The sequence below is a fragment of the Hoplias malabaricus genome, chromosome X2 (genome assembly GCF_029633855.1).
Source record: "Hoplias malabaricus isolate fHopMal1 chromosome X2, fHopMal1.hap1, whole genome shotgun sequence".
In the NCBI taxonomy this organism is placed as follows: Eukaryota; Metazoa; Chordata; class Actinopteri; order Characiformes; family Erythrinidae; genus Hoplias; species Hoplias malabaricus.
Window position 1 is genome coordinate 11,532,054 of NC_089819.1, and position 288,358 is coordinate 11,820,411.

Sequence of the window (288,358 nt, forward strand, 5' to 3'; positions counted from 1 at the left end):
TTGGCGGTGGTTTAGAGCGAGTAGGCCGAGTTTGGGAGCCTGTCCAGAGGAGTTGTCTCAGTAATTGGGTGACGGATTAGTGCGGGGCTTATTCAGAGCGTCTTGGCTCACACACAATCCTATTGCCATGACGATGGTGGGAAAGCAGTGGAGGACAGTCTTCTTCCTCTGCTTAACTGACCCATTCTCCCACTGCACGTTCCCTTGCCAGCTTAATCAAAGCTCATCCTGGCACTCTGCTCTGATCAATTGGTTTGGGACTAGGCCTACACGGCCTGGGGTTCCTTAGGATGTGAAACAGGGCCAGAGTCAGAATATGTATTTAGAGATAGCATGTTGCACAGTGGCCTATAGACTAATAAAACAATAGCCAGAAAGCTATGACAACATGGTCACAAGGACAACACCAGTATATCAAGTGAAAGCTTAATGAATTCAGGATTCTGGACTTCAGAATTTTGGGCAATAAGGTGTGGATTTTATCAAGTAAACCAATAAAAATGTTTTCTCTACATAACATGCAGACAAGCTTTTAATGATTGACGTTAACCTACACACCATCAATGCTTTTTTTTAACCAGCACCATTTGGATAAATACTAGAATCTGAATATTATGATAACTCCCTCTAGAATCTGAATATTATGACACTTGTTGGAATTGGCCTCTCTATATATACGTATGTCCATTTTGATGAAACAGGCTTTTAACACCATTTCAATTTGAAAACCTCAAAAAAAAAATAATAATAATAATAAAAATAATAATAAATAAATAAATAAATAAATAAATAAAAAGGAGGTGGGGGGGGGGGTTCTGAACATTGTTGTTGTTGTCTTGTAAGACAGCTTAAAAATGACAGCATATCCATTACAAACTTTCTAGAGAATGCAATTTCTGAATGTAAATAAATATAAATAAGTGCCCAAAGTGCACAAAACACTTACAAATAGTCTGTCATAATTTTTTTTCTGTGAAAAAACAACTGAAATTTTATTCTAAATTGTATTGGGCCGGATGGCGTTTAGCACTGCGTTTTTTGCTCTGCAGCGCCTGAAGAGCATCTCTTCTTTTCCCAAGAGCTCCCTCTCCTACCCAAGTCCGCCCGGTTTGTAGTCCCTGCTATGGATTTGCAGAGGTGTCACTAAGAGCGGTGAGCGAATCCTTTTTGGATTGCCCTAAGAGTTGAATTCACGAAGGCTTTACGTATAAACTTTTCTTTTACGCAGGAAATAAAGGAACATTTTCTGTGGTGTGGTGAGTGAATAATTCCCATTATTTTTCCCATGTTTTAGGAAGTTTCTCGACTATTCCTGTAAGTAACTGGTTAAGACAGAGTCTAAAGTGATCATACATGATTAATTTAGTTTAAAGGCTGGGTTTTTAAAGGTCAGTGTGCTCCAGGTGTAAACTGTTTACTTTTTACCACAGTTTTTGTAAACCCCTGAGCCATGGACCACAAGTCCAACAGGATAAAGCAAACAATCAACATATGTTAGCCTAATGTGCTGATAGTTCACGTTCAGTGATGCATGCTATATTGTGGGAATATACACTAACATTTGCTGTGTTGAAAGCTCTGTCTAAACTTGTTTTCCTTTTGAGGGATACATATGCAGATAGCAGGCCTTGAGATGAATAATGTTAAGATGCACTGCTCTACCAGTACCTGTTTTAGCTGTATGAAAGACTTGTAAGAGTTGACATGGATTTTTTTTATAGCAGGAAAAAATATTAATGGGTTTTGTAAGCACAGGGAACCAACTTTTGCTCAAAGGAGTAAAGGAGGCATCACAGTTTGATGTGCTTCAGCTTTATTAGTGCTTCAAGGTTACAGCAGTTTCTTAGACCACACTCACTCTCAATTAAATGATGATTGAATGAATTGAAACTAAGATGAGCAGGGGGTCAATTCTCATTTTACTGGGCTTACATCTTGGTTTGGATCTTTTCCTCCAGAATGACCTGTGCTTGGATATCCAGCTGAGATGGGATTTCCTCTTGAGTTTGCACCATGTTGGGTTGCTCAGGTTCACCTTCAGCGAGCTGCCCCTCCCCTTCTGCCACCTGTTCTTGGGCATCTCCATCTGGCACTGTTTCAGCCTGCTCCTCCACCTGAGTCATCACAGTATCTGGGGTCTCAGCGCCTTGCCCTGTGGACTCTTGCCCTTCCTCTTGGGCCTCCTCTGCTTTCTCTATCTTTTCTTCAGAGATATCTTCTTTTTTCACCTCTTCAACCTCCTGCATCATTTCCGTCTGCTGATCACTTGTCTCCTCTTGCTGGCCCTCAGCAGCATCACCCTGGACCTCGCCTCCCCCCAGGGTCGGAGCTACAGGATAAAATGTGAGAAAACATGTTCAGACTAATTAAAGTGAAATGTCTGCACGATTAATTATTTAAGATGAAAGCAAAGTCACTTTGTAGTTTGATCAAAATACTCAATTTTACAGAAAGTGTCTAATGGTGAGTATGTTACCTCACTGAATGCTATATTTCTCTATAACTCCTATTATGCTGAATTATTCCTGCGATATAATTTTATGATACTTTTGGGTTAAACTCGTTTTAAAAAATACATTAATAGCTTAAAGGTACATGCAGGGCATTCTAAAGCAAAATACAGTTAATGGCCAAAGATTAAGTGCACTGGTATAACACACTCTAATATTTTGAAAAGTAAAAGCCTCTACTCTTATGGGAAGTCTTTACAATTGGTGCTGGAATGTTTCTGTGAGAAATGGATAGCACTGAGCCATGAGAACATTAGTGAGGTCAGGCAATTATGGATTTATACCTGTCTAGCCCAGCTTTGTTATATAAAATTAGTCCAACGGTTTCTCTATCGTGAATTATTTTACATTACATCACTCCACTTTTTATGTGCCTCTATTGAATTGAGTCTGTAACATAATTGGTTTATAGGCACAGTAAACTGTTAGATGACCAATGCAAAATGAGCAATACTTTAGTGCCTCTTGTTTGGAAATAGTTTTGTTTATACTAAGCAACAGGGTGAAATAGGTTCACTATTATAGATCAGCAGGTTGGTCACCTGTGGGATGAAGCCTATCATCGGAGTCAGTCTGCTGGGCTACAGATTCCTCTTCAGGCTTTTCTTCAGGGCCTCCTGGAGACACAAGGGAATGAGAAGCATCTGTCTCGCTCAGCGGAATCCCCTCACCTTCGGTGGTCTCCTCTTGCTGGAGGCCATCTTCTTGTTTGTCTTCGAGAGTCGGTGCATCCACCTGTTGCATAAATGGTGAAGTGAGGAGATGAGGAGCTTAAAATGGCACTTGGAGACCTGCTAAATGCCAGAGGCTCTGCACAGCAAAATGATTAATTTTCCAGGGTTGTGGGAAAAGGCCAGCAGTCCCTCCAAGGGTGCAACACACTTCCATTTAATCACTTTGGTTGGTTATTAGAACAATTATGAGACTGGTAATTGGAAAAAGGAGGGTGATTAATTTATAAACTGCCATACAGATTTAGACATCTTACTTTTACAGCAGTAGGACTGCATACCCCTAATTATTTCTGAAATCCCTTTGGCTCTGGTAGAAAAGCATATTTTGACTTTGAAGCCAATTAACTGGCATGGAGCTTTGGTGCTGCAAAATTGACTCAAGGAAAGTACGACGTCTTGTATTGGGTAAATAATTGCAACACTTGCATCCTCAGAGCACGGTGAAATGCCTTCTGTCTGGGCGAATGTTATTTTTCCAAACACCTGGACTCTCTCTGGAGTTTCTCTCTCTCACACATTCCAAAAAACCCGTAATTGGACTCTTTCTCCTAAGGCAAAAAAATATGAATAATTGCTGTCGGCTTACAATACATAGCAGGTTAATAAAAAAATAAAAAACTTGTCAAAATAATATACTGTGTCCTTTTAATGTGTGAATATGGAAACTGACACAACACAATAACAAATTGTAAAAGGTTCACTCTGGGCTTTACCTGTACTGGAATAGAGATATCAGCTGGCAGGGGAATGCTGGTAAATTTGGCTTCAACTGTGAGAATTCCATCTCCACTCACGCAAGAGTATATAGTTTCTGCAGCTACTGCCAGAGGAAGCCTGGTGCAATGACAAATTAAAATCCTCATTAATATTATATTCTGGTCAAATGTATGAATCTAATGGGATTTATTAGCCAACACCTCAAATTACATATAGACTCACTTATATTTCCTTACGAAATGTCTAGAAATGTAGCCATGTTCGTCTTGCCTTTCCTCATGTTTTCCTGTGGGTTAAATGCAGGTTAGGTTTGGATGGATAGAAATTGGATTAAATGAAAAACTAAAAATATGGGATAATGCTGGACTTGTTGTTTATGTGGCTTTCATGAATTTAGAAATGTCAGACTCTAGCTGCGCCCCTTCTTCTGCTACATGCTCCCATCTCCAATTAACCTGAAATTTCATAAGGTTGTTCTTAGACATTTTCATTATAAGATCATGTCTGGACCCATGAGACTTTACCCATTTAGCTGCTAAAGAACAAGTGGAAAAACTCCTTATTCGGAGTGAGGCCCATTAGGTTGGAAAATGAGTAAAGGTAGAAAGGTTAGAAGGTACTTTATGCAAATTTGCCATTATTTTGAATAACTATGACTATTTAAGGTTATTTTGGATACATTTAAAGTTGTAGTGTATACTGTATGTGTATAACACCTTTATGGATATGATATATCATAGCATGTATAGCCAGTTGAATGCTTATTCATAGTGACTGAGTAAATGTTGTGTATGGTATTTTGAATAATTTATACTACCAGAAAAGGTTCATTTTTGGCTTTAACTATATTATAAAGGACTCACTTTTGTAACAGTGAATATTTAGAAAAGAAAAACATTATTGCACTTTTTTCCTTTTGATTGATTTTGTTTTTGTTATTGTTTTTGTTTTTAATATTGTTTCTTACCCCCTCCTTTGCTTTTGACATACTGTTTTTAGGCTCTGGTGTTTTATAAGGCTTTTGCAACAAAGCAGTAAAAAAACTAAAACATGTTTATTATCATGGCTTACCTTCAACAACCAGGAAGCCGCTCTGCGTCCTGAGCATTAGCTCTGATGGGGCAAAATGGTTGACGTCCAGACTGACCTTCCACTTGCACTCGTCTGAGAAAACCTCAGACACTCCTTCGCTGAGTTCCCTGTGGACCTTCAGGCTCACAGACCTGGAACCTCTTGAGTAGCCTGACCAGGAGGAACTGCCAAGCTTTCTAAAGAGGTTCTCCATCCAGCTGAAGTCTCTGGAGTCCAGCAATGGAGGAAGACCAAAATGTTGGTTGAAGAGCAAGCTGGGCTGCCATCCATAGCTTGAGGGCAAGCAGGTGGCCTCCCAGCAGAACTGTGGCTTGGTACTTATGGGTTGGGAATCCTCTGCCATGCTGAAGGGAAGAAAAGACCAGAAATTGAACAATATTGGATGGAATCAGGCTCTTCCTAAAGCCTCAGAATATCTGACGAATCTGTGGTGCTGGGGAAAGTCTTCCCAAGCCTTTAAATACCCAGTCTTGGCCTTTTAGCACTTACTAAGCAGTCCTGCTGATGCCAGACAAGGAGAATGTAGGGAGCAGGTGACGGAGAGTTAGCAGGCACTCTTGCTTCGTTCTTGCTTAGGCCCCACTTTGTTGGATGCTAATTAGAGATATTTATAGATGTGAAGATAAAATGGCAAATAGTTGGTAGATGAGGCAGGGTGAACTCCTGCCTAAGAAGTCAGCAGCCAAGATAAGCTTTGTCACTTATCAGTGATCATTATCGTGCAATAGAGACTAGATCCCTACTGTAGTGTTTTTTGGTATGAAGAAGCAAAATATGAAAAAATAAGTACAGTTTGTTTACACCACATTTGATTTTAAGCTGCACTTGTAATATTCATTTGTGAATATAGTCATTTCAATTTCCATAAAAAGTCAATTTATTCTTTAATGAGTATGTGTGTGTGTGTGGACTAAGATACATATTAATCATTGTGAAATTCTAAATATGTGCAGTGGTCTTGTTGGTGATTTTTGGCCCACAATATGTTCACATATCACTTAGGTGTAAGTGTGATTTGTTTATTGACATGACCTGTTGAGTAGAATCTGAGAAGAGACTGAAGATTAGAGCTAGAGCCTGTTCCAGAGCAACTGCACATGAGCCTTAGGTCATCACATGCAGTGCCAAAAGTTGACTACAGGGCTATAAAGTTATAGGCTGGGCAGCTTTGGAACTATTCTCTGGAGCAGTGGAGCTCTTTTAGTATACTCTGAGCCTTTAGGATGAGCTGAAATTAGTTTGTTGACCCGTAACTAATCATTCAACATCAGTACCAGAATGCTCAAATGCCCTCAAGTTTGCAAAGTTTGCATTCAAATCAGACATCCCACCCTGTGAAAACTCATTTCAGGAAAACTCATTTCCCTCCCTCTCTCTCATATATATATATATATACATATATATATATATATCTTCAACTCTTTTGGGAGTGCTTTCCACAAGGTTTAGGAGTGTGCTTATAGGAATTTTTCTTTGAGAAGTGAATTTGTGATGTCAGACACTGATGGCTTGCAGTCTCTGCTCTAATTTATCTTAAATGTGTCTGCTTGAGGTCAGGACTCTGTGAAGGCCAATTAAGATTTTCCACACCATATTCACTCATCCATGTCTTTTATGGACCTTGCTTTGTGCACTGGTGTGCAGTCATATTGGAACAGGAAGTGGCCATCTACAAACTGATCTCACAATACTGAGAGCATGAAATTGTCCAAAATCTCTTCTTCTGAAGCATTAGGAGTTCTATTCACTGGATCTAAGGGGCCCAGCTTCTGAAAAACAGTCCCACAGCATAATAACCTCCACCAAAGTTTACACTTGTACTCCTGGCAACCGTCAAACCCAGACTCGTCCATTGGATTGCCTGATGGTGAAGAATGACACGCTAGTCCAGAGAACAAGTCTCCACTGCTTTAGAGTCCAGTGGCAGTGTGCTTTAGGCCACGGTGTCCAACGCATCGCGTTGCGCTTAGTGATGTAAGGCTTGGATGCAGTTGCTTGGCCATAGAAACCGATTCCTTGAAGCTCTCTATGCACTGTTCTTGAAGGCCACATGAAGTTTGGATGTCTGTAGCAATTGACTGCAATAAGTTGGCAGCTTCTGCACACTATGCGCCTCAGCATCTGCTGAATACGCTCTGTCATTTTTAAGGCTTACATAGTCTGTTTCAATAGACTTGTTGATTCTGATTAAATTTAATAATTTTGTTTAATGTAATATTTTATTTGCATTGTCATTTTGTCTAATGTATGAACAAACTCAGTGCCAATATGCAGAAAATGACAATATATGTACTTTATATGTAATATAATTTAAATAAATTAATCAGAACAGAGTAGCTGCTTTACACCTAGCCAATATCAATACATTTGTGAATTAAAAATGTATGTTTGTGGCACCCTTGTTGAAGAAAATAAACTATTGGGACACCCTAAAGCCATGCACACTTAGACGGGCATGAGCAAATGAGGGACACAAGGGTGCAAGTGCAAATATTCAGTCAGGGGGATTGTGTTTGTAATTTGCTGGCACCAGGGATCCTCAAATTACAAAAGACTCCCGGAACTTCCCAGATAGGTGGAATGTCTAAATCAAATCCTCATCAATATTTTTTCAGTTTCTAGTCCTATATAGCATTAAAGTAGAACAAAATACCTGTTTACACAACTCATTTTAGAAGAACCACAAGACAGCAGTTGTCTACAACTGTATGTACATTTGATTTTATTCATTTTACTTTTTAATCTTTTTTATTTATGTATATTTCAGCAAGGAAATAAAGAAATGTGCAGGACTAGGAACAAAAGCAGAACTGGCAATTGCAGTCTTAATGCAGCTGGACAACTTGAAGCACTTTGACCTCAGACAGGTTAAACAGTTTCTTCTTGTTTGGCAAGTTTTCAGTGGCCTTGTTGCTATTGGAGACCAGTAACAGGACATAGGACTGTTTTAGTGCAGTGGCTCAGGCCATAGCATTACAGCCTTTAGCGTCTCATTTTACATATACACTTCCAGTACAGTCTCTAGATAATGTGTACTCTTCTACAACCAAAGGACTTTCCTGTCTTTTATTAGACAAATATGTCATCAGTTGTAGTATGGCAATAACTCCAACAGCTACAAGACGCTACACTGGATCCGCCAGAGTTCGAGAACATGTAATTCAGAACAAAGAAAGCTGGGAAAGGGTCTACTGGGAGACTCTGGGTCAAAGTCACAGAGAGAAGAGCCAGCTGGGCTACAGGGTTGAAAAGGTAGGATCCTCTGTAACAAACACAATTCCTTAAAACCAGGAGCCGTAAAGTTAAATGCTAGTAAATACAGAACAGTTATTGGTAAAGTCAAATCAAATAATATTTATTTGTATAGCACTTTTTACAACTGATGTTGTCACAAAGCAGCATCACAGAATTTTGGTAAGACAAAGTTTTGACATGAAATGTAAAATATGTAAAGAATGTAAAAATACCCCAGGAGACAGTGGCAAGGAAAAATTCCCTCAGAGCTGAGAAAGAAACCTAGGGAGGAACCAAGGCTCACAAGTGGGGACCTATCTTCTTCTGGTCAATCTACTAGTGATAACCAGAGTTAGGAGTCCATGAAAACTTCAATGTATGGTGTGCAGTTCCAAGGCAAATGGTCCATCAGATAAGAAAAATCATGAACACTGAACCAACCAAAAAAAACATATTTTTTCCTTTGCTTATTTCTGATTGGCTCTTTGTGTCATATAAAACTGACAGACTGTCTCGTGAAGCTCAGCAGAGCAGACAGGTCCTAACACTGTAAATAGTATGGTCATCAGACTTTTGCTCATTTAAACAAAAAATAATATAATATTAATAAATTAGTGACAGTTAGTTTGTTCTGTAATTCACATTCACATTTTTTACTTGCATATACTTTTTACATTTAATAAACTTATGACGATAAGAAAACTCATCGCACATAACTCCTGATCAACTCAGCACCCTGTTCATGAGTCCGTCACATTACTGTAACATTAAACTCCTCTTCCTCTCACTGTGTGCCGTCTCAGAACCTCGTGTTGAGTTTCTGCTTTTATTAGGATCCTTTCTGTTTAGAAAGCTGTTAACTGTTCAGTCTAATAACAGTATTATATTTCCCTATTTTATTTGCATCTCATTTAAAAAATTTTCAATCAAAACCTCTTTCACAAATCTTAAGCTGCACCTATTTTAATATAAAATAGAATTTTGTCTTTGGTTTGTGGTTGGTTTCCCTATTAAAGACTAAACAGATTTATTCACAGTATATTTACTACTTTCAACAGGCAAACCTTAGAGGTTAGATGATAGTCAAGTAACCTATGCAACACAAACTTGATCTGTTGTGATGCAGTTTATTTTTTTATTTATTTAGTCTCGATCCTTTTTGTTTCTTCATGTAGTGTGTGTTCATTTCTTTCTCTCTCTGTGTGAACTGTCTCTGTCATGGCAATTTATCCGTACTTTCCCCACCTACTGCCTCTGCATAGGCCAAACAGATCTGTCTCCATTACTGACCTAATGCTGTGGCTGAGCTAAATGGAGGCTGATCTTTGATACAGAACAGATTAACAGCAGAGAAAGCATTCTCTCTCTCTCTCTCTCTCTCTCTCTCTCTCTCTCTCTCTCTCTCTCTCTCTCTCTCTCTCTAAGTCACACACACACACACACACACACACACACACACACACACACACACACACACACATATATATATATCATGCACACTGAGCTGCCCAAGGACACAATGTTTGATAAAACCCTTCCCCCGTCCCTTGTTTTCCTCTCTGTCTCTCCAGTGACTCTGTTGCGTTAAGGTCTTGCCGTGAATGATACCCCCCATCACACCAGATAATTCAGAGCCTCCAACAAATGCTGGCAGAATAAGACACAGCGACTTCCATTTGTAATGCTATTTACTACCTCATTGAGGGCCTCACAGCATCACACGCCATGCAACGAGATCTAGAGTACCCAATGCATTTTGGGATGGGAAATGTCAAGTGGGAGGTGTAGTCTTCGGGACTTTGCATTCATCATTGTTATTGCCTGGTGTTAGGCTGCTGATCTCGGCAGATTCTCGTCTATATAGCAGCTGCGTGTGCATTATTGAAAGCGACTTGGTGAAGTGGAGGACTCTCACGTTGGTAAATGTTTAGGAGAGGCGGCTTTAATGGCCTTTTTTTCTCTCAACAGCCTGATGTTCAGGCCTGAGTTTCTGAATTTTAAACAGCATGCAGTATAACAAACATGCCAACAGTTTCTAGGAATGTAGCCAGAGAAACACACGGCTTCATAAGTACTGGTCTTGTGGCCCCTTATAAATCACTACTGAACGTCTAAGCAAATGCCATTAGACACCGTCATGTCCTGTAAACATACAGAGTCTAGTCATTCATTCTGTTTCATAGCTTAGTAGCAGCTCTATTCCCCATCAGAGAGAAGTTATATACAATCACTCTCAGGAAAAAAAACAACTGTAAACTGGGAAACTCTGAAGAGAAGAAACTTTTTTAATTTTCAGTAGAATTGAATAATGTATGTTTTTATTCCAAGTTCACTATATGGATTTCTTCTGAAGTCATGGGTATGAATAAGTTTTCTGTCTTTTGTCTGCAGTAGCAACTTTTTCTATTTTCTATGAAGGCTTAGATGCTGAAAAATTCAGCGAATATTTGCTTGCTTTCAGGTAGGGTATTATTGCAAGTTGGAAAAACTCCAGAAAAGATGGGCATAACTCCAAAAGCAAAGGCAGAACTCAAGTGCCCCAGAAGTAAAAATCTAATTTCTCCTTAGACATTTTGAAAAAAGTTCTTATATAAGAATTACCAATAACTTCAACCCCATTGCCACAAACAGTTTTCAGACATCTCTTTCAATCAGCTAACGGAAATGACTTAGTGTTTTTTTGCACAAGACCACGCAGTTAAATCTCCATAGTAACACTGCCATCTCTTATTGGTGGAACTCGGTTTAGGTACTATTTGTTATGTATTTATTTATGAAAATTGTTTCAAAAATAAAGTTAAAATCTGACTGATTGTGGATTTTAATAGACAATATACCATCACCTCACCTCTTCTAGCTAATTTCAATTCATAGATTGTGCTGTCCATTTGATTTATTAAATAATCTAAAATGCATCTATTGGGCTAAATCCAAGTTTGATCCACATCATTATAAGTAACTTAATTCCTTCCTCTTTGTAAGGTTTCATGTTAACTGTCTACATTTGTATTTGACCAGAAAAAATACATTTAATTGAGGACAAACCCTCTTGGATTTAAGGCCGTCCTGTTTGGAGTTTAGTCCCTCCTATTTGTAGTTAGTCCAACTTGCAGGAATACATACTTGTGCACAAGAGGGGTACTGAGATTGGGTACTGATGTTGAATATTGGTATAGTTCAGTGTCACAGCCTGATGCTGGGGGCTTTATACTTGCCTGACTCACTAACTTGATATTCCACATGACGGACATACAAGTGGTGTGTGGCCAGCTGATCATCTCGGTCCACAATGGGTGCTTAAAGTAATTGAATTCACTAATTATAAAAGGTGTCTACAAATTTCTGAAAAAATAATGTAGCATAAATGTTTTACATGCTAAGATGAACTTTTATGTCAATGCCAGAGACACATTTCATTGCAGTGGTGATGTTATTGAATTGCTGTGTTATTGAGCTGTATCTGAAATGAAGATTCAAAATCCAGTTGTGTTTGCAATAACAGTAACGTTGAATAAATAAGGAGAGAAATGAAATGCGTCTACATTTGAACAGGGCTGTTATTTTAAGGAGCTGTTTGTGGTCAGTAAAAAGAAAATCGAGCAGCACGTGTTTGAAGCTGGAAAAGCTCTCAGTGGTGTGTCCGTCTCCTACATGAGCAGATTTACTGCAAATGAGATCATCTATCAGCGGGGGAGTGAGGGATGAAAGTGAGGAGTGAGAGGGCGGCCTGGAGGAGACACCGCCGTCTCAGAGGATCCACATTTATCAGCCACAAGCCCTTGGCACATGAAGTGATGTTATTCTACAAAACACAAGACTTCTGATGATGGCAGCTAGTACATTGTCCTGGGGAGAAAATAAATAAATAAATATATAAGAAGAGTTGTGGGAAACCCACTCTTTGGTTTACTGAAATGACAAAAAATGACACTAGAAGACATACAGTACATTACAGTGAGTCCAACAAACACCAACATACCCAAACTGTGGGTTGATATGCTGTACACAGCTATTGATTCTCTTCATTTTGTCAAATTCTATGTTAATTTTCTGAGAAAGTATTCGGGGGGTGTTCCACAAGGATGAAATACATAGGAATTCTTAGCAGGATAAGCCCAAAATGAACCCTGTCCATTAGGAACAAATCTGAGTGAGATTCCTATTGGAAAGTCCTCAAATTTAGGCTAATGTTAGCTGGCTAACTGAGAAATCCTGCATTGTGGAATACTCCCTTAGTTGGGGAATTTGGCTTTTATATAAATAACAGTCTTTTAGATTGAGATAAAGATAAAAGTTTGAATTTCATTTGTAGTCAAAGTATACAATAACACACTTGGCTTGTAGATATTTGTAAGAAAAATGTATAAGCTGTTCCTCAAAATCAAGAACAGCTGCTTATCCTGTAGTATGTGGAATTTTTATATGTTTTTTATAAACAATTTATAAAATGTTTAATTAAAGCATGCAATTAAGTCAACTGGAAATCTTGGTGGAATATTTATAGGCTTCAATCAATCAGTTTTTCATAGCTTTTCTAATTAATTTTTTCCACAGTGAAACATCCACAGTGAAAGAAACTATCTAAAACAGATTGATTATTTCATCTACTTTTCCTGTAAGTTCAACTCACACAAGATGAAGAATCAATCTGCTTCCCAGCCCCTGAATTAATCCAGTAAAAAAAAAAAATACATAAAAAATTAAAAATGAAATCCTGCCTGTAGCAGGTAATGTAAACCTTCATTATAAATGACACAGAAACTGGGTTTAATATAAAGCACAGATGCAGCTTCTAATGACACAGAATGCAATTCTTTGGTGCAGAATACAGATGTTAGTTGGAAAATTGTTGTATATGATAAGGGAATGAATGTGTTATGGTGAAAATATAGTGGATTTTTTAGCATGTTGATTTTGGGGGAGAGTGTTTGGTTTGAAATTAAGACATTTTTGGTATGTGAATTATTGTTCAGTATAGAATAAAGATATTTTTGGTTGAATGTTTGTGTTTAGTGGGGAATGATGTATTTAAAGGAGGATCATTTATTTATTAAGTTATATTTGAAATGTGTGGTTTGGTTTAAAATTCCAGTTTCATATTTTGGTAAAGAAAGATGTGGACAATGGTGTGACCTAAATGGTCCAGACAATGGGTTTGAGACCAAAGTTTGATCCCTACATGATCAGGAAAAATGGTGATGGGGAGTTTAACATAAATTATCTGACTCTGAACCACTTTTTAAAAAGCCTGAATGTAGCTGAATTTTTACATTGCCCTCAGTACAGTACAGATTGTGCTCTATTTGAGAAGGAGAATTCAAGTGTGTTTACTAAGCAGACTAAGCAGAACAGGATTTTAGTGAGGCAGGCTCTGAACTACTTGTGGTGTTTTGCTTTTTTTTTTATTTTTTATTTTTTATTGCAGGCTCCCAAGGCAGGGATCAGTGAGAGTGAAGATGTTGATGGTGGCCTGTGTCATGCGAGCCCTGTGGACATTTCACGAGGAAATAAGGTATTATTCATTGGGGTTCTTATGAGAGCACAGAGATGTGTGAGGAGGAGAGATGGAAGGATGTGAAAGTTTTTTAATTAAACCCAGACACTTCTTTGACTGATGAAATAACTCCAGGAATGTCACACTGTGGTTGGCATTGTACCAGTTACTTTACCACTGCTTCATGGTCATTATCCTAGGCCTTCCCCAATTACATAGTGGTACCAATCTGGAATAATGAATAGCTAGTACATGCTTCCCCTGAGATATGTTAAGCCAGACCCTACATTTTTTTTTTTTTTTTTTGCAAACTACTGCTAACCTCTTAGAAGCCTAACATGCTTGCAGATCACTTACGTCTGTTCTGTTATGTTGGATAAAATAACATCCTCGCAGGTTAGCAGCATATTAGTGTATTTGTGTAGAAGTACAATTGAAAAAGTTTTTAAGTTACGTTTGATTTCTTAAAATTGTATAATAATCACATCAATATAAGGTTCCCAAATGCTGTAGTTTTCTAGGTGCATGTTTTACTTGTGGCAATATCTCAGCCATTCAAGGTCAGGAGTCCAAGAGAGTGCATTTTGCCTGACTTTCTCTGGGTTGGTAGGATGGCTACTTATCTCCCCACCACTCAGCACAATGCTAACTATTGCAGATGCTAATACAGCAGAAGTTTGCATTTAATATTCTCATTCCAGTGTGTCAAATTGTACAGGGTCATTGTTCAAAAAGAAGTGGTTACCAGATAAAAGGCAGGGAAGAACCTGATTGGTTAGCATACATTTGGAGGAAATATGTATTCTTTTTTTGTTACTGTAGACTTATAATGCTCTGCTGCCTCTAAGAGGCATATTCTGGAGAAGTATGTTCCTGCTTTAAGAAGGCTGCCTCTGATAAAGCTGCAGAATGGCTCAGCTTCCTCATAGGCAGCAATCATGTGCTATTCAACATTGTCTTAGTACCTTCTTCAGGGGAAGCAGAGCATTAGTGTATAACATTCTGTAGCGCCTTTAGAAGAATTATTTTTTTTTTGAGTGGTGATTTTGCACACAAGCCCCTGGAAGTGACTTAATTGTAGGGAAAATTCTTGTTACATTATGGACGAAAAATCTTGTTACAGTTGTTACAGTAAATCACATTAAAAAGTTAAAAATACTCTTATCACGTCCTGTCAACTTTGGATACATTTTTGCATGCACTTGTTTCTGCTAGTGAAAGTATTAAAACAATTGAAAATGTACCCTAAAGCATATAGATTTCCAGTATGTATTGTGTATATTTTTGTCCTCTCAGGTTTTGCTTGTGAAGAATCTTACGACTGGGAGAAGGGTGGACACAGACAGTCTGTGGAAGTATTTGTGGAAATCAAGGTTAGTTTTCACATCATATGATTACACTCCATGGCTTAGTCAGTATGTTACTGTAATTCATTCAAAATTACAGCCCATCAGAGAGAAGTAGACCATCAGAGGATTAGCCAATCAAGGCTTTGTTCATCACACAGATTTCTGCTGGAGGTTTATTGTTGTTTGTTTGTCAAACATGTGCTGTAGTGATTTGTCTTATTTTCTGCATTTAGCACTGAATAGGCTTAGACCCTCTTTCCTCTGTGTTTGGAGCCTCTTTGCATGAATAAAACTAAATAAAATATTAACTGGGATAGACTGAGATAGAAAAATAGAGGCTTAGTTTTAGTTTTAAAAGTAATATATTATGAAATATTGTTGTTAACTTTGCTGTGTTGTGGAGACAGGTGATGGAAAATAGTCTAGGCAGACACGGTTAAAGGTGTAAATACATCTTTATTTACAGAAACAGTGTCTTACGGGTTCTTAAGGATCCTGTGAGAGGAGTGTTCAATTCAGCGCTCAAATTCTCTCTCTCCCATGTCTATTTTCTCTCTCCCACTCTTGGCTAGGACCCTGATCTATATGGTTCTTTCTCCTTTTCAAATATGGTGAACGTAAATGTTGGTCTACATTTGCATGTTTAAGGGACTAAGGGAGGGGTAAAATTTATAGTCTCCTACCCTCACTGACAGCTTATCCTAAACATTTCTGTCTTTGGAGCACAGACACAGAGCATGCGTCTAAACCTATAGAACAGTGAACTTTTCTTAATACTGCGCTTAAGGCCTTATGTTTAAACATACCTCAATATCTATATCACATTTTCAGTGCAAGCCAGTAAACTAAGAATGGATTGTTATTTGCTGCATCTTTAGTATTTAGTTTAGAATTGTTCTGCCTCCTCGCCTAAATCCCCCCATCACAGTGCTGGTTAAACAGAGTAAAACACAGCAAGCGTGGAGAAATATAGTGAAATGCTGAAGTAAGAGAACCAAGTGAGCTTCTGCTCCCTGCTCGTTACTCCTGGGCTCTCATGCTAAAGAGAGCTGTGGCTCATTCTCTTTTACAAGAACAGACATCAAAACTGGTAGATCTGAGCAGGGCTGTTTAGCACAGGGTGACACTGGTGCTGTGATGTTTCATCCTTGGGTTATTTTGACCAAAGCCTATTACAGACGCATCACTAAGACCACATGGGACTGTGGGGAAAAGGGGTATAATATGTCCCTTTAATTAACAAAATGGTGTTAAAAAGAGAGCACTAGGTGTGATGTACACTAGAATTTAGGATAATCATTCAACATCAGTAGATGACCTCACTAATATTCTCATTGCTAAATGCAGTCTGCAGGGCAATGTTACAAGGTCACGCTGAACTGTAAAAAAACTAGATGAAGGAAATAGGAATTATATGTAGAAAAATAAAACCAGGAGTAAAACCAGGTTACAGTGGGTGAAAACATTCACAGAGTGTAGGTGATTGAATAAAAAGTTATATTCAGGGATGAAATACAAATCTGCAATTATCAAAGCAATGATGCTGCAAGTTTTTTTCTTATGTCATTTTAATAGAACATATGAATGTAGAAGCTGCGAAGAAAACAATTAAATTTCTTCATTTATCTATGTCAGTCAAAGGACCAGGGAATATGGTAGTCATTATTCCAAAAGTCAGGGCATAGGTGGTCTCAGCAACAGGCGCTCTGCCTACAAGTTGACACATTCTAATATTTTGAGTGTGTTAATTTGGCCTCACTGTTAGGATTCTGTCAGTTGCGTTCAGACTGGCTCTCTGCCTCCTCCTACATGTCATGCCAAAATAGCAGCCTTGTGATCGGTCCTTTTGCATGTCAGTCACATTTCCTTTCCTGCAATTGTAGGTGGTTCTTGACCATGTTGTATGGTGAAAGGTACCAGGCTAGTGCATAAGAGAATAATACTTTTCTGATTCCACCAACAGAACATACAAACACCATTTCCAATAGAGTTGAGACACTGTGGTAAATGCTAACAAACACAGAATACACTGAAATGTAATTGTTTAATGAAAAAAACTGGCCATTTTAAATTTGATGCAGCAATATTTTTCAAAAACATTGGGATGAGGCATCACAAGATTGGTAAAGATGTGCAAAGCTACAAAAACTTTGTTTCTCAACGTAGCAAAGAACCTGGGAATTTCTTCATTTACTGTACAAAATGTCACTAAACGATTGAAAGAAACCAGAAAATTCTCTACCCGCTTGAACTACAGCAATGCTTTTCTCTTTGGCATTACCTCTTCTGTCCACAGACTTCAGATGGTTCAGAACCCACCTTGTTGCCCACCTTCTCACTTGCACTCACTCTCACCAACACATTATGCCTGTTCTCCAACATCTTCACAGGCCTCACATAAAATACCGGGATCAATTCAAAATACTCCTTCTCACTTACAAAGCTCTAAATAACCTTGCTCTTTTATACCTGTCTGATCTCCATCCTTACAAACCCACTCACACTCCTCAGCCGGGTTACTTACTGTCCCTCCCTCCAGCCTCCAGCCTCCACAGCTATGTGGATTGTGCTTTTTCTATATCTGCTCCTTGACTATAGAACTTTCTCCAACTCTCTATATTCAAATCTAACCTCAAAAAACTTTTTTTTCTCCTTTGCTTATAATATTCATCAAACTTAAACTATTCATACTTGTTCTGAAGTGTTTGATAGTGTTCTGTATACTGTATTTGCTGTTTTTTATTTCTAGCAATGTTTTCTGTGTGTGAATTTTGTAAGCATCTTCTTGAAAAGCACTATTTACAGATAATATATGATAATTATTATTATAAAATAGAAATGTGTCCTGTTTTTCATTCATTCATTATCTGTAACCACTTATCCAGTTTAGGGTCACGGTGGGTCCAGAGCCTACCTGGAATCATTGGGCACAAGGCGGGAGTACACCCTGGAGGGGGCGCCAGTCCTTCACAGGGCAACACAGACACACACACACATTCACACCTACGGACACTTTCGAGTCGCCAATCCACCTGCAACGTGTGTTTTTAGACTGTGGGAGGAAACCGGAGCACCCGGAGGAAACCCATGCAGACACAGGGAGAACACACCAACTCCTCACAGACAGTCACCTGGTGCGGGAATCGAACCCACAACCTCCAGGCCCCTGGAGCTGTGTGACTGTGATACTACCTGCTGCGCCACCATGCCATGCTCCTGTTTTTCATTAATTCAAATTTTGATATTATTTTTGAAAATCTTTTTGGAAATCACGTCCTCCAGGATAAATGGTATAAATGGCAGTTGGGGGCATTAGGGCACATGACATGGGTATTTTGCACATTGTGAAGGCACTGTTAATGCTGAATGATGTATGCAGGTTTTGGGCCAAAATGCTTCCTCCGAGAACTTTTTATTTTTAGAAGGCCTTGCTTATTTTGGTACGACAATGCCAAACATTCTACATGGATTACAATATTGTCTTGTAGTAAAAGAAAGGTTCTAAATTCAGACCCATTGTTCACCTCAATTATTAAAAGAAGAGGTGATGCATCACAGTGGTAAACATGCCTCTGTCTGAGCAGTTTAAAAAAAAAATACATTTCTGATTTCAGCATTTGAAATACTTGGTATACTTGAAGTCTTGGTAGATTATTACCAACAGTTTTTAAATAGGGTTTGTAGATTAGGTAACGGTTATTTAACTGGATGATGAAGATGTATCTCACCACAGAGTATGTTGTGTTTAGGCTTTTCATCAGGAAAGGGACATCCTTTTATGGTGGATATTAAACAAATTTGTTTGTGATGATGCTCCATCCTGGAAAGCTGTTTATTAGCATAAAAACTATACACATATTGAACGCTGAACATTTGAATGATAATTCCAGAGTGTTGAACAATAGCCCCTAGGGTCAGGCTCTAGCACTTAATGGGGAATGAAAAGATAGCTGATGTACCACATTTCTGGAAGCTTTATTCCAATGACAATACAGCTGTTGAATGGCTGTGCTGGCTGTCATCCATATGTGGAATACAACACCAAGGGAAATGAAGCCTCCCTCTGGTCTCTTTTGAAGCGTACTTGTTTGGATATTGTGCGTGAACTCAGAAACTAATCCATCAGCACGGGGGCTGCTGTAAAACCTGTTCCTCTGACTCTGCAGGAGAGCAGTGTTCCACTGTTGGGTCAGAAAGGTGTAGACATACTCCAACTTGAAAATATAATGACAGTAAATAAAGTCTTTATGAGAATAATTAAAGGACATCATTGGTTCTAAACTGTTTAAATGTCCAAATTTGTGTGTGTAATAGTGACACATATTGGTTTTCCTTATTGCAAGTGTACTATGGACTGCCAGCTTATACTAATGTCAAATGGCACTGCTCTCACTTTCCTGGTCTTCCTGCCCCTCTTGCTGTTGCTTAGAGGGTGAAGGACAGTCAAACAAAAAGCACAAGGTTTAGTTTGAATACTGATCAGTCATTTTGCTCATAAAATGATCCATATCAGAATGCATAAGCAACATATGTAAAGGTCAAGTGTAACATCACTGTGTCTTGACTGGATGATGATCCAGTCCCAGTGATTGGATGTAAATGCCAATTTTAAATATGGCCAAAGGCATTCAGTTACTGAAACTCTTTCAGCATCCTTTGTTTTTTATGAACTGTGACTGTTTAATAGTTTGGCTTTCTAAGCAAAAGTTTGCCCCAAAGAGTATTTGGCCCTAGGTCAAATTATCAGATAATCTTTTTGACTCAATCGACCTGACTCTGACTCTCTCTCTCTCTCTCTCTCTCTCTCTCTCTCTCTCTCTCTCTCTCTCTCTCTCACACACACACACACACACACACACACACATATTTTTCTCCTGATTCTGCTTGATGGCTGGAGAACAGTGAGCTGGCAGGCATCTCCGGTGGCATTTGGTGTTTGAAGAGGGAATATAACACATTGTTTCTCCACAGGCCTCTCTCGCAGGGCATGGCAAAATGGTTGACATTTATGACAGACGCTGATAGGGCCCTGTGAATTATTTATGCCAAAGCTGGGCCAGTCTGGAATTTTTGAGAAGTAAAATACAATTACAATAGGCTGCTTGTCTCAGACAGAAGTTTCTGTTTTTGCTTTCATGGTTTGAAATATTTGTGCACATCCTCAAATAAGTTACCATTTTAAAAATGATATACCACAGTTTAGCATGACTGGATAAACTCTGACAACATAGACTTCTGGTATTTTGTAGATAATCTTGGTTGTTTTGTTGGTTATTGGGTAATTACTGTGCTTGACGAAGATTTTTGAAGTTTATAGAATATGATTTGTTTGTGAATTTTGACATTAGGTGCTCACTGTTATTTTTTTTGTTCTTGTTGTATGTGCTGATGGGGAAAATATGGTATTTGAGGGTATTAAATGTTTTTGTTGGAGTACCTTGTGAGTATCTGGATGTCTGGTGGTCAGTGTTAGTGTTTGGTGAACAATGATGGCACTTGTTAGAGATACTCTCACTTGGTAGAGTGTTAAGGGGTGAATATTTTTGTTTGGTAATTATATTTACCAAATATATATATGAATATATATTTTAATTGATTGTTTGATACAGAGAATGTTCTAGATTTTTTTTATTAAACTGCACATCCTCTAGTTTTGCAGTGTGAAAAATCTAAATGAACAGTGTGCTTATTTATAATTATCACACTAGGAACCTGGTGCTGGCAGTGAAGCAGGGCTGCAGCTACTTTCACCTCCTCCAAGGACTGGAGGAACAGGAGAAGCAGCAAAGAGAAAAGATGATGAGAGAGGAGAGGAAAAAAAGAGCAATTCGACCTCCCTCCAATTCTTCTGACTCAGACACAGACAGAGAGACAGAGAGGTAGGTCTGCACACAGTGTGCCCTTTCACAGTGATTCATTATGTTATTTGTGGATTTGTATGTAACTCATTGAAGATGAGCTCAGTTTCAGCGCTGCTATACTGAAGGTTGAGATTATTGTTCAGAAGTTTGGAATCAGTGTTTTCAATAAAATAATTGACTCTAAATATGCTAATATTTTCAATTTCGCAGGTATAAATTATTAGTAGGAAGCTGTAATACAAAACAGAAAAACAAAGTTAAAAATCAGTGAATTGTAAATTCTGTTTGACATCTATATAAACAAACAGTACACAATATACTAAATGTTTAAACTTAACAACTTATTTGCTAGTGACATGTTAAAAAAATTGTTGGAACAGGAACAATCAAGGACTAGGAATGTTGAAAGATTTTGTAAATATTGTTTAAAAAAAAGCAGATGATGCCAACTTGTTTGAACTTGGAGAAGCATCAGAGAAAAGGCAATTTTTTATGGGTATGAGTTAACATTGACAAACTTGATCAAATACATCAGCAAACAATCCAGCAGCTTAAAAGCAATATGATTACAAGACTTCAGGCATTTCACCTGTACATACTAACACATAAACATTTATGGAATCCAGATAAATCTCTGTTTGAAAGGGCAAGGCCGAAAAAAACGAAAAAGCTTAAACGAATGCCTGTGACCTTTGGTCCCTCAGACACCACTGCATTAAAAAGCATACCTCTTTAATTAATCACCACACTGGCTTGGGGATATTTTGGCAAATTCTTTATCAATACACAGTTTTTCACTACATCCACAAATTCCTTATGGAAGCTATGTGTCAAAAATATCCAAAGATACCAGTTTCTAGACTCTGGAGAGACCTGATTCAAAGAAGAAAAATTTGCTTATTTCAGATTATTCAGATTAATTATAGAAATGTGTTTTAGAAGATGTGTCAAAACCAAAGAAAAAAGCATTGACATTCATAAATAGTATATCTGTTAAGGCTCCATTAACACCTGAAAAATATATTCACATTCAGAACATATGTCAAGTCCTCTTTCATTGATGTTGATGCATCATGACAGAACCATGCCACAGGTGTGCAGCTGTGACAGAATGGCAAACAAACAGGAGTCTGAACAAGAAAAATTAATTTGCCAAACAAAAGGAGCTGTGTAATATTTGGATGGCTGATAAATCTGGCAAGCTTTCGATTAGATGAAGCATTTCTTGTTAGTGTGAATGTGAGTGTTAAGTTGCCAGTTAAGGATGCAATGCACTAGTGGTAAAAGAATTTTTTAAAGAGGTGTGAATTCTTTATCTGTTTATTTTTAGAATTATTAGAAATCATGACTCATCACTGTTTAAGCACGTTCACCCACACTTTTTTTAAATTCAGGATGTCTCTTAATGCTGGAATGCCATCATGTTGGAAGCAAAGCAGGAAGAGACGGGTTCAGTCTGCTCGACCTTTCACTCCTATTCACCAATCACTGACCTCACACCAACCACAACAACTAGCATCGTAAGATTTTTTTTCTACTCCCTCTCTCTTTCTCCCTTTTTATCTCTAGATAAATGCTTAGATACATTAATAAGCTAGAGAGAAATGCAGAATAAAGTTATTGGAGAGAATAGAATATAATTTTTTCACAGCGTAAATAATGAGCTCAAGAACTGATGTTATATGCTTAGTACTGGGTCACAAATGTCACTCCAGAATTGCTTCATCCAGATAATGCTGTTCTAATCTCCAAAGGCCAATCCTGAAAAATTTTATACCCATGTAGCTCAAATTTGTCTTTGGACTCATATGTCCACATCTGAGGCATCGAAAAAATCTTTTAATTAGGCTGCAATTAATATATTTTCTTGTAACATAGTTATTATATAATTATAGTTATATTTCAATCAGTGAGTATATATATATATATATATTAGCACCACTCCAGGAATTTCATCCTACTTTATACCTAACAAGGCCTTAATGGCTTGATTTTGTAGTGCTTAAAAAGAGAGAGTGTTATTGTACTTCCTGGTAAGGTATTGAGGGCATAGTGGCTCTCTGTGCCCTGTATCTCTGAGAATACACACTGAGAAGGTCAGGTTAGTGATGTCTGAGTGTAGGTGGCTAGTTTTGACGTCCATTCTGAATCACATTCCAGATCTGACCTTGAAGACTGTGCTTTTAATTGAAGAAAAGCTAAACCATAATTGTTCTCTGACTGAATAGAAAGTGAGACACATTCTCTGACTCTGAATGTGACTTATTTAAGCACATTCAGCCTTGGTGCTCACCCTCCCTCTTTTTCTTTTTCTCATCTTCCTTTCCTACTCTTCTTTCTATAAATCTCTCTTTCTCTTTCTCTCTCTCTCTCTCTCTCTCTCTCTCTCTCTCTCTCTCTCTCTCACACTTGTATCTTAGTATATAACAGTGGAATCAATACAAAATTCGCAAAATTCACATGTAGCATTTTATATTCTTCTATAATATATTAACATTTTGTTTAGAAGTACATGTTTAGCCTTGATGAAATTTGGTGGCACATTCTGTTTAGTTTACATAGGCTATACCATGTTTGGCTTGGTGATTTCAATGTCTGTATGAATTCACTGGATGTTGGAAAATTACGTTTTTTAATTCTCATGCATGCTGATGTAAATAGTGAATGAAAAGGGGATTATATAAATCCCATTCTCATGACCAAACAATGATCCTAAACACACAGCAAAAACTATTTTAATAGAAAAGGCCATAATCTGAATCTTATACAACATATTTGGGGAACACAAAGTCTTCATGATAGAAGGGCAGCAAAGAATCATCTATGAGGAATGGCAGTATGTCCCTACAGGTTTGTGCCTCACTGATATTATCCATGCCAAGAAGGATTGCAGCCATTATTAACAACAAAGGATTACAAACAATATATTAATAAGTGCCAATGACATCTCACTAGTAAAGGATGTACTGACGTCTGTTGCAACTCTTTTTTAATGTTTGAAATCATATTAATAGTTTAACCAGTCAAGTAGTACTGTTATTTATATTACATATATTGAATTATTATAGAAATGTATGTCACAGTTAATATGTTTTGATCATTAAATACAAAGGTTGCTTTCAAATGAGATTATTGTATTCACGTGTACAGAGGTGTTTCGTTTTTGTATACTGTATGTGACTCTATCACTTGGCCAGTAAAGTAGAAACACTCTCAAAGTGTACCCTTCTGCCAATATTTCGAATAATTTGTCTCAGATAATGTGCTTTTCACAAAAGACATCTATGAAAACACTATCAGGGAAATTGTCAGATATGTTATGTGACCCCACTCCATGCAGAGAACTCTATTGATATTTTTTTTTTAATGGAGGAAATTGCTCTGTGAACAATGTGGTTTACAAGTGAAGCGATCAAAGCTGTGCCTTTTCTACTATTTTGTTGCTAGTAACACAAAGCTTTTTAAAATACATAAACATTACACCTTTACAGTTTAAATTGTTTATGAACCAAATATCATTTGTACACATCCTTTAACATTTGAGTTTTTACACTTGCACTAAAATCATAATTTAAACCATTAATATTGTTCCATGTCAACTAATGATTAGATGATTGTATTCAATCTTATAACTAATGTAAGGAACACATGCATGAATATGCTGATTTTCAAACCTTCCCTTAATCCAAGATGGTCAAAGTGTCTGTTTTTCTTCAGTAAATTTGCCCTTTCAAATTTATAAGCATTGATACTGTGTATTGATTTTGACTGTGAAATAATTAAGTTTTCTCGCCTCACAGAGAACATGTATATCGTCAGCTGTGCTGTTTGTGTTGGCTGCTGGAGACACTTACTCTGGAAAATTCTGAAAGAGTCGGATCTGTGATTTCTTGTTGGGACGTCAAGTGAGTAGAAGTGCAAAACCTAGGTTAGGGCTGAAAGATTCAGGGGTAGTATTAAAAATATTTTTGACCAGTATTACAACAGTGATTTCCATCCATCCATTATCTGTAACCGCTTATCCAATTTAGGGTCACGGGGGGTCCAGAGCCTACCTGGAATCATCGGGCGCAAGGCGGGAATACACCCTGGAGGGGACGCCAGTCCTTCACAGGGCAACACAGACACACACATATTCATTCACACACACGGACACTTTCGAGTTGCCAATCCACCTGCATGTGTTTTTGGACTGTGGGAGGAAACCGGAGCACCCGGAGGAAACCCACGCGGACACCACACCAACTCCTCACAGACAGTCACCCGGAGCGGGAATCGAACCCACAACCTCCAGGTTCCTGGAGCTGTGTGACTGCGACACTACCTGCTGCACCACCGTGCCGCCCCAAATGTTATTTTATAATTTGATTTCATTATCTTATCTTAAAAATGCATGCGTACATTTATTTAGGGATCTGTCCACAAACAAAACTAATCAAAGCCACAGTTTGTGACCTGCCTAAATCAGAAAATATAGGATAAAATGTACACTTTTGATTTTTATCAATTTAAAGTGCTGAGACTTTAGAATTATACCACCCCCTGGTCTGAGTATATACAGTTACAGCGATGGACCTGCATTTAAGTGAGAGCATAATGGCAAGGTAAAAAAAAAAACATGAGCACAGAGAAATAAAATTTCTGAGTTTAAAAAATATATATATATATATATATATATATATATATATATATATATATATATATATACATACAGGTGCTGGTCATAATATTTAGAATATCATGAAAAAGTTGATTTATTTCAGTAATTCCATTATTGTAAATCCATTGCAGGTGTTTTGATTAGTGTGTGGCTTCAACATTGAACCTTTTCACAATGTTCTAATTTTCTGAGATACTGAATTTGAGGTTTTCATTAGTTGTCAGTTATAATCATCAAATTAAAAGAAATAAACACTTGAAATATATAATAAAAAAGTTGGAATAAACAAAACAACATGTACAGACGTTTTAGGCACCTGAGAAATTGAGATTTTAAAAGCTATTTATTTCCTTTAAAAAAGAAGAAATCCCTAAAATTAGAATAAAAACAAGTAACATTGAGAAACGATATATTGTTGGTCAGTGTGTTGGTTTAGCCCTTTCCAAATCTTTTTGGACATTTTTTTTTGCTTTATTTATGTTTTTGTGTTTATTGTAATTATGTATTACTTTATACAACCACATTTTTTGATATGACGATTTGTTTTAAATAATCATAGTCTTACAGTAGACTATAATAAGATCCGTACCTTTTGTGATCTGAAAATTGCACTCTTGCAAATTTTGGGTGAGATATAAAAGTTTGTAATATTTTATCCCTATTTAAAATAAGCCTATAATTCTGAAGTGCAGTCTGTTAATCCTACTCATGACTCAGGACACTGCAGAGTTTCCAGTTTTCCTTCATTCTACAAGGCTGATCCAGGTGATTATGCAGTTCTTTATATGGTGTATGTGGGCAGAGAATACTTACACCCTGCCCCAGAGTCCATGCTTTTCCACAGTTTGTGATTTTGTTAAGCACTCATTTACATATTTCCAAATTTATCAAATCTCAGAGATGGCAAATTTAGGCCCATAAAGTAAAAAAATTCAGAATGCTGTTTAGGGATAATTAGAGAAGCCAGGCATTTGGGATGTAATCCAAATAAAATGAAAGTCAAATAAATAAATTGCAGCAAGATTTGTCGAAAACATTACTTCTACAATATAAACGTGTCCCTATGTATTTAGGAGTATGCTGCAAATTCAGAGATTCTGATACATTATATGCCTAAATGTTTACACACAAAGTGTACACCAAGTCCTTGAAGAATTCTTCTCAAATTAGAAGGATTAAAAGTATTTTTCACCCTTTTGATACTGTTCTTCAGTATGCAGGACAAAAGGCAGACTTTTAGTCTTTAGAGAGCTATCACTGTGCTGTGGCTGGTGTGTTAGAACGCAGTGTTTGGGTCAGACTCAGACTATACCAGGCTTCCTCCCTTAGGTCCAACAGTGACCTTAATAGCACTCAGAATGTTTGACCTTGTGTGAAATAAAAGTTGATATAATGAGGACAGGAGCTGCATTTTATTGTATGTAGAAGGGTGGGTTTGGAAGCGGGTAGCATGTATAAACCTCATGGTTGCAATTAGAGGTGTGTGTTTGTGTGCAGTTTGCAGTGATTTGCTCAAATTAAAAAACAGCTTATTACATGAAAAGAAATGCACTTTTAATAATAAAAAAGAAAACAATAAAATTATTGATATATATAAAACAACATATAGTGAGGAAGTTCTCCATACTTACTATAGGTTCCCAAAATTCTGAATTATGTTCATGTATACCAGTCTCATCAGTTAATTATAATCTGTATTTAGTTGTTAGAGAAGGTAATTTATCAGACTGTGCTTGAATAATACCTTTATTCCCCCACCTTTGGCCTAATCACTTGATCCTACAAGGTCCAAGATTCCATGATTACATTCCCATTATGGAACTGAATAGTGGATGGTCACTACTTCTGAATAAATCTTTTATCATTATCAAAGTACTGAAAAGAAAATCCAATATGCATGGAAGAATTTTCATTCATTAGGCTTCAAATGTCCACTAGAGGCTCCTAGTGGTCAAAAGGTAAATAAACATAAATTAAAGGCTCTTTAAAGCCTGTGTATTACTTTTTTTTACTAGACACTTTAAATACTGTATATTGTGGTTCAAACCTTAATATGTGCAAAAATTCTAACTACGATACAGTGCTATTAAATTATTTGGAAAGATGACCCCAGATGGAGGTGATTAATGTTTACATTCATGATCCCACATGACTCCATGTTCGGGAAATACAGTGATGAGACCAATTGCTTTTAATTGGAGCATCGGTTGCCCTGCTTTTTGCGCATTTAAATAATCATGTCCGTAAATTTAAAAATGGAGAAGGATAATGTGCTTCAGTGGGGTCTTTTTGATTGGTCGATATCTCATATAGACATTTTGATGTGGAATCTACTACCATAAAACATACTGATATTTATAGCAGCTTCAAGATGGCTGCTGGTGTTCTAAGCGATGTGCTGATTTACTCTTGCAATTTGGTACAGTCGTAATAGGTGTGGTATAAGCTTCATCGACTTGATAGCTACATTAGCCTCATAGCTCCAGTGCAAAGCTAAAGAAGCAAATATCAGACATTAAATATGCCTTGGTTGATAAACTACATTTTGTTGAAGTGGAAATATTTTCTGTCTATAACTTTAAAAGCTTTAGAGAGCAGTGAGAGATGTAGTCATGTTGGTCATAATGAATAGTAATGTAGGCTACTAGGAGCAAGTCATCTGCCAGGGAGGAGAGAAAGAGCAGTGTTATAAATATTAGACTGACAACAGTGGATTGGCCCATATATTGGAGAGAAGAATAAAGGGAGAGAAGAAAGCTCGAAAGGAAAATGGAGAGAAAGAAAAGATTATAACTTATCTCCTTGAGCTACAGGCTAGAATTAGTGATAAACTAGAGAGAGAGAAAGAGAGAAATTGTGAAAGAGGTGCAACTGACAGAGAGAAGGGTGGAACGTAACTTCCATTCAAGCCTGCAGGGCTTCAGCCTTCCACAATCCAATTTCCAATAAAGTTAAGCTTTATGGAGAAGTGCTACAGCACTGCACATAGCAGATATTACACACAGTGATGAAACTGTAACAGCCAGTGTCACAGTATAGACGGAGGAAAGGGTCGGGGTGAAAGAGAGAGAAATGAGTTTTCATTTACTTGAAGGGGGTGGGGGTGAGATTGCATTTTCTTGATTTATAATGTTAAACATAGGTCTCATGGAATGTAGGTATGCTAATTTTTTTAGCCATGCTACATATTTTGTCCATTTTGGTCTAGCTAGTGATTTTTTTTAAATCTGTAAAATGAAGAAATAAAACATGGACCAGTTCGCACAGGTTAGCTTTCCAATGTATTTATGTGACACTGGTTGTTATTGTCTCTTTACTATCTATAATATCTTCTATGTGCAGTGATGACATTGTAAAAGCCAGTGTCACATGCCACTGTATAAATGGAAAGAGAACAGATTCATCTTTCATTTTAACACATTTCTTAAGCTGTTAGCTAAGCCACAATTAACAATTGTTAGCATGGCTAAAACTGTCTATGTTCTAATATTCCTATGTTAAACCTTTGGAATCAAGATAATGAAATATCATAAAAGTCTATTTATATTATAATTTGATCCTTGACTGTTTCACATTTGGGGTAAAGAATTAGATTTAATGTCAGGTATATTGAAAACAATTTTCCAAATATTTTGGTTTTCTGCATTAATTTTTAATAAATTTTTATACTGGGTGGCACAACTGGTATTGTAATTGTCACACAGCTGCAGGCTCCTGGACTTGCTGCTGTGTCTGCATGGGTTTCCTCTGCGTGCTCAGGTTTTCTCCCAGAGTCCAAAAATATAAGTTGTTAAGTGGATTGGCTATGCAAAAGTGTCCATAAGTGTGAGTGAATGTGTGAGTGTGTGTGATGCCCTGTGATGGTCTGGTGTCCTGTCCAAAATGTGTTCTTGCCTAAACCACAATTATTCCGGTTAGGCTCTGTACCTACCACAAGGTTGAACAGGATAGATGGGTTGCAAAAGATGAATGAATGAATGAATGAATATTAATACTGTGATGGAATGGCACTGGGAACTCACCCATGGGAAAAGGCAGGGGCAAGTTGATGAGTGCATATAAAGAAACAACACATCATTTTGTGAAGTGAATAAATTCTATATTTAACGGCACAACTAAGCATTGCATTACCACAGAGAGATCTGCGTTTCAATCTCCGGTGATTCCTTGGACCTCTAAGGTTGGAGATCTTGGGAAAGATATTTCTATTCACTCAAGTAAACTCAAATTTATTAGTTGAGGAAGCAGATATAGATTGTGGGTTTTTTTTCCTCGTGTTGATGAGACTTGACTGTGGAAACATAGGGCTGAAACATGGGGCCATTTAAATGTATGCTGTGAGGAAATTTAAATATATAATCATACCAAGCCTATACAGACAGATGTAATGTTCAGCACCTGTCAGTTGAGCTGAAGCTCTGTTGTATTCATATGTAAATAAAGAAGATAAAAGAAAGATAAGACAGATTTTACCAGGGCTCTGTAAGTAGCAAGAAGTTTGTAATATTTCAAGTCTTAATGAGAACAGATAAGAATAACTGGCTTCAACTTCTGCATTATCATTCTCTCTCTCTCTCTCTCTCTCTCTCTCTCTCTCTCTCTCTCTCTCTCTCTCTCTCTCTTTCTCTCTCTCTCTCTCAGGGACCCTGGTAGTAGCAGAAACACTCTGAAGACTCTGAATAAAGAGAAGGCGATAGAGGCCAAGTGGGAGCAGTTTATATCTCCACCAAAGGTTTTCTGTCTCTCCCAGAGTGGCTCTTTAAACAGCAGTGTTTGTGTGGTTATAGCCTGTTGTTTCCCCATAAAGCCTTACAATCCCCAATGCTTCACAGTAATGGAGATACAATACGTAGAGTTTACTGATGTGGATGACTTCTAGTTTATCAAGGTGTCTACTTGCTGCAACAAAAGGTGTCAGAACCAATAATTGTATCTCCATTTTTTTTTTTTTTTTTTTTGGCGGGTGGTGGGGTGAATTTTAATTCATGTTGTCACACAGTTTGAACATTTTAAGAGAAATGGACCGATACAATTGGACAATATTATTGGAAGGTTGATGGATGTTTAATGTTCTCCCCATGTCCACATGTGTTCCCCCCAGAGTGCTCCGCCTTCCTCCCAAGGTTCAAAAACACATGTTGGTAGGTGGATTGCCACTCAAAATTGACTGGCGCCCCCTACAGGGTGTGTTCCTGCTTTGTGCCCAGTGCTTCTGGGTAGGCTCTGGACACACCATGACCCTGAACTGGATAAGCAGTTACAGACGATGAATAAACGAATGAATGGTGGATGTTTATTCTTTATAAACTTCTTTGTAAAGTTTATTTTTGAAGAAGTAACTTTTCTCTATTTCTCTCTCCCTCGCTCTTAGTCAATGCATCCTGTCCTCAAAGTTTCTCGTGTGTGTCTGTCCCGGAAGGCTCCTTCTTTAAGTGTGCCATCCTCAGTTGCAGTGACCTCATCACTAAGCAGTGGCCTGTCTTCCTTAGTGCAGGATGCCAAAGACCCAGGTGATGTCAACATGTCCAGTGAGGATGGAGAATGTTCAAGTGAGACAGATCCACCGGTTTCTGAATGTAAGTTAAAAAATGTAGTATTTTAAACACCCAGTAAGAAGTGTCCTATGTCACTGATTGTCTGTGGAGTGCCATTAATATCTGTTTATGTTTATGCTCTGAACATTGACTGTGTGATAGAACAATGGCAGTGAGTTTAATTTGACAGGATTTTTTGGAAACCCTTTAAATGAGTGAATTCAGCCAGTTTAATGTAAACGACTGTGGTCACAAACATTAACTTACACACATATAGCGCATGTATAATATTTATAGCAAAGAATAGGCCAGTAGAATAGGATGCTCTGGAGCAGCTGCATATGAGCCTAAGGTTAAGGTCATAGGGGGTCATTGTAACATGGAGCAGTGGAACATTTCTGTTACCTGTTGATACATCCAATTCAGTTTGAAATGTTAGACAAGCTGATGGCAACAAATATTTGGCTAAGTTTTGTTTATTTTGTAACCCATATAAGAATCTCCACACATGCTTTATACTGTTCTCTGGTTAATTAAACAGGCTGTTTTTTTGTTACTGTGTTTTTAAGGCTTGTGCATATTAATTTGGCAGTAGACACATCACCTGAACAACAGAACATGCAAATCCACAGAAGCTAAGCTGGTTTGGGCCTGAGCAGTACATGAATGTAACATCACCAAGGAAACCCTCTGTCTGCTGGAAGTGGTGTTGGTAGAGCCAGCAGGGGCCCAAGTGCAGTAATGAGGACACTGTACTGAGCAAATGTATTATCTTTCAGATGAGACATAAAAGTGAGATCCTCTTTTCTCTCTCATCTTCTTGCTACAGAAAAACTGATGTACAGATGGTGAGCATTCTATGAATATTGGCTGCCATCACGTTGTCCAGCTGGATGCTGTACATTTGTGGTTGTTGAGGTGACTCTGAAATGCTCCTAAGAATATAGAGAATTTTGAATATCTAGAAAAGCACCAAAAACAGTCATCATTATTGCTTCATCATTTGAGCTGAAACACTCTGTATAATGTCAGTGTAAATGTGTGACACTAGACTGCTTATATGTAAATAAGATATGAATTCAAAAGATGCTAGTTTTGTAGCTGGTTTTGTTACTATAGTATGTAGTGTGCATTTTGAATTCAGTGCAAAAAACCTATAAGAAAATTCTATACAATAGTTTCTGTATTGGAGTGGCACAGTGGTGCAGCAGGTAGTGTCGCAGTCACACAGCTCCAGGGACCTGGAGGTTGTGGGTTCAAGTCCCACTCCAGGTGTCTGTCTGTGAGGAGTTTGGTGTGTTCTCCCAGTGTCTCATTTTCTGCCACGGTCCCAAAATTCACGTTGGTAGCTGGATTAGCGGCTCAAAACTGTCCATGGGTGTGAGTGTGTGCCGCCCTGCAAGGGATTGGCACCCCCTCCAGGGTATGTTCCTGCCTTGTGCCCAGTGATTCCGGGTAGGCACCAGACCCACCGCAACCCTAATCTAGATAAGTGGTTACAGATAATGAATGAATGAATGAGTTTCTGTATTGTGTGGTTTCATGTGGGTGGAACTTGCAGTTAGGCAGTGAAACACAAGGGAAGACTATCTGAGCTGTCACTGTTTATTATTTTCTGCACTGCACAATGCAGTGATCATTTTCCTTGTTGACATGGTAATAATGAATGGAAAGTGCATTAGAGTTTGAATTATGAAGTCGCCTCTATTACCACCATGGTTCAATATCCACTGAACATTGTCCTTGCTCAGGCATTGGTTTCCACACAGTTTACAGGGACTGATCCCTTTCTTTGGCCCCACCAACACCACTTCCAGTTGCCACCCTAGGACGTCTTTAACTACTGGCCAACCCCAAACCTATTTAGCTTCAGGGGATTTTGTGAAATATAAGTGCTGTGGCTGCAAGTTTTCTTGGCTAAATAATGATCCATGAAATGACGTGGTACCAAAATTTGACATTCATTAAAGGAGGGTTGAAAACCAGAATGATCAATACTAATGTCTTTAACCTTTTAAGTGGTTGAATGTAAACAGATTTCACAGAGCTTGAGACCTGCTTGCAGATGAATTGGGCCAGTCAGAATCAGCTAAACATCTGTGTGCTGTGACATTAGAACCACTTTTCACTGACAGTTCGACAGCATGTTCAGACCTCAACACGTTCAAACCTCCAGCTAGAAAATGCAGGTTATTTATATGTAACATAATGCATATGTAAATAATCACAATTATTTAAATGCAGTCATTTTATTGGGCATAAAAATTGCATTAAAATATTTAGTCAAGATGTTTAGCTGCTCAGCCAGCAAATATTAAACCTTAAAAGAGGCATCCAGCCCTTCTCTATATAAATAAACATCAGCATTCTCTAGCGCCGCCTACAGAGCAGGGTGGGAAATTGCGTTGGTGTTGGATCAAAACTGCCTTCGCTTGGAGATTTGCTTTGTGTTTATTTCTTTATTTATTTATTTTTTAATGCAAAGCCTTTGCCAGTTATTTAATACCCAAAGAAAGACGCCTGTAATCAAAAGACCTGTTAAAGCTTCTTTTGGTTTAGCCAGTTAATTGAGGAAGCTACTAATCCTTCAAATTTAAGCGTGAAATCCGAGAGCTGGCCTATAAAGATATCTCTCTCTATTTAACTTTTATTGTTGCTGTTTAAATAGGCTGAGGCTAAAACTTTTATTTTTTTATTAGAAGAAAATCTTTGACGAGGACCAAATCAACAAAGCTATCTCTTTTTTGTATAGAGCTTAATGTATAATAATTAAGTCCCAATCCAAAAATATTGTCCTTGTTTTTAAAAGATATTATATCCACAGTGTTTAAAATGAGATCATTGGAGAGTTTTATGAAGCCTAATGTCTGCCAATTCATCTCTTCTTTATTGCGCTTTTAATTTGTGTCCCCGTATCGACCCATTTTTAATTTGACAAGCACTTCCCATTTCTCCTGAAGATTCATGAATTTTCTTCTGGTTAATTAAGTGTCATGATGGAGAAAGGGGAGGGTCTTTGTAACTATAAATGTTTGGGATTTAAATTGATTTGAATATGGAGACTGTGAATATGCACACTGCTGTCTAAACTGGTCTAAATTATTTAATCTGAATAAGATCTGTCCAGAAAATAGACCATCACTTAAATTGTGTTAAAGGATTTTACCAGCAGAGGGCAATATAAGTTCATTTTGTGTGGCCCATGCACCGCTTTCATCTTCATATGTTCTGAGGTTTATATGTTCTGGGTTTTTTTCCTGATTTTTTCTAAGTAGATATATACCATCTATTTGGGCCAATAAAGGATAGAAGTCTTAGTGCTGAAAAAAATACAACCTGAACAAATAGGATGTATGGTGGTACACAACTGGCCTTCATTCATTTTCATTGTTGGTAGTTCTATGTTTAACATCTAAATCCAAAGAGTTATTTACGGTGTCTGCTTATAACTTAAAGGGTCTACATCATTTATTGTACATTGTCGTGATATACGCTGTTAAAGTATTTATTCTGAGTTCTGTTCAGTACATATGGAAACTTAGCTGCCATATAAACTTAAGCCACTTTGAATTCAATGTATTTGTGATGTCACAAATTCTCATCGGTCTGCATATATCCACCTCTGGACAGTTTAGTTCTGACACATTTAAGTTACAAGAAATTAGGCAGAGTACATGGCAGCCAAAAGGAACCGAGCTCAGATGTTGTCACTGAGCATAACACAGGCAAATGAGCCTAACATCTTCATGCCCAATGCTAGGTGTAGACTAGATGTACCCAAAGCCCCTCCAGCATAAAGGCTGTGGAGCAATACAATTGCTTTATTTGTAGAAATGGAGATCTATCCAAAATGTGTAGGACAAGATGGATTGGTGTTCGTGATCCAGAACTAATCATCCACCATAATCGCCTGAGTTCACAAATGTTTTTGTTGCTGAATGCTGTCAAATCCTCAACATCTATTGTATAACCTTTCTAGAAAAGACTAATTATTGAGTTTGTCCTCGTTATTTTAGAAGAAGAGACATTGGGGTAGTGGGGGTCCACAAAACAAGTGGACATATCTGTTTCAAAGGCACAGTACAAAACCACCTTCTGGAGGCTAAAAAATGATCACCTTAAAAGAATGTATGGCTTTATATGGTAGAACCACATGTCTCTTTCATGCATGAACTCCACAGAATTTCTAGAGAAATTCTGGAATATTGGGTCTGGAGATATCTCGGAGTGGTCTTTCACACACCCAGCTCATAGCAGGAGATCATCTGTGTCAGGTGCACTCTTGCAGTGGGAAATGAAACATGTGCTTTAGATGTGCAGCAGCTGTGCAGCACATGCAGGAGAAATTCTGGAACATTCCCTGCGTCGTTCTCACATGCGCTGACTCTAACTTTACCCCAGAGTCTTTGCTAGGGCGCTACTAGGATAAAGTCCAGGACAGATGTTGTGTGGGGCACATTCACACATATAGCTCATCCGGGTAAACTCCGGAACATTTCAGGATTACTGTATGAAAGGGGCAATAGAAACATGAAGTGGAAAATTAATACCTGCAGGAAAGATATAGGATATAGGCTCTTTAATGATGTCCAACTTGTAAACTGCTTTCTTTGGTGTGCCATAATTTTCTCATTTCCTTTTTAAAAACAGATCTCATGTTGTACATTGCTGGATAACAAACTACCATTAAAGGGCCTGTTTTATTTCTTATTTTGTCTGAAATGTGTTGCATTTTGTTTGTATTTATTTGCCAAATGCAATCACAGACATATTGAAAGACTCTGTATAATTTCATTGGTCCTTGGAGTGGATGAGTATAAATTATTGTAGCCCCATTCTTATTGTACTATTTATTTGGTGTCATATAGATTTCTGTTTGCCTATATGTTGTTTTTTATGCCATTCAGCCATTAAAACATTAGTAAGCTCAGGTACTATGTATAATGACTAATTCTGGATTACAAACTCCACTACAGTCAAACTCCACTCATATCAGTGACTGAATGTAGCTGAATTTGTGTTTTTCAGACTTGCAGAAGCTACTTGAGGAGGTACACAAGAGTGTTGCTAAAGAACTATATGGCACATCCGAGATGGGGGGCAACATTAAACCTGATCGGTATACTTTCATGGGCTACAGTTTTAACTGCATACAGTTATTCAACTATGTCCTCCTTCCTAATGTATCCTACAGTGTGTTGTGCAACTTATATGTCCCAGTTATAGTTTTCCTGTATCGTGTTGCATTGTGGGTGTAACAAGTTACTTCGTGTACTGCCCTGTACTGTAGTTTTTGTTATAGAGCAATCCTATACTGTCAGCATTGAAGTTAAAACAGGCCACACACTGTTATACTGAAAGTAGATGACTGCTTAATTAATGTATTCTGAACCTGAATTTTAATGCATGACCTTTTGGACTTCAGTTGGTTTGTGTGTTTTCCTCCAGTGATGAGTCTCTCAGATGTGACCCCTCGGGACTGGACAGTGCTGTCACTGGAAAAGTGGACATGCAGAGACCAAAGAGGTTGGTCTGGCTTGTCCCTTAGCACAAGAAATCATGCTGGATCTGGATAGAGCCTTTTGCAGGCTGTCTGCAAATCTGAACATAGTCTTCAATCTCTTTGTATGCTGTATCATTCAAATTACTGGTGCAGCAATCCCTATGAAAACAGCTCCATCCCTTTATCCCTACTCCACAATATTTTAATATTAGCACTAATCATTGCAGTAGGTAGTGCCATGCTTAATGCCACATTAGTAACTCAGATCTGTGTACATGCCTGGTTGCTATTAAAAACAACCAAAATTAAGTTCTATCTTAAATGTCCTATGGAGGAATGGACAATACTAGACCAATAGTATGATTTGTTATTAATGATAAAAGTAATGATATACATTTCTGAATACGTTATTTCTGTTATTTTTGAAGTGTTCTTCATGCTGTGACATGAGTGTTGCTCAATTAAAAAAAAAAACTTATTTATCAGCTTCCTCTTTTTCTGACCAGTTCCCCGACCAGACGGCTTGCCACCACCACATTTAGTCACAGGAAAGCAGCCATGTTGGGTGAAATAAGGCAGGCATTTGAAGACAGGGCAGAGGAGTTGGCACTTAGTTTAACTGATACTCTGGAGCGCAATGCCAAGTGAGTTTCTTAAAATGAGTCAGTTTACAGCATGGTTTTAAAACTATAATCAGATTAGACCCATATATATATATATATATGTATATGAGACAGTGATTTGTGTTTTGTATTTTGTTATTTGTTTATTTTTAAGTTTTTAGTTAACTTTTTGTTAACTTTTTGATCGTTGGTTTACACACAAGGAGTTACAATGCTGTACTATGATCAATACCACTTTATTAGGGAAGTCAAGTATGTGTTTCTAATTCTCTCTCAAAATTCTCGACAAACGCATGGATGTTAATCCACAAATTAAACACAAATCACAAATACATTTCATTCATTCATTATCTTTAACCGCTTAACCAGTTCAGGGTCACGGTAGGTCCAGAGCCTACCTGGAATTATTGGGCACAAGGCGGGTATACACCCTGGAGGGGGCGCCAGTCCTTCACAGGGCAACACAGACACACATTCACTCACACCTACGGACACTTTGGAGTCGCCAATCCACCTACCAACGTGTGTTTTTGGACTGTGGGAGGAAACCGGAGCAGCCGGACACAGGGAGAACACACCAACTCCTCACAGACAGTCACCCGGAGCCAGGTCCCTGGAGCTTCACTGTTTACAAATTGTTATTTCTCAATCTGTCTCATGGTCTGCAATTTGTACAAATATTGTTTCATAAAATGCACAAATACATGTGTTTGGTTTTGATAGATATATCATCATTTTATGTGAAAATAAATACGTTTGTTAAAATGTACACTGTATATATTTGTAAAGTCACGGTCTCTAAAATGTATATATATAAAGTTGAATCTGGATTTGTGGATCAAGTCACTCGTCTGCTTTCCCTGACGTATATTTGTTCATTTCCTCTCACGGGTTTATGGATTTTGAGACTTTCCTTTCGCATTTGACTCGATCCGTACACAAATGTGGCCAGCTGGGGAACTGCTGTTTTAGCGGGGGGTGGAGCCACTTTAAGTAATTGCGCAACATTTAATATGGACGTTTTGAACTCCATGTCAGACAGTTAGGGGATCACCGTGGGACGCTTTTAAAGGTGTCCTAAATTTAACGACGGACTGCAGACTAGGGTTGTCAAATAAAATACTTCAAAATCATCCCGTATTTGGAAACTAAATGCCATGTTGTGTATATGACTGATACGGGATGGATTGTGTTTCGTATTTTTGAGGTTGAACTGTTAATTTGGTGATTTGATTCCGACAGATGCTGCTCTCCCTCAACCAGAGGGAGGGGCAGGATACCCCAAGGGCCCTAAACAGAAAATGCGCTTCTTATTGGTCATCACTTTTATTTAGCCAATCAGGAGCCAGAGTTTGCCGTATATCATTTACTGCGGCAGCCAATGGAGTCACAGTCCCGGCTACAGGGGGTTGGTTTGCAGCGGCCATGAAAACAACAGGTCAGTCCTGAAACCCTGGGGAAAACAACAGTCCCACCTAGCGGTGGCTTGTTCGCCTGCTGGCTACGTTTGTGTGTGGATCGTGTGAAATGCGAAAGGAAAGTTTCAAAATCCAAAACTCCCCGAGAGGAAATACACAAATATACATCACGGGAATCAGGCGAGTGACTTGATTCACAAATGCAGATTCAAAACTTTATATATACATTTTAAATTTGAGACTTTGACATTACAAATCTATATAATGAGGCACGGTGGTGCAGTAGGTAGTGTCGCAGTCACACAGGGACCTGGAGGTTGTGGGTTCGAGTCCCACTCCGAGTGACTGATTGTGAGGAGTTTGGTGTGTTCTCCCCGTGTCCGTGTGGAATTTCACCCACAGTCCAAAAACACACGTTTATAGGTGGATTAACGACTCAAAAGTGTGTGTTGCTGTGAAGGACTTTTGTAAGCTGTATTACCACCTTGCTCCCAATGATTCCAGGTAGGCTCTTGACCCACCGTGACCCGGAACTGGATAACCGTTTACAGATAACGAATGTAATGTAAAAAAGTGTATTTATTTTCACATTAAATTATGATATATCTAAGAAAAGCATAGAAATGTATATATGAATTTAACTATATTTGTACAAATTGCATACTGTGAGACACAAATTGGAATGTATTGATTTGTGAATATTGAAACATATTTGTGACTAGTGTTTAGAGTTTAATTTGTGGATTGACATTCACACATTTTTAAAGTATTTTGAGACTAACCTCTCCATACTCTAATGTCTGTCTGTCTCTAGGAGAAGATGGAGAAGTGGAGTTCAGAGATACCAGTTCCTGTCAAAAATGTCTCCTCATAGATCCCTCTCTTCACCTGTTTGTTCTGTAACACAAAGTGAACTACAGTCCGAGAACTCTGACACACCAGAGAGACCCTACAGCACCCAGTGGTGTGTATCTGTCTTTTTTTTAAATACCATAATAACATAAATATAAATGGTTACAATTTAAAAAATGAATATAGGTTGAGCATTTAGGATTAACACATTTCTAGGTGTTTGAAGGATGTCACAGGTCTGAAAATACAATTATTATGTTAATTATTCTCCAGAATCTGCTCAAGAATTTCTGCTGTAGGGGTTTAAGTTGATGCTCCTACACAGTTTGATGGTGTGTTTAATCTTAAGGGCATCACTTTAGAACTCAGTAATCCTTGAATCTGTGTGTCCCTCTCATTATCCACACTTGCGGTTTTGCTTAAGCAGACACTGGTATGACGTATTTCTGAAATCTTAAGTGCATAAGTGTTCAGGTTTCTACATGACAAGCAGTAGCTCCAATTATTGGTCAATGCCTTTTATATTTCTGAAACAGTGTAAAAGGGTGTTGGTACTGCTTCAGTGTGCTCTTTGAGGAATGTGCCCTTGAGCTGTGGGCTTTTGTATATTTGCGAAACAAAACACATTGGATGCTTATCGGAAAGCAGATAATAGAGCACACAGCACACAAAACCTGATGCCTAACTCAACATTAACACCATCATTAAGAAATTCTAGCAGAGAAAGTACGTCCTCCACCAGCTGAAGAAATTCTATCTGCCTCAGCAGCTGCTGGTCCAATTCTACCCAGTGGTTATAGAGTCCATCATCACCACCTCTGTCACAATGACAAACTTCAGCATATCATCAGGATTGCACAAGACCGGTGTCAACCTGCTTGATCCGCACATCTCCAGATCCAGGAAGCATGCCGTAAAAACACAGCTAAGGTTCCACACCCTGGCCATCACCTGTTTCAGCTATTCCCCTAAGGCAGGCACTTTGGCCAAATGAGGGTTAAAACAACAAGAAAAGCCGAAAAGCTTTATTCTTCAAACCATCACACTCATGAGCAATTACGGTTATAACAATTATAGCACATTCTCCTCTTGTTCTGAAGAGGTCATGAGTGTGCTTGTTCTTGTTCCAGGCTCTCAGTGTTGCTCAGAAGCCTTCCATCTCACGTAATCTTGGACAGGAAGATGATGAGTGTGCTGGAAAAGCTGAAGCGTTTCACGGCAGAGCGCACACTGCGGGTCCGACCACACGTTTTTCTCCAGGTCCTAGGCTCCCTCCAACCGTGGGAGCTATGCTGGCCTGACCTATGTGTAGCTATAGAGGTAATACACTCAGATATACAGTGGCACAAACATCAGATAAAAGCATTTAGGGGCTACATTTACAGGACCAATAGAATAAGACACTCTGGAGAAAATGCACATGATCCTAAGTACACAATGTCCTCTTTCTAATGTCAGTTAGATGTGTATAAATCTTCCCAAACATCATGCTGTGGGAGTAATCTCGCTATGCATTTAACATCAGTATCTGACCTTAGTGAGTCTTTTTTTTTCTTCTAAGTGTGATCTTTAAATTCAAAAGAATGGCCAGATCAGCAGATGGCTCACATGTTGTTTTGCGCACTGATCATCAAAATATTATGAACATCTCCTTGTTTCTGCACTTGCTGTGCATTGTCTCAGCTCCACTTACCATACAGGAGCACTTTGTAGTTCTACAATTAGAGACTAGTCCATCTGTGGCACTGCATTCTTGCTAGCCCCTTTTCACCCTGGTTTTGTGTCATACAGAGCCCAGAAGAGTTTGTGAGTGAGAAAGTGTTGTCATGGTTCCACCACTAGTCTGAGAATAGTCCACCAACCAAAAATATCCAGTCAACAACATCTAGTGGGTCACATCTAGTGCTAGAGGAACACTGTACAGCAACAGATGAGCTACTGACTCTGTCTTTGCATCTCCCTATGAAGTACAAGTGTCTAACTGAGTGGACAGTGAGTGAACCAAGCTACACTGCTGTGTCTGATCCACATGTACTCCACAGACTAACACACTACTACCACATCAGAGTGTTTTCTCTGTGGTTGCCCTGTGGAGGGTACTGACCACTGAAGTACAGAGTGAAATGGGGCAAACAAAGTATGAAGAGCAACAGATGGATTACAGTCTGTAATTGTAGAACTACAAAGTGCCTCTGTATGGTCAGTGGAGTTGGGCGTATGAACAGTGAGTGTAGGAACAAGGATGTAATCATAATTTTCTCATACGAATGTTTGTATTACCTGTGTTTATTGTTGCAGCTACCATGGTGATATAAATGTGCTTGCAATTTCTCAGCCTACCACTAGGTGGTAGGTATCCTTTTTTATTGGACAGAACTATTTAGTTGTTCATCCTGTATATAACAGTCAAACACATACAATGTTAAAAAACACATTCTAACAAGTATGTGATGAATTAAGAAGTTAGTGAGAAAAGAATAAGTGGTTTCAATTGCTTCAATTCAAGCTTCAGTTGCATGGTAACAATATTAGCGTCTTCAATGCCCGTGTAAAATTTCAGACTCCAAACACATCTTGTCTGATTGAATAAATTCTGGGCTAAAGGAATAAATAAAGGGGTGTATTATGACATTTTCACTAAACTATTCCTCTAAATATACCATGCACATGGTTTTAACTTGCGCTTATCTTTCAATTGCTGGTCACTTCTTTAGATCTCACATAAAATATCCACTTATTGCTTTGACATTTAACAAAGTAATCACAATAAAATTAGATATATCTAATTTTAGATATATAATAATATAATAGTTTCATATATCTGTGTCATCTGAGAGAGTGAGGGATTGCCAGTTAAAACTGGTCTTCAGTGTGTGACTTTCTGAGACAAGTCCTGTGAATGCTTGCAAATGAGAGTGAAATATAAATAAGGGCCCTTTGTAAAGAAAAGTTTATTTGTCATTCTCTCTCTCTCTCTCTCTCTCTCTCTCTCTCTCTCTCTCTCTCTCCCCATCCCCTCTCTGCAGATAGTGAGGCAGTATGCTGTAAGGATATCTACAGAGGAGTATGATTTCTGGCTGCGTACCAGAGTTAATCTTCCTCAGACAAAACACAGCATAAAAACCAGAAAATAAAATAAAAATAACTTTCTTTATTACTTGATTGTTTTTAGGATAAATAAATAAATACACAGTAGTTGTGTTTAAAGATATTACTCCAGCAAATAGTACTGTACAATCTAGTATTCAGCATCAGTTGTTGTCTATATTAGGCTCATGACTCTGGCAGGAAGAAAGTACACCCACTATCAAAATTAATTCATTTAGATGGAAGCCTGAATTTTTATTTTTTTGTACTGTTTCTATGTTTTCATTATTACATGTATTTCTCTCTCCAGAAACTATTCATTCTACGGTTTGGTGTAAAAAGGATAAACTGTAAATTCATTTCTTTGCCCAACTATACTCTCTTCACTGTTCTACCTGACCCCGCCTCTTTTGGTCTGTGATGAGACACATTGAGATGGGCCACTCTTTTCCAGCACTGAATTTCCAGGCAAGCATCTGTTCTCTACATCAGCCAAAACATGCTTACTTTGTTTATGCACTGCTAGAAAAATAAATGGGATTCTTGAAATACACTGCTGTTTTTCCCTATAAGCAAAAAGTGTCAAATCCAGATACATTTTACTTTCCCTACTGGATGTCACTGGATATTCTATTACAAGGTTATTTAGCAGTCAACATATAAATAATGTTACATTCTGGTTAAGGAGTTTGGTGTGTTCATCCTTTGTCTTTGTGTGTTTCCTCTGGGGACTCTGGTTTCCTCCCACAGTCCAAAAGCACATGTTGGTAGGTGGATTGGCTATTGAAAAGTGTGTGATGCTCTGTTTTGGACTGGTGCACCATCTGGGGTTCATTCCTTGCACTCAATGACCCATTGTGACCTTGAACAGTTACTGAATATGAATGAACAAATAAATTAATGAATGAAAGTTAAATAAAATGTATAGATTTAATTACATTATTTGTTTCCTGACCTATGCAATACACCACATATTGACAGTGAAGTAATTTAAGATACAGTCTCTGGGCTCAGGGGCTTGTAGCAGTTATGGTAATGTGAACAATAAATGGTGCTAAACCACATAACTAAAATCAGAATTAATTAATTTGCATGTGCAAAAATATTTGCACAAAAACATAGCAACTTTGTGACATTATTGAGATCTGTGTGTATTGCTGATTTATTATTATTTTGGTCTTACTAAGCATTTCAGTTTTCAACATCCAAAGCATGCCTCTCTGTTCTTAAGCGTTTTCACGGTCAGTCTTAAAGAACATGTGAATGAAACCATCAGTGCCTATTTGTGAGATAAAGAGTGTTTCCAGGTAGTTAATGCAGATGTTTGTGTGTCCACTCTAATAGACTATAGCCTGGAATTCTCAGCATCAGCAAAACTGTTTTGATGTAAAGCAGCTTTTCTTATCCAGAATGATAAGATGTGTTGCCTTTAGCCCCAGAATAGTGTTACCAAACACTCCAGTGAGAGTGTGTATGTGTGTGCGTATAGTGTGAGTAGTGTGTGTGTGGGTTGGGGTGGGGAAGGGGGGGGGGATCAAAGATCTCAGACAAACATACCCACAGGCCTGTTATGGGTAAAAGTGGAGGGGGAGGGGCTGTGACTGGAAATGTCTGGAATGTCTATCTGTTTCTGGGTCCTAACATGCCTTAGCCTTTCATTTAGGCCTAGTTCAGAGATTACAGTCCAGCTGGATACTTTGCCAGTAGCCATAACTCTCTCTCACATTAACTACACTAAGCTAACTAAAGTTAACTCCCATGTCGCATCAGTCAAAAAGTTGTAGGGGTATATTTAAGGGTCAGTGTTTCTCTTGATTTGACTCATGACAGGAAAACAGTAATATCATAGACTGGGTATTAATGTACATGTATGAAATTATTAAGACAGTCTTAAAATGGAATGGAATGAAAATGATTAGTGTAATAAAATGGAATATATAAACAAATATTAATGTTGTAAGTAAGCTTAAGCTAAATAAAACAAAGTATAAGCTGTTTAAATGGCTGTAATAAAAATGTTAGTATTTTTTTTTTAATTAACTTACTATAGTTAATATATCTGTGTTTCAATAATTAAAAAAAAAGGAATTGGCTCAGAGGGGGTGTTTGTGCATGTGCCTGTGGATGTTACATTTAAGGTCAGGAAAGAGTGACCAATGAATGGCTAATGAATAATTGAATATCCATTTTAGTTCAACATTGATATGTACACTTAATGAGTGTATGTGTGTGTTTGGGCGCGTGGGTGTGTAGGTTTGAATAAGTGTAAAAGAGAGAGTGTGTGTGTGTGTTCTAGAACGTTCAATGTGTCCTTGTTCCTTGGCCCACTGGTCGCCTCCTGTGGAAAATTAAATATTTACTCTGCATTTACTGGCAGCCTGGCAAGGAAAAAATGAGCCTGCTTCAATGACCTGGGTTTGTATGTATGAGTAAAAGGAGTTTAATGTGAAAATCATAATGACCCTGTCTCTAGAAACTTCTTACTGGCCACTCTTTTGTTGTTGATTTGGTTTAAGTAATGAGCTTTACTGTTTGCTGGTAGTAGTAGTAGTAGTGGAAGCATTAGTTTTCCTGGTAGTAGTAGTAGTAGTAGTAGTAGTAGTAGTAGAAGTAGTGTTGGTAGAAGGAGAGGAAGCAGTAGTTTTCCTGATAGTAGTAGTAGTAGTAGTAGTGGAAGCAGTGGTTTTTCTGGTAGTAGTAGTAGTAGTAGTAGTAGAAGTAGTGTTGGTAGAAGGAGAGGAAGCAATAGTAATCATAGCACTAGTAGGGTTAGAAGAAGTATTAGTTGTAGTAGGGGAAGTAGCAGTAGAAGTTGTCATAGAGGAAGTAGTAGGAGTAGCAGTGGTAATGGCAGTTATATTCATATTAGCAGGCGTAATAGTAGTAGTGTAGTATGTTCTCATCTGAAAATACCAATAACATTTCACGTCATTCTATATTACATTATGTTAAATTCCATACACTTTGCCTCATTATATATCATTCCATTGTGTGTTTTTTTTTTTTTTTTTTATCTACTGACAAGCACATTGAATGTGTTGTTTAGGGTTAACGCAAGCAAATCTAATAATCTCTTAATGTGACAGTTTAAGTATCACCACTACCCTGTTTTAACCTGTTCCCTCTAGTACGCTTCTTAGTAGTTATGGCCGTTGATGATTAATTATGCCAGGTACTAAAGAAGAAACCCAATAAAAATATTGGGAAATAGTTCATTTACAGAACACTGTGTTCCTGTACATGCTGACATTTATCTTGTATTCTACCAATCCATGTCAAAAAGTGAGGTGACCTCGGTTTTGACCCTGTGTTTATCACCAACTTGTGCTGGAATATTACACTTGTGTAAATATTGGCATCATTGAATTAGATCAGGGAACACTGGAATACTAAGGAATTGACTAAACAAAGTATAACAGTAACCAAAATGTTTCAGATTATAACGTGCATTAAGATTCCTATCAGCATTTTTTGTTAAACTTGTACAACTTTGATGGTTGAAAACAAAAGGGCAACCATTTTTTGGCCAAGGAGTATATAAGGTTTTTTGAATTATCTACAGTATATGTTTCACCTAACAGTTCAGTAATGTCAGCCAAAGTTAATGTTGTCCTCTTTAAACTTGAAAATCTGAACTGTTTAAGAACTATCTTAAGAATGTCCCATTTAAGCTGGTTTGGTTTGTACTTCCAGACAAGGCCTGAATTTAAGACTAAACTGTTTCCTTCTTCCTTGTACAGTTCAACAGAAAGCACTTTCCTGTATGAAGTCTGCTTAACTATCAGTTCAGTTATTTTAAGTTCATCACAGGGCAGAGATTCCCAAACTTTTTCACTTAAAGGAAATGTTCTGAATGTTCTGTGAACCTGATACGTTTACATTTTTACACCTGCATTTATGGCATTTGGCAGAGGCTCTTATACAAACTGTCTCACAATTGTAACTTCCCTACAGACATGTAGCATAAAAGACATGAGTGTGGAATCAATCTCCAGTCTTCTGCACAGAGAGAAATGATCTAACCCACTAGATCTCTCTGGTTATTTTAATTGTTTTAATGCCATTTCTATGTCATCTTATACAAATTGTTATTTTGTTTTTTCTGTTTATTTATTTTTGTAGTTTCATTGTGCTGTTTCTGTACAGCCCTATAGCACTTTGAATTGTCGCTGTACCATGAGTGGACCCAGGACACTGTTGACTGGACATTTTTGGTTGGTTGGGTATTCTCAGTCCTGAGGGTTTTATAATCAGTTTATAAGCTGATAAGCAGTTATAGAACGTGAATAATTTAACAGAGATAATCAGTTTCCTCTTTGACTCAGTTTGTAAATTAAGAGAGCCAATGTATTTAAGAGCTGCTTATGAAGCATATTTGTTGCTTTGAATGTAAATATTTAGTCAGTGATGTACTTGTGTGTGTATTTTAAACTTAAGAAAGATACTATGTGTCTAAAAATTCATTCATTTCCTGCTAGATGGGTTCATATGATTCATAGGATGTATAAGCACTCTATGTTAAAATCATATCACATACATGTCACATACACATTGTTATATACCTTTGCATATTGTTGCTCTTAGATCAAAACGTATAACTTTCATTCTGAAATTTAAAAACACCAGCTGGTCTGTTCATTCTGTTTAAAGTTCATTCTGAATCTTTCCTGAATAAAGTTACCATTTTGGAGACACAATAGTTTATGTAATAAATAGTAATATGTCAAATATGTATCTTGGCATATATCTTGAAAATGTCAGACCAAACTCTTTTATTTTTATTGTCCTATTCATTTTATTGTCCATTTTATTAGCTCCCTTTTACCCTGTTCTACAATGGTCAGGAACATCACGGAATGGGTGTTATTTGGCTTATGGACCGTTCTCATCACTGCAGTGACACATGGTAGGGATTTGTTTTTAAACTCCTCAGTGTTACTGCTGGACTAAGAATGGTGGTCCTGTGATAGTCCTGGTCAGCGAAGGACAGGGTAAAACAGGGTTAACAAATTATATACAGCAACAAATTCACTACTGACTGCAATTGTAGAATTACAGTGTGCCCCCATATGGAAAGTAAAGCTGATAAAATGGACATTAAGTTTAGAAACAGGAAAGTAACCTTAATGGCTAATTGATATTTACACACATACTGAAAAGGAAAAAAAACAACAACAACAACACTGTACTACAAGAAAAAATGGCCCTTGATTCAAAAGTACAAACAGTGATTAAGGTTTAGTAACAGACAGGTTAGATCCTGCTGCTTACAGTTCAGTTTTAACTGTATATACGTGTTTTTAAATAAGATTTGATTGTATGTAGTGAGTGTTCCAGTAAAGTAACATGACCTCAGTCTTTCTTTCACTGTAATCTCTCTCAACCTCCCGCTCCCCTTTTCTCTTTTCTTCATTCCTCTCTCCTTCTCTCTCTCTCTCTGTTTTTCCACATTTCAGGGTGTGTGGGAGACTTGCCACATAGACAGGAAGTGAAACCATGGCAATCACTGAGTGTGTCACTGGTGACGTCTTTCTCTCTCTCTCTCTCTCTCTCTCTCTCTTTCTCTCTCTCAAATAGACTGCTTCAGGCTTCATCTGTGGCTTTGGTTCAAATTACTCTCTCAATTTCTCTTTAATACACAATGCCTTTTGAAGTGTTAAAGTGGAGTTTACACAGACACATCACATTAACTTTCTACAATATGCACTTTACATGTCACAGTAATATGAGTAAATTATCAGAAAAACCTGGTCAAGTTTTACTTTCCAATTGAATATTATGCCATGGCTATATATATTTCCATTCCCTATAATGTACAGCTTTCTCAGTCATTATTTGAAAACATGTATTTTTTTCATAGCTATATATGAAATGTAGTAGTATCTCTCAGCATGTGTAACTATTATTTGTAGAGTGTAAAGAATTGGTGGCTGGCTTCATAAGCCTTGTAAACATCAAGTGCTAACTTTCATGCTCCTACCTTGGTTGCATTATTTGATTGGGTGTGTCCTAGCTAATGAAAAAAATATAATAAAATTCTAAAGTTGTGAAGGAATAATCATTTGACAAGCTACCACAATTTGTGTTGTTGTTCTCCAATCCTGGTTTTTAAACTGGTGTGTTTTTATTGTTTCTGCTGATACACAGGCCTTATAAACGCTGTAAATTCAGATGCATTTTATTCTCCTCTCTTTCAGCTATTCACCTAGTATGTGTAGGGGGTTCAGCTATTGATACTCTATGCTCATGGTGAATAACATGTGATAGGATGAAACATGTCAGAAATAAGGGCCCTGTCATTTTGGGAAATATAGTAAGCTAACTGTAGGCGTAAATTAAGTAGTTTGAACATTAAATGCATATATATATATATATATATATATATATATATATATATATTGAACATTTAAATTGATGAAAGTGTCAGGATAAAGCCATTATAGAGGCTGAATGAATGAATGAACAAATCTAAATTTTTATTTAATTTTGGTTAGTTCTTAAATTGCATGAAATCTGTATGCACCCATGTTCTCTAGAGTCTAAAACCATCCTAATCTTGTGGGGTTAGTCCATCTCTCTCTGCTTATATAGTCTCTTTCTCACAATTTCTCCTCTGACTGTGTACGAAACCTCACCCGCCGAAACTTCCAACAGACTTGAAACTTCTGTCATTTCATGCAGGTGTTGCATACAAACTGAAATAACTACATTTGTTTTGTATCTTAAAAACATTAGTTACCTTATGCAGCATTAGAAGAGTAGAGTATCCTAATAAAAGTAACTATACAATTCAAAACTATGCAGGCAATAGCTACATTTTTCTTTTCTTTATACAATAGATCATTTTTCTTTTTCATTTTCTTACAGTAAACAACCAACAAAAACATCAATTTATTAAATGCATTGTTATAGAACTGGTGTTCTTGACCTTTTTTTCACAGTGTGATGCCACATCTGCAACAGCATGCAGAATAAAGCTGAGGAAGAGGTGAATGAAAACCATCATTAACCTTAAAACTGCATAATTTAGTAAAAATTACAACACCCATTTGCAGAAATGTTGAGGAGCTAAGCGAAATGTAAATAAAAACATAATTCAGTGATGTGTGAATACTTTAAACCCTACATTTATGTGAAAATAATACAAATACAATATTTCAAATGTTACAAAGAAATATTATTGCTTAAATATGCCATGATACCAGCAACATGTTCCAAAAAAGTTGGGCTGGGGCCACAAAAGCCTGGTAAAATTGTGGAATAATATTAATTGTAGTGCTGTACATTTTATTGCAGTGTATTCTACAGTGAAATCACATTGATAATAACATAATAACTGTTCCTTAATTGTACAATTTTGCTGCGCACTAGTCAAACCCTATACTACTACTACTCATTATCTATTCAAATAAATAACAAAAAATGTCATTGATACTTCCAGACTTTCAGTATTATCTGTTTTTTCTGTGCACTTTATAATACCTTCCTGATCAAATCCTGTCCCCGAACTGACCCTTAATTTGTGCCTTAAAACATTCCTGCACAGTTCCTGCACACACTTTCTGCAGCAAGAACACATGATAACCAATATTTCTTGATAACAGGAAATATTGGTTTAGTTCCTTGCTGACTCTCCTAAAATCAATATTACAATCTGATATGTCACTTTGATAACTTTAAGTTTTGTGCTTCTTAAACTGAAAGCTTGGCCAAAATAAACCTTAGTGAGTTCAACTACTTTACAGTGCATACATTACATACACAGATCCTATGGTGCACACACATCTAAAACAATCTTCATAGAAAAGTTTAAAGTCAACACACTTAATGCCAGTCGTTCACCAGAGGAATATAAAAGCCCTTAGCACTGGACTGTGGAGCACCAGCTTTCTCTGTCGTGATACTTTTGAGATGATTTAGAATGGGGTTTATGATCCAGAACTCATAGTCCAAAATAAATACCTAATATTACTAATGTTCTTGTGGTTGAATGTCACCAAATCTTCACCGAAATCTAGCATAGCATATTTTGAAGAAATGTTAGACAAACAGGTGTCTGCAAACCTATTTGTGGCCTGTGTTTGAAATTGAAAGTGTAAATGAGGATTAGAGGGTTATTTCCCCTGGTCTTTCAGCTGCTGGGACTTCTAGTTCAGCCGACAGCAGAAACCTGATGCTTACTGTAGGCTTAGTATAGCTATAGAGAGAGGCCTTTACTGTAGAATTTACACCACTTAGAGTGGCAGTAGGGACATGTCCATTTTAACAGATTGGATCATGTTCTCATTTAAGCTTGAACTTCACCCCCTGGGAAAGTCCAGTATCAGAGGAGCATTTTAGTTTTAAAAGAAGAAGTGCCCCAGTTAAATGTTTGGTTGGAATTTCAATGAAATGTATGCTTCATGGTGTAGTTTTATTTCCTATCATGAAAACAGGAAGTCTCACATATCATGTGTGTACACTACATGGCCAAACATTTGACACCTACTTATCCAACATTTTGTATTGTAGCATAGGCATTAATAGGATGTTTGTCCCACTTTTGTGCAGGAACAGGATCTGTTTTTCTGGAAGGGCTTTACATTATATTGAAACATTGCTGTAAGGTTTTGATAGCATTCAGTCAAAAGAGTGTTAGCGAAGACCAGTAATGATAATCGATGATTAGTTTTGGAATGCCCCAAATGTTTTTCCTGTCATCTCAATGGTATTGGGTGGAGCTCCATCACCCACAAAAACAGTTCCTCTGATACACAGCTCAAGGTTGGGGTGCTGTATATATGCTTGCTGACATTTGAAAATTAGTGTGGTGTCCTTAGGCTCATGTGCAGCTGTTCTAGTGCATCCCATTTTGTTTTATGTATTTCTATGGAGATTATACAAGCTGTGTGTGCATGATTGTAGCCCAGTTCACTAAACAAATGGCATATCATGTATGTCTCAATATTTGATGATGAAAGGAAGCACAAAGTTTTTTTTTTCTCCTATCACAGGAAGTTTGCAACATGACTCAGTGTCACAGACACTAAATATACCGCAGTATGTATTATAGAGAAACAGAGGGGGAAAATTAGGTTATATCAGCTTCTACATGTTTTAAAACAAAGCTTGCAATTTATGTTTCATGGGAAACATATAACTTTCATTGAACAATTGCATCACATTGAGGTGACCATAAACACATTTAAAACATTTACAGAGAGGTTTTTCCAGAGACCAAAATAGACTTGTGTGACAGGGATAGGGGATTGAGAACTGGAGCCTTGCAAATAATGCTAACTATGGCCAAAAGTGTGTGGACATGTGCTTTTCATATAAACACTAAACATTTCTTTGAGATATTTGACATGACATATCATCTCCGTCCAATCAAAACATGTATCTCCCACAACAGTAACTTCCAATTGGTCCATTCATCCTGAAATTGCTGTGTTCAAACAAAAAATACCACAAAAAATGGAGATGATTATTTTTAATTAGACAGAAACAATGTTCAAGTTTTGTGAATAATTGCTTCTGGATTTAAACTTTGGTTTATAACCCATTTGAATTTACTTTTATTTTGTTAATTTTGCTGTAACGTTGTAACATTTGGCTTGCTAACTTGCATCATTAAATTATCATTATCATTGCATCATGTAAGTTGCATCAGTCATGTAGAATATATGGAGTGGTTTAATACAGTTTTATACATAGTAAATTTAATGCTTTTGCAAATATATAGGTATTTTTAAGTACTTTGTTGCTCTCACTTCAGTTTTGTCTGCCATTTTGCTCAGGTAATTGCTCAGATTTCAATTATTTCTGTGATTAAAGTTTAGACAGTTAACACGGTTCCCTGGGGTGTTATTTATATGTCTTTTACCTGCTTTGGCAAAAATATCACAAGGATCAAACAACACATTGTTCACAATGACCGGTGTGAGCACATTTTACTTTAAATGACAGTGAGCCTCTGCACACCCCATGCCTAACACGAGGCAAAAAAAATGCAAGGTGCAGAAGCTCTCTTTTTCAGTGTTTTTGCTCTTCCTTTTCCAATTTTATATTTGTCGGTTAATTTTGTCAATTTATATTGTGCTTAACCTTCAACCATCATTTTGCACTCTCACATAAACATAGGTCCAATGCTATGATTGGAAATACTCAGATAAGCAGGTGGTACAAGGGGAAGAAAATCAAACACATCACATTTTATCTCATATTTTCAGACTTTTTCCCAAAATGTTTAGTTTAGTTTTGTAACACTTTTGGTCTGTATATCATTTCAACTGTCTAAAAAGAGTTTTTGATTAATATGGTGAACACCTTTTAAGTCTCAAAGGCACACGAAGACAAGAAACTTATTCAGTCTGGAATTGAACTTTTCTGGCATCTTTCTATATTTGCGTGGCTTAGGAAATAAGCTATATTTAGCAAATTTCTATATTTGCTAAATACTTTCTCCACATGCTTGGTCCTAAATTATTCTGATGTAAGATGATTGTATGTTTGTGTACTTTAAGTACAATCATCTTTAATACATATTGTGAGTGATCTACTTGTCTATGGTTGTGGAACAACCTATAAAATGGTGTCTCTGGAGGGCTAATGGTGAGGCCAAGTGAATAAGGGCATGTTAAAACCACCTACTAAAGCAGACGGCTGGTGAATACTGATAATTACTGGGTTGAATCAGGTGTGTTTGTGTGTAATTACCACCAAACTCTTCAGGAATCTGTCCCTTAAAGAGTCATCACCAGTGCTCTATGGTAGGTCCTAAGGCTGATAAAGTTACTTTTGTCACTCATATGAAATGATGTAGAGGTTTACTCTTATATGGTACATTATAAAAGGAATGTTGTTGAAAAGATACAAAGTAGCTTTGTAGCACAACAGGTAGTGTTGCAGTTAGACAGCTCTCTAATCATGGGTTTGTGGCTTCATACCCTTCCTTGGGTTTCTGTCTATGAAGAGCGTGTGTGTTCTCCAAAACAGCTTCAACATTGTTGTCTGCCATTTTAAGTCTTTTAAACAGAATTGATCAAATAGAATGATGTGTTGTTCAGATGAAATCAACACATATTCAGTGTCCTGATTAGGAACAGGTTTGTATTAATATATAAATGGAAAAATAAAAGAATAAAGTTGCTTTGCTGTACATAGATAGTAAGGTTGAAGAGGAAATGATAGGACCTGAAAGAATCCATTTTTGTCTCCTCAGCCTATTTAAATGTTACCAGTGATTTTAATAGAAATGCTAGCTCATTTGACCACATACATTCAAAAATGTTTTATTCAACTTTAGTGCTTTCTAAGTACATTATCCTAATCAGAAAACTTACTTAATGTGAACTTTTGTTTGATGTGTTTGTTTACTCTATTCAGTACTTTCTGATCAGAGCTTCTCCACCCTTAAGTCCAACAGAGGCTGATTAAATCACCAGGTTTAATCATCAGGTTAAATGGGTGTAACGCCTCATTATCTGCCCTAATCCTAAATGAAAATACTCTGGTTGGCCTACTTCAGATTAGAACAGAATCCCACTGTTCACTCAAACCTCAATGTTTCAGAGCTATTGCACAACATCTCAACGACTATACCTCAGTACAACTGTGTGTTACAACATGGAAGGACGTCTTGGCTGGATAGGTTAGTTGTGCTGTCAAAGGGTGTGCGCTTTTATCTTATTGTCTCCTATTTTAGTCCTAAAGGCTTCTGGCAAAACCCCAAGGCTTTGTCTTGCTCTGCTTTTTTGGCAGATTTCTCATTAACTGATGTTTAAGTGGAGTATTTAATATAATTGAGGTGAAACCTTGAAAGATTATGTGGTATGCAACTCAAAAAAGCAAAAAACCCTTTGTGTTATTAGGTTGGCCAAACAGTCACTACAGTGAAAGTTTTTACTGTTTTGGCATTTGACCAAAGAGTAAAGTTTTTCGATGATTGACTGAATTGAAATCCATGAGAAAACTTTACTGCTGCCCCACACTTCCTCTATGAGTACATTGTCATATTTTGTGGACTGCCTTTCTAAAACAGCAGGATGCTATATATATATATATATGCAAATTTGCATTTAAACTGTTAAACTTCATGTGCTCCTGAGCAGCTCATTTCATTTCACAATTTCTCTTTGGGGGAAATCAAACAACCTTTGCAACATTTGAACATGTCCCCAAAATACTTTAGGAGATGACCTAAAACTTCTGAAAGAATACTGTACTTTTCTCAGTTACATTCTGCAACTTCCTTTCAGAACACCATCACATTTCACCCAGTATTGACCACTTGTGGCCAGTGTACTATAAGAATCATTCTCAACGTGCCATTCAGACCCGTTATAGAATTTTAATCATGTGATGAGTGTCATCTGAAATTCTGGTAAGCATGTGGTAAAATGTTAAAGAGCTAAATAGATTACCATTGAAAAGTAGCTCAGGACTTCATTAGCCCCAAGTGTTGATTTTACACCCTGGAGGTTCATTCCAAGAGTATCAAAATGAAATACAATTTTACATAGGATTTTTAAAATATATACAAAGAGGTGAACTGATGTGACTACACGGTTTAAAACACCTTTGTAGTAACTGTCCTATAGCTTTCAATCACAAAAGAGCCAAAACACAAATGTTATGCAATGCAAAATTTTGTTTAATGCAATAAATGATTCTACAAGGAGAGCTCTAATAAAATTAGACATAATTGGCATTATTTAAGCAGACAGATTACAATACAGAAGACTCTGGACTCCAAAAAAGGTACACAAATAAATAATTCTCTTTAAAACAATTCTCCCCAGTTCCCTCCCCTTCCAAACAATACTGAATGCGAATCGGGAAGATTCAAAATTCGATCACTTTCAATGTTCATTTCCCAAGTCCTTTGCTGGATAAACCATTATGGGCCTGCCACATTCCCAGTATAGCAGTTACTTTGGTCAGAAAGATAGTGTGGCACAATGCTATTTGTACACCAGTATATGAAGCATAAGGTAGTCACTTAATATACTACAATGAAAGTTGTAGATGTTGCTCAATTCTGATCTAAATAGTTTTAGACACTAATAAGTTGTGGAAAGAGTTCATTAGCAAACATGTCATCCCAGGTATCTGAACAGAGAGGGGATGACATGTCGCTGAAAGGGGAGGGGGACCTTTCATATCCAGAGTCACTGTATGCGTCAGCCGTCAAATATGCTGCTTTTTCATAGCCATCAAAGGAAGGAGATGAAGACAAGAAGTTGTCAACCTCGACTGTATTGTGATTGGTCACAGGGATGACAAGATCCTCTGGTTCATCCTTGACAGACACAGTCTCCACTTCCACCTCTATCTCCTCTTCGTTGGATGTTGAAAAAGCCATGCCTTCTTCCTGGTTCTCTTCCATCCTGGTTTCCTCAACGCTCTCCTCGTGCACCACTTCAACTTGCTTGGTGTAGATGTGGTCAAACTGTATCAGTTCATTAAGGGCTTCCAGCTTAACTGGTGTGGTCCCCAGAGATCCAGGTGTGGAGGCAGGTAACGGCTCTCCGGCTGCCCCCACCAGGAGAAGCTGCTGCTCTGGCTCTGATACTTCTGCGAGACTACCCTTGAGGAAAAGCTCTGGGTCAAGAATGTCCAGAATGCCAAGCAAGAGATCAGACTGTGGGATAAATAAAAATCATCCAAGGTAAGAAAATGGTTGTTTTTCTATATAATTTCAATGAAATTCTTAAATCAACTTTAAAATATTTTTCAAAATACTGACACAAACCACATACTTTGCTTAAACTACAGCACTGCATTAGTTAGCAGACAAGTTAAACAAGAAACCTGTATACGAAAGCCTGTTGCAAGGAATGTTTGCAGAACTCCTCAGACAGGTATTCCATGTATAATCTTGGAACACTTGAAAATGACTACGTTAAATTCCAGCTACACCCATATTACTAATCATTATCCTGCGAGTTCAGCCGTGACCAAGCTCAACTGTATAGTGGTTGACCTCAGCACTGAACAATGTTTTTAGCCTGTTTTAAGTACCATTTTGTCCAATAATCCTCAATTAGACTGAAGTGTGTAAATACCCTCAATTTCCATGGAGGAACTGTAGGACCTGCAAATCTGGTCTAGCCCAAAATTAGTTAATCTGCTACAGCTTTATAAGGTTGCAACCCAAATATGAAATTTTCAAAAGAACAATTTTTGAAAATAAGTTTGTGAACCCTTATTAGTAACATCCCTTGTAAATATTTTATACCAATAAAACATTTTACAAACAATGTATCCGAAGAGTGCCATTACCTCAGTGTCTGCATGGCCAGGAGTGTCAGGATCAAGGGTGAATTCTTCTGATTTGATGACTGCTGGGCCTGCACCTGCTGCAGAGGCACACATAGCCTGAGTTCTGCGGACTCAGAAGACCCGGCCACCAAAACCAAATCACTCAAACCAGACTCGACAACCTGGACCTGTAGATGAAAGAAAAAGGTAATAAATATACACAATACATTTACACTACAATACAGTAATTTATACACAAAGCAAAAGCAGGTTTGGTGCATGCTGCATAATTTTCAGACATGTGAATGATTTGACCCTGATTTTTCATCATTTAAATGGGCTTCATTTGTTGTGGTCTATTGTTACTTGGAAAACATCCTTCTGTTGAAATTAATCTTTACCCTAAGCAAAGGATGCGCCTATATGCAGTATTAGGCTTTACAGTAATTATTTTAGTGCCTTGAAATATTCACTGGCTGAAACAGTCCTGATGGCTAATATGTTAAAACCTGTCCCACAGCTCTTTATGAATAAACAGAACTTGCTTACATAGATGTAACAGCCAGATTAAACAGCTTCACTTAATCCACCCACCCAAACCCCCAACACAACTTTACTCCATTTGTAAATCCTCTTTACCTTCTCTTTCGTTTCAAGGGTGTCCAATCCCAGTCTCTGTCTCAGCTCTTCATTCTCATTCAACAAATTGCTTGTCCTGTCCCTCAGCATTTTGTTCTCCATGTAAAGTTTCTGATTCTGTTAAAAAAAAAAAACTTCAAGTCAGTCATGCACAAACAAAGACACTAAAAAATGCCTGTGATCCATTTTCAATTTACCTCCTGCTCCAGCTCCAGGACTTGTTGCTCCAACTCTCCCATTTTGGCCTTTTTTCTGTCTCTTGCTGTTTGTGCAGCAACCCTGTTCTTTAGTTTCCTATATTAAGAAATAGAGAAACCCAGATTAACTATCGTGTATTTAATACTTAATCCAATATAAAAGATCACCAGCCACCAAGTGCTTTCAGAACCCAAAAGAGAAAAAACACCCTGCTTATTCACTGTGCTGTTGAGTTGCTTGTGGTTTGCCAGCACAGCATGTCTCATTACAAGCACATGTAACTGTTTTGGGGCAGTATGAAATATACGTGTCTTTGTTTCTATGGCTATAGAATGCATTTTTAATGTGTGACACCACTTAGTGCATTAAAGTATGATGTGCATTATGAAAAAGTATTGTGAAACTTTCTGCCATATGACACCCCGTTGGTTACTAGATGTACCACTCCAATGTATGCAAATTTGATCAAGTAAGTCTACAGCTGTTTGCATATCCCCACAGCAGTCTGTAGGTCTGATCAATGGTAGTTGCACAACCCCGTTGAAGACATGTTGGTGCCACGCAGGCAGAACTTGACCGGAATGAAGAGGTGGAGCTCTGGCTAAAGTTCAAAATAAGCAATTACACCAACAGAAGATTAAATTTCACAGTCTAGTCCTCAGCATGTCATTTCTACCATTTAAATTAATGAAAAAATATGATCAATCACATTAACTTTAAAGAAGGGTCCTATCTAATAATGAATTGAAGCTTAATAACTGACATTTTACAATGTGTACGTTTAAAACGATACTGCCCCAGTTTGTTAACTTAATTTTAATACCAGCAGCTCAGATTATTTCCCTTAGTGCCCACCTCTGTTCTACATCTACATTAAAAGGACATCTCGCACTGATTTGGTAATGAATTAGTCACTGCTGAATTCCCCGTTTATTTTAGTCTTAAAGCGGATCCTGGGGTCAACTAGTTTCACTTGTTTTATCCCTGTCCCCAAATATGTCTCAAAAAAAGATTGACCAAGCTTGACTATGGGGTGTCGAAACCCTCCCCGGACTGTTGTGTTTCATAATCCAGCCGAGGGTCTTTAGGGACTCCACCCTTAGAGCCTTTCTATTCGCAGCCAAATATCCATCGAAATCGTCGGTAAACAGGCAAAAGAGAAGCCAAAATAGTTCCTAAATAGATAACATTTGAGTTTTAAACGCTTACCTTCGAAGTGCTTTTTCCTCGGGGCTCAGATGCGTGAGCCTTTGTCTTTTTCGGAGAGGTGGCGCGGTGGCGCTGGAGTCTGAGTCCGAGCTGTGGTGAGCAGAGGACGGCAGGACAACAGAGACGGAGCCGTTGAGAGTGCCGGAGCTCTGCTTTCCGGAGATGAGAAGGACTTTATGGGCGCCTCCGGCCCCTGCTGTTACTACAACCATACTGTATTCACTTCAGGGGTTTCGTGAAGATCCTATGAATCTTCACAAAATAGAAAAAATATGAAAATATTGCCTGTTATTTTCTCACTTTGCTCACTCTTCTCCGTTCTCTAAAAATCCTACCGGGGCGGAAGCGCTGCTTGTCTATTTCTACTGTCGTGGTGCATTCTGATTGGCTGTAATAGTTATTGCGTCTTTTGTGATCCGTGGCTGATTGGTTCAGAGACTAAAGAAATTTACATGCCTCCATTTGCTTTCCCTTTAATTCTACAACATCTAGCTACGTATACAGTATTAGAAATTAAAAGTGTCACATTAGTTTTATAAATAAGAGGTAAAGTGATGCCATAATGGAGTTATTTTGGGAGCAGCTGCACTGTTGAAAATCATGCAGCCTTTTGTTGTTAATGTGTTCAATTAGATGGTGCTCAACCATTTCAGTGAATTGCATCAGACCAGAGTTAAAAGTGGATCACAATTGAACTGCATTAGTCAAACTATGTCTTCATGACAAACAAACCCCTTTAGCATTGGAAAGAGGAACTGAAAGTCCCCCACCAGTGATGAAACATCTCAAAACTAGAAATTGTGTCCAGTAAATAAATCCACAACATATTAAAAGGAGCTTAAATGTATTACTTCTTAAACATATGAGTTGATGTTGAGGGCTGTATGATAAAATCATTTGATGCTACAAACTAATAAATTATGATTAACAAAACGGGCATGCTAGAGGGCATTTATGCACAAAGGGGTTACGCATTATGTTAGATTCCACTACCAAACATTCAGGACAACATCCCAATGCACATGTTCATCCACTGAGCAAAAACAAGAGCAAAGAGAAACTGGGCAAGCCTAGTTTTGCCGGACCGCCATTAGCCATATAGCCATTGTCACAGAGGTGTTTCTGGCACTTCAAAAACAGCAAAGCCCAAAATACATACCCTTGTCATTGGAAGGTCTGGAAAAGCTTTGGTGCTTCATATTAATGCCTTGTTTACAATAATAACTAATAATAACAAACTATAAAAAATTATTTATCTTGTCAGTTGCTGACAGTGTATGATCATGGAAAGTCTGTTATTTTGTCTTCGTACCACACTACAATACTGGAACACTCCTGAGATGACATTAAAGCAACTCATTTACCAGAAAACAAGATTACATTTTGTTTTTGAACATTTCTAAAACCAAGCACCTTAACATTTTAACAACCATATTATAATCTATACTTGATAAAGGAACAGGGCATCACTGGGAACTAGATATTTATGTACTGACATATATTTCTATAAGGGTCCGAATGATTAAACGGTGCTGTAACAAATTCACGTTCCCATTTATTTTGAGCAACACCTCTTGTGTTCTGGCTTTGATAATCCAGAGGTTTTGCCTATTATTTGTGTAAAGTTGAACAAAAAGCTGTGCAGATGTAATTTACTTGTCAGAAAGTCAGTAACAGTGAGATATGTATTTGTGTCACTGAGAAAAGTGTATCTTATTAGATTAGAATTTGGGCCAGTCTGCATCCTTCTCCCATTGTGGGTGATGCTGAGATTACCTAAAGTTTCAGTTTGGGTGAGCCTTCTGACTGCATGCCTTAAGTTCTGGTGGGATACCCACTGCTGGGTAGGCTAGCTGTCTCTGTCTCTGCTCCCTCTGGGCCAGAGTGCATTTCTGGTTCTGTGTGGACCGGAAGATGTCTCAAGGCTGAACATGAATGAGTTGGTCCTCCTGTTTCCCAAATGGAGAACACCAATGCTTTTGGAAGATAGAGGCAGTTTAGATACAAGAAGAACTTGAAGATGAGTTGACTAATTTTCTCCTCAACAGGTAAGCACTGAGCTTCAGCTAAGGTATGCTAAGCTTCGCTAGATAATCTGTCACAGCCACTGGTAGGGATGGCATTTTAAATAATTTCATTTTAAATAAGTTTTAGTACCTGCACTGATACTCTGTGGTCCGTGTGCACTTAAATTATCAAGGCAATAAGTTTTAAGACATAAACTTATTTCGCAGAGAGCTGGCTAAGGCCATCATTCTAAACGACATTAATGTGAATTGCTATCAGTTACAACATTGTAGGAGACCGGCCATGGCTTGGCAGCAACCAGCGTGACTGAAATATCCGACAGAAACAGCTAGTTTCACTCTATATTGTCTCATTTTATGAATCATTTTACCCTATACATTGAATGACTTAAGATGTCTATATAGAGTAACATACACATGCCCATTCCTAATAACAGAAACAATATACCCACCTTAGCAGTTTTATTGAATCAATGTATATGCTCACAATAATTTGTTCAGTGTCTGACAGACTCCTAGATCATTGTACTATACATGTATGAGTAAACAAGAGTGTGTTTGTATTAGCAGAAATTACATTACACATCACACATTATTTCTTTGTCTTTTGTCCTTAATTACATATTTGTCATTGCACTGTTATTTTGTTGTCACATCCATAGTGTACATATTTTTATTTACATGTCAAAAATCTATATATAATAATGTATATATAATCATTTATAATTATATATAAATATATATATATATATATATATATATATATATATATATATATTATTATTTATTTATTTTTTTTTTTTTTTCAGTATATTCTCTGTACAAGAACACCAGACAATACATTCTCTACAGTAATTTGGTTGAATAAAATACACACTTGAAGCTTGAGCATATGTTTGACATCAGTTGATGCCAATATATGTTATAATTTCTTTTTTGCCATGTTTGCTAACGAACTAGTCCAAAATACAGTAACTACATTTTTGTCTAAAAACTGCTGATATTCTCCATGCTGTGCCAGAAAGAATAATGAGCAAGGATTCCTGCTGGAGTAAGAGCTGCAAATCCATCATCATACTGTTGAAATGTAAACCGTTTTCATTTTGGAGAAGCCGCATTCTCTCCTCCTCTGCATCTCTGGTACTTCTACCCTGCCTCTGTCTCCTCTAACTTCTTTGGTTCACCTGCCAACACCTCTCTCACCAGGCCCTCCACTGCACTAATTTCTCCCTTCTCCATGCCTCCTCTAGTGTGTTATCTCTGTTCTCTGCCTCTCCTATTACCCGCACCTGAACAGCCCTGACTAGCTTTGCTTGACACCAGTCACGGCACTTAATAGCTCAGACCTATTTAAACATACATGCAAATGTTCACAGTTGTTTGTTTTGGGACTTATCAAAATCAAAAATATGGTTACAATGGAGACCTTGTCAGAAAAGAAAAGCTAATCTGTACACACAGATAAATGAGAGAATGGTTAGAACTGTTAGCAAAATCTATTAACAGTAAATATTCCAATTTATTAACTAGGAATTACACAAACTGGTGGCATAATGTAAACTGTAGCCTGCGTTAATCTGTAATGTTACTCACTGTGTAGTATTTCATCTTAACTTCTTTTCAGGGGAATGCTATTTGATTTTAGGTAGCCTGAAAAAAGCAGGTTTAAACCTGAAATCATGATTTTCAGCTAGACCAATATAAAAATACACTTTAAATAAATGATATGGTTCACTTTTTTAAGTGTAGCCTACAGAGCTTAAAATCGTCTGCCGAGAGGTGGTCAGCTTGAACAAACTGATGAAACTTTTTAAATAAACTGAAACTAAGCTAAAATAATAAAATAATAAACCCACCACAACACTTCAATGAGTGCTATTGAGTGCAGGATATACACATTGTGCAGCAGTACAGAACTCAAATTCCTCATTTGGAAAGGCAAGAAAAAGTATATATATATATATATATATATATATATATATATATATATATATATATATATATATATTCTACAATTATGTTTGCTCAAATGGGAACCATAAGTACCAGTACTGAGAACTTTGGTTATATGCTATATATGGTATTGTGATTCCTCCAAAGTTTGAACTTTTCTTCATAGTTAAACAGTAGTTTAGACATAAACAGTGGAGTGGTCATAGAGTGATCTAACTTGAAATACTATGTGAAAGAGAAACTCCTCAGCTGTATTATGGAAGAAACATTGTCTTTCTAAATTTGCCCAGATTTTTACACTGTAGCTTTAAAGTGAATACAATTTAACCAGGTTAAAAAAAACTCTTAAAAATGTAAACAATTTGGAGCAGTGTAAATGGTTTCATACCAGACATTTACATTGAGTTGCACTGCACATTTAATTGTCTGAGTGTTTGGGTAACATAAAATCTTCATTTAAATACCAGGGAATGGTCTGTGTCATTGTATTAAATGGTATCAAGGTGATCTGTTCTGGAGAACATCCTGCAAATAACAAAGAGCATGCATTTTTTCTCTCTGAGGCAAAAACCAGTACAAGCAGTAGTTTTTAATCTCCTCAAACAGATTTTAAAATCACACGCTTTTATTCTGGAAAATAAACTAATACTAATATTACAAACAACCGAGAAATAAAATAATGAGTCTGATATAAACGTGATTAGACAGAAAATGTTGACATTGTGCTGGATAAAAAAATATTTACTAATGTAATTTACTAAGAAAAATAAGAAAGAAAAATAAACTATCTGTAAATTGGACTGTGGATAGAAGTGTGCTGAAACGTGGCATTTTGTCAAAAATATTCTGTTGGTGGTCTGCCCAGAAAATGCTGAGCAAACCGCCAGTGGAACGCCAACTTTGCCCTCATTGGACCACCTACTGTCTTCTTGCAATCTGGGATGTTAAAAACACAAAATATTAAAAAAAAAAAAAAAAAAACAATAGCTGCTTCTTTTGTGAACATGAATTCCTTGTCCTTTATCAGTGCCTAGCTGCAAATGTTGTTGATTGCTGTAGGTTCCTGATGAGTGCCTAATATAGTGTGTGATGCATGGTTGCTATTGTAGTGAGAAAAAACTGAAAATTTAAGAAATTTGGCAAATCATTAAAGCTGTTAAAAATGTTGCACTTAAATACTATATGGCATAATAAATAACATTAAACAATATATTTAGGTTGGAATTCCCCCTTTTTATGGTAGTTTTAAAGTGGGTGTTGTGGTCAGACATTTCACTGAATTGCATCAGCTGAACATTTTCAGTGCCCCTGTGTTGGGAACGAAGTAGATCAGAGGGATGGCAACATGTTTAAACGAGAACTGGAGTAAAATGTTCTCTTTTACGTTGTTCTTCTGTGTTAAAACATGACCATCTGTTCTGAAAGTCTCCATTAAGCCATTTTTTAATTAAGATTTATTAGCAACTGCAAGAAAATAGGACTTATGTTTTGAAAATCTTTGAAATTATTTAAACTATCTTTAGTTATTTCCTGCATATCTATATATAGCAGTGCTGTGATACTTAATCATTACAGATGTAGTCATTCATAACCAACATTTGCTGGACACTCATAATAATCCAACAACAGTTACTTAACTTCATTATATTCTGTATGTCTAGGTAAAATTATGAATGGTAATGCATTGTTTTTATATTTCTGTTTGTGTGTTTGTGTTTGACTCAGTTATGGACAGGTTTAATACAACTGTATGTATTTCCTGGTCATTAAATGATATGATATGAATTTTATTTGTAATTGATGAATGACTAAAAAGGGTTTCTTTACTAAGTACCTAATGTTTTATAAGACATTATATAAAAACAAATCTGATCATACATGTATGCAGATCACACATTTAGTTTTTAGGTTTGTAAAACGATATAATAAGTTTGTCAAAAACAATATAAACAGCCCTAGAGGGGTGTTGTTTGTAATGGCAGTTGTTTTCTGGTAGTGTGTAATTAGCATGTGAAAGGAGGTGAAGGTTTTTTAAGGTCCATGTTGATGAGTCGTCTGCCACCTGGACGGAGGCAGCCCAAGACAAACAGAAGCCTGTTTACCTCAGCAATACACATTGTAAAATGTAAAAGAACATTTCTGAGAAAGGACACCTCTGTTTTGTGTGGATACACAGGAAGGTCAAGTGATGGTTTTTGTTTTGTCCATGTTGCTATATATACAAAAAGAGCTTTGTGTTATGCCACAGAAGAACCACTTTGGAACACCTTAAGGAACATTTCAGTGGTTCTATAACCATTTTTAGATTACCATAATACAACTTATTTGTCATTTTTACTGATAACTTTATTATATTCTTGATAGCATGAAAGTTACACTTAATAAACACTTAAATGCTTGTTATTATTTTGTTCCTGGGAGGCAAGGCGGGACAACAGGGAGTGCCACTGCCCCACATGGTCCTGGGTTCTTGTTTTCAAATATTACCTTGGGTAATTGTGAGAAATCTTGTGTGTTCACACCATGTCTATGGGTTTCCTCCAGTGACTCCAGTTTCTTCTCATAGTCCAAAAGCACAAGTTGGTAGATGGATTGGCTGGGTGAAATTACCCACTTGAATGTGTGGATGAGTGTGAGATGCCCTGTGACAGACTAACGCCTTGATCACGTTGTGATCCTGTCTTGCACCCAGTCATTTCGGATATATGACAGTGATCAGGATGAAGCTGGTACAGATGAAGAAGGAATGAATGAATAAATGAATAAATGTTCTATTACTGGGATCTCTTTTTTTGGCCCTTTAACTATTTTAATGATTATTTTATTAACAAAATACAAATCCTTCAATGTAAGATGAGTATATTAAATGGCAAGCAATCCTGTACAAATATAATTAAGATATATTTTAAGATATCTTTTATATTTTATTATATTATATTATAAGATATTTTTATATATTAAGATATAGTTAATTAAGAAAAAGAGAAACTGTCCATATTAAAATGGACATGTAATTGAGGAAGAGGTTGAAAAGCCTCTAAGTAAGATACAAAATGAAAGAACATTTGGAATTGATAATTTAGATGGGAAAATTTAAAAAATGCTGTAAAACACATAATTAAACTAGTTTGCTATATTTTTAGTATAAGTATAGAGAAGGGTATTTACCCAAAGTTGTGGTACGAAGCAAAATTGATCCCACTATCTAAAGACAGCAAATGTTCCTTAAATGGATCCAGTAGTCGACCTATAAGCTTACTACCAATCTTGAGTAAATTATTAGAGAAAGTAATTACATCTAGAATGCAAAGCTACTTATCTGAGAACAATCTATTGACTAACTCTCAGCATGCGTATAGGAGAGGACATTCAACATGCACTGCATTAATTCAGATGATTGATGATTGGTTAAAAGAAATGAATGAATGACAGAATTAATTAATTAATCACAAACTCTCAAATATTCAGATAAAACCAAGTAACCCAGGGTATTTCTTAACTATTTGTCATCACATTAGTAGCCATTTAGGATGTGTTCAGACTTGTCAGTTTTAGTTAGATTAAGATTAATCCTGGTGCAATTGCTCTGTGAGAGAAGCTCTTTAAAGTAAATGTGAACGCTAACTTTTGAACTCTGGTGCATACTAAACAAGCCTAAGCAGGTGGGTCTTCATCCATTTCTGAAAAAATTCTGGTGAAGGTCATCTCACATACGAATGCAATATGAACCAAATGAATCTAAACAGACCAAACACAGGTCATTGTTTCCCAAGATGTAAGACATGAAAGTGGTCATCAAAGACAATGAGCTGTGGACTACAAGTCTAAACACACCCAGGGTTTAGATATATAACTTTAGACCCAGTCCTGTCAAAGAGAAATCATGAAAAGTACAATAAAACAGTTGTTTCAATCAGCTACCAGAGAATTCATAAAGCTTAGTACTGGACTTCTCTACAGGGGTGAGTAGTAACCTGCACTGTAAAAATAGTCTGGTCTGGATATTTAGCTTATTTTAACTAGATGGGAAGCTGATATTTCAAGTAGACTAGACTATGGTTACGTTTACTGGTCTTCCATAAAAGTCAGCTGAGGCACTACAGTTAAATTCACTACTTAATACAAGTTTATAACTTGGATTGTATTGGGTTTTATTACTTGTTATTTTATCTGTTCTTTTAAATACCATTTTTTAATGATTCTTCATAATTATTTATTAATTAATTCATTGTCTGTAAACACTTATCCAGTTTGGGGTCTCTATGTGTCCAGAGCCTACCCAGAATCACCATTGTAAGGTGGGAACACACACTGGTCCTTCAGCACCAGTCCTTCAGAGGGTGACACACACTCACACATTCTTTCACACTCTCACACCTATTGACAATTTTGAGCCGCCGATCCACCTACCAATGTGTTTTTGGACTGTGGGAGGAAACCAGAGCACCCCGAAGAATACCCCCGCGTAGACAGGGAGAACACATCATGCTCCTCACTGATCGAGGGGGGCTCGAACCCACATCCCCTAAACCCTGGAGCTGTGTGAGCTGTGCCTGTTGCACTGAAGTGCCACCACTCTTTTTGATTATCATTTTATATATGTATGTATATGTGTATAAAATAGTACAAGAATGTGACTTTGTTTTTTTTTTAATATATGCTTTTTGAACTTGATGCCAGCATTTGACTTTGATTACATCAACTGAATTATGCAGAAATAAGTAACTGCACAAAGTAACTGTTAAATCATTGTTCTCCATATTGAAAGAATGACTTAAATCTTTTTGAGCCATGTAGCCATTTATTTTATATTTGTCCTAAATTATTATGTGTAATGCTCTATAAGACCATTAAATTTATTATGTGTCTGTTTCGGTATGCACTATTGTTGAGCATGTTAAAAAAATAAAGGTATTGATTCAGCGTCCTTTTCAACCCTCCCCAACAACCTCATGCTCTAGCAGAGTGGTTACCATGTGATACCAGTGTGACTTCTGCTGGAAAAGTGTAAAACAGATTAAACATTGTTCAAAGGTCTATAAAACCTACCCATTATCACAAATTGACTTATACCAAGACTCTTGCAACATTACATATGTTATTCACTCAAGAGCAATTAACTGAATTCTGCCAAATTATAATAAAAATGTAGCTAGCCAGGTATATATTTTATGCTCTTCTATATTAAATTTATTTTCATAATTCTAATGATGTGTATGAATAGGTTGTGTACTCCTCATTTTCTGCAATAACAAGCTATAATCTTCCAGAAAGGCTTTACACTACATTATATTCACCCAACATGTAAGGTAAAGTCAAGTAAGGTACTGATATTGGTTGATTAATTCTGCATTAAAAATGCCACTCTAGCTCATCCCAAATGCATTGGTAGAGCTCTTTTACTCCAGAGAATATTGGTCCTCTCTGTTACTGATTAACACTTTGTTATGGAGATAATAGAAGCTGTTTTCTTATTGAACAATTAGTACACACACTCAGTGAACTAGAAGTCAGAATTATTATAATGAGCTAAAAAATCTGTCTCTCTGTCATGGAATATATTGACCACAAATTAACTTGTAATAATAGTTACAGTCATTTCTTTCGCAGAATACAATTCTGAGCTGAAAGCCACTTTTCAGTAAGGTCACGTTAGCTGACTGTTGGTGTAGGGTGTGTGTTGATTATAAAAATAAAAGGCAGCTAGCAAACTGTACCACATTCATGTGTGATTAACAGTTAGCTGGCCAATGCAACAGTCAATATTGGCATCCTGTGTGTGTGTCTGTGTGTGTGTTTGACCAAGCAGCCGGGTGGGAACAACAGTGGCATTTTATCCACTATGGAGTCAACAGTGTCTTCATGGGGTGTTGAAGGGTTACACCCATGCACACACACGGAGAGAGAGAGAGAGAGAGAGAGAGAGAGAGAGAGAGAGAGAGAGAGAGAGAGAGAGAGAGAGAGAGAGAGAAGAGAGTGTGTGTGTGTCAGGCGAGGAGTCCAGCTGGGGGGAGTCTCAACCCTGAGGCAATATTTACCCAAACCCTCATTACACTCCACCCACTCTGTCTGTGTGTGTGTGTGTGTGTGTGTGTGTGTTTGAAGTAGTTGTATTATTCTCACCCATTCCTAGTTTGAGGCAAAAGTGAAATATACATGTTTGTGCATGTGTTAGTGTGTGTGTGTGCACATGTTTGAGATTGCACTAGTTGTTCCATTTCCATTTTGATGCAAAACTGAGTGTCTGTCTGTGTGTGTGTGTGTGTGTGTGTGTGTGTGTCTGTGTGTGTGTGTTTGCACTAGCTGTTCTATTCCCACCTATACTCAGTTTAATGCAAATGTAGAATCTATGTGTCTCTCTGTGTGTCTGAGTAGCTTTCACTTTTTCTCTGAGAAAGAGCTGGAATATACTGATGGGAAGTTTCACTTGGATTCTTTGAAATCAAGATTTAAACTGAAATATTAACTTTAGGCTGTGAAAACTATTTTGTTACACTGTAATTTACACTAAAAGTAGCTTATTATACTAAAACCATGAATCTTTCAGGCCTACACATATCCCAAAACTAAGCTAATGCCCTAAGCTAATGCAACAGTTACATAACACATGGACAAACTGCATACTAAGCATACTGGAAGTTTAGCAACTGAAAATGATTTCCCTAAAAGAGTGATAACCCTAGCTACACATGGCTTCCTTTAGATATGCTTGCTGTTGAATATCAGAGAGTTAAAGAGATCTATGAACCTAGCTTAAATCATAACCTTTAAATATAGTGTGAATTATATGTTGGAATAGGTCATAGTAATGTTGCATATTGTACTGTATGCTGACACATATCCAGATCTTATGCAGGAATAGTGTTATGCAATGTGGAATTAGCCATGTGAAAAATTCCAGATGTTCCTGCAAAAACTTCCTGGCTCTCTTACAGTAGTGTAATAAGAATGACAGCAGAATTGTGTATGTTTCTATTTTTTTTTACTTTGCAAGTCACAACACAAGGCTGCTGAGGCAATAATTGTGCAAGAACATATTTGAGGTGAGGCTAACAGTATTCTTATGCTATCTTTGTTTTAATATGGAGTATATCTTATTCTTTCTTATCAGGCTGAATATTTACATGTGATTTAAATAAAGACAACAGTGCATATTTGAGTGTTGGTCTGGTTGGAACAGGCTTAGAAGTTAGCTTAATTCACACTCAGAACAATACCTCATTATCAAATATTCCATTCATGTATTCATTTTGGTTAATACAGTGACAAGTTTAATGTTGAAGGCAGCACAGTGGCACAATAGGTAGCGCCACTGTCACATAGCTTTATGTCTGTGAGGTTCAAACCAGACTTTGGTTCACTGTTTGAGCTTAATGTGTTCTCTTCATGGGTTTCCCCATGGTGCAATTTCCTCCCCCAGTACAAAAAACACGTTGAAAGCTGGATTAGCTATTCAAAAGTGTCCATAAGTGTGAGCGTGTGAAAGAGTGTGTGAATACACGTGTGATGCCCTGGATGGACTGCCACCCTGTCCAAGCTGTGTGCCTGCTTTTCACCCAGTGATTCCAGGTGGGCCCCAGAGTCACTGAGACCCTGAATGTAATGAATTAGACACAGTAAATTAATGAATACATTTAAAATTCATCATAATGAAACTGCTCCATTCTTGTATGAAACAGGGATGAAATATAAAAAGGTGAAAATGTAAATGATGGGTTTTTATGTGCTTCTTTAGTTGAGTAGAGGCAAACTCCACTAACAAGTGTAAATGGAAAAGTAGCATATTTCACTTCAGGTGTCTGTTTATTCTTAAGTAAAAGTCTTGAAATAAAATTACACCTTATTTTATGCAAAGTTTTATACAATATTATGAGCAAACTCTATATGTCTACATAGAATTTTATAATTGAATAACCCATAGTAGGTATTCAAATGTAATGAATTGTTTAAAATTGCATATATTCCTATATTTAGGTGCATTAATGATGACTTGAAAGTTTAACTTTAATATTGTTCAGGTTGTTTTGGCAATAAAGTACCATTTATGCAATATTCCTATTTTAAAACAAGACATATGTCTAGTGTTACCACATGTCCTGGTTTTCTAGAATTGTTCTCTTTTTTTACTGTCTGTCCTGGAAAATTAATCATCCTTCTGGGGACGCCTATTGTCCCAGTTTTCCGTGAAAATGCACCCACATTCAAATATTCATTCACATTTAAATAAACATATATTCTGCTGTTGCATCAGTGTTCTCTTCCCTGCACCTACACAGGCGTGGTGTGCTGGTCTCTGCTGCTGTAGCGGACAAATGCTTTTATTTGGTTGGTTGTTATGTAGGCTGTGTTCGAAAACGTACTGAAAACTCTCTCCCTAGACAGCTAGGGTCAGTTTCCAACCTCTACCCCTCTATCTAGATCTGTTTTCCACTACTCAGATGTGGCAACACTACATGTGTCAAAAAACAGAATAAAAAAGGACCAAAGTACAAACATGCTCCAAGCTTTAAACTAAATGCTATGAGATTCATGGCATTGTTCACATTTTCATAGAAAACTCAGCTGAGAATGTGATATGACGTGAGGTTATGAAGTTTGCACAGGGCTACAATCATCCATTACTTGGGAGCTACATGAGGCTCACAGATCAAATGCAAAATTAAAAAAGAAAATATTTTTAAAATCATTGTTGATGCCGATATTCAGTTGGACACACATGGCTTGTAAAATCACGGCACTCTGGAGCAGTTACAATTGAGTGTAAGGTCACACAGCTCAATACCAAGCATAGTATAGAGGAGTAAAATGCTACCCAGCACTGGGCTTTGGAGAAGTGGAACTGCATTCTGTGGACTGATGGAGCTCCATTAAAATCCTCGCTTGCACTCTTGTGGCTGAACACCATCAGATTCTCACATGTTCCAGCATTTAGTGTTAAGACTTTCTAGAAACGTAGCAGCTGTTACTGCAACAAAGTGGGGCAAAAATGTTGGTTGAGTTCTGAATTATTTAATGATGTTCCTGTAAATTTCAAAATACATCATTATCATCATCATAATGTGTGTTGTCCTGAGTGTATTATAATCATCATATTCATAGTCATCATCAACATATATCTAAGTATAAATAAAAGACTAAGATTTGAAACTAATCAAGGAATCACTGTCTGTGTGGGTTTTCTCTGGGTGCTCATGTTTCCTCCAATAATCCACACACATGCTACTAGGATTGGCTGCATGAAATTCTCCACAGTCGTGTGTGAGTGACTTTGCGAGGGTGTGAGCGTGGTATTTTCGACACAGGGATGAGTGTGTAAATGAGCGGGTGAGTGTGTGATGCCTTGCAATGGACTGGTGCCCTGTACAGACTGTGCACCCAAATATTTTGAGTAGGATACCCAACATGAATCCTGATCATGGTGTGTTGAATATGATGTGATGTGTTGATCACGAATATGTTGGTTGAGCTCTGAATTAATTAATGATGTTTCTGTAAATGATTGCACAAATTAATGCAGGAAAGATTTGTGAAAACTAAATCACAGGCATAATGTTTGATGACACAGAAGCACAAATGGAATCATTCATTGATGTAAGAGAGAAAAGCACAAATATTCCACTAATTGTCAAAACATACGACTTAATTTAATGTTATGCAAGTTTCTAGCAGGTTATAGGATGGACTCTGTGTGGAGGATCCAATGCAGTTTGCTGAAAAAGTGACCTAAATTGCACTGGTGGACTATTGCTCATTGTAAGGTAATGGCTATGGGAGGGATAAGTTGAGCTTTGTTTGTAAAGAGCTGATATTGCAGTCTTTTTGTCAGACATCAGTCACACACAGACACAAACAGCCTCCTTTCCCCCAATCAGTCAGACTCCAAATTCATAAACAACCACACTGACCATATAAACAGTAGCGGTATGTGTGTTTGAATGTGTATGTACCCCTTGTTTCTACACTCATTGACCATATCAATAAAGGTGTACTTTGAATTTCGGAAATTACAGACTGGCTGTCTATTTTCACCTGGTGGTCTATTCTCAGTCCAGCAGTGACACTGAGGTGTTATAAAACACCAGCGGCACTGCAGCGTCTGATCCACTGACACCAGCTTAACACATGTTACCACACCATCACCATGACAGTATAACTGCAGTATAACTGCAGAACTGAGTTGCACATATTCAGGTTGGCTTGTGTTTAATATGAAATCATTATAAAATAGAATAATTATTTTGATGCCTAGCTAGAAGTGCTGGTCTCGAGGCAGGAACACACCCTGGACAGGGCTTCAATATACGACAGGACATCAAACAGTCACACACCCTCTCACTCCTGTGGACAATTTTACACAGTCAAGCCATCTACCAACATGTGTTTTTTTGATTATGGGAGGAAACTGGAGGGGTGAAGACTTGTACAAAATTCCTCTGTGACATATGTGGTCAGCCACTGCTTCTTTTCAAACTGCCACTAGTATAAAATCATTTAACAGCTAAACATTATTAGAGAAGAATATTTTGCTGACAAATCCAGTTATTTACCTCAAGGTATCCACTGTAGAATTCGAACTTGTGATAATTGAACCAGTGCTTACACAACTGGAAATGAATTAATTAATTCATTATAACCACTTATCCAGTTCAGGGATACTTAATTGATACACTCTTAATTGATACACAGCTGTTACAGGACAGAATTATTACACGTGGATTTGTACAACGATAAATATATATAGTCTGAGATCTAAAGAGCAAGATCCCATCCCCACACCTTAATTACATAAACTCAGAAAGTAGAGTTGCTCTGGGTACCACAGTCTCTCATGCAAAAGAAGAAAAAGAGCCAGAATGGGGGGAACTACTGGTCATCTTAGAGCAGTGGATAAAAATTGCCCACATAATTTCCTTATAACTACCTTGGCCCAGTGTTTGTGTATATGAGCTGAAGTATAGTAATGTTCAAAGTCCATTAAGTCTGCACTTGCACTATTGCTCTGAGCCTGGTGCATAAATGCTGCAAAAGAGCTCACGAAACATTAATTTGCAAATCATTATTCTTGCGTAAAAGTGTGGAGATAACCACATACTAACCTCCTTCACTGTGGCAACATATAATTGCACCATCACTCTCAGTGACAGTTGGTAAGGTGGTTGCTGCAGTATGAGATAGGGTTATATCATCTATGTAAATTTCTGTTTGAACTATCCAACGTTGCTGGACATTCAGTAGCTCTCAAAAGGTGTATCTTTGTCTTACCGCCATCTTAAAAACTATCATGGCATAATGCTGGGAGATCCCAAATTAGATATTACCCTCTAGCACAGAATTAATCACAGAGACCTGAACTATTGTCGTCGGTGCTGTAGTTCTTACAAGGTCATTACATTTATCGCACGCTGCCCCCTTGTGGTGTCTTAGATATACTAGTGTTTCAGTGTTTTTCAAGCATAATCTTTTTTTTTTTTTTTTTTTTTTTTGTAGTGAAATGAATATAATGTTATACACCCTTCATTGTATATATTGCTTAGTTATAAATACTGCTCTTGTAATATTGTTATTTACTGAATTATGGGACAATTGGCTTCTAAAAATCTTTCTCTTATTACCAGTATACATCCATCCATCCATTATCTGTAACCGCTTATCCAACTTAGGGTCGCGGGGGGTCCAGAGCCTACCTGGAATCATCGGGCGCAAGGCGGGAATACACCCTGGAGGGAACGCCAGTCCTTCACAGGGCAACACAGACACACACACATTCACTCACACACTCACACCTACGGACACTTTCGAGTCGCCAATCCACCTGCAACGTGTGTTTTTGGACTGTGGGAGGAAACCGGAGCACCCGGAGGAAACCCAGGCGGACACGGGGAGAACACACCAACTCCTCACAGACAGTCACCCGGAGCGGGAATCGAACCCACAACCTCCAGGTTCCTGGAGCTGTGTGACTGCGACACTACCTGCTGCGCCACCGTGCCGCCCACCAGTATTCATATTATATACATTTAATACACATTTTAATAATAATTATATGCAAATATTTGTCATTTTACAACGAAATGTGTCTTCGACATTTAACCCATCTATGGCAGTGAACATACACACACACACTAATGACCTAGGGGCTGTGAACACACACCCAGAGCGGTGGGCAGCCATCCCCGATGCCTGGGGTGCATTTGGGGGTTCAGTGCCTTGCTCAAGGGTACTTCAGCCATGGATGTTCCTGCGGATCAAACCAGCGACCTTCCAGTACCAAGCCTGGTCCTCTAATCATAAGGCCAAGGCTGTTCCCTTTTAGTATGGCACTATACATTTCTTGTATTTATTGAGTGTATAATTTAGTATGTAATGCAATTTAAAAACAACTGTCAATTAAAAGCTAACACATTCCAACTGGTCAGCTGTTTTATCTTTAATGTATGTTTTCCTGAGCCCATCATCTTCCTCATTCTGCTCATCATATTTTTGTCCTGAGGTCATTACTAGGAATCCATTTGTTCTCATAATCATCATCTTGTGTGTTGTTCTAAATCTATTTTTGTCAACATCATCCTCAGATATACCATTATCATGTTTTTGTCCTGAGTCTATTCCCATTATATGATGAGTTTATCAATATCAGTATAAGTGTCATCATGTTTCTGATCCCATTATTATGTGTAATGAGCTCATTTTTATAATAATGTGTGCTGTCTTGAATACATCATTATCATCATCATCATAATGTGCGTTGTCCTATAATAAAGTGTATTATAATCATCATCATCTTCATAGTCATCATCAATATTTTTGCATTGTTTTGTTTACAACATTTTCTTGCAAATTAGCATTTATTTTGCCAGCAGAACTATACATGTAATAGTTAACAGTACACGAGCAACTCAATCATATAACTAGTATCTAAATATAAATAAAAAACTAAGATTTGAAACTAATCAAAGGATCACTGTGTCTGTGTGGGCTTTCTCTGGGTGCTCAAGTTTCCTCCAATAATCCACACACATGCTACTAGGATTGGCTGCATGAAATTCTCCACAGTCGTGTGTGAGTGACTTTGCGAGGGTGTGAGTGAATCGGTGAGTGTGGTAGTTTCAACACAGGTATGACTGTGTAAATGAGTGGGTGAGTGTGTGATGCTTTGCAATGGACTGGTGCCCTGTCCAGTCTGTGCACCCACATATTTTGGGTAGGATACTCTGATCATGATGAACTAATTACAGCAGATGAATAAAGGTCCTCAGGGAAGTACAAATCTATAATATTGTACTTCAATCTATTTCAGTGTTATTTTAATGATTAAACTGACACCTACAGGCAAAATATTGCCTCTGCATCAGTATTTAAAGACGATGTCTTCTATCAAGTTTACAGCTGTGGTATCTATGTGTTCATTATGACACACAAACTGACCTGATGATGTTTAGTTCCTCACTCACCTCCACATGAATTTCTACAGGACAATAAGTACAACAGACAGCACACTCTTACACAATTTACACATAGTAATTTTTATGGGTTCAATGTAACTTATTGTGGACAATGATGAATATAAAATGTGGACTGTGTGAAAATTGTTTTATACTCCAAATTGGATATTTCCAAGGCCTGCCTCCAAGGTCTAGGATTGCCGGACTGCTTATAGGGGAGAGCATGTTGGGCATGGCCAATAGTTCCCTAGTCCCTCTAATGTGCAATGTATACATAATGATTCTAGCTGCAGCTTAAGTCTGAAATCATGACATACCCAATGCACCAAGGCTAAGATTATATATAACCATATAAAGTTAAGAATAATATATATGGAAGCAGCCAAAATTGTCTCACATTTAGTGAATTATATGGGCGTAGAAGTTTCATGACCTACGTGCCATTTGAGATCGCGCCTCTCTCTCTCCAACTCCCTTTCTTAGTGGCTGAACCAACCATGCAGTGGCGGACATCTTTTGGGATACACTATGAAGGTCATGAAATAACAATATCAACACTCAAATACTACCTCAGGGAAAATGATGGAATCACAACCCCTCAAAGATATTCAATCTGCATCTATATTTACTGTCAATTAAACACAGACAGATGACATAAAACTAAAATTCTGTTTGATAGCTGAACTCAACTCAAACCAGTTTAATTAGATTGTTTTTTCCAGATCAAGTTGAGGACAAATTATGAAATAATTCAGTGTTAATGGAAAACAAAATCTTCAAATATGAACTTTTACAACAAATACTTGTATGAATGAATATTACTCTGCAGTTATAATTACAGAGCTTAACAAACCATTGGAATTTGCTCACTGAAAAAAAAACATGATCCTTATCAGAGACTTGGCAAAACTACTATAAAAAAGAAATTCAAACACAGAGAGAGTGGCAAAAACGTTTGTTCCCAAATCAGCTGCACAATAAAGTGGGAATAATAAAGGGAAAATATGCAGGTAGACTGAGGAAGGTGTACCAGTGTCAGAATGAAAAACTCAAAGCAAAATGCCTTAAAAAAAAATGTTGAATGCAACATTTAAAAACAATGGCATGGACAGATATGTAAGAGATTGGCTGAATAAAATGTCATTTAAAACAGAAAAGCCAAATCAATACCAGAACCACTTACCTAGGGTGACCAGACGTCCTCTTTGACCCGGACATGTCCTCTTTTTTAGACTTAAAAAATGTCCGAGCGGAATTTCACAAACGTCCGGGATTTTGTTTTTCTAGAGCTTACATAGAACTTCGAGAAGCGTTTCGTTCACAAACTAGTCCCGCTCTCCCCTACTCCGATTGGTTCGCTTGAGTGAGAAGGGGGCGTGGTGAAGTAGCCTTAAATCTTCGTATTGGACGGTCTGACTGTAGAGCTACCGTTATTGGTCGATAACCTTCTCTGGCATATGATGTTCAACACAAATGACATCCAAAATCCACGAAACTTTGTCTGATCAAGCAGTGCTCGATTTGTGAAAACTTGGAAAGCGACGTAATGAAAATTCACAAATCAGGAACAGCAAAATGCACCATGTTTGTGAATGTACGTGACTGCATTAAGGAGCTACAGACGATAGAAGTTTGAGTCGCTGCCCGCAAACCAACTTTACTGCGGTCGTAGACGATTGGACGAGTGATATTTAGAAATGAATCACGAACCTGCATGAACGTGTGAGGATTTATGACTGAGCACAAGCACGAGGTTCCTCAGACTCGAAGAGAGGGTGAAGCCATGTCACATTTGTTTTAAGTCAAGAGCCATTACTAGGAGTTTTACGTCTCAAAAAATTTGTAATTGGTTGCTGTTAAAATTATTGTCATTGATGGGGGATGAAACCCCTTTAAGATTTTCAAGATTTTAAAGAAATATTAAAGTAAACTTTGTGATATACTTATCACTACAATAAAAATCTAACGTAAAAATCACGGGGCATGTATTACCTCAATTTTTAATGCTATGACGCTCAAAAAAGAATGTAAATACGCTTGGTTTTATTTCTATTTCGTTTCATTTATGTCCGAACGCACACTGAACTTTTGGGTTTACCAATCTACTTTTGTTGCCTATACATCTAATAAAATCTCTCTGTCTCAATCACCCCCACCTCTCACTCAAATGGTTCCCTATTCACTAACCTGACCTACACAGTGCACTACACAGGGAGTGTGTGGAGATTTGAAACCGAGCCCCTCGCTGTCAGACACTCCTCTTTCTGCCGGGTTAGTCTATCAGTGGGTCTGCATCAGTGTATTGAGGTGTATGGACGGTGTGGGGACAGCGGTCGCTCCCTACACTCTGTCCCGTTTTCCCAGCCGCTAAAACGGTTTCTAAACTGAGGGAGAGGACGGCGGGCCGCAGGGAGAGAAGGAGAAGGATGAGCGATCCGGGCAAGAGCTCGGCTTCGGCTCCGTCCGCCTCTAACCCGCCGGCCCCGGGCTCGGACACTTACAAAGGCTGGCTCTTCAAATGGACCAACTATCTGAAGGGTTACCAGCGCCGATGGTTCGTTCTTAGTAACGGGCTGTTGTCCTATTACAGGTAAAACGACAACAAAAATAACGACAATCACTTTCCCATTCTAGTGCTGAACTCAATACCCAGCGTTTGCAGTGTCATTCGTGTTTCAGTTGAAGTGACAGTGTTGTCATCGGCGGTGTTGTTGCTGGTCTGGTAAACATGGGCTAACTGTTGCTTTGTCATGTACGGAAAAGGACGTGACTGACCTGTGCACAGGTTCCAGTGACAGCACATCAGTACTGTTCTTGCCCAAACAAAACAGTTAAGGAAAGTGATCCACAGTAATTGTGTTCACGTATTTCTTTTTCACGTGGAGCTGCACATATGAGTCAAGTACATTCAAGGGAAAGCAACATATTTTATAGCGTATATTTGTGCAACCAGCAACAACACAAGAAAAATAAATAGTCACAGTGTAACACCTTCGTTTACTGGAACTGTCACTTAACATTATGGCAATGCCATAGGAGCTGCATTTCAGTGCTGAATGGAGAGCACCCTCATTAGTTCCTCTTGTCCAGCTGGGTTTAAGGTGTTAACACTGCAAGCTTTTACTATCAGACGTGCGAGTTTAAACCTGAAAACCATACTCTAGATATGTATTTACAACAGCAGTGATGTTCTTGCTGTGTATCTTTGAGAAAATGTGAGCGGTATCAGACACTCTCCAATGTATTGCCTTAGATACAAGTGCTCGGGAGAGCGACAGTACCATTTTATGAAAATTACTGTAGAAAAAGAGCACAATGTCATACATACTTATAACAAAACGATTTGTATTGTTTTAACCCCTTCTGTGCTAGGTGCGTTGCTGGGTTTACATTTGAGGCATGACAACAACGTTGTTAACGCTGGTCCAAAACAAACATGTCACTCTTGCGACATCTCGAAATCTCCGAGAAAAGATACGGCGAAGCTCCCCGTCTGTCTGTTGGCGTTTTGTTGCAATGTTCGCAGTTAGCAGCTTGTGTCAGCTTAGCTTGGACAGCTAACGTTCTAACCGTCATTCTGCAGCCTCCACATCAGTCTAGGACCGTTCTTTTACATTTCCTCAGGCGGGACATCATTGTAATAGCCACATTTATTCATATTCTATTCTTTTTAAAAGCTGTTGTTGTCCAGCTAAAGCTGACACAGGCAGCATGGGGTTTTGCTAGCCAACATTTACAGATGTGCTAGCTAGCTGGCTAACCTCATCCAAAACCAGACAGTGTAAACAACTCCAGGGGCAAGTAAACTGAAGTGTGACATCAACGTGACCAACAGTTTTATAACACTCTTTCTCTGTCCATAATTCAGGAAACAACTTGTCAAACTTTCAGTGTTGTTTGTTTAGGTTTTTCTTTTTGTTATTTTATTTAATTTAAATAATTTATTATTATTTTTAGTTTTAGTTTAGAAAGCAAATAAGTTTAATAAGGATTTGTCCTCTATCTGCTGCTTCTACTCTTTTGGGATGGCTTTATCAGATTAAGGGACATTGTTGTGATGATTTGACTGCATAATAGAGCATTAGAGAAGTCAAGTACTGTCACTGAATTAATATTTCTGCCACTTCAACAAATCCCAAATGTATGAAAGCATCTAAAGATCCATCAATTCAGAGAACACCATCCCCTTGTTCCACAAACATCCCTAGTCCATGGTCTGTCTTAGACCTGGCATGCTTGAGATCATCCCATTGGCAACACTAAATAGATTTGCAAGTACAAGAATTCACTAATTAAAAGGTGTGTCTGGCTGCATTCTGACATAAAGTGTATCAGTATCCCTGACCTTTGGATCCTGCCTTAGGTCAAAAGGGAGCCAAGGTATCTGATTATGTGGAAGGATCTGCAAGAAGGATTATGTGCCTGTTTAAATTTGCAAGGGTGATCTACAGGTATCACCTGTGGGCTGGGCCAGCAGCTGCACCTGTTGTTGGGGATGGGCATGAAGCGGATGCGGTAATCATATTTCGCCTTGCTCTGTGTGGGAAGGCTACTGGGTCACATATGGTGGCTGTCACCAAACCCAATTACAGTGTACTCTTGTAATTGGATCATTACTCTATGTAGGTCGGTCCCTTTGAGATTCCTCCGATTTTCCAGATGTGGTGTAGTGTAAATTTCGCACACAAAAACTAAGGGAAGTTTAAAGCTGAATTTGTTAGCAGGTTGTGCATAAGTTTATTTCAATTTATTCAGTTTAGTCAATGTATTTTCACTGTTGGAAAAAAACTTAAACATTTGTTTATGAGGTTTTTCATTTAGCATTTTTCATAGTTGCAAATACCAGATGTCCTTTGTACAAAAATGTCATGATAAACAGACCAATAGAAATTGCACAGTATGTTTATACATTGACATCCATTGCAAGTTCCAAATGATTTTCCTTCTCCTTTACACTTATTTCACTCAGAATTTCAATGTTGTCATTTCAAGTGTTTTCATAATTTACATCTTACATATTATATAACTCTTTCAGGGTCAAGTCTTCAGTACTTGTTCACGTAACTGACACATAAACCTTGGGCAATAGCTAGCCTGAGTCAAAAGCATCACAGCATTATAACATATGACATAATGTTCCTTTCATCAGTCTTCAAGGTCATGGGTGTAAATGAGCTGTAAATAGACTCTTAACCTTTCTTAATATGATCTGGTCAAATGCATATGTTGAGAGCAAGAGTGAGTACAGTAAATATGTTTTATTCCAAAAGCCATCATTACATCCATTACTGCACAAAATGAACCATTCTTCAACAGTTGCCTAGATTCCTGCTGCACTTAAATACATTTGTTATTGGTGGTGAATTCAGTATCAGATTATAATTCAGTAATTCAGATGTATTCTTCACCTCCTGGGTTATTCAAGGTCAGATTTTGCATTTATTATCATAGATCCATCCTGTAGCGTAAACGATATGTGTTAGTAAATTTGAGCACCAGTTATAAAATGTTTACAATTGTTGTAAATGATTGGAGAAATAATAAAAAAAAAAAACAATGGTGGAACTGCTCTACAACACGTCTAACTAATGATTCCTTTAGTGGTATACAACATGGTGAAATGTTTAAGGACATAAGCTCAACTATATCTCTTATGTAATAAAGGATATTATTTGGTAGTTTGTTGCACTTTGCTACAGTAACATCTTATAGTTTTCTGGAAAAAGGTTGAGACTAGATCAAGGAATATTTTTGTGAGGATTTATTGGAAGTCAGCCATAAAAGGTCAGGTGCCAATTTTTTTTTCTGAATCATAAAAACCACTCCAGCTCCTCTCACAAATGATGGATGGAGCTCCATCACTTATTAGAGCACAATTCCACTGCTCTTTAGTCCAGTTCTTGGGTTTTTAGCTAGCACTTGAGATGGAGCATGGTGATTTTAGGCTCTTGTGCAACTGCTCCAGAGCATTTAATTTCATTTTATGCATTTCAGTGGAGGTTGTACAACCATTTCATGCCTAAATGAATATCTGTGTCAGCAAGATGGTCCATATAGCAGCTGAAGTCACTAGTTGTAAAGGGTGTCTACAAACTGGGCATACGTTTCTTATCTGTACCTTTACTCTTATCATGGTGCCCCGTGTTTCAATTTTTTTCAGACAACAGTGACCAGGTCTAGTTCAGAAGCCCTACTTCCAGACACAGCCTTTCTTATCAGATGGTCATCGGGTTCATCTTGATAGTGCCACTTAGGACACAATTCATGATCAAGGGGCAATGAAATAAGAGCAAGTGCTTAAACATGAATATTGGAGAGCTACCAACCACTTAGTCTCATTCTGTTACAAACACATCCAAAATTCTTATATCTTCTCACACATTAGATTAGTCCATCTTAGTCCTAGTCCTGAACTCTGTGCTATTTAATATTGAACAGAAACATGGCCATTCACAGAGCTGTCTGAATGCTTAAATGATTCTTTTTAATGTGTTCCATTTTAATATGATACAATTCATGATATTATGAAGGTCAGCTAATATATTTTCTTTTGCATTTAGTGCATGTTGTTGTAACCCTGTATAATCATCAGAATGAAGGAACTATTCTATGTGGTTCCTTTGAAAATTGTACTATATTTGTCTGAAATGGTATAGCATTATACTGTAAACATGAATATAGATAGATTTATATGCAGAAGTTTGTATTCTCCTCATACCATTTTCGAATACAACTGGTAGAAAAAAGTCATAATTACATGTTAAAATATTATTAGTTATGAAATAATACAGTGAAAGCTGGATAGTTAAATTAATTGGGTGTGTTAGAGCAGGGAAAATATTATATCTCCAAGTGTGTGGTGTGAATGGTGGGGGTCTCTGGATATGGAGTAACGTGCTCTGTTAGAGCTATGTGCCCTGAGCAGTGATGATGTTCTGGTCCATTGGCCAGGGTAAATGAATACTTTCTGAGCTGGAGTAATTGGATACTGCAGCAAGAATGTTAAGAGCAAATGAGGTAAAGTCATCTAGAGCTTATAGTAAACTGCACATAACATATTGAAGGTATTGTACCTGAACTGTATGGAGTCATCGTAGTTCAGTTCTGTGAATCAGAAACAAACGTAAACAGCAGAACGATTTTTACAATATATAGGGCCATTTTAAATGTTCTCTATTATTTACACAATAAAATATATGCTAATAATATTACATTGTTATTAATATTATAACAATATTATATCTGAACATTATTAATTTTGAAGGCGGCTGTAGCAGAATGAACAGAATTGTCTTTCTATTATATCCATCCATCTCTCTCTCTCTCTTTGCACACATATATATATATATATATATATATATAAAACAAATGGTGTGGACTATTCTAATTTTTACATGATTTCAGTGAGAGACTAATGAGGAATAATTTATAGGAAATTACATCATGGTTTTATTATTACCAGTGATTTACTGAGACTTGGAAAGATTTGAACAGTTTGTAGAGTTGGCTAATGGATGTTTTTGGCCCCAGGGTTGTGCTGGACTACCTAATACTTCTCTCTCTCTCTCTCTCTCTCTCTCTCTCTCTCTCTCTGATTCTCAGCAGTGTGCTTCACTAAACACACAAGTCTTCTGTCCTGTCAGCACATTCTACTCTCTGCTTTATTTCGGTCTCTTCCTCTAATGTCACTGCTTTCTGGTCTGTGCTATAAATAATATTCAGCATAGCTGTCTTTTCAACGAATGACATTTAACAACATGATATTATATTTTTTATGTAAAGAAATGTAAGTTGTTTGGATGTGGTTCCATTTTAATATGACCAAATTGGATATTCACACCCTAACTACTGTGGGGGCAGAAAGTTATAGATTGTAAAGGCAAAGCCTTTGAATAGATTCTGTAGGAAAAATGGGACGTCTCTCAAAATTGATGAAAAATGGAAAACCTTTATTAAAGCAAGCAGTAGAAAGATACAATAATGTACCATGGATTCAGCGGAGCTGGACTGAACATTGAGTAGTAGAAAAACACAGCTTATATAGTTTGACAGTACCACCTTCCCCTAAGCTCCTCCTGAAGGATGTGATGTCAGTTGTGTCTGAATACAGTCTATGTGTAAATACCACTCAAGTTCTAACTCAGTGGAAATTGAGTTCTGTCACTTTCATGTTTAGACTAGTTCCCTTTGTCTGTGGTGGTTGTTGATGACTCAGTAATAAACTTCCTTTGATATTGATTAGGCCTTCTAATCCCATAGTGAGCTGTTGTGGCGCTTCCTGCTTTGCCTGTTCATATGCTAAATATGTCAAATGGTCAACCTATCTCTAGGAAGACACACTGGTTTGGAACATTTATTATGATATTAATATTGTTGAATACAGCAAGGTAAGCCAGTCACATTTGGGTCCATGCTGTAATTTCTTACAATTTTTAAATAGATGGCAAATTTGATTTTATAGGTGACATATTCTGCCCCTTTCCCAGTTCCCCGTAGTCTTCATGAAACGCCAGTGTCAGGCTTTGATGAAAGTACTGGAAGGATCAAACAAAACAGCACTATTCTCCCCCTGTCTAAACAGCCTTGTTCAGAAGGGCCTGTTCCTTTAAATAACAATGACCCACACACAGCTCATGCCAAGCAAGCAGCAGTGTCACATGACGCACACAGAAGCTCTATTTTACCAGGCTTAGATTGTTTCGCTTTCTTCTCTGCTCTCGAATTTGCCACTTTTGCTTGATTCTAGCATTTCTCTGCTTTCAATTTTAGTCAATTCTCTCATTTTTCTGGTGATTTAACCCTACCTCTCAGGGGCCGACACCATGACTGAAGCTGAATCTTGGAGATGAAATGGTGGTACTATTCTAAAGACTCCACAATCGATATCAGAAATGCAAATAACATCAGGACAGCTTAATTTATCCCATGTTTTCTGATATAGGCAGACCATAAATCACGGACTAGGTAGTCTTACAGTTTGTGGGCTGGAAGGGTCTTGTGCACATGCACTAAAAAGTATTTTTTTAAGTGCCTGGGCAATATGGACAATAACTTTCTATATTTTTAAACAGTTGTCAAAGAAAACTTGCTCAGTTCTCAGCTTTGCCAGTTACAAACACTTTAATGACATCATTTAGCATGTAGCACTGTATGATGCATGATATCAGGGGAGATTTTATTCATTTATTTTTTAAACCGCTAAATTAGCTCATAAGCTAAACCTCCAGACAGTTCACTCCATTGCTGACAAAATCAGTTATCCACTCTTTATTCACCATGAATCAGTGTGCAGCATTATACTCCCTCTCTTGGCTAGGACAGTTCACTTTCTGATAAAAACTGCCCAACTGGCGAGTTGACCAGCGCCTTTTATTCACAGTTCCCTCACTCGCTGCACTTTGTCTGACTCAAGAAGCTACAGAACACTATAGGGGAAATGCTGTTGGCTTATCACTCATAGAATAGTGCATTATGAAGGGATCTGATTGGCTGTTTTAGAGCCAGTGTAGGAAAACAATTGGTGTGTGTTATCTTTGATATAATTTTAATCATAAAGCCAAAATCTGTGTATTCATTATAAGCCTTCCTGGTAGTTCATATTTTATGTCATTGATATTGATGATGTGTTTATCACAATACATACTGATATCGTTTTATCGACCAGGCTTATATGTCCCCTTCAAATTAAAATTTAGTCTCTGTCTTTCTCTTCTTGCTCTCACTCGTTTTTGCTGATTATTCATTGATGTGTCATCTCTGAGCATCTGTTTGGATCAGTATAATATACTACAGGCCAAAATCCTGGAAGCAGCATTAGACTATCTATGTAAAAAATAAACGCACTGAATAAAATGCATTTGGCAAAAAATTGCAGTAACAGTGTAAAAATAACTGTTTTCCATGGGCCCAGATTCATGAGTCATCAAATATATATATAAAAAAAAATTCTTTGCCTTTGTCATTTCTGACCCATGTCAGTGCTGTCAGCCTCTCATTGTTGTTCTGTGTATCTGTCTGTTTGTCTATAAATTCATGAACAGCTTTCTTCCATGATTTTAGCTCTTTGTTTTCAACAGTCCCTGACTCTCGATTTTGCTTATGCAGTGCACTCCACTACTGACCTCTGTTCATTTTTCATTTCCTGATTTTTTTTTTTGTGATTATTCATAGTCAGGGATCTGGGAACTGTTCTGCACTTCTAGGCAAACACTAACCCCAGTGCCTTGTTGTTGAGAGATATTTTTGAACATCTGATTAGCTTAACGTATATATGCAGCACTGAATATTCAGAATAGACGACTGTTATGGAAAGGCTGCATGTCTGTGTTTGATTGTCTGTGAATGTGTGTTGGTGTATATGTTTTTGTCTGTGTGTGTGTGTGTGTGTGTGTGTGGGAGATGTGCATCTATATCATGTTGTGGGGACAACTCTGTTTACACACTCACATTTTGGGGACATTAGGGTAAGTCTCCATAAAAATAATGTAATCAAATGTCCCCTGAAACTATTGGAACAAGACTGTGTGAGAGAAAGAGAGAGAGAGAGAGAGAGAGAGAGAGAGAGAGAGCTCATGCAAATGCTTTGCTTACACTTGTTCTTTTAAGACACTGAGTCTGCCCATTCTTTCTGACTCACATTTGACTACTGCTTTATAATCTTTCTTTCTTTCTTTCTTTCTTTCTTTCTTTCTTTCTTTCTCTCTCTCTTTAAATGTCTTCAGTTTCCTAATTGACTTTTGCTCCTTGTTTTAAATGGCTGTGCTCTGCTGGCAGACTTTCTCTGTGCTGATCCTCCTTATCTGTCTGATACAGATTAGAGGGCATTAGGACAGGAAGTGGACAGAAAGTAGTCAGAAAATTGACAGGAAGTGGTCACAAAGCTTCAATCTGAGCACCACTGATCCGAAGGGGACATTTGAGCTGGTGGTGTGAAGTGCGTTTGGGTGGAAGAGCTTAAAGAGCTTATATTGTGGTTTTTGGGCCTTAGATTACCTTCACTTATATTTTACTCTGTCACTTTAACCTTAGATATCTGTTACTCTTTGTGTGTGTGTGTGTGTTTGTATGTGTGTGTCTGCTTGTTTGTTTGAGTGTGTAAAATGAGTAACTCAAGTTAATGTCTCAAAATTCATCAGTATTATATGTGTTAAAGTATAAGTTTAAATGTGTGTCCTGTCAGGTATATAGGGTATACAAGGTCATAAAACATGGCTAATTACTATAATCTCACACTGAAGATAGAATAAAAATCTAACCTTTCTTTGAAATACATTTAGTAATGCTGGTGTCATAATCTTTTTTTCTACATTTCAGCCTGTACCCAGTTTTCAGTTGGGTTGTGGTCACTGAATTGGCCAATCTGTCTCAGTCTTTAGTTATTTAACCTACTCAACATAAATATGGCTCCTCTCTGTTACTCTCTGCATAACCATCCCTCTTTTGTTTAATCTAAACATAGACCTTTCACTCAAGTTAACGATTCGATAGGTTCTAGATATCTTCATGGGCTTTTTTTGGGGGGGTAGATGCTAGGTACCCAAATAACGTGATGGTAAGGAGACAAATCTCAGTATCTCACTTTGGACAAGTCTGTGCTCCCCTAAACATTGTAGTCACTGTGCTAGGTAAATTTAACAAATTGCTTCCTCTAGGCAGGTCCCCAGATGTAGCTGTTTAAAAATCTTTCATTATTACACAGATAACGGATACAGAGCTGTAGCTACTTTGTTATATACTCATTGTCTTGGTTATGACAGTAAAAATCCTTTATTTGTGAATTTTAATATTTCATTTAGTATTCTTAGATTTCATCTTATGTTTAAAAGTGAGATAGAGCTCTTTAACCATAAATATATTTTCATCATTGAGGTATATTTCTGTCCAAATAAAAGAGCACTGTTGACCCTACTCTCTTAATTTTACAAACCTCTTCCAGACCTTCTGTGTGTGTATGATGTTACAGTGAGATAGAAATGTGTGATCAAGGTTACACTTTCATTATTTATTGTTGTCTTATATAATTTACTCTTTTTTCAAACCTTGTTCATTACTGTGTTTGTGTCCATGTGTTTGCATGCCAACATTCATTCTTGTGTGTTAAACTCATCCTCGGTGTGTGTTGCTGTGTTTTGTTTTGTCTTTTGCATGCCTCAGATCGGTGGATGTGTGTTTTGTGCGGATGTGTTCTCAGGGAAACGACAGGTAAAGCTCATCCCTCCATCTTTTACACAAACCACTGCTCTTCTATCCTCTCTCTCTCTTCCTCGCTCCCTCTCTCTCTCACTCCCTTCTTGTCCTTAATGTTCACAGTTTTGACCCACTTATGGAACAGCTTACTGTGTGTGTGTGTGTGTGTGTGTGTGTGTGCACGCGCGTGTGCAGGCATGTGTGTTCTACAGGATGGATGTGGCTTCTCTCCTTATTTTTCCTGGCATATACCCTCCTTTGTTTGTTTGTTTCTTTCAGTGATTTTTACTGACTTTATTAAAGCAGGGCAATGCTCTCTACACTATTCTGTACTAATGCTGTTCACTGTATAACGCGGTTTCTAGTGGATTCTCAAATACACATTAGGCCAGGCTTTAAAAGGGACAATATTGTAATCAAATATAAGTACATTACTGTGGAATAGTTGCCAACCACCAAATATTTCAGTTGAAATTTTGATGAAGTACCTGTCATTCATTTAAACCGTGACAAATATAGAGAAAATGGGACTCCTAATAACCACATGAAACCTCTTTAAAACTGTAATCATCAGATGAACAGTTTAATTTTAGATTAATACAATACTTTGATATGTATAAAGTTTAAGATTAAACAAATAAGCTGCTGGTGTTCTTTTAACTGTGGACTCAGGCTAAACTTTGGAGCTGTAAAGAAATCTGTACATAGATGATATTTGTTTAGAAATGTAGTCTAAGAAGCTGCATTTTTTTGCTTCCCACGACACATATAGGGAAGCTGAGGCCCAAGAAGCTGTCTGCAGTTGATCCCCACAGTGTGAATAATAGCATTTTAGGGTGAAGACATATTGTAATGTTGGGTTAAGGTTATTGTCAGGGATTGGGTTAAAGTTAAAGTTAAGTCTCGACAAAATAAATAGAAGCCCACACCATTCATAGATCAAATATTGTGTGTGTGTGTGTGTTAGTGGGTGAGAGTGAGAGAGTGACAGGGGCGTCAGTTCTCAGGCTGTGTCCTTTAGAACAAACTGGACCCTTTTTTTCCCTTTTATTCTTTGTATGTTGTCGTCACTGCCTCATCCACTTACTTGGCAGCCACTGGAAACCTGAATGTGAAACTGACCAATCAGACAGATCTAAATATCACGCTATTGCCCCCAGTACCCCCACCCTCTGTCTCTCCCACATTTCCTCTGTCTGTCTTTCTGCCTAATCACCTTTTCTCACTCTTGGTCTTGTTCATTCATTCTCTCTCTCTCTCTCTCTCTCTCTCTCTCTCTCTCTAGCTCTCTAGCTCTCAGTTACACACACACACACACACACACACACACACACACACACTTTCTCTCACAATCTCTCTGTATCCTCCTGAGAGAGAGAGAGAGAGAGAGAGAGAGAGAGAGAGAGAGAGAGAGTGAGAGTGAGTATATGTGTAAACATCTAAATGTGTCCCATTCATGACAGCTGTCTGGCACTAATATTTTGTCAACAGCACCAGCAATACCTACACACACACACACACACACACACACACACACACTTGATTCTACACACTATAAATAATGCAAAACTTGTGTGTGTGTGTGCGTGTGTGACTGTGTGTGTGTGTGAGAGAGAGAGGGATCAGAAGAGTTTTATGTTCCATTTGAGAGCTGCTACTCAGAAGCACCTCAGTGTTTAGCAGCAGGACCAGTTAGAACACTCACACATGCGCGCACACACACACACATCACTTCCAGAAGGCGTGGACAGTGTGAAATAGATATATGAGAACACACTCAGTTCTTGGCTAGGTTAAGTTTATGGATGTCATGCAGGCTTAATACTGTGGAGTCAAAGTAAGGCCAAAGGTTTCGTGAATCAAAAAGCAGAATCCATGACAGAGAAAATAAATTTTGTAAAAAGGACTGTTACAAATATTGAGAGTTTCAAAATCAGGTTTATACAGAGAATATTTCTGTATTTACTTGTTTATTTTCTATTAGCGCATCTTCTCAGTTACGCTTCTCTCAGTCTTGCTTTCACTTCTTTCTTCTGAGCTCTGGGTTTTTAGACAGGAGGGTGGGATATAGTCAGCCATTGGTTGCTGGAGTTAAGCCCCGCCCACAGAGTACATCCTACACGTGTTGGGTTATATATGTAAGTGCTGTTACATTGACTTGCTGGAAATGTTGTTGTTTTGATGTGTTGGTGACTCCAACTACAAAACACATGAGCAGTTTTAATGGGTTTATCATCATTTACAGTGCAGACATTACATTTAACAAGACAGGTGTTGTAAGGATGGTAAGACTTCAGTTCAATATAGCCTGTGCCGTACAAGGTTTCTTTTACACTCACACACATATTTGATGTTCCCTGAAATATGGCTGAATGGAATGCGTCTCTGAAATATATTTTAATTGAAACTAAATTAATGTTGGCCAGTTTAGATGCAAAACACCACATGGAACTGGCCACTTACTCACTCATACTCTTACCCATTCACACACTCTTTCATGTTTAACAAATACTCCACAAAAGGAACTATTTACTTATTTTGCTTTACTGAACTCTCAGTCCTTGCATTTCCCTGCTGCATAATCACCACCAATCTGTAGTTTTAAGATTTAATGAATGTCCTTTCACATTCTGGACATGAATAACATAAATCACAGTTGATCAATTCATGTCCAGTTACTAAATTTAGTTTGAGGAAATGTCCCCAGCTGGGAGATAAGAGTTGTTACTGCAGGTCAGCAGGGTTCACCCTCTGCCTGTTTGGTTTTGTTTTGTGCTCCAGGCCTGCTGCCTCACAATAGTCTCTTTATCCTCCATGCTCTACCCACTGAACTCACAACTGTGTGAAGTGATGCAAAGAATGCTCACATTCGTACAGTATCACACACATACACTCACTCACATTCTGAAACAAAGACATACAGGCTACAGACTTGACTCTGTGACTTACTTTTTAATAATGTGTACCCCTACACAAACACATACAAACATGTGTAATACATCCAAAAGACACTGTGTGTGCAGCCATGGCATCATCCAAAAGGTTGTCATTCCGCAGCATCTTGCCTACTGTGTGTGTGTTTACATGTCTTTACTAGATGCACTCCGGTGTGTAGAAAGTGGTTTGAGATTCATGTCATTACCCTGCTACAGTACTGTTATGGAGTCTTCTCTGAAATGAGGGTATATTAAAAATAATAAAATGTAGCCAATCAGATATTTAAAGTTTGCATGTTTTTTTACAGTGGAACTAAGTTGCTAGAGTAGCTAATTATAAAAAATGCACTGAATATATTTGTGAAGACTAGCTTAAAAAAAAGCTACTGCTGTGTTTGGCTATGCAAATTATTTTTGTGACAAGTACTTTGGTGCTAGGCTTTTATTTCTAACTAGTAATTTGGTGGGCAAACACTTCCATTATGTGTCAGCTACATTAGCCTCACTGTCCCCAAACTGTTCATTAAGCATTTATAGTCTTTAACAGCCGCTTTCTTCCCTTGCAAAACTTGTTCGATTCCCTCATGTGTTTCACATTTCCATGCATTTATCTGACCATTTCTGTCCACATTCTGTCTCTTTATTCCCTCCTGCAGGACTCAGGCAGAAATGGCCCACACATGTCGCGGCACCATTAACCTAGCTACAGCGCACATCGACACAGAGGACGCCTGCAATATTGTCCTGAGCAGCGGGGGTCGCACCTACCACCTCAAAGCCAGCACAGAGGTGGAGAGGCAGAAATGGGTGACCGCTCTTGAACTGGCCAAGGCCAAGGCCATCCGCATGATGAATGACCAGTCCGGTAAGATCAGAAGAGTTGTTATTTCTGATTGGATTGATACACTGGTCGTGTGTATGCTGAATCAGTATCCACCCTGATATTAAACTTATAAACTCTGTTAAAGCTAATGAATATTTGGCAGTGCTTCAGTTAATTTAACTTTGCCTCCTTTACCTTTAAAATCTGGGATCAATTTGGATGGTCCACATTTTAGCTTTGGGTTGTAATTCAGATACTGAAATCAGTCCCAGAAGACCTGCGTCTCCCTAACCTGTGTCTGCTTTTGTGCTTTGAAAATTGGGGTACTGTATCCCGGTATCCTTGCTGTTGTCTGTGCAAATACAGAATATATGGCTGTTTGGAAACTGATACAACAGATCATGTGCTAACTGATCTAACAGATGATGTTAGAGCTCTAACACTCTAATCTCTTGGGGTGCTGGAGTGCTTTGTGGTCGATACAGCAGATATAGTTTATGAAATTTTCTGAATGTGTTTATGCTTGAGGGAAGTGAAAGAATAATTGCATGATTCAGTGCTAATAATAAAAGGGAGACTTTTGTGCATGTAAAAATAGATTGCTCAGTGTAGCTTTTGGAAATTGCTGTTCCAGTATTTGACATTGTAATTGTTATTGTAATATTGGCTGCAAACAACTCTCCAACCAACGAGCAGTTGGATAATGCAAACATTTTGGGTCCCCTGATGATTTACATTAGCGATATTTGCTTTCAAAAAAGCTTTTTTTTTTTAATAATTTCCATTATTTTCCATAATTATAATATGATGAATTTTGTATGGCTGTGGGATGTATGTGTACCCAAATGTGCATAAAGCCTCAAGAAAACTAATGTGTGCCAAAATGCCTTCATACATGAGCAGGAATATCAACATATTTTTATACATTTTAATTTTGACTTATTCTAGACCTAATTCAGATATTTTTGCTAATAATAAGAAGAAGGAGAATACTTTGTCTACTTTGATAGCAGCTCCACAGAGTCCAAGACAAAAGTGTCCTAGACCTTTCATAAAGGAATTAAAGAATGTTTATTTCCATTCAAGAAGTGGACTGACCACTAAAGGGCTTGCACAATGAGGCTATAAAAATATTTGTAGGAAACATAATGCATTTAAAAACCAGGGAATTTGGTTTGTTCTCTCTGCATCTGCATATCTTTCCTCAGGGTGGTCCGGTTTCCTCCAACAATCTAAAAACAAAGGTTGGTAGGTGGATTGGTTATTCAGAGATGTCCATAGGTGTGAACGTGTATCTGCCCAGTGATTCCAGGAAGGCTCCTGACCCACCGTGACCTTGAAAACGATGAAGCGATACAGAAAATGAATGAATAACATTATTATAAATATTTCAGAGCCAAGAACCATTCAAGAACACTTTTAGGGTCAGAAGAACCTTTACATAACTGTGAATTCTTTGTTTGAATCATACTACCATCTACTATCATGCTAACTTCTTTGGGTAATGGAAAGGTTCTGTTCCAAATAAATGTGCATTCAAGAGAAGAACATTTTAAGAACTTTATCTTTTTAAGAGTGTATGCTGCAGTGATTCAGCAATGGGCTATGAAGCAGAACCCCAAAGACTGTGTATGAGCTGGAAGGATATCAGTGTGTGTGTGTATGTGTGTGTGTGCACGCACACAGTGTTAATTGCTTCAGTAATATTACAGGCATGCTGACTGCTAGATGACCTGAATGCTCCTCCAGTCTGTGGAAGTAAAAATATCTTGTGTTCGTAGGCAGTGTCCAGTCTCTTCCCTCAACTCCAAACATTCTCTCTGGTAAGCACTGCACGGAGCATGTGTGCTGCACAAACCGTTTAAAGGTTTGACATAAAGTGACCGATACACACTGACACGTTTCTCTGCCTTTAGGCCGTAGAGAGCCACTCCCGGTTCCAGTGAACAATCACTCGGGTAAGACAGAAGGACAGATTTAGTAACTGTTTTATCTCTCTTAAAGGGCCCATATCATGGGAAAAGGATGTTCTATCACTATTCAAAAATAACAGTGTTTTAGGTATTATTCATGTTTTAAATATTACCATTTACTCTCCAAACCAGACAGTTCATATATGAAATATAAGATGAAAATACAGGCTGCTCTGTGTTTCTTACTCTAATAATGTCACAAGGCATTTGCATAGACCCTGTGTGGCTGAAAGTATGACAAGTATGATTGCATTCAGCCATAAGAACACTAGTGAGGTCAGGTACTAATATTGAATGCATAATTCTGGATGACAAAAGCCACTCCAGCTCACCTCAGTGGTACTGAATGGAGCACCATTACTGAAGAGCTCCACTGCTCCACACTTCAATGCTGATAGGCTTTATACCTCTCTAGCTTGGCACTGTGTGTCTCATTTAATTTAATGCTGTTTTATACAGGTATATATACTTTCTACCTTAAAGTAGTAAATGTATATTTGCAAACGTTCAGCTGTACAGTGAATATCTACCTATTCAGCCTACACCCCTTCATCCTACTCATTCATGTTGAAGTTATAAGGATTGTTTCATGCTGAACAAATACTGTCTCTTTTAAATGAGGCTGATTTTAGGGCAGGTATTTATTACATGTATTTACCAGATTAAAAAATAAACAAAACAGCTTGTTTAGGCCATTAAGAAACACAGGAAATGGTCAGTCGGAATAAATGAATTGTGACTGTTGATGAACTCCTCATAAATCTCATAAGCACAACTTAGGGAATAAAAATAGAAAACAAGATGTTGTTAGGAGGTAGGATATGGGCCCTTTTAAAGCTTTTAGTATTTGCAGAGCTTAAAATGGTCTGGACAATTACAGCCAGTGATCTCATGCTTTTACTGTAGCGAATGGATTACCAATGTCATTTCCGATGAACAGTCACTCTGGTAAGATAAAAGTACCACTGAATTTGTGGTTGGATGGTGTGTGGCTGCCTTGCAAATTGCGCAGTCTGGATAGCTGTGTGTGCTTATGAGTGTTTGTGCTTGTAGGCAGTGAAAGCACTTATGGTAAATTGTGCTTGACTAATAGGTCATGTGTGCACAAACTGGAGGTGGGTTTTGTTTACCCTATTAGAGACATTGTAGGTTTGTGCTGAACTCTACAGTAACTGTACATTAACTACCTTTAACATTAACATTAAATGAGTTCCACCTACATTACAAGTCCACTATCGGCTGCTGTGCAATTACCCCCTCCCTCTGATCTATTAATCACTGATCAGATATCAAAGAAGCTCTTCAAATGTCATTATGAAATACTGATATGCAGTTATAACAGCAGCAGTCACTGCATGCCTAATTAACTTTGTATTGTGTGTTGTGTTGCAGAATGGGCCTAGTTTAGTTCAGTTATGGCAGTGTTTCTAACCACTCTTGGTACCTCAGTTCTTGAATGACCATGTTTTTGTTTGGTTGCTTCTGTATATGTCCATTGCTTAGGTTAAGAACACTAATTGGAGATATGCGTAAGTTTGAGTGTGTATTTATTTTTGATAGTATGTCAAAAACCCATATATGAGATTTACTGAACAGAACTCAGCACTGTCAGAGAAAACTGGGCTGCAGTCTCTTGTTTTATGTTCAAATGGACAGCAGATTCTTTTGACCAAGTAAGGATAATTTTATTAACAAAGTGTATTATAAGATGGCTCAAAATGAGGAATGTGTGTGTGTGTGTGTGTGTGTGTGTGTGTGTGTGTGTGTGTGTGTGTGTGAGAGAGACTTAAGGGGTCTAACGTCTGGATTCTTCAGTCATTTGCAGCAGCAACACTTTTGCTCTTCTCTTTTACATTCCACACTAAATTTAGGAGCTTGAGAGAGAGAGAGAGAGAGAGAGAGAGAGAGAGAGAGAGTGTGTGTGTACGTGTCTACAGCAGTGTAGGGTGTCTGTCTCTGTTCGGGCCTGTTCCAATGTGCTAGTGTAAAGTGGGGTAAATGGGGCAGATCTTTCTGGATCAGTCCCAGTGCATGTCTCTCACATACTGGTCTATTTTTACACTGCCTATCCTTCTACCTTTTTCTTTCTCTCTCTCATCCAGCATTGCTTTTAAGTCCCTTTTATCTTTTTACTCAGTCTTCAGCATGCTTTATTAGTGTTAGGATTCACAGTGTGTGTCAACATTGAGTTGCATTTTTACTATGTCCACTTTACTTATATCTTCACTGATTGGACATTTTAAACAGACACTAACTACACAGGTGCAAAAATGCATACTTTCTTATCCCCATTTCACCCTGCTCTTCAGCAGTCAGGACCTCCACAGGACACTGACGTGGTGGTGGTGTATCAGTGTGTGTTGTTCTGGTGCAAGTGGATCAAACACAACAGTGCTGCTGGAGTTTTTAATCAGTGTCCCCACACTGTACACTCTGTTAGACAAACCTACCTTGTCGGTACTCCTTGTAGATGTAAAGTCAGAGAGTGTAGCTCAGCTGGTGTTGGTCGACCTCTAGTCCTCCATCAGTGGACAAAGGTTGCCACCCGCAGGACACTGTAGGCTGGATGTTTTTGGTTGGTGGATTGTTCTCAATCCAGCAGTGACACAGAGCTTAAAAAATTCTCACAGCCCTGCTTTGTCTGATCCACTTGTACCAGCACAGCACACACCAGCACATCACCACAACCTTAGTTGTGATCTACCACCCAAATCATATCTGCTCTGTGTTGGTCCTCTCTGGGTCCTGATCATTGAAGAGCAGAGTGTGTTCCTAATCCAGTGACCGTTCAGTGTAGATCTATATGTTTGCAGAAACCTATCGTAATCAGTAAGATGCATTCATTGTGTGCAGGTCGTATACTCTTCACAGAAAATCATGAAATGACGTTAACGTACCATGCTAAATGTGAGCCAGAGGATTAAAACCTCCCAACATTGGACCGGGGAGTAGTGGATCTGTTTTTTTCTGGAGTGAGGAACCGCCTTCAACTATCTTTGTGATTATATAAGGACACAGAGGAGCTGATGAAGGGTTGATGGGGTTGGTAACTTTGAATATTTAAAGAGCACCTACATGGAAAATGTTTCTGATTAAAAAGGCCAAGTTCAACACATGTGTCTAATAAACTGATGGATGGTGGTAAAATGGTTTCCTTTAAATGTGTTTGCTCGCATTCTCACTTCCTTTTCAGATCGCACCTTAAACTATCACTGCTTGCTGTAAGAACAGCTTATTACCAGTAGGTGGCGCACTGGTTCTATTTCTACGTCAGAAGTTTGTTCTTCAGCCAGTTTAACTCTAAAATAACAACGCTGCTGGAACTCTTTGTGTGAAAATGATTAAGTTGCTGTGAATGTGTGAATTTCATTTCAGTTTATTTGTCAAAGTTTACCCAACAATCTTGTTTTCAAAAGTCAAATAGTTTCTTACTTTTATTCAACAGCATCATGTCTTCTCTTATATTTTCTGTCATTTTGTATTCTCACTGTGTGTTGGTGTCATTTTTTGTTTGATTTATTTTCTCTTTTTTCCTCCTTTCCCAGTATCATTCTCTCTCTCTCTCTCTCTCTCTCTCTCTCTCACTCTCTCTCTCTCTTTCTTTCTTTCTTTCTTCCTGTTTCTATTTCACTCTTCTCGTGCTTATTTTGTATTTTGGTGTATCTATATATAATATTTTCTCCCTCTCTCTCTCTCTCTCTCTCTCTCTCTCTCTCTCTCTCTCTCTCACCCTCTCCCTGCTCTGTCCATGGTGCTGAAAGAGTGCTTATTCCAGTGGGTTCTATACCATGGTACACCTTTCTCTGGATAATTCCTGTGCCCCTCCCTCAGTCTGTTACTCTTCCTCATTTCCTCCCTCCCTCTGCTCTTTTGTACCCTTCCCATCTTTCTGTCCCCACCTCTCTTTTGTGCTTGCTCTCTCTCTCTCTCTCTCTCTCTCTCTCTCTCTCTCTCTCTCTCTCTCTCTCTTTCTTTCTCTGTGTGTGTGTTCTCGTGTCTGTCCTTCTTTCTCTCTGAGAGCTCATCATTTAGGGTAAGTGCAAGATGCTTTGACCTCTCTCTCTCTCTCTCTCTCTCTCTCTCTCTCTCTCTCTCTCTCTCTCTCTCTCTCTCTCTTTCTCTCTTACTCTCTCTGTGCCTCAGCAGCAGTTGTACACAGTTGTACATAGTACAGTTCTTACGTACGTGCTCACTGTCTTAGTGACTACCCCACTTTCAGTACCTTCTTAAAAATGTGTATGTGTGTGTTTGTGCGTGTGTGTATCAATATAGTATTGAGAGTTTGGTCTTGCTTCTCTGTGGCTGTGATGATTAATATCTGAAAACACAGCCTTGTACCAACTTGTGTGTAGAATTTATACACAGTAAATCTATTGTTTAAAATTAGCCCTTATCCTGCTCTGTTGGCTTTTTAAATGTATTTGCCTGAATGAATATGTGTTTTTGTTTTGAGAGATAGAGATAGATAGATAGATAGATAGATAGATAGAGAGAGAGAGAGAGAGAGAGAGAGAGAGAGAGAGAGAGAGAGAGGTGGGTATTGATGGAGGTATTACAAGAGAACAGCAGGATAAGGAGCAAAAAATATCTCAGCTTTCAGTAGAACATTCTTTATCAAAATCTTAAAGGAATATTGTATTCTCTTACTGTTTCTGTATCTTTCTCTTTCTTCCTCTCTCTCTCTCTCTCTCTCTCTCTCTCTCTCTCTCTCTCTCTGTGTGTTTGTTGTTTCTCAGTGAGTGTGTTTTTCCTGAGCATGTTTGTTGACATGTTGAGGTGTTGTTGTTGCTATAAAAGCATGCATATGTGTGAGATTTTTTTTCTTCATTCTCACACAACCTCGACCCAACGTGCTCTGACCTGGATTTGTCCTCCGTGACAGATGGAGCTCATCTCTCCTCTATATCCCACTCACTCTCTCTCTCTTTCTGTCTCTGGAACTGACTTAATAGGACAACACTGGTAATTGCACATATGTAATCAACCTGCTATTACATAAAATTCACGGAAGTAAGTATTTTTCATTAACTTGATTGTGACCTTGATTGGCGCAACCATTTAAGCGTTGGCTTATACTGTCAAAAACAAAACAAAAGACATTTTACAGGTTGATTTGTGTGTACTAAATATACAAACAGTGTATTATCCAAGGTACAGCCAAAATCTTAAGGTAATTGTATGTCTTAAAGATTACTTTACATTCTTTTAGGTTCATATATATTTTCAGCCATGTTTCCAGAAATACCCTAGCCATCAGTGGCTTGGAATCAAAGAGATCTCTCTCTGTCAGCCTTTCTCTCCTTGGGTAAGATGGCCCTCCATCTAACACAATCACTCAGCAGGGTGCTAGACGGTGAAGGTGTCTGTTATCTTACACAACAGGTGTGACAGTTAGTGCTGAGCTGTATTAATATTCTATTAGCAGGAGTTTGGTTTCCAGCATGGTAGCATTATGAGATAGGAGGAAACAGAGCTAGGGGTTAGAATAGGACAAACTAAAAAACAATTGGAGATCAAATTGGAGGAAAATCTGAAATGAAGTGTGTGTACATCAGTGCATTTCCACATCTCTAATTTATATTTGCTGATGCACTTGCTTTAAGCTCTGTCTAGTGTTATGTGTTCTGTGTTGCTTCATTTGTGCCTTACTCTCTCTCTTTCTCCCTTTTTCCCTTTCTCCTTTATCTGTCTCTCTCTCTCTCTCTCTCTCTCTCTCTCTCTCTCTCTCTCTCTCTCTCTCTCTCTCTGTGTGTGTGTGTGAGAGAGAGAGAGTCTGCTCACTGTACATGCTTGGTCAAATACAAACAGATCCCAGTGAGATCCCGTTTTTAATTTATTTTTAAGCCCAACTTCACCCAGAAGAGCAGAAAAAAAACAAAGATATAGAGGAACAGATGAAGGGTAGGGGGAATAGGGCATGGATGGAGGGATTAATGTATGCAAGAACAACAGCATAAAGAGAAAAAAATTGCTTTCAGCAGAACATTCTGGAACAGATGCAACAATATTATGAGTCCAGCCAGAACGTTATTCAGACCACAAATAAATCACAAACAGGATTACAGCTATTTCTCTCTCTCTCTCTCTCTCTCTCTCTCTCTCTCTCTCTCTCTCTCTCTCTCTGTTCAGTACTAATTGAAATATGTTTTTCTTAGAGCACAAAAACAGTATTAAATATAACAAAATCAATAACTCACATTGTTACTATTGTTATGATTACATATATATAAATAACATAAAATGGCAGTTATTTTATAAAAAACAGCTAATTATTTTTACTAAAGCTGATATTTCTACATATTTAAGTTGTGTTTATATCTTCTACTAGCATATTATAGCAATTTATGGACTCTGGACAGGGCTGCGATGCTCATGGAGGAGCTCCCAGAGTGCTTAGCAGCTCACCCTCTTCTGTGTTTCAGGAGTCCTTTTTGTCATTTAGGAGTCCTTTTCAAGTACCCTTTGTCATTGTAAGATAGCAGCAACATGGTCTAGCACTGAATAAGTAAACTCTGCAACAATCTACAACAAGCAGTTACATGCTAAGCTAATAAACCAGCGATCAGTAGATAATCCAGCCCTGACTACCTTATGTAAAAACCTAGCTTGCTTATTTAATAGCTTAGTATTGAACCCAGCCCTGACTAGCTAATCTAATAAATTACAACTGATTAGATAAGACCCAACCTTGACTAGCTAATGTAAAAACATTGTACTAGCCATTAGCCTAACATGGACTAAATTAATATGTTGGTTTCAAATAGCTAAGCTAATAAGACAGTAGCATTTTGGCACTGACTAGATAGCTTAGCTAGTTAAACTGACAACACCACCCTTACTAGCTAATTTCATGACCTAGTACTGATTAGCTAGTTTTAGGGTTAGGATATGGAACATTTATAACCGAGGTGGTTTGTGTTGGGAGCATACATCTGATGATTTTTCTCTTTCTATCACTCAAAAATTATTTGCCCTGAAGATAATTTAAAGAGCAAGTTAACCCTAAACTGTATTATTTAATTTAAGGGCATGTTCAGACAAAGGCTTGATAATGATTTCTATTGATACTGCTGTTTTTCCCCCGAACAGTTGTACCACATTAATAAACTGATTTTATCAATCAGAATAAGGTTTCCTCTTTGAGAATGAATCCCTGGCCACGCCTACATTCACAGTGACATAACAAGGTTTTTACCTACTATTACATCAGAATTGGCCCCCCTTCAAGGGACTTTTATTTCCAGTGTAGGATAACTCTGAACATTTGGGGATGTGGTGATGACAGTTACGCAGGGAGATGGAGGCAGGGCTGTCAATATTAGCCATCATGCTTATTAGCCTCCAGGTGCAAAGAGCAAGGAGAAGCAGAGAGCGAGGTTAGCCCGGCAGCCGCAAAATAACCCTGGCAGCTCACAGCTCTCTCTGCCCACTCTACTTCACTCTACATTCTGTGCTATTTTGCTGATTTCTTCTCTGCTGTTTTCATGTCTACTCTAATAAGTGAAGTGCAGATGCCCTTGATGCTCTCTGAACTTTACGCTTTTAGTTTGTGCTCCTTGAAATCACATAAGCAACACACCTCCTCTCATTTCGCATCATACAACTATGTCTTGGACAAATTTTATTTGGGAAAATTTTCTCATTGCCTCTCTCTCTCTCTCTCTCTCTCTCTGTCTGTCTCTCTTTTGCTCTCTCTCTCTCCCTTGTATATACATATACATACACACATGCACACACACACACACACACCTGACCCAGACGCTAAATATATTTAAACATAAGGCATTTAAATTCAGTTCCTGTCAAAAGAGCTCTCTACTGTGAAAGAGAGAGAGAGAGAGAGAGAGAGAGAGAGAGAGAGAGAGAGAGAGCGAGCTGTGGCTGGCACAGCCAGCTACAGACGGCTTCTGCAGAAATGTAAATAAGTAGCAGATTTGTTGTATATGACCGTAAGAACAGAATTTTGTACAGCTCTGTTTATCTGTTTTTGGATTCTTTTGTTTCAAAGTAAAATACTGTCTTACTGTCTATATATTTATTAATATTTTATAAATATATAATTAATATAATTAATTGTCAAATTAATTGTCTTATTAGCATAACTGAAGGATTGTTGATGGTGGATTTACAGAAAGAAAGATGATGAGATGAAGTATTTTCTCAAATATAGTCTATAGGGCTGAGAGAGTGCTGTGTGCTTTACACAAGGTTATTTAGCTTCTTCTGGTGAGGAGCTTGACAACCGCTAACAGCAGTGAATTGCATGCTTGTATTAACATGCACACTCTTTCAGTACTGAGACTAAGACACACTCCAGCAGGCAAGGAAAACAAATGAATCAGTAAATCTGCATATTTAATTAAAATTAATTTACAATATTACAAGCTGTGATGGAGTTTGTTTACAGTCAGAAATAGTCCTTAAATGTGACATTGTTTGTGTTATAAATAATTGACAGCATCAAATTATACAGTGATAGAAAGATGGATGGCAGTTTAGATATATTTGAATCCCAGATATACTAAGATTTTAGTTTGAGAAAATTTTTTGCAACTTTTTGCCCAAACTTTGACATTTTTAATTCCACTGCTTAGCTGGGGCTTCCTGGCACACTTAGAGGCTAGGATGGTGACAGCAAGCAAATGCTGCCTTTTAGAAATGTGCAGCAATTCACTGCTTCTAAAACATTCACAAATAAATCATCATTAGACAGCTCAGCACACTTGGAGGAGAGCACTAATAGCTCAGTTTGGTAATATCAGCAAAAACACCCTTATCCAGAGAAATGTTTGATGTCCCATTTTTCTGTAGATTAGCTTTAATGGACCTTTTACAAGTGTTTCTAAGCAACATTAGGCTAATGATTAAATAAAAAATAAATAAACGTTTTCACTAAATATACTACAAAAATCGCCATTTGGATTTGTCACTGAATCATTCCTTTAACTCTATGTCTGTATCTTTAAATCTTAAGTGAAGAGTTTTGCTGTATAGGGATCAATATCTCCTCTGGATTACAGCAGGACGTGGCTGATGGCTCTGAACTGCTGTAACTACACCCTAGAGAGGAGAACCACTGCTGTCCAGAGTGGGACATGGTTCGTGATGTGCCATAAACTGCTTCAGTGTTTCCAATAATATTGTCATTAAAAGAATCAGATGATGCTTATTAGTTGGTTTTTGTAACTTTGTAGTTTAACTTAAACATTACATATGATTCAATATTTTGTACCTTATTTATCTTAAAAACATGTATTTCTAAAAAAGTAATATTACAAAAAGAAGGAAAAACCTACTTATCTTTCAACTGAAGTCAATGTAAAAAGATTTTATTTGGCGCATTTCTATTGGGATATTCATCATGTTGTGAAGGACAGCTGCTGTGTTCAAATGAAAATGGTCATGCATATTTTCAGTTGGACAGCGTCTATGTATTTACCATCATGTTGGTCTGCATAGAGTATGATTGAAAATCTGGAAAAACAGAGCTGTTTTTCATCCAAACAAGGATATATTTGTCACAGTGTATTGTAACACTATGACACAAAAAGAACAAAAAAAGGCTTTTATTTGATGTAAAATGGTGCCTCTTGTGGAGTAATCTCTGTCTGTTAAACATGAAAGAGTGAATGAGTTATAAGAGAGGTCCATGGGGTGTTTAATATCTGAAAATAGAAGTGTTGTAGGTTTGCTAACATCAGAGAGAATGTATTGCCTACCTGCTTGCTAGAGTGGTTCACCAAGAAATTCTAAATTGCTGTATGATGCTACTACTACAGAGTTATGATATCTGATCAGTGGTTAGTATGAGGTGATTGCGATATTTCAGATATTGTAATATATGTTGGGGGAGGAAAGGGGGTGGTTTCCTACCCTCCTCTAAATGTTACAAAGTGCAATTTCACCAATGCTGACCCCAGAGTAGACAGAAACTCTAGACACTGCAATTTAAAGTGTGTTTGTGCTGTAAACGGTAACTGGATGTAACCATGATGTAAACAGGATATGTGTAAACAGTACACTTATTTTCAGTATATCATTTTCAGTCCAACAAACCAGTGTTTTGTGAAGTTTCGATACCCTTTTCCAGACGGCAGTAGGTTGAAAAGTGTGTGTGATCTCCCACAATGCTGAGTGCTTTGCGGGTGCAGCGAGTGGTGTAAATGTCTGTGATGGAGGGAAGAGACACACCGATAATCTTCTCAGCTGTCCTCACGATCCGCTGGAGGGACTTGTGATCTGCCACAGTGCAGCTCCCAAACCAGACAGTGATGCAGCTGGTCATGGTGCTCTCGATGACTCCTCTGTAAAAAGCTTTTAAATTTTCTTTTGCATTATTTGTACAAAGCAAGAGATATGAGTTTAGATTTCTTTTCCTGTCATGAGATTTGAGCTCTTATGTGTGTTCTTTGAGACTGATGCTTAGCAAACATCTCTTGGTTATGATTAGTAACTTATTCATTGTTACCACCTACCCGTGAGTGTATTTAAAGTTGTTTAATATTTATGAGTTCCTGAGTGGCACAAATCATTAGACGTATTATTGTTAGTTCCTAAATTTGATTTCTAGTTATGCCGCAGCCTTCCAGGACTGGGAGAAAAAGAGAGCAGAATTGAACTCGCACTCACTCTCTGAGTAAGATTGCCCTCACTCTCCACTAGCACTCAGCACAGTGCTGGCCAGTGAGGGTGTCTGTTTGCTTACATAACAGAACTGGGCAATTAGTTTTCTAACCCAAGTATTTTGAATTCTGATGACAGCTTAAAAAATAAAATTTTTGATCACTGCACATGTACTGCCTTTACCCTCTTATGTATGGTTGGTATATCACCAGGTATTACATTTGCAGTAGCTTAGAAATTGTGCGACTCATTTAAATAACATTTGTTTAAATTGTGGACCTATGAATAAAAGGAATGCTTCAAATGCTTTGAGTAGGGTTTTTGTTGAATGGAGTTTTTATTCTACAGCAGAGTCAGCTTCAGTTGTAACCTTGTTTGGCCCCTGACATGGAGCGAATGACCCTTCTACATTAAATCCAGGATAGGTGTGGAGATTGATATTTTTTCAGTCCTTCTTTCCACACTTGCTATTTAACACCAGATGTGGTGCAGCTTCCAGTTACAGGCACGGTTAAAATGTGTAATCCTGCAAAACACACACTGATGTGCTGGATGTTGGTTTAATTTGTACGGCAGTAATTGGATTGCTGTCCTCTGGGTCATCTCTGTCAACTGTCATCTGCTTCTCATTATCTCTCACACACACCGCATCTACTCTGTCAACACACCATGTGCACGTATGTGCTCATGAGCGCAATTTAGCCCAGCTTTCAGAGCACAATGCGTCACAGTCAATATGAAATTATAGTTGACCTTGTAGCTCACCTGTCCAATCATATTTAAAAAAAAAAAAAAAGATCAGACATCACAATATGGTTTTAATACTTAACATGACACTTCAGAGTGAAACAGTCTATTTCAATGAGAAGTAGTTGCTGGACATGATGTTCTCGTTTAGTATTTGATTGAAAAGCAGCCTTTTTAAAATTGAGTCAAGGTTGTTAATCTAGCTTAATAACTTGCCATTTTACACTCTCATGGCTAAATAAAAAATAAATAAATAAAATATCATATTTTAAATATTTAAATAATGCAAGTATATCTTGCATGTGTATATGATAAATTGTGGCTTTGTGTGTGCGTGTACTCCATCATGCCCTGCCATTCACACACCCACACAACACATGAGAACACAATGCAAATTCAGCCTGATATATTAATTATCTCACTTGGGTTTATATAAATAACTGCCAGAGAAAATGAAATTATGAATAATTGCTTTAAAGCCCTAACCTAAATCCAAAAGTTACTTATTTTTTGCCCCTGAGTGACAATGCATGCGTCAGTGACTAAAGAGGTGCAAAGATTTTTTTTTTCTGGTTGTTCTCCAGGGAAATTTAGAACAGAAGAATACGCTGACCTGTAAAAACCTGTTTTCATTTAACCTAATTTGGTCATAATATTTACACTAGTTATTGCCACATTGCTGTTCACAAAAATGAATAAGGTTAGGTAGTGTTATTGATTAGTTTTGTGTCACAAATGCCATTCCAACTCATTCTAAACGCACAGGGGTTTTATAACCCTCTAGTCGACACTTGGCTTTGTGCTTGGTTGCCTGCTGCTGCTCTGACCATTAATATAATAGTAGTAGGTAAACTTATAAATAAAATGAACGTGCCTCCCCTGGAAGGAATAAGCAGAATATCCAAAAGAAAACCTAAACCCAAACAATAAAGTAAACAGCTGGTGGGAGTAATATGAAGTAAAGTTCAGGGCAGAACCAGGGAAGGAGTTTTGTTTAGTTGGTTGCTTGGTTGGTTGCTTGGTTGGTTGCTTTGTTGGTTGCTTGCTTGTTTCTTTGTTTGTTTGGTTTTAAGATAAACCATTGGGATAGTCTGTAGAAATCCCTCCCTTTTTTCCTGGAAAGATGTAAGGCCAAGTGTGACATTTAGGTAATGAAACTGGGACAGTTTAGGAAGTGAAGATAGTAGTTTACCTCTTGGTAATATTATAACTAATGCTGCTAAAGCTTAATGCTCCTCTGAAAGGATCTTTGTGTTTTAAAAGTTCTATTGTTAGCAAAGTATGACCTTCTATAGCCCTGTGAAAAGTTTTGTTTGAGTTACTTTTTGTGTATGACTCACTGTCTTTGTGTGTGTGTGTGTCTGTGTGTGTGTATCTGTGTGCGCGTGCACTGACGAGGCAGCAGTAATTGTGAAGCAGCAGCTGAACATGAAGCACCATAGCAGGCTGTAATTGCAGAAATATGGCATAAGTGTCCCAATCTGCACTGACAGGAAATAGTTGGTTCTTTAAGCTGTTTTCTGCAGCCAGCTGTAGGAGCACAATGCACAAAATACAACAATCCCTCAATCGGTTAAATAAGACATTAGTTTATCATTTTGAGTAGTAATCCGTTACAGAAATGAGAGATAATTTTATCAGTCACAGAAACAAGAGATCAGTTCAACAGTCACAGGAAAAAGAGATCAGTTTATCAGTCACAGTAAATAGATTTGTTTATCAGTCACAGTAAATAGATCTGTTTATCAGTCACAGAGAAGAGAGATCACTTCATCAGTCACAGAGAAGAGAGATCAGTTCATCAGTCACAGAGAAGAGAGATCCGTTCATCAGCCACAGAAAATAGAGATCAGTTCATCAGCCACAGAAAATAGAGATCAGTTCATCAGTCACAGAAAAGAGAGATCAGTTCATCAGTCACAGAAAAGAGAAATCAGTTCATCAGTCACAGAAAAGAGAGATCGGTTCAACAGTCACAGAAAAGAGATCAGTTCATCTGTCACAAAAGAGAGATTAGTTCAACAGTCACAGAAAAGAGAAATCAGTTCATCTGTCACATAAGAGAGATCAGTTCAACAGCCACAGAAAAGAGAGATCAGTTCATCAGTCATAGAAAAGAGATCAGTTTGTCAGTCACAAAAGAGAGATTAGTTCGTCAGTCACAGAAAAGAGAGATCAGTTCAACAGTCACAGAAAGAAGAGATCAGTTCATCAGCCACAGAAAAGAGAGATCAGTTCAACAGTCACAGAAAAGAAAGATCAATTCAACAGTCACAGAAAAGAGAGATCAGTTCACCAGTCACAGAAAAGTGAGATCAGTTCATCAGTCACAGAAAAGAGAGAATAGTTCAACAGTCCCAGAAAAGAGAGATTAGTTCTACAGTCACAGAAAATAGAGATCAGTTCATCAGTCACAGAAAATAGAGATTAGTTCATCAGCCACAGAAAATAGAGATCAGTTCAACAGTCACAGAAAAGAGAGATCAGTTCAACAGTCACAGAAAAGAGAGATCAGTTCATCATTCACAGAAAAGAGAGATTGGTTCAACAGTCACAGAAAAGAGCTCAGTTCATCTATCACAAAAGAGAGATCAGTTCAACAGTCACAGAAAAGAGAGATCAGTTCATCTGTCACATAAGAGAGATCAGTTCAACAGCCACAGAAAAGAGAGATTAGTTCTACAGTCACAGAAAATAGAGATCAGTTCATCAGTCACAGAAAATAGAGATTAGTTCATCAGCCACAGAAAATAGAGATCAGTTCAACAGTCACAGAAAAGAGATCAGTTCAACAGTCAGAGAAAAGAGAGATCAGTTCATCATTCACAGAAAAGAGAGATTGGTTCAAAAGTCACAGAAAAGAGCTCAGTTCATCTATCACAAAAGAGAGATTAGTTCAACAGCCACAGAAAAGAGAGATCAGTTCATCAGTCACAAAAAAGAGATCAGTTCGTCAGTCACAAAAAAGAGATTAGTTCAACAGTCACAGAAAAGAGAGATCAGTTCATCTGTCACATAAAATAGATCAGTTCATCTGTCACATAAGAGAGATCAGTTCCACAGCCACAGAAAAGAGAGATCAGTTCGTCAGTCACAGAAAAGAGATCAGTTCGTCAGTCACAGAAAGGAGAGATCAGTTCATCAGCCACAGAAAATAGAGATCAGTTCAACAGTCACAGAAAAAAGAAATCAGTTAAACAGTCACAGAAAAGAGAGATCAGTTCATCAATCACAAAAGAGAGATTAATTCAACAGTCACAGAAAAGAGAGATCAGTTCATCAGTCACAGAAAAGAGAGATCAGTTCAACAGTCACAGAAAAGAGAGATCAGTTCATCTGTCACATAAAAGAGATCAGTTCATCTGTCACATAAGAGAGATCAGTTCAACAGCCACAGAAAAGAGAGATCAGTTCGTCAGTCACAGAAAAGAGATCAGTTCGTCAGTCACAGAAAGGAGAGATCAGTTCATCAGCCACAGAAAATAGAGATCAGTTCAACAGTCACAGAAAAAAGAAATCAGTTAAACAGTCACAGAAAAGAGAGATCAGTTCATCAATCACAAAAGAGAGATTAATTCAACAGTCACAGAAAAGAGCTCAGTTCATCTATCACAAAAGAGAGATTAGTTCAACAGCCACAGAAAAGAGAGATCAGTTCATCAGTCACAAAAAAGAGATCAGTTCGTCAGTCACAAAAAAGAGATTAGTTCAACAGTCACAGAAAAGAGAGATCAGTTCATCTGTCACATAAAATAGATCAGTTCATCTGTCACATAAGAGAGATCAGTTCCACAGCCACAGAAAAGAGAGATCAGTTCGTCAGTCACAGAAAAGAGATCAGTTCGTCAGTCACAGAAAGGAGAGATCAGTTCATCAGCCACAGAAAATAGAGATCAGTTCAACAGTCACAGAAAAAAGAAATCAGTTAAACAGTCACAGAAAAGAGAGATCAGTTCATCAATCACAAAAGAGAGATTAATTCAACAGTCACAGAAAAGAGAGATCAGTTCATCAGTCACAGAAAAGAGAGATCAGTTCATCAGTCACAGAAAAGAGAGATCAGTTCATCAGTCACAGAAAAGAGAGATCAGTTCAACAGCCACAGAAAAGAGAGATCAGTTCAACGATCAGAAACAAGAGATCAGTTCCTTGGTTACAGTAACAAAAATCACAGAAATGAGAGAGCATTTTATAATTTACAGGATTTTATCAGTTACAGATTACTTGCTAGTTGTTACTGAGGGATAGATCACTAATGGTATTGAAAGGACTGTCAGCTAGTTAGACTAGTGATAGAACTGTTAGTGTGTTATGTAAATGAAATATATCAATAAGGCATCTGGTTGCTGTAATGAAGAACTAAAATCATCTTCTATGAAGACATAAATCGTTCTGTTTTCACAATGAGGCATCAGCTTTGATAGTGGGAGAGCTTTTCACTGTTATTTGTTTATGGCAATAAGATTTAGCTTAATTAGTTATGGTAATGAGACATCAGTTAATTAGTAGTGAGAGATGACTCATTAAGTTACCCTAATGATTTGCTTGCTGCTGAATTTCAGCACCTCCCTCTGTACTCTTCCTCTCTCTCTCTCTCTCTCTCTCTCTCTCGCTCTCTCGCTCTCCCTCACCCACACAAACACTTACACGTTTCCTCTCTATCTCTCACTCTATCTTACATATGAAACAGATCTGCATATTCCTATAAATGTTCATTTTTTTCCTGCTTCCTTGGATTAAGCCCTGCACATGTGGTTTGCAGGTGTTTGTGCGTGTGTCTGTTTTTTGTGTCTGTTTTTAGAGAATCCACACTTTCTCTCTCTCTCTCTCTCTCTCTCTCTCTCTCTCTCTCTCTCTCTCAGTATGTGATGTGGCTTATTTTTTCTCAGATATAGCTTGTCACTCAGACTTGTCTCTTGGTTGTAGTGCTGCAAAATAATGATTGTTTTTTCTCTTTGTATCTCCCTATCTATCTATCTTTGTCCTTTCATTTTAAATTCAGTCTCGATTGTACCTGTTTGTTGAAGTCAGTTGCTGCCATTCTGTTTTCATTATGATATAATGGATGGTAAAGGAACACTAAACAAAATGTAAATTTTTTCTTTTTTCTTATATTGATCATTTAATTACTGTGCTGGGATGTTGAGATGATTTACAGTACCGTGTCAGTTCATATTTGTAGTTTGCAGATATTCTGCATAATCTCAGAGTAAGTTATGTTTCTTCTCTAGAAGAAAATAGCTGCCTTGACCTTCCTCTTTCCCTATATCCTTACACCAGTACTTTCTGTATATATTCATTACAATTTAAAGAGGACATTGCAGGGGCGAAATCAAATGTAAAATAACAACTGTGTCAGTTTATTGTGATCTGCCTAATCCTAAAAAAGGGGGACAAAATAAATGATAGTGTTTTTGTGCTTCATCTTACATATACAGCAGGCAGCGCAGGACCCATCAGAATCTCTGGGGAGTCCAATTGGGATGACTCCATGAATCTCATGTTATCTGGATTTGTTGGTGCAACCCTTAATACAAATGTTTTATGATGGAACATCTGTAACGGAATTTTGGCTTTTTTATTGTTTCTTCTAATACAGATGTTTTGTGCATCTAAAAGTACAGGTGTTTTATGCATCATTTAATATAGATATTCAAATGTTCATTCTATCTGTTATCTAGATCATCAGTGCACCTGCTAATTTGTAATTTTGTCTACTAAAAGCCCATCTGCCTATATACAGAGGTTTAGTGCATTTGCTAATACACATGTTCATATGAGTTTCCTCACTCCTAATACTGATTTTTAATGTGTTTGCTAATATACATCCACATGTTCTGTCCATCTGCTAATACAGATATGCTAATAATATACATATCATTGCATCGGTTTTTGGTACTTCTGCTTACATAGCTCATCAGTCCAGTGCATTTGCTAATACAAATGTTCATTTGGTGCATCTTAATACAGATTTTAAGTGAGTTGGCTAGTACAGATTATAATAGCAGTCAACTAATACAGATGTTTGGGTTTCTTTGTTATTTGATAATTTAGTTTTGATTGGCTAATGTGACAGATGTTTGATACTTCTCATGAAGTGTACTGTAAACGTCATCACACAGTCACCCATCTGCTCAAACACTCACACTTGTGGACAATTTCACACAGCCAATCCAACTATCAGCATGTGTTTTTGGACTGGGGGAGGAAACCATCACAGACATAAGGAGAACACGTTCTAAATGTTCATTGAATTTGCTAATACAGATGCTGGTTCATCGGCTAATATTAGAGATTCTCAGTATTAATTCCAGTTCCATGATCTTGTTGCATATGAGACAAGTAGCCTGTTTCTTGCCGTTCATAATGTTCTTGGTTCCCACTTCAAGGGGTCAGGGCAACACAAATACATGGCCTGGAGAAGAGTTATTAGCCATCAATCTTTTTGGCTGACCATTTATGTGTGTTTTACTTATTGTACTGTTAATGCGGAAACCATTCCAATGCAGTAATTGCAGTTGGACAATGATGTCACCATTTCAGTCATTGTACTTTTACACAATACAGAAGCAATACAGCCTGAACATGGTGTCTGTATGTGTTACAGAGGAGTTCTGACCTTGTCCTGCTTACAGTGGTCAAAGCACTGCAGTGGATGCAGTGGAGCCTACGGCTGGATACACATGAGCCTCATTACAGGGTATAACCAATTTATGTGTGTGTGTGTGTGTGTGTGTGTGTGTTTAAATAGATCAGTGTGACAAAAGAGGAAAATAGAAAAGAGACAACAGTCAGTGTCATCCTTCAATACACACACATAGAGATACTGCGGCAGTGCAGCTCAGAATGACTGACTAGGAAACAGTAAAAGTCTTTCTCAGTATCTCTCTCTCTCTCTCTCTCTCTCTCGTACTGTGCCTCTCTCTTCTCTAGCACTTTCTCTTTCTATCACTGCACCTCTGCATCCTTTCCTTGTGAACTGATTAGAACTAAATGAAATGGACTGATGATAAGTAGAGTGAATTTATGAATAAGAGAAACAGTATGTGAATGTTAAGGACAGTGAGTTGTGAGCCCCCTATTACAACCCCTATATATGTTGAGAAAGGGTGTGTATGTATCCCTGCAGCAAGACAGTGTGTGTGTGTGTGTGTGTGTGTGTGTGTGAATGCTGAATAAGGAGAATCACCAGTGCGTCCCCCTCACTCCCCCCCTCCCCACCCTTAAAGTCCTGGACCAGCTGATGAAGCTGCTCGGCGCACTTCCTGTATCTGCCGGGTTTGTGTGTGTGTCTGTGTGTATGGGTGCATGTGTGTGTGTGGTGTGTGGAGAGGCAAGGCAAGGAAGAGGAAGAGGGGGTGATGAAGAGCGGAGCATGCTGGGAGCCAAGCACGGTGCGAACCTTCTGCAGCTCAGGCTGCCTCAGTCGCCTCGGCAACCGGCACCTCACACATCACACACACACCGGTGGGCGAGGAAGAGGAGACGGAGCCTCGTCCTCTTCCTCACACACCTCGGGTCCGGCCCCAGCTCCAGCTCCTGTCCGCTCATCCTCCTCCTTTTGCCGGCTGCTCAACTTCGCCTGCCTGAGAGGTAGAGACTCTCTCTCTCTCTCTTCTCTTCTCCTCTCTCTCTCTCTCTCTCTCTCTCTCTCTCTCTCTCTCTCTCTCTCTTTCTGATGTTCTAATCTAGTAATGCTTTAGCATTTTAACTACATTCTTTTTTTTTACTTTCACTGAATCTTCCTTTCTTTCTCCAATGATCTGTCACTTTTCTTTCCATTTTATGTTTTTTTTATTGCTGTGTTTAGTCTGCAAGACTCCACCACTGCCTTTTAGCCTCACTTTTATTTCCAGCATTTGATTGACAAGTCCAGGCTCTCAATTAAAGCTTGCTTTATCTGTCTACTTGCTAATGCACTTGTTCTCTCTCACTAGCCCCTCCCTCTCACACTCTGTATCTCTTTCATTCACACTCTTTTTTGTCATTAGTGAAGTAGAGGTTTTGGTTGTAATTTTGTCCAGATATATCTGTCTTCTTCTTGGCTTCAAGTGTGAATGTGGACTACTTCACTACCAAAGTGACATCAGACTAAGTTCTAGGCCAATGCTGTGTGCTCCTCTGGGTCCTAAAGCCCTAGTTTTGTTCTTATTTATAATGGTATTGGGTTAAAGGGGAATGTCACTGTTTTTAGGCATGGAATTTTGAATCTTTGTTATTGTGGGAATTTTATTTACTTTCCCATGTTTTTTACTTTGCTTTCTGTTGTATGCTTATTTAATTCAGAGTGATTCTTTTTCCAGAATAAGTTACACAGTGTCTAATGACAGGAAATAGTGTCCTGTTTCCTTCCTCCACCTAGAAATATTTGAGGTGCTGCATCATGAAGGAATGGAAAGCATTGTAATGCTCAACATGGTGCTTGTTTACAGGCGGAAGTCCCACCCTTCAGTAAAAACAACAAATCAGCTTTTTGGTAAAGCCTCAAGCAGAAGGGTTTTTTTTGGGGGGGGGGGGGGGGTTTCTCTTCATTCAAAGAAACTGCATCCTGGTCTTGCATGAAATGGAAATAACTGTAAAGTTAGCCATAGACTTTGTTAAGTTTCTCCCTGTAGTTGAACATAATTTTTAAGCATGTTCCACACAGCTGACTTAGGAGTGACGTCAAGTTTGTCAATTTTATTATTCATTCATTCACACGTTGTCTGGAATCGCATATACAGTTCAGTGTCATATGTTATATTATATAACTAGCATTGCTAACATTAATGTTTGCATATTATCTGACTGCAAATATTGGCACACACACATATCCACCAAATGTTAATATATGCAATATATTGTCTAAGTAACAATTCTTAGAGGAAGAAAACCACTTGATCCTAAACTTAATCAGTCATATGTTTACATGAACTCAAAGTTTTGGCCTTTAGCCCTTTTGTAGCCCCCTGAATGATCATGTCATTAGTTTTCCCGTAGTTTTCATTAAAGTCCCTGTAGTTACTGAATAATAAGCCTTAGCATGTATAAAGCCTGGCATTTTAAGACGTTATAGGAAAATTCCTAAGTGAATTTAGTCAAGAAATGAACTCAAATGCTCAACAGTCAAGGGTTCTTCAGGTGTTGTCTTGATGTACACCTAATCATTAATGATGCCTTCACAGAGGTGCAAGTTACTCATGCAATTGACACTAACACAACTCCATACAATGGCTGACTGGCTTTTGAATTTTGTTTTGGTAAAGACCAAAGCAGGCTTTTAACTCTTTAGCCAATGTCAGTAATTGTTAAAGGCAACTGTTAAAGCCAAATTGTGAAAAGACAGACTGGATCAGTCTGATATGCTAGTCTTTGTCTCTGCATTTGGAGTATTTTTAGACCTCCAGATGTTGAAAAGCAACCAAAATAAGGATATTGCTCATGAATGCTCCATAGGTGGGTAATATAGACTTATTTTTGGATAGTGTTGGATCACTTAGGTAGAAATAACTTCAAATTCTGGAGATGGTTAACTGCATTACAAAAAGTGCTACAAAACTAAACAATTCGAGTTACAAATGTGTTTCTTTGATATTTCAAACAGTGAATAAAACTTTTCAGACAATTTCTTGACAAAATTCATCCTTGTACAAGCACCAGTCATTTTTCCCCTCAAACATACCATTCCACCTTAAAAGATGCTTAGCTCAAGAATGCACCATGTGATTACCCACAACCGTAGAAGTTCCTTAGCTTTTTGTTCACATAGTTTTTTTTTAAACAACTGAATTTTTCAGGTATGCACTTTAATTAAACATCATATTTTTTTGTTGATATTTCCAACATAAAGTTGTAATAATTCTTTTTAGGCAAATTTACAAGTTGATAAGGTAAAAAAATATATTTCTGCTGTTTTCAGTAAGGCAGCCTGATGGTGCAGCAGGACCTGGAATTTGTGGGTTCAAGTCCCGCTCCGGGTGACTGTCTATGAGGAGTTTGGTGTGTTCTTCCTGTGTCTGTGTGTGTTTCCTCTGGGTGCTCCTGTTTCCTCCCATGAAAATCACACGTTGGTAATTGGATTGTCAATTCAAAAGTGTCCATAGGTGTGAGTGTGTGAGTGAATGTGTGAGTGTGTGGCACCCTGCAGGTTAGCAGCGCCAAAACTGGAAGGAAATGTGAGACTTTCCAGTTACATGCAAGGCTTACTGTGTAAGACTTGCAAAACTAGTGCAGATGGCAGCAGAAAAGAAGAGATTCAATAGATCAATGTCAAGAATAAATCTACACCCTTGACTGGATGTAATAACCATGTAACCTGTTTTGTATTGTGTATTTTTGTATTTTAATAGGTACAATCTGACTGTGGGATCATTTTAGGTTACCCTTGTAATTTGTGGTCTTAATAATTTATTTTAATGATTAAATCAAGGCACCAAACGTCCAAAGGGATAAACATGTTATATTTATCTATTCATCATGAAATTCACACACACTCTCAAGGCAGTTTTTCTCCAAACCCTGTAACACATTTTGTAAACGATTTATGCATTGTTGTACCAAAGCTCAGTTTTTGCTGATGCAGAAGGACACACATTATCTGGCTTGACACACAGATGTTGCTTCAGTGATTGAGCGATTCATGTATCTGTGACCTTCTGAATGCAGTTGAATACCATTATGTTTAGTCTGTATATTACCTCTGATAAATGATAGCTGTTCTTTCCTCTAGCGGTACACAGTTGACTTAAGCAGTAGATTTACGCCCACAAATTACAATCTTTAATAGCAGTGTTGAAACTGCCACTGAGGCTGCTAGTCCAAGAGAGCATGATGAGCCTCACTGTTTCTGGTTGGATAGGATTGTGATCCCTCTCCCTCCACCTCTAAGCACAATGCTTGGTAATGCAGCTTTCTGTCTGCATAATATAACTGGGTAGTTACTGTTCTCCTCCAAGCATTGGATGTGTATTGTTGATGTTATGTCAAAAACAACTGTGGATGGCTTCTATATCTTGGAGGAAAAACACACACACACACCACATCATTTCTGACACTGTGACATCTAACATACGTAGACAATAAATAGCACTCGAATTAATAGCACACTAAATTTGCTTAACTTCATTCCTCAGTACTAGTGCAGTGCATTTTAGTTCCTCATTAGACTGAATGGGGTTTTTGCTGACATTGTTTATAATTGCTATGTACGAAAGTACTTTTAGTTTTCATTTTGGAGTGTGGATGGATTAATTCTTCTTTAGGATGCATTCTGCGTAGGTGAATACGTACGAATACAAGTGTGCTGCACATTTATTAATGAAATGTAGAGAAAAATACAGCAGAAACCACACAATACTCTCCCTGTGTGTGTGTGTGTGTGTGTGTGTGTGTGTGTGTGTGCACAAGAAACACTTAGGCCCAAGGGCTTCCTTCTTCTGGGAAACTGAAAAATGAAGCAAGTCTAGTAAAAAGTTGAACTGTCAATATTTCCTGGTTTTGGTTTTGCAACAGTGTTTTCACCTGAAGGATCACAAGGGAGAAATCATAGGTCAGTAACTGACAACACAGCGATATCTGTTTGTATGTGTGAGTGATATTTTGCTCTCTATCCTCAATAACTGGAGGTTATTACATCTGGAGCTGAGCAGAGTGCATAGACTGCTTATGTGTCATAAACACTGGTGTATAAAAAGTCTGGAGAATTAATTTGCGCAAATTTTGGCCATTAAAATAGCTTTCATTTAAAATAACAATATTTTTGTAAATCTGTGCACTTGATGTGACTGACACTGGAAACTGTATATGACAGTTTAATGGCATTCAGCCACATTAATAAAGTGCAATCAGGTTCTGATTTTGGAGGGATCCCTGACTCCATTCATTCCAAATGAATTGGATTGAGCCTCATAGGTTTGGAGAATGCAAATCCACCGCTCTATTCTGACAGTGACCTTTTACATACATAGAAAATAAATATAATTTGCATATTGATTTAGTTGTATATTAAAATGTGCCAGAATATTTTGCGTGTATAGTATGTGGGCTTATTTGCTATGAACACAACATGTAGTTTGTCCAGGGGTGTAAAATATGTACAACTACAAATACAGAGGTACCAGTTAATTATGTACACATGCTATGTGTGTGACTGTTTGACACAGAGAGAGAGAGAGTTAAACAGAGAGAGTTACCGATTGTGTGTTATTGCCTCTGCTAGTCTTTACTCTGGGGCCTCCAGGCCATTGGCCAATTACTGCATAGAATTGCACACTGCCTCAGGCTATCTCTCTCATCTTTCTCTTCTCTCTCTTGCACTCCCATTCTCTTTCTAGCTGTCTGACAGCTGCTTGCTTACATAGACACACAGTCACACACACACATGTAAGCTAGTTGTGAGTCACGCTCAATTTCATGCAGAGATATTGTCTCTACTTTTTTTTTTTTTTTTTTTTGATGGTGCTATAAATAGCTGATTGGTTTGATTATGCCAGACTCGATTCTGCTTCAGTTATTTCTATGCTAACCTTTTTAATCTGCCAATCTTGGTGAGTAGCAGCTGCGTTGGTGTGTGTGTGTGTGTGTGTGTGTGTGTGTGTACAGTTCCATGTTCCATTCAAAATTTGTATGAGATTATATGATTTGTTGTTTTTTTAAGAAAATATAAATTCATATATCCTTTAAAGGAAAGAAACTTATAACAATAGTATATCTGATAGTATATGCTAAAAGTATAGCAATATGCAATATAGCAACAAATTATATAATTATGTAATTATATAATGGATTTCATTCAATGACCTGGAGCTATCTGAGAGTGTTTCTGCTGTGACTAGGCTGTTGCTCATCCAACTTCATTCTCGCCTCGACCCTGAGCTGTCTCCAGTATTTTTTTGCTGCAACATGGCACTTTCTCAGCTGACTTTGTTCTTGCTTTGACCCGGAAATCCTCAACATAAGAAGAAAATTGCCGTTATCTCACTACCATAGTTTTATCGTATTTATGTGGTTTAGGGTTAATATGCTGAATAATTCTAAATGATAAAAGGTTGGTCATATTTTCAATTTTAGAGCCAACTCACTGTACTGTGTATTAGACTCTCATACACACATACACACACACACACACACACACACACACACACACACAGACACACACACACACACAGTTGCTTTTTGCCTCAGCCTTAATTCCTACTTTTTTAAGAGCTGTCCTCTTCAGCTTCTGAACCGGTGTCCACGTTCTGTTTTGACTTTGACCTAGTTCAGTGTTCTGTGAAGAATAGATTATCAGACTTAGTCTTGGTGTATATGTGTGTGTGCGTGTGTGTGTGCGTGTGCGCGTGTGTGTGTATGTGTGTGTGTGTGTGTGTGTTGTGCACGTGCACACGCGCACGTGCGCGCACCCACATGGAACTCTGTGACTGACAATGACAATCTATGACTGAGAGTGTTCGGAATAAGTTGAATTTATACAGTGTGTGTGTGTGTGTGTGTGTGTGTGTGTGTGTGTGTGTGTATGTGTGTGTGTGTGTGTGTGAGAGAGAGAGAGAGTGAGAGACAGTGGGTCCTCTGGGTAGACTGAGTTACTGTCCTAAACTGTCAGTCAAAAGCTTTCTTCATCCCAATTACAGAGAAATAGAGATAGAGAAAGAGAGAGTGGGAGCAGACATTGCACTTAGGGAATTTTTTTTTGTTTGTGTGTGTGTGTATGTGTGCGTATGTTGTGCACGTGTGCGCGTGTCTGTCTGTCTGTCTGTCTGTCTATATGTCTGTATGTATGAGAGTGGAAGTGTGTGCATGTATATGTTTGTTGTGTTGAAATGTTTGTTTTTTGGAGCGTTTATTTAAAATTTTATGAAAATCATGTATCTCCCAAGTTAGTAACTTCAAAGGAGAAGGAAAAGCCTTCTTAACGTTCAATGGAAGTGAATGTAAAAAATTGTATTCCTAATAATATTGGAGCATTTCTATTGGTCCAATCGTCATGAAATTTTCACACAGTGTGAAGGACAGCAGTTGGATTCAAATAATGTAGTAAATCAACAAAAATGGAAATACACATTTTTAGTTGGACAGTGACGGTATACTGTTTAGAATTAAAGCCCTGTGGTAAATAAGGATTGCAGCTGGAGTAAATGGACTTTGCCTATGTTTATTCATCTGGTATTTTAACAGACGTTTTTGATATTCCTTTTAAATTTAAGCTATGGGATAAACCATTGTTTCATTAGCAAAAAATGTACTTCCCACTAGAAATTTTTTTTTCAATAAATTGAGATAAATAGTTTTATAATACATTACGGTCATTATTTTTTTGCCAATTTTTCCCAATTAGCTCAGAACCACCCTCCCTCCCATCTGCCTGGGTTTCCTTCATTGATGTGGAGCTATCACCATTGACCTGGGCTGTTCTCGCCTCAATCCTGAGCTGTCCAATATTTGTTTGCTGCAACATGGCACTTTTCAGCTGAATTTGTTCTCGCTTTGACCCAAAACTCTCAACATGAGAAGAAAATTACAGTTATCTCACTACCTGGGTTAGGGTTAATATTTCAAATAATAAATGCTTGGTCATATAATCAATTTTAGAGCAACCTCACTTTACTGTGTGTGTTAGACTTTCATACACACACACACACACACACATACATATACAGTTGCTTTTTGCTCAGCCTTAATTCCTCCTTTAATTTATGTCCTAAAAGTTGCGATAAATAGTTTTTCAATACATCCCCATTTTCTTTGCCAATTTTTCCAAATTTGCTCAGAACCATCCCCCTTCCTCAAAGATACTGTCTGCCTATAGTTCTTGTATATTAGCTTTCGGACACCCACCTTGGCTAGCTGTGTGCTGAGGGATAAAGGGAAAGGAAGGGCCATCCTGCTCACCCAGAAATAGAAAGTCCCCTGTTACCCACATCTCTTTACCTTTTAGATTGTATTCAAATTTCATGATTTCATGATGAATGGGTAAATGGACAGCATCATGCGGTGTCACTGTCACAGACCTTCAGGGTCCTGGGCTTTTGTGTTTGAGCCCCTCCTCAAGTCACTGTCTGTGATGAGTTCTCCCTGTGTCTGCGTGGGTTTCCTTCCACCATTCAAAAACACATGTTGGTAGATGGATTTGCTATTCAGAACTGCCCATGGCTGTCAGCGTGTGAGTGTGTGTTGCTCAATGATGGACCGGTGCCCCATCCAGGGTGTGCCCAGTGATTCTGGGTAGGCTCCAGACTCAACCCTGAACCGGAAAGTGGTTACAAGCAATTAATGAATGAATGAGTCAATCAATCAATCAATGCATCTACTCAAAATTGCTAAAAATTGCTGTTCTGAAACTATTCTGTTTCTCTTTATCTTTATAATTTTGATGATGAGGCTTTATTGAGTTATGGGTGAAACATAAGTATGAGTTTATCAGCACACAGTGCTGACCTGCTTTATTATGTTGTGAAAGAGTAAAATTTTATTTATAAATGACATCAGAATATTTGAAAATGTCAGCTGCCTTTTTCATTGTGTAATAATTTCATGATAAACATATAAATAATATAATGATACTTGACAAAAATTGTCTTTGAAGTAAAATAAATAAATAAATAAATAATAATCTTTCTGGATATTTGTTTACAATAGTAATGTTATCTGATTGATTGTTTTCTTTTTAGACTGGATTACGTCAGTGTGAACGTGGGCACAATCCATAGGAAAATGGAAAACATTCACCATTACTCCCTTGTGCAGTCTCTTGCGCTGGATGGGTTCTGAGGCGTGTATGTGTGTGTGTGTGTGTGAGTGTGTGTTTAGATGACATGCCACCCTTGAGGCGTGCCTTGCGTGGTAATGATCAGCTCACTGCACACTGTCGACCTTACTATAGGAAGCCATCCATCCTAGCCATTAGTATGTTAGTGTGTGTATGTGTGTGTGTGTGTGTGTGTGTGTGGGTGGGGGGGTGTAATATATGTGTGTTGTGAAAATTATACAAGGTGTACAATGCTGGCTTGAATCATAATGTGAAAACACACACACACACACCCAAGCATGTGTTATTGCATCCAAGGACTTTTTGTGTAAGGGTCGCTGATCAAATTGCCCTTTAGAGAAGTGATCAGCCGTATCAAATATTCTGCTTACACACACACACACACACACGCACGCGCAGTGTTTGACACATACTCTTCTTTCATTTGTGATTTGTTTTTTGACAACTGTTTATTTATAACTATATATAATTGTGAATGTGTGCCTTTTTCATCATCATCATCATTTTCTTCTCCGCTTCTCCATTTCAGGGTCGCGGTTGTGTGCCTTTTTGTGACATTTAAAACCATAAAAAACTATTTAATGCATCAAACTATTTAATACATTCAAAAGCAAAAATCAGTGACATGGTTCCTATCATTGTTTTTTTAAAGTTATCTAATGCCACATGAAACCTGGCAGTTCTGGATTCGCAGTCCTCACTCCTTTAATTAAACAAGTGAAGCAGCTTGCATTGTTTTGCTTGTATTTGCTGAGTAACAAGCTTTAATAATTGGAGATTATAGAAATGCTCAATAATAACACGGCTGAATATTTCTTGCAGATTTTTTCCAGGAGGCAATATCTACTTCACTAATAAAATGTTTCAAGAATATCTCCCTGAGGCAAGTCACATTTCATGTTCTGTCTTGCTGTGGTTCATTTAATGACCTTTTACAAGTAGCAAGAAAAGTACACATCCAAAGTCTGCAAACTTAAAATAGCAGTCTGGGGAAAAAGTGTTGAAAAGGCCAAAGCCCTGTTTCTTCCAGTTATAAAATGACAGAGTCTGAGGCTGAGTGCAGAAAAGGAGAGCATGCTGTATGAGCACAAGTCAAAACTTCAGCAAGTATGCTAATTAAGTCTAAACTCAACAGAAGTCCAATTAGTTTCTGAAGCAGCTACAGTGGCCAAGCTGATGGGGAAAAAAATTAACAATATTAAACAAGCAAAAGTAAAAGCAGGGACAGTCCGGGATATTCTTAGAGCTCTGTCACTCCATCGGTGAATGCTGATGCAGAACATTGCTAATATTTGGGCTTTTTTGGGGGGTCTCAACTTCACCAGAAAATATTTTATCACTGTCTATTCTCAGTGTATGATAATCTTCTTTTGGCTCTTTTGATGTTCTACCATACTTTGCAGGGGTTCTTTCACAGCTAAATTTGATTTGTGCATGTGAAGCAGTGGGAACCAGAAGCACACACACCTTTGAGCTTGATTGCAGTTATAGAAATGTATGTAAATATTGAGTTTAGTGAGGGAGGTTGATAGTAGGTTGGTGTGCAGAGGATAAATAATCACGTGTGTGATTGCATCAAACAACACCTTCAAAGGGCAATGTTCTGGGAGGGCTGCACATTGGTTTGTATAGGTATGTTTTTTTTGAAGAACCACTCTGACAGCCCCTCTGATTATTTTAAAAGAAATTTTGGCTCTCTCTTATTTCTTTGAATAGTTGGAGTGAGCAGGAAAACATTTTAAATCATACAAAGCTTGTAAGTGAGATTGAGTGAGCTAATCTTCCAGGTTGTGTGAACGAATGTATTCCGAACATTACAAAATCATAAAAAGCATAAATCTAATCTGATTTTATAGAAAGCCCCCGTGGAACAGTACATAGCCAATCAGATTGTTTACTTGCCAAGTTATGTTCATAAAGGTACATAGAAATTAAATTATTTTTTGATTTTGTCTTAAATACTATGTGAAATTTCAAGTACTGCCAAGATTTCAACCACTAGTATCTAGCTAAAATGCATGAGCACATCACACTCATTAGTTTCATTGTACAGATCATGCAGTGATATTATTTAATACTTAATCCGACCTGAAAAGGATTACTTGATACTCCACAAAATTTGTGGAAGTGTGAGTCCACACTCACTGCACCACATTAATGAACAATAGAAAACGCTTGCTCTTTAATTCTTATTTTTTCTGTTCTTGTTTTCCAGGATGAGTTATGTCATCTCCACTGACTGTGTAAAAACTGTGTGTATGTGTGTGTGAGGTCTCACAGGATTACATGGACTGTGGTCAGCAGTCACGTTCTTTCACAGAAACATCATTACCCACTCAAACACACACACACACACACTGAGTGCACTGCAGTTGAGTCATGAGGAGTTTAATGTAGTGTTGAGTCTGCTGACGGCTCCTATATGTTCTGCTGAGGAGAGAAAAACCACCCGATCTGTCCATCTCTTCCCTGCCCTGCTCATTCTAGACGGTTGCCAAATCCTCTGTCCTGTTTTTCTCAACGATTTCTAAATCCTGTACCCTATTCTAGTACCCCCAAAGGTTGCAGACTCCCCTGCGTCTGTTCCGCTTTCCCCAAAGGAGGTTTCCAAATCCTCTCCCTCTTGTGCTACTCCTCTAGAGGGTTGCCAAATCCTTTCCTGTTTTACAATGCCTCAAGGCTGCCAAAACTAAGTCTCAAAGGAATGTGCCAAATGGAGTTTGCAAGAGGTCCCACTAATGAGTTCAGTAGTCTCTGTGACCCAAAGTAACTTCTCCACTGCAGTCAGGTTGCTCAACTCTGAGCAGCCATGTCTAAGAAAATAAATTTCATGACTCTGCTCCAAGACATTTCCTCAAAGTCACAAATATGCTGTTTCTGTGTTTTAGAACTGTGCTATGAGTCATAGTCATAATCCCATTGTGCTGTGTGTTTTAGACAATAAAGCTCCTGAGACAATGTATCCAGCACACATCAGCATTCTTCAGCAAACATCATTATTTATCAGCAGTGCCAGCATCTTCTACCATAATATCTACTTTGACAGCCAAACACCAATATTCTCCATCAAAACACCAGAATTCTACTCAAAATCACCAGCATTCACCAGAACACCTGCATTCTTCACCACAATATCTAAAGTGACCACCAGCATGCCAGCATTCTCCACACCAAACACCACAACAATCTCCACCAAAACACAAGCTTCATCCACGATACTGGCAACATTCCCCAAAACACCATCATACTCTACCAAAACATGGATAGCTTCATTCTCCACTATTTTGTTGTTCTAAATCTCATCTTTAAATATCTAGCACCATTATTGACTACCTACTGTCATGTACCATTCATCAATATCCAAAACCAAACACTTAAAGGAAATGCCACTATGCAACATTATTCTCTATTGACATTTTCCTTCCAAGCACCGGTATTATCCATCACATATTCACAATCTTCACCAAACATCAAGTTTTCCCACTAAACCATTAATAACTAACATTTGCCATCAGTATTAACACTGTCCAAAAATCACCAACAAACTCCAGCAGACACTACACTCAATGCCTACCTTTTTTTGACAGCTGTTTTAAAATGTTCCAAAAAAAAAAAATATTCTAGCTAAAAGAGCAAATGTAAACAGTTTAGAACATTCTTGAATAGAACAATTCTATGAATAGGCAGAGAGCAGCCCAGAATCTGTTCAGATGTGTTGTCCTGTGGCTTCTTTGGTGGTTTGAATCCCTGTGGTCTCTTAGTGCAGTCCATTTACTCTATATATAGGGCTTCATTTATTTTAACTGGACATCCATTAGGTTCTGATGTGGCTTATTCCGAACCGGATGCCCAGTGGCTGTCACAATCGATAATGTGTTACACACTCTCTCGCTTAGTGGTACTGTATTGCATGAGAGAAAATGTTTGAGATTTAAGTGTCCATTTGGGAAGTGTTGTTTGTTCATATTTATGAGTGTATGTGTGATATGAGCTAGTTCTCCTCTTGGGGTTTGCGATAAGTGGGATTGTAGCCTGTGAGACAAGCAGTTTCTATGTGTGTGTGTGGGTGTGTGAATATGGTCTCAGGGAACTAGAGCTTTGATTAGAGAGAAGCTGGCATCTGTGCCTCATTAGTTTTAACTGTGGTCAGCAGGGGTCAAGCTCATGGTGATGACTTTTTCATATTAGGCCACATGCAGATTTGTTCATTGTTACATTTCAATATTTAAATTATAGGCTGTATTGAGATTTAGAATTGCATTGCTGTGTCAAAATCATGATCCACCCTTCATTTATTTAATCTCCATCCTTAATTTATTTAAAACTATGCTTTAAATAGTCTTTAAAGCTTTTTGCAGATAAGGAGAAAATCAATGTCCATTCAAGCTTCAAATCTCAAAACTCCACAGGTGGTTTTGCCAATCCTTCCACTGTATGAAGAACTCATCACTGTGCATCTAAAAGGATGCAAACTCCTGAAGGTGTTGACCAAAGTAGACCAAAAAAGATTACATTTACAAATAAATCATTGATCTTGGAACACTGATGGAGTGCAGACTTCAGCGTATGTAAATGTGTTTGAAATTAGTAGATTGTAAGAATCAGAAATATAACCATATCATAAGACTGAACCGGAGGGGTGAAAAAATACTAAAACATTTCCATTCAGAGTTCATCTGCTTCTAGATATATCATGGTAAAATGAAATGATACATTTCTTTCTTTCTTTTGCATGTGTGTAGATGACTCTGGTGAGGAGGAGCCCACATCCCGCTCTGACCGCAGTGAGCTGCAGGGGGCACTGAAAACCTTGGCCAGTAAGCTGGATGACCTGTGTACATGTAATGAGCTGATAGCGAAGCACGGCGCAGCTCTCCAGCGTTCTCTCAGTGAACTCGAGGCCCTACGTGTCCCTCTGGAGGGCAGCGAGAAGATCAAGGCCGTCAACGAGAGAGCCACTCTCTTCCGCATTACCTCCAATGCTATGATCAACGTAAGTAAACACATTACATTTACACATTACATTTAGTTTCGTGTGCAAGTTTTCAGAGCATACAATTCTATTGGTCAATCCTTTTGTATGGAGCAGATTATATGATTATGTGGGTGCAAATGAACAGGTGTGTTATTTATTTATTTAAAGTTACACATATATAGCGCCTTTCTAGAAACCCAAGGACACTTTACAATAAACACAACATTCAATCCACACACTGGTGAGAAGCGGCAGCCAAATGCGCAGCATACTCTCAACCAGGAATGACCATCCACCTGGAGGACTGCATTGAGCACTAGGGTTTTACTCAGGATAGAGTGCCAATCCATATCTGGGCACACACATTCACTCACACATTCATTCACATACACACTCATTCATTCACACACCAAGACAGTTATGAGAGAGTGTTAGAAAGGGGTTAAAGGGATGGATGGATTGAATGGTGGACAAATGTAAATATTATCAACGTAAATATTCTTTCAGATTTGTTTTTTCCAGATAATAGTTAAAACATGAAGGTTAACAAGAGAATTGCTAAGAAATTTCAAACTTCAGTGCCCCTGCTCCACACCTTTTAACAACTCAGTATGAATTGAGGTAAATAACCTTATCAATCTTAAGTCAACTCGTTACAGAGCCTAATGACTGTAGGTAGGATTGAAATAAACAATTAGAAAGAACATTTTATGATTGTACAGGGAATCTGGTGATCTTATTTCACTCATAGAAACCACAGTATGATAATAAAATCATTGTGTTGTTAATTATTCTTCATTCATTCATGCATAAGACAAATGCAGGAAATGCAAAGCATAAACCCCAGGTAAAGTTTCACTCTTTGCTAGCAAAGATGGGTTGCGGCTCACGATATTGTGCCAAACTTTGTGAGAGAATTGTCAAACAGATCCAACACAGTATTTGAACTTTTCAATGCAACATTTCAATGCATTCCACCATATTCTGTCCATAATACTGCAAAAAAGAGAAGAAATGAGAAGAAGAAGAAATCTCTGTCTGTGTAAGTCAACCCTGTTGAAGTGAATGACCCCTTTGAACCATCAGACGGCATGTGATGAGAAACTCATAAGGTGATAATTATAGCCAAACGGGCTTGGGAGCACTTGAACACTTGTTACACTTGTAACATAACACAGTCCACTTCTAGAAATGCAATCTGAAACTTAAACCAGGAGAAAGCTTTCAGTTCTGTGTGGAAACGCTAACACGATCCTAAAGAAAACATAGAAACGTGTGCTCTGGTCAGAGGAGTGTTGGTTCCAGAGTGTTGGGTGATTTGTATATGTGAGTTTCTTATCCCAAGGATTCGGCGTTATTTGAGCAAGACAATGTCAGGCCTCATTTTGTATGTGCAATATCAACATGGCTTTGTAGAGGCAGAGTGTATGTGCTTGAATGATCTGCATACAGTGCAGCTCTGTCTCTTATGGCTCACCATAAAGAGGACAGTAAGGCATCCTGATTGGTATCCTCAATTTCCAAATGATTAAACTGCGTATTTAAACAGAAGAAAGGTGATAAAACACTGTTAACTTGCTTCTGTCCCAACTTATCTTAGAATATGTTGCAGGCATCATTTTCTAATTGTGTTTATATTTACAAAATGCATTTAAGTTGTTCAGTAAAAAAATTTGAATCCTTTTTGTTAAATAAACGTTCAACACAATTAACAAATCACAAATTCTTGTTTACAACGCATGTCCCAACTTTCTGAAAATGAGGTTTGAATGTTGTTAAATGATTCAGTTGTATAGTATACCTATGAACCAACAGATCTAACATAATATAAAAACATTTAAAAATATGGCCAATAAATGTTCATACCCTGTTGGAAGCCAAACTGACATTTGAAATTAAATAAAGTCTGAATTTGGTTTAAGGCTGTTTTTTAATCCCAGACTCCCAGAGACTCATGTCCTTCTTAAGCAGCAATAACTTTAGCTTAGTCCCAAGTCCCCACTACAGAAACACAGCTAATATGATGTCATTGAGTTTGACCCTGGGATGGATCCGAGCAGCAGTCTCATAATAGCCTCCTCCGGCCCGATCGATTCCACTGCTGCATATTCCTCAGTTTGTTGTTCATTGTGTGCTTTTGGCTTGAATGGTCAATGCGGTGATGAATGCAGGGACCGATTTTAGTGGACATGGTTTTATTTCCCCTCCTCGGATCAATATGGCAGAGTATATATTTAAATGGCCATGCTTGGTCAATTTTACCATTGTTCTTAATCAAAGCTCTCCTACAAGGACTGGTAGATGGTGTGATTTTCACTGATTTTGTGCATGTGCATGTGTGTCTGAGTTTTGGGAGCCATTATATACAAATGCACAACTAAACCTATTACAGCAGTCCTTTTGGAGCTGGATTTGTTTTCCCTGCAAAAATTCTCATTAGGTAACCAATGAGTTTTGAAAATCAGCTAGGTGCTATTTATGGTTGTTTAGTGAAATTGTGCAGATTATTCAACTTACATCAAATTCTCAGAAAAATCATGCTGAAAATATAATACACTCCCTTTTGTCTTTTTATTTAATTAAAAAAATGGTGTGCACCTTTTACTTTTCCTTCAGACAAATTCAAATACAAATACAAATTCACAGGTACTACATTTCCCATAATGCCCATGTACCTTTTCAAACCTTGAGCAGTTAAAACTTTCAGACATGGATTAGTATTTACTTGTTGCTTGTCCAACCTGGCAACAATCACTATGAGAGAATTTGTGGGCTGGCAAATCCGGCCATTGCTGTATTGTTAGCTTGGTTTATTTTATACGATCAGGAGAGGAGAGTTTACAATGAGGAAGGAAAAGCAACACACACACACACACACACACACACACACACACACACACACACACACACACACACACACACACACACACTTCTCACTCTGAAACATTAGAGGAGTTCCAAAGCTTCCCTTTACCCACCTACTCTCTGACGAAAGGAAGACATACACACACACAGACAAACACACATAATCAGACATTCTAAAGAGAGTGATTCCAGGTAGGTACTGCTGTTTCTCTTTAGGTTCCCACTGGCAGGCTTAAGAGTTGTTCTAAAATAGATCTGTATGTTGTGTTTATATAAAGTGATCTTATTCACAACCACCGTAACAGGTTTCATGGAGATATTATGTTTCTGTGTTGTGGTTCCCCTGAGCTTTAGTTTATGGGTTTTGTGTGTACCTGGCAACAACAGCAATTATAAATAGCCTGTTTGATTTTCTTTCATGTGTTGTAATCTTCTGGTACCTCATACTGAATTTGAAATCTTAGTGCAATGTTATGTGAGAGTTGAACAGCTATATTGTCTTTTATATTAGACTAATGTTCTTATATATAAAGCCTATATCTTTGCCTGCTCCCAAAAAAAAACGGTGGAGAAAAATCCTTTTTTCATTTGAGTTGACAGCTATTCATACCTGCTCATCCAATATACCTTCTTATATGAAGGATCATAGGGAATCCTCCTATGCTGCAGCTTCAGCTTCTACCCTTTGGGAAAAGCTTTACAGCAGATTTTGGGACATTGCTGAGACATTGTAAGAATTTGATTATGAAAGCATTTTTGAGATCAGGTACAGATGTTGGATGAACAGTTTTGGATCACAAATGCTACTTCAACTCATCAGAAAGTTTCTCTGGAATTCTCAATGCACAGAACAAATATCCACTTCTCCACAACCCAGTGTTCAGGGGCCTTATACCAGTCTAGCCCACACTTGTGATTTAGCATGGTGAGCTTAGGCTCATGTTCAACAGTTCTAGAAGTCCTATTTAAGGGCTGTTCAATGAAGATCATATAAACTATTTGTACATAATGGTTGCACCTTAAATTTGCTGTATTCACTTATTTTTAGGGGTGTCTGCAAACAAAGAAATTTGTACAAAGAACAAACACATACAAACAACACATGTTAGCATAACAATTAATGTTGATTACCTCTGCATGTTTTCGTGTGTTTCGAAAATATATTTGTGTTTGCTAGATTAGTTCTTTGTTGTAGCAATAAATGTAACAATGCTTCTTGGCAATAAATCTTATACTGTTGGAAAGCCTGTTGATTTTCCATTTAATTGGTAACACGTTTGTAAGGAACATGCATTTGTGGGATGAACAGTAGAGCTGAGTATGTGGGTTGCACCTATGAAAAATGCTAAAAACTGCTTATTTTGCTGTTGCTATTGATACTTGTTTGAACTTCTGGCACCCCCAGTTGCTGATTGGCAGCATCTGTGAGGATGGGCCCTACTACAGTGGTCTGTTGGAGTCTGCTCCAAGAACCGGCATGCCACATTTTACTGATCTGGATAGGGCCCAAGCAATAGGGTAACTTCAAGCTGGTGTCCCGCAAAACCAAGTTGTGGCATTATTTGGAGTGAGCCGTAGTACCATCTCTAAATTGAAGGCAAAGTTCCATATAACAGGGAATGTCAGAGACAGGCCGCAAAAAAGTGGGTGTCCCAAGAAGACGACACACGAAGAAGATCATTTCCTCACCTTGTTAGCACTTACGTACTGTAGGCTGTCTTCTACAGATTTGCAGTCAAGGTTTGCAGGGTGATATGGCCGACAGCTCTCTGCCTGGACAATCCAGAACAGACTGTATGCAGCCAATCTCCTGTCTCAATGGGCTGCCAGGAGGCCTGCCATGGCTGCCTTTCACTGTCAGGCCCATTTAGGCTGGTGTCTGCAACATGTACACTAGAACCTGAACATATGGAGGAACGTTATGTTCAGTGATGAGTTCAGATTCTGCTTATGACAGTTGGATCGTAGGGTCACAGTGTGAAGAATGCACCGATATGATGAAGATATGCACCGATAGAGTAACATCTTGTGATGGTGTGGGGTGGGATCTCCCTCACTGGAAAAACAAGGTTTGTCATCATTGGAGGCAATGTAAATGCAGAGAGATATTGAGATGAAATTCTGCAACCAGTGGCAATCCCATATCTCCACAGTCTGGGACCAAACTCTAACCTCCAAAATGACAACATTCACCCGCACAGAGCAGTGTTTATCAGAGACTACCTCCAGAATTTGGGAGGTGAGAGGATGGAATGGCCTGCCAGAGTCCTGACCTCAACCCCATTGAACACTTGTGGGAACATGGCGTGCTCTTCGTGCCACAGTGACCAACACAACCACGTTGGCTGACTTGTGACAAATGTTGGTTGAAGAATGGGATGCCATCCCACAGCAGTGTGTGACCAGGCTGGTGAAGAGAAGGAGCCTGGCTGTTGTAGCTGTGTATGGCTCTTGCACACGCTACCGAGTGTTCTGTTTGTTAAATGAATAAATTGTTAAACTGCCAATATGTCTTGTTTCTTCAAACTTCAATCATCCAGTCCACCAAACACCAAACGAGTCAGTGGCAGAATAAGCTGTTTGGCATCGAACGAGAGGATTTGGCAAATTATTCATGGGCACAACCCACATACTCACCTCTACTGCTCATCCCACAAATGCATGTTCCTTACAAATTTGGCACCATTTTACACAGAAATTAACAGGTTTTCCAATGGTATAAGATTTATTGCCAAGAAACATTGTTACAACAAAGAAGTAAGCTACCAAACACAAATTTCCTTATTATTTATGCTATGTTTATATAAAGAGAAAGAGAGAAATTCTCAAAATTATATGGCGATATAATGGGCTTTGTGTGTGTGTATGTGTGTGTGTGTGTGAAGTAAAAATGTGACAGTGAAAGAAAGATTACATTTAAATGTAATATTTTATAATAAAATTTGATTGGCTGTCCACAGCGTTAATGTCTTCACTTTTGTGATGAGTGTGAATTTGAATTAAGCACTAGATACTTTCCAATTTGGACACTGACAATACGCATAGCTTATCCTATATATTCAGAAAAGTATCTAAAAAATATGGGATGGTCAGAGGCAGCTGTGCAATAGCCTAAGGTCCTCAACCTCTGTGCCAAGATTTCAATGCCTTTGCTGACCAGTGGTATTTAGGGTAATAAGGAAACTTTAATTAGTAATTAGTGACTTAATTATAATGCTGCAGCTTTGTAACTAAATGAAATGCATTAATTGCTTTGTCCTGCATTTAAATAATAGCCCAGATTAAAGTTTAATGTATGGCCTAAAATAGACACCCATAGATGGTCCACTTGGAGTTCTTAACAGTAAAATGTGGAAGCTTCTAAGTTAGAGATCATAAAGTTTCAGTTCCGTTGAAGCTCTCCCATGTGCTGCTCACACTTCAAGCATCAGCTGCTGGAGAAACACTGCTGACCCCTTGTGCTTATAAATAACTTTATAAGAAGAATAGCTCATTAATAGGAATTTAGTGAGTGTGTCCTCTCAGTAGAATATTTTAAATGCTTACATTATATAACAAGAAAATGTTGTAGATTATATTAATGTCAGTGTTAGTATCAGTGTAACTATTAGTATATTATATGTGTTAAGATCTTTTATAACATTTGTATTTTTGTTTCAACATGATTGTTGAGGGATTGATGAATAATCCCTCAAAAGGATTATTCATTCATTCATTGTCTGTAACCGCTTATCCAGTTCAGGGTGGCAGTGGGTCTGGAGCCTACATGGAATCACTGTGTGCAAGGCAGGAACACAGTCTTTCACAGGGCAACACAAGCTCACACACTCATACCAATGTGTGGTTTTGGTTTGTGGGAAAAAAACGAAGCACCTGCAGGAAACCCATGTAGACATGAGGAGAACACATCACACTCCTCACAGACAGTCACCTGGAGCGGTTCTTAAATCCACAACCCCACAGGCCCTGGAGCTGTGTGACAGTGACACTGTCTGTTGTGCCACTGTGCTGCCCCCACTATGCTTTAAATTCAAATAAATATCAACAAAACTGGAAGCACAGGAGCGTATGAGTCACTATGTGTTTATAAATGCATGCTAACCTTAACAAATATGTTTTAAGCTGGATTTTAAAACACCCATTATGTTTAGATTCTCAATACTCTCTGGAATGCTATGAAATCTTCTACCAACTGAGCTGTAAGCGATCGTAGGACTGGAAATAAGCCAGCCACAGCTGAGCAAATGGTCTCTCATGTTTACTCTGCAGACGTATTCCCTAGTGTCCACTTTATGAATTTTTTACAAAAGTGAAATCAAAATGCAACTTACATAATAATTCTGAAGAAAATGACAAATGCAGTAATGCAGCTTATAAGCCCATTAGAGGTTTTTGTTTATACTTGGTTTATGTTTTAAGTCACTGAACACAATCTTGCTTTTAAATTTGAAGTATAATTTTATTATCTTCTGTGTGTTTGAAATTGAACAAAAAATAAAATAAAGTGACTTATGGAGAGGAGTGTTACAAGATTTGATTGCTCTATCTAGTTCAGGGCTCATATTCGACCTTGATGGAGATGAATGTGGAAACATCTGAAATATCTCTCTCTCTCTCTCTCTCTCTCTCTCTCTCTCTATCTATCTATCTATCTATCTATCTATCTATCTATCTATCTATCGTTACACTCATATAGTATCTTTCTAGACACCCAAAGATGCTTTACAATCAACAGTGCACAGAACTCAATTTCATTCAATGTTAAATTCACACACACACACACAAACTCAATTTTTTTTTTAGATATTTCTTTATAATTTTTTTTTTATATAATTTTATTTTTTTTCTTATAGCCAGTTCACTTAACCTGCATGTTTTTGGACTGTCTGAGGACACCGGAGACCCTAAAAGAGACAGGGAGAACTTTGAATCTCCACCAAGTTATTAATTTGAAGTCTATCTGTCCATTTGACTTATTCTAAGTACACTAAACCATAGAGCCTTCTTACTGGATAGTATTTTTCTCTGACCTACAGTAACCTTTGTAATGCAGCCAGATTTTATGTGCATCATACTTTTCTGGCATGAGCTTTCCATGACCCATAGTAGCCTTGTATTTAAGTCAGGGACACCTGCATGTATGCTGCATGTATATGTGTGTGTGTGTGTGTGTGTGTATATATATATATATATATATATATATATATATATATATATATATATATATGAATGTATGTAAATGTGTTAGTTTGTGTGTGTGCGTGTGTGTTTGTGTGACGGAGGGGTGAGTGGGTGGGTGCGTGTGCATGAGTGTATGCACACACGTGAAATTAATGACAGAAAGTAACCTCTCTTCTCTGTTGCTTAGTTGCCAACTCTGCACAAACAAGTTTTCAAAAGAATTTAGAACCCTGTTCCCAAATCTAAATATGGTGATTTTCTGAGTCTGTGTGTGTGTGTGCATATAGGATGTGTGTGTGTATATATCATAGTCATCAAATGCAGTATATTTTCACTTCTGCTTTCACCTGAATGACAGCCATTTCTGCTGTACGTATTGCCATGGATTCCTTACATGGGAAGGTCTTCTGGTTAAATCAGCCGTGCAGAATGTTTCTCTCTGAAGGTTCATTAGTTATAGTAGAGATATAGTGTGACATTCTTTTAGACTAAATGAGCACACTTCTGTTCTGTCTGAGGATAGAATAATAGGGAACGTATTATAGACTCCTAGTAAGAGGAATGGAAAGTGTGGTTGTGGCGAGAAAAATGTCACTCTCTAGGATAGTGCATTATAAATTGGTAAACGTTTATTATTTTCCAGTCATGTGCTTAAAGGTACTATGTGGACACAGTTGGTTTTTCAGTTATGAGCAGTTATTGGAAAACAATAGTCTACATCAATCTAATCTATTTTGACCAATTTCATTATTTACAATAAATATGCCACTATCCATTTATCTGCTGTCTGTTCTTTAAAACTGGTCACACATCAGATTCTCTTCTAGAGTGATAATGTTATTTAGTTTTTGCTGATGAAAATAATGTCAATATTATGTATACTCAAAAGCAAAAGTCACTTTTACTGTTTGAATTTTCTGACCGGTTGTAGTACACTACAGGAAGTGTAGGTGGATATATAGCTTCAGCTGTTCACATTTAAGATGGGTTTTATTGCCATTCCAGCTATACACAAGTATACAGTGAAACCAAACACGTAGTACTCATTTATATTATATTGTTGGTATTTGGCAAGAGTTTAGAACTATTTTTTTTTATCATTAATAAATTGTTTGTGAATATAGTGTTACAATCTCTCCCAAGGGTTTTTACTGGTACAGTGTGTTTACCAGCCTGGTGAATTGAACCACAATGAGCCAAACAGTGTTATCTACTACACTATATGAATTTGCTTATTTCACAGAAAAAACAATTTTAAACATGGCCAATTCCATGAATTTGCTGGGTCTCCTCACAAACCATTATACGATGCTACCTACTGTTAGAATTTAACCATTTCTGTTCTGGTTTTGTGTTGTTTTGATCTTTTGTCTTTTTCTTGTTTGATCTCCTTTATGTTTCCCTTATAGCCACACCCTGCACCTGTGAGCTGGAGTTGGTCATGTGAGCAAGTTCACAGGTGTTCCCAGTTGTGTCTCATTTTTACACGGTTCATGTTGTTACTCAGTAGTAGATTGTCACAGACAGACACTATTTTGACTAATGGTTTTGCTGTTACAAGGAAAGTGAGAGGAATCTACATATTGGTTCAATGAATCAATGAATCAAACAGAAATAATGAACAGTTGTGGCCCTGTGTGTCCTGTCCCTGCAGGCATGTCGTGATTTCCTAGAGCTGGCCGAGAGCCACAGCCGCAGATGGCAGCGAGTCTTGCAGCATGAGCGAGAGCAGCGCACTCATCTGGAGGAGACCATCGAGCAGCTGGCCAAACAGCACAACAGCCTGGAGAGAGCGTGGAGAGAAGCACCCACACACTCCACCAACACACCAGACACACCCTCCACACACACCGGTGAGCTGAGCCACCCGAGCCACACCAGAGAGGAAGGTTTAACAGCCATCTTACTCTCTTTCTGTCTCTATATCTATCTTTTTCTTTTTTATAAGAACAAATCAGCGAGTTAAAACAAACCACTGACTTAAGTGTGTTAAAGCAGCAAACCTCTAGCATGTAGACAACCTGCAGCTAGGAGGGCCTGGTAAAACAACATCTTAATCTGAGTCTCAGTTTAGTATCTGATGTCCTCTAAACATTGATTCCCACATTCTTATGTAGCTGTTGGTAGGTTGGAGTGTATTATGAATGTTATGAATTGCTGTATAATATAAATAGTAAACTGTTGGCTCTCTGGTATTATCATTAAATTATTAAATAAAAGTGGGCAGGCTGGATCAATAAGGACTTTATGGTAGTAATTTATGGAGAAGTAGTAAGTTGATTTTACAAATAATATGTTGTATTTACTAATAAATTAAATGTCAATATCATATTTGTTGCTAAAGGAATAATGATCTGTTTATGAGTAAAGTGCAAATGGGTGAGGACTGATGTTATTGCATGATGTTCATGTGAGGTACAATAACTGTGTTTGTACATTACACTGTACCTGCCCATTTAAAGACCAAATAGAAATAAGTGAAAGAGTAGTATAATTTAGTGACATCTCAGAAACTGGAATTTAATTTATGGCTAAATACAAATTGATACCATATTATTACTGATATAAGCTGAGCAAAGTAAACAAAATTACATTCCATCTGTCCTCTTACATTATTTTCCACATACTATGGATAACATTTCTTTGATGTTTTGTGCTATATTTTTTCCTCTTCCATTTTTCAGAGTCCACCAAATTGTTCTGTAAGGCTTGCTTTTTCTTTTTTTTGTTTTGGTTGGAGCATGGACATGATGATAAAAAGAGACTGTACTACAATAATTAACAATATTTAAGTGTGCTTGCTTAATGCAGTGTGGATGAAGTTCTTAATTCTGTAAAAAAAAAAAAAAAAAAAAAAAGTATTTGCCCCTTCCTAGCTTCTTCTTTTTTCATAACGGTCTCACACATATTTCTGTTGTCCACTAAATTTAATGTAAGATAAAAATCTAAATGAGTAAACATAAAATTATGCATTTATATAATAGCCCATTTATTGAATATCAAGATTTATTTATTATTTGACTACATTGAAGTGTTTCTCAGGATGCACTACTCATCTGAGATCTGCCCACAGCACCTCAATGGGATATTATTGGAGCCTTTTTTTTTCTTTTGAAAACATAGAGGTGGACTTGCTTGAGCCTTGGGTCACAAACTGACTGTTGGATATTCTCTTTCAAGATATGATTATGATTTCAAAATTAGTAGTGTCCAAGTGTCCTTACCAAATCAAAGCAGCCACACTAACATTACCCATCATGTTTGACTGTAGTTATGGTTTTATTTTGAAATGTGGGGTTGGCTTTATGCCACAGCCCAATGGGCTGTTTTCCCCTTTTATTTAGTTTGTAAGTGAAATCATAATCAATCTTATTTGGCTTTTTTTTAAATGTACAAAATATACAAAAAAAAATCTCTTTAAGTATCAAAGTGAAAACAGATTTCTATGAGATAATGCCAGTTTATTATAAATATATAATGCTAAGTAAGTGGTGCTGTCCACTCTGTGGGAAAGTACATGGAAGGGGAAATATACAAATAATTTATTTTACAGTGCTGTAGCTTTGTGTACATATATGCATATGTCTGTTTGAGTTGTGTATTGTCTGCAGGAGTGAGTGAGAGGCCCCGGAAAGAGGAAGCAAGTGATGAAGATGAAGATACAGAGTACTTTGATGCCATGGAGGATTCACCTGCATTCATCACAGTGACTGCCACAGATCCCACACAACATAGGTCAGACACACACACACACACATACACACAGAGCTCTTGCTATCCTTTTAAGAAGTGTGTATAAGTTAAATAACATTTTACATTACACTGATCAAAAAATCCACTTCAAGAATATTTAGATACTTTAGCAAAAATAACAAAAAAAATATCAACTGAAAAATAAAGGGAGTGTCGCTGTCACACATCTCCAGAGACCTGAGTTTGTGGGTACAAGCCCAGCTTGGGGTGACTGAGGAGTTTGGTGTGTTCTCCCTGTATCCACGTAGGCTTCCTACAGGTGCTCCAGTTTCCTCCAATGGTCCAAAACACACATTGGTATCTGAATTGACAACTAAAAATTGTCCATAAGTGTGTTAAGGGGGTAAGCGGTTACAGAAAAATAATGAATGAAATTGGAAATTAAACTAACTCAGACACATCATGCACTACTGTGTACATGTTCTGGTTCATATACTTAGTCTCATTGTCAGTAGATATTGGAATTTCATTCTCTGTAAACATAAGCATTAATGTCTCCAAATGCTCCTGAGTCAGTGAGCTTCATAGCCTATTCTTAAAAAATGTAAGGTTTAGAGGCTTTTCTCACATACACTTGAATGCACAAAAGTCTCAACAGCAATGTATATGCCAGTCTAATTGCATGGTAAACGTGTGTGAGGTGGTTATACTGTGGGAGGATTAGGATTTAGCAGAGTCTGTGCAATTTATACAGATTTATTTTACACCCAAAACACAAAAAGCTCTTATTTCTGTAGTGTGTGTGTGTGTGTGTGTGTGTGTGTGTGTGTGTATTTGTGCATGTGCACCCAGGGTGGGTGGGTGTCTTCTCCTGTAGGCCATTTTAATGAGAGTTTGTTGTGCAGGTTCACTGCGTGTTTTGGTTTACTCAAGTTTTCTTTTCATTATCCAAAATATCTGCCTTCAGCTTAAGTTACACACACATACACTCACACACACTAATACCCCTGGCAAAAATAATGGAATCACTACACTTAGAGGACATTCACTTTGATGTTTTACTTGAGTTGTGAAGCATGAGTTTCACAAACAAACAAACGAACAAACAATAAATAAATAAATAGATAAATAGAGCTGGGTTCTCAAACAGCATTTAATCAGCTTTGCATGACAGAGCCTTGTTATGGACCTTTTTTCCCACCATAAGTTTGTTACTTGAGATCTGTTACCTTCATTAGGTATGTTCAAATACATTTTTAATAACATACACACACCTTATCAATAAAGTTGACATTTTATAACATGCAGTATTCTTTTTTATCTGATAAAACACAAGGAATAATTCAAATATATTCCATATTCCTTCTTAAAACATTTAGAAATTGATGCCTGCACACATTCTAAAAAAGTTGTGACAGAACCATGGTTACCACTGTGTTACCTCAGTTTTCCTTTTAGTTATAAAATTTTATCATTTGGGAACTGAGGATACAATATATGATTCCGACTCCTGGTCACTGAGTTAATATGTCTTTCCTGAATGAAAGTTCAGTCCTCTTTGTTCTGTGGCAAGATGCTTTATCACCGCATATCATACATGAGTAGGGAACTGTGGACATTTCCTTCAGGCAGTAATCTTTAAATCTTTCATTAGATTGGCACAAAAGATCAGCTTCATCTTCTTGCTAATGTAAATTTGTGATTTATGACAACACACTCCATGATTGCTTCTCTTTAGCCCAGTCGTAAGATGTTTTCTGCTGTTTAGGTGTTAGTGCTGCTTTTTATATTTAAATCCAATCCCGTTCAGCTGACTACGTGCAGTTCTGTCAGAAATATTGAGTCCTATTTTCACCCATAGGTTTTATCATTTTTTGGTTTAAAGGCATATTGCTTTGGAAATACTATCCTGATGTTCTAATGCCTTCACCTCTATGAAATAAAAAGTCTGGGTGAACATCTGATTGTGCTGATTCCATTGTTATTGCCAGGGCTTGTAGATGGTTTTATAAGACTGTGATTGTGAACTGCAGCCCTGTACTGTTTTTCTTTAGTGCAGACTGCTGCATTGAAAAATATTTTAATTTATCTAGGTTTAGGTTTAGGCTTGAATACTATAGCAGTTAATTGTAGTAATGAACCCCATAAACGTGTGTGTATGTGTGTGTGTGTGTGTGTGTGTGTGTGATTGCAGGCGTTCACAGAGTAATTTAAGTGGTGCCAGTGGTGGACAGCCTAGTGACTGGAACCTGGAGGATCATGTGAGTTTCACATTTATTCTTTATACTTATCTGAGACCAGTTCATTTTTTCCAGTTGACCTTCACTTACTTTTTTTTATAGTAACTGGACAAGTTTACATGGGCATTGGCAGAAATTCCAATAAAAATATTATGTAACATGCATGTAATTTGTAATATATGCTATTTGGATCATTTTTATATGTATGAAGGCTTCAATGGAAACAACAGGTAAGGTGTAAGATTTTTGCATTATCACAAGGCAAATCAGTCAATGTCACTGTCAAAAATGCTACAATTTCTCATTAAAGTGAATGTTTCTGTCAATGTCCTGTCAGGAAATAGTATGTATATGTGAGCAGGGCATGAGTAGGCCGGAATAAACAGGGTCTCCTGCTTTTATAAAATGCATACATTACACAGTAACACTAATCCATATCCCATCTGAATAAGGCTCTTATAACAATGGATAGTAAACCAATGTTTATATATTTATAAAGGCTTATTCCAACAAGTGTCAGTTGCCTTAAACCTTTCTAAATGCAAAATTGCTTAAAGGAGCCTTTATTATTACAAAATTTTTATTGGAATAAACCTTACATTAATATTAATGTAATTTTATGTTAGATAATGAAATTCATGAGCACATACACATTTACACTAGTGATAAGGAACAGCAGACAGTCAGCCTTGATGCCCAGGGAGCAGCTGGGTGTTAGGAGCCTTGCCCAGTTTTCTTCCAGTTGTGGCGACTTTCTGGTCCCAAGCTTCACTAACCTTTAGGCATTGGCTGCAAAAAAGAATTCTTAGCTTTTAGCTGTATAGGGGGCTTAATCCAATGTGAGGGACAATTTTTGTCCAAATGTTCTTCCATGATTCTTTTCAAATACTGAAGGGCAGGTTTCAATATTGAGAAAGAACTGAGCTGCTTCATATCATAACATATGTATATTGATGTCACCAGAGTCACCTACTGTTTGTATGAAAACAAATTAATGAATTGGCATGCCATTGGATAAACTCCCAGTTGAACACACACAAACAAACACTGTGTGTTTTCAGTCGCTTCCTGAGGCACTACACACACCGATCCTGTGTCATTTTCGCTCTTAATTGGATTACAGACATCTGCTCTCTGTCTCCCAGTCCAGTCCTCTGCCTCAGTACAAAGTCTTTCATGTAAATTGACCATTTTCTAAAAGCTCCTCATTAAACAGTAGATATTTCCCAGCTACTGAGTGACCAATTAGTTGCTGGTATATTTTTCTTTTCATCTATTCTTTTCTCTTTGTTTTTGCTAATTTATTTTTCTCTTTGCCTCTTTGTCTCTAATGCTAATAATTTGTCGTCCTTTTGACAAAGTAAAAGCTTCTGCTCTTTAAACTTTACATGAGGGTTTGATGTCATTCAGTCATAAGAGCATTAGTTAGGTCAGGTTATGACGCTCCATGGTTACTCCAGATCAAAAACACTACCTAACCTTATCCTAAATGTACTTGACAGAGCTTCATCACTGCAGAGAACACAGTTCCACTAATCTATAGCCCTCTTTATATACCCCTCTATAGCTTTATACCCCTCTAACTAACGTTTACCATTTAGCCTGGCAACAAACTCATGTGATATTGTTCCAAAGTATCCCAGTTTATTGCCAACAGTCTTCTGCCCAAACATGTTGTCAAGGCCATGCTGACGTTTTTTTCCAGCTTTCAAATGATGATCAAACACAGAGAAAAACAAAAAAAGAGAACAGTTTCCTGTGATGGAGCATCTGGTTCCTTTCAGTACCACTGTGAACCACTGCGTCTGATTAAATATTGAGTTTCTCTGAGCGCCACATTGGCCCAGCAGTCATAGGAAGATTGCCAGTTCCGTCCCTGGTGATGCTTCCGACATCTGAGACCTGGGAATCCTTATGGCCCCTCCCACCCCTAAAAACACCAAGCATGTTGCCAGCTAGCATGGGCCTCTGTTGGCTGATGTGATGGACCTGGGCTATCAGCGCTCTTCTACTGCATGTGGGCCATTCCCAATGTTGGTGCTATTTTCTGGGATGAGGGGATTTCAGCTTATGTGGTGGAACTGGAGACGATGAATGATTGGGTTAAAATTTGGCAAAAAAAAAAAGGTTTTAGCAGTAGTTCACAAAAAATCCTTCTGAATTAGTTTGCTTACAGCTTTATTTAACTATGCAGGAATTGGAACGTATCATTTGATATATGCGTCACAGTTAATCTCTCTCTCTCTCTCTCTCTCTCTCTCTCTCTCTCTCTCTCTCTCTCTCTCTCTCACACCATTTCTCTCTCTGTGTTTCTCAGTCATCTCAGAGCAATAATGATTTGTCAGGGAGAGAGGTTAAGCCACGGAGGAAGAGGCGGACCTGCATCCCAGACAAACCCAACTACTCCCTCAACCTGTGGAGCATCATGAAGAATTGCATCGGCAAAGAACTTTCCAAAATACCCATGCCTGTGAGTGACCAGTACACAGTCACTACCTGCTTAGAGTCAGGAATAGCAACACAGTCCCAGAGGTGCACCAGTAGTAACTAACAGGCAAAGTGAAGGATGACCACTCATTTCCTGTGAGAGCTGGTGATGATTTCCAATGTCAATAAGTGATTTCATTGTACCATGCGAGGGTGCAGGGGGAAACTGAGGTAGATGTTAAGTGCTGAAATGCTCCTTTATTAAACACGGAAGTGAAACAATAATAACAACAGAAACTTAAACCTGACAAGAAATAAAGACCTGTCAGGAGACGAAGTATAAACTACAAGAGTTAGAGATAGAGATGGGAGGAGACACAGAAAATGACAGAAAAGCATAGACTCAAGAAACCGTTTAAATACACAAAAACTGACAATACCTTTGAAGTGAACACATGACCAAAAGGGTTATGGAAGTAGAAATGCTACAATCAGAGATGAAGGCAAACACAAGGAGAATGTACACAGAACAGAACATGGTGGAAAAAGCCAAACAAGATGGAAAAACACAAGGAAACAAGATATAACTCGATGGAGGACAAGGACAAAACCTGACACATTGGATACAGAGGATCATCAAACATAGGTTTTGTCAGAGATCTAAATTAATGTGCTATATTTTATGTATTCAAAAAACAAATGTTGTTTGCTTCACAAGTGGGACACAACATGAGAATGTATGCCACTGATAATCACCACATTGCAACTACCGACAGTATTCAGTAAGTGGGAGAGTCAGGCGCTCCTGTTTTACGGTGACAGCGACCTCTGGTGGGCAAATAGGGAGTCCACCATGTAAATGTAACTATAATTGGTGTATTTCTTGTAATAGTTATCTCTTTCTTTCTCCCTCGCTACTCCCCCCCCCTCTCTCTTTCTCTCTCTCTCTCTCTCTCTCTCTCTCTCTCTCTCTCTCTCTCTCTCTCTCTCTCTCTCTCTCTCTCTCTCAGGTAAACTTCAATGAGCCTCTCTCGATGCTGCAGCGTCTGACGGAGGATCTGGAGTACAGTGAGCTGTTGGATAAAGCAGCTCGGTGTGAGAATTCTTTGGAGCAGATGTGCTTGGTGGCAGCATTCTCAGTGTCCTCTTACTCCACCACTGTCCACCGTACAGCTAAACCCTTCAACCCTCTGCTGGGGGAGACTTATGAACTGGACCGGCTAGAAGAGTTCGGATATCGCTCACTCTGTGAACAGGTCAGAAAACATACATTCTTTTACACACATGCACACACAAATACACACAAGCACAGACAAACAGCGCCTTTCTTTCTTCTTCATTTTCTGGTTTTATCCATATTTTGACACTATTTATTATGTCCAGGTTAGTCATCATCCTCCAGCTGCTGCCCATCACGTGATGTCACAGCGAGGCTGGACCCTGTGGCAGGAAATCACCATCGCGAGCAAGTTTCGTGGAAAATACCTATCTATCATGCCCCTGGGTAAGAGCCTCAGCTTCTTCTGACTGTCACAAGCTCATTGCCTCATTTTTCTGTCAGTCTAAATGAAGATTAAAAATAAATGTTGATTTCTTTTTATTTTGTGTGAAAAAACCTTTAGAACAAGAAAACTCATTAATTGGAACCCAACATTTCTAAATTACATATGGACTGCCCACAGTGTTTTTTTTTTCGAAGGGTAAATTAAGTTGCTTGTAAAAGCCAGCTTGCTGTTCTTCACTGGCTTTTCATAGATAGCATAGCCAATAGTTAGCAACACCCTGGCAACCAACTAATATCATTGCAAACGTCTAATAACATTTTTGAAACCACCTGGAATACCATTAATATTGCATAGTTTTATTTAATTGGTGAACTAATGGATCATAATAACTTCTTAATAACACCCTAGAAACCACTTAGGATACAATAGAAACAACATAGCCACACCTGAGAAACCAACCTGAAACCATAACAACCACTTAGCACAACCTTAGTAACCACATTGGATACCATGGCAACCTTAGCAAACTCTGTGCAACACACTAACAACAACATAGCCACCACAGCCTAGCACATGCCACCTTGATCACAATATCAAACACCCAGCAAAGCCCTAGCATCCACCTGGGACACCATAGCAACCACCAAGCAATTCTCTCTCTCTCTCTCTCTCTCTCTCTCTCTTTCTTTCTTTCTCTCTTTCTCACACATTCTCCCTCCCTTACTTTCTCTCACACTCTCGCTCTTATGTGTGCCTCTCTCCCCATCTCTAGGTGCCATCCACCTTCAGTTTCATGCAAGTGGGAACCACTATGTGTGGCGTAAAGTGACATCCACTGTGCACAACATTATTGTTGGAAAGCTGTGGATCGACCAGGTCTGCATTCATTGACTAACACTGCTCTACTTCTACAGATGTATAACCTCTTCCACTTTAGGTTTATTTTGAGGTTTTGAAAAAGTGGATACATTTAAATTTAAAGTTTGTCATTTAATAAATCTTTCTTCCGTTATTATTTTCATTCTTTCTCTCTTTCTCTCAGTCAGGAGACATTGACATTGTAAATCACCGAACCAAAGAGACATGTCAGCTCAAGTTCTCTCCTTATAGTTATTTTTCCAGGGAAGTTCCACGCAAGGTAATGTCCCAAACACCTTCACTCATCACCACCAATGGTACATCAAATCATAGTTTGGACTTTAAAACCAACCTTTCAATAATCTTTAGACCTGTATGCACACTATGTGCCCAGATGTTTGCAGACAACATTTATATTAAGTGAAAATTCAGCTACATTAACGTGCACCTGTTGTGGAGATATACATTAAGGTGACAAACATTCCAGTAGAATGGGACGGATGGAATCTGGGGCAACAGCAGTCTAAATTCACCAATACCAATGTCAAGTGTCTGCTAGTGGAGTATCCACCACACTATGGAGCTCCATTCTCTGGAGTGATGAAATTCCATTCAGTACTTCTGGCATGAGCTGGGAGTTAGTGACCTGTTGTGTTTGTGATTCAGGACTAATGATCCAATATCAGTACCTGTGGAGGAATGCGATTTGATCTTCACAACAATGTTACATCTTCTAGTGTAGAAGTCCAGCAGTGTAGAGTCTGTTACAGGAGACAAAGGGGAGGGATTAAACTTCTTAGAAAAAACATAAGGCAAGCAGGAGTCTGCAAACATTTCTGAATGTAGTGTATTTTCTCTACTGATTTTGATTTGATTTGTTTTGTTTTTGTTTTGTTGTGGTCATGGTATAGGTGACGGGTGTTGTAGCAGATAGTGAGGGTCAGGCACACTACATACTTTCCGGGACGTGGGATGAGAGAATGGAGAGCGCTAAGATCGTCCAGAGCAGCAGGGGCAGCAACAGCGCTGAGGGCAAACAGAAGACTGTCTACCAGACACTTTCACCTAGACTTCTGTGGAAGAAATACCCACTACCGTACGCACATACACCAACATTGTACTTACTCACACATCAGCAGCATATTGCACATGGCACAAATACAACAGCCCTGTGATGAACTGGGTGTCCAAAGCTGTCCAGGGTGTGTTCCTGCCTTGTGCCCAGTGATTCTGGGTAGGCTCCACCATGACCACCATCAATGATGCAGTAACAGAAGATGAATGAATGATTGACAAACTCAATATACAAGTTTGTTACAGAAACATATGGTGATTCTAATATTATGCAAAAACACTATTATAGTTTTCTGATAGATTGTGGGAAATTGTGCCGAAATGTTAGACATGCCTATAATGATTTATCAATGTAGGATGAAGAATCTTATAAACAAGTTATAAAGCAACAATATATCAATAACTCTTATGTTTGAAAAGTGAAGATGGAATGTTGATGCAGATAAAATGAAAATACATTACAGTATATGAATTAATATATTGTAATGTGATATTCTGTCTGTGTGGGTCATTTAAATCTGACCTATTAAATTTATTCATTAATAAATAATTAAAAATGCATAATATGACAACTTCATTTGACTCAGATCCACAGTACTTGCAAATCATTTTATGAGTTTTCTCTATTACTCTCTCTCTCCCTGTCCCTCTCTTTCAGTGAGAATGCTGAGAACATGTATTATTTTTCGTCTCTGGCTCTGACTCTGAATGAAGAAGAGGCGGGAGTGTGTTTGACGGACAGCAGATTGAGGCCAGATCAGCGTCTGATGGAGGAGGGTCGCTGGGACGAGGCTAATACAGAGAAACAGAGACTAGAGGAGAAACAGAGAGCAGTGAGGAGGAGGAGAGAGGCAGAAGCCTCCGATGCCATTAATGAAGGTGAGCAATGAGAGTTTCAGATTAAACTGTGTGTAGTGTTTAATCCAGTGGGCTCTTTTTTCGGATATTCCATTGCTGATTTCTAGGCACTTACCACTTCAGTATCAACTCACCTATATTTCAGGTTCTCCAGGGACTGACCAACTGACCATAAGTTTGTTAATTCCACTATTATTTTTTTTACTGTCTACTCTGACTCCAACCTTAATTCCAACACTAATTCTAATCTTGATCCTGGCTCTTGTGTCAAGATCCAGTCTTGATTTTTGCTTTAGATACTTTTTAGGAACCTTTTTAATTTTTCAGACTAGTTTGAATAGCGAAAAACTAAACCATCACTGTACAAGAATGGCTGGGCTTTTATGCAGTCAGAAATATTGTTTGACACTTCACACTTTCACATTGCATAATAACACATATATATGTGCATTGGGTGTGTTTGTTTTTTGAGAGTAGAGAGAGAGATAAACTTTTCAGCCTGTAAAGTTAGAGTTTGTACGCTGTTTCATAAACTTTGTTAGGAATTGCTTTTTATGATTTATTCTGATCTAAAGGGGAATATCCCAAAAAAAAGGCCTTTTCATCTTGTGGCACTGATGTTTCTGATCATGTTACGTGTCTTTTTTTTTTTTCCTCCTCCTGGTTACCAGAGTTTGATCTTGACTCTGGTGAGTCTGGTCTGAGTCTCCGTCTTTTCACACCACTATGTGTTGTGTCCACAATTTGCAGATCAGAAAGTGATCTGTAATGACAGTTTCACCATGTGTATAGTGTTCAGTTTTCCTGTGTGAGTGTGTGCACACCCAGTTTCATGTAATTATGTTCCATAAAATCCTCATGCCACTCCCTCCTGCTGTCACTTACATAAAGTTGGCAATCAAATACAGAAGATTTGCATACATATCAGACATTTTTGACTTAACTTCAGACTGACTGCAACTGGGATAATGATTGTAGGGTCCTACACAGCAAACACTCTTCCTGTATGCTCTCACTGACTGCAGTATTATGAAAATCAAGTACAAGTCCTGTCATAATTTAAGGTTTTATTAAGAAAGAAGAATCAGATTCTAGTTTTAGCTATTTTGTTTTATCTCAGATCTGAACCAGTTGATCACTTTTGTCTCATTTTAATCTATTTGAATCTTAGGCCTGTATAGAGCTTAGTAAAAATGCATTATAAAATATACTACACCCGTAAGTACCCACAAGCCTTGTACTGTAAGATTTAATACTGCAGAGGTATATATTTATTTTAATACATGTTTATTTTTTTATTTAATTTTAGCAACAATTCAAATACACACCATTTCCCCCCAATGTAATCAATAAGTGAAGATATATTTGTTGTTTGAAATATGCTTCTTCAGTTTTGCCATGGAGTAATAAACTGTGCCTAAGATGTGCCCTACAAATATAAAGCAAGAGTATGTTACTTTAATGTCTGTCTGCTCAAGATATACATCATTTTAATTACATCAGTTATTAGTGTTAAACCTGGTGTTGGCACCAGTAGATTGATGCTAAAATCTCGCAGCCATTAGCATCAATACTGTGGTGGTAATTGGACAGTTAACTCACTGTAAGACAAAGGTTGCTACATTTAACACTGCTCTTTCTGAATGTTTATGTTTTTTTTTTTGTTGTTGTTTTTTTAAACTGTTTTTTTTATTATAGTTAATATTTTCATTAGAATCAACAACGTCCCTTATCCGGATGATATGACCTTAAAAGATGATTCCAGTAGAAATTCAAACTGCCATCTGGAAGGTTACAATTTATTTGTTTTTGTGGAACCATACACAAATCTATTTGAGATGATCAAACAATCTGAGGTATGAGTGTGATGATTTAGGCTTGCGGCATAAAACCTTCCTTTCATTTTTCCTTTCCCTGTAGCTCCAGTGCAGAGCTAAAGAAGCAAAGAAACATCTTTTTAGGGGAAATGTTCACCATTTTATCACTTTAAATTTTAATAGCTGAAGGCCACAACTAATTATCAAACATTTCAGGAGTTGAAATAGCTTCGTAAGTGCAGGGTTAACTTTAAATTCTGCAATGTTTTAATTTATGCAATGTTTTAATGTGTTTTATGTTTTCTCTCCAGGTGTTGATTATGAAGGATACATGCCACAGTGGTTCCACCAAAGGACGGACCCTTTGAATGGAGAGACGAGTTTTGTGTATAAAGGAGGTTACTGGGAGGCCAAAGAGAGGCAGGACTGGAGTATGTGTCCGGATATTTTCTGAAACACTTTTACTGAATTGAGGGAGAGAAAATAACAAAAAGCAAACAAAACAAAAAAACAGATAAACAGAACACAAGGAAAGGACAAGGACCTCCAGTACAGATGGACAGAGCTTCGTGAGCTTGACCCAGGAGGCCACAGCAAGCAGGGCTTGAGTGTGTGAGTGAAAGGCTCTGTGTGTGATAGCAGATATGAGTGTGTGTGTGTGTGTGTGTGTGTGTGTGTGTGTGTGTGTGTGTGTGTGTGTGTGAGTGTGAGAAAAGAAGGGGAGATAAATGGAGTGGCCAAGTACTTGGCCCCCTTGATCGCTTCCAAACCAAATCAGGTGCTCTTTTTTTAAAAAAACACCATTTCCCCATCCATCCAACTCTCTCTCTCTCTCTCTCTCTCTCTCTGTCTCTCATAATATATATCTCTGGATTCTGATCATCACTGCTACAGGCCTAAAATAGAGAAAAGATTGCACCATAGAGCAATGTTCGTAAAGCTTTACCACCTTGTCATGACAACTGATTTCCACACACACAAACATTTATAAACCATATTCCAATAAGTGTGGTCTGTCAGGTGATGGTGGTCTCTCACCTGAGCTGACATAGATGTTATATCAACATGAAATTCCAAACTTACAAATGAATCCTCATATAATACTCCTCAGAATTTATGTAGGTCTAAGTCATTCATCATAAAATGCTTAAGTAGGTGTCATGTAGCCTTGTGAACACTTTAACTCATACTGACACTATAATGTGCACATTAACACATAATAGAGAAGACTCTCTCTCTCTCTCTCTCTCTCTCTCTCTCTCTCTCTCTCTCTCTCTCTCTCTCTCTCTCTCTCTCTCTCCTATATCTCTCCCTTACTAATTGGATGACACAGGAAGAGCTTGGAGAAGAAAGTGGCATGTAGGTGTATGCTCCATCCTAAGAACAAAGCATATCAATACTCTCAATTTTGCATATCTTTTTAATGACATTGCATATCCCAAAAAACACAGATTAGGTATGCTGAAAAATAATATATATATTTCCTTGATCCCATTAACTACATCATTTCTACATACAGTACCATGCAAAAGTCAGTTTACTTCACTTCTAGCTGAAAGTTATTTATAAGTAACTTTCTCAGCATCAAGAGAGGGATGAAGATGTAAATTACATTTAAGAGCTTAGTTTAACAAAGATTAAAATAAGCTTAAATGAATTTGTTTAATTTAATATAATTTAATTAAAGTTTGATTAATATTTCTATTTTTGGAGGATAATTTATGGGAGGATTTAAGTTTTTCAAAGAAATCTACAGTGGCCACTGTCTTCGCATGGTACTGTAAAGATGTATTACATCAACACACTTGTTCTAAAGTAAACTGAAATACATTATTGTATAAATGTAATGTATGAAAATGAATAATGCAAATTCAATGCACTTTCTTCACTGTACTCTTATTGAATACTGAACAGCCTCTGTTTAGAGAAGCCTTGTTTAATCCATCACAGGCTCCTTTTACTCTGTGAGAATCTACGGGATACAGTTAAGTTATCCAAAGAGCTTCAGGCAGGCATCAGGCATATGAATCCTCAAAAGTAATCCCCTACACATAACTGAAAAGAAGACTATTGCCCTGTTGACTGTTCATGAAGAGCTGAGTCCTCTAGAAATCTGTTGCTGTTACTGTTACACACCATAAAATGCATATGATTTTTCAAATGATGGCTGAGCATTTTTCAGCCTGATCCCTAGCTGCCATATCTGTAGCATGAAATTGATTACTACGAAAACAATTTCTCTCTATTTAAAAAAAAAAAATATATATATATATAATCCAATGACAATGCATTTCTAATATAAGCATGGTTTGAGTTTTCGTTTCATTTATTAAGTATGACAAATAACTAGTAACAAAGTTATTGTTCACAGTAAGTGACTCCATGCTACAGATGCAGTAAATTAGGGTTATAACTGCAGTAGAATTTCTTTAAAGCTGTCCCAACAAAGCTATGCTTTAACTTTTATCAGACACAGCAAAGCTGTCCCTTCAAATGGATGCCTATGAATATCTCACAACATCAGGCTTTGCGTGTTTTTACAAGTACATGGTGAACTACATCCACATTACTCTCAGCAACCTTATAATATATACAGGACTGAACTGACCTCTCCATCCTCTATCCACAAATGCGCAAATAAGTTACTGGTACAAAGCTGGTCAAGCTATGCAGAATGTTAGTAAAAATTCTGTTTATGTGGCACTGTTAGATTTAAAAGAAAAGACCTGAATTTAAATGTGTCAACATTTTTTATATATTTGAAATTTCACTTGTGTGTTTGTGTGAACGGATATGAACTGTATAATCAAACTAATGTTACATTCCTATGAAAACATGTTAATTTTTTGTCTGTTTAAACCCGTATTGTTTTGAACTGTGAGGTCTTGTTCAGTATCGTAAACTGGAGAATTCACATTATCCACTTCAAACACAGCAGTTCATTTTGAATAATCTAAGTACTTTGTCAAATACCTAGCCTCACTTTCTCTAGTTACGGCGACCCTGAAATGAATAAGAAGAAAAGATGATGATGATGATGATGATGATGATGACTTTCTCTGGTTGAGTAGTTTGACACTCCCTCTCCCTCCATCACTCAGCATGATAATAGCAACGTCTGGTAGCTAACATAATACAGTTATTTACAGTTCTCCTCCAAGTGTGTTGAGCTGAACAGAGTTAATGTTTTACCCAAAGCTTGAAAAGAAATGGTGACCAGCATCACATGTCTTAGAGGAAGCATGTGCTGCTTTCACCCTTCATGTTTGGTAGCATGATGTGATTCCACCTAACAGGTGAAAGTGACAATAAGTAAACTAGAAAGAAAAGTGGGTAAAAAGGAATCACATTGGGGTGAATGGAATAGCCTGAAAAGCTTGTCCAACCTAGCAACAGTTGCTACTAAAACACAATTGTGGGCAGAGCATGGATAGGTCATTTTGTAAACAAAGGGTACCAGGTGCAAATAATGTCTTTAAGAAAGTGTTTTGGAGTAAATATATTTAACAAGACATTTGTGTCTCTGAAAATAAAAAGGGAGGATTACTGAACACAGAAGCTCTTTGGTTTAAAAACCTCGCATTTTCAGTATTGATACGCTGAACCCTTCTTCGTTTCTGTGTCTTAAGCAGGTTGAAGTCTGCTGTCTCTACAAATGGTACAACACAAGACTTCACTGATTTTTTCACTTTCAAGTGTGAACACTGTTTTTTAATTGCTGTTAAGAATGTAGACTTTAGGCCACAGGTATGATGTTTATACCTGTCTGAACTCGTGTGACTATTTTGTGATAACAAAAGAAAATAACCACAACAATTAATATAATTATAATTTAATGAAAAGACGAGTGAGTAATGATGCTAACTCATGCTGTTTTTTTTTTTTGGGTGGGGGGGTTTGGGGTGGGGGGTGGGTGGCAGTGTAATATATAGAGTTTAAAGGAAAATAACAGAGACATTTCCTGTAAATGTGACTTTTAATCTAAGATGATCTATCTGCTATCTAGAGAGAAGTTTTAAATTTATTTGGACAAGTTTCCATGGTTTGATTTGAAATTTTTAATTTTTTGTATTAAAAGAGATTTGCTCACACTGTTGTAGGTGTGCTTTTATTATAAGTGTCTTTTGATTAATGTATGACAGTGACATTGTCTTTTAATGAATGTGTGAAGAGGTTGGGTTTAAACATTCAGGTCATGAAAGTCCATAGTATTCAAGATTTCAAGTTTTTTTTTTCCTCAATTTTTTTTTCAGTTTGCCTCTTGCATTTATAGACACATACACAAAACAGTGGGTATATTAAGGTGTCTGTGGTCCAGAGCGTATTATTCAACAGCAATACTTAACCTCACAAATGTGGCTCCAAATGTGGAGGAAAACTCCATCACAGCACAAGGAAGAAACCTTAGACTCAAAAAGTGGAACCCATCCTCATCTGGTCGATACCAGAGGGCAGTGTATAAACAAATGGCAGTTTATAAACAGATCACTTTGAGTTCATTTTTATGGTGTAAAAATGAGTTTACAGTGTCATATCAGGCCATGTTCTGTTAATAGCTGTATGACTAAGGAACAGTTTGAAGCAGGTAAATATGAACAATTATTTAAATCCAGTTGTCATTTGGTGACGTTATTATGAGACCCTCGAGCGTATACACAAAGCTACGTAAGGATGAGCAGGTTGTTATTGCTGAAAATGGGTGACCGGTCGGGTGTTTACAAAATTTTGGTCATAAACCAAACTTTTGTTATAAACACGTGACTAGTAGTTCTCTGGTTTCAGAGCGGTCGTTTGGTGGGAAGCGTCGGTTGCTTGGCGCTTTGGTTGCTAAGCGCTTTGCGAGGAACTTCGGTTGCTAGGCGCGCAGCCGAACGCCAATCACGTTTAGCTCAAGCAGTTCATGTTTAGGAATTTTGGAATCGACTCGAGTCTGATTCAAAAAGACAAGAGCCAAATGAATCGATACTTATTTTACAAAACAATCTCGATTCCAAAAAATATTGGTCAGTTGACAGTGTACGTCAGCATGGAATATTTGGAAACTTAACACAAACTAAGTAACTAATCTCATTCCATGCTGAAGAGAACTAGCATGAATTAACTTTTATTTATTGGGGTTATTTCATTTATTTTTGGTCCTGGAACGGTATATTTGAATATTCACTATGAATAACTGAATATTAAGTGTTTGGAAAATCGTTGTGCATGATGTTCTACAACAAAATAGACCCCTAAAGTAACATTATTTTATCACTTTCAACATTACATAAAATCATAAGGACATAAACATAGCGTCTTTGATGCGAAGCTCTGACTACCCCTTTTGGAGCATCGCCTAATGTGATATTGCACCAACTTGTGAAGGTTTTTGGTCTTGACGTACACAAGTGAGTATATGAGTAAATATGTGAGTGAGTGTGTAACAAGCCAGTTCCACCAGATATATAGATATATTCTATCTAAAATGAGAGAGATGTCACTATTCATTTTGCATAATGGCTATATTTGTATTGCAGACATTATGAATCACTGATTTATCACCAATACTGCACACAATAAATAAATAAATAAATTACATTTTACTACAATTAATCATTTCACGTTTTTACATTACTAATCATTATGTTTTAACACTTTAACTTAAAAATTATTCAGAAAATATGAGCAAATTATTTTAATTCAAGGTGTGGACTCGAGTCCAAATCTTCAAACAGACTCTCCATTCCCAAATCTCGAGGAGTCGATTCTCTTTCAAATGATTCCAAGGTCTAATCATTGCTGTTTCCCGCAGGATTTAGCGGACCAGTGTACAAAGGAAAGCTGTAAGTAAGTGTTTCTTTAACTCGGATAATTCGGCTTTTATATGAGTAAAAACATGGACGCATTTATTTCTCCTCTGTGTTGAGGTTGTAATAGACGACAGAGGTCGGTATTCTGAAATTATTCTGAGAAAATTACTTTAGATTTTACTCAGGAAGGTTTTGTTCTGCTGTACTGAATCAGTGAGAACAAATTTATATTGCAGTGTTAAATTAATTTTCAGAAAATGTCACAGTCTTCAGAAACGTTCACAGTTCTGAATGCTGAGGCGTTTTTGTAGACACTAGGGTCAATAGTTGTGGAAGTTATGACCCACTTTTGTCTCCTGAAAATCTCAGTGTTTGTTACACTTCCCGATCTCTGAGCAACAGCCTAGAGAAAGCCCCCCCCCCCCCCAAATAACCAGAAAGAATATAAACAAAGAAAGAAATAAACAACAAAGACAATACAACAACACTAAGCACTATAAAAAGTATCAGTAAAATGCTGTTGTTGGTGAAATATTTCAATATGAATCCATTAAATAACAACCATATTGGTTTTCCACAGGCTATTCTAAATTTCTGTAAACTTAAAATGTTAATGTATACAAGTCATGGCCTGGAACAATGACTCACAATATCTACAGCAAAATTGAGCAGTTATATTTACGAAATTTTTTTCTAGAAAACATGGGAGAGGATATGTTGCAGATTTCTTTGTAGAAATCTCTGCATAAACATTGCCTAGTTCCCTGCTTTCAAGTGTATCTCAGCACAAAAAAAAAAAGAAAAAATAATAATTGCACTGTGGTTGTCAGAAATGGACGTCAAGTTCTCTGTGCCAAAGACAAAAGGGTCCTTCCCAACAGCCCACATCAGTCATGGTATGGGGTGTATCAGTGCCCATAGCATGACTGCCTTGCATATGTGTAAAAGTAAAAGTGGAGGTGTATATTGGGATTTTAGAGAGTCATTCTGTCATCAAGGAATCAGACAATACCAGGCCTTATTCTGCACATGCTTCAGTAGTGTAGCTTCGACGACCCAGTACATGTGTCAGTGGTCTCAACGGTCTGTTGAGCAGCTGAAGTCTGGTATCAGGCAAGAGTAGGCTCAGATTCTGTCTCTGTCTCTGTAATATGGAATATTCCACATCAGCTTGTCATTGTCAAGGTCATTGCATTTGCAAATTTTGAAAAATACAAACAAAAGTCTAATTAAAGAAAACCCAATAATGATTTAACAATTATATAATTATGATAATAATGATTTATAAAATGTTTGCCTATTTCATCATTTCTTGACTTTGAAGGAAATGCTTAACCACGTGTTAGAAAAGTGTTTTTGTTTAGTTGTTTGTTTGTTATTTCAGTGTAATTTTGAGGTATGTTGCTCTTTGCTTTGAAGGTCATGGAAGCTGGAAATCATGATGGAGCTGTTAACGAGGCTGAAGACACAGATGAGCTACTTTGTACTGGTCAGTATTACATCGGCCTAGAAATGTGATATATATATATATTGTGTGCATCTATGTGTTTAATGTAATAAAAATAATAATAATTTGCTTTAAAAAAAGAAGCCCTCTCACCCATGTATTTAATGTGGTGGTTTTAGAGTGAAAGAACTTACAGAACATAAAAACTTAAAAGGAATATAAGCTTTCACCAGGTTTCAGATATACACTGGAGTGGTACCATGAACTAGTTAATGCTAAATAAGACAGGAAGCCAGTGTAGTCCTGCCAGTACAGAACATATCTGAGCATGAAGTGATGTATACAAAAGAACTCTGGCAACACATATTTACATTCTTTATAAACAGTGCATCAGAAAGTGGAACCCAACCTCCTCAATGTATTTATTTTCAGACATGGATGAAGAGACTGTTAGTGATTTCAACCATGGTTTATCTGCTGTTCCCCGAGACCACTGTGATCTACTGCTGGATGCCATTGATGCTCATCTCAGCTGTCTGCAGGTCTCATAGCCTTTGTTTATTTGCCCTGAGAAACTTTTTTCATGAAGGACTTGCCAATTTTCAGAATGAGGTCATAAGAAAACACAAAAGCACACAGTGCATCGGTTTTGTATGACTTTTTTATTATTATTATTTATTTATTTAGTTATTTATTGTATAATCAAATGCACTTTTTGGGATCCTTGTAGTTGGCATGTTTAATTGTACAGTGTACACCCTAACACAGTTCCTGGTGCCTCGTGAACAGACCTGAAGACAGTGTACATTAACTGGACCAGCAGATATGTTTGATTGTAAAACAAAAATGAAATCTAATAATTATATATGTATGGTAAAGTTAGTTAGATATAGGTTTATTATTGAAATACTTTCAATATGTTATATTCCTAGACCCACAGTCATGTCCAAGTGAATGGAAGAAAGAGCACAATGGAAGGTAAACTCATATTTTCTCACAATCAAATAAATAAAAACTGCAGTAATGCTGGCTCTGAAAGATGAATATTTTTATTATAAAAATTACTATTTAAGAGAGCACTGTTTAATGAAAACAGACATTATCAAAAACATTGTCTTAACATTTTAGGTTAGGAAAGTTAACCTGAACTTTAGAAAATCAGTCAGGTGTAACCAAATATCATTGTGTCCTGTAACTGACAAAATCATGATATAATCATATTTAAATTAATTCATTCCTTGTCTGTAACTGCTTATCTAGTTCAGGGTCGTGGTGGGTTGGGAGCCTACCTGGAATCACTGGGCACAAGGCAGGAACACACCCTGGAGGGGGCACCAGTGCTTCACAGAGCAAAACACACACACATTCACACCTAGGGACACTTTTTTGAGTCGCCAATCCACCTACCAACATGTGTTTTTCACCCGTGGGAGGAAACCCACGCAGACACAGGGAGAACACACCAAACTCCTCACAGACAATCACCCGGAGTGGGACTGAAACCCACAACCTCCATGTTCCTGGAGATGTGTGACTCTGACACCACCTGCTGCGCCACAGTGCCGTGGCCAGATTTCAAACGGCAGTTATTTTATACAGGGAAGCATTTACATATGTTTAAAAGTGTTCCTCTCCTCTGTTTTGCTTGCTTTCTCTTTTTATCAGTGTGTCTTGACAGGAGTAATTCTGTGAGTAAAGACACTGGTCTGGGCAGTACTGACCTTTCTATAGATAAAGCTACTTCTACCCCTGATGAGCCTAATTCAGATCATCTAGACCTTTCCACAGGTAATTTCAGGGACTACTGTATATCCTAGTCACAGATTCAATAGCACGTTACACTGAATGATTGTCTTTTGGTCACAGTGCGAGTCAGCAAAGGCCAAATAGAGGCAGTTGGACAACAGGACAAAAATCATACTAAGGATTCAAAGAGTGAACAGTGCCTCTGGAGACTGCAGCAACTGCTGGGAACAAGCAGGGTATGATGATGACAATAGTAACAAACTTTTTTTAGCCTTTTCCCTTTATTTACATAATAATAATACAATTGATTTAAATAAACTAGCTACCCTATTCTTCCACGATTCTCCTTCGTGTTGGTGAAATATTCTATACTAAACATATTTTAAAGGGGACATATAATGTACATATTTCCTTGGAGTCTTCATATAAAGTATGTGGTATGCTTTCATCAAAATACCACAAAGATTAAACACCATCATTGTGATTGTTTTGTTCCATTTAAACTCATCTTCATGTTCTCACATCGAAGCTTCTGATCCTGGGCTAATTCACTCACAAAAAAAAAGATATTTTTTTCTAATATGTCCCCTTTAAACAAAACTGATCCCATGTTACTGACCCAGAGCATTAATTGGTTCATTGAAGGACAACAAAGCATTTAGATTCCTCATCACATCTGAGCTTAATTTGACTAAAACTCATAAATATTGTTTTTCATATTGTTTGATTTAATTGACTTATTATGACTGATTGCTTTAGAACATGTGCCTATACAATCAATATAAAACAGGTAGGAGTGAAGGAGTATGTGGCAGAAGAGTTGGACAGTGTGTGTACCGAAGATTTCAGCACAAGATTTAAAGAAGAGATGCTGGAAATCTATGACCCCAGTTCAGATGGTGCAGGTATTATGCATATTATGCAGGTGCTGATTTAGTGGAGATTTCTATGTTCTTCATGGTCTATGTTCTGAGTTTCCTGCAATGTTTAAGTCAGAATAAAGGATTATATTATAATGGAGAATTCCACAAACTGTAAAATGAAAGTTATTATTGAGTGAGCAAACTGTCATACGATTTAAACAACACGCATGACTAGATCTGATATATTGACATTGCCCAAAAACGTGTGGACATCTGCTAATCTCAATAGGTAGTTCATCTCCCCTTTTCTACAGTAACAACCTTTAGTTGTCTGGCTTTACCCTTGACGATGGAAAATTCCTGTGAAGACCTGATGGCATTCAGCCATGAGAGCATTAGTGAGGTCATATACTGACATTGCAATATTAATTGTGATTCAAAAACAACATTCTAATTCAACCCAAAGGATTTGGATGAAGCTCCGTTATTCCAGAGAACACATTCCTACTACTCCTATTAAGTGCTAGGGGGCATTATAGTTATCTAACACACATTTAGCATTGATCATGATGCTATAGAGATTCTACGGGGTTAAAAGTTGTTGTCTATAGTTCTATAGAGAGTGTTAAAATTTTGACAGAAAAGGTATATTGAGCTAATTTCACTGCAGTCTCCTGTAGGAGACATGTTACTTACTATTTTCACAGCACCGTTTTTTTTCTTCAGCTGCAGACAGTGCTCCAGACGCTGCCAGTATCAGCAGTGATACAGGACTCCTTACTGATCCCCAGATTATACAGAACTTCATCCAGAACCAAGGCAGAGTCCAGAATGTCAATGAGAATTGTGTGAAATCATTCAACAGGCATCTCGCAGGTATCTTTTAGTTTTAATATTCTTGTCATGCTGGGAGTGATTCTCAAAGAGTTCAAGAGGCAGAAGCATATGTGGAAGTTTAATCAAAGAATGTACCGGAAAACAGAAACAAAGCCGGCAAAACACAATAGGCATAAATAAACAAAGAACATGTTTTAATGTTCTTTAATGTGGTGATGAATAAATTATTGTTTAAAAATAAAACAAAAAAGAGTTAACAAAAACATGTCAAGGGCTTAAATCACTGTAGACACAGCTTAAACAGCTCACAGGTGTGGGGTAAACACATGAGACCAAAACACATGACTGCCTGAAGAGAGCATGAAATCACTAAAATCAGTAATAAGAAAAAGTATCAGTAGCAACTTCTAAAATATAATTTCCACATATAATAATTGTCTTACTGAGGAAAGAAGAGACAAAACAATATAATTAATTAAAATACAAAGGGAGTATATGTAACGTCCAAAAAAACACAGAGAAACTCAAAGATCCAATTGCAGGAGTTTTATTTTACGGCTGGGAATAAGCAAATAGCAGAGACTTGAACGGTCCAGACAGGTTTATTCCAGGAAGAGTAGTCAGGGAAAGCGTGGGTCACACCGGGGAGGCAGAGTCCAGAGGTTATCCGAGGGGGAAGGCGATAGACGGGTCCTAGGGGGGAAAACAGAGGTCGAAACACCAGAAGGCAGAGAGGAAAAACTAAACTTTTAGTAAATTTCATGAAAGGGCAAAACTTCGCAAGGAAGAGAGGGGAGAGAGGAAACTTAGAGGCTGCAAAAGGGGTGTGGCTGATGAGGTGCAGGTGTAACTAATTAATACTCAGGTGAGCTGGAGCGTAAGAGAGTACTGTAAGACAGTTAATCACAAATAAGTTAATTCTATGTATAATTTTAGCAAGGCTCTGACACTTATACAATGATAAATAAGTTTTAAAATGCAGATTATATTATTTCTGAATTTGTTTGTGCGCTCTATTGAGCTTGCTTCATAGTGTAATTTATTTCAGACATTTTCTTTCATACTGCTACAGGAGTTCCCATGAAGAGTTTTGACTCTGTGACTATAGACAGTGACCTGGAATCCATATCCACAGAGCGAATAAGGCAACATTTACAGAGTACTGTAAAAACCAGGACAGGTACAGGAAAAAAAGTCATGTATATTTGTAAACGGAAATGCCTCTAAACTTTTATTTTAAAAATTATAGTTTGATATAATGTTACAGTTATATGACATTATAATTATATGTTGTAAGATAAAAAAATAAATAATTTTGTTTGACATGTTTTGATGATCTTTCTCTGTATTCTTATGTATGTATTTGTGAGTGGGTGGAGAGCGATATGTATATTTGTTATACCTGTTATATGTGTTGTACCTGATACCTGACACTGAAAATCTGTGTTCTGTTATTTAATATTACAGCACAAGAAACTCAGAGTGGAGCCCATGGAAGAAGACTGAAATACACACAACTATCTGAAAATCAAATACTCAGGTATTCACTGAAATCAGTATGGTATGAGTTTTAATACTGCTTGGCCAAGGGTTTGTAGACCCATGTGGAGTTATTATAGACTGTCTCATATTTCTTCTGAAATGAAGGTTAGTAGGGAATTTTATGTAGCGTTTTTTATCCCCACACTTTTGCTCTTACTCTACTCTTCTAGGAAGACTTTACATTAGATAAGGGTACAGTGATTTGAGGATTTGCATTCAGCCACATTACTGAGGTAGAGTACTGGTTTCGTATGATTAGTTTGGGATCCAAACACCGCTCAAACTCATTCCAGTTGTACTGGATGGAAAGCCATCAGTACACAGATTGCAATTATACTGCTCCATAGCGCAGTGCTGGTGTTACACATCTCTCAAACTGACGCTAAGTCTTGGGCATATTGACCGTATGAGTGAGTGGTACATTTCATGTTTAGTTGTTTCTATGATGATTGTACATGCTGGGCATAAACAATAGAATGACTTTGTCCAAAATGGGTAAAACATAAAGCTAGAGTAGGTGATTTTGTAGAAATAAGTAGTTTTTAAAAAAATCCAATCCAGACAGTGTAGTTTAGTTTTTTCAAACACTATCCAACTACTTAATGTCACAAATAAACAAAAAAAGTTGGCAAGGCAGAAAATTAATATAAAAGTTAGAAATATTGGACTAAAGACCTTTGAACCTATATTATTTTAAACAACACAACTTATTTAGTCAATAGTCAGTTTCTCTCTTTTTTATCACTTTTTTACTGTCTTTCTTATGCCCTCTCTCTTTGACTCGCTCTTCCTGTTTCACATGTTCGCTATCTTTTTGTGTGTTTATAGCTCTGATGATGAAGGAATAGTTGGAGAAGAGAATGGTAAATATGTAAAACGTTACAGACACCCAAGAGCTCCAAGCAGCGTCCAGCGCAGAGAAAGAAAAGACCAAAGCAGAAGAAAAAGCTCCACAACTTCTACATTCTCCACCACTGTGAGGCACTGCAGTTAATACACTTTTGTATACTAAATATTAGTAGCATTATTTTATACGTTTGAGGTGTTTGTGAGATGAGACACATTAAGAATTAAATAGTCATTAGGCTTTTCATATGTATTTATACATTAACACAGAGCATGGTTCATAAATTCCCATTGTTGATGCTACGCAAAGCTGTAAAAAAGAGACACTGAAATAATGTTGATCATCAGCATTTCCCTGTTTAAGCTCTCAAGATCAGCTCTATAAAAGTGCTGTGGAAATTTGTGGTGATGCAGTCGCAGTGTGTACTCACAGCCTATTATTATTATTATTTCACAAACAATTTTTGTATTTTAGTCAATATATTAACAAAATTCATTTTCCCTTGTGTTTTGGTAACTTGTATATTGTTGTTTAATTTAGTTCAATTCGTATTCTGTGCTCTTGAACAAAATGAGCCAACAAAGTATTGCATGTGTTTGTTGGATGTTTGTGTTTCAGAGCAATGAAGAGCAGAATGGAACAATCCGAAAAGAATTCAGTGTCATGGATGTGTCACTTGCTGGACTTAAAAAGCAAAAAGCAGTACTTTCTCACTATCATTATTGTCACTGTTGACATTACAGTTAAACTGGTGTTTTACAAACACTGTCTAAACAAAAATAGCTGCAAATATTTAATAAGGTGTTTGCTGAGATGTGTGATGTAACATTGTGCTCTCTCTCCAGGCTGTTTTGAATGTAGTGGAGAAACTTAGGGGGGACCTGGAGGAGGCAGAGAGAGAGCATCAAACTCTACAGCTCAGTGTGACTCAAACCAGAACACACACTCAGCTCCTCTGGTAAACTGTGTTTTTTAAACTGCAGTATAGTGCAGTATGTTATTATACATTGCTGTGAATTATGGAATGTCTTCTCTTAACACTTTACAGTATCATTTACTGTAAGCAAAATGTAAGAAAAAAAACACCTGAGTATTTCATGCTATTTAATCCTGCAGATGTTGAATATCAGGTTTCCGAGAGTAGTGCACAGGTATCAATGACTGTGTAGAATTGCAGTTTAATTACTGTACATTACAAGTGACAGGACGTTAGAGGAATATGTACTGAATATGTGCTGAATAATCATTTACCTGAGTACTTTTCTTTAGTTTACTGTTAAAATATATTCTTTATTCTCTTTCTCAGTCTAGGTAATGGTATTTACAGTAAGGTAGTTGGTAGGGTGGGTAGTAAGGTAGTACTACATACTCTCTGTGCTTATTGTCTATTCTCTATATATCAGTTGTGTTGTGTAAAATTATGGAGTGAAGTGTATACACCTATGTTGTAGTAATAAGCTGCACAAACTCAAGAATCAGAGGGATTCGTGTGTGAAGGAGGTGAGGGCTATGCAGGAGGGCCAGGCTGCTGTACAGGCACACAAATGTACTTGTAACTACAACCCCAGTCCTCACAGGGTAACACACTTAATCTTTGTTCTTTCTGGCTTTTCTGAGACATTTAACATGTAATCTGACCTTATACTTTATATGACATAAAAATACACTTTGATTAATTTTACTGATGTTGATTGTGAAATTCACTTAAGCCTTAAGTAAATGTTAGGCTAAAGTGTTATGATTATGGACGGATCATGGTTAAACTAAATGTCTGGGCATGTCAGCTGACCAGCCAAACATATCTCATATGGAACGTAAATGCATAAATAGTATGTATGAAAATGATCATTTTTATATATTTTTCTATATAGTACCAGTCACATGAAATGAAGACTCAGACTCCTTTGTAGTCCTTTAAGAATTCAACTAGAATTTTGTGTTTAATTTTATTATGTTTATTCACCCGTCCCTTCCCTGCCTTTTCCTTTTAACTCCTTGTTATTTGTCATTTCTTTCTAAGCATATTAACAGCAGCTGTGTGTCACTTTTGGAGAGAGAGGAAATGGACCGTCTGCTGGACAATACCAAATTAGAGCTGTTCTCAGAACAGCGGCGTTTCAGAAAAAAAATGGACTCCATGCAGGAGGTACCACACAAGAATTCATTTTCATTGAATAATTTATTGCATTTATAGATCGAGAACATTTTGTTTAATAATGGAAAAAAATTAACAAAATACATTTTTAAATGTAAAAATCTAACAATTTACATTTGCAAAACTAGTAACATTTAATCATGTTCTCACATTTAAGTTCTGAAGCTATGACCCTTAAACCACTTACATAAAGGTGGACCATTATATTTGAGAGAAAAAAATATATAGTTTTCTGTACGTGGCTGAAGCTTAGCTTGTCTGTAAGGTTTTATTCACTGTTTGAATTACTGCAGAAACTTGTTTGTAACTTTAGTTTAGTTTTGTTGCACTATATGTCTGTGTTTACTTTCATTTACCTAGCAGACTCCCTAGTGACTCACCTGTGGAGCATCAATCTCCTCTTTTTTGCCGTGTGCAGAGAGAGACAAAACTGGAGCATATTTTTTACCCATTTACAGACTCTGGGGCTTCATAAACACATTAGACAGCATAAACAGCCCTTTTAAGTAATGCAACACATCGAATTAAATTTCAACTTTCTTTGTTATTTCTTATTCTATCATTCTCTGTCCTGCTTTCACTCTCTCTCAGAGGCTGGAGGAGGTGACTCAAGAGCTAGAGCTTAGAGAAGAGGAGAGCAGGAGCCTCAGAGAGAAATGTGCTGAGCTGGAGGAAAAACTAAATGCAGCCGTCAAACGTAGGGAAGAACTGCAGGAAGTAGGTTCACTCTCTGTATGTACCTATGTACCCTCTCTCACTCTCTCTCTCACTCGTTCTCCCTCTCTCAACTCTCTTGCTGGCACACTAATATTCTCTCTGTTGTTCACTTTTGCCTTGTTTGTGTATTTCAGTGCATGCAAAGGGAGCGAGTGGAGCAGGAGGGCAAACTGAGGGCTCTAGAGAAGATCATTGCTCAAAAGGAGCTGCTTCTGCTAGGCATGCAGGATGAAAAGAACTCCATTCAAGCAGAGCTTATAAAAGTCAGAGAGGAACACAGGGCAAAGCTACAGGCTGTTCTGGAACAATCACAGAAAGAAAAGGTACGAACAAGTGGAAAGTGTTTAAGGATACTGTAAATCATTCCTTAAAATGTTTTACATCTCGAGGTCGCACATCAGATTATTATAGCCTACTTTATGATGCTTGTCTTTAATAAAATAATTTAATTTAAAGTTTATATTAGTATTAAAAGAGAAAATGGAAACTGCTAAACTAGGTATTGTTAGTAAGATTTGTTGTAATAAGTTTAAATAATTTAAAAATCTGTAATTGGGGAAATTATAGTTCAAATCTATGCTAATAGCAATCTCATTGTAGATGGATTTTGAAGAGTGGAATGATTGTGTAAATATGGTTAGATAGATAAAATAATTTGTATGAAAACACTCTTAATATTTTATCTTAATACATGTTTTTACAGGAGGAAGAAGTTGAACTTATGAAAACTAAATTGACTCAGGCTCATGAACACGAGCTCCAGAGGGTACCTTAAAGACACAACACACAAATAATACACAAATAAAATGTAACATGATAACATGGTGATAGTTTATTCTTTGTGTGTGTTTGTGTGCAGGTTCATTCCCAGGAGCAAGAGGTCAAAACAGCAGCTCTCAGGGAACAAGCACTTGTACACAAACGCAACACCGAATCCTTACACAGCTCCATCCAGGTCAGATGCTGTATATCAGACAGTTAGGCTCTAATTACATGTGGCATTAAAAGGCATCCTGTATCTGTTTGTTGCTGTGCCTGCCTTTACAGTGTGTGTGTGTGTGTGTGTGTGTGTGTTTAAGTGCATTGTGATTGGATCTGTGTTTGAATACATGTATTGTGATTAGATTTGCAAAACAGTCCCTCTAACTTTGTACCCATCTCTTGCCTGCCTTCCCCCCCTCTCTCTGTCTCTCTCTCTCTCCGTCTCCCTCTATCTCTCTTTCTCTCTCTCTCTCTCTTTCTCTCTCTCTCTCTCTCTCTCTCTCTTTCTCTTTCTCTCTCTCTCTCTCTCTCTCTCTCTCTCTCTCTCTCTCTCTCTCTCTCTTTCTCATTCTCTCTCTCTCTCCCTCCCTAGCTGAAAGAGCAGGAGGTGAAAAGACTACAGAAGTCTGTAAAACAGCAGCAGGAAGTGTTGAGGAGGCGAGAGGAAGAGCTAAGGGCAGAATCATTTGAACAGGTTCTGTTTCCCCAAGACTCCCATTAAAAAAAATCATAAAAATGATTTACGACAAATGAGATCATCAAAGCATTCCTTGTGTATTGACTGGAAAGTTCTTAAGATTTTTGGTTGAAGTCTCAATTGTCTTCTCAGGTGAAAAAGGCAGTGGAGCAAGAACAGATTAAATTTGAAGAACATAGGGCAAAGTCTCTTAAAGAACAGAAAAGAACACTGAAGGAGCAAATACAAGTAGTGGAGAAGAGAGGGAGAGAAGAAGTGGAGAAAGAGAAGAGGAATGCTTTGGCTCTGCAAAATAAAATTGTGCAGATGCAAACAGTAAGACTGTTATTTTCTTTAATTTTCTGTTTTAATTGTCTATTGAGAAATGTCAATTTTACAACACAAATTAGCATTTATGAAATAGAATTTAAAAAAAAAAGTTCAGTAACGAGAAACTTAAATACGTTTTGTAGTCAATGAATAAACCAGTGTATGATCCATAGAGTGAGTTCTCCTCATGGGGTGGCCATTTTTAAATGTTTAAAATGTTTTGTAGAGTATCTGTAATAAACGCTGGCCACTAGGTGGTAGTATAATTATGGTATCCACATCTGCAGAACAATCCTTCTTCTCCTTCTCTCTCTTTTCTTCAGCGGATAAATGAGTTGGAAAATGAAGTGTCTGTGCAGACAGCTAAGACTGGAGCTATTAATAAAGAGCACCATGCAGAAACACAGAGATTGTGCAGGCAGCTAAAACAGGTGTATTCTTGTTTGAAGTGTTGTCAAATTTCTAAAATATTTAAAATGAACATAATTCCAAGCTTTTTGTTCTTCGCTGATTGTGATGTGTTGTTGACAGGAGGCTGACAGTGAGTCATCACGTTTAAAAAAGTGTGTTAAACAGTCAGAAAAGCAGCTTCAGGACCTAAAATTTAAGCTTGCTGAATGTGAGCGGGTCCACCAGGAGGCGGCAGAGAGACAGGAGCAGCAGAACACAGTCTGGGCTCAGGACATAGGCACAGAATGTGCGTGTTTACAGGAGCTGCTCACACACAATGGCCTCACAGTAGATACTAAACACCTCTCACACAGGTAAACCTGCAAAACTGTACATAGACATGTAATTATACAAAGCGCTTTTAAATAAATATTTCTTCATATAAAGATTATTTTACCAATTATATTAATTTTGGTCTTGATGAAGTTTTAAAATACATAATTGTTGCTGAGAAATGGAAGCATTTTAAAAGAAATACAGAGAAAGTGTACAAAGATTAGGCTGCTTATCACAATTTTGCCAACAGTTTGATGTAATCAGCTGTAAGCCAGTATACAGTCTACAAGCTGATATTATACTTGTGTGTTGTGTGGTGCAGTGGTACAGTGAGTGAATCCGTGCTGGTGTTGAAGTCTCTCAGAAAACCTGTCCAGCACCTCATCAACAGCCTACAGAATCGCATCAGCTCACTGACCAACACCACCCAGCAGATCAGCACTGAGAAGGTTGTACAGAAAAAAGTTTTTAATACTTGAATTCAAAACATAGAGAAATTGTGACTTTTAACAATTGTTCAAGACCTGGTCATTTACAGAAAGGTTAGATTTATGCACATGCTTCTATAGTGGATTGAATGTAAATTATTTTATATGTTTTTGTTTGTGTGTGTTTCAGGATCTGGAACTGCGTTTGCAGAGAGAGCAGCTTACAATAGAGAAGGAGAGAGCTCTGAACTCATTAAAGGAGAAGCTCATACAGGTGTCACGTCACTGAAATCTTAACTGTTTGAATAGTTTAAATATCCCAGTAAGGAAATAATATAAATTGTCATGAAAGGAGAAAAATCTAGTTCCCTTTGTGTATGAAGTACTCATGTTTTGTGTCTTGTGTGTATATGTTTCTGTAGGAGCACATAGAGGAGCTGAGCAGTATGAGCAAAATGCGGCTTTGTGAGGATGATGATGGTGTGGTTGCGAGTCTTCGAAGGCAGCTGCAGGCTAAAGATGAAGAGCTGAGGAAGGTTCAGAGAAACATGGCCCAATGGAAAGAGAAAACAACCAAACGCCTTGCCAGAAAGTTTGAGGAGGAGCTCAACACTGAGCTAGAAAGGTTTGAATAGCACCCACACACATATACCTACAGATACTAAAAAACATCCTTCAGTTTTATAATTTGTCAGGACATATGTATGTCTTGTGTATGTTCCATTTTTCTGTATGATAAAATTATAGAGTCACTTATACAAGGTGAGTCAAAAGCCACAGGACACCCTTTTATTTCAGAAACGAAAGGGAAAATGACATATCTGAATACCCCAGAATGTAATGGGTCAGGGACCTATCTTTTAGGCTATGTCTGGAACATGGCTGCCATCTTCAATGGGAATGTGGTCATGTAGCATATCAAAGAAGACCAGAAATGTCTCAAAAATTGATTGCAGATCAGATCAGATTTGTGATTCAAAAGTTATCAACACAGAAATTTTAAAAGCAGACACTAAATGCTCAGTGCCATATTCTATCGTGAATCTGATTTTGGCAATCGATTTCTGAGACATTTTTTTTGGTCTTCTTTGATATGCTACATGACCACCTTCTCCTCACAGACAGTCACCTGTAGCGGGACTCAGACCCCCAACCCTGTAGCTGTGTGACAGCGACACTACTTGTTGTACCACCGTGCCACCCAAGAAAATAGTTAATAATAAAAAATAGTCATTACTTTGTATATTACCTCCTCAATGTCCATGGACATCATATAGATTTGTTAGAATGAATCATTAATTCATTCATTCATTCATTGTCTTTGACCGCTTATCCAGTTCAGGGTCACGGTGGGCCCGGAGCCTACCCAGAATCACTGGGCACAAGGCAGTAACACACCCTGGAGGGGGTGCCAGTCCTTTGCAGGCCGACACACACATTCACTCACACACTAACACATATGGACACTTTTCAGTCGCCAATCCACCTACCAACATGCTGCCCTTGACTGAATAAGTAACACATAAAACTTTACTAAATATTTTTATTAGGTATTTATGTGTATATAATAAGATTCTTCTAATGGAAACCCTAGCCATAACCCTAACATTGCCAGTATCCATAAAAGCACAATGTTTGGATTAACAAACCATGTTTATTTATTTATTTATTTTATTATTTGTTTGGTCACAGGTACACAAAATGACCTAGTTCATACAGGTCACAATGACATTTTGCTCTTTTATATCTCTTTGATAATGTGCTGTAAAGATTCAGAAATCATTTACTATGTTTTTGCCTGCAAAGAAACACGAACATTGCACAAATGCAAACAGATATTGTACCGAGTAAATCATTAAAGGCAACTGTCCTTGTTGCCAACAGATGGAAGGTAGACTGGTTAAGGAAAAGGTAATGGAGATCCTCTTGTGGAAATATATTAACTTAGGCTAACATCATACTGACCCAAGATCAGCTAATGTACTTACAACTTTATGCTACATAGTAGTATATTTTAGTAGTGCTTTTGCTTTTTTTTTTTATATATATATATATAGAACACTTAATTCAAATTTCATGAGTTTTCTTTTCATTTGCATTTTCAAATGTAAGTGACTAACATTTTCTAGACCATCGTGTTGATATTTGTTAATAGTTGATATTTGTTAATAGTTCATGCATGCAATTTATTAATATATATGTATCTTACTTTTCCTACTAGAAAGCTTCAAAGTTAATTTTCTAGCATTTACAATTTTACCTGATTTGATGAGTATAGAAAAGTCCATGATGTTATTTTCCCACCTTGTCTATTTACTGCATGGTGTTTAATTGTTTTCCTTCTCTTGCAAATTGTATTTCTTTTTACACAACACATTGTGAGATCTAGTGTTTGAAGTTCTCCTAAAGTATGTCCATATAATTTTATGTTTATTCAGATAAAGCTCAAGAAAAAAATATATACAGGGAAAACATCCAGTATTGCTGGGAAATTATCATTTCCCCTCTAGATGTTATGGGTTTGATGTAAATAAAATACAGCTATCTATTAACAGTAGCAGTAAAGTATTTTTCATAATTCATGCAGTAAAGTGCTAAAGTGATGTCTATTATGCAGTTTATAAATTCATTGTAAAATAATTGCACCACATTTCATGTGTAAATACTGTTTGTATTGTGTTCTAAAGGAAAGTCTCTAAAGCCAGATCAGAGCCACAATGGAGACTAGAGATGCTTGAGGGAGAGATGAGGCACCTGACTCAGGTGAATGGACTGAGCGTGAATAAAACCACCACTCTTACATTGTTTAATGCATTTGTATTTTATAAAACATGCACTCTGTGTACAAATGTTTGTAAGCATCCTTTGTAATTAGTGACTCCTGTTACTTTATAGTACATCCATTGCTGACAGAATTCTTCATGCCCTGCAGCAGGTGTTCTTCATCTTAACATCACCATACCCAAAGCCAAGCATTGGCTAAAAAGATAGCCCCCAAAGCAGTGGGCTGAGGACCACATTATCAAATATATTTGAAATGAGTTAAAATGGTGTTTGTGCTTAAAGAAAGATCCAAAACCATTACTCTATATGTTCTTGTGGAGGAATCCCTTCAAGATCTCCCATGTCCCCTAAGTTATCTGCGAGAGCATCAAAAGTTGATCCACCATTCCAAGGCCAGGTTCAAATATCAAACTGATTCTTTTTTTCGGAATCTTGGAATAGACTTTCCTTGGGAGTCTGAAACGTGTGATGCAGTGATAATTGCTACACACTTTCTAATCATCTTTTATTTAAAATGGGAGCCACCTATACCTGTTTGTCAATCCAAATGCACTATTCCTGATGTCCATACAATTTAGAATGCATTTCAGCCAAGACAACCGCCAAGTATCAAATATAGCAATATTCAACCTGTCTGGGGCTGGCAGGTTTCTCCAGTATTAGGTTTCTGACTAGGTTTGCTGACTAGCCCTTTTTTTTTTCATCTCCTTCAGAATTACAGAGAACACATCGATGCCCAGCTGACCCCTGCTTCCTCTACAAATGTCCCAGGCTTGGCAAATACCCCCAGTAGCCATGACTTGGCCTCATACAAGCTTCTGCTGCACCTCCAGGGTCGTATCCGCCAGCTCCAGGCTGACAAACAGACCCATACACCAAGCCCAGCTTGTTTAAACCGGGCTGGAGACCTGGCAGGGTCCTACCTGGAAACTGTATGTATCTTTATGGCTTGCTTTCAGTAAAGACAATTTCCAGATAAAAAAAAATTGCCATTTTGCATCCTACAGCAGAAGTTTTGCCATAGTTTCTGGAGTAAAATACTCTGATGAGCTGAAATCATACTACTAATGGTATAAGGATGCAGTACCTCACATTTTTATTGGGACAGTTGGTAAATAAAAACAGAACACTAAAAATTATAAAGTCAGTTTAACTGGCCTTAATTACAACATGTCTACCTAAACATTTTCATTCATTCATTATCTGTAACCGCTTATCCAATTCAGGGTCGCGGGGGTCCAGAGCCTACCTGGAATCATTGGGCGCAAGGCGGGAATACACCCTGGAGGGGGCACCAGTCCTTCACAGGGCAACACAGACACACCTAAGGACACTTTTGACTCACCAAGCCACCTACCAACATGTGTTTTTGGACTGTGGCAGGAAACCGGAGCACCCGGAGGAAACCCACGCGGACACGGGGAGAACACACCAACTCCTCACAGACAGTCACCCGGAGCGGGAATCAAACCCACAACCTCCAGGTCCCTGGAGCTGTGTGACTGCGACACTACCTGCTGCGCCACCGTGCCGCCCTCTAAACATTTTGTTATTTGTAAATATCTACTTATTCTTAATATGGTGGCTGCAACACATTCTCATAAACTTCTGTCTTAAATTGCCCTTTCCTAACATATTTTTGGAATGTGCTGCAGGCTTACAGGTATACAAATGACATATTTCTACTAAAACAAAGTTAAAAAGTTAAAACACTAAATATATTGTCTTTGTAATTTTTTTAAAGGTTAGCATGGTTTTACAAGTCAAGTTATTTTTTAGAAGTGAGTTTGTAATATATTTCTGATTCAGTTGTTTCATGTGTTGATCTGTTCTTTTCCAGATTGCTCCACTGCAGACACGTTGTGTTCCAGAGCGCAGCAGTATGAGAACAGCACCAAGTTAATCTCTCTTAAAACCCTGACCTTAGAACTCAGTGGTTCTGTTAACTGTACAATGGCAAGCCATTTCCTGTGATTTTATAGACTTTTGCATACTATAAAGGGGCCTTTGCTGATTCAAAAGAAGGTAGGAGATATTTAACTGCTGGATTGAAGGTGAAAGGATGGGCAAATTAAAGCCTGAGTGCATTGACTCAGTTCTGCTGCAAGCATTTAAAAAAACTGAACACCACACCCTCTGTGTCGGTGTAATGTGTGCTTATTGGATGTGTAGTAATGTTTAAAAGGCACATGTTATACCCTTTTCCACATGGAAACACAGTTCTGGGGTCTTAATGAAAAGTTTTTGACAACCGGCGCATGTTCTCCCTGTCTAAAACAACTGGTTTCAATGCCTGATCCATTAAATGAGAATGAGCCACACACATCTTACCTTAAGCGAACAGCGACATCAAGCTTAAAACACAAGCGTAGGTCCTGTTTTAGCTGTGTTTGTTTCTCTTCCTTCTCTGCTCTTTATTTGCCTCTCATTTTTGCTTGTTCTCTTTTTCATGTGTCCCCTTTAAATTAGTGTTATTGCCCATGTTAAAAGTTTTAATTTACATCTTAATGGTGCAAAATATTCTGAGGTGCTACATTTCTCCCAATATTCTCTCAAGAAATATTAGATGCCACCTATAAAAATCATGTTAGATTTTATAGTTTACAATAAAGTGTGTGTATTTTGGGGCTTGATTTTTTATTCTTTAAATTAACTGGCCAGTCTGTTTAAAATGCTTAGCACGAGTGAATCAAAATCAAAGCAAAACAATTTATGTTTATATTAAAATATAAAGTTACAAGTTACAAATAAATTGTGACATGGATGTGAACCGAGAGAGAGAGAAAAAAAAAAAAATATATATATATATATATATATATATATAATAATGCAGGATTAATGTAGGGTCCCCAGTACTGGAATTGGATTGTGTGTCCAAGCCAAGAACATTTTAGAAACCTTTATTTTTAAAAATTGTAATAGTAATTCATTGTTCTTATGAAGCATGTTAAACTCCAATTCAAAATTCCTAAAGAATTAGGTGATTTTGTTTTTATTATTATTTAATTTGCCTTTATATATTAAAAAACAGGTCCAGCTTTTCACACCAGCATAGATGTGCTGTTACAAACAGGGTGACACCCAAAACCAACATACAAAAAAAAAAAAAAAAAACATAGCCACATGTATCTTGTAACTGCAGGCTTGATATATGTACAGCTTTTAATGCACTGTCGTTTGTTCCAGGTTAGTTCCAGCAATTCTCAATCCATTTAATCCAGCTCCTAATGTAACCTTTTATAATACTTTAACAATTAATGATTTTTTTGGAGAGAATGTAAATAGGGGTGATATTGAGTATACAGAAAAAAACTCACAAAAGGTTGTTTTTTTTAACATACAATGTAGCATAAATGTATGACATCAATGCAGAGTATTTAGAATAGAAATAAAATGTTTTTGGTAATGTTGGCAAAGGGTCACAGTTTCCAGACCTGTGAATTTTAATCTCCACATTACATATAAACAATAACTGATTCTTGCCTCTTTGAGGAACACAGCAAATCGTACTAATAACATATTATCAATTTTATGCATAACACAACTTCCCAAAAGACAAGGTAAACACAGAGTGAAAAATAATGGCTACTGAGCATAAGCTAAGCTCTTTGAGAATAGTTCACTGTATGATGTTAGTCACTGTATGGAGAAGAGACACAAGTCATTAATCATTTCAAATGAAAATAATGAGGTGTGGTGTTTGTTGTAGGGTCCTACAGGTAAGTGGAATCAGCATATTTTCAAGTTATTTATGTCTGAAGAGAATTATGGTCCCAGCTACACAAACTCATTTCTAGCTGAAATACTGGCTACTGGCAAGGGGGGAAAAAAGCCAGAAAATGGCACTAAATCCTCATCTCTTCTTTGTAGTGCAAAAGCCAAAAGCATAAGCCTCAAGGCATAAAAGATTCATTTTGGCAGAGCTTTTTCATTCCAAAAATGATCTGTCATTATTCTAGGAGTTCATCACATTAACGGAGTACAAATTCAGCAAATTCAGTCTTTTCAAAAAAGGCTGCAGTTTATAGCTCCATATCCTCCACTCCACTGCTGGAGGCTGCTGGCGGGCTGTAGAGAGTGCTGAAGACCTGTTCAGCTGATTCTTTAGGCTGCAGTTGCTCTGGTAGCGAGGTACGAGGTATGGGCGTGGATGTCTGCCTGCAGACTGTGTGTTGTTTTCTCTGTTGTTTCTGGAGGGAGTCCTTTAGCTGCTGGGTGAGCGGGTCCTCTGGGGGGCGCCAAATCACCAACTCCATACAAGAGCGACTCCTGAGAAAACAAGCAAGACGGCTCAGGCTCCAGTGGATCTTTAAAGAAGAATTGTTATTCTGTAGTTATGCCCAACTTAGAAATTCAGATTCTAAGCCGGTTTTAACCATGAGAACAAAAAACATACCATTACAAAAAAATGCTGGTAAAGGGCCTTATGTTAAAGTTCCAAACATTATTTTTCCCCACATGTGCACAATTCCTCAGGACGATACAAGGGCTTCTAAATCATGAGGTTGTTCTGAGGTTAAAATAATAATACAAACACATGCTGCAACATAATGCTACAACACACTGCACTGGCAATAGTATGCAATATAATCCTCATTAACCAGGGATTCCACTCCACTCAAACATATGGCTCGCCAGATATATACTATATATTTCAGCTTCAAGTAATAGCCTAATAGTCATTGTCTGTTATGCATGTACAAAGAGCACCTTTCATTGTGTGAACTGATTACAGTTCTTTGGCATTAATAATGTCTAGTTTGCAAAAATGGCTATGTGAAGGGCAGTTGACAACAAGTGCCATGTCTTTCATAAAATATGCACTTTTTTTAAGGAAAGCCAGTATTTTTAATAAGAGAATCTCTCATTCTCTGAACTGCTCAAGAACATTTGTCTGTGTGTCTGTGTATGAATGATGCAACGGTGTGCTGTGGTCTCAAGGCGGTGATACAACAAATTATTCTACAATGTTTGCCATGTCTGCAACACAAATTTGATCACTACAGACAATGATGGCAATACATAACACCCATATCATATACATTCATATCCAAGTTAAGCATGGGCTGTTTTAGCATGATACACCATAGCATGATGCATATATTATATGGACCATTAAGGAAAATGATTGCACTGAATGTCATTTTTAATGCCAATAATGTGCTGGAGGTAATAAGTCTGGTGGCATTTGAAGGAAATTCCTTAAAATATTTGTATAAAATTGTTAAGCCAGAGTATGTATTTATTTATTTATTTATTTATTGAAACCTGTTTTTCAGTCTTAGTAACCATCAAGTCTATGTTTTCCCCTAGATTATTTCAGGCAGATACCACACTAGAATATTACTGAATACTGGCACATGTCTGTAGTAAACAACAATCACAGATATTATATATATTATGGCAGACAGGTTAGGTTACTTTAAAAATAGGTTAAATATTAGTGAGGTAAAATAGTACAGCTGCCACAAGTGTGTACACTCACACTGATTGTGCTACTGTATGAGGGAGAATATCACCAATGCCTCGCTGCAGACCCTCCCTCAGGCTGTCAGACAGCACAAGCACAGGCCTGCGCTGAGCTGGCTCCACATCCAGATCTTCATCACTGTCATCCTCCAGAGTGATCCTAAACATACACAAATCACCATCCCAGTGAAATCCAATCCTCAGCTAGGCCACGTTTTTAGTGTTTGGTTTCCAAAACATCTAAGCCATGTTTTCGAGAATTTTGGGAAATTAAAAAATAGAATAGTGTAGACTGGCTGAGGATCTTCAACAGCCACAGATAAGTTGGTGGCAGTCTTTTCATGAGTGCTTTTGATTGTGTGTTTATAGTGCTTAGCTTAGCTCATAGATTGAGTGCCAGTAATTTGGTATGCAAAAAACATAACGTAACAAAGGCATACTCTGAGTTTTTTTCCAATTACCTTTTTAGTATGAAATTACAGGAATTTATGCTCACTCAGAAAGTTGCACAGACCCTGCAGCAATAAAAAAAAACTACTACCCTCTTTTATACAGCAATAAAAAAAACCAAAGAACCCATAGAGCACTAATTACACATCCTGAGCTTTTTTTATTATGAACAACATGCACACAGACTATTTTGAAAGCAGATTCTCTGAACGTATGATGAGAGTGATGTTAGTAATTAACAACTGGGTTAAACTAGGTTTGAGAACTGCATTAAATGACATTTGTAACAGAATACTGAGATAATCACCTCCAATTCTGTTTCTCAATATACTGTTACAACCCTCTCAGAACTGTAATAAGGGGTCTCCATTTTCATACTGACACACAGTGTCTTGGTTTCTCACCTGTCCTCAATCTCCTGAAGCTTCCTCTGGGCCGCCTCTACCTCCATACAGGACCCCTCTGTCTCTGGTCTGGCTGTTGGGAGAGGGAGGGCAGAGAAGGACAGGCTCGATTCTTGGGATCTGGGAGCTGGCTCGAGGGCTGAAGGGCTGAGCTGAGTTGATGGAGAATGAGGAGTACTCTCCACTGACCAGCTTTGGCAGGCATTAGGGCTTGTGTATTCAGAGGGATCTGAGACTGTTACTTCCATCAGCTTTCGCCTTTTGGCACTACAACCTCTATAAAAGAAAAACACATCTAACATCACCACTGAGAAGCACTAAGAATTCCAAAAGCAAATTCTGAACAAACAAAGTATACTGTAAATCACATTAAGCTGCATTTTGATGCAGGATACATGCAAGAGCACCACAATTAGAAACACATATGGTTCAGAGTGGACTCTTAAGGACCACACAACACTTTACAAGCAAGCAGACTACTGCACTATTCAAATAGAGTGCAGTATGCACAGAGTACAGTATAACTATGTACATTCTGACTTACTCATCATCTGTCCTCCTGTGCTTCCTCAGACATCTTCTCTCCCAGCTTCTTCAAGAAAAGGAAGCACAAAAGATCAGATTAAATTTATTTACCTTACATCCTACAAATTTAAACATGCCACAAAAGTAAACACGTACGAGCTTGACATTGAGCCCCCTGGCAAATGTTGGGAGCCACTTGGAGGATGCCCCTTGGACATGCTCATCTCTGGAGCAGATAAGTTTGGGAGGGTGGAGTACACTGAGGGCAAGTAGCCCATGTCACTATGTCCTGGTTTTGCACTTTGCATTCCTTTTAGTCTCTGCAGAAAAGCATATATAAACAAGCATTAAAGATTGTTTACACAGACCACTGGGTACAATACAGATTTATACAGAACAAATACAGATTTCAATATGTATCTAGTTCATAATAAACTTCTTAAACAAAAAAAAAAGTAAATGAATAGTTGGTATTCTTACATTTAGTTAAGTCTCACTAACTCAGACAAATATTTTGTCTTTCTCTATTAACATTAGTTAAAAAGTCATGTATCATTAGCTACCCCTTGTCAAAATCAGGTGGCCTAATTTAACATATAACAGGTTATATACCTATGAGATGTGCAATCACATGTTGAATTCTGGATACTGGTGTTCAAATTCCGCATTGATTTTTTTTCCCCAGGTAAAAATAAGTTTACATCCGCTAAAGTAAATACACTACTGCATACATCTAATTTCTCATTATCTGCAGAATTAACAAAGTTATTTTGACAGAGAAAATCAATAGGACATAATTTGAGGAGCCACTGTTGCGTGTTTAGTAACAAATGAAATGTTATGAACTAATTATTTCAACATTAGCAATTTAATGTAAAACAAATATAAACATCTTATAAAGTTAGCCGTATTGTAAATTTGTTTCTAGATGTCTACATTACATAAATATTATTAATATCAGTTATCGTGTTAGATCTGTAGTTAACATCCAACTGTCTGCATTCTGTGAACAGATGACCACAGTTTTAACGTTATTTAAAAAGCCAGAATAATGATTGAAACCAATAAGGACGCATTGGTCTTACCACATGTTTGCTTTTGTCAGTGATAAACGGTCTATAAATCTTCACCGCTGCTGTCAAAGCAGAGTTAAATGCTAAACAGAATAAATACGAGGAGTGGGTGGTTTAGCTGAAACAGTCAGTCTTAGCCTAGCTGTGGACTAACGCCAATTGTAAGTCTTTTTCTCATTTTTAGTGTCAAATAATTATAACGCACTACACAGCGGTGGTATAAATCCTGCAAACGCTGTTAATATTCACCTTCTTTCTCCCGAACTGAATCAGTCAGCGTTGCTTTGAGAAACTCCGGAGAACACTTATAAATAAATAAACGTGACGCCCTACGCACGGATCCGCATGCGCAAAGCGGAGAACACCCCATAACGTTCTGGAATTCTCGTGCACTCTGGGGCTTGTAGTCTTTTAACTGTACGATTTGTAGTCTTCGTGCGTGGTGCTGTTGCGCAAAGCAGAATTTATGGGTTTGATAGATAACGTGAACCCAGGGTTGAGGACTGTCTCAATCAGGTATTTTCCCACTGGACGGGCTTGAGTTTGATTTTGATTAATCTAAACTGGAAAGTCCTACAAACGGCTGGTCCACAGGATTACTGCAGACCATTACTTAACCAGACGAGCAAGTCCTGAGAATTGTCGAAAAAGTCTTTAAGCTATAGTCCTTATTGGACAGGCTATTTTTACCTTTTCTAGCCTAATTGAAAATAGTGTTTTGGCGTATATAGGATATAAAAATTTAAAATTCACCATAAATTTAATTTATTCACCAATTAAATTATTCATTCATTAATTCATTCATTGTTTATCCTGTTCAGGGGGATAAAGGTAGGTCCGAGCCCACCTGGAATCACTGTGCGCAAGGGGGCGCCGTCCGTCGCCAGTTTCAGTTTCGAGTAGCTACCAACCAGAATAGGATCCTACCAACGTGTTTTTGATCGTGAGGGGGAAACCAACGCAGATACGGGGAGAGCACGTCCTACAATCACCCGGGGCTCGAAACCTACAACCCTGGAGCTACCTGTTCCGCCTTGTTTGCAAAATACATGGAGATAATCGTCTTTGCCGCTTTTCAGAACAGCTCCCCTCGGGCCTCACATTCCTTTATTAGAAGTCAAGTTGATGACTGAATAAGTTAGACTGTATATGTATGTGTTGATATTACTATATAATAATAATAATAATAATAATAATAATAATAAACATTAATAATAATAATCATCATAAATAATATTAATAATACATTGCTTTAACTTATATAATAGAACAAATTCAAAGGATGGTCCCAGCTCGTCTCTATTTTTTTTAAGTTCCCGGCTAAACCCAGCTTTCTGGAATACCCCAGTTCCAAGGTCCGCCTTGTTGTGTTAGCTCGGTCATATGACCAGGGGGCAGTCCTAGAAAAGAGGACCGTATGACTTGAAAGTGTACACCGTTGCACTCCTCACTGTCTGTATAAAGCAGGTAGCAGAGCGGTAGTGTGTTTTTACTCGGTGTTTTCTGAGTGTGTGCTGTTCTACTTTGTGTTTTTAAAAATTATCTCAGAATGAAGTTGATTTTCCTGTCTGTGGCTATTGTGGCCGCGCTGACAGCAGCAAAACCCTGCGGTGAGTGTCATTACATCTTTCCTGTTTGTCCCTGTCAGAATATTTCACTTTACAGACTCCAGTGCAGTGGATGTATTATGGGGAAATAATTAGTGTCCATAACAATTTTGGGTTCTGACAAAACGTTTAATAGTTTAACGCAGACATTTGTCTTCAATTTACATTCAGCTGAGAATATAATTCAATTAATCGCCAAACTCAAACCAAAACTTTAGCCATATCTTTAGCATTAATCCCTACCCTAACCTTGTCTCTAATGATGGCCTCTTGTTTCTATCCCAGCTTTTGTGCCTTTATTTCAAAGTATTCTAATTTGCATCATATATCTTGCAAAAGTCCATACCTAGAGATATCCTATAGGGATTTTCCCAAATCAACTAGACCCTTTTATTTATTAATTTATTTATTTATTTATCATTTGTAAATGAAGAATTATTGAAAATTAAATTTTAAATCCTATTTACTTCATCCTTGACATGTGTTTAACTTGTATCTATTAATATCTGTTCTGTTCTAAATGTTGTTTTATAATTTTATACATTTTAAAATAATCTATAGACAATATGTAGGAAATTATCAAGAAAATGAGACAGTTTTCTCAAAATGAAGACTCGCAAAAGGTTTATCCTTGTTTCCCACATCACAAGCAAAAACCTGTAGATATGACACAAATGTAAGCGATATTTAATGTTTAAAAATCTGAGTTCTGAGGTGAAATTCTTCATTCCAGAGAAACTTCACATCCAAAACACTACGATGACAATCAGACGTCTGTCTATAAGTTGTTGAAAGAAATCTGATGTGTTGTCTGATGACTCTTGTCTCTTCAGTTAAGTGTTTCTTAAATCACTTATTCCAATGATGCCTCAGCGATTTGTGGCCAGAAGTTGTAAAGAGCATAATCTGCCTCACTCTTTCTGTGAGAGTAGTATGCCCCTACTTCCCTCCTCATCATAAGCCCTGGCATATCTGACATACCATATAAGGATATTTAATGCACTCCCAGGTGTGTTGAGATGTCCAGTGGGGTTGTGATTAGTAGATCAGAAACTTTATTAATAATCATTTATGCGTTATGCATTGTTTATGTAAGTAGAAATATGCTTGTTTGTATCTTACAGCTGTTGATAATTTGGATGCTTGAATCCATATTTGCTTGAACACAGCACTAAAGGTATAATAATTTTCTATGAGTTCCTTGTGTAAATGGTCTTTTGAGATGGTTTTTTAGTTTTTTCTTACTGTACTTTGCTCTCTGCGTTGGTGACAATGGCTGTTTTTACAGACAGTCACATGTTTGTCTCTTTAACCCAGTGGATGTGTCCTGCTGAGACAGCAGTGTGAATAAGAAAGGCCTTGAACTCCATGGCCATGAAACTCTCTAAACTCTAAATGTGTTTTAGAGCAGTTTTGAACTTGAATCATTCAACCCTTAGTTAAACAGTTCATTGCAAAACCCTTACCCTTTCCTGTTAGCCTAACTTAACTATTTTTATTTTAGTTTAGTTTGTTCTGTTCCTCAAATAATTTCTATAAATAAAATTACATTGTGTGATATTGATACCTGTAAATTGGTTTAGACGTTGCATTGCTCACTAAAGTTTGACTTTTGTTTAACACTAAATAAAAGCAAATTTCTAATACCCAATATATCTTAGCTGACTGCATATTTCTGAGATTATAACCTAAATTACTTGCATTAGGTTTGGGCAAAGTAAAAGAAAAATAAGTGAAGTGAATTACTGAACGTGGCACGGTGGTGCAGCAGGTAGTGTCGCAGTCACACAGCTCCAGGGACCTGGAGGTCGTGGGTTCATGTCCCGCTCCAGCAGACTGTCTGTGAGAGGTTTGGTGTGTTGGATAACTGGATAAGCGGTTACAGATAATGAAGGAATGAATTACTGAACGGATGAGCAGTTCTTTGTTTACTTCTTTTCTTTGCATTTTTTTTCTACACAGACAATACAGAGACAGATCATAACAGTCTTGTACTCAAGCTTAATAAGAATCTTCTTCAATCCTCTGAGGAATCTGACTCCCTGCCCAACCCCAGCATCCACATTGCCCTGCGATTGTCCAACCAGCACAACCTGGCCAAGGAGAGCCAGCACCTCAACAGGCTCAAAACCAAACTCCATGATGACATTCAGACGTAAAAGGCTCAAACATGCTTCTGATGTTACACTTTGATATTTAATATTCCTGTAAAACTATGAAGAAATAAAATGCTGCAAAAGTATAAAACATTAGTGGTATGAAGTGCAGGTGTTCCATAAACATACCTGTATAGATATAGAAGTAGGCAAATGCATTGTTAGGGATTTTTGGCATTACAAATTTTTAAACTACACACTAACAACTTGTAAATATTTATGACAGTGTTATTGGCATTGTCACCTTCAAGAGTAAAGCCAAAGCTCACAAAATAGTGTCATAAATATTTGCAAGTTTTTAGTGTGTAGTTTGAAAATTCCAAAATCTTGATATTGATATTGTTTCATAAACAATGTTTACTTTTATATGTAACAAATGGAGTTCAAATCATAAATGACTGGGTGTGCTTCAGGACAAGAAGCCCCTACCCTGTGTTATATAGATGTTGTAGTGATTAAAATGAGAACATGTTTGTAACTCCCGTTTGTCTAGTGAGTGTTACCCTGATGAATACTTTGTGTATGTCCTCAGGTCTCTGGCTGGGGGGCAGATGGTGGTAGGTCGTTTGGCTCTGTATATTCTAGCTCTAAGGTCTTCCTGCCATGACCTGAACAGTCTAACTCTGTCTGATGAATCCTTGCTCACACATCTCAAGAGGCAGATGGAGAAGGAAAAAGAGCATATTGCATGTAAGTGTTATATTTCAGTCTATTTCTACATGTCTGCCCTACTCTTTGAATCTTTCTCTCTCTCTCTCTCTCTCTCTCTCTCTCTCTTTCTCGTTTTACCAAGAGAGCTTTACAGGATTTTAAATTTATTTTTTTATATTCTTAGTCAGTCATCGTCCTCTGACCAATTACTACCAGTACTCTTTGGGCATTCTGGCTCTGTGTGTGAGTGGAGTGAGGGTCAGCTCGCATGTCAGCCACAAGCTCATCCATGCTGTTGAACATGGTCAGATCAAGCATGGGGACTCCTTATCTGTAGGTGAGCTTCTACAACATTTCAAGTAAAATTGAACAATTGTGTGTTACAATATCTAGGAATGCTCCTTTAATTTCTTGCATATCATATCTCACACCCTAATGACTGTTTATGAATCAGTGGCTAATGTTAGCATGTATTTACTGGTAAATAGTAAACTGCTGTGCTTGAGCTTATAAAAATAATATCCGGATTCATTAATGTTTTTTTGATCAATTTCATTTAAAACCACAAAAAGCTACTTAACAACCTGACAAAATTTGAGCATCCATAATAAAATTGAAAATAAATATTGTGTGATATCATTATCATCTGTACATTGGTTTTTTAATTATATATTGTTCATTAAAGTTTAACTCTACTTTAAAACTAAGCAAATTTTTGATGCCAAATATATCTTAGCTGACTGACCAAATTTGGATGTAGTTAAGTGCTTACTATTATTTTTCACTGAGGATGTCCTCTCTAACTCTTCACAGACACATATGCGATGGCAGGCATGGCTCTGCAGTGTCTGAAAGAAGCTGAAACCCCAGTGAAGGATAATGAGGAGTTAAGCAAAGCTCTGGCCACCATTAAACAAAAGCTTGTGGACTCCCAGCGATCTGATGGACACATTGGAAATGAGTTCAGCACTGGACTGGCTGTGCAGGTACACAATATATCCAAAATGTCATAGATATAATGACTAATTATAAAGCATATGTGCATTCATTATATTTGCATAAGTTAGAAAAACTTGAAATGGATGCTTTGGAGCACTGTGCTCAATGCCAAATGTCAGGTGGAGTGGAATAAATAATCCCAGTGTTGGTCTTTGCAGAAGTAAAACTCCACCCAGTACCATTGGGTTTAATCCAATACCTCTGAGATGAAGCGGTATTGGTTTCAACTGCAAAACTAATCATTCAGCATCATTAGTTAATGTCAGTGAAGTCTGGCTGACTGCTGTAAAGTGAAGTCTATCTATAAAAGCAGATGCCCTTAATACAACTAAGAGGGACACACTCTCCATTTAAACTTTTTCCCCATAGAAATATTTGATTAGTGCGCAATTATTATATTCAAATATAAATATAATTTTTTTGTAGGGTGAGGATCTTTCTATACAGTTCTTTTTTTAAAAGTTGACTACCTCCACCTCAGGCTTTGCTGGCGATGGGCAGTGATGTGCAGGAGTGCTCCACCTCTATGGAGGCTATGCGGTCAGATGCCAGAAAGGGCTCATATCACAATCCCATGGCTGTCTCCCAGACCCTTCCTGCTCTACAGAAGCACACATATCTCCATTTGAAGAGAATGGAGTGCCGCAATGAGGATGGTACAGACAGCTCACACACGCATTTTCTGTAGTTTCTTATGGTCAGTCGTTTTGATTAATTGACTAATTGAACCATCACAATTCCTGTGGGCTTCTTTCACATCGTCCCTCTCATAGTTATGTATCTGTTATAGTGAACAGAAACAGTAGAAGCCATAAAAGATGTGTTGTTGGTGAAGCATAGTAGGAAACACCACTGCTTCCAACACAGCAGAATGGAGTTTGATTTTGGGCAAGAACAGTATACTTTACGCCAGGGGTAATTAATTAAAATTCATTAAGGTCCATTTTGCTAGTACGGACCACGCCCGTAGAGGCTGAAACAGGGAGGCGAACTCAGAAGTCTTTTGGGGAAGAGTTCAGGGCGGCTTATGAATGCGTATGAAGCCAGACCCCCCTGTTGGATAAATGAATTTGAGAAAAGGGTGGAGATGGGGTGGAGGCGGGAGCGAGTTGGGCTCAGTGGGCTTGATAAAGGCCGAACACGGCTCTGAATATGGGGATGAGCAGGAATGACCCAGTGCCTAGGAGCGAGCTGACGTCGTGAAGCAGTCGAGTCGAGATCCATCTCCTGAACTAAATGAGGCGAGTTTGTCCGATGCGGAAATGATGTGAATTTGCAGGGTATACATAGGGCTGAGAGGAGGAGTTCGGGCGTGGTCCTACTCCCAAAATTATGTTATTACATAACTTCACTTAGGGAAAGTTTTCTCAGACCAAGGTCCGGAACATAATTTACAGCCTGCATTATGATCAGTGCCATATCCTGCATACCGAAGTAGTCTTGAAGTTATAGCAACATTTTTTGCAGTTAACAAATGAATTTCAAGTCAAATTACCCTTTCAATTACATTTAAATACACAAGATTTATAAATATTATAAATAACAAATGCTCTAAATAACATTTCCTTTTTTCATTTCAAGTAAATTTTACAAATCAAACAATAATTTTTGAAAAAAAATTGCATATGTAAATAAAGTGCCTAATTACTTGTAGTTGCAGTTGACTTACTGCTTTACATAACCAGCAATCTGATTGGTTCTTATTGTTGGAGGGCGGGACTTTATCCATTAACAGCAAGGTGATTGGTTCTTTAGCTGAAGGACAGGAATCCATGTTCAGCGTTATGAGAATTTTAACCCGTAATCGTTCCCTTATTTTTAAAGTTTCTGGTTTTAACTCACACAACACTGGCATCCAGAAAGTGTCCCAAAAGAGCTTTTATCACATCACTTGGGCTATTTTTACTGGCCCCAGGACAGTGATGTCTGGAGTGCTACCATGTGTGTGTCACTCATTGTCTCACATGTGATATGCAGAAACACATGTCATTAGTCTGGGAGTTTCCTGGAGTGCTAAACCTGAACCACAATGACTAGACGAATCATACCGTTTAAAACAAACACTGTGTTAAAAATTAAACGTCTCTTAATAGTTTACAGTTACAGGTCCGAGTCCAGACAGGACAGTATCTGGGTCTGGACTCGGACCACGGGCCACCTATACATAACCCCTGCTATAGGCCAATGAGATTCATCTGGAAAACTCCTTACACAATATTTGTCTAATACCATGGATAACCGTGTATGTCAAATCTCAGTGTAAACATTCAAGGTTTGTAAACAGTCCTTGGATGTGCAGTTCTAGGTAAAGCATTATCTGGTAGAATACTTTCATTAAAAGCCCATCCATTGAAGAGTTCTTTAGGGAAGCAAATATCATTCTCCTTTTGCTTTGCTTCAAAGCATGTGATTTGGGTCTCATTTATTTATTTATTTATTTATTTATATGAACATTAAAAGTAAGTTCATTATCAGTTATTAATAGAATTTATACAGGCACAACAGTTAGTATCGCTGCCATATATCTCCAGGATCTTGAGGATCTAACTCAGTACCTCAAGATCCTGGAGATGTGTGGCAACAGCACTAACTGTGAGGTGTTTGAATTGTTTCTCCCCATGTCCAGATGGGATTCCTTCCAAATTCCAGCCTGAGTTTCAATTCCAGTCTACTGTAGTATACTGTAAATAATATGTACACATTTGTTTTTGTTTGTTTTGGTTTCTTAAAATCTCTTATCATCTCTTTTTCCTTCATTCATAGACCATTTTAGTAGCATATTCTTAAACATTATAAGTAGTCTGTGGACTTGTCTTGTTTGTTCAATCTGTTACCAGTTATACGTGTGTGTACACACAATGAAAAAGAGTGTGTAACACTTTGATTTTAATTTTGATTTAAAAATATATATATTTTCATAATCTCCCGAACAGACAGTCTAGTCCTGGATTCTGCTCCTGCTGTGGAAGTCCTGGCGAGTCTGTCCAATGTCCCAGTGGAGGTGGAGGTGCAGAAAACAGATGGCTCATCTTCAGCGTATCGGCTTGAAGTTCCCAGTGGCTCCTCTCTGCTGGAGGTTCTCACGCTGCTTCAGAATAATAAGATGGGCTTCACGTCAGTCTGCTTCTTGTTTTTATGGGTTTTTAATCATAAAAGGCCACACATATAAAGAATAATATAATTATAGTAATAACCGGTGGAACATTATTTGCTGAGAAATCAACTAGAGACTATACAATTAATAAACTACTTATACAATTAACTAGATCCTATAGGACTAATAAAGTCCTTATTCAAATTAATCAACCATGTATGACTCACTGATTCATACAAAAATGACCAAGATTTTGTCCAAAACTATATGGCACACTTTTGTCCATGCTGTTTCCATAACAAATCAGTTATTTTTACCAATGCAAGCCAACAATACTTATAAAATAACTCACATCCAATGGTACAGCTTGATTACACTTTTAGAGGTTGTGCTGCTGTATTGCATTGTGCATTGAACTCAGTCAGTTCAGATGGTTTAACACTCTTTGTGTTTGTGTGTGTTTATAGGTTTGAGAAGGAGGACAGTTTGTGGGGACCCTTCCTAAGCCAAGTGAACGGAGAGCAGGCCAGGCAGACTGATCGGCGATACTGGCATCTCTCATCCGATGGCAAAGCTCTGAGCCAGGGTGAGTTACACACACACACACATAATATTTTTTACATTTGCTCAATTTGATTACTGTTGTTTACAAAATTATTTCATCTCATTTGTTTATTCATATTGTTAGCTGTTCAGTATTAATTTAAAAATACACTGATTGTCGTTTTGTTCATATATACATATAATCTCTGTATTTTTCTTAGGCATGAAAGACTATAAGATTGAGGCAGCTCAGAAGATCTCCATCAAGAACACTGGATACTGAGCACTTCAATTTGTGTGTGAAAAGAACCAAGAAGGGAGCCTAGAAATTTAGTATTTGACTAGAAAAATGTGAAGAATGTTTTAAATATTTACCTGTTTTTAACGATGCAGGATTTTAAGGATTCTTAAATCTTTAGAAGATATATATATTTTGCAGTACTTCACAGGTTCATTATGTACCAGAATTGATCATTATATAATATGTACTCATTAATAATTTTTAATCCATTGTATACAACTTGTAAACACACTGAATACCATGCTCCCAGTTAATAATGTAAAGAGTTAAAGACACATTTTAAGGGTCTCACACTGTGGCTGATTTTAAAGATCACTGAAATAAATATTAGTATTCTCTAGTCTTGTTTTCTTGTCATGCATAAAAAGCATACTTATTCATGAAGCAGGCAGTGAGACTGGTGTCAGTACTGTTACCTAGAATATGTTATATCAGTGTCAAGAGATGGTCATATTGTCAAGTATTCGTGGACACCTGCTCATCCACATCGCTTCTGAATCTAAGCTTATTAACAGGGAGTTTGACACTTTTTCACAGCAAGATGTTAGGACAACTCTATGGGTGAGTGTAAGGTTACGTACTGACTTTGGATGATTAGTCGTGGATCACAAACACTATTACAAAATATAGCAATTTTGTCTCCGTTATATTTCTCCACTGCCCAAAGATGAGGGGATTTGTACCACAATAACACACATTTGGCACTATGACCTTAAAATTATGGGCAGCTGTCCCGTAGTATTTCATATATATATATATATATATATATATATAGATAGACATGCATGCACAATGGGTAGATTCAGTAACATTTCACAGTTTTTGTAGTTATATTAATTTGAAAAGATGGTGAACATTGCACAGCACGTGAGGAACATGTTAATTAGATAATTAATCAGGTGTGCTGGACGAGGGAAAGCATAACAATACGGATATGGTTTCTACCAGACATCCACATAAAATAAAAAGTCACAAATTATATATATATATATATACAATGTCTTTGAGACTTTTATTTTGATAACCGAGTATTTTAAATTACTGTTATTACTTTCACATAGTTTCTAACCGTATTCGATTCAGATGTGGTATTTTCTAGCCCCTTCCCCCTGCAGTTTCATTCTTGTCTGTTAAATCCTACTTCTTTTTTCCTGAACCCTGAGGCTAAATTGAAGCGGCGTAGTTTTTATTACAAACTACGATTTGAATTATGCTTTTATTACAAACTATATTTTTAAATTAATAACATGACATTTATCTAATGTCATGGAACTTAATACTTTTGTAGGAAATGTAGACAAACAGGGAATCAGCAAACTTAATCCCGTGTGCTGGCTTATTACAATATATATTTCATTTATACTTCATAATGCCTGCCTGAAGTGTGCTCCCTCCTAAGGGCCCGAATTAGGGGCATGCTCTCCGTTTGTAACACGCCCTCTTCAGTTCCTCTTACGGTTTAATGCTTCACGTTTGATTTTTTGCTGCAGAATCCTGTGTGCTGAGGTGTCAGAGCTGTTAGGTGTTTTCTGTGAATGAAGATGTATCCAGAGGGGTCAGTATGAATGTGGACTATGTGTTTAAAGTAAATCAAGATCGTTTTAACACACTGCTAATAGTAACAGACACAGTTGTTGTTGACCGTTGCCGTTAGCTAACCTTTAGCCAGAATCTGTTGGTGTTTCAGTAGTAAGGGCAAAATTTTTTTTTTTTTATCTTTATAATATCTTAATCTAACGACGTATAAGATGATGACTGTCTTCAGTAAAACGCGTTCATCTTTTTACAGTCAGAATGGATGTTTGTAATGTGTTATAGCCACTGTAGTGAGTGGACCGTTGTTTGTATTGGTCCGCTGCAGTGCAGCAGTCAGTTGAAGCTTGACAGGCTTTTTAACCTGAGTGGTCCCTTCCTGCTCATGAAGCCCCTTCCACTGCACCATCTGAACATGCTAACATCTGTTTTTGCTATATAACACAACCCTTCTTTTATTTATTGTCAAGTCCAAACGTTCACTGGAACTATAATATTTATGTATAACTGCATAATTAAGTGATTTATTTTTATAGTATATATTTGTGGAGGCATAGACCCAGTTATGCTTCTGTCCATCCTTACATTGGACAACGCTGTCAGGTATTGGACCCAGATCCCAGACCTTAATATCAGCGAATATGTTTTGGAATTCTTGAACTGTGAAAAGCAGAAAAGGAAGCAACCAATTTTTTTGACTTAAATTTGGAGCTATGGAATTTATCCTTGCAGATGTTTTCTTTGAAAAACTGAAAGTAGATTGACTGAAGAAAATGGGACCATTTAAATATATATTTGGGGTCATATTTAGTGTTTGGGGCACTTGCCTTAATTTCTATTTAATATGTTGTTAGTGTCTTTAAACAGGTTTTGTCTTTATCCCCATAAGTCAGACTGCATTCTCTTGTCATTTCTTGTTATATAGGTATTGTTATATGAGAAGCATTAATTCTGAGACTGAACAGAAGACATCACCTCTGTCTGCGTGACTTTTTAAAGCCGATATTACCCAACATGACAAAGAAGCAAAGAAATGCTTAATCAATGTTTCCAGTGGCCTTTTCATCAGTTCGTGGGACATCCAAGGCTGAAGTAGAACCCAGCTTTTAGCAACGACTTTGAATTCAGTCAATACAGATTAGTAACTGAATTAAAAAGCCTCCCTTCAAAATGCTGTCTGCTCTGAAGAAGCTGGTTGGCTCTGAGCCACCTGTCCAGCAAAAGGACAAGAACATTCCTGCAGGTTTGCAGTCCATGAATCAGAGTTTACAGAGACGGTTTGCCAAAGGAGTGCAGTACAACAGTAAGTCTTTCATACATGGAGAGTATAAGACAGATTGTTAAGTAATAATAATGAGCATAATCTTTCAGTGCCTAAAGATTGTGCCTAAGTACGATGATTTCAGAAATGTGTCAGATTTCAGGATGAATGCATTTGTAAGCAGAGTATGGGTGGCCAGTTTCTAAAACACACAGTACACAAAATATTCCCTGTATTGTTTTTAAATGCAAATATGTTCTTATGCCTGATGCTGTGTTTTTGTGTGTTTTAGTGAAGATTGTGATTCGTGGAGACAGAAATACAGGAAAGAGTACTCTATGGCAGCGACTGCAGGGTGGAAAATTCCAAGAAGAATACATCCCCACTCAGGAGATCCAAGTCACCAGCATTCACTGGAATTACAAGAGTAAAACTTTTACTTTTATCAGGCAAATATCACCAGCACTCACGCATACATGTTAGGATACTGTTTTGATCACATTTGATTAGTGTGATCATTGTTTCAATCCATCAAGTGCTAAATATTGTTGCTTTGTTGTGTCTTCTCTTTTTCAAATATGTAATAATAATCTGATGTAGATGTACGACCAGGTAAATAAGCATTTTGTAAGCTATAACTAGAATCCATTAGAGTAGACTAGTGTAGATGAGTAGCTTTTAAATAGCTTGTTATATATCTGCTAATTGAAAACAAAGTCAGTTTTGTAAATTGTCTTCTGGTCATTCGTAGGTGACACCCAGTTACATTTGTTTCAACACATACAAGACTAAGCTCCTTTCTCTTTAAATAAGGAACAACTAATACACCTAACACTCAATACACAATAACATTTCAAGTACATTTTTAATTGCATGTAAACAATGACAAAGCGGGCATAAAATGTTGTACAGCTTGTCTCAAATAATAGTTTAGAAAAACACTTTTTACAGTTTCTTCTTTTTACTGTGCTTGCAAAGACCTTCACTGTGAGGGACAGCATTTCTTGTGGCTTCAGCCACAGGCTGATTGGCTCATTTTGTTGAAAGAAAGGTCTTTCTTCTTAAACACATGCCATGTTTAGCTATATGAGCATTCCAGGTCATTTTTTTAAAAAAAAAGTGACATGTCTCATTCCTTACAATGTGACTATTGTAAAGTCAAAGTAAAGTTTTTGTGGGTTGCAATTAGAGCAGTTCTTGCTTTGGGCTAAAAGCCTGTAAAATTATGTCCACTTTTAAGTACTTGGACTTCAGTCATGCAGCTGCATCACATCTGGATCATGTGATAGAGCTTTGGCAACCCATGTGGATTATATCCTACTTTGATTGGGTAAATGTTTCTTTTATCTGTAAATAACCTAATTCTTGAAAGCAATCTCTTTGCAGCCCTGGTAAAATTAATATCCAATCCAAACTAAATTATGAACCTCGGAACTTCATTTGCATTTTTATCTAGATTCTTGAATCTATCCGTTGAATCAATTCCAGACATTTTCTGGAGTTGCCTTTTCACAAATGTAGCATTCAGCCAGAGATTTTTGGTGGCAGATAGGTTTTCACAACCAGACATATCCCATGTGGTTTAGGCATGTGGCAGCGCGAGTTCAGGAGGCACGTAATGAATTCACTATGAATCCTCTGTAATGTTACTGGCTCAATTCACATATGGGCTTACTTGGACATTACCCACACTTTGGTAATCTGGTTGGAAAATGTTTGGGAAGTGTCTGGTACAAATGATTTGAACATTTGAGTTTGCACATACAGCTCCTCCTGGTTCTGTCGGGAAAGGTTTAGGGTTACCTTGCATGTTCGAAAGAGTCTTCTGGTAGATAAATGTAAACATTATTTGGAGTGCAGTAGTTATTTATATGAACTTTCATGTGTCAGAGTTGTGTAATCAGTTGTTTTTACTCAGTTGTAGGTGCTTCTAACTGCTGCAGCATTTAAGAACAGCAGCTGTGCCCTGCTTTACAATGGACTGTAGAAAGTTCTAGGGGAAGTAAGATTTGTGTATGTTTACAGTTTTTATTCAGGCCAGATTTTCTTTTCTTTAATGCCCCATAGCTACTGATGACGTAGTGAAAGTGGAAGTGTGGGACGTTGTGGATAAAGGTGAGTGTGTCATTTTCTGCTTTGTGTTTCCTCTGCATTAATTTTGTTGTTAAAGCCTAAATAAAACCATATTCAAAAAGATGGGAGTTTGTTTCAAAAGATATTTAGAATATTTAAGTTGACTGTATGGCCAAACATGCTGAAACCTGCTCATACAATATTTCTTTTGAAATATAGGGTTTTAATAGGTATTTTTAATTGAAGTTCAGTAACAATTTTTACTATTCTGAGTTGGAACATTTCTATGAGGATTTAGTTCATTCAGCCATGAGAACGATGGCTTGTAATAATATAGAATTATTAGGATTGGAAAACAAAAGCCATACAAGCTCTTCTAATGAAGCTCTTCTATATCCCTCTTTTTGTTTTCAAATGTTAATTTTGCCAGGTGGAGAATAAAAACATCACTTGTCTTTTGTGCTTCTGGCAGCTAAATGTCAAGTTTTTTCAGGTTTTCAGAGTTTTAAGTTGTTCATTTCTTTTTTTATTATTTGACGTGTTTGACCTTTTTTGGGAGTTATTAATTAAACTGTGACATAGTGTCAAAATACGAAAGTAATTATTTTAAAATCATAATTTATGATTTAGAAAAAAACAAGCAGTTATTTCAAGTTATACCTCATTATTCAAGAAAATTAATTATTTCCACATTGTATCTTATACACTGCATCCTTACCTCTCTGCCTGCTTGAAATGGGCTCCCAAATTTTACACTAACATTTTTTTAAATACTAAATAAAGACTGAACACCAATCATATTTCTAACAATAAAATCCATTATTTTAAGCAATAATGGTAATTAATTTAATTAATTTACTTTCTTTTGTTTTATTTACAGTTTTAGTTGAAAAATTTCAAGTGATAAAAACTAAGACAAAACTAGGAAAAAGCCAAAGGATTTAATCACACATTGAAATCTGTGTTCTAAAGCAAGATAAAAACACTGTAATACCTATTCAAAGTTAAGAATTTTCTTTCTTTTTCTTGTAAGTCACCTTTGTAAAATTGTGAGAGAATCATTGTGAACCTATTTATTTATTTACTTATTTAATACATTGTGAAAGGCCATTGTCCATTTTATTTTTTTATTATATACAAGTTTAGAAACTAGCTCACTGCATGCTGTCGTGTACCTCCATCTGTTTTAAGGTGTCATTAATGCATGGTCACCACCCCGTCTCACTCTCTTTCTCACACACACACACACACACACACACACACAGAGTCCACTCCTTAAGTCTATTAATGTTATTTCTCTTGCTCTGCTCCTGCTGTGCACCCAGGACAAAAAATCCCACTTCCTGAAGGTGTAGGTGAGACACTCCACTATGTAGAGAATGTAGATTTCAGCATGCGATTTTTTTAGCCTGTGTTTAATGGATGTGTTTGCTGTGTGTGGTGCAATCTGAATGCAAACATCAATGCTGCTTTTTACTGATTGCAGAGCAGCTGATGTGTAAAACGGATTTAATCCTTGGTCATGTGTGCTGTGCAGGCTTTCAGCCTTAAATCTCACAGCAGACCATGACAGTGTTCAATATTACGCATTCTATAGCAATATTGCAACACATTGTATTAACAAGTCTAATGTTGGGTATGTTCTCTTCTAAAACTGCACTAGAGCTGTCACCATTGTATGCATTTGTGATTGTGTAATTCAATTATTGTCACTGTATAAACTATAATGATATAATAAATTATTCCCCTATGTCAGTTTGTGAGCTGACACTTTTTTAAATTGTAAAGTATATTGTACCATGCAAAAATCAAAGACCAACCCAACCTTCATTTCAGTCAAAATCACCAAATACAGCTGGTTTCAAGAGATATCTGCATAAATGGAGAGAGAGAATGATTGATGTGCATTTTCAAATAATGGTGACTGAACTAGTTCCCTCATTTATTCACACGGAACACAATATACACAATACAGTTCCGCAAAAATGTTACACAATCTCTCAGAAGCCTGGCAAGTAATGGTTTTTAGTTAGTATTTGATGCATGTCTCTTGTGGTTACTTTTTCTAAGTATTGTTACCATTCTGTGTCTTCATTTTCTTTTTGTGGCTAAATACTGCATGTTTTCTGTTGCTACGTTACACTGCAGCCTATAACTGCTCTGACTCACTACACACGTCTTTTTGTTGATCTTACTGGGTTTGTTTTTTTGTTTTTTTTTTCTTTTTCTCCCACACCCTCCAGGCAAGAGTAAAAAGCGGAGTGAAACCCTCAAACTGGAGAATGAACCACAAGAGGTAACACGGATTGAGTGGGTGTTGTTAGTGGGTGTTTTTTTACTTTTTTAGTACAGTTTGGATAAGAGACAAATCTGATCCTAAATCAGCATTTACTTTAGGCTTTACTGTACTATGATGGTATTTTATGTATAACCCGAGTGAAACCGTATGGCTGATAATAAGACCCCATGTATTTATAACTACTGGTTTTATTAGTTGCCAATAAAACTTGACACTGTATAATATCAAAAGCAAGCAACAGAATTTTGAGTTTATGTAATGAAAGGGGATAGTCAGAAATTACTTCACAATCTTAACAAAGGCAAACGTTACATACAGTGAGCTTCATAAATATAGGCACCCTTGATGGCCATTTATAACAAATATCCAGGGTTGTTCCTAAAACATCAACATTTCAGTCCTCACCCTGCCGTTGATATGTAAACAATGTCCATTTAATCCATTTCCCTTTACATTGTTCCTCTTGCATTCTTATCATATGTGTCAACTGTTGCATGTCATATATTTCACTCACCATCTTCAACCATTAATCTTGTGTTGGTGGCTCTTGTTTGTAACATCTCCTCGTGATGGCTTTTTACAAGCTGCTAAGAAAGTCTGATCTTAACACAACATTGCCTGAGAAATTACCCAAGTACATCACTGCACAAGACATGGGTATATCATAACCCAAAATTTTAACTATAACTAAATGGACTGTCTTCCAAAACTGTTCAATTCAACTATACAAAGCCAAAGGATGTGAGAATGGTTTACATTTACATTTACATTTTCTTCAACATGGTTGGGGTATTGAGATAAATTTACTACTAATTTTGGGAGTGACAAATAATCTTATTAAATTTTTCCAAGAATGTTCTCTCCAAATACATGATGATGTAGTGTATTGTTGTGTTCTCCACATAAATGACCATTCTTCAGAAATAAATTAAAAAAAAAAAAAAAAATCTATTTGTTAATTAGCCGAGCCTCAGTTTGTAGTAAATTGCATGTAAATCTTGTTTTGTGTTCTATGTGTCTTACAGACTGATAATGAGATGGCATTGGATGCTGAGTTTTTGGATGTGTATAAAAACTGCAATGGAATCATCATGATGTTCGACATCACTAAACAGTGGTAAGATAACACACTGCTGAATATAATGTGCCACTGCTTCTTGGTCAGATGTACTACATGCTTTAGTGTTTGTCTAGTTAATGAAAGCCCTAATAATAAAACTTAATCAGAGAGAATGCGAGAGGTTAGGGTAATGTAAGGCACTCAAATTCTGGTCCTGGGGTTGCCCTACATTGCTCCTCCTCTTGTGCAGTGTGTCTGATTATTGTCTGTTCAGTGAAGTGCTTCTTAAGGATACACTGTGCAGTACAGGAGAATTTGGGGCCAGTTTTGCAGACCTTGGGAGTATTTTTAGCACAATAGTCTGTTTTAAGGGCAAAATGTACAGCAATACGTTAGTTTGTACCTTTGCTGAAGTTCAAAGAAGACTTTTCTGTGAGATTTTGATTGTATTTAACTTCAGGAGCATTATCACACATAGACCCCATTCACACCAGACATTAACATGTATCCTAGGTGGTCCAATTGTAAGTGGTCAACACGAAGTACCAGTGTGAGTGTGGTACAATGCATCTTGTAGTTCACTGAAACCACATCCTAAAGTGGCCAGAGACACACATGATCACATTAGTCTTGTAGTGTGCACATTAAATCATCTCAATGCATTTCTAAAAGCAGTAAGCACTGCCTACATCAACTGCGTCATGGCCCTAGCCCAGGTGTGAACAAGGTCAGAATTATGCTAGTGGGCTTTATACACCTGTAACTAACTTACTTGACTTTGAGTCTGGTGACCTTAGCGAAGCTGTTCCAGAACATTCATTCATGCATTGTCTTTAACTGCTTTTCCAGTTCAGGGTTGCGGTGGGTCAGGAGCTTACCCAGAATCACTGAGCACAAGCAGGAACACACACACACACACTAGAGGGGTCACCAGTCCTTCACAGGGCGACACACACATTCACACATTCACTCACACCTATGGACAATTTTGAGTCACCAATCCACCTACCAATATGTGTTTTTGGACTGTGGGAGGAAACCGGAACACAGAACACACCAAACTCCTCACAGACAGTCACCCGGAGCGGGACTCGAACCCACAACCTCCAGGTTCCTGGAGCTGTGTGACTGCGACACTACCTGATGCTCCAGAACATTCGAAAATCTATGCATGCTGTGTGTGCAGCATTAAATGATGTAGTAGAATGCATCCTACTTTATTTGACAAGGGACATGTTCAGACAAGTAAAAGAAAGTCCAATTTGAGTTCAGTTCAATTTTAAGGGCTATTATGAGAAATTATTTATTATAGCATAAAGCTATTATTATACTTAAGAGTGCTTTTTACTGTTGCCTAGGACGTATAACTACATACTCCGAGAGTTACCCAGAGTGCCAACTCATGTTCCTGTGTGTGTGCTTGGCAATCATCGAGACATGGGCGAGCACAGGGTCATCCGACCTGATGACATTAGAGAATTCATTGCCAGACTCAACAGGTATTGCAGGTTTTGTGCAGTGCAAAATAAGCCATTAAAGTAAAGATTGCTTATGTTTTAGTGCTGTCATAGTGTGTGCTCTTAATTGATTCCAAAACTTCCCTTGTCAGAATAAATCAGTTTTTTTTCTTTGTTTCCCCATATACAGGCCTTTGGGTTCTTCCTACATTCACTATGCTGAGTCTTCCATGAAAAATGGCTTTGGCTTAAAATATTTGCACCGATTTTTCAACATTCCTTTCTTGCAACTTCAGGTAAGATTTGAAGAGTTTCTCACTGCATGAATGTAGCAGTGTATGATCATGCACCATCCATACTATTGAACACAGAGACGGGCTTAGAGAGACTACTTTTTAAATGGTTTAAGATGGAAACCATTCACTATACTTTAACTTGCTCTTCCATTTTAGGTAAACTGTTTCAGATGTCTACAGTTTGATCTGGTGTGTCAGATTTCAGTCCTGGAAGATCACAGATTTAGTGTTCCCCTGGTTTTGAACAGACTGAAATACCACTGAAATGTTTAAAATATTATATGAATTATACACCTCACGTTTATGAATGTTACAGATTTGATTTAATATTTCATTATTTAATGCATCTTGATTCCATCATGATTTTTATTTATTTAAAATATGCTGTGGTTAGAGTTGATATTAAAATGCACACGAATTTGCATCTAAATAATAGATGAATTGTTGAAGTTTGCAGAAAAAGAAAATGTATTTTGCCAAAAAACAAATTTGCTCTGTTTATTCTTATACAATGAAATCACCTGTCGATCCAGAATGCACACTGAATGTAATTATCGGTTTGTGTATAATAATTTATAAATTGGTTGATGATTTTATTACTTTTAAATAATATGACAAAATGGCAGTATCAAGCCTGACTCAGTTCAGTAATTGAATGCATAAAGCCATCTCTGTGTTTCAGTCTGTAACATTTTCATACAGACCACTACTGTCTCACTTGTTGTAATTGGTCCACTGAGTAGCTTCATTAGGGGCAGTCGATTTAAACGTAATTGCTGCTAATGGTGATGTGTGCAGAGAGAGACTCTGTTACGGCAGCTGGAGACCAATCAGCTTGACATGGACGCCACACTGGAGGAGTTGACTGTCCAGCAGGAGACAGAGGACCAGAATTATGAGATGTAAGAACATTTGTTTGGGATTTTAGAAACCTTTGGGACAAAGCCTAAAGTTTCTGTTAAGTTGAACCTTTCTATAATGCTTCTAATTAAACACTGAGAGGATTACTGTAAGCCTCTTGATTGGAAAAAATGGTTACATATTTGAAACACAACTGAAAATTAGTGTCAAATTTGATACAGCACGGCACTCCCATTGGTCAGGACTTGAGATACCAGCATATGTATGAAATGTGCTTTGTAAATGTACTTGCCTTAATTGAACAGATTAGTTTTATAAACAGATTTTTTTTATTTTGTGAGACCAGTTTCATGAAATACTCTTTTCCTTTTGGATTCTGTGGATACATCAGTGACGGTGAACCATACAACTTTTTATAGAGTTTTTTTCTCAAATGAAAGAATCACTGTTAATCTCTTATGTTAAATGTCAAGACAAATATATCTTTATATGAGTGAAATTCACATACAAGGATTAAATCCATTTATCTTAAATTATAATATTTACAGAAGTTTATTACATTAATAATAATAATAATAATAATAATACAATTTAATTTAAACATTGAATATGTTGAACAGGTATGCTTGTTTAAACAGCAGATCTCATTTCCAGTTGTTAGATTTTTCTCTATATATTTGTTAGCTTGTTTACACTTGAGAGTTCCTGTTTTTTCTGGATAATGTTCTGCATATATTCATAAAAATGTTTTCCACACTAAAAATAATTTGAATTCAATTAAATAAAAGTTTGTGTCAGGAGTGCATTGACAAAAAATTGCATGTTTTGAAATAATTCTGCAGATTTCTGGAGATGATGGAGACTCGTACTAAAGGCTACACTTCACAGAGTGCTGCTAATGGTCAGAGTCCATCTTCAGGCTCACAGTCACCTATTGTGACAGCAGGGGGCAGCTCCACAAACAGCTCTAGCCCTGGGACCCCCCAACAGCCAGCAGGCATTCCCCAGAGCCCTCAGTCTCCATCATCTTCTCCTTCTCCGCCTTCTCCTCCCCTCCCCACAGCCCAAACTCCAGAGAGACCAGCCCCCGGACCAGCCTCTGCTCCGGCCCCCTCTCCAGCACTGGCCCCGGCCCCTTCACCAGCTTCACAGCCAAACAAACGCAGCTTCATATCCAGGCTGTTTGGCACAGCCCCCAGCCCTGAACCACCTGCAACTGCACCAGGTGAGTGTTTTACAAACTATATATGTTTACAATGTGGAGCAAGGATATTACCAGCAGAATTTATTTGGAATGTATGTATCTTTTTATTCAGGCACATATCTGTCTTCAGCACAGGAAACTAACTTCCACAATAATGAACAAATATAGCATCACAGCTTTGCTTTTTGGTATATTTTTGTTAGTGATATGTGCTGATATTTTAACATGATAACCATTGTTTAATTCTAGAATTTTATGAAAGGGGAATATGGATACTTTGTGGTATTTTCAAATCTAAAACACGACGTAATTTTCTTTGTTTTTAATATAAATTTCAGGTGATTTGTGTTCTTGATGTACTGACAGTATCCACAAAATGCTCTGGAAGACGTGATACAGTAAATATCATTCATCAGAATGCCATAAAATATTTTTAATATTATTTAATATCGCCCACCTGTACATTGTATGTTAAATCATGTGTTTGTTAAAAAAAAAATACATTTAAGTGCGAGCACATGCACATACCCTGGAGCTTAAAGCATAAAGGATTAAGCTTTGTGACTTCATGTTTTGTTCTGATGTTTATATCTCTTTGATATTGTTTGGGGATTGGTCCATTCTAGACCTATACCTAAATGGCACTTTGTTTACATATCAGCACATGCACTTGCATATTTTGAGAATTTTGCCCTAGACTAGACCCTTTAAGACATTGAATAACGGAAAGGATTAGTCCTCGTGAACATCATGAGGTTTTTTCAGAAAAGTATCACAAGACCATTTCAAATTCCTGCGTCTGTGGGTGTCATTTACCCCCCAGCACCACGAGGATGTGTAGTGTCAAAGCTGCCAGTAGGCGCTGTGCAAATGTAAGGAGAAAACATTTAAGCTACTTGTGAAAGAGTTAAAGTTTTATCAATAGGAGTGCACTTTTAACTTGAAGTCAGCAGACTCTCTGTCACTGGAGCTTATTGTAGCCTTACACAAGGCTAAATGTGCTGCAAAGACTGAAGACATCATGCTCAACACAAAAGATACATATCTTTCTTGTTTCTCTCTCTTTTTTTTCCCTGAGGTCAATTTATTATATTTTTCTTTATGCAGCAAAAAGAGTCATAGTATATATTTCTATTTCCATTTTCCACTCTGTCTTTCTTGGAGAATACACATATTTTAGACCCATATACTATATGCAAATTACCTCTGACTTGGCTAATCTCATTCATAAAAGTCCAAAACACTCATTGTAACCATAACATGAATGAATACAACTAAACAGCTCTAGTCTAAATAGATGAATATAAACATATGTATTTACAAATGCTTTATACATTTTTCATCTATGCACTTTGTATACTGGGTTGTGAAAGGTATATTTATGAAATGTTAACATGGCATATTTATTGTGTTGAAGAAAATTTGCTTGCAAACCCCTGAACAAAAAGATTGCTTGCAAGCACAAAAAATGAACTCTGCAGTTTGCAGGTTTTCTTATCCAGTGATTAATATGGGCTCAAAGTCCACTTCTTTTATTAATGCCTGTACTCTGCTAATCTTTTAAGTAATTCAGAGGATTTATTTGGGTGTGTAATCTGTTTTTCTTTTGTTTGTTTGTTTGTTTTGTATTTTCAGATGTGGAGTCAGTGACTCCTGAAGTTCCACCCACAGTTAAGAGTGTGGATGACTTTGTGCCCGATGACAGGCTGGACAAGAGTTTCTTAGAGGACAGTGTTCCATCCAGTAGCAAATCCAGAATGAACATACAACCCCAGGCAGCAGGCCTGGACAGTGATAGGTATAGTATGTTTGATTGTTGATTGTTCAGCTTGATATTGATATAGATGACTTCACAATAAATCTCATAATAAACATCAGAACACTAAGGCTACATTCACACAGCAGGTAAAATCTGATATTGGGATGAAATCTGATATTTTTTGTTCAGCTGTTCACACTGTCTGTGTAATGTGACCTATATCTGACATCAGTTTGAACAGATCATGCTTCTTAACTGACCCACATGCGCAAAAGTAGAATGCTTCAGGCCCTGACCAGAAGGAAACATAAGGTCTGTTTCATACAAAGCATTGATGCTTCTTTTGCTCCATTGCAAATTTGTTGGGTTTACTGCAATAACAAAGTCTCCCAAGAGAAGGAGATGAGCGCTGACATAATGAGTTTAATATTTCCATGTTCCACACTTAAGCAGCTTCATACAGACATGAACAAAATAAAACTGATAAAGAACTGCTAAGAAATAAGTTTGTTTCCCTGTTTTATGTTACAAAATTAATATGCTTTGAACAGTCCCCTTTCATGTCCTAAACACTTCAAATTAAAATGAAAATACTTTAGACTGATGTCTGTGTATCATTGTCAACTGCCATGGTGTGACTTAAAAGTCACATTAATTGTGATCTGGCTGTTCAGTTAGAGTCACATTGCCATAGATTGGATTTTAATATGATATAAGGACGTGACCTAAATCTGATTTTTAAAAAGATCAGGTTGAATGTGATTTTTGCTGTTCATACGGTGACACAAATGACCTATCTGTCCCATATATGAAGAAACATTGTATTTGGGCTGAGAGTTTTTTGCTTCTCATTCTCATTCACATGCTGTTTTTTTCTTTCTCTCTCTCTCTCTCTCTCTCTCTCTCTCTCTCTCTCTCTCTCTCAGTGATGGCGAGGGTAGAGGAGGGAACCCAATGGTTGCTGGTTTTCAGGACGATTTGGACCCTGATGACACTGAGCAGAGTCACCAGGAACCCAAAGAGTCTGTGCTCAGTAAAGATTTGGACATAACTCTGTCCAGTGATGAGGGAGAGGACACAGCTAGACCAGCAGTGATTCAGGATGAGGATGTGGAGCTCACACCCAACAATCCTCTGTAAGACCAGTGTTAGAGGGAAATTAAAGTTACTGTTTGCATTCATCTCTTTGATGTTGCCCAGTGTAAACATATATAATAATAATAATATACTACTTTCCACAGTTCTGTAGCTTAGACAAATTCATGATTATGCATGCACTTTGTCCAGTGCTGAGGTAATGAATATAAGCTTTCCTTTTTAGCCATATTAGTCTTGAAGCTCCAGCATGTAAAGAAGCGAACTTCAGACACCAGCGTGGCTGATCATAAGGGGACATATGTGTCTCTTCAATTTTTGAGCAATTATCCCTCATCTAAATGGAATTTCAAATACAAATTTTGTTCTTTTTTTCCCACAGGGAGGATTTGAGTTCTTTAACATTAGAGGACAAACCTAAAGCCTTGGACTCCATGCCTTCAGTCCAGCCACATGTATTTGACATGAACACAGAGCCTTCTATACTAGTTCCAACTCCTGCACACACTACATGCACTCCTCAGGCACAGGCACACACTCCTTCAGAGGCAGCCAGCCTTCAACCAGTTGCCCACAATAAAATGAAATCAGGTTTTGGTCAAGGAGACTCTTCTGACACTGACCCCGAGGCTCCGGTGGCTCAGCAGATGCTTTCCTTTGTTATGGATGACCCTGACTTTGAGAGTGAGGAAGAACATGTCCAGAAGGTAGACAAGGTAGGATAAAGATTAATAGATAATGATAATGAGTGTGGTTACATTACATTTATAGACACATGTTTTGGCATGACTATTCAAAACCTTGGAATCTCTGTGTATGTACACTATACTATAATATAGTGACTTACTAATATTGTACTTTGTTGACACCTACTCATGCAATATTTCTTCAGAATTGAAGGTTGTTAATAGTTAGGCCTTGTTTCCAACTACAGTTGTACTCATTTTATTTTATATTCAGTGTAAATTATACAAGATATGCACAGGTGAATCTGTGTTCATAGCAGGTTTAAGTGACTGTTAGTAAATTAGTAAGTAGTGCCTCTGAAACTTTGAACATACAGAAATCTATATGTTTTAATGAGAACTATGGCTTGTTTTGTTTTTGAGTAGATGAGTATTGTTGTAACAAAGGCAAGTAGGATGGATAACCTCTACTGGGATGAGTCGACTTCTTTCCTTTTCTGTTTTGTTTCTGTTCTGAAAGGATGATTTTCCTGTACGGGATGATTTTCCTGCGCGGGACGATTTGTCTGACCTTTCTGATGATGAGCTTGTCCCTACGAAGGTGTCCGAGCCTCAGAAGACCCCTGTCCGTTCTTTTAAACAAAAAAATGACAGCGACCTTTTTGGCTTGGGTTTTGAGGAGAAGACAACCAAGAGAAAAGACAGCAGTGAAGAGCAAGAAGGCAAGTACTTCCTACAGACCTTTTCTATCTAAGGAATCTTTAGATTGCCATTTCGAATCTAGTGTTAATTTGCCCATGCTAATTGATTGAATGTTGTTGTTTATTTGATGACCTGAAGTTTGAACCTGAATTTGAGCTTAATTTTTATTTTTTATTTTTTTGCCAGAAAAAGAAAGTAAACACTCCACAAAAGAAAAGAAGAAAAAGAAGAAAAAGACAAAAGAGGTTTGTATGATTTTCATAATATTGTGCTCAATTTATTTTCATTTTTTACAGACCAGATGATTTAATTGGTGTATCTTGAGTTTTGTTATGTAATATAGTGTAGCATCATAATTAAAATCATCAAAAGTAGTCACTGTTGCTCTAACATGGACATTTAGCCGGCCAGAAAGTTACACTAAATCCCTTCCACTTCCCCATTGGCAGAACCAACATACACTTTATATGCAAAATCTGTAGACACCACTTATAATTGGTGAATTTTGCTATTTTAAGGTACATTCATTAAGAACACAGCCCTTCACTTGTGCACAGAAAACCATACACAAGTACGAATTGAAATAGAACACACTGCAGCAGCTGCACCGTGCTCAATGTCAGGAAGTGAATTGTTTGCATCTGTTGTGATGGAGCATCATCCAGTATTTTTGGCAAGTGTTGGAGAGTCCTTGGTGATCCAGAACTAACAATCAAGCATCATTAACTCACCTCAGTATATTGTTTAACTGAATGCAGTCACATCCAGAAAGAAATATTGTTTTTAAAAGTACACTGATAAAATTTGCCTGTTAACTAAAGGTTTGTATTACTACTCTGCTTGTCTCTGCTGTAGGAGGAGGAAAAAGCCAGCAAGAAGAAACATAAACATAAGAAAAAGGAGAGAGAGGAGGCAGCAGGAGCAGCTGAGGAGAAGGAGAAGAAAAAGTCCCACAAAAAGTCTCGCAGTAAGAAGCCAGGTGATCTGGACGACCTGGAGGCATTTCTGGCTGGAGGAGAGGGTTCTGCCAAAAGAGAGGAGGGAGACTATGAAGAGCTTTAGAATGCCAGGTTTCCTGGAATATGACTTAACATGTGTGTGTGTGCACTACTGGCCTCAACAAGATTTAGAGAAGACATTTAACATTTCATGACATGTTCTGATTTGAAAAAAAGAAAAAAAAAAAAAAAACATTGTTATTTCACTTCCGATGTCCACCACAGAGGGCAGCAACAAACAGCTTTCCGCACTCAAACTGCAATAAGTGGAAAAGCCATTGAAATCTGCTGGATCCTGCATGTACCAGTTCTACCTGAGCAGCCTCCTTTTGTTGTTTTTGCTCTAGGCTACCTGCTGGCTTTTCTCCTCTGTGTTTTCTTCTTGTTTTGGCTTTTTTTGGTTAACCACTCCAAACATGAACCTTTGTGAATGTTTTTCTTTGCTGCAGATGCATCTGTTTATTAGGTGTCCTTGTGTAAAGTCTAGGAATAGCTGCAAAAAGCATGCTTTTTTTAATGTGGTGTTAGCGAATGGCTCCAGGTTCTTTTTTTTGTTTGTTTGTTTGTTTTTGTATTTTTGGTGAAATGTGCTGCATACTGTACTTTGTGAATTATTCTCTATAAGGTGCCCAAATTACATTCTTGCAGATTTATTTTAGAATGTAACAGTTAAAATCTCATGTAGGTTTTAAGGGGCAGGGAGTAACATAATTACTGAGTTCTGGATAGTTTCAGAGTACATAGCTTTTAGATAAATTATTACATATAAACTGGCCATTGTTTTCTCTGCCACTAATTCCTACACGCAAGTGTGCACGAGCAAAATAGATCTGCTATAAAAAACCAAGATGTTACAAACAGTTCTCAGGTTGGTGACTGTTCTAAATTGCACAGAATAAATACATTAGATATTCAAGCGCAAACCCTGTTGTCAGGTTAGCAGGTTAAGTTTAGTCTCTGGCATTGAACTATCACTGATTTTTTGATACATTATTCTCTGGAGTGAGGAACAATTTAGCTTCAGCCTCCCAGCTTGGTAGCATACCATCACAGGAAAAGACAAAAAAGGTTGGAATGAATTACCTGTGACTAAAACTTAGTAAAAACGTATAGAAACATATATAAATACACAGTACCAGTGCCAAAGTCTTAAGCACCTAAGCACACTTATCTCAGCAGTGATTGTCTTTAAAATAAAAGACAGATGAACAAAATGGATCACTGTGTATCATTGGAATAGTGATGCATAAGTACATAGCCCTAAAAAATACACAAGTAAGAATTATATATTTTTTCCATATTTCCAAAGTAGTGTAACTGGTGTTGAGCTAGTTACAAGAGCAAATTTTGATTCCTAAAACATACTATAAAATGTATAATTCTAAAATATGAAATTGTTATTAATAATAATAATAATATGTTTATTCTAATATAGTATGTTTATTTTAATATTGCCATCTTGTTCTCAATTTCTGTGCCTGTAACTTTTGCCCAGTAATGTATGTTTAGGGGAAACCTGAAAAATATCAGGAAAATATCTGGAAACAGCAACTTAAAATACCCCCCCACACACCACCCACACACACACACAACTTTACACCTCTCACCATGTACTGCTGCCTTAAAGTCAAATCTCAGTCGTGATGGAATAAGTGTTCTTACAGGAAAAACAGTTTTAAAAAATGTTTCCATGTCACTCCTTAGTAGTGTGTTGTGGTGCTATGGTGATTCTTGCTTTCTTAGATACAAGGTTGATTATGAATAGTGGGAACAAATTGTAAAAAAGTGTGGATTATTATTATTATTATTGATGATACTGTTGTTTTATTTTATTTTCATAGAACAGAAACTTTATTTTTCTTCCATGGTTACTGTTCCAAGTTACTGTAACATGGTTTTGTTACTATCTATTTTATACAGTGTTTATATTGATTAGCGCTGTGCAAAGTGTGCAGTGCAAAATGGAAGTGTTATAACAGCCAAAATATCGCTGTTACTTTTAATGAGAAGCAAATAATTATCTGAAGGGCAGAATGAAAGCATATACACTTCAAAGCAATAATGTGACCACTAGATGGTGGAGAGTCGTTTTTGTTTATCAGAAACTTAAACTCATAGCGTACAGATTAATTTGACGTAATAATTATTTACTACATATTTACTGGTCCATTTCTCATTAAATATCCACACAATATAAAGCACAGCAGAGTTTCCTGTATAATACAAACCAGCAAATCAAGATACATTATGTCCAGATACAGAAAATATAGCCTGGGACAAATTCTCTTTGATCCACCATTAAATATTGTTTACAAGCTGCGTCTTTGACCAAAAAAGCCAGTGCTGCTTCTCTTCTGTGATCAACGCAGTTTTTCTTCAATAACACTTTCATACAGCATGTCTCTCTTCTGAAACACACACACATGCACATTCATATTAATATTTGTATTGAATCAGTTTACAACCCCAAATCAGAAAAAAAATTGGACAATATGGGAAAAATAAATCAGTGACTTTTATATTTTATTTAAATAGATTTTTATTTCATTGCAGACCAAATGAACCCAAGAAACTTCTTATTTTGTTAATGTACAGACACATACAAAAGCTGAAATACGCAGACTTAGTGACTGAGGTGAGGGAACACGGGTGGCAGTCACATGTAAGGCAGGTGGAAATAGCTGTTGGGGGATTTGTAGTGTAGTTGGGGGAAGTCTGCCACATCCTTGCGTATGCAGTTTGGCGTTGCTAGCTGAATATTAAGGCAGCTGTGTAGGAGTTATCAGAAATAGATAGAATAGTGGTTGTAGATAAGGAGAGCACAGACTAGTTGTGGAAATACACTGTAGAGTTGGAGTGGCTGATGTGTGTTTTAGATGTGTGGAGGTCAGTGGGGTGCTGTGTGTGTTATTTTGGTTGTTGTTGATGTATCATGCATTAACGGTGCCAGTGCGTCTATGTACATTCTTAGTCTCCAGGCATGGCTGTGTGGATTTGTGATTATTGATGGCTAAGGCTATGGTAGGACTGCAAAGCAAGCTTTAAGTGCGGTAGATGTGGGATGCCAGATTTCACTGTTGAGCTTCTGGAGGTGTGTTGGACTTAATTCAGTGAAACACCAACAAGGGGAGGTGCACTCCTGAAGACCCCTCTGACGAGCTAGTGATGCAGTGGGTGGTTTGGGTACTCATGAGCTGGGCGCAGTGAGAAACTTAGTTGTAATGAATAGCTGGTTGCTGATCGGATCACCGCAAGTGTAGTGGGTAGGTGTAGGATTTAAACAATGGGTGATAAGAGACATTTTGTGGCTGAAGGTAGGAAGAGAGTGGGAGGGGGACTAGATTAAAGGCTAAATTTAGATCTTGTGTATGATTACAATTACATCTATTTGTGCATTTCAGGATTGCATCCTGAACCGGAGCACCCAGAGGACACCCATGCAGACACAGGAAGAACACACCAAATTCCACAAAAATGGGTCACACAGGACAGGGCTCAAACCCACAACCCCAGGACCCTGGAGCTGTGTGACAGTGACACTACTTGTTGCGCCACAGTTCTGCCTTCAGGATTGCAACACATATATAAAAAACAAAGTTGTGAGGATGTAATTTACACAAAAAAAAAAAAAAAAACTAAATAATGATGTTATTTCAAACAAGTGATGACAACAGATGGTGGTAATTATGAATTAGCTCTGATGAGCAAAGGTTTACTAAGGTTCCCAATTTGTTTTTCTGATTTGGTGTTTTAAAACATATTAAAGCATTAAAACAGTAAATGCATCACATGTATGGCCTATTACACACACTACATCATATAATGCAATGCGTCAAAATATTAACTTATGTTTAAATCTGGTATGACTTGGTATAATGTTTAATTATCTGTTTTGGTTCTATATATTTAGCAAACATACTTCATGCCATGAAAAAAAATTCCTCCTATTTTTGTTTGCCTGTTATTGCTTTAGGTTAAGCACGACAGTTTTGCCATCCCTTTTCATTTAAGGAGCAAAGTAGTACAAAGTGAAAATATAGCTGCTCTTTTTTAATTAAGAATTGGTTCCATGTCAGGGCGGCACGGGGGCGCAGCAGGTTAGTGTCGCAGTCACACAGCTCCAGGGGCCTGGAGGTTGTGGGTTTGATTCCCGCTCCGGGTGACTGTCTATGAGGAGTTGGTGTGTTCTCCCCGTGTCCGCGTGGGTTTCCTCCGGGTGCTCTGTTTTCCTCCCACAGTCCAAAAACACACGTTGCAGGTGGATTGGTGACTCAGAAGTGTGTGTGTGTGTGTGTTGCCCTGTGAAGGACTGGCGCCCCCTCCAGGGTGTATTCCCGCCTTGCGCCCAATGATTCCAGGTAGGCTCTGGACCCACCGTGACCCTGAATTGGATAAGCGCTTACAGATAATGAATGAATGAATGAATGATTCCATGTCCTGTGGCACTAAAAATAACCACATGCTCTGTCATTTCCTGTCAGCCTTTTTTCACTGGTGTGGAACAATCTGAGCTCACTGTCAGCAGAAATGTCTTCAGCCAGATAAATTATTATGCTAAAAGTATAAGAACATCCCTCTTAATTCTTGGATTTGGGGGTTTTACTAGCAGGAGTTGAGGACATAGAAGGTACCTCACAATGTAATCTCCATAGAAAACCACTGGCTGTAGGGTGGATCCAGTTGAAGAGATTCTTGACTTTAATGATCTATAGTACACTGTCAAAAAAACTGCCACTGTGGTGGTATCCTCAAAGCTACATATTCTGTTTCTTGAATTAAGGAATATAACTGTACCTTATAATAATTGTAGATTTTTAAATTGTGTTAATTTCATACACACAATTTCATATCCAGGCCTTTTTTTATTTTACAAAATTCTATAATGACAGATTGCAAATATTCACCTCTTCTTCTGGAGAAGAGAATGTAATGAAACTTTAGGGAACAAAACTGGACTTTAAAACCACTGTTGTATCTCTAAAGATACATTTACTCTGTTTGTACTTTTAGTGACAATAATGACAACAGTGTAGTATGTCACCTTTGCCATGGGTCTCTCAGACCTACTAGTGGTAAACCACAGACTCACAGAGCAGGCCCATTGAATGTGAAAACTCCATCAGCATAAGAACTGGGTATCAAGGACAATGAAGTAGGTGGCTGAGGAGCTGAATACAAGCCTAAAATCACTCTGTAGTTCAAGTGTAGGCTGGAGTGATGCAATGCAGGACATCATCAGATTTGAATCAGGGGAGTTTTGTTTTCCAGAGTGATGTATCATGATCCACTCTATGACAGAATTACTGAAAACCTGAGTTTGGCAGATTAAAAAAGTATCTCTATAACAGATATCCAATACTAAAAGGAAACCAAGAAGGGTAGCAATATATTCCATAGCACTGTACATGTGAAAACAGTATAGCTGAAAAAGATGCTAATTTACCTTTTGTTTTCCAGTTTGCCCTGTAAGGGGAGAGAGATTAGAGAGTTAGATGGTAATATACAGTGAAGGCCCTAATTCGTTTTTCAGAATATCGTCTGCCAGAGTAACACAAAATTGCTGGAAGCTGTTTGTGGGTTTGTGACAAAAAAAAAGTGTGACAGTTCCCTTTTTTGAAAACTCACGGAAAACTGGCGCGCGGATGTGGTAATGCGCAACACATGCACACATAGGCCTACTGTGCCAGAGAAACTAAGTACTCACTGTTGGAATAAATGCTTGTTGAAATTACTGCCACCAGCAGCAGGAGAAACACAATCCAACGAAGGATGTCCCAAACAAAACCGGGGGGAGCTGTAAGAGAACCAGAATTTTTTGTTTGTTCGAGGGATGGGAATCACTGAGCACTACCATTTTGATTCAAGGTGCGAAAATGTAAAGCTGGATTTTTTCAAATTTTTATTTCAACCATTGTTGCTCTTTTTTTTTTTCCATTAATCTAAAATATTGTCAATGAAAAAAACCTGGAGGAAAAAGTCAATCATAAATATCTAAAAATGTAAAAATAAAAAAGCAAAGTCTCACTTTTATTTGTAAGTTAAAGTTACAGAGATTTATGTGTTATTTTATTTTATCTTTGTAACACAATTTGAGACATCTCTATTCGTACGGCATTTTGAAATAGCATCTGGTGTCAAAATTATATTTTATTTTATTTATAAAATTATATTTGCATGTCAAAAAAACTATTTCAAAACAGATTTTGTTTCAGCAACAATGACATTGTTACCCAATGATATACGGTAGAAACATAAAAGAGAATCTTTCCAAATGATCACTACAGTGTTGACAAAACTGGGCTTATTATAGTGTCCTGCTGAGCTAACACTACTGTACCTTGAATTATCTTGACAAATTTTCTTAATAGTCCATCCTAAAATGGACTAAGTGGGGAAAAAAGATGAGATGACAGTAAGATCCTCAGTGTATATATTTTAAATTAAACTTATGACAAATATTCAGATATCTTTCCATGCAATTATTGTTCCCACCCCTCTTTTTTTTTTTTTTTTTAAACAGGTGTAGGACCCAAAAGCCAAACTTTATTTTATGGTTAATAATGTTGCCTTGTTACTGTGTTATAGTACATTTTTACGTGGACTGTGAATAATAACCTGTGATCTCCTGGTGACAGGGCTACACTTACATTGCTGTGCTTTTATAGGAACCCCATTAAATAATTTTTATTAAAAAACTGGATACCACATCTAAGATCATTGTTAATGTTAGTGCCCCGGTATCTGTATTGTTATGCCACCACCAATCCAATATCACTTGTAGCTTAAACACAGACGTTTGTAGCTTGTATCAGGCATTCGGGTAACATCTTCTTTGATAATTTGATATTTAAATAAATAGTTCAATGTTAGAGAAGAAAATAATCAAATCTCTACATTATAATGTAATATTTATGTATTTACATACACTATTTTATTATTTTTGGCTCATGTTTACCAGGAATGTTTTTGTAAATGTGTTTCATGTAAATGATTGTATAATGCCATACAACTATGACAAATTATGCCACAGTAAAAACTATTATATCTGATTACTACAGATTGAATCTGCCTTTTGAAATTGATTTTTGCTGTAGTTAGATTTAGAATAGCATGTATTGGCCAAACATGGTGTAAAAGTATTTGCTATAAAGGTAATTGTAATATTGAGATATAAACAAAGTCATTTGAGCAAATTTTGGCCTGAAACTATTGACAAAAAGGGAAGTCTGTACAGAGAATGTATTCAAAACTATTTTGTGTTAAGTCTTGCTCTGAGGGAACTTTTAGAGTGATGAAATTACTTCGATATCTGGTTCCCACCAAAACTGTGAACTATTCTCAGTTGGTAAAATTGCTTGCGAATTGCCATTTATGACTTTGTTTACACCAATTTAGAGCAGTGTGAGAGACTGCGGGCTCACTGGTGTAGAGTTGGCTCTCTGCAAGTTTGACAATGATGTTGGATCCGTTCTTCAGTCCACACCAGTAGACCCCATCTCCCTGGGTCAGCCTGCTGATGGTCACCACAAAAGCCTGACCATTGTCCTGCACGCTTAGGTTGCCACCCTCCAGCTCATTCACTTCACTGGAAAATGTGAAGCCTGTACAGCAGTCATGGTTTGAGTCGATTCTCTTACACCAGACCCTCTGAAAAGGTTTCTGCTCTGAAGTATAAGGGCACTTCAGCTTCTGCTTGTAAAAACATTCACCAACACCTGCGGAACATGGTCAAATGTCAGGAACACAGCATTCTTAAACTTCACATTCATTGATTTGTTACATGCACATTAGATTTTTTGTGCACACTATTTTTAGAAAAGGTTTTATTTAAAAAATCGTTGTCAGTGGGGTGAACTTTATTAATTGGTGTATGATTCGAGGTAAAATGAACAAGAAAAACAAAAGATGAAAGACTGTTATTTAGGGTGAGTTTGAGAAATGTAAAGATAAAAGCTTTTAAAGGCCAAATGATATGTCAAATTTATGTTTACATTTCTGCATAACTGAATTGTTGAGTCACTGAGATCTTTTTAGGCTGAAGCTTGTTAATATTATTTTTATCTAAAAAACAACTAATGAATAATTTGATTCTGAATGGCCATCAGCAAACAGCCATTACTTGCAAAGAAACAAATACAATATTGCAACACTACAGAAATATGAAGAAAATACCAAACAAAAATTAAATGCAAATTGTGGTGGGTCCAGAGCACCTGGAATGGTGCTTGAACAACCACAGGATCCAGGAGCTGTGTGACACCACCTGCTGCAGCACCATGCCACCCTAACAAAAATGTGCTTGACATAAAAATAAAATCATTGATTCTCAGAAGATTTTGACCAAAGAAATCTAAACTAAATTGTCAGTGGATTATATTTTACATAAGCTCTAATATATATATAAAAAGCTCTATAGTAATTTTGATTGTGTTGTTTAGGTTAGTGGTGCTACATTGTTGCTGATCAACTCAGTTGTTCTATATAACAGAGTAGGTTACACAGAACATCTCTAAGATGGCAAACATTATCTTGGCTATATAACTGTATATTTAATCTCATTAAAACCTATATAAAGCTGGGAAATAATGACACAATTTATTTTACAATTTTAGAATTGTATTTATGCACCACTTGTTCTTTAGGCAAGTATTTTAAAAATAATATAAATTTAAAACAACCAGCTAATTGGTTTTATGCAAGGATCAGTGCCATCCCACAAAACTAAAAGGAATATTTATTTTATATACTTGTAAATGTTAAATGTTAAGTTAAATATTAAAACTTTGGACTTACCCAAGTTTAAATTTGGCTCAATGCTTTAATCTTAAACTGAGCATAGTTTTATCAAACATCCAGTTTCACTTCGGCATAATTATGTCTTGCACATAATGAAAGAGTTTGGTCTCAAAAGTTCTAATCCCATGTTTTGTTGATTTTGCTAAAGAAAATATATTAATATATATTTTACAGAAATCAAAATTCTGCACTGTTTAAAATAGTGTTTCTCTGGGCTTTGTAAAATGTAGAGGTTTCCCTGCTTTAATCCACCCAGTGTAACTCTGTAAGGACTTGTTTATTAATTATTAACAAAAGTGCAGGGCAGTGTGCTTCCTGGACCATTCAGTCAGGGTCGCGGTGGGTCTGGAGCCTACCCGGATTCACTGGGCGCATGGTGTGTTTGTGAGTGTTATGCCATATTTTTAATTTTATTATCTACTTTCAACATATACAGAAAATAAAACGGTTCTGCCCTAGTTTGCAGGAAAATGTAATATTCACATTTGTCCACAGTAGAAAAGGTTCTAACATAATTTTACTTGTAAAATCAAGTTAAAATATCTTTTGACCAGGGTTATCCTTTTGTATTACTTGAGAAATTACAGCGAACACTCTATATGTATAAATATGTTTATAGTGCTTACCTGTGAAGATCAATAGAGCTGTAGCTATTAACAGGAACATTTTAGACACAGAGCTCAGAGAATAAAATAAATTTACTCTCTTTAGTGGAGGTAGATTTAGGAAGTGAAGAACACAGGAAGTTACCAGCCACAGAAACTCAAAAATAACATCCCCCTCTCTTTCTTCTCTTTTGCTATTTCAAATGACCACTCCCCTTCTCTATCTGGACATCTAACCTTCCTTTCAATTTCGCTGTTGCATGCATTTTTTTATTTTGCTTATGTGTATTATTATTATTATTACCCATAAAGAAACATACATGGTCACCACTTGTGATTTTCCATTTTTCCCTCTTTGTTCCTTTATGTGGCTGTGTTCACTACCCACATGATCCATATCTACTCATACACTATTTGACTAAAAGGCTGTGGACACCAGCTCATTTATAATCTCTTCTGAAATCAAGACTATCAGTAGGGTTTTTATCCACCTTCACTACAGTAAGAGACTCTGCTAGTCTCGTAACTGTGAGGATTGGAGTATGAGGATACAATATATTTGATCTTCTATGTAGAAGAAAAAAACCTTTAGTAAATCTGTTTCAGATTGAGATTTTTTTATTGTATTAATTCGGATTTGAATAACAATGTTTGAAGATTAACGGTGCGGCATGTCACTGTTACACCGCTCCAGGAATCTGGGGTTGGGGGTTCCTTATGGAAGCAAATCTGCCTCATCAGACATTGAAATATTAACACCTTTGAATTTGTGTCACTGAATTTTTTTGCACTGAAATTATGCATCTGAATTGTGCTGCTTTTGAATTTAAGTCTTCAGATTTACACCTCTGAATATTTTGCTTCGAAATTATGCATCTGAATATAATTGCTCTTGAAAAGAACTCGTGAATTTTCAAGAACATGTTTTCACTGTTATTACTCAAGGTTAAAAAAAATTCAAGCTCAAAAAAATTCAAACAATGTATTTCGAAGTTGCTCAAATTCGGTAGACGAAATTCAGATACCAAAATACGAGTTACAAAAAAAATGGCCCTGTGAACAGAGCATGTGATATGACAGAATGTGGAAAAATGAACTGTGGGGATACAGTCGTGTGAAAATTAGAACACCCCATGAAAGCCTTTGTCTTTTTAAACATATTTAAACATATGGACATTTGACTTTAATTTGAACAGCACTAAGAAATGGAGCTTATACAAATAAAACTGAAGAAAGTATTTATAAACAAAGGTTGTACAATGTAAATGTCTTTGGCAAACAGGATTTGGCAAATTTTTCATGGGCGCAACCCACATACTCAGCTCTACTGCTCGTCCCACAAATGCATTTTCCTTACAAATGTGGCACCATTGAAAAGGGAAATTAACAGGCTTTTCAACGATATAAAATGTATTGCCAAGAAGTATTGTTACAGCAAAGAAATAATCTACAAACACAAATTTCTATATAAATATTTATAATATTAGAAATAACCATACATTGTGAATATACACGCCGACATTCAGTGTTTAAACAAACACAACTTTATGAATTAAACGCTGCACTTTAGGATATTATATTTGTATTACACCTTCTGTAATATCAATTTCAAATTCTTGATAATCTGACAATTAAAAAATAAAAATGCCAAAGGCCATTTACTCTAAAGTTCATGTTTCCACATTCTGTCATCTCACATGCTCTGTTCACAGGGCCATGACAAAAATTCCAAAGTAAAATTTCTTCATGTTCAGGATATCAATAGTCTGTTATACTGTGTCTTCAATGAGCCTTTCAGATTTCTGAGACACTTTCAAAAAAAGAGATAATATCCGCGGAAGGAAACTAAACGTGTAGTTTTTCCACGGTATGGAAGTCGCGTTCGTATTTCGCCATCTAGCGGCGACAGAATGCAACTAGTGCAGCATTTAAGGTGAAAGAGAAAATCCGAATGAATCGATCGCTCATCCTTGGTGTCCCGGATGTGTATCTGAATTTTTTTGTAACTCGTTTTTTGGTGTCTGAATGTCGTCTACCGAATTTGAGCAAGTTCGAAATATATTGTTTGAATTTTTTTGAGCTTGATTTTTTTAAATCTGAATTCATTAACCTTGAATAATAACGGTGAAAATGTGTTCTTGAAAATTCACGAGTTCTTTTCAAGAGCAGTTATATTCAGATGCATAATTTTGAAGCAAAATATTCAGAGGTGTAAATCTGAAGACTTAAATTCAAATGTAGCACAATTCAGATGCATAATTTCAGTGCAAAAATAGTCAGTGCTACAAATTCAAAGGTGGAAATAATATTTCAGAGTCTCCATAGCCCACTCTGGGTGACCGTCTGTGAGGAGTTAAGTCTCCCCATGTTTGCATGGGTTTCCTCCAGGTGCTCCGGTTTCCTCCCACGGTCCAAAACACAGGTTGGCAGGTGGATTTGTGACTCAAAATTGTCCTTAGCTGTTAGTGTGTGAGTAAATGTGTGAGTGCGTGTTGCCCTGTGAAGATTGGCGCCCCCTCCAGGGTGTGTTCCTGAATAGCGCTCAGTGATTCCATGTAGGCTCCAGAACCCTGAACTGGAAAAGCAGTTACAGACAATGAAGTATTATTTCTTTAGTCACCTCCTGTTGTAAACTAAATACCCGTTATCCCATCTCTGTGAAAGAAAATGACATATATAATTAATAAATAAAAATGAAAGAAAAAGAAATATATTAATAAAAGAAAAGAAATAGTATTAATAGTAAATGGGGTGCAAATCTACACATTTATGTATTGCTGAAAAAATATTTACATATATTTAATAACGTACATGTACAATAAATGTGTTTGTGGTTTCACGTAAAAGTCGTGTAAACGATGTTGGCGAGTGTTTGAGGCTTTTATTTTGAAAGTGGCTAGTCTCGTAGGACGGAGGTCTTTTTCAACAGCACGTGTGTTAGAGAGAGAAATCAAATAACTACAAAATGGTGAGATTAAAGTATATTCTTAAATTATCGCAGTATCTGAAAGCCAGTTTTAACGCTAACGGAGCTGATCATGTTTTCTCTGTAGTAAATGGAGCGGACACAGCTGGTGTAGTTTAAAAGGCAAAATTTCTCAGACTGGATTCCTGTGTTTGAGCCGCGGCTGTGAACATTAGTAAAGTTTAGTAACCCGAAAACTAACGCTGTGGTTATATTCAGAAACTAGAATATAGGCTTAAATCACCATCACTAGTTTTAGACCAAAAGAGAAGAAGTGTTTCTAAATATTTAGAAATTATCATTGGAGACTTTTGGGCTCAATCCCATATCTCTCCCTGCTCCATACAGAGTGCACTATACAGGTCATAACTGATGTTCTTTTGTTTTGTTTACATTAAATATAGGACCTAGTATTTTGTTTATATATATATATATATATATACACATAATACTAGGTCCTATATTTTAATGTAAACAAAACAAAAGAACATCAGTTATCACCTGTATAATGCAATATATATATATATATATATATAGTCCTTAATGTATACAATTTTACAGATTGTATGATGACAGAAATAGGAATGTGAAATATAACATTAAGGTATGTGTGGAAATAAAAGAAACAATACTGCCAAATTACTACAGAAGTTCCTGGTTACTTTTTTTTTTTAGAAACTCAGACATAACCCCATAGAAAAAATATTATGTATTATTATTTACCGGGCTGGTGCTACACTATCAAAACTAAAGGTGCTGTCCACTTAACTTTGTTTACCAATATTACAGATTGTGGTCTGTTGGTACAGTTGTAGTCATGCACCTTAAATGTTACATTGCATTTAAAAAGTTTTCCAAGGGGATTTTAATATCTAAAAGAATGCAGTAATGAAAAAGTGGTGTCAGTTTTAACTAAAAAAATAGAACAGCAAAATAATTAGGTACATCTGTGTTTTAAACATAAAAGTTTTAAATTAAGGATGTCACTGCAGTAACCATGGATATGTATTTCTGAGAGTTTATTTATATTTCAATATACATAGTATGTATTAGTTTGAGTTTGCTACTGATAGCTATATTATTAATGAACCTTCCAAAATGCCTTTGACTGTCTGACAGGTGCAGGATTGTTCATTTTCATTCTGTAGATTGCTATGTGTATAGTGAAATAAGGGAATGTAAGGGAAGTTCTTTAAGCTGGACGTTACACGTCCTGGAATAGGGGTACTGCCGCTAATGTTTTTGAACTAGTAACTGAAACAAAGTTCACTAAAATGGAACTGAATCTCTATGTGATATTTTTACTTGGAAACTTGAGGGTGAAATGTGTTTGCAGAGGATTGGTTAAAGGGTATCTGAAACAGCTTAGTGTTGGAGGTATTTCACAGAGCAGGACCCTCATTTATAAAGGGTGCATACGCACAACTATGGGTCTGAGATGTGTATGCGCAACACCTCGAGTAGAAGCCGATTTGTAAAAAATACTTTGCATAATAATGAGTGTACATTTAAACAAGGGTTGACTCGTGCACATGCCTAAAACATTGTGGAGAAAGTGCAAACTGGAGGCATCTCGGTAAAATGGAGAATTACGAGTAAATGAGCAAACCATCTTCACACACATCATTCCACACTACTATAGATTAAGCTAAAGAAAGGCTGATTCAGGAACATTAACACTCATTTTTTTTATTATTATTATAATCGTTTTAATATTCTGCATTGTCCCTTACTACTTTATTTTTGTTGCATTTTTTCATGCTTGCTTGTTTTATTTCACTAAATATTTAATTTTCCTTCTTTTAGCTACTGTTGAACCTTCTTTCAGCTGGTTCAACAGTAGCTGCTGTGTACATGGCACAGAGTGCACAGGAGTCCAGGACTGGGCGACCACAAGTTTTTAACAGACTCCACCGACTCTTCTATCCACACTTCACGATAGGGCTGGGCAATTAATCGAAAGCAACATTCAGAACTTCTAATCGACATAATCGTGTCTATAACACTTTTTTTTTTATTCTGTTATGTCCCCAATTTGTGTTCATGTACTGTCCCTTTAAAACCACACTAACATTCTCAAGTCAAGTGATTCTGCCCCTGTATACCACATGAAAGCAACACGGAGGAGAACCTAAACGCTGAGTCAGACTGAGCAACTCGAGCAGCTCGAGATTTTTACATTTAATTTTAAAACCTTCTTTACTGGAATTCTGTGAAGCTGCTTTGTGACTTCAGTTGTAAAAAGCGCTATACGAATAAATTGGATTTGATTTGAACATGAACAGTCCTCAAAAAATGCTGCTCCCAGCAACATTAGAAAAATATCCCAGCTTTAATACTCGAGTCACTGAACTATGAGGGTCAAAAATACAAAAACTAAATAATTGTTCATTAATCATACTCGTGATAAAATGTACAATTAATTGTGATATTGATTTGCACTCATATCCAGCACTACTTCACGACCACTCTGTTTTCATATCAACTACGTCAACTACACTTGCAAACTTTTTTTCCTTATGATATTTTTCTTTACTGTGGTTTTTTTTTGGATGAAAACTTCACTAATGGAACCATGTTGCGATGCCACAAACATTTGTTGGTGATGCCACTACTGAGGCACAACAAGAACTTCTACATCGCATTTTCCAAAACCTATTTTCACTTTTTGTCTCCAGTATCCCACTCTAAAATGTATTTTGAGTCCATATTTATATATATATGAGGTGATCTGAATGGACCATTTATGGGTAAATGTAGGCATTGCAGAGGTGGAACAAGAGGCTGGTTCACTTGTGCACATTTTTCAAGATTGTGGTTTATAAGGAAGAAACAGCTGACAGGTGTGCATACGCAGGGTTTCATAAATCTGACTTTTTTTGGGCGAATACCATTTTCTAGCTTTTATGCGCACGCACACTTTCACTCCAGAATCCACCATGTTTCTTGTAAATAGATGAGACCCCAGGAGTTGTTAGTTAGCCTGATAACTTAAGCCAGAAATTGAGGATCAGTGGGAATGTCTCTCACCTTGTGCTTAAAATCGTCTGGTTAAACTGAGTCCTTTTTTGTGACATAAACATTTGAGCTAAATTACTTTGATCATCATGGTGATCTTTGTGTCCAAATCATTGCTCAGTAACTGAGCTTAAATAGTTTTTGAATTGAATGTCTTATTGCAGCTTCGACGTGAGGTGCGGCTCAGGAAGGAGTATCTATACAGAAAGGCCCAGGAAGACAGACTACGCTCCATTGAGGAGAAGAAACAGAAGCTGAAATCTTCTTTAGATGGTGAGGCTTCGACTACACTCTGGAACATTTTATGATAAACAATTTATAACACAGATTTTATGAAAGGATTTTATGAATCCTTGCATTAAGACAATATGAGCATTATGGAAAGATGTTTTAATACATCAGTATAAGTATGATACACAATATACCTCAATTATTTGACACACAGGCACAATGCATGATTAATGCCACATTTAAGTATCTCTCATACTGATAATACAATGAATTTAGATTTTTTTTTTCCATATTGACAGTATACAGCATACAGCATGCAGTCGGTTGTCTTAAATTTTCCATACACAATATGCTAACAAAAATGTTATCACAATAATGAGTTTAATTACATAACTATTATTTCAGACTGTCTAGTTTCACTTTCTTACCACAATGCATGGTTAAATAAATGTTTGCAATGACTAAAATAAAAAAAATCATTATATAAACATTTTGAAATAAGAGGTTTTTGCAGATGTGTGTTGCAGTATTTTCAAAATTTATTTTTTTTTGTTCCACAGAAAACCGTCTTATACCGACTGAAATTCGTAAAGAAGCCTTGCAGCTCCAGAAGCTGTTGGAGTTTGATGATGAAGGAGGAGAAGGTAACGTTTTTAGAACTGTCCGGTCTGCTGAATTTACATTATTCTGAACCATTACGTTCAGTTTTCCTGAAAAGTATATTTTAGAACCATTTAACTCCTATATCTATATGGTTCCTATATCTAGTACTGTGAGCAGTTATGAGTAACCTGTACATTTTATGTCAGTCTCTCTGATTACATACTGTTTAACTAAAAAACTATTAAAATCAGTGTTGTTCCATATGAATTTTTTTTTCATTGTTCTATGTAATATCCTAAAGTGTTCTGCTGTTAATATTGTTGTTGAACCACTTTTTGGTACTATACAGAATATTTTCATAAAAGTGCATTGATGCTTATGGCGTGAGTGATAAGGAACTGATAATATCAGGGACACTTCCTTTTCTGTTGAAATATGTGTGTTTTTTTACACACCTCTGTCAAAAAGCATGTTTCAAAACCACAAATACTTATGATATGGACCATTAGTTAATATCAGTACTGAGCATCAACCATATCCTCAGAGAGAGATGTAGCATTTCAACTCAGGTTTGCAAAAAAAAATTGCGCAATGAATTTCTTGAAAAGAATGGTCTTCTGCTTGACACAGGTGTAAGCTCTCATATGGATGATGAGTACAAGTGGGCCGGCGTTGAAGACCCTAAAGTCATGGTCACGACTTCCAGAGACCCAAGCGCTAGACTTAAAATGTTTGCCAAGGTGGGGTAAATTATGAACTAATCCACTGATTCATTCTTTTTTAAAGTGCACACATTTGACATTTTTCTCATATTTCACTCATATATTGACACGTTTCTGTGGTTTTATATATTAATATAAATCTGTTTTCTAATTTCTTGGACCATTATTGGTAAATCATTTCTGTTCTACTTAGATGCCCTATTTTCTGCTTTTTATAAAGGCTCGTCCAGTCTGGAATACTTCACACAGTTTTCCCATCTACGTATGAAGTTAAACATCTGTATTCTATAAATGAATGTACTGTTGCTGCCAGAGCAACATTTTAAGAGTAATTTCAAATTTCACATAAATTGTAACACAATTTTAAATATACCTTTTTGGAAATTTTGATACAGTATGAATTGTAACAACCAAACTGTTTCAGAAATATTGTTTCATAAATTACATTATAAGTAAATATCTTGGTTTTTGTGACATCTCATCTTTTTGTGTATGACTACACCTGGTAAAAATGATGGGGTCAGCATACACGGAGGATGTTCACTCTGCTTTTTTTTATTGCTACAGTTAAACAGATCGGAAATTCTGGCTTCAGTATTCTACACTGAGCTTTGCAGAATGGACTTTTTTTTTTTTTATTATAATTTCTACTTTTTTTGTTTGCCTCATCACTGAATTAATATACCTTTCCCAAAGAAAGGTTTAACACACCTTGCTCTGGCGTGAAATTGTTTATCTTGAGAAATTCTTCATTACTAAACCTATTTTCTTGTGAGTAATGAGAAAAAGTGTCTGAAATTTCATTGTGATCTGACTGTTGAGGTAATGACTGCTGTTCCTGATGGTCCTTTACCTGACATGAAACCCAGTATCATAAATAAGTGAAGAAGCTGGATTGTATGCTTCAAGCAATCTTTATAGATTTTTAGTACAGATTTAGACAAAAGTTTGAGCCTAATCTCTTTAGCCAGTGCACATTTATGATTTATGATTATTATTTATTAATTTTACATTTATAACTTTCATCCATCATTCACACTGCATTAGATTCTCATTATCCCACTGTAACATTGTTTTTTTTTTTTTACCTTTTGTAACGTTGTTTTAATGTGTTAGTGCTAGTTTTTGGTTGGGTGTTCTTTGTTTATATAAATCTAATTGCATTCCACCATTTGTTACAGTTCTGGCTTCTGTTTCTACCCATATATTTGTCATTTGTTTTGTTGTTCATTTATTGTTTTAAGGCTTTAAGACGTTAAGGTTTCTATCCAAATGCTTTGACATCTAATTATAGGTTGTTTTTTTATCCTTCCCATTTTATGTTAGACACAACTTATTGGGAACAACCAATGTGATTTGCTAAACTTACTTATGAATTTATTTCTCAAGTGGTTTCTAATTTCCATTGTTTCAGTTGATGGCTTTCATGTTAGAGTCATGTACGCTTTAGTTAGCAAAGTACAACAGCTGGGGTGGTGATCACTAACTTCAGAAAGAACATTTTGTACACATTACATGAGCCTTTTCAGCTCATATGTGATGAAATTTTATAATTATATTTTAATCTTTACTGCCTACCATGTTCTGTCTCACACCACAAATGAAACCCACGAGCAAGTGGTTAAAATGCTATGTTTTAAGTTGTGATGCATTTTTATATTTTAACAGGAAGTGAAGCTCATGTTTCCAGGGGCCCAGCGCATGAACAGAGGAAACCATGAAGTTAACACATTAGTGCATGCTTGCAAGGCCAACAATGTCACTGACCTAGTCATAGTTCATGAGACTCGAGGACAACCTGGTAAGAACCTGCTATCCTGATGGGATTCATGTGCAAAATAATTGTATCTAGAAACCATTTTTTTAAAAAAAGCTGTCAATTTAGTGACTCTAAATTATTGCTCTCGGATTTGTCTCAGTCTCAGCTTTATTTGTACTTGTTTTTTTTGTTTTTTTTTAATATGTGCTTTTTTTTTTTTTTTTTTTTACCCACAAGAGCACAGCTTCAAGTGAAGCTTATTTTAAACCAGAATGAGCTCATTAAGCATGCACTGGTGACACACAACCCAGTTAGAAGTTTTTAGTCTAGTTGTTTTTTTTTTCCATCTAGAAGTTTGTAGAGTAAACTTCCATTTCATACATTTAACTGCATTTGCAGTACTGAGCCCAGAGTAACTACAACAGAGGCTCTATTCTCACTATTACAGGTCAGTGGAGTATCACAATAATTTAAAAGTATTATAGTTTTAAAGTAAAATACTATCTAGTGTTCCTTTGTGAGTGTGTGTGTGTCATATAGTGAACAAGTGACTATATATTTATTTATTTATTTCCAATAATATTTGCACATTAATCTGGGCATCTGGAACCCCTACCAACCCACAAACTGTGCAGCGAGACAACCAAGTTTGTTATTTTGCTGGCTTTCTAAGTCAGAAAACATTTGGTAGAATGAGCTCTTGCAAATTTTCTTTGTGATGACCAAAATCTTTAGAATTTTACAGCCCTATTGTCTGTGTCTTTTCAATCACTGCAATCAACACGCATTAGTGAGAGCTCCAAGACATTATTAAAAGAAGAAAACACACAGCAAACACGGAGAAACACGAGTACTGAGCAAAATGCCAAAGACAAGATGGAGAATAAAGAGAATCCAGCAAAAATGTCTAAAAACAAAACGGCTTCTGATCACTTGTTTCACATGACTGTGTTCGTAAACAATGGCTTATTGTCAAATAAAGGAATGTGACGTTAAGATCCCAGAACTGTGTTAACTTGTGGAAAAGGAGTAGAATATGTCCCGTTTAAATAGGTGCTGATAAGTTGTATTTTGTCTCTTGTTTCTTAGATGGTTTGGTTGTGTGCCACCTCCCTTTTGGACCAACAGCCTACTTCACTCTGTACAACGTAGTAATGAGACATGATGTCCCGGATATTGGCACCATGTCTGAGGCCTTCCCCCACCTCATCTTTCACAACTTCACCTCTCGTTTGGGTAGGAGGGTGAGTCTGAGAGGGGTGGAACCCTTGAGAGATCATTAAGAAGCTTAACTGTTTCTAAATACATTTCCTCCCTTGTTGATGTTTTAGGTGTTGCCAGCATCATGAAATGCTGAGTGTAATAAAAACAAGTCAGTGTTGGTTTTCTTGTGATATCCACACAGTTTAAATTTACCACCATCTTAAAAAAGTATTCCAGTAAACCTCCAAACTGTTATTTGCCAAAGTGGGCTATAAAATATTTTATGTTGGTGTACAGAGAGAGAGACCCCCAGAGTATATAAGTTTGTGTTTACAACTGAACTGCATGTATTTTATTAGATTGCCTGATTGTTAGTACACTAATGTGTAGTGACAGTGAAACTAGATTTGTCTGATTTGGGAGAACATTTTAGAATATGTGAAAGGGAGCAAAATATTCTAGAAGTGTGTGAAGCTGAATTTGCTAGAACCTCATAAAGAGGATGTTTGTAGATGTCCATGCAAATACATCAAGTATATTCCTGAAGTGTGTAAGGGTGAGGAATGTTGTAAATAAAGAGAACATGCAAGAAACTGTAACACCAGTTGCCAAGAGGCACAAAACACTGCCGCATCATGCAATTTGGATGCAATTTGTTATTGGACTGGTGTGCTTCTGGCTTTAAACGGAGGTGATTCTTATATTTTAAACTGATATTGAAATGGAGATTGTCTCCACAGGTGTCCAACATCCTGAAGTATCTGTTTCCTGTGCCCAAAGAAGACAGCAGACGTGTTATAACATTTGCCAATAAAGATGACTTCATTTCCTTCAGGTGACTATTTTTTTACTTTACTCTGCTTTTTCCACTAGGATTTTTAAATAAATCTGGGAATTGAAGGTGTTAAAGTTAAAAAACCTTTTCATAATGTTATTGTGGCTATAACCTAATATCTCTGAATTCTGCATGGCTAAAGCACCACTACATTAACTAAGATGAGCATAGAATTAAAGCCTAGATCTTGATTATTTTGAAAATGGATTCCTTAATTAGATTTAAAAGTTGATATTAGCAACATGGATGTTCCAGATATGAACACAGTAATTCATTCCTTTTTAGTGAGAGATGCGTACATGTCAGTACTAAACCCTCTTTTATGTTACAGACATCACACTTACAAGAAAACTGATCATAGAAATGTTGAGCTGACAGAAGTCGGGCCTAGATTTGAAATGAAATGTAAGTCAATTGAATATTCTGCATTTAACACTACCTTATTTGTAACTTTGTTGCTGACGTAGCTATAAAATTGTGAGATATTATTGATGATGTAATTTATGGGTTGAGATTGAATTTCACACTGAAGAGTTGGTCACATAAAACATCTTGTTTTGGTTTCATAGAAATAAATTCAGAATTCCAGCAATGTCTATATGGACCATTGCATACACATACACTAATGTACTGAAACTGTCAAATTTTACACACTGACTATAGCATACAATAGCGGTATCTTTTCAAAACCAACATTTTGACACTAGCATGTACAGTTTATTTTTCATGCTTCTTTCTATAACAAATAATTTGTCCCTTCTGTTTCATTTTTAGTATACATGATCAAACTGGGAACTCTGGAGAATGAAAGTACAGCAGATATAGAGTGGCGACATCATGCATACACACGAACATCCAAAAAGAGGAAGTTTTTAAGTGTGGAGTAGCCACTGCTCACTTCTATGAATGTTTGGATATTTTCAAGTCTCTGTGGCTTGTTGGTTTTCACTGTATTTTATCAGTGGGAATGGAGCAGGAGTAAGATTGTAATGTTTATTTTTATCAAGGCAAATATCCAGACCTTGTGCATTTTAGTACCAAAATACAGGCTTTAGGTTGAGATCTTTACACTAATGCAAGGATTTTAATCCCTGTAGATGCTGCAAATAAATGATTTGTAACATAACCGGACTTAATTGAAAATTGTGCTACTTGCATTTGTTGTTAGACATGTATTCATATTAACTCTCATTCCTCTCTTTTGGTAAGGATTTTGATGTTATATGAATGATGATCATATTTTCCTCAATCCTGTATAAAGCTATTGAATGTTTTCAGTGACATTAAAAAAGGTTCTGATTACATCTGTTTTGAATTTGTAATGACCATTAGTGGCTAGCTATAATATAAAAAATAAAGTGATGCTCAACAGATTCACCTTTAGTTTTATTTTTTAAGTGGGTTTATGATCACCACGCTCTGACAACCATGGGCTAGAATAAAGCCCTGTCATTTGCCTGTGAAGCATTAGAACAGTGACCTCTGGAGAAATGGAACATCATCCAGTATGTTTCCTATGATTTCTGCTAAAGTTCTTCATTCAAACCTTATCCAACATCAACACCTGACCATGTTCTTAAAACTCAGAGCAGTGTTTCAGCATCTTGTCCTTCCCAGGAGAATAAGGAAAAAAAAAAAAAAAAAAAAATATATATATATATATATATATATATTTATTAATACTCTTAATTTAAGAAGAAATGTTTCCAAACAAACGTTGATCATGTACTTTAAATAGGTTTATGATTGAAATTAGGTGCTGGTTGGGTGCTTGTTTATTCACTATTTTAATATGCATTTTTCCTTATTTATGTTGATATTGATGATTATCCCGAACCTTAAGCAAGATATTTCACTGCAGTGTTTTTACTAGATAAACAATGTTTTGCAGTGTTCCGGGCTTGTACACCGCTGATAAAGGACTTTTATTTTGACATCGTGTACATTCCAATATACATGCAAACGTACTACAACACTTCACTGTTTAAGCTTTCTGAAGATAGATATTTAGCTAATTGTGAGACTGTTACTAATGTTGTTTAATATACCTATCGTTATTTTTGAAGTGTTAATGTATATAAAATTATATAATATATATAAAATTAGTAAAATATTCGAATAATTCATACAAGCCTTCAGTTTACATTGAAATAATTATATTAAATTAAAACAAATGATAAGCTAAAAAAAATATTTAAAGCATCTTAACAAGCTACATTTTTGTTCTGACCAAACCTCTCAGAATCCTACACCGTATATAAATCTATAGTCAACGGAGTGTAGTGAGCAAGTGTGAAATGCGCAGATGGGAACAGAGCCTTTGACAGCGGAAACTATCTCTGTTTCCAAACAGCGTGCATCTCATTCAGAATTGTTTACGGTGTTTTAGACTTAATTTAGAGGAGTATGAACTGTGTGCGGACTCTGTGCGTTTTTCACAGGATTCACAAACGTGTCCGGCACATACAAAATGTCGCCGTTAGTTTTTGTTTTGCTGCAGGAAACTCTGTAATCTGTACGACTACACCACCGCGTTTAACTCGAGTTGAGTCAAAGAGGAGAGCGAGGTTCACTGTGGGTTTGAGACGGAGTTTGAGTTTGTCTCCTTCAGAGAGAAGGTGCTGGAGATGTGGCTCTGTGTCTGACCTCTTCTTCTGTTCGGGGTGTGGAGTTATTCAGCCTCCGGAGGAGAGAGCCACTTACTTTCAGATTTTAAATTGGTGAGACATTCATTCAGAAGTCCCTCACAGAGTCGGTTTTAGCTACAGTTCACCTCCCATCACGCGCAAACGTGCTCAAAAAGCTCTGTGCTTTAAGAGTATGTTTAGTCTGCTCAGTGTTGATACAGACCTCTTCAAATGTAAAGAGGCATCCGTATTAGGGTTAAGGTCATCATGCAGTCAAAATAGGATCTTGTTGATTTTGCTGATTTATGTCATAGTTCATAAAAAAACAAATATAAAAGTCACCGTACCATTTAAAAATGCAAAATGCTAACTTCTTTGTAATCTGTACTCAGTCGATTATTTTTTCGTCTTGTAAAACATCTTATAATATTCTTAAGTAGGTGAAAATGGATCATTTCGATTGTGTTTAAGTGATTCTGGGGAGAGGCATTCAAGCTGCCAGTGAGAAATTGGAAATGGCGATTAAATGATTATTCATAGAGCTGAGTTTAATGAATGGAGGCGAACATCTAAATCACTTTTAAAGGCATTAGGGAATGTATATTTAAGGGCTACTTAATAAGTAATTTTGTTAAACAGAGTTATTGATCAATTTGCATTATTTTTAATGTACACTACTTTTATAAGTGTATATTTACAAAAAAAAAATAAAATAAAATTGTACACAAAGAAGACAATGAGAAATTTACATTGAGGCCAATTACATTAAGGTAATTTATGCAAACCCAAGAATACTTCACAGAGAAAGACTCAGACATACTTAACACAAATCAGTCTTCAAGACACAGTATTGACACACCCTGCTCTATACTAAAAGGTGGAGAGAGGAGGAGGAGTGGAGATGATTAATAGAATTGTCAGTTTTTGGTAAACAATGGTACTGCATTTAAAGGGTGTTTTTTTTTTTTATTACTGCACCTTAAGTCATAAAGCATCTCAGAGTAGAACTGCTGACCTAGGATCCATTTCTCTTCAAAATGACATTGTATGTAAGAGCAGGAGTCTGATCTTAAAGCAGCACTAAATCTTGAGGAAAATTGGCGTTGACCCTGAAGTACCTGCCTTAAAACGGAAAAAATGGAATGGCAACTTGGCGCAGACACCAGTATAAGATACTATTTGTTCTGCCGTATCTGACACTGGTGATGCATAAACATTTCTAACACAAAGAACCTGAATGTACATGGATTGTCATTGTGAAATAATACATTTATTTTTATAGGATTACAAACGCAGTAAAATGAATAGTATTCTGATCTACTGCTCAAGTAGATAATGAAAAACTGAGACGGCCAATCAACTCATTTTGTAAATGTGGTATCCTAATAGGATATCATGACCCTGAATTTAAGAATCTCTAATGTAGTGGGAATTGATGTGCTTTCGTTCTCTGCCAGTATTTGATTTCAAAGTGCAATCAGTTTATTCATCAGCTGAGGAAACATTAAATGTAGGAGAATCAGTGTTATGAAATGGAGGGTCCAAGGTCAAGAACTTGTTTAATATTTATGCTACATTTTTAGTTTGTTAATGTGTTGCACTTAGGGACTTTTGTCATTTTTATGAATATAATTATTTATGCAGGTTGTAATCTTGCAATTGTTTTGCATTTCTTTTCTAGTGATCAGATATTTGCTTTGGATATTCAGAAGCTGCAGAGAAGATACTTAGAACTGCAGAGATCTCTGCATCCAGACAACTTCAGCCGCAAATCATCGGTACCAGAATTTTCAAAAGGATAATGCAAATAATATAGCCTGCATTGCATTATAGGAACTGATTCCCCATATTCATAAAAATACAGAACAACAGTGAGCTCTACTGGTAGCTGGAGGATCTACAGCTTAGTCATTCAGCTTTCACGCACATCATTTATTTAAGGGGAAATCAACATTTTTCACTTTCATGTTCAACCGCTCATGACAAAATCATACACATTTGTTTGATATGAAATCCTCATTCTAGGTAAGTAGAGTCATATAAATATATAATCACTGTTTTACCATTACGTACACTGCTAAAAAAATAAAAATAAAGGGAACACTTAAACAACACAATGTTTCTCCAAGTCAATCACACTTCTGTGAAATCAACTTGTCCAGTTAGGAAGCAACACTGATTGTGAATCAATTTCACCTGCTGTTGCACAAATGGAACAGACAACAGGTAGAAATGAGAGGCAATGAGCAAGACAACCCCTATAAAGGAGTGGTTCTGCAGGTGGTGACCAGTTCTCTGTTCTCATCTTTTCTGGCTGATGTTTTGGTCACTTTTGCATTTTGTCAGTGCTCTCACCACTAGAGAAAGCGTGAGGCGGTGTCTACAACCCACAGAAGTTGCTCAGGTAGTGCAACTCATCCAGGATGGCACACCAATGTGAGCTGTGTCAAGAAGGTTTGCTGCGTCTGTCAGCACAGTTTTCAGAGCATGAAGGAGATAGCAGGAAACAGGCCAGTACACCAGGAGGCCATAGGAGGGCAACAACCCAGCAGCAGGACCGCTACCTCCTCCTTTGTGCAAGGAGGAACAGAGCCCTGCAAAATGACCTCCAGCAGGCCATTAATATCCATGTTTCTGCGCAAACTGTCAGAACCAGACTCAGTGAGGGTGGTATGAGGGCCAAACATCCACAAGTGGGGCTTGTGCTCACAGCCCAGCACTGTGTAGGGCGATTGGCATTTGCCAGAGAACACCAAGATTGGCGGATTTGCCGTTGGCGCCCTGTGCTCTTCACGGATGAGAGCAGGTTCACACTGAGCACATGTGACAGACATGACAGAGTCTGGAGACGAAATGGAGAACGTTCTGCTGCCTGCAGCATCCTCTAGCATGAGCGGTTTGGCAGTGGGTAAGTAATGGTTTGGGGAGGCATTTCTTTGGAGAGCTGCATTTTGTACACCTGTGGCAATGGGACTAAATAAAACTAGTCCATGTGCTAGCCAGAGGTGCCCTGACTGCCATTAGGTACCAGGATGAGATCCTCAGACCCATTGTGAGACCATGCTGGTGCGGTGGGCCCTGGGTTCCTTCTGATGCATGACAATGCTAGGCCTCATGTGGCTGAAGTGTGTCAGCAATTCCTGCAGGATGAAGGCATTGAAGCTATGGAAGCCAAGCCCCTTCCACAGACATGAATCCAATCGAGCACATCTGGGACATCATGTCTCGTTCCATCCACCAACGCCACGTTGCACCACAGACTGTCCAGGAGCTGACTGAAGCTATAATCCAGGTCTGAGAGAAGATCCCCCAGGAGAACATCCGCTGCCTCATCAGGAGCATGCCCAGGTGTGGTAGGGTGGTCATGCAGCACTTGGAGGCCACACACACTACTGAGCCTCATTTTAACTTGTCTTGAGGAATTTCCACTGAAATTGGATCAGCCTGTAATTTGATTTTCCACTTTTATTTTGAGTATGACTCCCAATTCGGACCTCTGTGAGATAATGTTTGATTTACGCTGATCATTTTGTTCTCAGGCGGCACGGTGGCGCAGCAGGTAGTGTCGCAGTCACACAGCTCCTGGAGGTTGTGGGTTCGATTACCGCTCCGGGTGACTGTCTGTGAGGAGTTGGTGTGTTCTCCCCGTGTCCGTGTGGGTTTCCTCCGGGTGCTCCGGTTTCCTCCCACGGTTCCAAAAACACACGTTGGTAGGTGGATTGGTGACTCCAAAGTGTCCGTAGGTGTGAGTGTGTGAGTGAATGTGTGTGTGTGTGTGTCTGTGTTGCCTTGTGAAGGACTGGCGCCCCCTTCCAGGGTGTATTCCCCGCCTTGCGCCCAATGATTCCAGGTAGGCTCTGGACCCACCGTGACCCTGAATTGGATAAGCGGTTACAGATAATGAATGAATGAATGATTTTGTTCTCAACGTATTTCATTATGTAATGAATAACAATTTTCAAGTGGAATATTTCATTCACTGAGATCTAGGATGTTATTTTAGTGTTCCCTTTATTTTTATGAGCAATGTCTATTTAGCTCAGACATTGTGGTTTAGTCAGTTTCTCTACAGTAAACTATTTCACTCCAGTTCACTCTGAATTACTTTACACCACAGTCATTAAATTATGCAGAAATACTTGTCATTGTTAATTAAGCAAACTTGCTTAGTAATATAGTTTGCAGCAAGACATTATTTGCAGGAATGTAACAGGCCCTTCGGTCAATGTTTAAAAACTGAGTAAAAGAGCCACAAGATGCATATATCAGCTTTCTTGTAATCTTTTTAAATTTTGAAAATGCCACAGCTGAGACTAATAAACCATCTCAGTCTTCCTTAATTCTGCAGATAGATCTATGCTCTTGAGTTTTTTAATACAACACGTGATGGATGTTAGCAGATGTTATTTGAGGATACCTCATCATCCCATGTTTCTTCTGAATTTAGGGGTCTTGATAGGAGCGTTGTATTTTGTACCCCTTTTGTGTTCTCTTGGCATTAAGAATGATGACCTTGGATCTGTGTGTAGCTGTTCCAGAGCATCTAGTCTTTTTGTCAGTGCTTTCCTATAAAGATTATAAAAGCTGTGGGCACACAGAACATCTGAGTCTACAGTGGGTGTACAGTAAATTAGCCGAATTTGTTAATTAAAAGATATTTCTACAGACATTAGTACAGAGTATACAGGTACATCTCTATAAATTAGAATATCTGTCTTTAACCACTTCTTCAGTTCAGGGTCGTGGTTGGTCCAAAGCCTACCCAGCATCACTGGGTGCAAGGCAGGAACACACCCTGGAGGGGGCGCCAGTCCTTCACAGGGCGACACACAATCACACATTCACTCTCACACTCACAGACACGTTTTGAGTCGCAAATTCATCTACCAATGTGTGTTTTTTTTTTTGTGTGCTGTGGGAGAAAACCGGAGCAGCCGGAGAAAACCTACGCTGACACTGGGAGAACACACCAAACTCCTCACAGACAGTAACCCAGAGTGGGACTTGAACCCACAACCTCCAGGTCCCTGGAGCTGTGTAACTGCAACACTTCCTGCTGTGCCACCGTGCCGTCCAAAAGTTAATTTATTTCAGTAATTCAATTCAAAAAGTGAAACTCATATATAGGTTCATTACAGAGTGATATATTTCAAGTGTTTATTTTGTTTAATGTTGATGATTATGGCTTACAGTCAGTGAAAACCCAGAAGTTATTTTCTCAGAAAATTAGAATAATCAATAAAAAAATTGTCCCTTAGTCAGGTTCAGAAGGCTACACAATCATGGGGAAGACTTCTGGCCTGACAGATGTCCAGAAGGCAGTCATTGACAACCTGTATCCAAGAATGTTAATGGAAAGTTGAATGGAAGGAAAAAGTGTGTTAGAAAAAGTTGCACAAGAAACAGGGATGAACAAGAAAAGGCCATTAAAAAAAATTTGGGGAAGATTCACAAGGAGTGGACTGCTGCTGGAGTCAGTGCTTCGAGAGCCATCAAACACAGACGTATCCACGACACGGGCCACAACTGTTGCATTCCTGTCAAGCCACTCATGACCCAGAGACAACGGCAAAAGTGTGGAACAAGGAGAAAAAGGACTGGGCTGTTTCTCAGTGGTCCAAAGTCTTGTTATGTAATGAAAGTAAATGTTGCATTTAATTTGAAAACTAAGGTCTGGAAGGTCTGGAAGAAGACTGGAGAGGCACACAATCTGCTTGAGGTCTAGTGTGAAGTTTCCACAAACAGTGATAGTTTGTGAAGTCATGCCATCTGCTGGTTTTGGTCCACTGTGTTATATCACGTCCAAAGTCAGCACAGCCGTCTACCAGGACATTTTAGAGCACTTCATGCTTCCCTCTGCTAACAAGCTTTATGGAGATGTGGATTTCATTTTCCAGCAGGACTTAGCACCTGTCCACACTGCCAAAAGTACTAATACCTGGTTTATTACCACAATATCACTTTGTTTGATTGGACAGCAAACTCATAGAGAATCTATGGGGTATTGTCAAGAGGAATATGAGAGACACCAGACCCAACAATGCAGATGAGCTGAAGGCTGTGTTCAAGGCAACTTCGGCTTCAATAACACATCAGCAGTGCCCCAGATCACCTCCATGCCACGCTGCATTGATGCAGTAATTTAGTCTTTATATAATATTAATTTTTTCTGAGGTAATGACTTCTGGGTTTTCACTGGCTGTCATAATCATCAACATTAAAAGAAATAAACACTTGAAATAGATCACTCTGTTTGTAATGAATCTATATAATATGAGTTTCACTTTTTGAATGGACTTTTTGATGATACTCTAATTTATTGAGATGCACTTGTATGTGGTATTTAGAAGTCATGAAACAGCAAAAAGTACATTTTTGGGTATGTATAGCACAGCAGAAACTAACCATTTAAACACAAAAATACCCATATAAACATTTTAAATGGTTCTTTGAGTTGTCATAATTTTTACATTCTATATATTATATAGATTCTTTATTACAGAACCATTACAGAAAAAATGTAACATGTATCAAAGGCCTGAGTCAGACAGACAAATCTCTAGAACAATTTTTGTCCCCACTGTCTCTGTTGACACAAACAAGTGATTTAAACTGTGATCCACAATGCAGAATCTGATTATGCTGCTTTGTGCAGATGCAGGAAGTGCAGAGCAGCAGATCTTTGGTAAAACGGTTGCAATCTTCACATTAGATTTGGGTGTGTGGCCTGTGAGTCTGATGGGATCTCTCTGACAGCAATGCCCCTCGTGCCTTAGTGGGCAGCTATTGATTCTCTGGGGTTTGACATGCCTGACAGCGGAAAATGTTCCTCTGCTGCTATTCATTCTCTGCCGTTTTCCTCCTGTTATTCTTCCTGACACTACGCTCCCTCCTCGCCCCCTCAGAGAGCTAACTAACATTCAGTCTCTGCCATTACCCAAACACACAGACCCCTGAGAAAGATAAAAAAAAAAAATCCAATTATCAACATTGCCAAGGATTCGTGAATCAGAAAAGCAGCTGCATGCCATAGGGATTGTTTTGAAACAAAGAAGTGACAGTGTGGTGTGATATTTGGAAATGACTAGCTGTAGGCATATCATATTTTCAGGTGTTAAAATATAAGAATTTTTTCTTATGCACTATATGGACAAAAGTATTGGGACACACATCCTCACTCTAATCATTGAATTTGGTAGTTTTATTTAGTCCCGTTGCCACAGGTGTACAAAATCAAGTACCTAGCTATGCAAAAATGGGTCATTCTAAAATGCTCACTGACTTTCACTGTAGTAGAAGTAAATTTGTGAAATTTCTTCCCTTTTTATATGCCTTTTTCAGTTGTGAGTGGTATTATGGAAAAGTGGTAGTATTTAGGAACCACAGCAACTCGACCAAGAAATGGCAGACCATGTAAAAAAAGTGTGGGGTTGCTACTTGCTGAGGCACACATTGTGTAATTATCACCAATGATCTCTGGCTTTAACATCAGCACAGAAAGTGTGTGCCAGGCACTTCATAATAAGATGAAGGTAGTGCTATTGAGCTGTTTTTCAGGGGTTCGGTAGGCCCCTTAGTAAAGGGAAATCTTAATAATTCAGCATGCCGTAACATTTTGGACAATAGTATACTTTTAGGTTTGTCGGAATAGTTTGTGGAACGCCCTTGTCTGTTCCAGCACGACTAGGCCCTAGTGCACAAAGCGAGATCTGTAAAGGCCTGATTGGGTTAGTTTGTTGTCGAAGAACTTCACTGGCCCTCACAGAGCCTTGACCTTAACCCCAACAAACGCCTTTGGCATGAATCAGAACAGAGATTGCAAGCCAGGCCCTCTCATCCATCATCAGTGTCTGACCTCATAAATGTTCCTCTGGATGAATGGGCAAAAACTCCCACAGACCCAATGAGATATCATAAAACCTTTTGTAGGTGTAATGTGTATGTGTCTCTATACTTTTGTGCATATACTTTATTTCCTGTTGTCATTCTGTGATTTTCTCTTATGTCAACTATTTTTAAGTGGCTGCCTGTTGCTGCAATGAGAAATAGTCCATTAATTTGCATGGGTTTGTGATCCTTCATTTCAGACAGAACAAGGATATTCTGAAAAGCAGTCTGCACTGGTAAACAAAGCCTTCAGGACGCTACAGAAACCACTCACGCGTGCTGTCTACATGGTAAGAAAAACCTGCAGAATTTTAATGTCTAGGCTAATTAGGGTTGAATTGATTTTCATCATACTGTGAGGCCAAGACAAATTGAGAACAAAATTTATTCAAATTGTGTCCAGTTAACATGTGTTAGGCGTGCTGATTTATGCAGCACTAAGTGAGAGACTCCCTTAAAGGAATGGTTTGGCAGAAAATCTAATTTACACAGTTTCCCCTCCACCCCAATGCATTCCATCAGCCAAAACATGTTTGATAGCCATAGTTGGCTTCCGAAAACAGAAGCTACATGGTTAATGTAATGGAAGCAATGTGAGCTTATAGGCCGTCAATTAGCATTATGCTCAACTGCATGACTAAATCATCAGGCACTTGCATAAAACTCAAATGGACAAAAACTTTGGGCAAATTCAGTTTTTTATTATGCATTGTACTTTGGTCCATTTTTATAGACAGTGTAATGATTTCTGGATGCTATTTACCGTATGCTAATAATTAATTTTAGCATAAGAAATGTACTGTTTATTTCCTTAAATGTTGCTGTTTACAGACAGGTGATAAAATGTGCTTGGGCCAAACTCTGTGCCTAATCTCTAATATGATTTTAAATTTTTAGTTACTCTAGACTCTATTCATCATGCACTTCACTTCAGTTACACATTTCCCCTTCGTTGGCGTTCTGAGGAAGGTGCCCAGAGACAGCGGCTGCTAAACACAGACAAGCAACATAGAGCAGTTATAAGACAGCATTTTTTTGCTGAAGAACTTGTTGAAGAATCGCTTTTACCTTGGTATTGCACACTGCCATCCGTCTTCCCATTTGTGCTTTTAGGACAGTGGACAGTGAGAGCTGCTCCAGAGACTTTTTTTTAACTTGTTTTTTCAGTGAAGGAATGTTTTGACAGACGTTTTCACATTTTAGCATGATGCCCAGAGAGAGCTGCTGGTAAATACAGACAAGTACAATGCAGCAGTTTTGCCGATTTCACACCAGAAGCAGCACCGCGTGCAAGGAGCATTAGGACCATTTCGCAGCACTTGTTATTTCACACCAGACACTGTGTCTTGAGGTGAAAGCGGTTTCTGTTTTCCCTGCATTTTCCCATGATAATACCATTTACTTAAGTCTTTATTATCTGTATATTGCTTAAACCCATAGTTCCTAATTAAAATAAAAAAAATATTTTTATACAATTCAGAAGAGGTTTCCTCTCAACTTGCTAGCTCTCAAGTCTGTTTGTGTGCTCAAAACTCGTATAAGGTTTTTACGAAGCCCCAGTGTCTGTAAATGAAGAGAGAAAAAAAACAGGCTAGGTCTGGTTTGTTAGTTTTTCTTTCTCTCTCTCTGCCCATGGTTGAGGCATCCAGAGTTGAATTAGTCAACAGACAGAAATCCAAACATTGAAAAGCATGAACTGAAATGAGGATTGCTCTATTCCAGCTCCATATGTGGGTAATATAGACTTATATTTAAGTTGGAAATGTCTCCAAATTTGGGAGACGGCTAACTGCATTACTGAAAGTGCTACAAAACTAAACAACTCATGTTACAAATGAGTTTCTGTGGTAATTGAAACAGTGAATAAAACCTACAGAAAAGATACACTTCAGCCACATACAAACAACTGTTGTGTATTTTCCCTCAAACATACCTTTCGACCTTAAAAGATGCAGAGCTTAGAGCTGTTTCCTCACAATCATAGATGTTCCCTTTAAATGTACTTTGTTGTCTAAATTTGAGCATAGCTTTTAGTTTGAAAATGATCCAACAATATAAACCTGACTTGCTGCCACATCAGACTGTACATACAGCAAAATTGCCATGCATGGTATGCGTCAAAAATAGAACCAACTTGTATTTTTGCACTTCACGTGTGCGGTCAGTGTGAAACACTTAAACATGGGGAGAGCCATCATTCCCACAAGGTGGGACTACACTTGGCAAGACTACATGCTTGGCAAGTGTAGTTATGAAAACAAAAACACAGAGAACACATACCCACACACAGGGTGTGTGACTTCATTTCTTACTCTGGATGCTTTTACCCCACTCTATCTCTACATAGAAATGTCTTGTTTGTTGGATATAGCACCTTTTTAAGTATGCATTTGTCTTCTCACTGTCCAGTTGAGAAATCCTTGATAATGAAGCTACTGTCTTCCATACCCAAATAATAAAGCATATTAAAAAAGAAATTTTACCTTTTCTTATTGCTGTTGTCATCCAAAGTGCGTGACAGCTAGGGTCAACATTTTTAAACATAAGCTCCACTGGCCATACAGGAGCACTTTGTCTCTACAATTACTGACTGTAGTCCACCTGATGCTCTGCATAATTTGTTTAGCTCCTTTCACCCTCCTTCTGTGATAAAGGCTACAACCAGACAACCACAGAGCATGTTTGATTTGAGTGAGGGATCATGCTCCGTGCAGCAGTGACATGACCACTGAAGAACAGGGTGAAAGCGGGTACACAAATTATGCAGAGCATCAGGTGGATTAATTGTAGAACCTCAAAGTGCTCCTGTATGGTCAGTGGTGCTGAGAGAATGGACAGTATATGTAGAAACAAGGAGGTGGTCATAATATAATGGATGGTCCTTCTGTATTAGGGGTGGAAAATAATTTGACATCAATTTATATTGCAATATAAAATGTTTCACTAAGGAGCAGCACAATGACACAGCAAGTAGTTTCGCAGGAGGTTGTGGGTTTAAGTCCCGCTGTCTGGTGACTGTCTGTGAGAAATTTGGTGTGTTCTCCCTGTGTCCATGTGGGTTTCCTCCGGGTGCTCCAGTTTCCACCCACAGTCCAAAAACACATGTTGGTAGGTTGTTTGGCGACTCAAAAGTGTCCATAGGTGTGAGTGAATGTGTGATTGTGTGTCACCATGTGAAGGACTGCTGATTTCTCCAGGGTGTGTTCCTGCCTTGTGCCCAGTGAATCCGTGTAGGCTTTGGACCCACCGCGAACCTGAACTGGATAAGCGGTTACAGACAATGAATAAATGTTTCATTACCTATATGATTTTTAAACACATTTTCAGTATTTCAATATACAATTTTTGCAGCATCATCACTGACTGACGTTCATTACAGGGCACAGCCGTCAGTTCAAGGCATTCATATTATATATATATAAGTTTATTTAAAAATATGAATATTGATAATGCCAAGAAGTTTATGTTTGATGGTGATGTTCTCTTTGATTTTGGCAGTTTTTCAGTGGATTTTTTCTGTTATTATCAATATTGGATATATTTCAACCGAAAGTAAGAAATATATTGTGATATAAATGTTGGCCATATCGTCCAGCCCTAGTCTGTATGTTTTATTAACTCAAATTTCTAGACTGCTCATCTCCCAATAACTCTTCCGTGTCACCTGTGTGATTAACCCCAGCTACAGCTGTGTGGAGTCGAGCTGGAGGAGGGAGCTGATGCTACGGCTGACCCTAGCTTCCTCCTGGAAATCATGGATGTCAATGAGAAGCTAGCGGAGAGTCAGAGCACAGAGGAGGTGAATGCTATCGGCCAGGCTGTGCAAGGTGAGTAGAAAAACAACAAAACAAAACAGAAACTACTACCCTACCTGTATAAGAGCTGGTGAATATTGCTTCACCCACATTTCATCGAAAGACCATATTTATTTGACTCCTTATGAGCTGAAACCCATTCTATAGAAATGCTCAAGGCTACATTTTTATTATGCTTTCAGTTTCTGTTTTTCTTTGCATTTATTTTTTGAGCCAGTGAGTTATGAAATTTCACAGGTTGTGCTCCTTTTTTAAGACATTTTGGTACTTTCATTTTCATTTATTTAAGCATGGACCGATATCCTGCTGTAAATACTCATGGTTCTTTCTTTCTTCCTGCAGAGACATTGAAAGACTTGACTGAACAGATGAATACATTGCTGAACAAAGGTATCTCCCTCTTCCTCTCCGTTCTCCTCAAATATGACACTGGCACACACTGCCAAAGTCGCTGTTAAGTGTAAGAGGAAGTGAAAAAGAAGGTTTCCCACAGTTCCTTGACTCAGCGAAGGTAAAAATGGTTGCTATTTTTTCATGACATTCTTTTGACCCTATTTTCTTTCACATGTAGAAGACCTACAGTCAGCCAAAGAGATCCTGGCCCGAATGAAATATTTCACCAATGTGGAGGAGAAGGTAAAAGACAAACTGACAAAGAACTTGTGAGGGGGTGGAGAAAGACACTTTTCCAACATTTTCCCCAATACTTATAACTGTATTTCAGTACAATTATGTACTTTTAAACTTGAACATGTTGTAAATTAAAGAGTATTTTAAATATATTTATTTTTTCCTATTAAATAAATAATCTAATTGTAGGGAAATAAAGCACTTAATTCCATTTTATTTAACACACACTTCATTTAACAATCATGTGCTAATTCTTTCGGTGCATTTACTTTCAACACAATGTTCATCACCTCCATGTTTATTATGTTCAACAAATGTTCTACTTGGTGTGAAGAGAAGGTTAAATAAATATTTGAAAATTTTCAATAAAAAAAAATGTATTGTTAAATTTACTGATACTCTTTAGACCAAAGATAATTTAAAAACCTGAAAGGTTTGAGTGCTGATTATTATTTGGCATGTTGTGTGGTATGAGACCTAAATGGAAACACAAAAACAAATCATCATAGCTGGGACTAGGTCTGGGTGAAATGGACAAAAATGTACTAATGGTAAACTTTTCGATATTGATCTATATCAATAAGTACTGCAATGATTTTGTAACATTGTCTCAGTTTTAAAAGAAAATCCTTCTTAACACTGTAGAGGGAATACATCAAATGTTTTAGACATGAAGATTTTATTATATTGTTATTTAAAATATTAATATTCATAATATATGCACACCATAGGCAGATTACTCAAATCCACAAGCAAAGATTTCACTAGAGCTATATCTATTTTGATTGTTCCTCCCCAATACTGAAAAACTGATGCACTGAAAATCTGTAACATTATCATTTTTGATGGCATAAATGGTGTCACCTGTTTCCCGAATACCTTTCTAAAACAGAAATTTCCACAGCTCAGTTTCAGACTCCGCTCCAAAGACTTAAAAATTCTGCATTTAACCATGTCTAATGTCACAAGCAGTGCCATTTCGGGACTATTTCTTTCTCACTAGCTGTGAATAATCAGATATCGTGTTAAAGCTGTCTGTCAAGGAAGTGTATAATCATATTTATGTCTGTGTTTTTGTTAACAATCACTCCAATGGGCTGAGCCTTGCTAGTTACAAACACTTTAATTATATTGTTTAGTTTGTAGTTCAGTATGGTGGCCTCTTTGTAATGTCAGATGTAAGTTTATAATAGTTCATAAGCACTAATTTAGCTTGGAGACAGCTCTAGACAGATTACTCCACTGCTGACAAACATCAGTTATCCACACTCTTAATTCACCATGAATTAGTATGCAGTATTATATTCCTTCCCTTGGTCAGGGTACTGCATGTTGTGTTCACTGCTCAGCAGGGGAGCTGATCAGTTTTTTGTCCACAGTTTCCTCATGCTTTGGTCTGTCCCAGATGCAACAGAATGTTATATATGATTAGCTGTTTCTGTTTCACTTGAAGCACGGTCATTTATTAAGGAATCTGATTGGCTGATTAAGCTTGGGATGTGGTTATAAAGCCAAATTTTGCATTAAAAATATTACCCCTCCAAACAGTTTGCATTTAATGCAGTTAAGTGAAACTACTGAATGTTTTTAATCAAACATTTGTCTTAATGTTATTAGTGAGGTGTCTATCCCTGTACAAATGCGTGAGAACTCTGTGTTCACTGAAGGTTTAAATGAAAATGTAAGGAATAATATTATTTTAAAAAATAATATAAAATAAAAGTATTTGATTAAATATGTACCCCAGAAAGATACAGATCATCCAAAAGATTGCTCTTCTATAATAAAAAGCTACAGTTACAATTTTTTTTCCATACCTGGTGCTAATTCTTTAATTCTCACTAATATATAGACCTTGGTATTTTTCCTAGTCTCATTCTGCCAATAGCACTGTCATAAATATTCAAGTTATATTTGTTTCTTCTAAGACATTTATGCAATTTTCTATATGTTTTGTATTGCACAATGACAAAACATGATTTATTAAAACATTATGTTATGGTCATAAGAACCGGAGGCCTGTTTTATGAATCAGTCTTTTAATCATACCAGGTAACTTCTTGTGTATTTTGGGACTTTATTTGTGTATGGTGGGTCTTAAATCTACCTGGGATAGTTGGGTATGGGAAGCCATTCAGGAAATGGCACATACATTGGTTTTAAACTGTTGGTTTGTATATATCAGTTTGTGGGTATATATCGGATTATCAGTTTATACATTGCATATATATATATATATATATATATATATATATATATATATAAAATTATCAGTACGTACATTGGTTTGTGTGTGTATATATTGGTTTGTTGGTGTGTGTGTGTGTGTGTATATATATATATATATATATATATAGGTTTGTTGGTATATATTGGTTTGTGGGTATATACATTGGTTTGTATATATCGGTTTGTGGGTATTATTATTGGGTTTTGCGCTGCATGGTAGAAATTTGCCGCTCAGTGCTGTCCAGCGAGTAGGCTGTTTTGATTGTGCTGCATGGTTTTAATGAACCTCAGTTTGGACAAACTTTTGACATATTCCAAATAAAACCCGAGCTCTGCAATTATAAATAATAAATAAAGGTCATAATAAAGATAATAAAGCTCAGGCTAGCCGATTGGATTATTTTCTACAACAGTACGTTGTACCTGATTCGCAGATTCAGATTCAGTGAACGAAAGGGACTCTTTGATGTGCACATAATGCTGCGCACATTGTTTTTAACACTTCATTGACAAATGAATAGCGCTAAATACAGAAAGTAACGAACTGTTTACCTTCACAACACACAAAACAAGCCAAAAGACTTTGCTCAATCAATTTACTCGGTTTTATTTGGAGTGTGTCAAAAGTTTGTCCAAACTGAGATTCATTACAACCGTGGGGCACCATCAAAACAGGTTACTTGCTGGACAGCACTGAGCGGCAAATTTCTGCCATGCAGCGCAGAACCCAATATATATGCCCACAAACCGATACATACAAACCAATATATATACACACACAAACCAGTATATATGCTACAAAACCAATGTATGTACTGATATATATACACACACACTCACAAACCAATATATACAGTGCCTTGCGAAAGTATTTGGCCCCCTTGAACTTTTCAAACTTTTGCCACATTTCAGGCTTCAAGCATAAAGATATAACATTTAAATTTTTTGCGAAGAATCAACAACAAGTGGGACACAAACGTGAAGTGGAATGAAATTTATTGGATAAGTCCAACTTTTTTAACAAACAAAAAACTGAAAACTGGGGTGTGCAGTGTTATTCGGCCCCCTTGCGTTAATACTTTGTAGCGCCACCATTTGCTGCAGTTACAGCTGCAAGTCATTTGGGGTATGTCTCTATCAGTTTTGCACACCGAGAGACTGAAATTCTTGCCCATTCTTCCTTGCAAAACAGCTCGAGCTCAGTAAGGGTGGATGGAGAGCGTTTGTGAACAGCAGTCTTCAGCTCTTTCCACAGATTCTCGATTGGATTCAGGTCTGGACTTTGACTTGGCCATTCCCACACCTGAATACGTTTATTTGTAAACCATTCCATTGTAGATTTGGCTTTATGTTTTGGATCATTGTCTTGTTGGAAGATAAATCTCCGTCCCAGTCTCAGGTCTCTTGCAGACTCCAACAGGTTTTCTTCCAGAATGGTCCTGTATTTGGCCCCATCCATCTTCCAATCAATTTTGACCATCTTCCCTGTCTCTACTGATGAAAAGCAGGCCCAAACCATGATGCTACCACCACCATGTTTGACAGTGGGGATGGTGTGTTCAGGGTGATGAGTTGTGTTGCTTTTACGCCAAACATATCGTGTTGTATTGTGGCCAAACAGTTTGATTCTGGTTTCATCTGACCAGAGCACATTCTTCCACATGTTTGGTGTGTCCCAGTGGCTTGTGGCAAACTTTAAACGAGTCTTTTTATGGATATCTTTGAGAAATGGCTTTCTTCTTGCCACTCTTCCATAAAGGCCAGATTTGTGCAGTGTACGACTGATTGTTGTCCTATGGACAGACTCTCCCACCTCAGCTGTAGATCTCTGCAGTTCATCCAGAGTGATCATGGGCCTCTTGGCTGCATCTCTGATCAGTCTTCTCCTTATTCGAGATGAAAGTTTAGAAGGGCGGCCGGGTCTTGGTAGATTTGCAGTGGTCTGATACTCCTTCTATTTCAATATGATTGTTTGCACAGTGCTCCTTGGGATGTTTAAAGCTTGGGAAATCTTTTGGTATCCAAATTCGGCTTTAAACTTCTACACAACAGTATCTCGGACCTGCCTGGTGTGTTCCTTGGTCTTCAAGATGCTCTCTGCGCTTTGAACAGAACCCTGAGAATATCACAGAGCAGGTGCATTTATACAGAGACTTGATTACACACAGGTGGATTATATTTATCTTCATCAGTCATTTGGGACACCATTGGATGATTCAGAGATCCTAACTGAACTTCTGGAGTGAGTTTGCTGCACTGAAAGTAAAGGGGCAGAATAACACTGCACGCACCACTTTTCAGTTTTTTATTTGTTAAAAATGTATGACACATCCAATACATTTCATTCCACTTCACGATTGTGTCCCACTTGTTGATTTTTCACAAAAAATTAACATTTTATATCTTTATGTTTGAAATATTTGAAAAGGGGGCAGAATACTTTCGCAAGGCACTGTATGCATAAGGATGTACAATCTACCTACCAGCATGTGTTTTTGGACTGAGAGAGGAAACCGGAGCACCCAGAGGAAACCCATGTAGACACAGTGAGAACTCCAAACTATTAGATTTTTTTAACTCATTTATACATTTTATACGATGATTTAATGATGAATTGACCATGAGAAATGTCCCAAAATGTCTTAAAAATATCATGTACAATGTACACTGAAATCAGTTTATTCATAATTTTGTAGAATTGTGAGGTTTTATTATGACAAAATACTAAAAGCCTTCCTCATTAAAATGCTTCTTCCTGAAGAGTTTTGGATGTGATAGTTCTGGCTCCATCTGTTTGCACTGATTTCACTGTAATAAATGTGTGTTATTTCTCTGTAATGTGAACTGATTCATTAAGCTGTTATTGGAGAGAATGTGTGTGAGATTGTGTCATTACTCTGGAAGCACAGTTAAACATCACATTCTTATTAGATACAGCTTCAGCAAAAGCGTTTTATTGCACCACTTTGTACTGTCGCTCAGGGTGGAGAATAAACCACTTTATCTAATAATCCACTTACCCATTTAGGATTCATCAATGTGTGTGTATGTGTGTGTGTGCGTGCACAAATACACGTACAATAGAAAGAAGGAATGCATATATATGTGATTAGAGAGAACACTTTATTAGTATAAAGTGGGAAACTGAGGGGTTAAGAGCAATATAATTTATAACAGACAAAAGAATATAAGGAACACTGTAGATTAGAATAAAAAATTAAAAAACAGGAAAAATGCAAAAAAAAAAATCCCAAAACATTACATTTGCAGTTAAGAAATAAACTTTGCACAGACCCTTTCTGTGTATAGCCTAACGTTGGTATTAAATAAAATTGAGATAACTGGATTTGTACATGACAGTAACAATTGCTTTTATGTGAAAACCTCTTCAGGTCGTGGTATTTGGATGATGCTATTTTCTTGTTTTAATTTTTCGCAGTAATGTTAATGTTGACACAACTTGTATTGACACTGTCACAGCTTCATGGTTATGGGATTGTGGTTTTATACCCCCACTTAAGCCAACGTCTGAAGAGTTTGGGGTGTTTTCCTCTGTATGCATGGGTTTCCTCCAAGTGCTATGTTTTCCTTGTACTGTCCAGAAACATGCTGGTGGGTGGACTGGCTATACAGAAATGTCCATAGGTGTGAGTAGTGATGTGAGTGTGTGATGGTCTGTGATGGACTGACCCATCTTGGGGTCTGTTCTTGCCTGTGTCAAATGAGTTTGGGTTAGCTCCTGACTTAACGTGACTCTGAAAAGGATGAAGCAATAACAAAATTAACAAAAAAAAAAAAAAAAGAAAACAAATGAAAGCAGTGCCCGTTTCTTCATTCATGACTTGTAGAGAGCTAAGGTCAGATCCAGCTTAATATCTGTTTTGAAGCACCATGAAATACAGAAATCATGACTTGTGAATTTTGCACTTTACAAACACTGGTAAATGTACTAGATATGCAAATTTACTCAGGCTTCTTGTGCAAGGTTGAGGTTAATATGTGATTTGCAAAATGATGGTGGCATGACACTTAGCCAATCAAAATAAAGTTCTGACAGGACATCTCTTAAAAAAAAAAAAAAAAAAAAATTTTGAAAAGGTGGCAGTCAATTTCTCCAGTTATTACAGTGAATTTTAGAAACATACAATTCAGAGACACACTTACAGGTTTTCTAATGCTGCTTTCATTTAATTCTTTAGTGGATTAATTTGTGTACATGCACCAAATAAATTAAATGCTTAAAAATACGTCAGATTATTGTGACATCTAATGCTTACTCAAATCAAGTTTTGTGTGTGTGTTTTTGCATGTGCACCTCTCCTCGCTTTTCAACTTCAACACAAATTGGCTGCTCTGATGTGCCCGTAGCCAATGTAAGATTTAAATGGCTGACACACTCCTAGAACCTTTGTTTGTTTTTCACTTGTAAAAAATAATTCTTTACAATTTATGCATCTTAGCTTCTGCTTTCTGTTGTATGGCAGGTTGAATGCTTGAGGGAGATTAACCTCAAGAATATGCTGTCAAATCAGTGGGTTGGAAAGCGGGAATCTTGAGACCAATTCTTTGGGGAATCACAAGACAAAATTATTAAGAACCACTGCCATAAAACACAGCAATAGCACTGCTTGATAATGTGACAGAGAGAGTAAGTGAGGCGTGAGGTCCCCAATGCATCATGTACAAACATTATCCACCTACCTCATGTCTCATTCACATGTAACAAAACACACAACAGCTACAGAATATTCACTCTGGTTTGCCCTCTGGCTTCATCCAGCCTCTTTTTTTTTCTTTTTTTTTTGGAAAGCTTTTTCCCTCTATCTTTCTTTTCTGCATCCCTCTCCTTCCAGTTGGCCCATGTGGAGTCTCCATGCATTCATGATACGTGTATGCTTTGAGTAGTATGATATAGCAGACAGGCAAGTTGGCTATCAGATCTGTTTTTTGGTCCAAATGAAGTGATTGAAAGTGAGTTTTTACAGTCTGTCCTTAATCTGTCCAAAGAAAGAAGGCAATAAGTAATAGAGAGAGAGAACGAAGGTGACACTGGGCTTACGCACAGTCACCCCACATATTCTTATATATTCTGTCACAGTCCTGCATGACTCTGCTCAAAGCATATATCAACAACATTGCTGCTTATGTAGCCACATGGTTAAGAATCAGTTCTGCATAAAACATCACGCAACGCTGTTCTTTCTGTACTGTATATGACTACATACAAAATACAGGTTTGAGATTCACATTTTTTAGCATTCATTTGTCCTGTATGCCTGCTGCTTTTTCTGTTGATACTCTACTCTCAACAGATTTAGAATGTGCCAAGGTGTAGGATTATCACAATTTGGAACCTACTCTTTTTCCCAGAGATACATTTTAGTGAATTTTACCATAAGCCCTGCAAACAAAACACACACTAAAAGCTTTTACTTAGAATATTCAGAAACAAATGTATTTACTCACGTTTTCTGTTTTGTCCTTTTTCTACACTCCTGACATAAGTGTGCATGTTGGAATTTTGGTTTTTGATATTGATCCAGAGGTGTCATACACAAGAGGAGGAAAAAAAAGATCCTTGAAGTGATGGAGGATGACCTTGTTCAGGCAACACCACAGACACTTGTGAATATGACCATTGTCACCGAGGGCATGGTGGTAATGGAAAGGTTTTCATGATGCTTTTTGGACTGTTCTAGGCACTGAACTAAAAATATCCAAAAGGAATAAAATGCACATTTGAGGCAGGTCAAACCATCTTGTTGGATTTGGAGAAAACTGCCCCCTGTCTACCTAGGTAGTATGTCACCTGTGTGTAAATTTTGCTGTTAGGTTTTCTGCCAGTAGCAAACTCTGTGGGCCAACCTTGAGCCCCTTGTGTTCATAGATCGTGCATGCATGTTAGTCCTGCCCTGTGGAAACTTTGGCCTTCCCCACATTTGTTTTCTCCCCAAGAAACAAGACAGTGACTGTCTACAAAGCTATGTGTATGCAAGATGGCAGACTGCAGTGCAAAACCTTCAGGAGAAAGTGTCCTTCCCAATATTCCTCTATCAAGAAAAAAAGCACTCTTCAGCAAATCTGCCTCTAACAAAGAGCAAGACAAGACAAAAATCAATACTGGACTGGCTTTTCTGACATGGAGAACACAAAACTGCGGAAAGCCTCCAACATGACTCTGAACTGAGTTTCTTCTACCCTTTTGCTTTGTATCTTGCTGGTGGCCTGGGAAATTGGACTGGGAATGCCTGCTTTCACTGATGCTTCTCTAGCTCTCTTCATCAGGTAAATGCCTGCTTCACTTTCTGCTCTGGGCCGGAATAGGAAAGCCGACACAAGTCTGAAGTTAGCTTCTTATTCTGTAGCTTCTTATTCAGATTTCCTGTTCCACATTAAAACAGTGCTCCAATTTAAACATTTAGCATTTTTAATTCAGGGCGCTAACATTGTGATTGATTTACATGAGTTATTATTTACACTGTGTTAAAGTTTGAATAAGAATCTAACTTACCATTCACCTTAAATGGTACTCTAATTTTAATTTGTACCATTGCTCTGTGTTGTGGCTGAAGGGAAGGGTGTGGCTAAAGGGAGGGGTGTGGCTGAATATGGCATATTTATTTGCGTCTAGTTCTGTAGTGTGATCTCTGGTGGCTACATTTTTAGATAATTCATTTTTAAAGAAAAGGTATAATAACACAGGGTATAAACATTCCTTTGTCCCAGCTTTGGGGCATTTTGCAGGCATCAAATTCTAAATGTGTTAATGTAAATCACACCCAGTCTTCTGTCAACACACAATATTATGCAGTTAAATTAAGCCTAATTTAATCATTAGATTGTGTTTTGACTTTAATTTTAAAAACTGTCACTAAGAAGGGCTCAGATTTTTATACATTTTTCCAGCACAATCCTCGTATAGACACGACTGAGAGGGAGAGAGAGAGAGAGAGAGAGAGATACCTCAGTCAGACTGTAGAGGGAAGCATCTCACCTGAAAAGCTGACAGTGACTTTGGCTCATTGTCTATACAGAATATATTTTACACTTAGTCTTTATATGTATGACATTGAATCAGCTGTGATCACACACTGATTCTGTTGTTATTTTAATGAATTATGCCAAAATGCACTGAACCACCAATGCTTCCCACTTTTTATTAGGTTTGGATGACAGATATTCAATGAGGGCTGATATTCCAAATCAGACTATTTATTAACATAAGTGCTGGTTATAATTCCAAGTGGAAACTCTGAGTCAATATGGATGCAAACTGAATGCAAACAGAACGTGAAATGTTTCAACATGAAACATGCTTCATCATCATTGTACAGCAATACAACAAACTTTGACCTCTGCATTCACATCCCATCAGTGACAGTAAAACGATACATACCTATACACACTAGTGAATACAGGGAGGTGAACACACACGTACGCACCGAGAGTGGTGGGTGGTTAGAGGTTAGATTCCTTGCTCAAAGGCAATTTAGCCATGGATTTGATGGAGGAGACAGCACTCTTCCTTCTCTCTCTCTGCCCACATTTTTCCTGCCAATAACAAAGATTAAACAACTGGTGACATTTCAGTTCCAAGCTGTTTTTGTTATGTTACGGAATTGTACATAGCTATGTAATGGAAAAACAGTCACCAAACACCAATACATGACCAATATTTGTCCCAGATTGCAATCATGAACAGTTTTAAGTATGCGTGGATTTTGTGAGTATGTGATGCGCTATGATGGACTTGTGTCCTGTTCACCATGTGTCTGCCTTGTGCTCCAGCCTCATGCTCAGTGATTCCAGGTATGCTCCAGGTGCACAGTGACCCTGAACTACATAAAACATTTATTACAAATTAATGAATGAAAGAGTACATTTTTAAAAATTATTTACAGAAACATTACTGTGTAAAATGTTTGCTATATGGAGACATAGATTGAAAGGTATTGTGTTAATGATAACCCACTGAACAAGGTTTTTTGTCTCCTGTCTTTGGGTTATCTAATGATTAGTTTCAGCCAGACTCTCCACCCAGAAGTTGACAGAAAACCTGTTACCTTCTGTGCACTTATATGGCCACACTGTCAGGATTCTGCCAGTTACATTCTGATTGGCTGTCCGTAACTCTGTGTATATGTACTTCTATGTATTGTTTTGGTACTGGCTCTGGTATTGGTCCAACATAAAGACTACCTCCACACATCATACCAAAATAGCAGACTAGTGATTGGTCTTCTTGCATGTCAGTCAAATTTCTTTTCATGTGGTGGTAGGTGGTTATTGGCCATATTTAGTAGCGAAAGGTACCAGACACTCCCTAGAGCAGGGGTAATTAATTAAAATTCATTAAAGTCCAGTTAGAGAAAATGTACCTGCATTATGATCAGTGCCATATCCTGCATATTGAAGTAGCTTTGTAGTTACAGGAACATTTTATGTAGGAATTATTTATGGAATTTCAAATCAAATTACCCTTTCAATATATAACAAGATTTATAAATATTATAAATAACAAATAATCTCAATAATATATCATTTTCTCGGGCGGCACGGTGGCGCAGCAGGTAGCGTTGCAGTCACACAGCTCCAGGGGCCTGGAGGTTGTGGGTTCTAGTCCCACTCCGGGTGACTTTCTGTGAGGAGTTGGTGTGTTTTCCCTGTGTCTGCGTGGGTTTCCTCTCACAGTCCAAAAACACACGTTGGTAGGTGGATTGGCGACTCGAATGTGTCTGTGAAGGACTGGCGCCCCCTCCAGGGTGTATTCCTGCCTTGCGCCCAAAGATTCCAGGTAGCCTCTGGACCCACCGTGACCCTGAACTGGATAAGTGGTTATAGATAATGAATGAATGAATGAATATAATTTTCTCATTTCACGTAAAATTTACAAAAAAAATGCATATGTAAATAAAGTCACTAATGGCTTTCAGTTGAATTTCAGTTGACTTACTTTTACATAACGCTTTACATAACCAGCGTTTTGATTGGTTCTTACTGCTGGAGGGCGGGACTTTATCTGTTAACAAGCTGATTGGCTTTTTATGCTGAAGGACGGGAATCCACGTTCAGCGTTATAAGAATTTAAATCCGTAATCGTTCCCCTATTTTTTAAGTTTCTGGTTTTACCTCACACAAAAATGCTGGCCTGAAAGTGTCCAACTGGACAGTGTCCTTTACTGGCCCCAGGACAGCAGTGTCAGGAGCCCTGCCCTGTGTGTGTCACTCATTTGAATCACAGCACTCATCATAATGCACAAATTTGATTGGCAGAGTAGCCTCACATGTGATATGCAGAAACGCATGTGATTAGTCTGCTAATTTCCTGGAGTGCTAAACCTGAACCATAATGACTAGAAGAGTCGCACCATTTAACAACGTGTTAAAAATTAAAAAGCTCCTATAGTTTATCAGTTACAGGTCCAGGAAAATGTATGAACTTCTACAATTTATTCTGAAAAATTATCTCTCTGTTTTATATCAGCCAGCAAAGAAGCACCAAATTAGAGGCTTTAGAGTGGAATACAATGACTACAAAATACAGTTAAATCATTAATAGTGGGTATTATGATGATTCCAACTGTAGGGCAGATAGAAAATTAACTGAAATTAAACATTTTTTGTTTCTCAAGTTAAATTTCAGTCCACAAAATGTGAAAGATTTTGCTTATTGGTTTGTGTTTTGGGCACATGTATGCTGTCAACCAGGTAGCAACGTGGTGCAGCAGGCAGTGTTTCTGTCACACAGCTCCAGGTTTTGTTGTCCTTTGGTGTGTTCTCCCTGTGTCTGCGTAGGTTTCCTCCCAAAGTCCAAAAACACACTTTGGTAAGTGGATTGGCAACTCAAAAGTGTCTGTAGGTGTGAGTGAGTGTGTTGTGATGGACTGGTGCCCCATCAAGTGTGTGTTCCTGCCTTGTGCCTAGTGATTCTGAGTAGATTCCCACCGCACACCTGAACTTGTAAGCCATTACAGACCACAAATGAATCAATGAATTAATGATTGCTGTCAACCACCATGATCATTCTCATCCAACCAATGTATAAACCAGCTTACAATTTTTTTTTCAGTATGGGCATTAACAGGCTTATTTATATCAAAGTTTACTAATATCAGTAGCTCTGGCATTATTGGTGTCCTGTTAATCAATAATTGATTCATATTTCCTCATGAAGTAATTTGTCAGGGTCGCGAGGCGGACTGACGGAGCGGACGCACACGCTAAAGCATCGATAAACTTTATTTTACAATAATAACAAAACAAAGAGACTTTAACAGAAAGAACAGAAATGGGGAGCCAAGCAGGCTAAACGGGACACGGGGAGCTAAACAGGGCAAAGGGGACAGACAGACTAAAGAACGAAACGACAACGTGGAAACCAATAACGGAGAAACTTAGAGACAGACAGACTTGATAACACGACTGACATGACAAAGTACAAAGAACGAATGACCAACAAACAGGAAGTGCAGGAAGGAGACTTAAATACAAAACACAGACGAGACGCACCTGAGACAGATAACAAGGGGGCAGGGTAACAAATGACACAGATGAGGAGGCGGTACAAAGGTGGGACTGGAACAACAACAAACATAGCCATGTGCTAAAAGAGCACATGGCCAGGGAAAACAGACATGACGAGACGAGGGTGTGACATAATTAAAAGTTTTTTTATATGTTTTATGGTTAGTATAAATTCTTGTGGCAGTAGCAGCTTTGTTTGTTTGAATGGGAGGGTTCAGATTTATTAGCAGAAGATCTAGGACAAATCACTGTTAATTTACAGCATATCAGAATTTAGTTTCAGGTAGAGAAGATGAGTAAATTTCTGCCTTCCCTGTAATTTTATGTCTCTGTTGTAAACTCTTGCAGTGTGGAGCTGATGGTTTGCTCTCTGTCAATGACCACCAAGTGCTTCTGAGCACTGTAAATGAAAACCCGCTGTGTCCCTCTTTGTCTTCTTTGGAAATGGCTTAAACATTCTTGTGACATGATCCTGGTTCTCCTTGAACAATACTGTACTTAATCCCACCCTCTTTCTTCAAACATTACGGTAGCCAAAAATGGACACATAGACTAATTAATAAGGTGAAAAAGGTTGACGAGCCCTTTATGTTCTCTAATTTTTATTAAGGATATTAAGTGAAATTACATGTTTTCAAGGAAACTGCTACACTTTAGTAACACCAATAGTTTTGCAATGAGCTATTGGATTTGAATGTGTTGGAGAAATTTTATGTAAGGATAATTAAGGTCTCATTTCGAGTGTAGACCTCTTGCAGAAGACCCTGAACTGGCTGTCCTCTTGTGCTGCCCTTTTTTTTCATTACATATTGTTTAATAACTAAGAAAAAACAAATATGATGCTGGATAAACATTGCCTATGCCCTTGTGCCCATGGCCAAGCATTTTGATATTCTGGCCATAAAAATAAAAAAAATCACCAGACAGGCTCTATTGTCATGCATTCCTGAAAATAAATCATTAATTAATTAAATAATGAGTTCTAACAAGTGATACCCATTACTCAAATCTAAATACATAAACAAGGTTTTAACAAGATTTTGCCAATAGTTAGCTAAGGAAACTTCCACAATTCTGAGCATTTTTACTTGCTTGCCTCGATGCCTGGTTTACTACTATAAGGCTTTACAGCCAGTGGCTGTGTGGAAATAATAATAATAAAAAAGCAAAATAAATGTTCAGGGCTGAAAATGAACAGCAAAAAAATGTGTGTGGTTTGAGAATGATTTTGAGATGGATGTAATGTTCTGTGGATGTTTTACACCATTCAACACTTAATCAGCACACATATACACACACACACATACTGGTGAGTAGCAAAATGCACAAAGCATCCTCTCAACCAGGAACAATCACCAAGGAAACCTAAACAGACACAGAGAGTACAAGCACCAAGATGGGGCTTGAACTGAGAGGTGAATGCACCCCAACTGCATGGAAAGGCGTTTCTGTAACCTATTTACCTGGATCCGACACCGTTCTCAACGGCAGTTGTATAATTGAGTTCATCCGCTTATTAAAAGCAGGCTCTGATTAAAAGAAATCCACTCTCCCTAAACTGCGTGAACTGGAGAGTCAAACTCCTCATCAGAACCAATCAGAATCTCAATTTTTTTGTCGGGGCGGGACTTGTCCAAACAGGGGTTCTTCTCCCAGTGAGTTCAGATACATTGAGAATGGATGCAGCTTATTAATCCGCTAAAAGCACTTACTGAGAGGTGTTTATATACTTATTCACACGTGTTTCACTGTTTGGACTTTACCAAACGTCAGTCAGTGTTGTTTTTCCACACTAAGGTCTGATGTGGATGAAAAAAAAAAAAAAACTGAATTTACACTCCCTTGCACTTGTTGGATCAGCCAACTCTCCCTGTGCCCTTACCTCATGGTTTACAAATTAAACACTGCTCACCGTGACTAGTGCATTATTAATATGTGTTCATTCCCACAGTTGTGTTACATGCAGAAGACACATTTTGAGTGTGTGTGAGTGAGTGTGTGTGTCTGTGTTGCCTTGTGAAGGACTGGCACCCCCTCCAGGGTGTATTCCCGCCTTGCGCCCAATGATTCCAGGTAGGCTCTGGACCCACCGCGACCCTGAACTGGATAAGCGGTTACAGATAATGAATGAATGAAATTTGTAATGTGTTAATGTTTTTAAAACAATCCCTGATGATCTTACAGGAATCAATATCTGTAACGAAAGTGCCTGTTAGCTGGCCAGCTCTGCTTCTACACAGTGTACAACCATCATAGTTTATTTATTTTCGAACTTTTCTCTTCCTCCAAAACGAGTTGCCGATATGTATTTATTTATTTATTTATTTTTGTCAACACGTGTGTTGGTTTGCACTGTCAGACTAAACTGCACCAGCACAAACACTCAGTCGACCTTTCAGTCGACTTTGTGCTCACAGATATAAGGCTCAATGCAGCTCAGCAGGGCACCCCCACACCCTCCCCACTGTAATACTGTATACCGTGATAAAATTGAGTCTGTATGTTGGTATGAAAAATACTTTCATATTGTCAGAACTAAACCTTGTTTCCCCAAAATGGTAACATGTAATGTGGCATTAAAGTTGCACTAGGCACAGATGGAATCAATCACAGATTACTTTGTGTTGCTGCCTATGTATATAGTTTAGTCATGTTCTTCATATATTCCAGTTTATTTGTTAGAAGATTAAATAAATCATCTAGTTTTCCTATAATATAGCAAGATTTATTTAAGTATAAGTAATTTGGTCCATTTCTTTTGGCCCATGAAATTTTTAACACAATTGTAACTGGGCTTTTCAAAATATGTAAAAATTCAGATGGGTTTTGCATGTCAGTGTCGATGTCATCCTGAAATGATATTGCTGTTGGATTATTATTTCTGGATCACAAATGTCACTCCAACCCATCCCATCCCATAGATATTTGATGGAGCTCTATCATTCAGAGAGTACTGTCCCACTATTCCACAGTCAAATGGTGTAGGGCAATACATTCTTCTGGCCAACGCCTGGCACTGGGCATGGTGAATTTTGGCTGAATTGTGGCTGCTCCAGAGTATCTCATTCCATTTACAGTGCTTTTCATCAGTTCTGCCAGTAAAGCTTGCACATCAGAAACACATTAGAAAGAGTGTGTGGCTATACAATGACATAGTGTATTCCATAATGGAAACCAAGAATTAAACCAAGAAGTTTAAATCAAGAAGTGTACCTGCATCATCAAAGGCAGAAGAAAAACAAAGCTGAATTGCTGGTATGAGGTTACAAAAACAAGCTTAGAGATTGCAGTGTGTTTTTTAAATCCCCACAGAATCCCTGTAATGCCTCTGGAGCAGGGCTTTATGTGCATCTTGCAGTAATAGGAGCTGACTGCTTGTTGATTAAGTCAGAAACAACAATGTCATGCACAGAGTTTCACTCAGAGGAGACCCCATTTCCTTAATACATCCAGACTGAATTAAACACTGCCCACTAGAGAGAGAGAAAGAAAGAGATGAAATGAGTATGGGATGGAGAAAAGAGGGAGAAAGAGAAAACAGACACAGAGAAACCCAAAAAGAAAATAAGTGGAACAGAAACAGCAAGGGAGAAAGAGATGGAGTAGAAGAGAACAGAAAGAAAAAATGAGGAAGAAGGGAGAATGAGAGTAAAGGGATAAACACACAGAGAGAGAGAGAACCTGTGAAAGCCAAAGGCATAGAGAGATGGAGAGAAGGACTGCAAGGAAGAGATTAGTGTGGAAGAAAGTAATATGGGAGAGAGATGGCAAAGACATGAACGATGGAGAAAAGAGAAATAAATGGAGTAAATAAGAGAGAGCAAATAAAAGTGAAGATGGGGAGGAAGAAAAGAAAAGAGGGATATGAGATTAAGAGAAAAAGAAGAAAGAACAGTATAGTGAGAAAGAATGGAGGAAAGGATAGAGAAGGAAGAGAAAAAGATGGAAGGAAAGGGAGAGAAAGAGAAAAAAGAGAGAGATAGATAGAGAGAGAGAGAGACGGATGTGGCCTATTTATTATTCATCCCGTAATCTAAAGACATCTAGCGCCTCGCCAAATTAATGAGAAAACATGATTGACCAATTCTGAGGCCACCACGCTCTCAGCAGACTCTTTGAAATTGAGTTTGAAAGAGTGAGAGGAGGCTGCAAAGAGTGGAGGGAGGGTGGGAGAGTGAGCGAGAGAAAAACAAGCTTTAAAAAAGTCATAGATGAGAAATTGCCTGGGAAGGCATGGGAGGACACTGAAGGTGCGCTTGTTTGGAGTCTGTAAATGTGATTAACAGTGAAAGCAGTTGTTTGTATTTATTAATATTAATGTTGCAGTCTTAACACTAGGGCTGTTAATATTGATTGCATTAGCAATGGAGTAACATTCCAATTACTTTGATGAATAAACTAATTGATATGTGTCTACTGGCAAATATTATTTGAGCATGTAGGAATGGTAGTCATTGGAGAAGGTGAACTTTAATTATTATGATAATTAAACAGTACGCAATTGCTGTCCTGCAGCTCTGAATATGGGTAGTGGGAAATAAATATTTATGCATGCACAATATACATGCAAACGTTTATAGATTCTTTTTAAATTGGTTAATTCAGCTGTAGACACTTGCTCAGTTATGCACACACAGCTTGTATAATCTACATAGAAAAACACAGAACTGAAATGGGACTCTCTGGAGCCACTGTGAATAAAACCTTACAGTTAAACTTCAGCCACTTACAAACCACAGTCGTTCCCCCACCCCACCCCTAAACATACCATTCCACTTGAAAAGACACAGAGCTTTTGAATGTAAACAACCAGAGAGAGCTGCATTTCTCCACTCACAGCTCTCTCCCCCCCCCCACCCATGCCCTTTAAGTGACCAATCATAAAAAAGTCGTTATCATCTGAGTCTCGACTAATGGTTCACAGAGGTGTCTTCCTCCCTCTGTTTTTTAAAAGATCCCTGGTCCAGACGAACGAAAACAGCTGCATTATCATGCCAGTCCAGTAGGGAGCTGTAGTACCGCTTTAAGAAACGCATCAAAACACCACAAAGCATAAAGATAACAAAAGATAAACGTGTTTCATCCCAAATCACTCCAGTAGTGCCCTACCAAAGTCATGAAATTACAGAATAAGAATAGCAATGGTGCAGTATTTATTTCTGATACAGCATCATTTATATTATTTCATATGTGGCATTTCGAATTTGAACCAATTTTTTTTTTCCAAGTTTGACCTCAGAGAGGTGTTTTCTATTTTTAAGAATAAGATAAACTTTGCTGTTAATACATGTTTTAGATATAAGTTTTTGCCATTTGTGCTTAGCCTTTAGGGTTGATCCTGTTTGAAATCTTATGTGATCCACATCTGTCTCACTTTCTGCTGGGTTACAGCACTGGTATGTGTTGTTTGAGTCAGATGTGGGTTGTCTTGCATTTCCAGATGCGCTAGGGAGAGTCTGGTACCCTTTGCCACTTAAAGTAGATATTTCCTCATTATTTGCAAGCTCTTCAATCTGTTTGTGTGCTCCAAACCCAGCTAAGGTGTTTACAAAGCCCCAATGTCTGTAAATTGGGGAAAAAAACAAATACCCCCCAAAAAAAATATAAATAAATAAATAAATAAAATAAAATCAAAACACAACAAAAAAGCTCTTGGACTGGTATCCTCTGCTTTTCTCTTTTTAATGTGTCCCAGAACATACTGCAGGAAAATAAATTTGACATAGGTCGACTTATTTTTGCTGTTTCGATTTTCTGAAAGTGAAATTGTGTGAGGAGTGTCTTTTAAGATAAAGAAATGCATATATTCAATTGTGTATTCTAATTATTACCAAACTGATACTGCGTGTACATTCAGCTCAGTTGTTAGCCATACTAATTAAAAAGGGAAATAGTTTGAACTTGCCCTTTCATCCCTGTGTTCCAACTTCAAATACAGATGACTAAAAACCATAAAGTAGTGAAGAATAAATATGAAATATAGAACTGCATAGTGCCTAAACTACAGCACAGTGAAGTGCAGATAAAAAGAAGCCTCTTTATACCAAAGCTGGGGTCTTATAAATGCTAATTGGTGATTTAGCCTGTGAAAGCCACAGCGCCGCTGCCGCTTAGCTCCGCTACGCCATGGTTTGAAGCCTGCCATTAATAGTTATGGGGATTATTAAAATTCTACATGTATATGTGCTATTTTAGCCTGTAGGAGCATATTAAATAAAGAACTCACATTTAATTTGTTGCGTAAACAAGCATAGTGTATGGATTAGTATGGGCCCAGTGGTTGAATCTGTGTTCTCTTGTTTACCTGTCGAGCCACTGATCACTTTATTTAATCCAGAGCCCCAGCCAGAGCCACCTTTAATTGGAGGCGCAGAAGTTTCAAAGCAATATAAGGAGATAACAGCTTCACACTGGGGAGATGCATCCTCTGTCAGCTTTGAAACCTCAGACTTTATAATGACATTTCTGCAAATTTTAATAAGGTTGGTCCTTTGTTCTTATATTAAGATCTGCTCCCTTCCCATTCACTCTTTTAAAGCATTATGAAAACTTGATGGTTGTGTTCAGAGAGCTCAGAAGCTCTGGTGCTCTGTGCTGCATTAGTGTGTAATGTTCCTGTAGGCGCTCACCTCGCTGCACCACTTTTCAAAGCTTTTGATATAAGAACGGCAGGGGGATTTCTTGGAATTTTGACTTAAGCAGCGTCAGACTGAATGTGACACAGGCCACAGCGACAGCTGGGATTTAATGTAGTTATGGAAATGATGACAACGAGACCTCTTATCCTCAATATTATTCCAGTTATTTTGAGTTTGAAATTCCAAGAAGGGCTGTCACCATTGGTTATGTTAAATTGTAAATTGAATAAAGCACTGATGTTCCATTTTTAACACTTCTGTATTTAACTCAGCAGACGTCTTCATATTTGGGCCGGCGGTGTTTACAAACGAGCAAAAAATGACCATGTCAACACTTGTTATTCACGGCTTTTTCTTCCATGTAGGACATTTCTTATTAAAATATTTATGGAATTTATCCCACAAAAGACATCATTTGTTAGCAGGAGCACTTTTCATTACTGCATTTGGCAGATGCACCTTGGCCTACAACTTTTCATGGCATAGAGCAATATGGAAATTGCTTGAGGAATTGTCATTTATGTTATTAATGTAGTCTGCCCCAGTCTGCAGTGTTTTATCTGCTACACTACGTCAGCTTGACATGTGAATAAGGGCATTACTGATAATACCTACTGAAACTGCCATTTCAGCACAGGAATAAAAATTCCAAAATATATGTCAAAAATTCTGCTGACACCTAATGATTACTGCTACTTTAAGTTGCATGGTTGTTTAATTGTGCACACAGTTTCAATGATCTACATAGAAAACACAAAACAGAAAGGGGATGCTCATGAGCCTAAAGTTAACATGCACAATGTCAGTTGTCAGCTAGGGTGGTATAAAGCCCATTTAGCATTCAGGAGTGCTTTGGAGGAGCTGTTGTTTTCAACACTGATGAAGTGCATTTTGGATGGACTGAAGTGCAGTTTGTGATCTACTAATTATCCACCTTCTGACCTTCCTAATTTCCTCATGGGTGAATGCAGTCAAATCCTTAGTGCCTAGGTTACCAGGGTTGTGAGTAGTGATACTCATGATAATTATACCAAAGTTAGCCATAACATTGTGACCACCACTTTTTCTGCACTCACTTTTCATTCTCTCAGCTCCACTGAACAAGACAGGAGCAATTTTTAGTTTAACATTACAGACTGTAGTCTATCCGTTACTCTGCATATATTGACCCCTTTTACCATGTCAGGACCCTCATCGGACGACCCCAGAGCAGGTATGATTTGGGTGGAGGATTATTCTTAATGCTGTGGTGGTGTTGTAACAGTGTGCATTTAGTTGTTATAAGTGGATCATACACAGCAGTGCTGCTGGAGTTTAAAGCATCAAGTGATAACCATATTTTATGAAAATCAGTGGTTTAAAATAAAAATAGGAAGATATTATGTTATGGTTCAGTTTTCAACTGTTTTTGGTGTGTTTATACAGGCATTTTTTTGGCTTCTGTATAAGTGTGATTTACATAGAAAATGTATTTTACTTCATACATACACTGAGAACAGCCCCTCTTATTTAGACACTTTTGGGCATGCAATTTAAATTTTACACTTAAGTATGTAAACTTTGGGAGACCCTTTGAAATCCAAGCTGCTGTAATGTTTTTCCAGCTATGATGACTGCCACCAATATGAATTTATGAGAAGAGTCTGTTAACTTAAATTGAAGTCACAATTTGACTGGGTTGAGATGACTGGGTTCAAATACCACTTTTATTCCTCATACTTAAACAGTTTGTTTTTGCTGTAGTGCATTTAAGACTGCTTTTGATACTGTCAACCTAAATGCTCTATTAAATTGTCTGAAATAGGTGGTAGGAATCCAGCTTCCAGGTGGTTTGCCTCATATCTTAAAAATAGGACATGTTCACTCAGTACACATATTACATAATTACACTACCTATGGCTTACATCAAGGATTCATTTTAGGCCCAGTGTTGTTTTCTTTTGGATCCATTTCAGAAACATTCACATTCTCTATTGTTTATGCAGTTGACACACAAGTCCACCTTTCTGGTTTTGCAGGAGGGTTTGCAGCAGCATTATCTGGCATCAGATTCAGACAGCAAAGAAAGAAGTTAGGAATTTACATGTCATTGTTCTAGATTTAACTAATGCATTTGGCTCAGTGTCACAAACTTATGTGGAAAGCTTTTGTATTCTTCCAGGTGCCAGATAAAGTTACTAGGCTGGTTAAAGCATATGTTGAGGCTATTCAGTTTTGCTTTAGTACAAGGGACATTGTTACATTATGGCAGTGATTAGAAATGGGTATAATGGCTGGATGAATATATTTACCATTAGCATTTACTATGGCGACAGATGCAGTAATTAAGATCTCTAAGTCGATCATAAGTGGGGAGAGGTTGCATGGCGGTACTTGGTTACCTACAATTAGAGCTTACATGGATGACATTACTACGCTAATGACTACTGTGCCTTGCACACTGTGGTTGCTGGAGAAGTTAAATGATAATCTAAGGTTGGCTAGGCTGAAAGTTAAACCAAGCAAGTCTAGAAATCTGTCGATTGTCAAAGGGTAACTTTTTGCAGGAAATTATTTTGATGGATGGAGAAATTATCCCTATGGTCAGGAGAGAGCAGTGAAGAGATTTGGTAGATGGTATAGTGCAGTGCTAAATGATACAGAGCAAGTTGTGGGACTTAAAGCTGAACAGGTGAAGGCTGTTAATTGCATTGATAGATCATGTTTGCCAGGGAAGTTGAAATTGTGGTGACTGTAGTTTGTCTTACTGCCAAATTAGGTGACCACTGACAGTTTATTATGGGTTATGAACAACACCATAAGGAAGTAGCTAGGGATACCGCAGTGTTTAAGGTACTTGGCATGGTATGGGCGAGGGGTACTGGAGTTACCACTCACAAGTTTAGCTGAGGTCAGGCTGTTCATGAAAAGCTTTTAGTAAGGCCACATGACCAGAGAGAAGGCAAATGATGACTAGTTTTATTTGCAAGTAGGAAGAGGAGGCATGGTGTGCAACAGCAGTTTCACAGGCAATACAAGGCCAGTGGCTTAGAATCTAAAGAAGTGGAAGATTTCCTGGCAAGAGTTATGTGCTGCACCGTAAAATCTTGGACTGTGGGTAGGTGAAGACCTTAGCTGTGGATTATGTACAGGGGTTGGCTGCACGTTGAAGCACATTCTATCAGCTTCTAAGTTTAGTTTGTCACAGGGTTGATATACATGGAGAAATTTTCAGGTGCAGCCTTGGCCTAATGGTTACAGGACCGGGCTTGGTACCAGACAGTTGCCAGTTTGATCCCCAATGGCTGAAATGCCCTTGAGCAAGGTACTGAACCCCCAAACACTCCCTCGGCACTGGGGATGGAAGCCCACCACTTTGGGTTTGTGTGTTCACAGACCCTAGTGCACTAGGTGTTTGTGTGTATGTTCACTGCCACAGATGGGTTAAATGCGGAAGACACATTTCATAGTATGTTGTACAATTACAAATAATTGCACAGTACATAAACAAGGTGCTAAGGATTGTAGCATGTTTGTTGGAAAGCAGATGGCTAGAGGTTAATGCATTGACAAGTGGCTTTCGTATCAAAATAGTTAGGTTTGTGCATGAGGGGGAATGTTTTTGAGAAAGTGCGCAGGCTTCAAATATTGGTAGATGCGGTGAAGCACAAGATTGGAAATTGCTGGTGGACGTAGGTAAAAACTGCAGGTCCCAGAATGTATTGTGTTGACTACACTGAAGGCCACACATGGTGCCCTATTCTGAAAGTAAATGAATAGTTTATTTTATAAAGTTAACAGTTCCATTTGAGGATGCAGTAAATGAAGCATTCGAAAGGATAAAGCTGAAGTATGCAGACTTGGCGGCTGATGTGAAGGAATGCAGAAACTAAGGGCAGCTGTGAAGAAGAAACAGCTGAAAGGTCTAGTCAGTGTTTGTGTATAAGGAGAGCACAGGTTACTTGGGGAAATGCTCTGTAGAGATGCTATCATGATTGTTGGTGATGTAGCACATAAAATTCCCATGGAACCGGGGACACTAAGCATGCATTATCTTTGCCAATGGGGCTAGGTACAGCCTTAGTCACCAGATAGGCCATTGTGGATTTATGGTTGTTGATGGTAAATGGTAAGATTGGACTGTAAAACGTCCAGAAAGGGGGTGGGTCTGGGATGCCAGACTTCACTGTTGAGCCTTCTGGAGGTGTCTTAGGCTTAATTCAGTGAAACAAAGACTAGGGGAAGTGATGCAGCTAGTGATACAGTGGATGTTTTGGGTACTCATGGCCTGGGCTCAATGAATAGCCGTAGTTGTTAATGATAACTGTTTGCTGATCAGATCATAAACGGCCACAGCAACCCTAGTGAGTGGGTTTAGGATACTATTAAATGTTGCTAGATGTAGCTCGTCACTGATCAGACCATAAATAGCTAGCAACCTTAGTGTTGGGGTGTAGTATTCAAACTAGCAATCGACCAATATATCGGCCGGCAGATTAATCAGGCAATTTTTGGCATTTTTTATATAATCAGCATGAGCCGATATATTAGCGCAAGAGGCCGATATTTACACAGGCAATGCTGTGGGCAGCTCTGTCATTCTGGCTGTTAGAGCACCCCTTGCGTCCATTTGGCCATCTTACAGGCAGACATCATTGAGCACAAGTACAGGGGTACAAGCCTCCAACCTGTAGCTGCATGCCCTCTGATCAGAGAAAACGATATGAATTATTTTTTCTTCTTCAGCTCTCACAATTTGTTACTGGCTTCTCTTTGTAATTTACACTCAATAATCTGCTATCATAAACAACATAAACAGTTGATAGTTGTAACACTAGAAACCCAGTGTTATTTAGCCTCTTATTTCGCTCATTGGTCGGTGGCACCTATAAAAAAAAATAAATAAATCACTCATTGTTATATCTGTCAGTATATCTCAAGTACTACAGGTCCAAAGTCGACAGTTAATGTACCAAATTAAAGCTTAAAGTCACTGATTTTCATTGATTTAATCATTTTATGTATAATCTCATTCAATAAATAAGTATTTTTGCTATGTTATTGGAAATTGTTATGAAAAAATATTAGTGACAGTACAGATTTTCAGATTTTTCATGGTGCCATATTTGAGTAATGTGTACATATCATACGCCAATCGAATGTCAGACTCTCAGGATCACGAAGATAAACACTAAAATGTAGGACTAAGGAATTAAAGCCAAAAAAATAAGATATTACAAACTTCAGATTTCTTCCTCATCAATCACAAAACCGCTGCTTCTTGAAGCCTGAAGAGCCCACAAGCGGCTCACACACAAAGTTAGCACAGCAACGATTGCCTTAGATAGTCCCCTTCAAAATGAGACTAAATCTTAGTCTCTCTGTCAAACCGTTAGTGAGTAATCCTCATGTTTGTGTCAAGAGTACTGGCTGAAAAAAAAAATCCATTAAAAATACATTAAAAACACATTTTTAAAAAAATAAGTAAAATATGGACCCTTTTCACACCTACTGCCACGTAGCTTAGGGTCTCAGCTTTCCAACTACACGTCAAATCTGTAGGCCAATCAGGGGCAGAATTATGGCGATATGCACCCAATGAGGAGGGACAAACACGCAGCAGAGCGCATATGTTTTCAGCGTCTAACAGACCCAGACACCGCGAGAGAGACTCAAACAGTTCTGTTTGGCAGCCACAAGCTCCACAAACAATAATCAAGTCAATAAACATGTTTCAAAGTTTAGATGTCTTTTACTAGTTACATTCCCGCACTGAGGACATTTAAATGCACCAGGGATATGGGGGAGGTTGCCTTGCTCTACAGCCAATCAGTGTGCAGCTCTCTGCTTTTAACAAGTCAGTCATTTAAAGGAACACTGTACTCGGTGAGAAACAAGTGTAAACATCAGAAATAAACTCAGTATATTAGAATAAAACACACCAAACCTAAGGGTTTTTACTGTTTGGTAAGGGTAAATGGCCACTTGGTGAGGGACAGGATATGAGTTTCTCATGGAAAGTAAAGAAAAACACTAAGATGTTGACATTAGGTCTAGACAAGATATATACACTGTATTTTTGCAGTAAAAGTAATCATTTTCCTTATGGAGAGCTTGGGGTCTAAAGAGACACTGTCAAGAGTACTTGCTAGGAGAGGCCATCTGTCCACTGTCTGCTCCAGCTTGAATAACTTCAAATCAGTAGAAGGTATCAACTCCAAATTTTACCTGATGAAAGTAGACCACTGGAGACACAATTTTAAAAAGAAAAAAGTAATGGGACTCATGAACCCTTCAGTTTATAGTCACTAACATTTTTGTTTCAAAAATAAGACAAGCGCCTGAATTTTTTTTTTGTGGTTTTCATAAGCTTTTGACCACTTCATTTATATTTCAGAACCTCTAAATGATTTCTTTTACAAATTTGAAGGTTTTTCTGTAAAAATAAATCATGATAATGTTTCTAGTTTATTCACTGCCTGAGGAATGGGAATATCGGCTTTACATATCAGCCATCGGCCACTACTGCTGTCTAAAAATCGGCATCGGCTATCAAAAAACCCATATCGGTCGATCACTAATTCAAACAACAGAAAATTTGTAGCTGCAGGTAGGAACAGTGTGTGGTAGGCCCTATGTGAAGCTCTAATGGATTGGCATAGGATAGTTTACATCTTATCTTTCATATGATCCTGTGTAAAAATAATTCCACTTAATTTAAATTTTATAACTCCCCTCAAAATTTAAGTTTTCTTTGGCTTAAGAATTTGACTGAAGTGTTTATGCTTAAAATGCTTTAAACGTTTTGAGTTGAGTTATTTTCTTTAAAGTTAATGTTTTATTTATTTTTTTAAAGTTTTGTTTATTTAGATAATGTAAAGTAACATTTCATATCGTGGTTTAAAGGTGCTGTAGGACTAAACTAACTTAATTTGAACTGGAACTTTTATGTCTGTAATCTGTGTCCTGATTGGTTGAACCTAATTTGAGTAGTACAGATTGACACGCTCCTTATAACTTCAAAATAAGAGCGGAGCCAGACTACAATATACGGTAAAATTAAACCAAGGTCATAAATGTAAATATGTACATAAATAATGGTAATGTTGGTCCCAAATATCTTGCACAATTTATTCAACTTCAGTGATCATCCCAGCGTAGTACTAAAACAAGTAATAATATTTTGTGTTACATTTCCACAACCAAAAATCATCATCTGAAAATATCTATTGATATTTGTGCTGAGTGCTGTTTATACCATTTCTTTGTTTTAATAATTTTATCATCACTTTTATATTTGTGGCGTTTTGCCTAAAGTCTTATCTACAGTGACTTGTTCTAGCCAAAAAAAGGGTAAGTATCCTAGTTTCCCACCTGATGTATGTATTGTTTTACGTACTTAAAATTAACAAGAATACTTAAGAAATACCAGCTTAAAATTGTTCATCATACTTACACATTTCCAGTGCAGTTCTTCAATAATATTATATAAAAAAACAAGTATGTATAATCTTTGATGGCACAGAAAGACTTTCTGGGAGCTTTAAGAGGAAGAAAATTCAGAAAATTATATCATCAATATTATTGCAGGATTTATGGTCAATTTAAACCCTAAAATATCGGTTAATGTTTACAGTTGAAATAACCTTCAGGGAGCCTCCAGGAGGAAACCATCCAGTTCATGCCAGCTTGCACACCATATATGCTATTGATGGGGATATATTATGTTTACAACGTGGCTCAGTCCCAGGAAAAAGATGCAGAGCTTGAAAATGTTTAGTGGTTATTATGATTTCATGGCTCATGTGCTTCATAATGAAAATATATGAATCCTTTAATTTCATATGCATGTTTACCTGCTATCTGGCCATTTTATTAGAAATAATCGTAAATCGATCAGTACACAAGCTCACCAGCACAAAACCTGAATCTGAATCGATGCTGAGAGCAAATGCTGTTCAAAAGCCAATGAATATCAAGTGAAATCGATCTGCAATGAAATGGCAGAGATGGCAACATTTAAAAGAGGAAAATGTACACACAACAGGAAACATCTCAGCTGGTGTAGTGTGTACAGCCCACAGGGATGCCATGACAGATTTTAATTAAAGATTGAGGCAGAGCATCCTACTCTAAGCACATCAACCAGATCAGAAGCAACATCAGTCCTGTGATATTCTTTTGAACCTGTAGGTGGGAATAAAGATAGGTAGGTAAGAAGTAGTCTGGATGGAAGAAAAGAATCAAGCAAAAGTCTTCAAGACTTATCCAGTGTTCCAAAAAAATATGCTGTTTTATATATATATATATATATATATATATATATATATATATATTCTCACTCAATTTTACTGACCTCTGATCAAACATATTACTACTGCTACTCCAATACTCCTGCTAACACTACACAGTGATTCAGCACATTAAGGCTAGTTTCCTTGGGAAATAAAGTTCTTTAATTCAATTTATCAAAAGTAATGGATTTTTTATCTCTATGCAAATTCCCCCGTAATATCTTGACTTTCATCTCTCACATTTACTCTTTTCTTCTTCTGCAGAAAATGGGCTCAGCGTTTCTGGAGGAATTCCTTTCTTTAACTTGGACCATAATGCCACATACTTCGCTGTGATTTTCTCTGCATTTCACAGGAGATCCACGCCTCTCGTAAATATGGTTATCTTTATAGGTGGCAGTATTTTCAGATGGAACAATTTCCTCTAGGCTCAGTGCTGTAACTCAAATGAAGTACTGACCATGTCTCAGTAACACTTTTTATGACTGACTGGTATTTTAAGTGAGGCAGCATGGTGGTACAGATAGGTGCCGTGTGTCAGGGTCCTTGGTTTAGTCCACACTACAGGTTACTGTCTGTAAGGAATTTGGTGTGTCCATCCCTATGTCTGCATGTGTGATGCCCTGTGATGGACTAGAGCGCAGTCCAGGTTGTGTTCCAGGTTGCCTAATGATCTTGAGTAGGTTCCTGACCCACTGCGACATTAACATTAACCTCCTGTGGTGCAAAAATACATTCTATGCATGACAACAGAAAGTACACTACGTAGCCATATTTATGGACACCATTTCTTCTGTAATGAAGGATCTCAATACTTATTCTTACTCATTTTGCTTTGAGGAATTGATTTCATTTATTCCCAAGTATATTAGTAAATTCAGATACTGATGTTGGATGCTTAGTTACAGATAACGACTGCTTTAACTCATCCTTTGGTGCTCCATCTCTCCAGACAACAACCCACCCCTCTAATTGACATTAGGTATTGAGCTTGGTGACACTAAACTCAGGTGCAGCTGCTGCTGAAAATCCCATTTCATGCTTTTCTGTGGAGATGATTGAACATTTAAACAAAAAAAATTGGTTTGGTAAATAAAATAATGTCAAAGTTTTTCTAATTTGTTTTTCCTGTTATTGCATGTTGAAATCCGGAGACAAAGAGGCTATTATAATTTGTATAGTAATAAATCTTTGTTTATTAAATGAGTGTTAAGGTTTGAGGATGCTTGTTTCACTTTGAATATTTTCTTGGATATACCAGTAATGCATACATTTGTATACAATTTATATTTCAACAAATAATACATACAAACTGCTATTTATTATTCTGCTTGTCTTTTATTGTTTAAATGATGACTTTCTTTAAAAGGAGGAGTTCTTTAAGGGCATCCACACCTAAAGTTGCTGATTACTGGCTGTTGGCTATAACAGCAGGGCCAATTACATTCTGTACCACATGGAAGAACAAATAGACATTTATATTGGTTATAAATGTATCACAAAAATGACTCGCTGTACATGACCTTATGTTACTCTATCATTATCATGCAGCCATGGTATTAGTCATCATCTAGCTTTTAATTCGTCAGTCAGATTAGCTCTACTTCCCCCACACAGTCCACAAGTTTTGAACACTCTTTTGACACTGTGCTGAGCAGTATAATGGTGTTGGTGCCTAACAGCAGTAATAGGTCCTTAGTTTAAGTTTTGCAAATAATATAGGAACCAAACAGGAGTAGGTTCTTCTGTTACATCTGAGAGGGCCTCATATAAAGTGTTCCCACATAAGTGGAGCTGGATGACGACGTATACAGCAAGTTATGTAAATAAATAAATATGAGAATGTGCTCCGTTTGTGTGTTTCTGAGGCCGTGTTCAGTGCCACTTGAAGTTCATTCATTCATTCTTTCATTCATTGTCTGAAACCGCTTATCCAGTTCAGGGTCGCGGTGGGTCCGGAGCCTACCCGGAATCACTGGGCGCAAGGTGGGAACACACCCTGGTGGGGTTACTCACGCATTACACATTCACTCACACACTCGCACCTATGGATATTTTTGAGTCGCCAATCCACCTACCAACGTGTGTTTTTGGACCGTGGGATGCAACCGGAGCACCCAGAGGAAACCCACATGGACACTGGGAGAACACACCAGACTCTTCACAGTCAGTCACCAGACAGCGGGGCTCAAATCCACAACCCACAATCCTCCCTGGAGCTGTGTGACTGCGACACAACCTGCTGCGCCAACGTGCCGCCCTGCCACTTGAAGTGCTTTGTCTAATTTTCTCTGCTGTTCATGTGGAACTTGACAGCATTTCCACAAGTGTATCATATCACTATGTTCTGACACCACCATTCAGCTGCAGCAATGTTGGATCCCCTTCTGATGAAACATACTTGGTTCCCATACAAACCAGTGGAAATATGGGTCTGAAACCAAGATTCATGGAATCCTTAGTGGAACTGTTTCAAGAATCAGAGTTCTTTTGGTGGAAAAGGGCTGAGAATGTCCTACTTTTTTAGTCATTGCATTTATATTGAATAGCTTCCTATGCATTGTTGCTGAATTTATTAACTCTAGGGCTGTTTTGGTTTTATATATGTATATATATATATATATATATATATATATATATATATATATATATATATATATATATATATATATATATATATGATGTGATAGATTAAGAAAATATCTATCACAATATTGAGAAAAGAAAATATAAGAATATATCACAATATTGCATTGTATTACTATCGTTCAGCTCTGGTCTGATGGCGCTGATGCTGATCATTCAGAGGGAAATGTTTAATTTTGAACAAACAGTCAACAAAGCATGCCCTCTGCTATCTCCTCAAGCCAATGATGGAGGGATAATTATGATGCCTTTGTGTCCGTCTCACCTGGATTCTGCAGCGCCACAACCTTTCAGACAGTTCGCTGTTTCCATGACAACCTCAGCCTCTGCCTGCCTTGCTGCCTGCAACTTTAACCGCAAAATAATCACCTAAAAAAGGGCTGATTATGGATTTAGTAGTCATCGCACCTTTATTGATCGTCCCTTCTTTTTGCTGCTGATGGAGGAGGATGCGCATGCAGGCTGAACGGGACAAGTTGATTTTCTTTTTAATTCCCCCCATGAGCGAGTGTGAGCAAAAGTAGGAGAGGCTGATTTTACTTCCATTCAAGCTTCAATGCAGAACCTGTGACCGTTAAATTGATCAAGTCATTAGTAGGCAATAAATTTGTTCGCTTTTCAAGAATGACATACTGTTTTACTCTTTCTCTTTCCCCTTTTTTCACTCACTTCATTCTCTCTCTTTTCCTATTTCATTCTCTTTATTCTCTTGCTCCTTTCTGTCTCTGACTGATCCTTATATTTCTCTCTGAATTTCTTGCACACTTTTCCTTCATTCAATCTCACGCTCTCTTATCTCTACACCATTTACTTTTCTCTCTTTCTTTCTTGCACAATCTTCCTTCTCATTCTCCTTCTGTTGCTCACTCACTCTCTATCATCTTATCATTTTATTTGTCTTACTGCTTTTCTATTTTTTCTCTTACTCTCATTCCCTCTGTCTCTTTCCATTACTCTCTGTATCTCTCTTTCTCAAATTCTTTCCTCGTTTCCTTTCTTCCTTTCCACATTTTGCTGCCTTTTCTCTTCCTTGCCCTTACACTTTCTCATTCTTATCACTTGTTTTCTCTTTCATTCTCACTTTTATGTCTCTCGCACTGAGACTCTCACAGTTTAATCCTTTCTTCCTTTCTCATTTTTCATACTGTACTTCAACATTTTCTTTCATTCAGTCTCTCTTGCACATTCTTCCTATCTCCCTCACTTTCCCTCTTTTCTTGTTCTCCATTTTTAACTCATATGACTACCTTCTTTCTCATCTGCCTCCTCCTCCTCCTTCTCCCTTCATCCTCTTTCTTTCCAATCCTGTTTCTCTCCCTCCTTCATTTTTATCTCTTCTTGCTCTTCATAACGTCTCTCCTTAGTTCTATCTTCTCCTCCTCCTTTCACTTCTCTCGTTCCCTCTGATCGTATCGTGTGCTGTGTTGAGGTTAGAGCTGATGTATTACAGGGCACTGAGCCGAGGTGAACAGAGGAAGAATCCCTGGCTTTAACTCGGCCTCAGCACAGTTATTGCGTTTGACAGGATGCTGACCACATAACTCAATCCTGCCCAGCGTCCAGCGAAAGTGAAGGCCCTGGCTAGAGGAAGCGTGTTGCCTCTGACCCTATGCTGGTGGCTTATGGATTGGTACATGAGCAACCTGAAGGCATGGATTACCTGCTTGAAAGCTTTTGGGATTTTTTTTCTCTCCTTTCCTGTCTTTTCACTTTAACTTCCACATATTGCTGAGCTTAGGTGAGAAGCCTGGACCATGACAGCGCAAGATCCTTGGTTTTTAGAATCATGTCAATCATAGGAGAGGTGCAAAATTAATCTCTCTCTTTCCGCATGTCAGAGAGAACCCATCCATCTTTGAACCCACATCTGTAATTTGGCAAGAACCACTCTTTTTGATTAATTCCCTGCCTCAGATGCTTGAAGGAGAGGAAAAGATCAAACCACGAACAGATTGATGGGCCTCTCCTCCTCAGCCTTAACGCCCCTAACTCCACAGTAATTGGACCGTATAAAAGAGTTATGCGGATTGAGTATTATTTACTAAATGTAGCGATAGGGAGAACGGTAAGGGAGTGAATATTTTCAAACTAGGCTTCATCAACTCCATCTCCGCTCGCTGTCTCGACTCAACACCTGGCAGAGCCTGGGAAGCTGCGGATATCTGGCTTTGCCCTCAGTATTTCACAAAGAAAAGGAACGTCTCAGTGCTCTTTCTCCCAGTAGGAAAGGCTTTCCTTTTTTTCTGATGGTGGATAGAGGGGAGTAGAGTGTGGGGGCAAGAGTTAGGGGGTTCTGTGAAGAATCCTTTTGAGTTAAATTCACCCTGAGGGTGGGGGGGTCTCTGAAGACTTGTTTACAAAAAGGTTTTCTGAGGACCTCTATTTAAGAAAAAAAAAAGGGGTCTCCAAAGAGTTCTTCAAAGTGTGGCTTTTATCTCTGGGAAGGTTCTTTTTACATGGCAGGAGGACACAGAGTGACTACTGAAGTTGTAATTTAGTCAATGACTAAATTGTATCCTTGCCATTTCAGTCTTATAACCTGACACGAATGTGTAGGGGTTGATTGATTTATAGCTTGTATAGATTAAATACTGTTGTTTACAGAGTGGTCTAATATTAGTGTTTTTATTTAATCTGCTGGACTTTTCCCCCCACCAGTTAACATCGCATATTATTGGTTAGTAAGTATACCATTTATTATAACCAGAAGATTAAACTGACTGACAGACTACTTAATAATGTTAATTCTCTTGTTACAGTGACAACTGTCAAATGGTGGGATACGTATGGCAGCAAGTGAACAGTTCATTCTTGTAGTTGATGTGTTGAACACAGGAGAAATGGAAATGTGTAATTATCTGAGCCACAATCACAAGGGTCAAACTCTGAATGGCATAATGTTTTGGTCAGAGCATCACCATAACAGCAGGTCCTGAAAGGTGTTCCAGGAATGCAGTGGTTAGCACATGACAAAAGTGGTTAAAGAAAAACAACTAGTGGAACAAAGACAAGGTCATGTGTGGGGAGTGAAGAAGAGACTAGGAAAATACTTTAGTGGCACATATTTGTTTGATCTGTCATCTGTTTTTCTATATGAAATTTTGTTTTTATATATGCTATGAAATCCTCACATAAATATTCTAATATCCAGTGTAAAACATTTTGTAGACCCTGTAAATGAGGCAAAGAGGGACAGCATTCCTATTGATATCCCTAGTTTCAGAAGAAAGATTAGAGCAAGTGTTAACAAACCTTTGGACATGTAGTGTCTGTCACTTTGTCTGTTTGTAAAAAAAAAGACACTGTGAAGTGGATGCCATGCTTTTCTAACTTCTGTGTTCAAATGCAACATTACCAATTATTGTCTTATTAAGGTTGAACAGCATAGCGGGTAATACAACTGCTGTGACATGGCAGGCTGGAGTTCAGTTCTCCTCTTGGGTGAGATTCCAAATGCTGTGTTAGCCTTTTGGCTGTAAATTGCTTTCTAGAAGAACATATGCCAAATGCAGTGAAAAAACTAGAAACAAAATAGGTTGCTGTTGTGTCTTTACCTTCATTTAGACTTAATGTAGCTTATGTCGCTAACAATCTAGAACTATTCCAACAACGTGTCTGTGTGATTGGATTACACTAACAGCTGGCGTCTCTCTGCTGTTGGGAGGTCCTGCTGAGAAATTGGTTTCAGGGACAGCTAGCGGTTTGTGTTAAAGTGGCATTATTAGTTGTGTTGTAGGTGGTGAGGAGAGCGGGCCCACTGAATAAATGACTGGACATGGCTTTAGTGCGCACTCAGCACTTAGACAGGGATTGCTCTATGCGCTATTGGAATGGGAGTTTATCCTGGATGGGGGATGTGAGTGGCATCTTGAAGGGGAGGCTTGCTGGAAATGCAATTTTCCCACCAGATGGTCTTGTCTGGTGTGAGAAGGCCCTCCACCTTGATAAGGAGTTGTTTATTCCCTTTGGTTTTTACCAGGAGTTAGCTACGTCTCAATCTGGCAAATGACTTCATTCTGTTCAAATAGATTCCTCCGCATGAGGAGAAGCATCTGCCGCGCCTCCACAATGTGCTCGGCACTAAATGACACTTCAAATAGTTTGAACAGAGGCACTACAGACAGCCTGAGATTAGTCTGATATTGGAGTATTAAAAGGAGAGAGGTTTTGACTACAAGAATGAGAAGAATGCTAATATCCCCAAAGGCATAAAAGATATTAGCCATATCTACTTCAACCTCCATTACTTTTTTTAATGGTAATGACTCCGTGATTACCTCTGGATCTAAAGGCAGTACATCAACAGAATTTTTATCAGATGAACCAAAAATTTCCTTAGTACTGCCAAGAGAGCTACACGCATTTTAAAATGTGATTGTTCCTCATTGATTCCTGAGTTGGATGTAGGATACTGTGGGGAAAAAAACTTTAATTTTAATTACTACGTGCATAATTTGATATAAAAGTTGTTTGGTTTATTTGTTTGTTTCCTCACCTTTAAAGACTGTCCACAGTGCTTTACTGAACCAAAATTGTTAATCTGTATTTTCACATTCTGGCCCCTTTATTTCAAGCAGTAGAGCCTTTATACTGTTTTTACAATATACAGGTTGTTAATCATTATTGCAATATTTATTAAAATAGAAAGTTGCATGCAAGTGTAATTATAGTTTTTCTTTTAATATTTTATAGTTTTGTTAAAAAAAATAAATAATAATAATAATTTCCTTTGCCTCCTGTTCACCAGGGCAGTATTAAAAATGGATGTGCCTTACCATGCCACAGCAAACAAGGAGTGCCTATACCAACAAAGTCATCCATGTGAATAAGTGAATAACAGCACTGGACATTCTTTTTTTCCCCTCCTCCTCTTGACAGGATGTGAGTGTTGCTCTGTGGAGCTTGGATTTTTCTTCCAACCTCCTGAGCTCTTTTTCAGAACTGGTGTCAATTGAGTATTTCTTGGTTACTAGTGCTTGGTATGTGAGGTGGCTACATTGCTGATGGAAATCCAGTGCAACTTAGACCCGGTTCACTTTTTTTGACACAACCTGGTACAACAGAGTTTTGTTACCAGCTCCATTGGTTAGTGGTTCTCAGGACATTAATGGCCCTTTTTCCACTGGTTTATGAACCAGTCCCGTGCCTTGGTGTTTTGAACAGGCCCACTTTTAGATCAATTTAGGTGGGAACCAAAGATACCTCCTCAGCTGGGGACATTGCCAGCTTCTGTGAGATAAACTTATAGAAGCAGGAGAGAGTCATGGTTAATCCACTGTTTACAGGGAGTTCAGGTCATACTGATACATGATAAACATTTAAATGTGGTGCTTCAGCCATTCAAGTTTTAGAGTAAAAGACAACACAACCAGCTTTGCTTCCGCACCTTGGTTCAGAAACTTTTGCACTTGAACAAACATACTGAACCCACAGAGAAATTAGACTGGTGTCCAGAAAAAAAAGTTCTAGTGTTAAATTAAGAGATTGTTATATATGAAATACTCTATGAATGGTTATTTACAGAGCTGAAATATTCTTTAGGGACTTCTTGTGTAACATCATCCTAAAATAAATCTTTAGCTTTAAGAGTTTATTTCTTTGCAATTTATATTCATGTTCTCTAAGAATATTAAACTCTGGTCATATTCCTGAGCAGAAGTCCTAGCAGAACAGGTTGAATATCTCAGCTCTTGCCCAGCTTGGGTGCAGCATGTGGAAAATGCACTTGGGCTGAGAGTTCCAGCACCATGTCCATAAGCTAATGAAGCCTTCCACATTTTAAGGCACCAGTTAACCGAATAAAACGATTTCACCTCCATCAGAGCACCAGTCTGCAGATGCCTCGAGTCACTCTGCTACATCTGCTAGCTTTCTGCTTCTCCCTGGCTAATACCGTCAGTAGAGAGAGGGATGAGGGAAGACATGCCATATTGTAATTACACTAGCAGCTGTTTGCAGGTATACTGAAGCAGCACCAACCCTGCACTGGCACATATTAACAGGAGAGGTGTTCACATCTATGCTGACCAAGGGAAACAAGAGGCTGGCTGTCTTTTTACCTGCCAAATGTTATTGGACTAAGATGATACGAAGGTGTGCTGCAGTACCAGCTTGAATTTTTCTGGGAAGGCTTTACACTAGATGTCTGAGTATTGTTGTGAGGATTTAATGACATTAAGAAATAAAAGCATTAGTGTGGTCAAGTACTAATTTGACCACACTCCAGAGAATTCAGTTCCACTGCTCCGTCATTTCATGTATTTGTATGGTGATTTTCAAGCTGTGTGTACATCTAGAGGTCTTACAGGTATAGGTTTCAGAACCATAAGATGTGCAAGTGTGAATATACTTTTTAGAGCATTGAGGATCTCCAGGTAATGCAAATGTTTTACCAGTGAATATAAGGATGTACTCTCACTAGGCAGTCTGTACAGTGTCTGCACACCTATGACCCCCATAATCCAGTTTGTTTGATTAATGAGCGCTCTGTACAACACCTCAAGTAGGCACTGTTCAGTTGGACAGCTCACACTGATGTGAACTGTACCTGTTGCGATGTTAATGCTCCGATACTCACTGTAAACACACGTGGCAGTAAATTGATCATTCAGGTCTGCTCAAACATATACAGGGTCTACTACTGAAATGCAGGGTTTGCTGTCAGTGTTTGCTGAGATATTTGGTAAAATCCAGCTAGCAATTCTCAGATGACATGGACCATGAATGTCCTCATTTCTCTGCATAATTCCAATGATTTTTTTTTTTTTGCATATGTATGTAATATATATTTACTTATATGCCTCTCCCCCAGTGCCTGGACATTACAGACCCCTACTCAAGGTGATAATTTAACTTATCTTAAGCCTTTTGCTTTGCCCACAAAGGGACTGAAAGCAAATTTTTTTTCAGCAAGGAGTATGTTTTTAATTCCTCTCTTCTTAAAGAGGGACCAAATAGTAGTTTGGTTAGATGTTATTGTCCTCGATCACATTTAAGATCCCTTTAAGTCCTCTGCTGAAAATAATGAGTGCATTTAATATAAGCTGTTTCCAGGAATTAAGAAATTAACAGAAAACAAGTCTGTAATGAGAGAAAGTAAATACTTCCTTATTGATTCTGCACAGACCAGCAGAGAAACATGCATAATTGGATATTGCCTTTTTCAGAAATGATTAATTTGGCTCATTTAACCTAATACAGAAATAGTTCCTTGATTCATGATTCATTAGTTGTTTGTGTGTTTTTGTTGACAAAGCCATATTAATAAGATGATGCTGATTAATCTGGATCCATTTGGTTTAACAGTGCAGATGTAAGGAAATACAAATCCTCCAGGTAACACTTTACTGGATGGTCAGTTTTGACAATAAATATACTCACTACCATATCAAATGTGACCATATCAAGTGTTATAAATGTTATCAGATTATGTCGTGTAGAATATTAGATGAGTGTTCATTATATCTGGATGATTATCTGTAGCATGAAAGCTGTATCTCAGTAGGTTATCGACTAAATCTAGCACTAATACCAACTGCATATTAGTTGGTTCTCAATTTTGGTGGAGATGGGCATATTATGCCTGATTGGTATATAGTTTGAAAATAACTGATATTTAACTGAAGATTATAGTGTAGTCAAAGACCTGTCAATGTACAACACAAAATCTTGGTTGTTTTTATCAGACATGCCTACCATAATCTTGTATTTAGTCAGTTTGTAATTACAGGCTGAAGCACCACTTTTTGCTGCACACTACCTCACACTATCACTGGATCACTGTAGGACCACCAGTGACCTGATATTATCCGAGTGGTGAACAATTTTCAGCACAGCAGTAACTTAGTAACATGTCACTATCTGTGCTGAAAATGAGTGGATCACATACAGTGCACTGCTGAAGGTTTTAGACACTATGTAGGAGAGATTGTGGTAGAAGCTAGCAGTAAACTGTAACATGGATACAGCAATATGCAAAAATATAAATACCTGGAATAAAATTAAATATGGGATTTTTTTAGTGCAACATTTATTTTTGTGTTTGTTGGTATAGTGTAATGGGAACCCCGTTGATAATTTAACTAGGACTGACTAACTGACACAAAACAAATTTATATCATTTTATCACCCAGCACTACTCAGAAGACATTTCACTTGACTTCATTGTAAGAGCTGTGTTGCAGATGTCTGTAGAAAAGTATACTATTATGTCAGGAAAAATAAATTCAGCCATTATAATTAGCTCTTAGATAACATTTTACCATTGTTTTGTTGCATACCAGATCCTTAACTCTGTACTGCTTTGCTTGAAGCACAGGTCTGGTATTCATCTTCCCTGTGTTCTAAACGTTAGCATTGTGCTTATGAAGGCCGCACTAACAGTGAGCTTGGGAGTTGTTCAGTCTTGGTGATAATAAATGGACTGACAAAAATATATATTTTCTTCTTTCTTTTTTTTTTACCATGTATTTTGATTTTCAAGTTCTGTAAATAAAATAAAATGACATGTCCAAACTTATTTGCACTCTGGTGACTGGTCCATTATGATTTTCCTGAAGTGCAATTACAGGTTTGTAAATTTGGGTTGACAGCTTCTTCCAGAATCAGGAATAAAAACCATTGAGACCAGAAACTGAAACTTAACAACAAATCTTTATTTATCCCTTCTAGGATTCTGGGCACTCTGCTTTTCGGTAGGTGTGCTAGGCTGGGGTTAGAGGAAATTGAGAAAGCAGTGGCATGCTACTAAATCATAGAACATATACTCCTAGCTTAGCTCAGGGTAGTGAGCTGACACCTGCAGTGGTCAGATGAAGGATGCTGGAAACTGTACCCCCTCCAGTTTAGGGTCAACTTTGATGGACCATAACATGTGGGAGTGGAGACAGATTTTAGTTCCTCTAGCCCACACAGTGTGGAAGTCTGGGTGCCTTCTAGGCATTGAGTGAAGTCCCAGTGATTTGTTGGTTAAAAAAAGAATGTAACTTTTATGCTTTGCCAGTGTTGCCCAACATTTATAAAAGAGAATGGTAGTCAAGCATTAAGCCATGGGAGACCATAAATTGCATTGATTTACCCATGATTAAAAACTGTGTCAGGATTTTTATTTCCATGTCAGACCAGCTGCTCACAAGCTAAAGATTTCTATCTGCAGTACTAAATGTGGAGTGCAGTGGTTTAAAGCGCACTACTAGACCCTGGTAGAGTGGAAATATGTTTTCTGGAGTTATGAATACTAGTTAACTGTCTGGGTGAATCTTTGTGTAACTGATGCAAGGGAGACACTTCTTACTGAAAGGATCAAGGTCTAGGGCTGTTTTTCAAGATTTAGGCTGGGCTTCTTTTAGTTCTCTAGCATGCGATACATTTTAGAATGTTATAGATTATAGACTTTGTAGCAAGAGTTTGGGGAAGACCATATGCTGTGCCCCTGTGCTCAAACCTAAAGCCCATGTTTTGGCATGCAATGTTAAAGAAGTACATTTAACCATATGTAATATGTAATGAATGGAAAATATATATATATACTATTTTAAGTTTTTTGTTTGTTTGTTTGTTTGTTTGTTTTTTAAATTTTCGTAAAATAGATTTTCGTAAAATTAGATTTTCTCTGTGTGGCCGGGGGGTGGGGGGATCGGTCAATCATTGTGACAGAGGAATTCAGTGACATACATCCCATTGCTTGACTAGGACAGGACACTTGGGTTGCACTATGGTTACATTTCTCAATTACTGTATGATTTACATTTTCCAAATCAGTGCTGAACATTTTCTACAGCACTGTTGGAGCAAGTCTTACAAAAGCTGTCTCTCCTGTGGCTTGTTACCATGCTCGCCATATGAAACGGCTAACTGCTTTGGAGCACTGCAGCCACCCCAGACCTTTTGAGAGTAATGTGTTCTGAATTTCTGAACGAGTGCTCCGACAGCTTCGTGCGTTTAATAATCAGAGTGTGCTCTGGCACTCTGAGAGGGAATTTATAAAGCTGCCGTCTTTTGCCTCACATCATAATGCGGGTTCATCTAGCAGCGTTCGTTTTCAATCAGGGGATCCGCATAGCAGATACCTGCATTAGCCTGACTCTTGTTAGCGTTGGCTGTTGTGATGCAGGTGAAGTCAGCCATATCGCCTCGAGTTTGTGCTGTTTATGAACAAAAAACTAATTTTGAAGGTATAAAAAAAATGATGGGAACATCTCAGTGGCTGGTTCTTTAGCTTAGAGCTGGGTGATATGCTGCAGGATAGTTTGGTGCAATAAATGCACTGTCAAAGTTTGAAGGCTTTTCTTACAATTAGAGAATTCAGCTACCAGTTGTTAACATAGAGAGAGGAGCACACAGCTGGCGTAATCTCCATAGTAAAGCATGAAATTTAAATGGATATTGTGCATATCACATGCACAATACCAGGCACTGGCTGGAAGGCTTAATAGCCCCTAGCATTTCGCTGTGGAGGAGTGGAACTGTAGACTTGTCAAATATGTCCATTCAGAGAGGTGTATTAACGCACATCTTTTCACTTTGTATTTGCAGTATAAATGTAAAAACAACTGGCACTGTTCAGTAATCTCAGTTGCCTAAATTTGTACATTGTTGCAAAGCCATGATTGGCTATTTTAGCATTTGAGACATCCACATTAAAAAGTAATTTGCTTATTAGAGCACTGTGTATTAGTTTGGCTCAGTTCTCTTGGCAAACTGTTGTCTATTCCCCAAGGTTGAGACTCTCAGTGGCATACGTAATTTCAAGTTCCACTGTAAATTTAACAGGATTCAAGGCATGAGTTTGGCTAGGGCCTTGCCAAAGAGTTCCACAGAGGATTTTGAGCTCTGTGTCTTGATTGCTCTGTTTATGCTGTGGGGGGCTTGTGTTTACTGTTTGTCATTCTGTTGTGGATGGTCTTTTTTTAGGGTTTCCAGTTTTGGTGCATTTATCATTTAATTTATAACTTGTATACCTGTGATATCCACAATGATTTGTCACATTTGTGAATAAGTATTTTGTATATTTTATGTCTTGTTTTGAACCCCTTTTAAGTTTATAGATTACTGCTATAGTGATTGGCCAGTAGGGGGGGAAGTGTGGTGCCCTGAGAAAACTGCTGTACTCTATGACTTGGCTCCTCATTTCTAAACATTCAAAGAAGGCAGTCGTGTTGCCTCGTGTCTCATAATTTGTATCCCTTTTGCAGGTGAGATATGTGACAAAAATGTGATACTTGGTACACTGTACAAATGCGTATACATATGTATTGTAAGCGAAGCAGGCAATTATAATCACATAGTCAGCCTCATACAATGTAGAATGCTCCTTATTTTTAAAGTGTTTTAAAGAGTTCTTTAATTTCTATTAATTATTGTAATGTTTCTTGTTAGTTTGTATTTGCAATATGTGTGCAACTGTATATAAAGAATACATTTCTACATACAATATTATTTGACCAAGAACAAAAAGAGTAATAATAAGAAGGATTTAATAATAAAAACAGCCCTGAGAAGCATGACCTTATTGCGTCAGATCCATGTCAAAAATCACAAGCACGTAAATCCACTTAGCGTGACAAAAGAAATCACTGCTTGCGAGGAAGATGACACATCATGTGAGGAGTAGTACAATTGTGTGTTTAAAACCACCTTGAGCAATGAAAATTACTCTTATGTGCGAGGAAATGATATTTGTACTTGCATACAAGGGGTGTTTTCTGTTTTTTCATTTTCCCCATTTCAAAACAAAACTGAATGGCCACATACACAGAGATCTCCATACTCTGAGAAGGCTCCTCTGAGGCCAGCAGTAGCAAAACATCAGCCAATAGCATTCCCTGACAGAAATGGCCTTGACCCCACCCCAGATTGTTTAAAACATCATTACAAGTGTAATACCCTCACACGCGAGAGTAATTTTCATAATGTGAGGTGGTTTAAACACTCACAATTTGTCTTCTCCAAAAAGGTGTTTTTTCCTCACAAGCAGTGATTTATTTATTTATTTTTTCCTTCACGCACAATTGTTTTATGCACACATGATTTTTGACATGGTTTTGACACCATACATGTCTCATAATTTGTATCTGTTTTACAGGTCAGTAACCTATCTACATGGCCCCTGGGCTTGGGAATGTAACACATCCAAGTAAATTTGCCATTCCTTTTATGCATTAGGAGTTTTGCCCAAGGAATTTTAATGGTCTTCTATAGTGGAGTTGTCTGGGTTGGAAGTCACCGTTCTTATATTTCCACAAATGTATCTTCAATAGGAATGTTAAACTATTGACTACTGAATTTTAAAAAATAGAATGATGTCTTATAATACATTTAAAAATGTAGTAAATATTAAAAACTTTAACTAATAGTATGTTCTGTGGTTATTGCAGTTTGGACACTTTTTAATATTGCCTCCACACACACCCTGCTTCTGATCCTGCCAGGGCCTATGCTTTCTCTCTTCTATGGACCCTTCTCCTCTCGTTCTTTTTTCCCTTTTATCTTCTTTTTGGTAAATACAGGATTCTAATGACTTCTGATCAAATCTCGCACGCTCAAACGCACTCTGCCTGTCTGTCTCCTGCTCGGAGCTAATGTATTCTTAACACACTCTCCTCTCACCAGGCAAAAGAGTGAAAGGAAAAGAGGGAGGTGATGGGAGAGGGGAAAAAAAAGAATTCCACCCCGTGTGATATTAATATTCTCTGTCTGGCTGACTGTCTGTCTCTCTCTGTCTCACTGTCAGTTTCTCTCTCTCTCATTACGGCAAAGTTGGCATAGCGATGGCCTCTTGACCTCCCGTGTTGTTGGGCTGATTCATCCACACAAGCATCCCTGTCCTGTTGTCTCATGCTTGTCTTCTCCTTCGTTGTATTAATGTCACATCAACTGGCTGCGGCCTGTCAGCTCAGGCTCCTGCTGTAGCTTAATGATCCGCATGAGTAAACCATCCGAGTATGAGGCTCCCGCGACCCACCGAGTCGATTTGTTGACAAAATGATGGAATTGGCGAGGGTAATTTAAAACGGAGCCCTGGCATGCGACATTTAACTCGACTTCTATTAGCTTGCGCAAAGGGGATCTAAACGCAGAATAAACACGGGTGATTTGCTTAGTTCTGCTAATGCGCACTCACCTTTACATGTTAATACTTTGCTCTTTTCACATCAGCACACACTTGATCTTCTTCATACACTAGATAGCCAAATATTTGTGAGCAGCTCACGGGCATTAAACAGGGTAAAGACTATCCACTTAATAGAATGGGGTGCTCTGAAGCAGCTGCACAAGAATCCTAAAGTCACCACACCCAATGCCAATTTTTGTAGGTCATAGTCTTAGAAACTGTGACTAACTTTTAGTGGGTACCCTTGATCTTTCATGTTGAATATCCATTAATCAATGGATTCAGTTGTCTTCAGAGGGACTACAGTATCTCTGGGACACTTAAGCTAAATAGGTTATTTTTATTTCGCTTCTGCAGATTTATCACACACCTACATTCTTATTTGGATATTTCTAGGAGGACCACAGATGGGAATGCACCAACTTTTCATGATTTGGCAGTATGATTTTACCTAAATATGTCTGTTACATTTGTTATCCTAGAATTTCTCATAGATGCCCTCACACAGTTTCATTATTAGATCACATCCAGCCCCTTAAGACTAACCGTGCATTCACACTAGCAGGTGACAGAGACGAGCACTCAGTCATTTCCTATTGGAGAACATAATTTGGAGCTGCTATTCAGCAACAGAGTGACATGCGACAAATCGAGCGAGATTTTCTCAACTCTAACAATTGGCTTCAACAAATCCCTCGTTTCCCTCATTAAAGTAGCAGTGTTGAACTGTGAAACTTGGACCTGGTACACGTCCACATGTGAAAATGCGAGCGGTCTTGTCACCAGCTAGTGTAAATTGGGGGTAAGTTGGACATGTGCAGTCATAACATTTGAGTTTGAAAATGATGTTTCAACCAAAAAATTGACAGACATTGACTGTATTTCTAAATCTTCTAAATCATCATGCAATTGCCATTTTTTAAAATAAATGTTTGTAGTTTTGCTTTTTAATCTGTCCTCATATAAACTCACATGTGTAATGTACAAGAGTTTCTGATTTCGTCTGAAAAGCTTGTCTGGATTTCTCGAGTTAATGTTCCGAATTAACGGAGTTTCAAAGTGATTTAGGAGATGATTTCTACATTTCTGTTAATTTTAATTTACACCTCTTGTATAATTACAGAGCCCTGCTGGGGATATTAAAAAAATAAAAATAAATAAATAACATAAAGTAGTGTGAATTAATTAATAATCTGTGGGAATTACGTCCTAATGTATGGATAGATTAATATGGCATGTGAATGTGATATTTAATAATGGGAACAACTTAATAAAGTGTGCATCTGTGCGACTATTTCCAGGTTTTAAGTTGTTACAATTTAATGTTGTTCCCATGTCTTATTTAAAATGTATGTTTACATTAATTTGCCCTAGTGCTGGCGACATGATCACAAATCAGTATCACGATTAATTGCACTTTCTACCATGATTGCAATTAATGAATAATTATAATAATAATATTAATAATTAATATATATATATATTTATTTGTATTTTTGACCATCATACTTCAGTGACGAGACTTGTGCTGAAAATATGCTCCAGTATTAAAGCTGGGAAATGTTTCTAATGTTGCTGGGAGCTTGTTCCTCTCTTGATTTTTGAGCACTGTTTATATTTAGTGTGATTGGGCTTTGGTCTCTGTTTTTTCCTCAACATTTACATTTGACTTCTTTTTGTTCAGTGTCATCTAATTACAGTCAAAACACAGCACATCCAAACCACAGACGCTGTGTTTTTCTTTGGTACAAGCTGCTCGAGTGACTTGGTCAGCCTCTGCATTTAGGCTGGTTCCATGTGGCAGATTGGTGCAGAATCATGTGACCGCAGCTTATTTGTGTGGTTTTAAAGGGGCAGTACATGAACACAAAGTGGGGACATAACAGAATAAAAAAATTTATTTATTCGATATTGACAAAATTATCGATTGGAAGTTATGAATGTTGTTTGCGATTAATTTTAACATAGATTCACTTATTTCTTTCTAATCAATCAATCAGTCAGTCAATCAATCATTGAAAACAAAACTGAGGTTCCCTCAGTACAACCTGGTCATTTGTAACCCTGAGTAAAACTAGAAACACTAGAAGTACTTTCCTCAAACCAGATTTTTGCCTGTACTTGTTTCCATAGCTTTATTACTTTTAGAAGAGGAAACTTTATATTCCCAAATGCCTGACAGTAGTTCACTGATATTTGTGTAGTACATTTTCTGCCATTTGTAATTTAGAAACAGTTTTCCATTTTGAAACAAAAGGTCCTGATTTGATTTACTTTACTGTGAAAAGTAATATAATGTTTATTCCTCTGGTGTTCACACTGTTTATTTGGTCCAGAATTGTAACTGCATTTGACAGTTAACTGGCTATACCAAACAGAACAATTTTTGCTAGAAAATGCAGCATCATCTGCAAGGTGAGGCTGAAAGACAAATTTATCTTTGCTAATGCAGTTTTAATTAAGCTACGCTCCAGACATGGCAGATTTAACAAAAGACTATCTGATTATTACAGCATAGCACTTTTTAAATTTCTGGCAGGGGACTCTGAAGTCTTGGCCGATTCCTTTTGTATGACAGTATCTGTCTGTTGATGTGTTAAGAAGACATGCTGGATGAGCATGTGTCCTCAAACAGTGTGCTCTGTAGTGTACCTTCAAAATTACAAACAAAACAGGATCTTATACATCCTCATAGCTGCAGTGTATGGAGCCTTGCTTGTGACTTCAAAGGCAAATTACGACATTGATTTAATAATGTGTGGGAATGGTTAATAAGGCATGAGATGGCTTAATAAGGCTTAGCAACAACTTATTGAGTCATGGGAGTTTCATGTTTATGTATCTTGTTTTAAAACATGAAATTATTGAAACACATTAACTGTCTCATTCCCATGCTTTACTAAGTCATTCCCATACCTTTATTTTGAAGATGTGTCACCTGCAGTGCTACAAAGTAGTGCAAATCTAAAGGAGCAAACTTGAGACACCAAACACATTGGACTGGCTACATGGGAAAAATCATTCACATTTGATTTTTGGTTTAATTATTGCTTTAAGATGTATCGCAATAGGCTTTTTTGGTTTTTTAAATCCTAATCCTTGATGTTACATCTAGAGCTCAGTTCCACATCACTAAACTGCATATATTATAAAAAAAATCTCCTGGTAACTGTGATTTACTGATTTAATGTAATTAGCCCAGTTAAATGAACAATTTAATCTTCAGATTCATACAAGAAAAATAAGGCTGCTGTTTATAGAGTTTCCCCATACAGCTTCTGAAAGCAATCACTATGTTGATGGCTCTCTTTTCTTTTTCTAGCTACAGATGTCTCTCTGCCTCTCTCTCTCTCACCTCTCACACACATGCGCACACACACAGTATGGGTTTAAAACTATAAGTGCTGATGGGCTGAGCCTTGCTGCTTTGGCACATGAGAGGCCTTTTGGAGCTGAATGCACGGATGCCATTACACTGCTCTCAGTTTAGTGGAGCTGCTTCTGCTTTCCCTCTTTCAAACACTCTGTCTTTTGTCTTCAGAAACAGAGAGGAAGAGGGAGAATATTGTGGTGTGCAACACACACACACACTCACACACGTTATGGCTGAAAGTGTGTACACACCAATTTACTCAATATTTCTTCTGAAGTACAGTTTATTAAAATGCTTTTTTTGTGGACTCCTCTAGCTGTAGTCTGGCAGTGTACCGTCACGTGTTTTAGGGAGTGGCTGTGGAAGGAGGGTTAAAGGGAGGGGATGGGATATTTTCAGTTAGACGTTTTTAAGAACAATCTCACTCAGACATTTTGTTCTCACTTTTCTGCAGGATCCAATGCTTCTTCTCTAGGAAGGATTTACATTGTTGTAAAGTCAGGTACTAATCATAAATGCCACTCCAGCTCATCCCAAAGGTATGGAATGTTCCATAAAATGCAGTTTACACACCCCACTATCTGACACTTTGCATAGGGCACAATGACCTTAGATTCATGTGCAGCTGCTCTGTTCATTATTTGTCACTATATTTTTGACTTTGTCAGCAATGTGTGTACCTTATAGCAGTGGAATTCATTAATTATAAAGGGTTCTTGCAAATTTCCAGACCTTGTTTCTGATTTAAACGTCTTAA

At 37.6% G+C, this 288,358-nt stretch overlaps 11 protein-coding genes and 1 pseudogene across 16 annotated transcripts; 8 read left to right on the top strand and 4 right to left on the bottom strand.

The window, feature by feature from the left end:
- Positions 1 to 1,928: 1,928 nt before the first annotated feature.
- Positions 1,929 to 5,396, bottom strand: LOC136676593 (uncharacterized). The gene is made up of 5 exons (XM_066653695.1): positions 5,033 to 5,396; positions 4,184 to 4,247; positions 3,958 to 4,078; positions 3,053 to 3,245; positions 1,929 to 2,329 (listed from the first exon to the last, which is right to left on the bottom strand). Exons 1-5 carry the CDS (start codon positions 5,394 to 5,396, stop codon positions 1,929 to 1,931), a joined length of 1,143 nt encoding a protein of 380 aa, XP_066509792.1.
- A 2,753-nt stretch (positions 5,397 to 8,149) lies between these two features.
- LOC136677500 (coiled-coil domain-containing protein 60-like) lies at positions 8,150 to 43,574 on the top strand. Its single transcript, XM_066655062.1, has 14 exons — positions 8,150 to 8,305; positions 13,713 to 13,799; positions 15,078 to 15,154; positions 20,839 to 21,009; positions 22,386 to 22,511; positions 24,792 to 24,896; positions 30,293 to 30,383; positions 31,023 to 31,227; positions 36,214 to 36,304; positions 36,634 to 36,711; positions 37,195 to 37,332; positions 39,544 to 39,693; positions 40,712 to 40,901; positions 42,608 to 43,574. The coding sequence occupies exons 1-14, from the start codon at positions 8,150 to 8,152 to the stop codon at positions 42,713 to 42,715; spliced, it is 1,773 nt and encodes a 590-aa protein (XP_066511159.1). The 3' UTR covers positions 42,716 to 43,574.
- Positions 43,575 to 55,290: 11,716 nt separating this feature from the next.
- On the bottom strand, positions 55,291 to 59,306 carry LOC136677127 (cyclic AMP-responsive element-binding protein 3-like protein 1; annotated as a pseudogene).
- A 19,394-nt stretch (positions 59,307 to 78,700) lies between these two features.
- LOC136677492 (oxysterol-binding protein 2-like) lies at positions 78,701 to 152,747 on the top strand. Of its 2 annotated transcripts, XM_066655055.1 has the most exons (15): positions 78,701 to 78,970; positions 92,159 to 92,367; positions 126,156 to 126,406; positions 136,089 to 136,287; positions 138,046 to 138,169; positions 140,322 to 140,388; positions 142,685 to 142,837; positions 143,805 to 144,050; positions 144,178 to 144,298; positions 145,072 to 145,175; positions 145,342 to 145,437; positions 146,069 to 146,253; positions 146,890 to 147,110; positions 149,218 to 149,337; positions 152,539 to 152,747. In XM_066655055.1, the coding sequence occupies exons 1-15, from the start codon at positions 78,807 to 78,809 to the stop codon at positions 152,541 to 152,543; spliced, it is 2,265 nt and encodes a 754-aa protein (XP_066511152.1). In that variant the 5' UTR covers positions 78,701 to 78,806; the 3' UTR covers positions 152,544 to 152,747. The 2 variants fall into 2 exon arrangements, with proteins under 2 accessions (XP_066511152.1, XP_066511151.1); XM_066655054.1 differs by lacking the exon at positions 152,539 to 152,747 and having other exon boundaries at positions 149,218 to 150,496.
- A 3,346-nt stretch (positions 152,748 to 156,093) lies between these two features.
- LOC136676595 (uncharacterized) lies at positions 156,094 to 165,208 on the top strand. The gene is made up of 16 exons (XM_066653699.1): positions 156,094 to 156,184; positions 156,575 to 156,684; positions 157,075 to 157,120; positions 157,808 to 157,930; positions 158,009 to 158,124; positions 158,679 to 158,793; positions 159,478 to 159,627; positions 160,661 to 160,768; positions 161,056 to 161,128; positions 161,959 to 162,106; positions 162,596 to 162,679; positions 162,823 to 162,935; positions 163,429 to 163,555; positions 163,998 to 164,123; positions 164,724 to 164,849; positions 164,984 to 165,208. The coding sequence occupies exons 1-16, from the start codon at positions 156,094 to 156,096 to the stop codon at positions 165,206 to 165,208; spliced, it is 1,881 nt and encodes a 626-aa protein (XP_066509796.1).
- A 348-nt stretch (positions 165,209 to 165,556) lies between these two features.
- On the top strand, positions 165,557 to 173,014 carry LOC136677321 (trichohyalin-like). Of its 2 annotated transcripts, none has more exons than XM_066654837.1 (13): positions 165,557 to 165,615; positions 165,709 to 165,804; positions 166,204 to 166,305; positions 166,441 to 166,623; positions 166,941 to 167,048; positions 167,149 to 167,381; positions 167,666 to 167,792; positions 167,962 to 168,045; positions 168,194 to 168,396; positions 169,656 to 169,682; positions 170,459 to 170,534; positions 171,269 to 171,487; positions 172,396 to 173,014. In XM_066654837.1, the coding sequence occupies exons 1-13, from the start codon at positions 165,571 to 165,573 to the stop codon at positions 172,456 to 172,458; spliced, it is 1,566 nt and encodes a 521-aa protein (XP_066510934.1). In that variant the 5' UTR covers positions 165,557 to 165,570; the 3' UTR covers positions 172,459 to 173,014. The 2 variants fall into 2 exon arrangements, with proteins under 2 accessions (XP_066510934.1, XP_066510933.1); XM_066654836.1 differs by lacking the exon at positions 169,656 to 169,682 and adding an exon at positions 171,939 to 172,110.
- Positions 173,015 to 173,570: 556 nt separating this feature from the next.
- LOC136677148 (coiled-coil domain-containing protein 117-like) lies at positions 173,571 to 178,834 on the bottom strand. Of its 2 annotated transcripts, none has more exons than XM_066654582.1 (6): positions 178,726 to 178,834; positions 177,560 to 177,723; positions 177,423 to 177,467; positions 176,879 to 177,154; positions 176,041 to 176,184; positions 173,571 to 174,824 (listed from the first exon to the last, which is right to left on the bottom strand). In XM_066654582.1, the coding sequence occupies exons 2-6, from the start codon at positions 177,709 to 177,711 to the stop codon at positions 174,578 to 174,580; spliced, it is 864 nt and encodes a 287-aa protein (XP_066510679.1). In that variant the 5' UTR covers positions 177,712 to 177,723; positions 178,726 to 178,834; the 3' UTR covers positions 173,571 to 174,577. The 2 variants fall into 2 exon arrangements, with proteins under 2 accessions (XP_066510679.1, XP_066510678.1); XM_066654581.1 differs by having other exon boundaries at positions 177,423 to 177,470.
- Positions 178,835 to 179,875: 1,041 nt separating this feature from the next.
- LOC136677050 (transcobalamin-2-like) lies at positions 179,876 to 188,153 on the top strand. Its single transcript, XM_066654413.1, has 9 exons — positions 179,876 to 180,086; positions 182,046 to 182,238; positions 182,772 to 182,929; positions 183,075 to 183,227; positions 183,704 to 183,876; positions 184,371 to 184,545; positions 186,823 to 187,003; positions 187,451 to 187,569; positions 187,748 to 188,153. The coding sequence occupies exons 1-9, from the start codon at positions 180,026 to 180,028 to the stop codon at positions 187,807 to 187,809; spliced, it is 1,275 nt and encodes a 424-aa protein (XP_066510510.1). The 5' UTR covers positions 179,876 to 180,025; the 3' UTR covers positions 187,810 to 188,153.
- A 1,106-nt stretch (positions 188,154 to 189,259) lies between these two features.
- LOC136676874 (rab-like protein 6) lies at positions 189,260 to 206,481 on the top strand. 2 transcript variants are annotated; one of them, XM_066654142.1, is made up of 17 exons: positions 189,260 to 189,382; positions 190,286 to 190,663; positions 190,914 to 191,048; positions 192,689 to 192,736; positions 194,020 to 194,049; positions 194,938 to 194,990; positions 196,019 to 196,110; positions 197,412 to 197,552; positions 197,701 to 197,806; positions 198,605 to 198,708; positions 199,510 to 199,892; positions 201,507 to 201,669; positions 202,557 to 202,766; positions 203,108 to 203,441; positions 203,932 to 204,133; positions 204,300 to 204,358; positions 204,969 to 206,481. In XM_066654142.1, the coding sequence occupies exons 2-17, from the start codon at positions 190,531 to 190,533 to the stop codon at positions 205,173 to 205,175; spliced, it is 2,400 nt and encodes a 799-aa protein (XP_066510239.1). In that variant the 5' UTR covers positions 189,260 to 189,382; positions 190,286 to 190,530; the 3' UTR covers positions 205,176 to 206,481. The 2 variants fall into 2 exon arrangements, with proteins under 2 accessions (XP_066510239.1, XP_066510240.1); XM_066654143.1 differs by lacking the exon at positions 194,020 to 194,049 and having other exon boundaries at positions 204,969 to 206,479.
- A 488-nt stretch (positions 206,482 to 206,969) lies between these two features.
- Positions 206,970 to 214,658, bottom strand: LOC136676875 (trem-like transcript 4 protein). 2 transcript variants are annotated; one of them, XM_066654144.1, is made up of 5 exons: positions 214,534 to 214,658; positions 212,533 to 212,826; positions 210,816 to 210,905; positions 210,555 to 210,574; positions 207,007 to 207,519 (listed from the first exon to the last, which is right to left on the bottom strand). In XM_066654144.1, the coding sequence occupies exons 1-5, from the start codon at positions 214,571 to 214,573 to the stop codon at positions 207,472 to 207,474; spliced, it is 492 nt and encodes a 163-aa protein (XP_066510241.1). In that variant the 5' UTR covers positions 214,574 to 214,658; the 3' UTR covers positions 207,007 to 207,471. The 2 variants fall into 2 exon arrangements, with proteins under 2 accessions (XP_066510242.1, XP_066510241.1); XM_066654145.1 differs by lacking the exon at positions 210,816 to 210,905 and having other exon boundaries at positions 206,970 to 207,519.
- A 2,705-nt stretch (positions 214,659 to 217,363) lies between these two features.
- On the top strand, positions 217,364 to 227,179 carry LOC136676929 (U3 small nucleolar ribonucleoprotein protein IMP4-like). The gene is made up of 9 exons (XM_066654234.1): positions 217,364 to 217,480; positions 220,660 to 220,768; positions 221,287 to 221,370; positions 221,960 to 222,069; positions 223,720 to 223,852; positions 224,900 to 225,054; positions 225,754 to 225,848; positions 226,180 to 226,253; positions 226,623 to 227,179. The coding sequence occupies exons 1-9, from the start codon at positions 217,478 to 217,480 to the stop codon at positions 226,733 to 226,735; spliced, it is 876 nt and encodes a 291-aa protein (XP_066510331.1). The 5' UTR covers positions 217,364 to 217,477; the 3' UTR covers positions 226,736 to 227,179.
- Positions 227,180 to 228,159: 980 nt separating this feature from the next.
- LOC136677111 (iron-sulfur cluster co-chaperone protein HscB-like) lies at positions 228,160 to 241,166 on the top strand. Its single transcript, XM_066654527.1, has 6 exons — positions 228,160 to 228,568; positions 230,157 to 230,253; positions 236,563 to 236,652; positions 240,045 to 240,189; positions 240,520 to 240,567; positions 240,749 to 241,166. Exons 1-6 carry the CDS (start codon positions 228,255 to 228,257, stop codon positions 240,841 to 240,843), a joined length of 789 nt encoding a protein of 262 aa, XP_066510624.1. The 5' UTR covers positions 228,160 to 228,254; the 3' UTR covers positions 240,844 to 241,166.
- The last annotated feature ends 47,192 nt before the right edge of the window (positions 241,167 to 288,358 follow it).

Excerpts from the sequence above, each read along its gene's own strand:
- LOC136677500 (XM_066655062.1), top strand. The coding sequence starts at position 8,150 with ATGGCAATAACTCCAACAGCTACAAGACGCTACACTGGATCCGCCAGA. Across the intron at positions 8,306-13,712 it reads TGGGCTACAGGGTTGAAAAG|GCTCCCAAGGCAGGGATCAG; the intron begins GTAGGATCCTCT and ends TTTTTATTGCAG. Across the intron at positions 30,384-31,022 it reads AGTTTATATCTCCACCAAAG|TCAATGCATCCTGTCCTCAA; the intron begins GTTTTCTGTCTC and ends CCTCGCTCTTAG.
- LOC136677321 (XM_066654836.1), top strand. The coding sequence starts at position 165,571 with ATGAAAACTAAATTGACTCAGGCTCATGAACACGAGCTCCAGAGG. Across the intron at positions 167,793-167,961 it reads AGCAGATCAGCACTGAGAAG|GATCTGGAACTGCGTTTGCA; the intron begins GTTGTACAGAAA and ends TGTGTGTTTCAG. Across the intron at positions 172,111-172,395 it reads CTCTAAACATTTTGTTATTT|ATTGCTCCACTGCAGACACG; the intron begins GTAAATATCTAC and ends GTTCTTTTCCAG.
- LOC136677492 (XM_066655054.1), top strand. The coding sequence starts at position 78,807 with ATGAGCGATCCGGGCAAGAGCTCGGCTTCGGCTCCGTCCGCCTCTAAC. Across the intron at positions 144,051-144,177 it reads ATCGCTCACTCTGTGAACAG|GTTAGTCATCATCCTCCAGC; the intron begins GTCAGAAAACAT and ends TATTATGTCCAG. Across the intron at positions 145,438-146,068 it reads CCAGGGAAGTTCCACGCAAG|GTGACGGGTGTTGTAGCAGA; the intron begins GTAATGTCCCAA and ends GTCATGGTATAG.
- LOC136676874 (XM_066654142.1), top strand. The coding sequence starts at position 190,531 with ATGCTGTCTGCTCTGAAGAAGCTGGTTGGCTCTGAGCCACCTGTCCAG. Across the intron at positions 191,049-192,688 it reads CATTCACTGGAATTACAAGA|CTACTGATGACGTAGTGAAA; the intron begins GTAAAACTTTTA and ends AATGCCCCATAG. Across the intron at positions 202,767-203,107 it reads CTCACACCCAACAATCCTCT|GGAGGATTTGAGTTCTTTAA; the intron begins GTAAGACCAGTG and ends TTTTTCCCACAG.
- LOC136677050 (XM_066654413.1), top strand. The coding sequence starts at position 180,026 with ATGAAGTTGATTTTCCTGTCTGTGGCTATTGTGGCCGCGCTGACAGCA. Across the intron at positions 182,239-182,771 it reads CTCCATGATGACATTCAGAC|GTCTCTGGCTGGGGGGCAGA; the intron begins GTAAAAGGCTCA and ends GTATGTCCTCAG. Across the intron at positions 184,546-186,822 it reads GGAGTGCCGCAATGAGGATG|ACAGTCTAGTCCTGGATTCT; the intron begins GTACAGACAGCT and ends TCTCCCGAACAG.
- LOC136676929 (XM_066654234.1), top strand. Across the intron at positions 225,055-225,753 it reads CCTCTCGTTTGGGTAGGAGG|GTGTCCAACATCCTGAAGTA; the intron begins GTGAGTCTGAGA and ends TTGTCTCCACAG. Across the intron at positions 226,254-226,622 it reads GCCTAGATTTGAAATGAAAT|TATACATGATCAAACTGGGA; the intron begins GTAAGTCAATTG and ends TTTCATTTTTAG.
- LOC136676595 (XM_066653699.1), top strand. The coding sequence starts at position 156,094 with ATGTTGCTCTTTGCTTTGAAGGTCATGGAAGCTGGAAATCATGATGGA. Across the intron at positions 159,628-160,660 it reads ATTCAACAGGCATCTCGCAG|GAGTTCCCATGAAGAGTTTT; the intron begins GTATCTTTTAGT and ends ATACTGCTACAG. Across the intron at positions 164,850-164,983 it reads GTAGGGAAGAACTGCAGGAA|TGCATGCAAAGGGAGCGAGT; the intron begins GTAGGTTCACTC and ends TGTGTATTTCAG.
- LOC136676593 (XM_066653695.1), bottom strand. The coding sequence starts at position 5,396 with ATGGCAGAGGATTCCCAACCCATAAGTACCAAGCCACAGTTCTGCTGG. Across the intron at positions 4,248-5,032 it reads CGGCTTCCTGGTTGTTGAAG|GAAAACATGAGGAAAGGCAA; the intron begins GTAAGCCATGAT and ends TTTAACCCACAG. Across the intron at positions 4,079-4,183 it reads CATTTCGTAAGGAAATATAA|GCTTCCTCTGGCAGTAGCTG; the intron begins GTGAGTCTATAT and ends TCATTGCACCAG.
- LOC136677111 (XM_066654527.1), top strand. The coding sequence starts at position 228,255 with ATGAACTGTGTGCGGACTCTGTGCGTTTTTCACAGGATTCACAAACGT. Across the intron at positions 228,569-230,156 it reads TACTTTCAGATTTTAAATTG|TGATCAGATATTTGCTTTGG; the intron begins GTGAGACATTCA and ends TTTCTTTTCTAG. Across the intron at positions 240,190-240,519 it reads TATCGGCCAGGCTGTGCAAG|AGACATTGAAAGACTTGACT; the intron begins GTGAGTAGAAAA and ends TTCTTCCTGCAG.
- LOC136677148 (XM_066654581.1), bottom strand. The coding sequence starts at position 177,711 with ATGCAAAGTGCAAAACCAGGACATAGTGACATGGGCTACTTGCCCTCA. Across the intron at positions 177,471-177,559 it reads GGGGGCTCAATGTCAAGCTC|AAGCTGGGAGAGAAGATGTC; the intron begins GTACGTGTTTAC and ends CTTTTCTTGAAG. Across the intron at positions 176,185-176,878 it reads CTTCAGGAGATTGAGGACAG|GATCACTCTGGAGGATGACA; the intron begins GTGAGAAACCAA and ends GTGTATGTTTAG.
- LOC136676875 (XM_066654144.1), bottom strand. The coding sequence starts at position 214,573 with ATGTTCCTGTTAATAGCTACAGCTCTATTGATCTTCACAG. Across the intron at positions 210,906-212,532 it reads AGAGAGCCAACTCTACACCA|CTCCCCCCGGTTTTGTTTGG; the intron begins GTGAGCCCGCAG and ends GTTCTCTTACAG. Across the intron at positions 207,520-210,554 it reads GGCAAACTGGAAAACAAAAG|AAGAGAGACATGCTGTATGA; the intron begins GTAAATTAGCAT and ends TGTGTGTTTCAG.